The sequence below is a fragment of the Ornithodoros turicata genome, chromosome 2 (genome assembly GCF_037126465.1).
Source record: "Ornithodoros turicata isolate Travis chromosome 2, ASM3712646v1, whole genome shotgun sequence".
NCBI classification, from domain to species: Eukaryota; Metazoa; Arthropoda; class Arachnida; order Ixodida; family Argasidae; genus Ornithodoros; species Ornithodoros turicata.
In genome coordinates, this window is record NC_088202.1 from 80,188,348 (window position 1) to 80,419,417 (window position 231,070).

Sequence of the window (231,070 nt, forward strand, 5' to 3'; positions counted from 1 at the left end):
TGTCGTGAATCATATGTCGCAGCAACGGCTGGCAAAAATGACGCGGTATGAGGATCTGAGAGCCATAGCTTGAAATCACGGAATGGCCAAACGGCAGGCCAAGAAAAAGACGGTCCCTACGATCCTACAGAGACAGCCACAGAAGAGGCACAGAAACTGTAGTAGTGGTACCGGTAGTACCAAAACGGTAGTGTGAAACCGGCCTTATTCTGAGATGATACGGCTCTTATGCTTTTGTTGTGTCTGGTTTGAAAGCGATAAGGCGGATAATCCAGCCAAGGAGATTGTCTTGTGCTGATAACGCCACAGCCCAAGCAGCACAATGTACTGAAAGTCGAGTGCAATAGGGGTGGGCGGTATGTGTCTTATCAATGTTCTTTAGTTTCAGGAGCTTGTTCAAGGCCTTCCACCAACCCGTCCACCCCTATTGCACTCGACTTTCAGTACATTTTGCTGCTTGGGAGCATGCGCCGGAGGGACATCATTTTTTTCTTGCTTCCTGGTGAACTGAGCACTCGATACCGGAATGGGCCACTGAGCAATGGGCCTGTGCCTTGTTTGCCAAGTCGGTATTCGGAACAGTTCGCCGAGTTGTATTCCTGCTGGAACCGCGACAACGTAAGTAATACAAATAACGACTAGGAACGCTTTCAAATGTGATCGTCATGGCGTCACAAAATGGAGAGGGTTCAGCACATGGCACTTTCTGCAATTACCTCAGGTCACATCCAGTGCCGATGTCATCAGGTGCATCTCTGTAGCAGCGTGAGGAACACGGTGATGCATGACGTATCGCCATGTTCCCTGTAGACCACTACACGATTCCGTGTGCTTCGTCATGTGTCTGTTGCACCGCTTGCACGTTTAGAAATTCGTCACTTGGCGTTGTAGAAAATACATCTCTGGATTATCTTCGTAAATATTACTGGGACACCCAGTCGTGGTCCTGTTGCAGATGACTACACTAATGGCCCTTTTTCGCTCAACAAAGTTCTGGACTTTGTTTAAACATTGTGCTTTCCAACTTCCTCAAAAATAGGCCGCAGGACCCGCAACCTTTTTAGTGCAATATCTATGGATCCCTCTAAACCGACAAAAATACGTTTACGTTCGTGCATACATTTACATTACAAAATGCATTTGCACATACGGTTATTTGATGTCCTGTATTCAAGTCACCAGCTCGCTTGCTATTGAGCAATTCATTCATCTTTACCGGGTTTTTGTGTGTGGTGGTCTTGAAACAAAAAAAGTCAGATACGGCACATTTCGCGCATATTTTATACAAGGTGAGAAATAGTGTTGGCCTTTCTAAGTACAGTTCCGTCTGGGAATCCCGGGAACCGGAAAAAATGTTCCCGAAAGAAATGTTCCCTGGAAAAAATGTCCCGTGGAAAAAATGTCCCCGAAAAAAATGTCCCCTGAGAAACATCCACTTCTGGAACGCGTGGAATTGTTGCGAAATGCCCGGTTGCGATATTGCCGGTCTCGAAGTCCTCAGACTCAAAATAAATACTAAAATACCTAACCACTTATTAAGTGTTTTTACTTGTAAAGCTTGGGCCACTTTCACTTATGATTTCGCGTAGAGAATACACTGCAATCAGTTGTCACGTTTGTTGATACAACGTGCACACTTTGCTGGGATATTCTTATTTTGTTTCTTTCTTCTTATACTAAGAAGTATATCCTGCGTGACGTCACACTGACCGGTGTGCAATCAGAACGCCGGTAGTTTGCGACTGTAGATTTTAGGCCTGATGATTAAGAGCGGGATGGTAACATTTTTCTGTGCCTACTCGCGTGAAGTAGCGGTCAGGATGATAGCCTTTCACGCAGAGGCTGGGAGGTGGCGCGGGTTCGAATCCCCGTACCTGCTGTGCTGTCTGACGTTTTCACTGGGTTTTCCCGCAGCCTTTCCTGACGAATGGCGGCACACTTCGCCCTGAAATCGGCCCTGGACGCATAGTAACCCCCTGTCACCCTCCTTCCCGCTGTCCTCTGTCCACGCCTGTACACCACGTACAGCAACAGTTGCTTCGTGGCGCTAACACGAAAAACATTTTCTCTGCTAATGAACACAAATGTACAGTGTCACAGAAAGGCGAACGCCGCCCAGTTTCAACAAATCAGGACAGATGTCATTCGGAATGACTAGAAGCATGTCAAGTTCTTTTTTAAAAGTGTGCGGATCGACGTGCAGGGTGATGAGTAAAATGGAAAATAAAATGCCGGGGGAAAAGCAACAAAATTGACAGGCAAAAATGTATTTCAATTAGGGGTGTGCGAATATTCGAGTTCTCGAATTCGGATCGAATATCAAACGCTCGAACTATTCGATTCGCGAATCGAATATCCAATATTCGATTTTTCGAATATTCGACTATTCCACAAATATGAACGACACAACCCGAAAGTGGGCTTCACCTGATGCTTCCGTGCATGAGGTGAAGCCTCCTTTATGAAATTGCCCTTGCTGCAGGACTAACACAGGCGGGACAGTGTTTAGTTTAAGATAAAGTTATCCAGAGTTAGTTTTGTAGACATCGTCTGTGGAAGGGGTGGCGCCCCTCACATATGCAGTTTAGCGGTACCGACGGGGGTTTTGATTTGATGTCTGTGAGGTCGCCTTTAAAAAGTTAGGACTCTCGAATAATGACTACAGCCCACGACCAAGAAGGGTGTCTTAAAGATGTCCTTTACGTCTAAAATTTCAGTAGTGCAACTTTAGGGCAAGTGCAAAGAAACTGTGTTCGTGGCAAAGCTGAGGCAGGATGCCAATTTGTTTGTTTCACAAATCGACTGTGCTTGTCTGAAACAATTACAGCGTCATCTGTATAACATGCTACTGCGTGACATTAAATTTTGAAATGAAGGTAACCACTCCAGTACTCCAGTAAGTGTAGGCTCACCTGAAAAGCAGGAAGCACTCTCATGTAAAATTAAAGAGTAGGGGCTTTAAACAGAAGAATTGTATGTCTATCTTGTGACAGTTAATGCCAGAAAAATTACACTAAAGCCATGGGCTACAAAATGGAAACTTTTAGTGCGAAAGTCACATATTGTAAACTTTGCACGAATATTCGATATTCGATTCGGTATTCGGAATTTTTTCCTCCATTCGATTCGATATTCGATTCGACTTGAAATATACGGATTCGCACACCCCTAATTTCAATATGTCTAGCGGTGTCACGCGTTGCCTCTCGGGAGCCCCGTGACTGTACAGGCCGCTTTAGTGCAAGAAACAACGAAATAAATGCACCAAAACTGACCCTGGTCACCCACAGCGACCCCCTATAGGCAAAGAAATGCTATGCGCGAATAGTCATTTTAAAACGGAATTGAATACGAATAAATTCAGCGACTCGATGAATAACCGTATCGGATACATATACAGCATATGTTGGAATATAAACAGGTACGGTATGTATGTAAATATAGCGCTCATTCTGTTTTATGCCCTCCATGTGCCGGCCTTACATGTGCAGCTTCAGGACTATTCAAATAGATTCGGTTTAGAAGAATCATCAATTCTATTCAGAATTCGAACATTGAATTCCATATTTGATTCGGAAATGGAATAGGATATACGATTACTCGCTTCGGTGTTCCAAAAATTCAAATATTCACACCGTCCTAGTAAAAAGTCAACGTCCGAGGTCAGCCAGTCCACGCGTACCAAAAGTGAATGTTCCCCAGGGGACATTTTTTCCAGGGGACATTTTTGCCGGGAACATTTGTTCCGGGGACATTTCTTCCTGGACCTAGGAATCCCGCGTCATTTTTTCGGTTCTGGGATTTCGGGATTGTGATAAAACTGAAGCAGCGCGATTACACAGCCTTTAGCGTAGGAACTCTGACGTTTCCTGTGTGCATTCCCTGCATGCGACGCTTTCTTTTTTGATGCTCTCACCAAAAAAGAGGTTTACCTTTATTCGGAGTCGTCACGTGGCGCCCATCGATTCTTTCAACTGGCACCGGTAACGAAGCGAAGCTTCGACTCACAAAACACTGAAGTATCGCAACCTGACGAACAACAGGAAGTGAATGTCTCCAGCTGCTGAAAATAAGGCTGGCTCTCGTAACTCCAAAAATTGTAGATAATTCAAACCAGGGCTTGAAATTAACCAACCCGTAATTATTTCGCAGTGTAAATCCCCCCCGGGGGGAGGGGGGGAGGGGATTTACACAGAGTGCATGTTCGCAACAATGAGGAAATTATAATTTTCTCTTTTTCCTTTCTGAATTTTCCTCCTGACATTTTCTTTTTTCCTTCACCTCGTTTCCAGGTGGAACGCGGGGAATACCGCCCTGCGGAGCTGCTTGCCTCTAGTTCGGGGGAAAACCTTCCTCTGCAACACTTTGATCAGTGATTTTAGGTCTAGGTTTCTAGATCTAGGTCTAGATCTAGGTCTAGATCTAGGTCTAGGTCTAGGATTCTAGATGACTAGGTCACTAGATCTAGTGAGTCAAGAGGGCTCAAGTACAGGTGGAGCCCTCCAACAAAAGCTGAAATTCTTTGCATTCTCAATGTCCTCCTACCAAGCTGCTCTCCCTCCATGGCTCTCCTCCCAAGTGATTATAGCTGCCGATTTTTCGGCATTTATTTTTGGCGCAGACATTTTAAAATGTCGAAAAGATTCGATTTTGACAAAACATATAAATGCTGAAAAACACCCGCCGAATCTCCCCATGAATAAATGTCGAAAACGCGGAGTTGAGGCATCGGTAATTTCGTGGCAGGGTTGATCAAAGAGAGGAGAGACTGGGGGGATTTGGTATTTAGCTGTGTCCTAACGGTGGTTATGATGCTATTTTATCTGTTATTAAATTATTAAACCCAGTTTTGTGCTTGGCAGGCATTACATTGGATGGCATGTGTAATGTGGACAGATTGCGATCAAGTGGACGCGTCGATTTTGACAGCGACGTTCGCGCTTTTGAGTGTCTGGACGTAATGTAATGGCTTGCACATCTGACCCTACGACCCGATGTGCGAACCGAACGGATGAACACGTAATCTACTGTCGGATAGTTGTGCGGAAGAGCGCATTATTATGCTACTCCGCGTAAGAAATATGTAAACCGAAACTAATTAATTACTCGAAAAAATCAACGAGTGTCAAAGCGGGTCTTTTTTTCTGGAATATCTTTCGCTGAAGGTCCCGAAACGTAAAATAGAGGTTAGGATTTTTATATACTTAATGAGCGTATGCTACTCAGCCACTCTCTGCTCAGATCATGGACGATGTCTCAAGGATCTTTAGTTCTTTACCAAAAGTGAAGTTCTTCCATAGCGCCACCTGTTTACGAAATATTCAACCGAGGGATTTATGTGGAACAGCCGGTATAGTAAACAGTCCTGTACATTAGGCACTCTTCTGAAGATTCCATGTGAATGCTCGGGAAAGACATGCTAGGGTCATGCTGTAGTGACCGTTGAGTACATCATTAATTTTTGGAATGCTTCCACTAGTTGCCAGAAACACGTTTACGGGGACACTTCTTTGTAGTTCCGTTTTTTTGGGTGGAGTTTTTTTTTTTTTTTTTGCTGTGTTTGAATCTGCTATCTTCGTTTAAGTGTGATAGCAAGCGACGGTTGGGGACTGTTTGTTTCAATTCCTTCCTAGATCTAGATGCTCCATGTTGTTCTTATTCATAGCGCTGACTGAAACTTGAGGGCATCGAACCTTTCGTTTTGCCTTCAATTATTTTTGGATGTGTGTGCTTTTACAAAAAAAAAAAAGAAAAGAAAAATCATTGATTACAGGATAAGGTGTCTGCGCATGCAAGAGGCTTTGATTTGGAAGTACCATAGGCACTAATTGAAAAGCAAAACGAAGCAAGCAAGCAAGAGTACTGGTATGCGGTACAGTTTACACGTACGGAGCAGAAACACCCATACAAAAGCACACATGCGAGAAAAACGAAAAAGAAAAGCAGTAAAGTCTAGATCATATACATTATCAGTCAATCATCCAAGCACGGGCTGCTATAGAGGCAGCAGATGAAGTGGGCTTATTATGAAAACCATCCATATCAGTCGAAACTTTTGTCGAGGGAGAAAAACACATTTTGCCAATATCGTTCCATCGAGGGAGGGGGAAGGTGAGCCAATTTGGCGACGGCCGATCCCCAGAGTTCCGCTGTCATTCTCTTCGTGGCCCGGACCTCCGCTGAAAGAAACTCTTTATGACGATTCGTGAAAAGAATAAACCCTCGCGGAGGAAAAATGTTGAACTTCTGCGCTAACAACTCGCATCTATCACCCTAGCCGGTGATTGATTTCATCCCGAAACTCATTTTTATTCCGACGCAAAGTAAAAAGACAAACAACGGACAGACAAAGTAAAATGGTGAGCTCAAGGAGAGGCCGTCACGAAGGTGAAGAAAGCCTGGTATATTCTCATCCCACGAGAAACGACTTCACGTATCGTAAACCGCGCCGAAAAAGTTTCATTCACGCTTTTTGTACTGTGCGTCCGGGCGAATTAATACTGAGAGTAGAATTTATATAAGCTGTCTGAATATTTTTGCTTTGCTGTCTGATGCATTCTTTCCCCCCCTCTCTCTCACTCTGCGCGCTGATCTATACCCTGGTCGGATATCGCTCCGGATGCTGCTGAATATACTGTTCGTGCATACATAATGCCTTTCGAAGGCATAGGAGGTCTATGTTGCCATATATCATATTTGTGAAGACAGCGCTAAAATTGACTTCTCAGTTTCTGGCGTCCAGCATCGGGGGCTCCTTCCTCTAAGGAATGCAAATCTAAATAGGTTACGCCCAAAGAAGGGAGAGTCGCGTGGAATCGAATTCCCCGTGAAGGAAACCTAATTATTCTACACAAGCGACTTTTTTTTTTCTCTCTCTCTTTCTCTCTTTCTTCTGCAATTTCTCCCAAGTGCGAGTCAAAAATGATATATTGCGTGTGTCTTGGCCTCACATGGTCGTTATCGGGTAGGAGGCAACGCACAAACTTGAAGAGCATAGTATGCGACAAATGAGAACGGGTGGAAGGGAGTGCTCGTAGTGGCGAGTGGCAACGTATAGGGCTAAAGTAGAACAAGCCGCAAAAGGAACTGTTGTCACCAGCGGCATGACTGCGTACATATAGTAAACTTGTGATTATTGGCAAAATAAAATAAAACAAAACAACAGCATGGCGGAGTGGCTAAAAGCACCTCCTCTCTGGTGGTGCCTCTGAGGACGTGCTGTAGACTGGGAGGTTGTGGGGTCGAATCCTAGCACCAGCGGATGTTTTCCCTGGGTTTTTCCGGCAGTCTTTCGGCAAACGGACGTCGGCACAGTGTCCCCTGAAGTCGGCCCCGGACACGTGCTAAGCCCCCTGTGTCCGCTTCTTAGTACTGTCCAGTCATAACCACAATTGCTTCGTGGCGGTAATACGGAATAAAAAAAGCGCTATCGCGTTTGTCTCAAATCACCCCGAAGCCGAACTGCCAGAAGTTTTTTTTTTTTAATTTCGTGTTAGCGCCGCGAAGCAACTGTGGCTATGAGCGGCGTACAGACGTGGACAGATGGGGAGAGGACAGCAGGAAGGAGTGGGGGACAGGGGGGACCGCCAGAAGTAGAATCACGAAGAAACAGAATATTATCCGTGGCACCTCCGCTGTCATACTCCGGTCTGGAGCTGGGATTTACGCAGGATCTTCATTCAATAGGGGTGGGTATTGGAATTCCGTGGGAGTGTAGGGTTCACAAGCGCATCTGCTGACTTTGGGAGCTTTTTTTCTTTTTTCCCTTTCGGAATGTGTTTTGCGTGAGTGTTAGAGATGTGTAGAGGAGCGACGGGAAAATCCCTGCTGGATAAGGTATATGTTGAAGTGCTTGCCTTGCGGTGCGTTCATAAAGACGCCGGTATCTGTCGAACGTTTTGAAGCTCCCTACGTCTTTTCTATCACGAAATTTTCTAACGATAGCGTCTGAGTGGCCCAACATGCTCTCCACGGAATCTTATCGTAACGCATCATCCTCATCTTATCGCCTAGCTATAGTCGTGACGTTGCCTACAATTGTGAGGCCAACAACCTGTTCACGCCACAACTACCACAACACAGCACGCATAAAATAATTCACTGGCGATTTAGCGGTAAATGCGAGAGAAATGCGTTAGCATAAGCCGCCTTTTCCGGTCCATACTTGACTTCCGGGTATCCATTTCCGGTCCAACTCGACTTCCGGTTCTCCACTTCCGGTTTAACATGACTTCCGGTTGTCCACCTCGACTTCCGGTTCTCCACTTCCGGTTTAACTGACCTCCGGTTGTCCACCTCCAGTCAATGTTTGATTCCCAGTTTGACACTTTCCATTACTATATGAAAGTCCATCTAATTAACCTTTAGCCTCAATTACTTTTAATTACGCTTTAATTACCATAGGTAACCGCAGGTTGCATGAGGTAGTCTTGAAGTTCCTTAATTACCTTTAATTACGTTTACTTTCCTTAATTACTCTCAATTCCATTTAATTGACGTTAATTAGCTTTAATTACACATAATTACCTCCAGCATAACCTGCGGTTACCTTCGGTATTCTTTAATTTCATTTAATCATTCTCTTAATTACATATACCTTACATTCATTACCTTTAAACTCAACCTCTAATTACCTTCAATAACTCTTACCTCTTGCTCTTAATTACCTTCAACTACTTCAGTTTCAAATCAGTTACTTCCGCTAACATTTTCCCTCTTATATCCCCTTTGAATGTCCACTTATACCGCTGTCTCGGTGAGGCTTCTCCATCACACACGCACGCACACACGCACGCACGCGCGCGCTCTCTCACACATACATACATTCATACATACATACATACAGCTTTCTCTCAGTGTTAATCGGACAGTTTCCACAAAACAAGGTGCTTGGAAGGGGATGTAATTGTTGCTTCCTGATCATCACCAGAAAGGTCATACGTAACGCGAAGCGCTTTTGCATCATTCTTTGTCAGGTGAACTATTTTAACGCAAATTGTTTTTGTTTTTTTTTATGTTAGCGGCTGCTTTGGCCCCAAAATACGTTTTGTATTGCCAACTGTAGGATGGGACAAGCGTAAGCTTGACCACATCACGGTTCAAAAATAGTACTGCCCTCGCCCTAAAAACGAAGAGCAGGCATGCACTACATTGTCTCCCTCCACGGCGATCATTAGTTAATACGTTACTTGATATTTCAAATAACTGATCATACGTACAAACTCTGTTCTGTACAAACTCGCTATGACAACAGATATTGGCATACAAGCTTGAAGCGCATTGCGGAAGTGTCATAGTGTCTGAGTTCTGGCGCTCCGGTTTTTTTAAATCTAGCTATACGTTGTACAACCTTCTCGGTGTACTTCAGTGTCAAACTGAACTTGATTACACGTGTTCCGGAAATGAATTATGCTCATAGATGGCAGTTATTTTCAAGTACACATGTGCGTAGTCCGTGCATTACACCTGGCTTTCAACACCGTCTCGGCTCCACCTCCTCTTCTTTCTGCCCCACTTGTGGAGTGCACGGCGACCTCTGCCACGTCATCCTGGCTTGTGGGTAATATCACCACGAGCGTGCACTCATGGAAGTTTCCATGCAACGTATTGACAAGCGGCCGTTCAACGTCGCGAAGATCCTTGGACCGTGGTCGAACGCTGCCCACCAGATGCAGGGCCTTCGTCTTCTTGCCGAGTACTTGCCGAGTACTGCTCTCTGAAAGTGCTCCCCCCATCATCCGTTCCCAATGCACAATAGGGCAGTGTACCGCCTCAGCGGCGGTGAATCGCGCACCTCATCAGCATCCAATGTGTGTGTATGTGTGCGTGCTAATCATTTTTTCGCCAGCCACATCAAAGAACGTTTCAAGTAGAACCTTTACACTTCCCATTACAAGCATCTCCTGTCGTCAGTCCTCAGCACCGGTTCTTTTTCACTGGAAGACTGAGTGCAGAGTTTTACAGTTTGAGTGATGTGCACAGTTTCGTCTTTTAAATAACTCCTCAGCGAATCTCGAAAAAGTCTTGCACAACGGCCGAAGCACAGGGCCATGTAAGCATAGCTACCTCTCCGTAGTGGCTGGAGTGAGCCTGTTTATTTATTTTTTGGAGCATAGTTTCTCGAAACGAGGACTGTGTTTCATCACAGCAACCCTCAGTGCAGGCTCGATCTTGAGCTGTGACCTGCTGTACTTTGTTTTGAGTGTCGCCACAGCGGAGAAGCCGAGCTCGCATAAGTAGGTTGTCGCCAACGGAAGCAATATTATCGTGGCTTTTCTCGTCAGTAGCGGGTATTCCGTCGCCAAACCTGACCAAGATTCCGGAAATGGTTGTCGCGGAAACTGCAACCTCAAACTTGAATCTGAACTGAGGTCCATAAACTCCTCTTCGTCTGCTGTATTAAAGCCCTCGGGAGGAGAAATCTTACCAAATGTATCCCTGATCCAGTCATGCTTCTTGTCCTGGCTCTGCGGAATGTACAGGGTGTATGCTATAAAAGGTCAGTGACATTTTCGCGCGTGACACTATATCTATTTGAGAGACGAACATGTGCTGCCATACAGTGAATCACTTATGCCAGAGAAACCTACGAAAAAATTGTGGTTACCATTCACTGCGTAATAAAATAAACACGGCCACGGAAACTTTCGTCTTCATGTGTTTCCTATGTGCAATACCGATTGATGGAGGTGAAAGTTTGCATGGTCATATTTATTTTGTTACACAGTGCTAGGTAACCACAATCGTTTCGTAGGTTCCTCTAGCATAAATTATTCACTTTGAGGCAGAGGAAGTCTTTTCGTGATAGAGGTATAGCATCAAGGAGGTATCACTTCTTGCACGAAAATGTGACTGACCTTTTATAGCATACACCCTGTACTTCTCAAACTGAAGCTTGAGAGCCGAGATATGTCATTTAATATAACAGGGGACACTGCGCCATGCGCGACGACTGTGCAGTGCACCGTGAAGGCGGGGCATCCGTGAGTGCCGCGATAGACGCAGCCGCTGTGGCCTTTAGTGAGAGTGAGTGGACCTCACGACATATATTTTGGCCCTCGTGCACAAGTGAACGCAGGCGTGAAAGCGAGGCTGTGCGATGCATCGAAAGCATCGCGTACGTTGCATGCACGCGCATTTATGAGAAACCAAGTTTGCTGCCACGCGCATCCTGCTAACGCAGAATAGCGGGCACGGGGTGGCATTTTTTTTTTGTAATTTGTGGGCCGCTTCGCGACCCCCCTCGGAACGTGTCGCAGCCCCCCAATTGGGGTCGGAACCACTGCCGTACACAACGTGGTCTTATTCCGAAGCACATGTCACATGCATTCCCAGATATTCCAGCATGGGCTCTGCAGCCTCCTGACGTAAGAATTGATGTGCCTGGACCACCGGGAAAGAAAGATGCAAACGCATGCCCTCCGCCAGTTCAGTCTTCAGTTACTAAACAGTACCGGAGGCAGAATAGAGATTTTCACAGACGCATCTACGACATCATCCGGCTCCTCGTTTGCGTTTGTTTTCCCTGGGGCGAATATCGAAAGTGCGTTACAGCTGTCTCATATCACCTCTGCTTCGGCCGCTGAACCTCATGGGGTCCCCACCACCACCCGGGAAGTCGCACGTCAAGATGCGCGATTTCCATATATGCAATGCATACCTACTAACATGAATAATTAAACCTGTCCACATGGTCTTGCACGGTAGAAGGTCTCGGTAAAGCCTAATCTAATATAGGTTAACAAAAATGGTCTTTTGGGTGCTCTTTACAAGGTCCCCCAAAAGAACACAGTACCTGACATGGGACTACGCGTTTACATCGAGTGTTGCGGTATGCAAACGGAAGAAGAAAGGTTCATCCGCCGGACTAATACTCTACATACTGCACTAATACTATTCTTGCTCTACAAAGAATATGTTGTCCTGGGCAGCCGTAAGGCCTGTACGGTATATTGGCAAAGGAAGAAGAGCGTACGTTACCTTACATAATGTTCGCTCGGAAACTGGACACGTAGAAAGTTGCAATCACCGCCTTAATCAAAGCACTAATGCGGAGTGTGATATAACTTGAAGGAACAAGCAACTGGCATCTGATTCTATAACAGACATTGGTGGTAAGTACGTAAGAACAGGATGACTCTGAACCCGTGACTCTGAGGTAGAATAGTCAGGAAATTAGCTTTCTGAGCAAGCCCGAGTCCCTCAGGTGACGAGAGCCAAAACACGATGTCCCATCCCGTCCCGGGGCTCCTACGATGACCTCATGCGAACGTGCCAAGGACTCGATGTATAGTCTGTGAATTTGCGTCCGGGGACAACACATGAACAACGTACGACACAAGCTTTGCCATTAAAATACATTATTCATACATCTCTCCATAGTTTTTAATTTTCGACTTATCAACGTTCCTCGTCAATTTCTTCATTCGTCATCGTTAATTTATCTGTTGTTGTTGTATCAATATTATACAGTGTACACGCGAGAATACATACATACGCCAATCTGCACGCTACTGCCAATACTACGAATCCGCGATGTCCATTAAGGAGACATACAGTGGATGTGCCAGGAACGTAATACCAAATACACACTCTGCTGCGAAGACCACGAAAACCCACAAAACGACTATATACAGCTTCTATGCTTCAGAAGTCTCCTCCTCCGTCGTCATACTTGTACGATGCATGTAGGCGAACTCCGCACACTGTGCTAGAAATAGCGTCGCAGTAAACGCCCTGAAAAAAAAGAAAAAAAGAAACTCGAAATCTCCGCTCTCTATTTATTTTCGCGTCTAAACGTGTACTGCGTCGGCAAAGCCTCGTTTCTCGACACTGCTACTAATGTTGTGGAAACACGCTGCAGAATCCACAACGCAGTAACCTATGTACACGACACTTTGCTACACTCGGATCCTAACGCCGCTGTCGGTTGAACCGTCAGCCTGACCTTTCCCTCAACATCTGTCCAAGCGTCACAACAAAACCCTCTCAACACCGAAGACCACCACAACTGAGCGGCTGGACGTACATTCTCCGTGTTGCCGTTCTTCAATTAACAACAATTACGGGAGACAGCGGGACGACATCCCAGTGGCTTTGCAGCGTCCGGATTTTCCTCTCTTCCCCGCTTTCAAAACCAGCACAGTCTCCGAACTTTTTCCCCATCGGAGAGTGCTGTGCGCGAAGGGCGAGTTTGTGTGCACAAGGCAGGAGTGGGAATCCACCGAGGAATCTGGGATCTTCTTACCGCGGGGCTCCCCGAATACATAATTGGCCCGAAACGCTAATGAATCCCTGGGACGATCGGCAAAGTGGGACGAGTGGGGAAGAACGCAAACCGCCATGGTCCGTCTTAATTCGCATGCAAATGCGTTCCCTCTCCATCGGCCCTCCTCCTTCGATTATGCGGTGTAAGCTCTTGGCAGAGTTCCCTCGAGAAGAGCGGTTGACGTTTCTCAACTTGCCACGTTGTATTTTCAAGAATAGCTCCCGGCACTGATGGCATGTCGGATGAAACTTAGGAGCGCTTCATCGTGGATTAGAAGCACTTATTTGGTTCGTTTTACTATGTGATGGGGAAGTACAGTTCTGTCATGGTCTGTAAAATAGCGAAAATTGCGGGTTCCGTTCAGGCTTCATTAGAGACCGCGAATTACGTGATGTGTTGCATTTTTCGTGCTTTTGTGGCTTTGCCAAGTGATTTGCGCGACCAGAGTCTCAACAACAACAACAACAAGAGTCTTTTGCCATAGTCTTTTGTTCGTAGGCTGACGTGTTCACCGAAAAGAATGTGAGAGCGATAGTTTACGCTGGAATAGGAAGTCTAGCGGACAGACGGTGAAGCTTATAAGATATGTTCTGCCACCACTCACATGTTTGGATGTAGCTCTTTCAGAACGAAAACCGTGTTTGTTCTTGATTGCGATTGTAGGGTTGTCTGCTTGAGAGCATGTTGGATTTAGTTCCTAGTATCGTTCGTTGGCAAGGAGTGAAGAGGAGTGAAACATGATTTCAAAGGAACCAGGAGTGTTTTTTTTTAATATAGCCTTTTCTCTACCAATTCTGCCAGTTCTCAGTGGACCGTGATCGATTTTCGGGTGCTCTTGAGACATTACAATCTTCAGCCACAATGCGCTGCTTGATGTTGCATCACCATGGGTCCAAGCATCCTGCAATGGCCGGCCCAATGTAGGGTTGCGCGGTTCCCTCTATATTGATTGATTGATTGCAAAAAGAGAAAAAGTAGAGAAAAAGAAAACGAATAAAAATATGGAGATGTGATCCTATACTTCCCATATTTTTATTCTCTCTGAAGCCAAACCTCCATGAGTCCGATAATGTTTCACCATGCCTCTCTATCGTTCGGTGATCTCACATAATCTCAAAGCTCGGCAAAAAATAATAATAATTAGGAGTATATTTATACGTAAAGTGAGTCAGCCTACTTGTGTGGCGACATGCGGCACGTGCCGCAGGGTAGGACTGGGGATAATTTCGACCACCTGGGGTTCTTTTGTCGTGCGCCGGATATCTCCCATTCACGGTGCTGGAAGCAATCTTTACCTCCCCCACATTGCTACCGTCCTCGGCCGCTTGACAAAAAACTCCGACGCTGCTGTGTCGTATTGTATGTATACGCAACTACAGGGTATCATGACCAATGACAAAGTGACTTTTTTTTTCTTCTCTCTAAAAAATAGCGCTGGTATACGACAAACGTTCGTCAATGATGTGTGGGGTGCTCAGACTTAGTGTCAGAACTTTCACCTTCCAGATTTGTTTTGGTAAATTATGGCGAAAAAAAAAAAAAAAAACGCTCCTCTCTAATACATTGTTAGTGCCCTACTTCCGCCATTTTCCTCGGAGCTGTTTTTCCTCAGTCGTTGGGGCTTTACAATGATTTCTATAAAAGTGGTGCAACAAAAGCGCATATTCTGCTTCGAAATTGTAAAAAAAGAGAAAAAGAAAAAGAAACAGCCAAGTAATTATCGTAACTAAGTTTTTGCTGCTACGATATTACCCCCCCCCCCCCCCCATACACACAAGGCGAAGCTGGTGGTGTGAGAAAATGTGAAGGGGGAGTGAAATCCCCGTTGCAAAATAAACTACTGTAAATAAATCTTATCTGACTATACAATGCACAGTCGCGCGCGGGAACCTGTCAACAGCGAACTAAGACTAACCTGGACATAAAAATGGAAACACCGAACTTGGACTAACCAATATGCTGTTCCGTCGGTGTCCGCCCATTTGTTCGACCGCCGTTTGGTCGAACGTCGTTTCATCGAAGCCGTTTGATCGAACGCCGCTTTGTCGAAAGCCGTGTGATCGAAAGCCGGTTGGTCGACGCCGTTTGTTCGAAAGACATTTGTTCGAAGGGGGTTCAAAGCTCGCAGCGTGTCCTTAGCACCTCTTTCCTGTAACATTTGACTCGAGCATTCGGAAGCAGGCAATTAGTGTCCTCTGCTTCTTCTTTTTTTTCTTTTTTTTTAACTAATCAGGGGAGATCTCTGGTTATTTGCAGACCTTTGTCATTCACGAACAGCACAGCTGAATAGAACAATGCGGAAGAATCCCGCGAACCGTAGGACACATATTGAAGCAAATGGCCTCAGGTTGCGAGCAGCCGATAGTCTGTGCCTCTTCTGGGCACCCTTTTCATTGCTGGCGACAAATTTAAAGGAAACTATCTGAAATGGGATAGCCATATGTGCGCGAAGGGGCGCGGACAATTGCTCACTGGACAATTGCTCACCGGACAGTCGCTCACCGGACAATTGCTCACCAGACAATTGTTCACCAAAAAACTGCTGAGGCCGGACAATTACTCACCGCCTCTTTCACAACACTTATATTGTGATTTTATTTCGCGTTTATGGCGCTTGACTTTTTTTATGTTAGCTGAACTTCTTTTTTAGCTGTCTAAGTTGCTTCAAATAGATCTAGGAAATCCACCAGTGAAGAGGCTGAGGCGAGAGGTCGTCCACTTGCAGGCACGCCTGAAGCGTCTTTGTCAGGACCTGCGTCCATGGGGCGTTCCTATAGGATTTTTTTCCAAGGGGTGGACAGCAAAGTGCTTACAGGGGGCAAAGCGTGCATCTGTAGCGGCCCGTGTGTGATGACGAAGACGTGTCTCTGCTGCCACGTGCTACGGCGCTGGCACGGCAGTTCTACCGGCACCGTCCTAGCGTGAGGCCACGACCATCTGCCCGCTGGGACATTCCATCATCGCCGGTCAGGACTCATGTAGAGGGACACCACCTCCTCTACATTTGGTGACCCGAACAACGAACACCATGTTCGGCATAATTCGGCCTAGCACCATCCCAAATTTCTGCAAGCCCACCTCCGAAGCCATCTCCGAGGGTACGGTGCATCGTTCTACCGAGGAACCGCTAGGCGACGACGTCAATTCACCGCGGCTCCACTCATCCCAACGCACTGCCGCGCAACACCATGGTTCTACCCAGCTCGCTCATCTACTCAGCTCGCATCGCCATGGTCTCTCACTATGCGTCACGTCGCCACATGCTTCGCGATGGCACTCCTCGGGCTTTCACCAGCGGCACCTTCACGAGCATCACGCTCCCATACCGGTCGCGGTACGCCGCTGCGGCTGCATGGCCCCATCCTCATCGTCATGCCAGTCCCAAGAACCCTGCCCGCCTTGCCTTCCCACCAGGTTTCGATACAGGGTGCTGGCAGCCCATCCAGTGGCGCTCAAGAGGCACCGGGACCAACGTTCCACCGGGGACCCGCACGGAGGCCACCGAGTGCTACTCCCGGTCTCCCCGTGCTTCGCGATGGTCCTCCCCGGCACTCTCCTTGGCGACAGTACGAGCTCACCGCTCACGAACCGGTCGCGGTTCTGTCGCTCCATCCTGCATCACGTTCTGCCTACCTGCCTACTCTGCTCTCCGCTTCAGCCCGCCCCTGGAACCCTCCCGGCCAGCTCTTCTGCCCACTCAACACATGACGCAAGACCAGCAGTCCCTGTACTACGTGTCGCCCGTCTTCCTCCTCTTCATGTATCGACGCGGCCCTCAACCGCCAGCTCTACACCGCTCCGCGTCTGAGGGGGGGAGTGATGTAGCGGCCCGTGTGTGATGACGAAGACGTGTCTCTGCTGCCACGTGCTACGGCGCTGGCACGGCAGTTCTACCGGCACCGTCCTAGCGTGAGGCCACGACCATCTGCCCGCTGGGACATTCCATCATCGCCGGTCAGGACTCATGTAGAGGGACACCACCTCCTCTACACATCCACCTCACCTCCTTCCCTGGGGCGGACGCTGCGGACTGTGCGGGTGTTCACAGGTTCATATTATTAGAAAAAAATCATGACCTATGCAAAGAGGTTGCAAAATTTTCACAAGTGACCTTGCTGCCCTCTCGGTCCGCCCATGCCACCGTCACCAGGATCTTCCAAGACACAAGCCGGGGGAGATTTAAGTACACATCTCTATTTAACCACTCAAATTTACGAATTTTCTATGTCTGTCCAAGTCGGTTTAGCGAACGCAAGCCACATTTTAGCGTCCGATTGGCTTAGCAGAGCGGACACGACTGAACAGCACGTATTAGGTTAGTCCAAGTTCAGTGTTTGCATTGCTATGTCCAGGTTAGTCTAAGTTCGCTGTTGACAGTTTCCCGCGCGCGACTGTGCATTTTATAGTCAAATAACATTTATTTACAGTAGTTTATTTTGCAATGGGGATTTCGATCACTTTATTTCGAGGTAACCCAAGTTCAGCTAACATAAAAAGTGAAGTATATGAGCGCCATAAACAAGAAATAAAATCACATCACATAAAAACGCGAAATAAAATTGCATATAAGTTCGGTGAATGAGGCCGTGAGCAGTTATCCGGCTTCAGTGGTTCTGTGGTGAGCAATTGTCTGGCCTCAGCAGTTTTTTGGTGAGCAATTGTCCGGTGAGCAATTGTCCTGGATCCGTGCGCAAAAGCCACTCGAAGTCTATGGATGCTAAGAAGGAAATTTCGTCATGGTACAAAATAATGATATTAAATTAACAGCCATATAAAACCTTAGTTCAACCTTGGTTAGATTATGTATCTGCAGTCTGGGATCCCTACACATGCATGCAATAAAAATAAAAAATAAAAAAAAGAAAAAGAGGAAGAAGGAAAAAGTAGAGAAAGTACAAAGATCAGCTCCCCGGCTTATATTGTCTGGGTTTCGAGGGACTTCTTCGGTTCCATGTATATTGCAAGAACCAAATTTAGATTCACTTGCACATAGGCGCAAAGTAAATAAACTAAAACTGTTCTTTCTCCTGTACAATGTCAGTTATTGACTACAAACATTAATAATACATTGTTAAAATTTGTCCACGTTCGACGTGAATAAACCATTCAAGAATGTAATTTATTTATTTGTCAAAATTGTTTATTATTTGACAGTTGACGTCAATTATTATTTGACAAAGTGTTGGGGGACTAGGGGTGAAAGGCATGTATGGCCATGTTTAGTCACTACCTGTCAGAGAGGAAAAACCTATCAAGTTGTCGAACGGGAGACGGTGAACAACCCAGACCCATGGACCGCTTTCTGGATGCGAAGAAGTGGGTTAGGATTAGGAATGTGTTTATGGGCAAGCGTATTACACAGAGTTAAATATTCCTTAGGATACCAGCATCTAGGACTGACGCTTTCTTTTGTTTTTTTCGTGTTTTTTGTTACATAAACGCTACAAGCGAACCAATAAAAAAAATCGATCAAACGACCGCTGCCGTTACGATCAAACGGCGTTCGATCAAATGGCTTTCGACCAAATGTCCCGCGTTCGATCAAACGGTTTTCGACCAAACGACGTTCGGTGAAATGTCCCGGAACCTGTTCCGTCGTGTCCGTCCTGCTATAGGCCTAACGGCCGCTAAAATGTGGCTTTCGTTCGCTAAAAGGACATGAACAGACACGGAAAAACCGTGTATTTGAGTGGTTAAATAGCTGTGTCGTGTTTTTAAGCATGGCATATCATCTTACGAAGCAATTGAGCATTCTGATTTTCCTTGTTTCGAGAACGTGAATTTTGAGATCAGGGATTTCGCAACCGGGAATATCGAGGTCGTCCCCATTCTAAGAGCACAACTTCACTGCATGGACACGCTCAATGTCAAGCAAGCATTTAAAATGACGTCGCTCCTTCTCCTACTTCGCTGAGGACGGAGGCGTACGCCCATTTTGTAACACTTCGTCCGTGTAAAGTGTTCCAGAAAGGTGTTACACGCCCAGGATAAACCGTAATGCCGAATGACGGGCTGGGGTATGTGTGTTTGTTCGCAGAACGAGAGGAAACGTCTGTGAAAAGCAAGGTCAACCTTAGTGCGTATTCCGTTTAATGATCTTATTGCCAGCCCTGACCCTATACACATGACCATTTATCTTTCCTGCTGTTATGTATTTAATTTTGCGCTACGGTAAGGCATGAGCTTGTTGGCTCACATCCTCGGTTTTTTTTTTCGCTATTTTTTTTGTGTGTGTGGTCCCCGGGAAGCATTTTACATGTGACTTTCTCTCATCGATTTAATTGGTCATGGCTGTGTAACACCGTTCTGTTTTCACGTCGCTGCAAAAACGGATAGGATAGCATGATGCTGCACTCTTAAAAATGATGGTGGTGGTGGTGGTGATAGGGCTTGCCGTTGTCGGCCTCACGTATGTGGGCAACGTCACGACTCACGCCCTGGGGGAATGTGCGTCCTGGGCCGACTTCTAAGGGAACTGTGCCGACATATGTCTGAAAGCATCTGAGGAAAACCCAAGAAAAACCCCAGACAGCACAGCCGGCACCGGGATTCGAACTTCACCGCATAGCACGTTCCTAGCCAACCACCGTCTCGAATGATATCGTTATCTGCCCTGATTTGTTGAAAACTGGAGGCGTACGCCTTTTCTGTGACAATTATGAACAGCATAAGTGTCACAAAAAAAGGCGTGCGCCTCTCGTTTTCAACAAATCAGGGCAGATAACGATATCATTCGAGATAATGGTTGGCTAGGAGCGTGCTATGCGGTGAAGTTCATTTTTAAGGGTGTGTAATGCGCTGTGCTCTCGTTGCTGTGACAAAAACAAGCATTTGTTTAGTGGACTTTTGCGGCATATTAGACGACTGATGCCATATTTGTGAATATTGTAAACCCTGCATATATAGCAGATTTTATAAGTGACCATAGAGTATATAACCTATGTGGTCTCCTTACCCAGAGCTCAAACGTAAACCCATTTAATTCAAATTAAAACCAGGTATGCAAAAAAGTCTCAAAGCAATTTCTTTTGTGAGCGTTGCCTTCTTTATGGAGCAAAACAGACTCGCGTTTTAGGTTAGCAACGAAAATGAAGCGAACATCGTTTCCAAGCCAGAACATTGCAACTGACCTCTGCCATTGAGACACCGATTATCCTGTGAAACAGCAGAAATTGACGCTCTGCTGCGAAATTCGCTGCGGCTGCATATGTCTGCATGGGTATTGGTGCGTACCCTAAACGAAGACACACACACAAAAAAACTTCACCTGACAATGCCGCCAGCGGCAGAACGTATTAAACCAACACGGCCGTCTCACCCCCTGCTGTTCAAGATAGCCACGCCAACGCCATGCAGCGGCACCGCTTATACCTTGGCAAAACTCACTCATGAACATGCTTACTCATGCCCAATGTGGCGAATGAGCTTAGCATGAGTGAGCAAACGTAGTAGAGCTGAGCGCGAGGTGAGTGAGCATGAGTGAGAAAAAAGAGAGCTGAGCAAAGGGTGAGTGAGCACACGAAGAGCTGAGCGGAAGATGAGTGAGCATGAGTGATCAAACGAGAATATGAGCTCATTCAGTGAGCAAACTGAGAGCTGAGCAGGAAGTGGGTGAGCAACGAAGAGCTGAACACGGAGTGAGTGAGCGGCAATAACGAGTTCCGACCTCTGACGTCGCTTTTAGAGTCTCAAAACAGGAGCGCCGCATTTGCTCGCTACCCTTTCTAGAACACTGCACTCAAGCGTATGTCCCTCTTCGTTATCCCTTCTGATTTGTTGAACATGGAGGCGTACGCCTGTTTATAGAAATTTGGATATGTGTTAATTACCGCTCTCTCCTTAAATCAGAAGGGATAACTGTGTCACTTCGCCAGTGCTTTGTGCGGATCGTGTTATGCGGTGAAGCTCCGTGTAAAGGGTATAACACATACACCTCTCTTCGAGTCAGTACAGATGAAGCACCCTACATCCTCTTTTCCCTTGGTCATGACAAATCAATCGACTTAACCGAACGCATAGAAGGCTTCACCCGTCACAGCATAGAGTATTTTCATATTGTTCCATATGCCATCCTTCACCGAGGAAGAGCGCACGACAGATATATTGCGGGTCGAAGCGTGACGAAGAACTGTAGACATGTACCTCCTATGCCTTCGCAGCAACGAAGCAAAGACATCTTTTCATCGATATTGGTCCAACGCATCGTGGACCCCTTGCAAATGTATGGGTCAGTGGAGACAGCCTCATGCTGGAGTCAGCGAATCGAATCGCGCTGTCCTTTTCCCTTTCGATACATTTCGAAGACGCGGCGTGCTTGGATAAAGAAAAAGCGCGCCACGACGCGAACAGCAGCCCAGGCATTTGAGACGAGTGTTATTATCTACGTGCAGGAGGTTTTCATTATACGCGACTTTCGTTTCCTTTGTGTGCGTGAAAAGCCACGCGGAAGTATATCGGCTATGCAAGGAGGCATGCTTTCTTTTCTTTCTGTCTTCTTGGGTGCAGAACGGAAGGGGGGAAGAATCCTTATATGGTTGGCCGGTACGACGAAGGCTTTTGGGAAGGAATATTTTAGGCCTTTATGGAGCAACGAGATGGGCCAAGAGCTCACATTGTTACGACTAAGGCAAGGCTGGTCACTGTTCTGGTGTGCTTCGGGAAAGCAGTGCAAAGAAAGCTAGTTCCGTTGAAAAGGGGCCTATTCACGTAGATTTTGCAGCATAGTACTATAGGCGCGATGCCCTAACGCTGTGGTATGGTGCACGTAAGGAACGTTGAAAGAAGGAAACGACGTATCTTTGCAACATTATAACACGCACAGAATGCATTTTCGGCGTTGAAACTGCGTATAGTGTTCCGAAGCGGAATGCGAACGTCATGTCCTCTGGACGGTTTGCAGAAATGAACAATGAGACAGGTAAAGGCGTAGAAAAGAGCTTCTGGCTCGATTTCACACTGGCCTTAAGTTTACGCCGCCGTGGTCAGTTCAAGGGATAATTTTATTCACCTATTCACCTCAGGAGTGCTGCATTTGGCTGAGGAATAATGTACAACACAGAAAATTGAAACATCGAACGGATCGATGCTCTGGAGACGAAAACGGAGCCTGTACGAAGGTAATGATTGGAAACTGAAACTGTCTAGATTAATATGAGCGTAAAGCGAAAATAATTTGTTCCCTGGCGGATTTCCCAAATGATCGTAGAACATAATCACATGCAAGCCTTCACAAGATCGTCGACGCAACCACACGAAGACGAAGCAACTGCGAATGTGCTCTCCGACGGGGTGTTATATCGATTCTCTCGCGACAGCGATAGGTGCCAGTCTGGTCCCTGTCATAAGAATAAAAAATAGGGGAGGCGAGTGAAGGATTGTGGTCCACGCGAGCCCAGCACCTGAACGAAACGCCACGCCCGTTACTAGTACGTGATCACGATAATCGCCAGAAGAAAGCCGCGCCCGAAACCGAATGAATTCGCGGTCGGAATTAAGTCACATTCTGACAGATACCTGCAGTACACGCGCACATGGCCGGACTGCGACTGACCGTGCTCTGCGAGAGTCCGCGCGACATTTCATTATCTTCTCTATGGAGGAGGAATATATCGGGACCGATGTATGTAATTAACTTTCTAAATGTGGCAGGGTAAAACATTCACACTCAAGTAACAGAACAACAACAGAACAACATTTGGTCAACAAATGAAATGAATATTCCGTTTAGTAACAGAACTTTACCGCGGAAGACGCTCGGAACCAACTGTCATTCAGAATGGTATCGCTCTCTTTAATGATTTTCGAAAACAGGAAACGTACGCCTTTTTGTGCCAATTTGGATATGCGCCAACTACGACAAGAACGATTACGCTCCGCTCTCACCTGAAACCAGAAGCAGTAAAGTTGTGACGATACAGTTCTGCGTCGTTGGCGCACTAGATGGCGTAGAGCGTGTCTTGCGGTGAAGCTATACAGCGTAGCAGTACGCCACGACGCTATCACTGTTAGTTGCAATGAGAAACCATGGACTGATAAATTAGGAGTGTGCTGCGATTTCTTATTGTTTTGGTGCTTCCCGCTCCTTCTTGCGATCGTGAGCTATATACAGCCCCACATCTTCATCGCCTCTCCAACCCTCTCTTCATCATTGAGGTTACGGGAGGTTAATGCATTTAGCTAACCAAAGTCGACAGGCTGGTTACAGTGTCACGGACTCAACTGACACGGACTATACGGACTCAACGTGATGTCCTCAGAATCTGATCTTATCTTTGTATTTTTCTCTTTCCTTTTTTTGAGTTGCAGAATTGGTCGGGTGCCGAATTCAATTTCTTCATATATTTTAAAATTTACTTATCAACTTATCTTCAGAATCGCACCCAGTTTATGCCACTGCCATGCACGGCGCACACATTTGTAATTTTCCAAAATATTATCTCCCCCTTGACGTGGAGTCTCCTATCATAAGATTTGCTTCTAGTTTCTTGAAGTTATTACGCCATAGTGTGCACAATCTGTCATCTGTGTGGCAACGTAGCACCTCCAAGGTCGATTTTCGTGCTCGCATCACAGCTGATGGCGCAGTTCCAACGTGGGGCGGGCAGCGGAGACCGGGGAGGTGCACGCACTGGTGCTAGAAGACATAGGTCAGCGCTCCCAATGACGTCACTTTCTTTGGGCGAATCCGATGCTGTGACGTTTTTAGGCTATCTTCGAAAAATCATGGTAGCACGGAATATTCACTGACTGGAGCGGCGTTGATTTATAATACAAATAAAATAAATATCATTTTTTAGTTCGATGTGGCACTTTAGACAAGTTATACATTCGTCAGTTGGGCGCCTGCCTTTGGATTTTGCGAAGCTGTCGTCAGCTATGAATCACGCGTGGGTGCTACTCTTCATTCCAAATCAACATGACCACAGGAAATGTCTCTAGCTTTTTCAGTGCCCTATAAATATGTCATCCTAGGCGAAAAGGGTTCTGGACATATCACATCCATCTTCGAACCTTACTTCTTGGTCCCAACTTCAATATTTGAATTGAGAACTTTTTAAACAACTTTTTCTGACCCTTTCATTTAGCTCGGCAGCTAAGTGACTTATTTCAAAGCTGCACGAGGTTAGATCCAGTTGGCCGGGTATTAATTTACTTGTTCCCATTTTAGGAACTAATTGTGTACCATCACAGCCACCACGCTTCTACATTTCTGAAATGAAAAACATTCCGACTAATTATGTTATTTCGTCACAGTAATACTGTTTACGCCACTAGTGCGCCATTTCTTCAGCTCGTCGACCTTAAGGGCGTGCCAGTTAGGAGAGGACATGTTTCACATAGAGAGCCACTCATAAAGTGTCCGTCTACACAAACCCGAAGAGCCCTTCATAGGAGAAGCAGCATCGTAATGCGCGCGAATCAGAACAAACGACCGGTGCGCTGTTTTCGACAATTTCAAATCCTATCTAGCACCCTGCGTCGACCCGTAAAAGAAATCTGTTGAAATATAGAGAGAAGCACTGGAGATCACGCTCGTAGCAGTGTTTTTTTCTTCTTTTTTCGGCTGAGCGAAAAAAGAAAGCAATCCTCAGGCTAAAGGAAGCGGAAATATACTGTTCTCTGTTGCAACAGAAAAAGGAAAAATAAATACGGGAAGGTAGAAAAGAGGGAGTAAAGATATGTGAGGGCAAGAGAAACAAAGACTGGTCGACCCGGGGCTCCGGCAATTTGACACGCTTTACTGTCGATACCCTGCAAACTACCCCAGCATTGCAGCCGGAATGACTCTAGAGTATGGGCAATTCGTGTTATGGGCTCGGACACGTAAGTGGTATATACCGTACGCTTCAGTGTAGGGCGGACACGTTGTATTAATGCGTCGAGGAGAACAGAGTTCAGAAAGATGCCATTTCACGACCCGAAAAATAAATTTTCTATCAACCGGTGTAAGTTTGGGATGGTATGGTTAGAGGCAACACGTTACCATGGCACTTTGTGGAATAATGCCAACTTACGCCGAATGAAGGACACGTCAAGGTCAAACGTAGAGTGACATGGGGCTTCTTACCGTGTCCCGCAGAAATAACGAAAAACGCTGCTGATACTGGCGTCAAGTCGATCTTTTATGTTCCGGGCTTTGGCGCTCCGCAGGACAACGTCCTATAATCCCGAGGAACAGATGGTGAGATACACCGTGCTAAGTCGGCAACATTCATGTGTATACAGTGAACATAGTCAGGTGTCCTCTGGTAAATGGGAGATATCGCGTTTTCCTTGGAGTCGTGCATCCCTCGTTCTGCGGTAAAACCGTCAAGAAAAGTTCAATGACACAAGGAGTGAGAGTATGGCTACGAAAGTGTGCGGGAAATTCCGCGGGAGCCTTAAATCAATATAGTCTGGTACGCTAAGCAAATAAACCTTACGTGAGCACCTTGGCAATTATTTGTTATATTGGTGTGAAAAGAGACGTAAGCTGAGTTTCCCGAGGGATTTTGTCGGCCATACGCCTTGGATGACACACCATGACGCTTTCTAAATTGTTCAAGCCACCCATTGATGCACCTGAATTCTTGCTTGTCAATTTGCAGAACCAATGCCTCAACTTCTGCAGTCAATGAAGGCAGCATAGAATATTGGCTCAATATTTGCTAGACGTCTGTAAAACTGGTCAAATATTGGTCCTGTATTCCCAACATTTACCCAGTTTGCCTATTTATTGGGTATAATTGCCCATTATGCCCAACATTCTGCCAATATTGACTAGATACTGATCATATTAGCCCCATATTCCCAAGACTATTCCGTAATTGGCTATGTATTTGGAATAATTGCCATTGCTGAATAGCTTGAAGAGGGAGAAATTAAAGCCTTTGGCCAAACTGGCTGGCCAATATCGTTTCCAATATCGGTCGAATATGGGGCCAGGTTGCAGTTGCCATATTGGCCCAATATTGGTTCAGTACAGGTGTGCTGCTTGGGTGGGTCTATAGATGGCAGGCTGCTGCATTTTTCAACCACTCAAGAAACATGGCATCGATTTCACGGTGACTTCCTTTGCACGATGCGGCTGACAGTGCACGTCGAATTTGCGGTCACTTAGTGCAGTCACACGCCTACCTATCTATCACCTATCATCCTATCAACCTACCTATACCTATTGACCTACCTATCAACCTATCCACATATATTTATTATAGCATGATGAGGTACATGTCATATCCATATGCGTAAGAACTACCGAAATGTATCGAAGACCCAAGTGAAACTCCACTTTTCGCGCCATTGCTTTCAAGACGTGCTGTAAGCCCTATTAGCGAAACTTTCGATGTGTAAAATTTAGGGAGTACTTCTCTTCGCCTTCACGCCTTTAGCACCCGAGAGTCACGATACTATAGACGACAGTGCAGAAGTCGGAATTTCATCGCAAATGAGCCACCGCGCAGAAGGGGTCCCTTTTCCCGACCTAACGTATTGCCGCCATCTCGCGGAGTAATGGGCAGTTTCTTTTCCGCTAGGACCGGTGCACCACATTGGTATCAACTCCGAATACTCTGCAATTGAAATTCCTCCTCCCGCTACGAGGACAAATGGTCGTGCCCTCGACATTCTCCGGATAATTCCATTATTCTACTTCGTTAACTCACATTTTTAAGCTCCGCTGAACTCTCCGTCGCTCCCCTTAAATAATCCTATAAAGTGGGCGTGGCGGTGAGCTTTAGTGCGTTTCCCAGTTGCAAGTCGTTGCGCTTGATTTCTCCCATCGAGCCTTCAGACTGAGTTTTGGACCAAGCAAATGAAGCCTCGCGTAAGAGGTGTTGACCTTCGTTCCGACGAGGGCAAACGCACGCTCGTCTCACTTTGGCGTACTTGTCACCGCCGTTCTGCTGTGTCGAATGTTTGCGTTCAGAGGGGTGGGGGGACATAGGTACTTCCCACAAATAACAAAGCGAGGATTAGCCGTCGATTGGACAACGTACTGATTTGAAAGGGTTGTTACGGCAATCGGTACCAGAGGAGAACGAGTGAAGTAGTCAGGGGAGGTCTTACGGCCAACTTGTCGTTGTTTGCCTCACAGCTGTGGGCATCGCCACGGCTATAGCTGAAGATAATGAAGCAGAGACCTGCGGCGCAGTGATTCTCGAAGGCCGCCGCTGATCACCATAAACCCAGATTTTTCATTCGTGGTCCCAGCCTCGCTTCCTCGGTCCACGGAGACCCTATTCCACCGGTTTCATCTGAAGGTCCCATACAGCCGTAGTTTTCTACACAAGATCGGAAAAGTGGCCTCCCCAAACTGCTCCATGTGTGGTGTTGTGGAAGATGTCGAGCACATTTTGATGTCCTGCGTACGATACACTGAAACTCGTCACCTTCTACTGTCGGAGCTGGCAGCAGTGGACGGCCGTCCACTCAACGTTTCAAAAGTACTTGGGCCCTGGAATCACAGCGTCAGACACCGGGAGTTCTCCGCCGCAGTTAAATTTTTCCGGGACATTGATGCAGACAACAATATTTGAGCCTATGTGTGTTTTGTGGGATTTGCTGTTCGATTGTTTGCACGTTCTGAGACATCTCAGTGTGTGTGCAATTGTTTTCTGTCGGAGTTACCACCACCACTAATCATCATCATCACCATCTTCCTCCTCATCATCGGGATCATCATTACAGGAGTTTTCCGCCAAAGTAACTGTTGCAAGTGATGTGGAATTGGGGGCCTCACACTAGTGAAGCCAAAATCTCCATTTTATTTTTTCTTAAAACCAAACCAATCATGATGAGGTGACGCTGAAAAGAAGATGAGGGTGTGAAGTGAGCAGGATCGGTGGTTGCCCCGCATTCCAAGTAGAAAACCGAGTTGGACCTGAGACATTATATGAGTCAGATTCGCATGAGACGTGCGAGAAGGCGAATCAATCTGTCCTAACTGTCGGTTTCTAATCTGGTTTTATAAATGTCGTTTAAAAACGTGAGGAGGCCATATATAACGGCACGACCGCCGGATATGTCCAGAGGACGAAATGGCTCCATGTCCAGTGCAGAGAGTGTTTCGTGGACAGTCTACTTTGTTCGTCCGTTTCTTTAAAGGGACGGTCTCGTACACCCTGGCCAATCCACAAAGCGTACCATTCGATTCCTCATTGCTGAAAACGTAATACTGTGAATTCGGTCGTCCAGAAGCGTCACGGTTATTAAATAAACGAATTAAGTTGATAAGAACAGCACCAGCACATTGCGATTTCTGTTGGCAACAGCGATATCCGCTACGATGGCAGACCGCTTACTGGATGAAAAAATCGTCTGCTCTCGCGCCTTTTTGCAGCGGTGAGAGCAGACGACTTCCAAAAGGTGCTCGAGGATCACGGCGACGGCAATAAATTTGCTGCATGTGGTCTGGTCAAACGAAAGACGCGTATTGTAAAATGTGGCCGAACAACAATGTCAATACGTCTCGCATCTTCATTTCGAGCGGGAGTTTACGTGGATGACTCCACCTAATAAAGGCAGTTGACGCTTATTTACTAACTTGTCTCGTATCGTTCGGTATTTTGAGCACTTCTAGTTCGTCTTACCTGCGAAAAGAATATTCCGTATGGAAGTGGTGGAAACGTAACCCGGGTGTATAACAACTCTTTTGTAAACGACAATGTGATGAAAGTGGATATAGAAAAGCACCTGTTGGGAGTCACATACTCGAAGCATCTTCAACAAAATGTCTGATTGTCACACGCGTGCGTGTACTCCGCACGTTTCGTTCACGATGCATATGAGGTAAGAGACGTTCTGCGAGCACGATATGTATGGGACGGCGCCGGACGCAGCTCAAACTAACTGAGCCAGTATGGGCTCATGAACACACCGGTGCAGCATGAGCAAAAATAAGACTGACGACATGTAAACATGTTGCAAACCGCTGTTCCATCGTACAAATTTGTCATGGACATCTAGGTATTTTTGATATTTTTGAAAGTTTTAAACATTTCCACATCTTTTGTATTCAACGTGCTGGACATCTTAGTGTGCAACCCCTGACACAATCAAAATCTGAGCCAGTATGGGCTCATGAACACACCGCCATAACGTTAGCAAAAATATGGCTGTTCCATCTTGCACATTCGTAATGCACGTCTAGGTATTTTTGATATGAAATATTATAATCATCAATGATGATAAGGGCTTATTCGATGCAAAAGCATGGTCTTTGATGCAGATATGTTGGATGGTCCTGAAAAGGGCTTTTTTTTTCATAGGCCAGGGGTAATTGAAGACGTTGACGTAGATCAGCTTATCCTTGATTTTGTCATTTGCTCCAGGTGTAATGACATGAATGGAAAGCCTTCACTTATCATGTTGATAACCTCCTGCCGCTTGCGGGAATGGATAGAGAGAGCAGCTTTCTTCAGCAGTCTATCCAAGTTCTGATACATGACGAAATGCCCAAATCTGAAATTTTGCATAACGTACCATGAAACACACATTTTTATATGCAAATAAAAAGCTGCGCAACAAAAACAAACCTTACAACACCTTTCAGGAGAATACAACACCATGTGTACGTGACGGATCGAAACAGGTTCCGGATTGTGCGCATAACACATGCTGGTATTGGCGAGCAGTGGCTACACACACACCTGCAATGTTTGTACAATTTAGAATGGTGTCACGATCAGGCGGAACATATATACGCAAAAAAGTGCGCTTTTATGGATGAGTCTTACCCGTCAATCGATTCCGGATTATCCACTACTTTCACTGGCTAACCACGTTGTTGTGGCAAAGGGTCAGTAGCTAAAGGTTCATCGACGTCCCCGGTTCTTCAATCGATCGGCGCCGATGAACTCATCTTCACCGCTTAGTGACAGGGACCCGTCACTATCGCTAAATTTGCTATCAGGCATTACGACGTCGCGCGTGACAACTTCCAAGCGCAAAGCGCATACACCCCCGACTGTATTGTGCATTGCGCTTCGGTCGCCCAATAGGCGACCTGCCACCATAAATACCATAACCACGTCACATGTGACGTTGCATGAGAGGGAGTTGAATCCAGCTGCGACTTCCGTCGTCTGCTGTCACGGCATATTCCTTCAAATTTCTCGAAAACCACTTCGTTGTTCTGGTTGAAACTTCGCGACTGTGTTTCTGAAGCACTCTTGAATATAATTTCAGCTAAGTTTCGGAATCGCTCGATCTGTACGAGACCGTCCCTTTAACTTATTCATCCACTATTCAAGCCACTTCATGTGTGTAATATGACAAGCAGCGCAGGTACACGACTCAGCAGGGGTAACTTACTTTTAAAAAATATCCAAGTTACTGTTACACTAGTAGCCGAGTAACCAGCTAGTAGAGACGGGACGAATCCAGAATTTCTCGAATCCGAATTCGAATCCAAGGAAGGTTCGGCGAATCCACGAATCTTACGAATCTTGAATCTTTCGAATCCTTTCTTCAAGAAGTTTAAAAAGCCAGGGGAAAAAAAACCCTACTATTGGAAAGTGTTTTGAAGCAGAATTTGATATATTTGTTTAAGAAAAAACAAATTTCAGGAGAAGACAATACATACTTTTTCCTAAATGTAACTTATTTAATACGTTGTTCATCGACTACAGGAATTACATAAACTCAGGAGTTTGAACTCCCTCCATAAAACTAAGAAACAATCAAAGCAAAACCGTGTTACATTTGAACTTCTAATATCGGGGCTTTATGCTGTGGTTTTTGGCGTGCCTCGGGGCCCGCCGGCCAAGCAGGCTTGGAGGTACCAATTTTAAACAGAAACAAAGCAACGTGGTTGGTGGATTCGAAAGATTCGATTCGCTGTTTTGGGGAATGGGATTCCCCAAAACAGCGAATTGGAATTCAGCGAATCAGGAGAACCAAACACGGAATTTGTCCCAGTTTACAGTTAACTCAGAAGGCCATAGACCCGCAGGAACTGAAGAAGTGCCTTGGTCACCTCACTGTGCTGTGTGAGGCCTAGCAGCCTAACTATGGAAAAGTCCGAGACTCTGAGGCGAGCGATGCGCAACCACAGGAGAAGACGATGTTGGCGGTAACCGGTGCAGTGGAGCAGCACGTGCGGAATGTCTCATTCAACATGACAGGTGGGGCAGATAGGTGATGAAAGGTAGCCCATTTTAAAGAGGAGCAGTGGAGTCCGCGCCACGTTCAGTCGAAGCCTGTGGAGCAAGGAGTCTTTCTCCCTGGGGTAGCGGCCTACCAGAGTGTGGGCCACTGTCGGCTCAATCGAGCACAGAAAAGAGTTCGTTCTGACGGCGTCTTAGAAAAAGGCCCGAAAGCTATTCGTGCAGTAGCGGCGAATGGCTATAACCGGCAGACAGACTGGGAAAGCGGAACGGAAGTGACAGACCCAGTTGCACGAGCACACCCGGCCGTAGAATTGGCGAACGTATTCCCCGAGGTACCAACGTGGCCCGAAATCCGCCTGGAACCACACACTGTGGCCTATAGACGGCAGCATGGCGTGCAGGCAAAGGATCTCCGTGCAGGTGTCGTTGATCACTTTTGGGCGAATACGATGCTAGGGCCTCCAAGCCTGACTTACTGTCCGAAAGAATACGCTCCAATACGCTCGAAATCCACGCTCTTGGTCGACGAAGATATGTACCGCATAGCAGATAATATAGCAAAGGCTCCTGTATCGGTTGATGACGGCGCGGGCAGGAGCTTGAAACCGCGCTCGTATGCCTCCTCAGGAACATAAAAAGCAGATGATGATCCACAGGAGGATATCCAACCGTCAGTGTAAACCTCCGTTCGATTCGAGTGCAGGGAGGAGATGCTGCAGCGTATAATGGCATGCCACAACAGCTGGGGGGGGGGGGGGGGGTAACGTTGGGTAGACGAGCGGTCTTCCTGTGTATGCTGGCGGGATGTTGCTCGGGGAAGAGGGAAAAGTGAGGGAGGGAGGGGAAGAGGGTTAGAACAGCTACTGGTATGCATCATGTGATCCTATAGGCGCCCTTGTGAGTCGACGACCTTGAAAAAGTTTAGAAAAGCTCTTTGCATGAGCTTCCGACGATGGAGGTTGCCACGGCCCTGGAGAGGCCACCAGTAGCACAGAGTGGTGGTGCAGATCCGGCTCTCGTGCGCTTGTCAGGGTGCAGCATCCACACATAATTGATTTCGAGGCAACAGAAAGAGGAGCTTCGACTTTCGGCCTAGTTCTCGCAGCTGCTTTTGCTAGAGAGTCAGCGTGGTTATTGCCCGGTATGCCCTCGTGGGAAGGCATCCACAGCTGGGACGTGGCTCTTTTTCACAAGATCAGAAACAGTTGCACGGTGTGCACGTGTGACAAACATAAGATCCACATCGGCTCCGTAGTGGAGACCAACGTATGTGATGGCGGGATGTGGCTTTGTAGGCGTAGAACAGCTTGGCATTATGCAGAAGCAGGGTAATGCAGCGTAGCATCACGAAGGTGGTGACATGGATGCCGTACAAGACAACCTGTGTAAGTTTTGAGGGTTTCCGTGTCCCGGAGGATAAGTACGTAAGGAACCCGCGCTTCGGCGATAGGAGAGAAGGTTTTCGTGATCTTCGGGACTGCCAAGCAAGTACGCAGTCTGAAGATTAAGCAGTTGTTGTTCCTTGAAGGGGGAATACCGAGCAACCTAGGCAAGTAGTAGCGTAAAGTACCCATAATAAGAGAGCTGTGTACTTGTGGGAGGTCGGTGCAAGAAGGACCCCAAAAGGACCCACAGAGGCGGCGAAGCACGCTGATGTAAGAACCTGTGGTGGCACAGAGGGCAGGAATCTGTCGAGACCATGTTAATCCCCGATCAATGACGACGCCAAATACTTGCACCAGTCCTGATCCTGTCAAGAACAGGGGGTAGCTGTAGAATAACTGCCGCGTGAATGCTGTAGCCATGGTTTTGGTTGGCGAGACCAATAGCCCTCGATCAGCGAGATATGGCACAGTAGGGTCCAGAGCAGATTGCAGGCGGCGTTGTATGGTATCACGCCACATCACCATCCGCGTATATGGTGATGTGGGAACGATTAGGCAGTTGAACGGGCAGGTGCGCCATGATGACATTGAACAAGAGTGAGCTTAGAACACTGCCCTGTGGTACGCCGCGGCGCATAGGGTACGTGGCACTATCGCCCTCTCGCGTATGGACAAAGAAGGATCTGTCCAAACGAAAATGGCGTAGCCATGAGAGTGTGCAGCCACCCAGCCCTGGTTCCTGAAGCGATGAAACTACAACGCTGTAGGGAACACCGTCGTAGCCTTTTGCGTCGTCAAGAAAAAGGGCAGCACTGACGAGCCGTTCCGACTTCGTTTGTTGCACAGAGGAAACGAGGGCTATCACATTATCGATATCTGATCTTCCTTTGCGGAATCCGGCCATGACATCAGGGTATAATTGTGTAGTTTCGAAGTACCAGTTCAGCCGGGAGTACACCATACGTCCCATAGCCTTCTCGACACAACTTCTGAGAGCGACTGGACGAAAGGCGTCCAGATCGTGCGGGGATTTGCAGTTCAAGAGAGGCACCACCATCGCAAGCTTCCAATCACTTGAGACTACTCCATCTCGCCAGCAACGGTTGTAGATCATCATCAGTGTACTACGGGCACACTGGGGTGATTCTATAGTGCTTTGTAGGTAATGCTATCAGGCCCAGGAGAAGTATGAGAGGGGGGTATTCGAAGCGCAGTGTCTGACTCGTGGACAGAGAAGGGAGCTTCCAGAGGGCTCCTGCGGAATGCCCAGGACAGCGGCGATAGCAAGAGCCGACGAATCCGCTGACATTGGTATGACAGCCCCGGTACCTGTGGTGAGGAGGGCACAATAGCCGTTCGCAACCCTGCGTTCCGAACGGGCAGTGGCGATCGAAGAGCTTTTGAAATGGGTGCCGCAGGGCCACTGGTGTGGAAAGCCCTTGAATCACGTTCCATATTTTTGATAGCGGTGTATGCGGAGACAGAGAGGTTGCGAAACGGCGCCAGCAAGCAGCAGCAAGTTTAACCAAGTGACGGTGTGTGAGTTTCGGTATTCGTAGAGCTTCAACCAGGTGGCAGCGAAGACCGGTGCAGCTAGCCTTCCGTTCAGCACGGCAACGGACAGCACGCGATCTGTCGTTTTCGGCATCTACAGCCGCAAAAAAAAAAAAATAAATAAAAATAAAAAAAAAAACGGGGAGGCGTCGATCAGTAGAAACACAATGCACGGCATCTGGTACGGTTCGACAGAAAACAGAGATTGGCGCAGTCGCGATTGGCTGGTTCGCAAGGGCCGAGTCAACGGTGCAGTGAAACGCGGTCCAGTGGCCGGGCTTTCGACATGAACTCTACAGCACTAGCTATGTTTTCGGATTTCACGTGCCGATTTGTTATTCCTTAACATTGTCAAATTACTCACACTACAAAAAGAAAGAGAAAGTGAGAGAGAGAGAGAGAGAGAAAAAAGGAAGAAAAACACTGTGTACTGAACGCGAGGAAAATCACACTTTTGCTCTGAGCCGATGTCCATCGACTCCAAATTTAGCTTGAATGTACCGGTTCGGATTGCTATTTTTCCCGTTCAGGAATTGACCCTGAACCTGACCGATATGGCTGAACCCGATCCGAACCCAGAAAAATGGTTCCAATGGGTGCTTCAGTGCAGTCTTTTTCGCTATATAGTGTTTTCAAAAGAACTGAGAAAATGAAAGATTCGTGAAGAAATAATGATGCTATGCCAGTGACCTAATTGTTGTTACGTTTCACAGTTAAGGTAAACTTGCTTTTAATTGGAATACGCTTTGTATGTGAGTTTCTGCGCACAAAAGGAGGGGGAGAGAGTGGAGTGACGCGCGCGGTGATGTGGCGTGCTCCTATTCGTGGAGAAGCCCATTGCACCACGTGCAAGCAGCGAAAAAGGTAAACAAGCTGGATCGGTCGCTTTCACGGTGTGAGTTTCCCATGTTTTACGTCGTTTTTAAGCGACGAAATCGTAAATACGTGTTGTGGAGTACGTGTTGTGATAAATACGTGTTATGGACACTTGGATGGAGTACCTGTCTTCCGTGTTCCAAAAGACAAACGGGAACGTCGGCGGTGGGAGAAGGCAATCAACCGTCGCTACTGGCAAGCTACATATACCAGAGTTGTTTGTAGTCGTTACTTTGACGCCGCAGTACCAGGGCACCCTCTTCAGGACCTTTAAAAGTAACTCATTACTTTCTATATACTTTGAAGTCACATTTCGGCGCCGGACTTCTGTCCTGTGATAGGGTCTGGATAGTTTACACGCATACCATTCAGGACCTCGCATCGCCTCCAGCGTGCCCCCAAACCATCCACGGCACTGTACGCTACCCCTTCCCAAGAGGGACGTGGATGTTCCGAATATCTCAGTCGCTGAAGCATTGTGTACATGACGCATTGCGGCTACAAAAGGGAATCTTTCGCTTGACTTCCGGGTGACGCATAGAGTAGTATCTTCAAAGTAACTTGGAAAATGCGTAGAAGTACAGAAACAGTTTTTTTTTCGTGTTAGCGCCGCGAAGCAATTGTGGCTATGAGCGGCGTATAGACGTGGACAGATGAAGAGAGGACAGCAGGAAGGAGTGGGGGCGGGTTAGTATGCGTCCTGGGCCGACTTCAAGGGGAACTGTGCCGACACTCGTCTGGAAAGTCTTCGGAAAACCCAGGGAAAACCTCAGACAGCACAGCCGGTGACAGGATTCGAACCCGTGACACCTCCCAGTCTCGGCGTGGAAAGCGATCACTATAACCACTATGCCACGGGAGGTGGTCAGAAAAAGCATTCAAGTTCGATTACTAAATTCGGCTTTTTTTAAAGAATATACTTAAATACACTACTCAGGTTACTGTAAAAGTCTAGCGGTATGCTACTTTTGGGGCGGCGTATCTACTGTTGCAGTACGTCAGTCTTTGACACGCCCTTGATGGCAGCATACAGCAATGTAGCGTGCTATATGACTACATTCACGTTGGGCCATTCACACAAAAATCACACTGGATCCGTCCATAGGTTGACAGCGTAACCCTCACGCTGTATGAACGATCTCTGAATGAAGCACGCGCATTAACTAATACAGACGTCAAGGAATTCAAACTTAAGCGCGTTTCCTACGTTCAACTTTTTTTTACGTTTGTTCAAACAGCCAAGATCATCACGAAAGAAAAACGACACTTCTGATGTCGATATTAGAGCCGTATTCGCTGTTCTACCGCTCCGCTTCGGCTGCAAACTGCTTTGTTTACCTTTTTGGAGCGAGCACATGTCTCCTCCAGCCAATCAAAGGCGTCCTTAAAACGTCACTCTTGCGTCATGCGCGGTGACCCCGCGCGCTTACAGAGCGTATCCCTAAGGGAAGCCGCGGTTTAAGTCAACAAGATTAAGCACTATAGACCGGAATAAAATCGTTCACTGATACCTCGGCACATGTACTACAAGTAAGTGCATTCAGAAACAGTGCCGGCATTGCACTCTTGTTATGCTATAGGGTGTTTCTTTTTAGCTGCAACAAACTTTCGGAGTTGCCTTAGGACGCCTTTACTGTTGTTATTGGGTTACTTGACGGGGCTGCTACTAGGAAGCCGTGTCTTTTTCTCAATTTGGGGAATAATTAGCAGATATATTTTAGTCGACTCTTTAATTATTGACTTGAGGTAGCACATTGCAATCGCGATATTAAAGCCTGAACTCCACATGATCCACTCGAACTACCGATGAAGCACTAAAGTATTCGAAGCGCGCGCTACAGACTTATTTCACCTCCGCCGTCTGCTGCAAACCGCAAGTGATCGGCAAAAGAGCGACCGTGATGTAGATACCTCCGCCCTCACTTAATGTCACAGAAAGACGTCATACGCGATTCAGGCAAACCCTTATCGCGGTATGTTTCACAATCTTTGTTTTGTTTTTCTTTTTCTGTGTTTTTTTTATTCGAAGTGGTCTTAGTGATGCCGCTTCCTCAGTTGAACCTTGACTTTCCAAAGTTTAACATTCTACAGGGAAGCACCTTATTGGTTCACATTACAACTCAAAGGCTCGCCGACAATCACGAAAAGTGGCCTATATTTGAAACCATTTATTGATCTCCCGCGGTGCGTGCCATGCTTTTATGCACAGATAAAGGCATATGAGACAACGTCCGCGGAGCTGTGCGCAACGCTTGTCGTCATGGCTCGATTACAGTCACTACAGATGTGGCGGTCCAAATTAGGCTGCCTTCTCCAGGCTTACTACCTTTCGCGCAGCTGACGGGCACCCATAACAGCCAATGATAGGCTAGTGCTTCTCTGTAGCAAAAGTAACGTGGCCCAATATAAGACACGCGTATAGTGGACCAATGTAGCCAAAAGCGATGGATTTGATAAGTTTTATCACCAACGGAACACGAACGTGAGTACACCCTGCATCACACTGCTGCTCGGTTAACTCAGTGTATGGGCTTACCAGCAGCACACATATGAGTGTAAACAGCAGCATAACAGAACGCAGAGTACATTACGGAGCGATGCAGGAAACTACACGCACATCCCACGGAAGCAAAATTCCATCACGTGTTCTCCGCAATTGGATTGATTGATCGGCAAAAAAAAAAGATGTTAGTCCCAAGCCACTCGGGTGCAAGGGCCCCACGGGGTGTTATCAACGGACAGGCGGCCAATGCAAAAATACTTACTGCTACTGGACTTCATCAACATGGGGGCAGTTGGGTCGCATACAGTTAGGCGAAAATAGCATCGATCCATTTTACGCGATGGTCAAATTTGCCCAAGTTTCCCCTACTTACGTTTTTTTTAATTCCGCGGTTACCGTCGCGAAACATCTGTCGCTATGAGCGGCGTACAGACGTGCACAGACGGAGAGAGGACAGCAGGAAGTAGAGGGGAGACAGGGGGATTAGTATATGTTTCGTGGCTTCAAGGGGAACTGTGCTGACATTCGTCTGGAAAGTCTGCGGGAAAACCCAGGGGAAACGTCAGACAGCACATCCGATGTTAGGATTTAAAACCACCACCTCCCTGTCTTCAGCAGGACATTGGCTACCACCAACGAGCGAACACTTTAACCCGCTCGGCCATGCCGCCTGGTAGTTACTATAAATTAACGAGCCATAAATAACGAGGTATAGATACTCGAGATAGATACTATTATATACTATAGATACTAGTATAGATACTACTGTATCCATACTTTTCTTGACATAACCATGCACCCCACCCCTTGTAAGTTGTAACTTAGTTAGTGCCCAATACTGCAATTAGGTATCCATATTGACACACCGCTTTTAAGCGGACGGGCGCGTATATAGTGAAGCCCAGCGAGCACCAGATGTCGCGTAATGACGGTATTGATCACGATGGGGCCCTGGGGAGCGCTCGGCCGGAAAATAAAGCTGATTTAAATTCGACCCGCGCCAGAGCCCTTACAGAGTCTTCCACCCCTTCCCGCAAAGGAACTGCCAGCTTCTGATGCAATTAAAGCAGCCGAGGTAGTATACCTTCTAACGGCGGAAGCCTGCACTAGTTGGCGTACCCGAAGGGAAATGAATTGCGTCCATCCGTGAGCGCGAGGAATTTGGAAAGTGGTGTTCATTTTTTTCTTGTGCAGTTGTTCAAATTTCGGGGACACGTGGGAGATTCTCAGGGAGAACGAACCCCTGCGCTTACAGGCACTTACACATATGTTTTACAATCTTACACGCATGGCTGTGCCATGCGGAAAAAAAGGTTTGGAATGCTAGTTGCGCAACACGTACTGAAGGGCGCACTGACTGAAGGCATTGGAGTCAAGAAAGTGAGAATTAAGAATAAACAAAGTTTAAAGTCAACATTTTGCGATCGATCGATTGTATTAAGGTTTTATGCTCAGCTACTGAAGAACGTCGCTTGAGAGGAAGTTGTCCGAGTTAAAATAACCTTTTCTGACAAACTGACCTTTAGCTGCTGAACTGGAGCAGCTGTGCAAATGCTTGGGGACATTATGCCTTCGCTTTCCGCTACGACTATAGAAAGGAGCGAGTCGACATATAATTTTGTGACCCCGACCGATCGGCACCCTGTCTGCTGAAATACAGAGTACGGAACCAGGCTAAACGGAATATAATAAAAAGAGGAGAAGCAGGTTCTCCAGCATGACTAGTACAATATTCGGGAACCAATCTTGGTTAATAACAGATAATACAGTATAAACGCAGGCCAGCTGGTGGAAGAGGTCAATGAAGAAATATAATTCTGAGCTTGGGCAACACTCTCAAGAAGGACGACACATACGACAGCTCAAGGAAAATAAGCTTGGTTAATGAGCGCGCTGCGCGTTTGCGTGTGAAGCGTGGTGGGTGGTGGTGGTGGTGACGAACCGGCTTGCCGTTGTTGGCCTCACGTATGTGGGCTGCGTCACGACTGTAGCGAGGATGAGATGATATGGTGTTATAACAGATGAAGGAATGATGACGCCCGAAATTTAAGATTTAGGGCTGTCACTGCAGAGTTGCCGAGAAGTCCGAGCTGTACTTATAGCGTTTGGGCGAGGCAGGATTCCTGGAGAAAGTATAGACTAGGCTGCGAATTTTGGAATGTCTTTCCGCGAAAGAGCCTTTGGGATGTAGGACATCGTCCACCGTGTGAAGCGTTTGATGGTATAATAAGTATCTTTGCCCAATCAGTCACTGGTGCGTGAGACAAAGAGAGAGGGCAAATTATACACCGATTCTTGATTCGCAGAAATGTGTTTTGTCCATTTCTTTCTACTGACTTTTTCTCTCTACATCGTTCTCGCGGTAAGCAGGGACAATAAACTTTATTTCGGAGCATTGCAATTGAAGTAGAAGCGAAAGGACATATTCCGCTCCTCCATATGGGGTGGGGGGATATATTATTAGAAGACAAACAAAAAGACTAAGGTTACACAACGCGCGCGCGCACGTACACGCACGCACGCGGGGCCTGGGGATGAGCAAGGGGCATGAGGGTGAGATGTGAGGGCGGCACTGAGGGATGTGATGACAAAGACTTCAGGTTACAGACCTGTAACCTGAAGTCTTTGTATATGCATGAGTCCTGTATATGCATGAGACCTGCGTCGCTTAAAAATTTTCAAAATTGCTTTGGTCACGGACCACAGTGCATTAAGGTGCCGTACTGGGACGAGGTTGCCAGAGAAAAGCCTGTGCATGCAGCTCGACAAGGCGCCATCTGAGGGACGCTCGAGGGCTGTCGATTCTGCAACAGTCGAGGAGATGGTGTGGAATATCAGCTTCAACCGCGCCAGTAGGACATACCGGCGAGTGGAGAGAGAAGCAGAGTAGTTCTGATAGCGTTAAGTCGTAGCCGGTGTAAAATCGGCTCTTCTCTACGCGAGCAGTGTCATGTGGCAATATAGTCCATCGTGGGGGCGATGGACCGGAGGCCGTTGAATCGGACGGCGCCCTCTTGAAACTGCCTAGTGCCTCTGTGGCGGATTGGGTCTATCTACAATCGATATGCTGAGGCTGAAAGTGGTAATGGGTTGTCAAGGTGACATCCCCATGGTCACGACGTGAAAAGGCCTCTGCGCGGGCGCTTCAGCGCAGGCCGGTGTGATGGGTTCCAATTGAAAGATAGGCTATGACCCGGGGACAAAAGCTTGTTGTATGTTGCGATTATCATGGTATCCATGCCGCCGATGGTTCATCTTACATAGTAAGATGTCAAAATCTCCAACACTGCCTTGCTGACCGTGAACACAGCCGACGCTGCAGGCCCTGACCCCGCGATGTGGTTCAATGGGGTCAGTATGGCGAAGAGCACCGATGCTGTAGGTGACGTTTCATAGGGAAGCTTCTGCGCCGCTTTGAGGTTTTCATGTGGGTTGTAGAAGGCTGCCGTTGATCCGCCTCGAGGCACTGATCCATTGCTGTACACTGGGAGACGATGATGGTATGCTGAGCAGAGACGCTGCAGCGTAATGATGAATAACAGTTGCAGGTACACAGCTCTTTGGAAGACCAGGAATGTGGTTACATACAGGGCACCTGCAAAGAGTCCACATTTGCGGGGCATGGGAGTGCACTGACGCCGGAGTGCTGGGGAGGCACAGTTGCAGGCGGCCAACAGCGCTGCCAAAACTAGAGTATGGGCAGTCGAGGTCGATGAGCAGAAAGCATTGGTAGGTGTGCCGCGTGAGATACCGCGTATAGACCTGTTTTTCTGGACCAGGTGACACGAGTGAGCAGCAACGTCAGCACCCAAAATATGCAACGCGCGGTAGTTTAGCAGACGTCGGCGGCATTTCAAATACACGGTCTCGTGTTTTCGTATTTGGCAAGATACGCCGTTTTTGTTTTCTGTGGATTTCTGACTGGTTTTGTAGCTTTCCTTGGGGCAATGCCGCTTGAAACACAATGCAGAACCCGCAGATGAAACTACCTACTGTTGTATCCGTGGCCGCTTTGGCCCGAAATGGCGCTGTGCAAACTTCGCTGCAATGTTTCCATGTCCCGTAGAACGCCTGCAGGCGTGTCGCCTGCATCTGCCAGTTGAAGTGGAACATCAAGGTATGCAGGGCGACGAGTGCCACAAATATTCAGTCGAAAATTCCATTCGCTATTGCTCTTTTATACAGGTTGCTTTTTTTTCGATACAGATTTCTCATAAAAAAAACTATAAGGGCTATAGAGATCCTGTTTTCACTTCTATCACCTCTGGGCCGGCGGACATTCTTGGCCATCTGTTGCTCAACCGTCGAATGACTAATTACCTAAACATCGTTAATTAACTTTTTAATTATAAAAGCTACAAGGTCGTCCCAATGAGAACATCTGGTCCCTTCGGTCACCTGATATCGTTACCGTTTTCAGAACAAAAATCTGTTCGATAGGTCGCCCGAAAAAAATCGTGTAAGAACACCATTTTTTTTTCTTTGTTTTGTTCATTGCGCATCGTCGGAGACGCGTCTTTCCTTCAACCCCAATGTGAGAGGGTGAAGGAGCACAGTGCCGCCTTATGCGTCGAAGATGAGCTCGAACTTGCGGAAACAAAACAAAAAGAAATGTATCAGTTGACGCTATCCGAACTAGAGCCCTGCACGGGCCGACTTTTCCGGGCCCGACCCGGCCAGGGCGCATCGAAAAATGGCCGAGCCCGGCCCGGGCCCGGACCTCCATGTTTTTATGCGGTCCGGCCCGGCCCGGTGACTCAGCGCGTAGATCCCGGCCTAGTACGGTATTTGCAGACATGACGTACGCGTTTCTAGCGCTTATCACACAAATTTATATGTTAATTTATAAGAACAGAACTGTCGGTTTGACACCACAACAGCCCGAGACCAAATTAAATCCAGGACGCACGTGGGCAAGCGTGTTACCGTTACACTACCAAGTTTTTGTGGATAGAGGATGCCTTCGACAAACTCCTCCCAATCCTTACCCCTCTCATGAGGCTTTGCGAACGTGTTTGTGAAATACGTGAGGAGTCATGAGCAATGCAATTTGGCTTTGAGAATGTTATAGATGGTCGAATCATACGCATAATGCAGTGTCCGTTGCTTGTTTTTGCAAATACTATGCATAGGAATGACGCAAGCACGTGATGATATGAACTAATAGACCTCCATTGGGTGGAATTAGCTGCGTGACCCGGTCGAGCCTGACTCTCGGAAACATGTTAGTCGGCCCGGGCCCGGCCCGCGGGACGGGTCGAGCCCGGGCCCGTGCAGAGCTCTAATCCAAACTGCCCTTCTCTTGGGTTACATTTTCTGTTTTTTTTTTTAAATCTTTTTCGAGGACGCAAGGGGCGATGGTGTGCTCCTTCACCCTCTCACATTGGGGGTGAAGGAAAGACGCGTCTCCGAAGATGCGCAATGAACAATATAAATAAAAAAATGGTGTTCCAGAAATTTTTCGCGGGCGATCTATCGGACGGATTTTTGTTCTGAAAACGGTGACGGCATCAGGTGACGGAAGGAACCTCCGTCTGGCTGACCTTTCCTTTCTTTTTTCTTAAGAAACATATCCCCCCCCCTCCGAAGGAACCAGATGTTCTCATTGGGACGACCTTGTTGCTTTTATAATTAAAAAGTTAATTAACGACTTTTAGGTAGTCGTTCGACGGTTTAAGCAACAGATGGCCAAGAACGTCCGCCGGACCAGAGATGATAGAAGTGAAAACAGGACGTCTAGAGCCCTTATAGTTTTTTTAATGAAATATCTGTATATAAAAAGAGACACCCTGTATACCTTATGTTACTAAAATATGTATTTCTCGTGTGCGGCACATCACGCATTACTACGGCAAGCCGGTCTCAACACCACCACCACCACTATACACGGTACAGCACGAAATATCCGTACAAATAAGGAAACAAGTTTTATAAATATTACGTTGCTTACAAAGTAGTATTGTATCTAATGCTTATGTAATGTTGTGCTACGTAACAACTGCAATCGTGCAGCTGATACAGCTGGACTGAGATGCAAGTTTACGAGCGCTGAGTAGTCGGCGCATAACACTTCAAAACACTAATCTGGCGGTGATCGAGCAATGGGAGAAGCGAGATAGGTAGCACCTGCCATCCCCGGCACTGCTGGGATTCCAGTTATGTAAGCATGTGTCCAGACTCATTTAAACCTTATGGACCACTTGTTCAGCAAATTCTGTACCGCAGAGCACATGCAGTCCTGTTTGGATGCATTAACTACGTGCCAGAGTTTACATATATAAAGCAAGCTGCATCATTAGTCAAAGAACAAAGCAAGGTGCTAAAATATGGACATGACACACTTCGCGATGCAAGTGGAAAGGAAAAATTGCCCTTGTTATGTAACGTGCTTTTCGGGAAATGACGGCACATCGCAATGCGTCACGTTATACGACACCCAGGAACATTACGCTTGTGCAAGACACAATTTATGATATTGCTCCGGTGACCACGGCGGACAACTCCACTCTATCGTCAACGTCCAGAATCACAGAGAGCCGTGGTTTCGTGTTGCGAAGCAATAACCGATGTATTGGACTTATTGTACGGGCTGCAGTATGTCTCGGATAATTTATCCCTACGGGTGGTGTGGTCTCACCGTCGCAGTGCTGTCGCCATACATGCCTCAAAGACATTGGTTCATAATTTTTACTGACCAAATTGTACGAAGCGACGGATATGTCGGCATGTACATGTTGGTAATCCTGAAAGTTGCATGCGGACTACTTCTTTCGAGCAAAAAAAGAGTTTGCGTCGAAACTATTCATCTGTCTTGCACCGTAGTTTCTAAGTGGACACCGCAGGTAGAACTATAACGGACTAGTTCGTGCGTAAAGGTAAAGGAAACCACAATTCGTAGTCGAACACCCTGTACGTTACACTCTGTCTGTGTTTTCGTCACCTCCGAATTCGATTTCTGACTTCAGTACATGGGCAAGTGGGCGGTTCACCTCCAGAATCTTGTGCCAGACTACTCGAACTAATGCGAATCTGGTGGCACCCTCCCTGTTTAGGTGGATGGGCGTATCATTATCAATCTGACCTACGTCAGCTAAGATCTGCCTAGCCGAGTGCATATTTTGCGAATCACCTGCTGTTTTACCGAGGGCCTATACCACGCTTGCTCTTCTGTGGTGCTGGAACTGTGTTGCTCATCATTCACGAATTTGTATTAGATTCTGCTTTGCATGTATAGAGGTCGTTGATCTGCAGGCTGGCGTTTTACTAAAATATCAACTAATATCTCACTGCTACAGACGTTATTGCTTACACGACACTTGCACCGTTTTCGTACATTTCGACATTCTGACAACAACGCCTGACACAAACACAACTGACACAAAGAAACAACTGAACGCAGTTCACTTCCGATACTTGCGACAGTCCCATTGACAGTGGAGACCTTATTAGTATTAGGAAAGCAGTCGTAATTCTTTTCCACTGTTTCTCAATTTTATAGAGACCTTGATACCTTGCAGCTGAAACCATTTTCGCGAAAGAGAACCAAATACTGTAGTGTAAACTGCCATATCTTTTATACGTACTTGTAGAGCCCTGCAGGGCTCTCTTGCAGTATGCAGTTAAACTACGATGAAAATACTCGCGTTATACAGCGCTGCTTTGTCTAGGACCACATTGAAGAAATACCTATATATGACAAGCGTTGCATGGTGGCACTTACAAGTACTTCAACTGCGTATATGCCGAAATTTGTCTTAGGCATGGATTTCCTCCCACAATTATGTTGTCTTCCATGCAGCACGAAACATCGTGGACATGCCCACTCTTGTAAAATTTTTCCCCCTTTCGAAGAATTCCTGATCGGAAATTTGCGACGACGTCGTATCTAGTATAAAGAAACACTACGGAAAGGTTTATACACTGTAAAAAAACTCCGTAGTTTTTGTCACAAGTGACTGCTAACCTTCCGCGCCATATGTGCCGTAACCTAGTTATTGCAAAAAATTCGTTTTGGAGTGCACACTGCACGGCTCCCATACGCGAAAAAGAATGACACTTATATTAAAGAAATATTAAACTGCGAAAGCCCAATCCGGAACTGTGCAGTGCGCACTCCACATGGATTCTGTGCAGTATACATGGCGTCCCAGTTAATTCCCCGGGCTAAATAATTCGCAAACGGGTGCACCAATCGAAGGACTTTCTTTTGTACAAGTGTCTGTCCGATACCACCTACAAGCTGCATACCGTGTGAATCAGTGGGAGGCGCTCATTATTTATATAAAGATTCGAATGAGTTTCTCGAAAAAACAGAACTTCGAAAGCAGGGCCCTGTCGGCACTAAAAGGGGTGCTACCCGTTAGGGACCTTCAGTGGACAACTTTAAGTGAAAAATCTGCCATCGAAGCGGGTCATTTGTTGCAGTAATTAATTGGTTTCTGTTTACATATTTTTGTCGCGGCTAAGCTCGAGAGGACGCAATTAAATGGTGTAAAAACGTAACTCATTGGTGGACAGGACAGTGGAAGAAGGAGTGGAAGAACGTCCTTTTGGCGCTTCACCACGACCAGCCGCGACAAAAATATATAAACGAAAGCCAGTTAATTACTGCAACAAATGACCAGCTTCGGTGGCAGATTTTTCTCGAAAAGGTGTCCACTGAAGCCCCAAAAGGGGTAGTACGTATTTTAATTCCAACGGGGCTCTGCTATAGAAATCATGTTTCCTCACGAAACTCATTGGAATTTTTATTTAAATAATGAGCGCACACGGTACGGAGCTTGTAGATATCGGACAGATACCTGTAAAAAGGTAAGTTCTTGGATAGGTGTACCCGTTCGCGAAATAATTAGCAGAGGGATTCAACTGAAACACCCTGCATAAGTTTGGCACATATGCCGGCAATAGAGTTAGCATCACTTTTGAACAAAAAAGATATCGTGCCCGATCAAATATCGCAGCGTAGATGCCGAGTTCGAAAGGTTGCGGACAATACGTCGTCGGGCGGAAAGAACACTGCGAAGATCGGGTTGCATTGAGGATTATCACGAGCTTTGCAGGCTACGATCACTAATTCGCACTCATCTTCAACGTCTAGCCAAGCAGAGATGGAGAGCACTCTGTTCTACATTATCTCCATACACACCTACGGGACATGTCTGGCGGATCATCAAGGGCCTAAGTTCCCCGGTTGAACAAGTTAAGCCGCTTGGAGCACTAGCCGTTCATCAGGGCACGACCGAAAAATCTGTTGGGGAAGACTTTTGTAGGCTTTTTATTAGGCCCTCAGATGCGTCATGCACAACATCCCACAGGGACTCGGCACAAGCCGCGTATAGGGCGGTTGATTTTACACAGCCAGCTGAAGACCCGTATATGGACAGTGACATCACTGTACAGGAATTGGAGGCTGCCATCCACCTGTCCACGAAGCGGTCAGCTCCAGGGCCCGATGGGGTCTCATACAAAGCTATAGCCTCCTTGGAACCGACGTCGTGCACTTTACTTTTGAATTTGATCAACGACTCTTGGAGACGCGGCTTTGTCCCTCCGTCATGGAAGGCGTCGCAAGTTGTGCCAGTCCTGAAGCCTGGAAAATCACCTAGAGAGTTGACGTAATTTCGGCCCATCAGTCTTACAAGCTGCTTGTGTAAGATCATGCAAAGGATTATCCTACGCCGAATAGAGTGGTTGTTAGAGTTCCGGCGTCTGCTACGTCCCGAAATGGCAGGTTTCAGAAAGGCTCGGGCCTCGATAGACTGCATGACAAACTTGGTCACTCACATTGAAGAAGCTAGATTTCGGGGTGAGCTTACAGCAGCTGTTTTCTTGGACATAAAGAGAGCATATGATACGACGAGCTACAACCATGTCCTTTACGACCTATACAATTTCAACGTCACTGGCCGGGCTCTTCGCTGGATTGCTGCTTTTCTTAATGGTTGGTCTGTTTTCGTGAGAACAGCAAAAGGCGACACGAGTTTACATACATTGTCCACAGAGGTACCACAGGGGAGCGTATTCAGTCCTTTACTTTTCAGCGCTGTCGTGGCTGCCCTGCCTCGTCTCTTGCCCAAAGGGGTATTTGTTAGTCTCTACGCAGATGACATCTGCGTATGGTCATCGGGAAAGCAGTGGCCTGCTTTACAGCGTCGCCTTCAGACTTCACTTGATCGTGTAGTGCACTTCCTCCTGGAGAGAGGCATGGATCTGTCTTCAGAAAAGACTGTAATGCTGCCTTTTACGCGTCGCCATCTTAAAAGATTTCAGCCACGAATTGATCATCATCAGGTACGTCGTGTACCACATCACCGCTTTCTCGGCGTTGCTCTCGACCGGAGTTTGTCATGGGTAGCGGAGGTGCGCTGTCTAAAAGCAAGAGCTGAGAGTCGTCTTAATGTTCTTCGTTACTTATGCGGTTCCTGGTGGGGCACATCTCCTCGGGCAATGCTCAGCGTTCACCGATCTCTTATAAGTCAGATGGTTGCGCGTCACATTCCCTTGCTACACAACCTCCCTGTTACCACAGAGAACGTGTTGGAGTTTATCCTATCAAAGGGCGTCAAACTCTGTCTTGGCCTTCCTCGGGCAACGTCAAACGCTTTAGCCATGGCAGAAGCACGGGAACCACATGTATCAGCTCTCAGGATGCAAGAAACGTTCCGCCACTACGTGCGGTTGGCAACGCGTCACCATCGCCATCCTCAGCTTCGAGCCATTATGAGTCGTCACCACTCTTCTTTTACTCTTCTTTTACCCAAGCTATCCAGACACAACGTGGTCTTATTCCGAAACACAAGCCACGTGCATTACCAGATATCCCAACATGAGTCCTGCAGCCTCCTGACGTAAGAATTAGTGTGCCTGGACTCCCGGGAAAGAAGGATATACCAACGCATGTTCTTCGTCAGTTCAGTCTTGAGCTACTAAACAGCTCCGCAGGCAGGATGCAGATTTTCACGGATGCCTCTACGACATCATCCGGCTCCTCGTGTGCATTTGTTATCCCGGAGGAGAATATCGAGAGAGCGGTGCGGCTGTCTCACGTCACCTCTGCAACGGCCGCTGAACTTTATGGAGTCCTCTTGGCAATAAGTTTCATCAACTTACAATCTTCAGTTGCTCGCTGGACCATCTATAGCGACTCAAAATGTGCGTTACAGACCCTAGCTACCATGTTTACTACGGGATCTCTGGCGACAGCAGCACAAGATGTCTTACACGCACACCATGCAGCAGTTCATCAGCAGTCATGACATCCAAATGCAGTGGATCCCTAGCCACTGTGCCATTGCCGGTAACGAGGCTGTGGACGCTGCTGCACGCCGGGCTCTTCAACTAAGGCGCGCCCAGGTGATGCCCATTTATTTCACCAAGGGTGACGCGGGGCGAATGCTGAACGAGTTCAAACAACGAATGTGCAACACCTCCTGGTTAACAGGATCGGCTCGGGATTCGCTTCTGTACAAGGTCGACCCAGGGTTACGCTTTCGAGTACCACCTTCCTTTACGCGACAAACGACAACTGTCCTACATAGGCTACGGCTCAATGTACCGTACAGCGCACGTCTCCTCTTCCAAATCGGAAAGCGAGACTCTCCGAACTGTAGTGAGTGTGGCGTTGCAGAGGATGTAGAACACATCCTTCTCAGGTGTCAGAAATACGTCGATGCTCGAAGGGCATTAGAGACAAGCCTCCCTCGTGTGGACTCCCGAGCCTTCGACATCACGAAACTGTTAGGTCCTCCTTCGTCCGACAAGGCGCTAAGGGCACTTGAAGACTTTTTGCATGCAACCGGGCTTATGGACATCCTATGACACGGTGAATGTGTGATGTGTCCTGTGTGTGGCCCCGGCGATTCCGCCACTTTACTCTCACTTGGGCGCAGCTCTTGAACTTTTGACCTACATGTTCAACTCCATTATCATCTCTGTTCGTCTCTGGACATCATCCCTTTGTGTTTTCATCATCTCATCATCGGTTTGAACTTTCTGTATTAAGTGTACTGGGGTAGCCAGTTTGACTTCGTCGAAACTCACATCCCCCTTTTTTTTCTTTATTCACATCACATCACATCACTTTTGAAGTAAAATTACGTAGTTTTTTCTTACCGTGTACTACACGTGCACGCTAATGACGCCTTGGGACGTCTCATCGTGACTAGATAATTTCGGCGCCTAGACAACACATTCCACAAACAGAAGAGCAGAGAGACCACACCACACGCACGAACGCAGCGAGGACGGGGGAGGAGGAGGAGGAGGAGGAGGAGGAGGAGGAGGGTTTTGTGTCAACGTCGACGCGGACGCGTAAAGGCGAAGTTAGCATTAACAGCTGCCGCTGTAAAACGTGAAGACTGTTGCTGAATCGGGATCACGACCTTCAGCAGGCGAAGAAATCGAGCCTGGCATCTTCGAACAGGAGATATGTGTTCGTTGGGCTACATTCGAGATGAGTACCGTGCAGCAAAACCACATACCCTTTTAAGGTTGTAGTAGATGAGGCAGTTAATGGTAGCATCTCTGACTGGCAATCAGAGGGAGCGGGTTCGAATCCCAGTGCTGGTTCCTTTTCTTCAACTGCATCATTCAACGACCCTTGACCCAAGGTAGAGAGAGAAAGAGAGAGAGAGATTATGGGTTTAGTGGCACAAAGGCGGCAAAGGCCAAAGAGCGCCAGAACTATGGTGAGTGTGTGGGAGATGAGGATGAGAGAGAGAGGAGGAGGACTATAACAAGTGAGTGTGGCAGTTAAAAGCTATCTACAAGCATGAGCGATGAGATGATCCAGGATGAGAGATTTACAGGATGAGTTAGGTGACAAAGGTTAAAAGCGGAGCAATGCTGAACATCTACATCGGACTAAGTAACCGACACATGGTCAAAAACTGGATAACATTATCAAACGGCACAAGAGGAGTGTCACGCAGTAGAAGGGCTGGGTGGAGTGGGACATGGTATCTGTAGATGGCGGTGAAATACTGTTGGGGTTGGTGTTCGAAGTGAGGGCAGGAGTACGTGCAAGACAGTCAAGCTGTCACCGCAGTGCACTCAAACTGGTAGAGGTGAGGGCTGTTCCATATCAGTGCCTTCGTTGGAATTCCGTAAGCCAAGTGTGAAACCAGTATCTGTGGGCTTTCCGAGCTGTTTTTTTCTTCTTCTTTGCATTCCTCTGCCACTGTTAAAAAAAAAAAAAAGGTATAAATAAGATATAATAATGTGCTCTTATACCTCTTTTATGCCTTCTGCTTCATATATATACCTTTGGAGGGTATAGAAGAGGTACAAATTTCCTATTTATACCTCCAACCCGTCTCAAGGGTATGAAAGAGGTATAAAGGAGGGCTAACGTACCATATTTATACCTTATCACCACGCGTTTATATCCGGTACCAGGCTGCTTATACCTTCTGTTTCTTTATACCTTTATGGTTTTTCATACCTTTACTTCCGCAACGTGCTGTATCTAATCATTATTATTTTTTCTTGAGACGGTATCAGCTAAGTTAAACGGATATTTAATTAAGCACGGACATCAGGGGGGGTGCAGTACTATCTGCATCCACATATTTAGTTTATGGCTGCATAATATCTGTATTGCTGGAATGTTGAATCTAGATGTCCTCACCTTTACGGTTGCGTACCAGACGAAAGCTGCTCCACAGTTTGTCAAGTCGCCACTGGTATATTAGTATTTGTTGCTCTGTGAATGTCTATCTCACGATACATCGTGATACACACTTGACTGCGCAGAGCGATCTTGCTCCTTGAAAATATTCTTTAGTTTTTAGCTTCATATTTTGTTTCTTTTTACATGGGGAGTTATGTGCACGAGCTTTGCCTTCTACTTCACAACCATATGCGTTTGCGTGTGTTTGTAGTCGTGAGTGTGTATGTCAAAAACTTTTCTTCCCTCCAAAGGTGATTTTTCTAGCTTCCTCCTCTAAAAATGCCCATGCCTATAGGTGTGATTTAATACCATGATGGTACTCGTGCAGGCTCTCACATGGGTATAGAAACTGTACTCCTAAAGGTATGGCATATAGCCCTTTGTTGAGGACTATTTTTTTATACCTGTAAGCGGGGTATAAAATAATATCTAAGAAGGGCTAAGTTATTGAGCAGGCCATCTATACCTCTAAAGGTATAGATTTTTCTATGAGTGTGCAGTGCCGATTTGGGCCTTTTCTGCGTGTCTACACGACACAATCTCGCCCTCTTTTCTCGAGCGTATTGAAATTGGACACGTCGAAGGGCAGCAGAACGTATTTGGTCCGAGGTGCAAGATGGTTTGCGGGATTTAGTGTGGCAGATAATATCTCATAGTTCACAGCATTTTGCCTGCCTTTACATTACCGTTCTTGCCGGAAGCCATTGTTTTCGTAACGGCAGTGTTCGTGAGCGGAAGCGAGCCGGCAGAAGATTGAGCACGAGTCCTTTTGAAACGAAAGATCGTTTTAAAAGGAACCGTTGATGCTTAGCAGTAATATGCATAAATTTTATAGCCGAAAGTGCTAATTTTGTTGCGGTGAACGTCTAATCAATAAAGTTTGAAAAGTTTTCAGACCAACAGAGAAGCGCTACTACACTGAATGATACGTCTGCTCATTTGTGTTCACGTTGGCAACCAGAAAATATTTAATACGTCTACCACGCGTCACCAACCACAAAACAGCTACATGCATGACGATGGGATAAGGTATTTCACCGCAGGAATTACGATACCCTACCTCACTGCACGTAGGTTACTATATGAGTGGGACGGCAATGTAGGAGATGGGAAATACGCACGCACAGACGACAGAACGCAAAGCGCGTGAGATACTGCGCGTGCGGGGCGCCGTAACTGTCTGGTTAGCAGTCCATCCAGTCAATAATATGCTTCGAATGGGATTAAAATCGAATAAAAATTGGGATACATGATTCAGGAAGCACAGCGAACCAAGGTAAGGAAAATCGAAAATGGCAATAAAACAATTGCATTAGTTCCCCTCGCTCTAGGAATCCCCACCGGGAATGCTGTATAGCATGCTACGAGCACACCACACACAGAAATTCCGATTTACAGGCGCTGGAGGGTGATATGATTAGCTCCACGGGTTGGTGCTCGCCCTACTTGACCCATGAATGGAGGCATTCAGATTATATGACATGGTTGAGATCTTTTTTGACATCTCCTTTCGAGAGAGATTGAGAAAGTGCGATGTTTGACGATTTAGGAATCGTGCATTTCTTGGTGGGCCCAACAAACGTAAAATCGAGTGAATATTTTAATCGCTATCTATACTGGTGTTGTTCTGAATGCTTTATTTTCCCTTTTTTCCCCGATGTGCTCGCTTTCGTACTCGCCCTCAGGAATGGCTTTCAGAAGCGAATATCCGCGCATATAGGGTGTGTGCAGAAAAACATGACCCGCATTTTTTCATGTAACTCGTTGTCTACTTATCCGAGGAACTTCGGGCGGCGTAGGATGGCGTATTTATGCGTGCGAAAGCTACAAAAAGATCCTCGAAGCCATACTCAGCGTAAAAAATAAACAAATAAAAAATCGGCTTCCATGCATTAGAATAGGGCGGTCATGAGAGTGCATGGTAGTGTATGGCGGTCTCAGGAGAGTTATGTGCAGGCACCGCTAGGGGTACTACCGATGAGCATCCATGTGGGACATCGTTTCGATTTCTGCACCGATAGCTCCTCTAGCGGTACTTGAACACAACTCTCCTGCGTCCGCCATGTTGCCTTATTCTGATGCACGGAGGTCGAAGTTTTCGTTGCTCTGTCTATTTTTTAAGCTGAGTATGGCTTCCACGATTTTTCTGCAGATTTCGCACGCATAGATGCGCCATCGTGCGCCACCGGAAGTTCGTTACGTAGGTAGGCAACAAGCTATGTGCCTAAATGCGGGTCACGTTTTTCTACACGCACCCTGTATATGCGCATATCTTCTCAATACTCTGTACGACAAGGACTTGCGTTGTTACTGGGCCTAGAATAGTGATTTTAAAAGCGAAGCGAATAGTTGTATATAACCCGCTGGATATACCTATATGCAGTTTACATACATATGTGCAAATAAACCTATACGGGGTGTTTTTCTAGCTGTACGAAATAAAAAAAAACTTTGCATTAGGATATTTTCAATTAGTTTACCCGACTTGGCAGTTATTAGGAATGAGGTTGCTTGTGCAGTGAGGTGGCTGATTAATTAACTTTTTAATTATATGCTTAGAAGGATGTGAGATAGCAGTGTTGGAGGCAGTCATCATTTAAAGCGGCTCTGTTTCCTTAAAATCCCAAAACGCGCTCGAAGATTGAGATATCCATTGCCAAGTTTTGCTATGCAAATGAGCCGAAACCGAAACAAAGCGCATACCAGCCGCGAGGAGAGCAGTGTTCGTTCCTCGTCAGGCGGCCAGGTGCTTTAGAGCGATGAAACTGATTGGATTAGGAGCTGATCTGCCGACCAGATAACCCGCTTTGTGGATCAGACAAGCTCCCGGAGGCCAAGGTCGAGTCTTTCCCTGCGTTTCTTATGCGCGTGATTTAGGTTTCGGCTCATTTGCGTGGCAAACTTTGGCAATTGATAACTCAATATCAGTGCGCATTTCAGTATTTAGAAGAAACGGAGTCGCTTTAAATAGTGACTGTCTCCAATTCTGCTACCTCACATTTCCCTGAAAGCATCTAATTAAAAAAAACTGAATTAAAATATCTCTGTTAATTAGCCACCTCACTGCACAAGCATCCTTATATAGGGAGTTTTCACCTATGCCACATTGTGACGTGGCAGTGTCGTGGCATGTTCGTAAAATCCTTCCACTGGTGGTCACTTTTCGTGCTAGCGGCATTGAAAGATGACAAACTGGGGCTATTTTTCAATGCAACAACCATAGTTGTCATAAAAGAAAATGTGAGAACGACAATGACGAAGTGACTTCGGGGTAAAAGAAGGGTACGGACGCGCCCTGATTTCAAAACACCATTCAAGGCTTCGTTTTCGAGCAAATCAGAGAGTCGAACCGAAACGTTTAACGGTCCGGTTCGGGTTCAGGTTCGGCGAAAAGGGTTCGGATCCGGTTCAGGTCCAGAAGGCAATTATAATGGTTCAAACCGGTTCTTTCCAAACGGTTCGGTTCCCGAACCGGTTCAGGAACGACGGGTGCGAATGGAGCACAACAGGCAGGTCAAAAGAAGCTTCCGTGTGTGTGTTAGTGTTTGAAGTGGGCAGGAAGGCGTCAGTGGTGGTTCAGGATTTTGAAAGAGTTTGTGCGACATGAAAGACAAGATTAGTAGCGGGTACAAGAAGAGCATACCCATGAATTACTGGTTTGGGTTGACTTTCCCCGCACGTATAGCTCAGGGCGTGGGGTTGTTAGCGGAATCTCACCAGGATTATCTGCCATGTCAACCAAGCCTGCTACCTTGGCCTAAGCCATTTAACTAATTGAAATTATTCGTTATCAGTCAGTATCGCGAATACACGTTAATCAAATAACAACGCTTCATGGTATGTAGTTGAATTGGAATGGTGCGATCGTGAGCTCGGGGACGTTATTCTGTCAGCACTGACCGCCGCCGTGCTCGGCGTGAGCGTGAAGTGTCTGTGGAACAAAGACTAAGCAAGTACAAACAGAGAGTTCGACTCATTTTCTCTTGTTCTCATGTTCTCAACTCATGTTCTCTTCATTTGACCAGCATGGTGTGGCCGGTGCTTTACTTACTATAGTACTCTAGGCACGCGGCAAACTTAATGCTTTAAACGGAATGACAGTAACTTCACCTCCTGAGCAACCATCGTCCCGAATGACTGCGTTTTTGCAACACGCCCCTGCTTCCAGCAAGCCACACAAGATTATAGTTGGTGAGGAGGTGAACTTACCGCCATTCCGTTTCATTAAGTGTGGCTAGCGTATAAGGGGCTTATGTAAGTTCACACGCACACACGTTGAGAATTATGGTGCAGCGTTGTATACACGAATATGTGCTAGAGCTGAGCTTAGGTAGTTTGCTTTCGCAATGCATTACGTGCAAGAGAACAGAAGAAGAAAAAGAAAAAAAAAACGAAGGGGAGAATATTTGAAGACCGAAGGTCGCACAGCCGACGACATATACGTCGGTTGGTCCGCGTATTGGTATTTATATACAGGATGTTTGCGATAACGGTAGAGATGATCTCGAAGACATAGCGCTGTCAAAGAAAAACTGACACGTTTTTGTTGCAACGGACTGATCTTGAAATGCAGCGCCAGGACACCCTGTGTATAGCTGACTCTGACCAGTATATTATTATAATATGTCACTTAATGACTACTACCCAAAACTGTCCCTAATGTCCTGTTGACCTTTAATTCTTATATATTTATGTGTATGCCTTAGACGTTAGTAGTCCTGGCAGTTTTCAGTTACTATCTGCTGCTATTTCGTGACTCGAGAAGATCCAAATCATTGTTGCAGGGCACGACTTTTCCGGAAAGAAAGACGATGTCTACGAAGCTAATACATGGAGAAAAAATACGAAAAATAGTTTGAGTGTTCATGCACAACATCGAAACTTTCGCACTTAATTCCGTGTGAACCGTTATTTGAACCGGAAACCGGTATTATTTTACCGGTTTAGTTCCGGTTCAGCTCCAAGATGGCGTTGACTCTTTCGGTTCGGTTCAGTTCCGGTTCGGCCAAAAATAACGGTTAATAACGGTTTTCGGTTCAGGTTCGGGTTCGGTTCGACTCTCTGGAGCAAATGCTAGATAATCTTGGCAGCTGCGTCGTGCGTGTCCAAAACCATGGCAGCCAAACGCGTTCGTTTGACGTCATGTGAAAATACCCTATAAGATGTCGGGACCACGGCGTACCGCGACCGGTACGGGGCGTTGAAGACGAAGGGTGTCGAGTCAGAAATATCGAGCGTAGAATCCTATTACGAGCCCCGGTCGAAGGACGTGCTCGGTAGGTTCACGAGACGGCCCTAGCGCCATCATGTGCTTCCTGGGCAGGTGTGCGGAAGCTGATGCACGATGAGGTCGTTGTGAAATTCGGGAGGATAGAAGACCGAATATCGGCGGACATGGTGTACGTAGTCACCATACGGGTCACCATATGTAGAGGAGATGGTATTCCCATACACGAGTCCCGACCGGCGGTGATGGAATGTTCCAGCGGGCAGATGATCATGGCCTCACGCTAGGACGGTGTCGGTAGAAGTGGCGAGGTAGCGCGTGGCAGCAGGTTCACACCGTCATCGTCGTCGTCCACGTGCCGCCGAACGTCTTTGAACACTACCAGTATAGGCAGACAACGCTAACCATTCGCTCCTCTAAAGCAACAGTTCCCGCACAGCCACGTCCAGAGAGATCCGTGACACCATTTACTTAATGACATTTTGGAATCGATTCAGTTTGGCATTGGTAGAATCCCGTCTGCTATGGGAAGTCTGAGTCCTTCGACCGTCACTTGAGCTTCGTTTCAAATTGATATGGTGCACAAACCAATTCCTAGTTATCTTTCCTCGGCAAATCAGAATACAGGAAAACTGGGCGAGTTTACTACACCGTAAACGTAAGTCTAAGGAGTCGTAAACTTCGCCGTGTGTTCCGTTACCCTGATTTGTCCAGCCTTTCTTCACGCTACCCAACGTGGACGCCTTTCTGTGAGGAGTGTTGGGCACCCATCGAGATAAAGTCGACACGTAAAACGCAGAGAGCGCAGGCAACTAATGTAGATGGCTGACCAAATGACCTGAAATGTTCATGACGTACTTTTGCGGGTCATTTTCCTCCCCTTTGTTTTCGTCTGCAGTGCTCCTTATGTGACCGTAGTTGAAAATGTTGACTTCTCGTCTCTCGACGAAGTTCAGCTGCGTCTGCACGTCTGCAAAAAAAAAAAGAAAAATCACTTAACCAGCTTCGTGGGTCGTGGAGCATCGCTTGAAAGAGCTCTTTCCATTCAGTAGCATTGCTATACGACTAGAATTGACGTGCGGATATATGCTTGGACACGTGACGCCAACGTCAAATACAGGTGGCGCTGACAACGCCTTGCAGATACCTGGTATGTTAGAGGGGACTACCAAGGGGCATGTTTTAGTAAGGCCTGTAAGTTTATACTTTATTGTATTCCAATATCTTTTTGTCCTGCCTAGCACGGCTACCCGAGGATAACTCAATTGTTCCGTGAACGTTTTGTACTGAGCACGTTTCACATCGTCCTGTTATCACTCGTCGAATGTCCCCCGTGTAATGGGGTAGGGTGGAACACCTCATGTCATCGTCATCATCGATTTGTTGTTGTTACTGTATTATGTCTTTCCGATTAACCCGAGTATTGCACGCTCTAGATTTTGTTAAAAAAAGAAAGATTAAAGAGCTCTTTTTCAAGGTGACGTTTCTGGGCTTTATATGGGCTTCGTACTATACTCCTATATTGCCCAGTGCTGATCAGTCAGTGCAAGTACGCAGCGTTTCCCGTTGCGCGCCAAGCTCCAGCCAAGTCAAAATGACAAAAAGAGACCTCAAAGTGACAACTTGTCGCAAAGACCAATGCAATTGGCTCCAGTACCTGTATAGCAAGGAATCTACGAATGGGAACCCTTGCTTTGGTCGAGAACGAACGCTATGAGCTGTACAAGTGGTCCACTTCATGATCACATAACGGTGGTATTACACTTGTCCTCACGCCGGCTTACAGGGGATGGGACACTTTCATCGATGTGGTTCATTACATCATGGACGCGTTGTACTGCACGCCAGAATACAGAAGCAAAAATAATTATTCTTCTACGTATCTTACTGAGCGAGATTCAAACTCTCGAACACACTTCCGAGCAAAGCGCCGACGTCAGAGAGCCCAGAGTTGCGTCCATTCCTATTGGCAGCCGTAAGCACGTGACTTCCCGTGCGCTGCCTCACTGGCAGCGGCGTGCGCTGTGATGTCAGAGCCGCATGAGTTTCGGTATTCATGGTGCCCATTTTTTCCGCTTCTATTACTCTTTTCCCTGTGAAACTTTCAATGTAGGTTTAATTGTAGGTTCAATGTTCAATGTAGGTTCAATTGGTGCAAAGAACCGTCTTTTACGTTTATCTGGGGTAACGTGGGGTGACATGTCTCAACCCCTTCAAGCTTCTTCGGCGCACGCATCTCTTGTCACCTGACTCATACCGCCTCACGCAGTTGACTGCCCCGCATGCCATCCAATTTGATAAGCCTGTTGGCCTGTTCTTCACACTTCACTTTTAGTGCCCTTACCACCAGACCGTTTCTCTTTAAAATTCCACCAAGCGTGCTTCACTTCAAAGTTCGCACAATGCCAGTTCCCGTACGTGACTCCCATAAATATGAGCCTTAACAGGGCTCGCCCGCGCAGTCACCCCAGCACATGCCTTTTCCCGCTAGCACAGATCGATTCCCACATCCTTTCAAACTGTGTTAGAAGAACGTCGCCTTCTAAAACAAAATTTGTCCCCTCTACACTAAAGCCCCGAGGGGTCAACAAATTTTCGCACCGTTTAGGCCCAACCGCCGACGTCGACAGGGAGATTTTTACTGGTTTCCTATACGGAGAAAAGAAGGTGGAGCCCTTTTGTCGCAAGAAATGATGTCGGTCGCCGATTAAATAAAGCCTAACTAATGGACACGATTGGAAGTGTCTTCCAAATGGGTAACTGGAGCGACGGTACTGTTGGAGCAGTGCCGAAGACACAAAAATCCGGGGATTTTGTACCTGTTACGGCAACAATGAGAATGTATGGTTCGCCCTACCATGATAGGCGACCCTGAGCGATGGGCGAGAAGACACACGAACACGACGGCTTGACCTAACAAGATGCTGAAGCGGAGTAGTTGGTATATCATGATACCCAGCCAAAGCGACGACCAAGACTTGAGAATAGACACGGATGACACTACTGCGAACACTACTCGCAGTAGTGATGACCGTGTCGATTCTCTCGTCTCCGTCGTCGTCTTGTATATGTATGTTACGTCTTGGTTTGACATCGACTGATCGGTATAGGGCAAATGCTTCATGGAAAATGCTTCATTGCACTTTGCACTGTCCTTGCCATGCTGTGAACCTCCAACCGCACCTTTCACAGTGTCCGCGTCTGAGTCACATGTCATAGAGTGTCACCTGCTCTTCACCAAATTTGTTTTCATTTTTAACAGTGAGTATACGGACACCTATGAACGCCATCGCTGATACCTTTCGCAATGCTGGACAAGTCGTCGTTTCTGTCCCATTTGGATTGCCTCGCATATGAAAGCGTAGGTTCGGTACGTTTTCTGTCTCTAATTATGTTACTTACTAATGTTTACTATTCGATTTTGCACGGAAAAAAAGTAAAGAAGGCACGCTGAAACAACATGGAGGGAAATCCTGAGACACGGAGAAAGACGACACACACACACGTACTCAGACGCAGCAATGGTTTATTCACGTACCGTGCATATACCACGCAAATAAACCATTTACGTGAATAAGCTATTGCCGCGTCTGAGAACTTGTGTGTACGTGTCGTCTTTTAGGGTTTCCCTCCATGGTGATATTCCACCAGCCAGCCTGCTCCTTGTCCCTTCTCCACGTTGGAACAATTTCAATCTGTCACGTACCCCGTACTAGTAAGAGATTTCCTGACCTTTGTTTCGCTCTAGATACTACATTGTCTATATAGACACCTCCACTGGGGCTGTGATCTCATTTGAATGACACAAAAGCATCTACCAACTCTGAGATCTTATTTGGATACCGAGAAAAGGAAACGATGGGCTAATTTCTTTGCACATCTAATCTAATCTGCTTTCCATATAAATTACACTCTTAGTAGACTTCCCGCCATGGTGAAAGAGGGCGAAGACGGACATTGGTATTTACGCATATGTGGGGCTCATATATATCTTTAAGAATATTTTCGCATTCTATTTTGTTTCGCGTTAGCACAATTGATCCGGCTCTGCCTTATCGGGTCTCTCTCTCGTCTCTCTCCCACGAGATGCAGATGAGGCCGAAGGACGATGGCCGCTCTCTTTCGAGGGATGAACAATCTGCATACAAAACACCTGCAGGATCCACCGAGAGTATTTGCCTCGAAGACTTAAAATGCCCTACGAAGGGGTTCTTTTCTTTCGCTTTACGTTTTTAGACGTAGCTGCGCCGGAATTTCCGCGGTTAAGGTGTGCGTGTGGGGACAGGTGATATTTGCAAAGAGGATTGTGTCTTAAGCGAATCGTATTTCGGAACTGTCTCCCAGAAAGCCACAGACTTTCAAGGTACAATCCCGTCGCTACACTAAAACCCGCAAGAGCGTTTTCAGCTTGCGGTGTAGCGCTAAGACGTGCGTGTATCCCCCCATCCCATCCCCCGACGTACGCACACGCAAGAAAAGCGTAGAAGCTCGCGATAAGTACGCAACAATGTCATTCGATTTCTGTGTACGTGGCATCTCATCCTAGCGCCTTGTGCGTTGGTGTCGGCGTGTAGGTTTGGGGGAGGGGGCGACTTCATAGAGAGCTGTGTCGATATTTGCTTTAGAATGTTACTCTGAGTACTAGGCGGTACAGCTGGTGCCGGGGCTCGAACCGGTGTCACCTCTCACCCGTCGTGTTTTTTTTTAATGATCCTTTTTGTGCCTCAATGTTACGATGTACGTGGCAGTCTTATAGTGGGCTCCGTGGCAGAAAGAGAGCAATTGATGAAGGTTGTAGAGACACCTTACGTCATCAATGTTAAGCAATTTAATGTTAAGCATTGGTTTACAGGAGGGTGGAAGATTGGGCTAGTTGGTGCGGCATGAAGTAACACAGTAGCGCAGAAGAATATACAAGCTCACAAGGTCCCAATCGCGTCAGCACCCCATCGATCATGCTCTCTGACAAGGAACGGGTATTCGTTAGGTCGCGCCGCGCGCATGCCTGAAAATGTTATCCCACACTTCGTCGTCCTTGTATATTCTTCTGCGCTACTGCGTTTCACATCGGATTGCAGTCAATAAACTTTTTTTTTAAATGTCCGTGGTATTGCTTCGTTGGACAGTCCTTCATCTCGACAAGAGGGAGGCGAATGATACGGTAGCAAGTCTTCATATCAGCTCCGTATCGCCTTCAAGCTTCCAGGCAGTCACCTCTTCATTCTCTTTGAGTTAACTTCACTTCTGTGACAACATTTTCATGCGTGAGCTAAAACTAGACCAACGTTATCCCCCTGCATATTAATGAAGCAATAGCAGCTTGAAAGCTAACCGGTGTTGTCTTGTATGTCTCGAGCTTCCTGCTATTGATCACGCAGTGGGAGTGTGTCTCGCTATACACGGCAGACGTTCAAAGATGCTCGTCAAATATGCACTCTTACCTGATGCTCCAACTAAAAACAACACTGGCAGACGAGGCCCTATTTTTGTCCTCGACAGTCAAAGCATATGCAAGCTACACGTTCCTAATGTTGAATCTGTTCGCAGGATTGAATAGTGTTGCATTGTTTAAGGGCGGCTAATGCATTGTCTGTGCACTTCCTTCCGTGATCTGCGCCAGAACTTTGTCTGTGTAAGAACAGGACAGTGCAAACAGGACGTTGGCAGATATTACAAGTAGAGAGGCGTCACTTATTGTACCATGTGTAATGCTTAGGAATTCTAAGTTCACGTCAGTTTGGGATTTCATAACCACATATGTTGGTCCTGTACCCTTAAAACGGAACTTCACCGCATAGCACACGGAAGGCACATTGTACAGAACACACATTGTACAGAATGATGCCTGTTGATTTGCGAAAAGCGCGGGGCGTACGCCTTTTCAAGACAATTAACATTACTGCGTAAGAGTCACAAAAAGGCGTACGCCTCCCGTTTTCAACAAATCAACAGTGACGAAGGTATCATTCTGTACAATGGTCGGCCTTCCGTGTGCTATGCGGTGAAGTTTCGTATAGGACAAACATAGGTGGTTATGAAATCCCACAACGCAACGAAGTTGGGCCCATGCATTGCGAAATTACCGAAAAAAAAAGCACTATATTCTCTAGCGATGTCCAGGTCAAAGTACCAGTGCCAATACTCGCCAAAACTTTGACTTCAGAATAGAATGGCGTAGATGCAGGCTAGCTGGTGGATGAACTCCATGATAGGCAAGCCTGAGCGAGGGGCGAGTCTTCGTGTTGTGTTTCTTTACGTGTCTTGCCTATCGCTCAGGCTTGCCTATCATGGGGTCTCCAGAATCTTACCTTTATTTATTTATTTTGTATTGTAATTGCACTATTTGTATGTCACACTATATTCCCCCAAAATATTGTTACTCTCGCGGAAGTATCATAAAATCAATTTCTATGTTTGAGAAGTACTACGCCATAGCGTGCGCTATGTGCCATCTGCCTGGCGGCATTGCTTAACCGAGGTTGATCTCCGTCTTCTAATGTCAGCTGCTGGCATTCTTCCAAAGTGGAGCGGAGTCGCGCCCTGTTGCTAAGAGACAGACACCAGAGCACACGGTGACGTAGCTTGCTCTTGGAGAATCCGAAACTATCAAGTTTTTGCGGGATCTTTAAAAAAATTATGGGAACGCCGAATGTTCTCTGACAGCATGTATTCATATTTTGCGCATTGAGTCTTCCAGCGAGGTTGATTTATGATGTGCAATAAAGTAGCTTTTCTTTTTTTTTTCTAACGTTCGTAGTGGGTTTCCCGGAAGTCTGTCTTGCGACGTTGGAGTGGATGAGGCAATTAAACATTGAAGGACAAACACGGCACACGCCTCGCAACGCCAAGTTGCATGCTTCAATTCACTGATGGCCGTTGAAGAAAAGGCACCAGCACTGGGATTCGACCCTACACCCTCTGATTGCCGGTCACAGGTTCTGGCTACCCTCTTTTCAACGTATACCAAGCCACGCTTAGGAAACACGGGGACACGCACTCACCCTCAACACATTCTCTCTTACATTGTTGCCAGTCACCTCCCACATTCACATAGACGAACACATTCGTGGTGGGCGGCATATTTCTCGTGTAATGTTGCAGTAGATGAGGCAATTAAACATAGAAGGGCAAACGCAAGCATCCGTCTTGTGGTCGGAACACAAGCAAACTTGACGGACGGAATTGACAAGTGAATCTTTCGTGCTGGACGGTAGTGCCAAAAAGGATTTTTTTTCCATCTCCATTCTCCATAAATCGAGTACTGATGAATTCATCAACTGTAAAAGGGCATTGGCAGCTAGTGCTCACTGCAATTTGACACGATACTGGAGTTTGCACACACACATACACACACGCACACACATACATACATACATACACACAAATACACACACACACACACACATACACATATACATATGTTCGGGCATATGAAGCTATCTTTCGTACCTTGAGAGAGCCCATGATCAGACGGTCCCACGCTCCCAGGTCCGACGCTCGCTTTCCGCATGCCACGTAACACCTCTCGTCAAGATGCTGCATTAATCCACCGAATGCGCCTCGATGTGGCCTTTACAGCTCAGTGGCGTTACCGCCTGAGACAACTTGACTCTCCCACCTGCTGCCACTGTGGTGCCCTTGAGGATCTGGAGCACATTCTTCTTCATTGCCCTCACTACGAACCTTCCCGAACCACACTCTCCGAGTCTCTTCGTCAGCTGGACTCTCGCCCTTTCTCCCTATCGAAATTGCTTGGTCCCTGGCCCAATCCAGCCCAGCAACGCTCTGCGCTCAAAGCTCTTCTGAAATTTCTGGACACCATCGGACAACGATCGTTATTGTGAAGGGGCTCGTTATTTTATTCCCCCCATTCCATCCAGCAATGGGGTAGAGTATCACCTGTGGCGATGAAACTCCCCACTCTCCATGGTCGAAAATAAAGTTGTTGTTTTTGATCAGACGGTTTTGCCATGTAGCACGTCTGTTCACAACAGCGACTTTGCTCTACGACTTCGAGCCTGCTGTGATACGAGAAGTGCTTGAAACAGCGGTCGGCCCACCCAACGTGAGTGTACGTAGCCCACGCTAACTGTAGAAATAACCTCTAACACAAAGCGCTGTAGAAAAAAAAAAAAAAAACGAGAGAAAACGAAAAAAAAAAGAAAAAAAAGAAAACGACAACACTGTTATAAATCCCGTTACAAACAGGTTGATCTTACAATGCAACCACCTGTTTTTAACAGAAATGACATAAGAGAACTATCGGCTTTCCTTGGACTGCGCTATGTGTTACAAAGTAAGTAACTAAGTCAATAAAAATGAGATGTTGATTCGCCACCTGCATTTGTATTCTATTTATACCGCACGTAAAACTAGTCCCTCGTATTTCGACACGAGTAATTTCTGTTTAGCGATGTTAGGGTTAATGACGTAACACAAAGGGGTCAAAAGATCCAAGCCTGGCGAACCCTCCGACGAGTCAAGAGATCCAACCGCGTCAAGGGATCCAACGGGTCAAGATATCCATAGGTGGATCTCTTGACTCGATGGATCTCTTGTCCCATTGGATATCTTGACGTGGAATCAAAGCAGATTCAGATCGGGTGTCGAAGTAGCTTGCCGTTGTTGGCCGCACTCATGTGGGCATCGTCACGACTATAGCAAAAAAGAAAAAAAAAAGAAAGAAAAGAAAGAAGGGGGTAGAAGAGAGTTGATGATTTCAAAGTGAGGCATAGGCAAGATGAACGATACTGATGGGACGGACGTCCACTGTAGATGAGAGCTGCACTATAGAGTGGTCTTTCCGCGAGGCCCGTTTCTTGAAGAAAACTCATGAGGCTGCGAATTTTTGTAAGTCGTTCTGCATTAGAACGTTCTGGGAAGAGGACGTTCGTCAGTATGCCAGGCCTGGAGTGGGGAAGGTGAGTTTCCCGCATAGTATGCTATGCGCGGCATTCTGTCAGGACATGTTCGATAGTCTCCGGATGATGACAGTGACCGCAACTGGAATCCTCCCGGGAGCCGATCTTGAACAGTTGCGAGTTCGTGAACGCAGATCAGGTGCGTAGCCGACGGAGCATTGTCTGCATTATTCGGGGAAGATCTTTCGTGGGAAGGCCGGGTGCGATGACTCTGCAGAACTTCACCGCATAACATGCTCAGAACCAACCACATTTCGCAGTGATGTTCTCTCTCCTTATGTGTTGAAAATGGGAGGCATGTAGCTTGTTGGAACAATTTAGGTGTATGTGAATTGCCACAAAAGGATTATATTGAAACTGTATTGAATTGTATCGAACTTGTACCACACAAGTTTACTTGGTCATATTAAATATCCTGATCACAAAAGGGCGTACACAACGCTATCCCCTCAAGTCAAAAGCGATAATTGTATAGTTCGACGTAATGTTTTGCGTATAGAGCGGCAAATACTGCGAATTCAATTTTTTAGAGTGTAGGAAGACCTGGAAGTTTTGCTGCAACAGATATCCAAATACTTTTTGGCAAGTTAGAAAACCGTTTCTGGTATATGTGGGGAGTTTCTGAAGCCGTAAAATATCATCTGTTGACCGAGGGCCAAATATTTTCGTAAAAGAAGGCAGTACCATGCAAAAATGAACACCGCAGTGCTGCAAGGCGTACCCTTATCACGATGCCCTTAACACTTCTTTGTTCTGAACAGAAGCAAGGTAGAAAGAGAGGCGAAAAAAAAAATATGTTCAACTTTCACTACTGATGAGATTCTTCCTGGAGGAGCCATGTCTCGAGGACAAGAAATGATTACTACATCATCATCCGAACGCGAATTTGCTCAGTGCGAAGGGCGCTACTATAGCTGAAATACGTTTTGTAAGAGCAACATTACACCGTGTCATTCAAACCTACATGGAAAGTACGCTTGCTAGGCCTAATGCGATGATGCGGTTCCATGCGATCTTGGGAGTTATACATTGAACTTTCGTCATTACTTCTTTTATCCGCTTGAAGTTGGACCGAGTTCTCCGGATTTAAACGACATTCGGGTCACATGTTGCCCATCTTCTATTCCTTCTTCCTCTAACTTGCGCCAGACCGCCGTGAGGCACTCTCGAGAGCGACCAATATCCCAATTCGGGTATGTTCACCTCGCAATAAGGGGATGTAATTGCTAAAGGATTACCCACCGATCCTGTGACAGTGGGTTATTCTGCTTACTTTCTCTATTCGTTTCTCTAGTGCTAATGAATTGGATGGCGCGGATTTGTTCGCAAAGGCTCGGAACCCAATAGAAAAGAGGCTGCCTCTATTACACTGAGGTCCCGTTGTAATTGGATGGATTCCTTGAGAGCCAACTTTCATGTCCCAGAGTGCAGGCCTTCTGTGGTGACGGGTCTCAGGAGAAATTAGCTGCAGTCTGAACAAGCGGTCTGAACAGGCAGGCCCCATACAGTACCGGCGAATAATTTCGGTCGCCCGTTTGCCCCGATCACCAGGCACGGTTCGCAGGCAGGACATCCGTGGAAGTGGGATGACGGCCACGTAAGAAGAGCAAAACACGTTGCTGCGTCCCTCGTGAAGGCTTTTCGTCGGCTGCATTTGGGACAGTTTGGTTAGGTCGTCTCACTGACGTACGGCTGTTGTACACGGTATGCACACAACACAGTACGCATACGACGTAATAATAACTTTTGGGTCTCGTCAGCGGATTCATTGCTTTGAGAAAGGAAAAAAAAGTGAAGAGAAACGAAACAAAAGTAGCTGCTCTTTCGGGGGGAAGGTGTGTGATATAAAATATCCCTTTGAAGGGAAATATCCCTATGGAGCAACCTTGTACGATTACCACGTATTCCTTTCGCTACGCGACTGAGTTGATCCTGCGTTTAATATCCTGGTTTAGACCCAGGTTCCATAGGTGGTCTTTCAAGGACCCCGGATCGTATGTGTGCTGCGTTGCTGTTATAACGGCGATCTGTACCTTATTTGTGTGGGGACACGTTTGAGTTTAGTTTGAGTTCGAATGTAAAGAAAGGGAGAAATTGAATTCGTCATTCGATGAATTTTGGTATCCCCACAATGAACTCCTAAATGAATGAACTCCACAGAAAAGAAAATGGAAAATGAAAAGGTAAAAAAGGAAAACATCGCCCATCCCTCTTCCCAATAACTGCACATGCACAGGGATATTTACATCACCTAGAAGTGAAAGGAGTCGCGACAAACTAAGATTGGAACACGGAACTCGACGACATATGCCTAGCACGAGATCCTCAAATACAGTTACGATATCACAACTCACTATAAAGTTTACAAGTGCTGACAACGCTGCATCGCTCTTGGGTTTCCTCACACCCAGCACCGTCACACTATCGAATGTTCTATTGTCTAAGCGGTCTAGAGCAGACTTCAATGTAGCTCCAAGGTATACCTTGGAGCTACATTGTCTCTCTGTCTATATATAGGCGGGTAACGAAACTCCCATAGGCCCGTGCGTCTTTAGAATGACGCCATGATAGAGACCCTTCAGCGCCATCCATCCGTTGCGCGCCCTGAGGGTAATTAATATAAATAAATAAATTATTCCTTGCACCGCCACCTACCTTCAAGACAGACTTACTTGTGTCGGCGTCCTCGATGCACATCACATGCACGATGGATGTCGTCCTCCCCGAAGGGATGACATGGGCTGACGCAATGCCAAGCTACAGCTTTGCACTGGCCTCGTTAACGAGCAGCACACACGATGACGCCATAAACATTTCCGATAATGTTTCCCTCCTTGGTAATACAATAAACGCCACACTCCTTGAATATGAGAGGACGCAACTGCTCCAACTTTTGCGTAAGTTCAGCGTTTCCTTGGACTTTTCCAATCGCCCTTTAGGCAAGGCTCACTTTGTTGAACGCCACATCATCACAGAAAATACGAAGAGAATTCGACACTGGCCTCACCGTGCTGCTCCCTGTGACCGTCAAGCAGACATGTGCAAGATACTCAAAAATGTATTTAAGATAAGATAATAAATACTAACGTTAGAATGTAATTAAGATAGAGTATAAATACATGAAAATTAAAGTAATTAAGATAGAGCACAAAATACTTCAGAAAGTATTTGAAATGCAATTAAGATACTCGAGTACCCCTCGCAAATAAGGCAGTCTCGTGTTTTAAGCGTACACATTCTTTGCCCGCAGTAGCAATTGCATTTCAAAATGGTCGTCTGACATCTTTCCCCTCTTCCTCTGCAAAGCATTACCCGCAATATGGAACAGACGTTCCACAGGTGCGCTGGAAGGCACAGCGGCGTTTTAAGAAAAGTTCACGTAGTCGAGGATATGCTTCATCAATGCCGTGATTTCGGCGTCCCCGCCGTCCATGAACCTGTGCACGGGAACCGGTCCACTCGTCACCGGAAGACTCGTCACAGGATAATTGGTCACACCGGCCTTCTGGTACGAGGCCTTTTGTCACCGGAACACTTGTCAAGGGGGGCGATTCGTCACCGGAACACTGGTTGCAAGGTTGACCCCGTTCCAAAGGGATGCGTTTCACCGTGTTTTATCAAAGTCCAGTGCCCGACCCGCACTTCCGCGAACCCGGATTCCGAAGACCGCTGACCGTATAAATTTCACGTCTTTGCTAAGGGCACGGAGAGCATGGAAGTGACGAAAACTCAGCGTGGGGCTCGTTTGCTGGGGCGCGGACGAAAGTTGAGAGACTGACCAAGGTTAGGTCAGGAGAGCCTTTTACGTATTTCACACGTTGCTCCTATATGACTGACAGCAGTGAAACACATATTATAATGAATCTTTACTTTTCTTATGTGTGGGGGGCGGACAGGGAGTACGGTGCGGTGAGCAGGTGGCAGGTTCACTGTGACGATTATTCCGGCGTGACGGCAGTTCCTCGTACGAGATGCCCTGTGACGAGTTGGCCTCCTTGACGAGTTCACCTATGACCAGTTGGCCTGTGACGACCAGGCTTGTGACGAGTTCTCCTAAACCCACCTGTGCACTTCTTGTACGGCGCTGTTGTCCCTTTCCGAGCCTCCGAAGACAGTGTTGCACTTCAAAGGAATAGAGTACACGACGTTATCCTTACAGCACACAAAAGGGTTCTTATGGGCGACCAGACAGCCCGTCGCCACAGAACTAAGGGCGACAACCTGAACGGAATGGACGCGGAATGATTTTCTACTAATCCTTGAACGCAAAAAGTCACTGGTCAATGTGGCACGTCGCCGCTATGTGACATGAGTCACCTAAACCCCGCGAACTACGCAAGCCGCCGCTGTGTGATAGGAGTCATCTAAACACAAGTCCCAAAAAGATGACAAAGAGATACCACATAACTTGACTAAGTATATTTGACCCAGAACAAAGCAAGCTTCAAGCAGGTCCCTGCTCGGCGAGGTCAGAATTCGGCGTCACCGCGTCAGGGCACACATAATAGAACCCTCTCTCGCCAAGGATTAGTACACACGGGGCAAGATCTCTAAATGGAGACTTGCAAGAAGGGCCAATGTCCGGGTTAAGTCCGAGGGACTCAGGAAATTTCCGCTGAACAAGCAAGATAATGGAAAGACGAGACACAGAAAGTGTGAGAGGGAGATCCAAAATATGTAATTAGAGTATTGAGTAGAAAATACCATAAAATGTATGTTAAATAGAGTACAAATACATAAAACAAAAAGTATCGAGTAGAGTACCAAAATACCGCAAATTGCATTTAAAATACAGTATTTTAAATACAATACTGCAAATACGTACAAGTCTGCCGTCAAGTCATCGAGAAGAATGTTACCGACATCCAGTCCAGCAGTCCATAGTCGTTTTCCGTAATGCTTGTTAAAAAGAAAGACCCTACGGTTCTGTATGGATTACAGGCGGCTCGACGCTATTACACAGAAAGACCCCGTGACCTTTCCTTTTTTCTCTTAATAAACATATACCCCCCCCCCCCCCCCCCGTTTCCCATGCCACACATTGTCGATGCGGTGGATACTTTACAGGGCGCCGAGTTCTTTTCGTCCATTGTTCTAAAGTCTGCTTACAGTACTTGGCAGGGGCGTCTGATGAATACTATATTGCGCGGACAACAGTTTACAGTGTGCTGCATAGCTGTTATAACGGTTCTGGTATGTGACTATATTTGGATGTTAAATTGTTTCGCACCTAGTTCTTATGTACGAGTAAACCTATTCCAAATTATTATTATTAGGGAGGTCAACTCCAGTAGTTATATCATAATTACGTCACGACTTATTACTCGTTCCCATGTGCGTCAATGTGTCATGTGCGTCTCGGAAGCGGCTGGTACTCCAGCATGGATGAACCACGGTGCGTGTATAATTCTCTCAACGGTTTTAGCGTCGGACAGCATTGAGCTGCATTGAGTTTTCTTCTGTATGATTTTCATCATTCTGGAATGCTTGTTCTTGGTGCTCTTGACAGATGTATGTTTCCTCCTCTCTGGGATGGCGCTACTTAAACAAGGACTGTTTCCGCCTTCGCGTGCATCTACATGCATGTGACACAAGCCCAAGAGGGCGTGCTCTCATTGTCATCATCTGTTTCAGCCATTGAAGCATTATCATGTAATCTGCTCCTTCGTAGACGCTTCCTCTACTTTATTACACACCGATTGCAGTAATGGGGATTTTTCACCTGCAGAATAGACGACCTGCGCCCCGACGTCATCGATCACCGCCGCGCACGGCATGCTGGTGGGCACCTATCTACCTTATCAGCCTTTTCGGCCTATCAGCCGACGCATTTTTCCCGCTTCTTGCCCACCACAGCAAAATATAACCTCGAACCGGTCTTCTCGTTACGTCACATGTTTGTAAACGGAGGGCCGTTGCAGCCTCATGGACGAAACCTTTGCATTTAATGCCATCAGTGCTTCGTCTTTCGTCATCCCCCCCCCCCCCCGTGTTTTATTACACGCAACCTCGAAAATTAAACGTGCCGTTGAACAAATCTCACGTGAGGAAACGCTATTTATTGCGGTTTTCGCAATATGTTCCCACTCATTGGTAAAATTTTACTCAGAAAGTACGTCGCTATTATCGTCAGTTTAGCGGTGGGAAACATTACATCTTCCCAAGAACGGATGTTCCTTCTGAGTTCAGGTGAAACTGTAGGGAACTCGGAGGACCATGATGGACACCCAACGTGAGCCACAGAGTGACTGACAGTGTGTGTGAACAGTGTGTGTGAGTGACTGACTGTCTTTGTCACTCATTGTTCTTATTGTAGTTAGCCATTTTTGTCTTTCTAATCTGGAGTAGCCGGCTCTCGTAATGTGTGCCTATCATTTGTTTCTTCTCAACTCAACTCGACTATCCTGTCGATTAACTATTTGTTAACGGAGTCCAGCTCCTTTTTTTTTTTCACTATCCCGGTTTCTTTTTTTTTTTTCACTTCTGAACGTTGTTCCTCTGCCTGTTATTCCAAGCTGTGAGCGTCCTGACGGTCATTACGGCTTTCCCATGCAGGAGAAAAAACTACTCCTAACGAGAGTTGTACTTAGCCGTGCAACTTACCGTATACCTTTTATACCGCTCACGCAAATATACAGCCTTTAATTCGCAATTGAACGCGATTTAATTCGCGAGAAATTGAATTTTCCCAATTGAACTTCGAAATTTGCCAAGTCAACCTAATTTTTTTTTCACAAACTGAAAGCGCATGACAGATTTTCCTCATTCTAGAATAGAAATATAAACAAAAAATGGAAACGTAGGTCACACTGGTGCGACCAGTTATTCCACAGGACCCTTGACATGTGAAAACACTGAATTATTTATAAGATTATTTCAGCACGTATGTCCTTGAGGTAGTTCGTCAGTGCACACCATAGGTGGGCATTTTGGTGAAACATCACTCGCCCTCACGCTCGGTCTCCTGTGAGTGCACTCATGAGGTCTGAGGGGCACCAGGTCTGCCTAAGTGAAGTCACTGGTGAGGCGTGAGGGGTTTGAGGTCAGTATGAGTGCATTCAGAAATGAGGTCAAATGACGCATGCGAGACGTGCGCAAATTATGAAGGCAGTCACACGTGAGGACTTCAGGAACGCGAAGCCTGTTGATGGCGCTTAAGCCATGAGGCCTATGGTGAGTGCACTCACCGATACGGTTTAACATTCAAGCAGTTGCAAAACCGTACGAAGGCTCCTATATGACTAACAGCAGTGAAACACATTTTATAATGAATTTTTACTTTTCTTATGTGTGTGGGGCGGACAGGGTATCTATTTATTGGTAACGAAAAAACTACAAGGAAAGGTCGGCAGGGACCACTTCGTTGTGTTTTCGGCGCAGCCATCTGAAAAGTGTACATATAGCCATGCTGCAGTTTAAAGGGGCGGTGTGCACGTTTTTAGCAATTTCGTCCATGTCGCGCTGGAAACACAGCGAAGCGCCCTAAGCTGACTGATTAGTTGGTGATATGGTTCCAGCGACACAACTACAGGCATGGTGCACTTTAAAGGGCTGGTGTGTACGTTTTTAGCAATTTCCTCTATGTCGCGATGGGAACACAGCGAAGCGTCCTGAGCTGACTGATTACTTGGTGATATAGTTTCAGCGACACACCTACCGGCAGGGTGCACTTTAAAGTTTGGCGTGTACATTTTTAGCAATTTCCTCTATGTTGCGATGGGAACACAGCGAAGCGTCCTGAGCTGACTGATTACTTGGTGATATGGTTCCAGCGACACAACTAACGGCGGGGTGCACTTTAAAGGGCTGGTGTGCAGGTTTTTGGCAATTTCGTCTGTGTCGCGCTGGGAACACAGGGAAGCGTCCTGAGCTGACTGATTAGTTGGTGATATGGTTCCAGCGACACAACTACAGGCATGGTGCGAAATTGCCAAAAACCTGCACACCAGCCCTTTAAAGTGCACCCTGCCGGTAGTTGTGTCGCTGGAACCATATCACCAGGTAATCAGTCAGCTCAGGACGCTTCGCTGTGTTCCCATCGCGACATAGAGGAAATTGCTAAAAACGTGCACACCAGCCCTTTAAAGTGCACCCTGCCGGTAGTTGTGTTGCTGGAACCATACCACCAAGTAATCAGTCAGCTTAGGACGCTTCGCTGTGTTCCCAGAGCGACATAGACGAAATTGCTAAACGTGTGCACACCAGCGCTTTAAAGTGCACCATGCTTATATGTGCACTTTTCAGATGGCTGCGCCGGAAACACAACAAAGCGGTCCCAGCCGCGCTCTAGTTTTTTCGTTATCAATAAATAGATACCCTGTCGACCCCACATGTGAGGGTGAGGGCGTCGTCAATAGGCTTCGCGTTACTGAAGGCCTCACGTGTGAGTGCCTTCATAATTTCCGCAAGCCTCGCATGCGTCATTTGACCTCATTTCTGAGTGCACTGATAGTGACCTCACACCCCTCAGGCCTCACCAGTGACTTCACTCACACAGACCTGGCGCCCCTCAGACCTCATGAGTGCACTCACAGGAGGTCTCATGAGGGGCAAAACCTCATGAGTGCACTCACAGGAGACCTCATGAGGGTAAGAACCTCATGAGTGCACTCACAGGAGACCTCGTGAGGGTAAGACCTCATGAGTGCACTCACGGATGACCTCATCGCGGGCTTGCCCTCACTCACCCTCACCTCACGCCTTTGAGGGGCACTTATGAGGGCCTTCATGAGAGAGTTCGCCCAGCTCTGGTGCACACAGCGCGCCCCGGTACCTTCTCAACACTAAAAGGTCGGTTGTCAAGTTTCGCGAGGGCGTTCTTCAGTGTTCGCCGACTAGAGTCGAAGCGTCGGCAGGTGACCAGCACGTGCCCAGTGTTCTCCACAGTTGCGCAAGTTGAACAGTTCGGCGATCCAACGCCACCTATCTTATGAAGGAATGCTGCTGAGAACGGGACGTTGAGTTGCAGGCGATGGATGACGGACTCTAACGGCCTTGGCATCTTCGATGGGAGGCAGGAGGTGCAGTTGGGGCCGATTCGCGCGAGGAACAAGTGATTCATGACGTCGCCTATCCACATGGTTCTAGAGAGGCGATTACGTAAGGAGGCGAGCAAGTACTTTGCATCGGATTGCGTGAAGTAGATTTTATGGTGAGCAATTCGAGCAGCCTGGCCCGCCTTCTCATTTCCACTGATACCGCAGTGCCCTGTGATCCACTGGATGATGATGTTGTGGCCCTTTGTTTCGGCAGAGTCGTATGCTGCAATAACGCTGTAGACGACCGGCGCAAGTGAGGATGTCGTCGAACCTTGCATTGCTCTGAGGCCAGATTTTGAATGCAACCTCATTCTATTGCAAAGTACATTCACTACTACAATGGTAATGGCCAGAAAAAGAAATTGCGAAAACCGTCGTCTCGAGGCGCGAAAATTGCTGACCGGGATCAGATCTTCGAAAGTAGCGAGGCGAGGAGGCCTTTCACTTCTCCTTTTCCAAGCTTCTGCTGATAACGGCAGCGTGGTTGCAACGTAAAGTTATCTCCAATAAGAGCGAGAAGGAAACAGGGAGGGGTGGGTGACCATTTTTCTTCTGACGCATCTTGGATTAACTCAGACATGTACACGATACGGTACAAAAGTATCTAAAATAAGATACTAAATACTCCACGTAAAAAGTATTTAAAATCAGGGTGTCGAACCGCAAAAAATACGGGTTCGATTCAGGTTCGGGTACGCGTTGCTTGGATTTCGTTCCGGTTCAGCCGCGCCAAAATTGGAACCGGTTCGCATCCCCGAACCGGTTCGCGAACCGGTTCAACGCTTCCGTTTTATACCTCCCATAAAACTGCTTTTATCAGGAAATGCGTGGCAAATAGCTTACTGCTGTTCCCTGCATTGACGTTTTCAGTGACCGGGTATACTTCCTTTAGCGAGAGAAAGGAGAAATGGAAGAACGCTTGCAAATAGCGTCCATGCTGATGAAGTGGGGTGGTCCTGCAACTGTCTTCCCAAATTCTCGTTTTTTCACACGCACAGTGCCAGCAAGATACACTTAGAAGAAGCGAAATAAGATAGCCAGAATTTTACATAGACGACGGCATCGAGCCGGCACACTGCGTTCGCAGTGTAAATGGATCTGAAACCGTACTGGAGCATATCGAAAATATGTCTGCCAGCCTTGTTCTGTCCGAGCTCACAGCAGTCAGGCAGCTCACAGCAGTATACCAGTCACTCCACAACACAAAGGCAATGTGTCACAACACTACCGCACACACACAAACACATAAATGGGATGATGATGTGGTGGGTCATTCACTGCCGTTATGGCAGTACACTGCCCCATTGCTCTTGTGGAAGGGATGAGAAAGGGACGATGATGGAGAGGTGTCCTATTAGAGTTCATCCATTACCAGTAAGCAAGACTACATGTATTTTTAAAACCACCACCAATCATACAGGCACCGCTCTGCGTATACTCCTTCTCCACGTGTAAAGGGAAATGTTGGGCGCTTGCTTAATCACATATTCGCCTTATAGACCTACAGAGCTGGCCTACTTCATTCCTGCTTCATTCGGTGGACAATGGCAGGCCACTCACCTTTCCGAAAGTACAGCAGTTGCTAGTAGAGGACGGCGGCGCGTTTTGCTTGGAAACCCAGTGTTTGACAAACGTCCGCGTGGCGCCTCCTCTCCGAAGAGCAGACACCGCAGCACGTGCGTGGGGCGCTAGCCGCGGCGCTCACAAGGACAACTACGCTTCAACGTGTAAAAAAAGATGTTCAAAGCATACTTACTATACGTCTTCGTTTTTACTGCTAGGTCCATCCATGTCCATGATATGGAGACCAGTGTTTCCTCGTTCGGGAATTGAGAGGGCACTTGAAATCTTATGCTGACTTCTTTTATGCCCGAACCGTTTCGTTGCGAACCGGTTACCGCTATCGTTTTTTCCGGTCCTGCTCCGCTTCGGGTTCAACAGTGTCATGAAAATTTCGGTTCCGGTTCAGGTTCGGTTCCTGCAAATATAACGGTTCGGGTACGGTTTTTTGTTCAGGTTCGGTTCGACACCCTGTTTAAAATAGAGTACAAAATACTCAAACCTGAAAGTAATTTGAGTAAGGTACTAAATACTCCCAGAAGTATTTAAGATACTCTTTACGCGCATTCTGAACGTGGCCATACAGATGAAAGGGATAAGCTTCATCCGCCATACTTAAATGTATCTTTTATTTTCAAGGTCTTGATGTCAAGTGATGTTTAATGGACTCTGGTGAACTCAACTAAACTCTGGTGATACGTTCTGACCCAAAACTTCGTAATCCCACCTGTATATGAGCTCGGGTCTTTCAACTCCTGGCGCGTGTTTATTGCTTTGGCGATCGAGCAAATAAATGCCGGTATTCTCTTGTACCCAATTCCCATGGGGATTCACCTGGCAATATGAATAGGAACAGTTTTCTGACGAAGGGGTCGGCCTATTCACAAGCAAGGCCAAGCGTGGGACCAGCCTATTGTACAGGAGGATAAATGCGTGAATCCCCCTCCCCCTCCCCCCCCCCAAAAAAAGAGAAAAGCGGGTTAATTCCGAGTGAGCTAAAAATCTGGACACGGCGGCGAAGTGTGCTGGATTGGGCTTGACGAGGGAGGAAAGTATTTTGAGTACTGAATAACAACTACAGAAAAAAAAAAGTATTTTTAATATACATGAAAAATACTTCACGCAAAAAAGTATTCAGTAGAATACAAAAATGCCGGAAAACGCATTTAAAATACTGTATTTGGAGTACGTACTCAAGTTACGTACAGATCTGGGTTCCAGGTCACTGCGGTCTAAGAGGCAATGAGGAGGCTGGCAGAGTAGCAGCGGCTGCACACGAGTCCCCGACAGCCGTGCCCATTGTGCTGTCGAGAGGTGACAGAAGGGCCCTACTAACTGCATGGTTTCAACCCTTGGCTCTGCAGCAATGGCGCCGGGACATCACGGCTCAATCTAGCCCGCCATACTCAATCTCTCATGCATTCGGTAGACCCAAATTCGTCGTTTTCTTTCCCTGTCCGTCTATTACACCATTTTACCTCCCTCCTGCGTAGGCTTCGGCTCATTGTGGCTTTCACCCCGCAATTCAAGTGCATGATCAGATGCTGTGACACGGGCCTCTGTTCCACCTGCGGTGTCGTGGCGACCGCCCAGCACATTCTTATGAAATGTTCACTCTACTGTCCGCAAAGACGGATATTGTGTGATGAGCTTGCCTGTATCAGCAAGAGGCCGCTCACATTAGCTGCACTCATTGGCCTCTATGAAGATCCTGTGCTACATCGTCGGGTTCTTCACCTGTTCATGAACTTCCTGTCGTCCACTGGATTGCTCCAAAGGCCTTTAGTTCTTTCCTGTATTTTCATCCTTCATCATCTTCACATAATGTTTCCACGTGCAATGGGGTAGGGTACCGCACCACCGCGGTGAAACACCCCATCTCATCGTCATCATTTATTGTTGTTGTTGTTGTACAGATCTGGATTAACTTGACGGAGAACTGAGCTCGACCTACAATTTGATAAAAGTGTTAGAAATGAAAGTAATTACAAAATATCCCCCGAGATAAATAATATTGACCCCATAATGTTCAGAACAGTAAATTTATTGATTTGACTGTTTATCACGTTATAGGTGAAATATCCCGTATAGGGTCGTAAGACATAAGCCCGAATCCCATAACAAGCGACACGCAGCAGATCACAGGGGTGATACAAACCCGTCATTGTTGTAACTACCCTCAAGCGGGTGCTTTTGGCAAAACTGCCATCTTGTCCTGGTCGCACTTCATACAAAACGTCATTTTGAGGTCATGTGACTTTGTTTACATGTTGTTTTGCCGCCTACCGACATATTTCCGTCGTCATAAAGCCAAGAGATGAACGTAATTTGCCAGCGTAAACTATGCGGTGCTTCTTCCGCAATTCCGCAACATGGTAGCCCATTTCTCCTTAGTTTAAGTACATCGCATCGGCTCAGTGGGTCTTGACGCTCGGTCGTCAACAGTATGAGGCCTTACGTGCAAAACTGCGCGTTTTACAGATTATTTTACAGATTATCGGATAAAAATAATTACCGTGATCGAAAGGCGTCCAAAACGCTGCCCATAAACTATAACCGCATTGTTTACAAACGGTTCGGCCGCCGATCACGGGCGCCGCAATCTTTAAGGTCACGTGCGCCTTGACGTTTGCTGTGACGTGCGACCAGGACCTGTCCAGGATACATTGCGTTCGCCCAGCACGCTTTCGTCTACGGAGCAATACATTGTATGCCACCCCTGTGCAGCAGATACACGCGAGAAGCGACAAAATCGACGTCACTGCCGCCACACGAGCGTCAAAAAAGCTTTGTCGCCGCTGAATATTTCTGCATCTACTCCCAGTAGATATTTGTAGCATGTCGCTGAGTTCGTTGCCTGCTGTTTGACAAAACCAGCTAGATTTGGCGGCGTGAAACAAGAACTGAACGCGTGGGCAAGGGAAAGGGTGGTGAGGGCAACCAACCAAAGTAGCAGACTAAGAAGTGGGCGGGGCGTTGGGAACTTCAACCGCAGCGCCACTGCGTTACGGCGACTATTACATAGCACCTTCATTACAAGTTCTCCTCGTTTTGACGAATGAAATACTATTTTTGGTATATTTATGGCAATTTACAACTTAGCTCGAATAGAATAGGCATTGCTTCTCCAAAAACATCATTCCTCGGCGACGAAATGTCGCTGCTCAAATAGACCAGGAAGTCGCGCCATGACCAGACGCGACAGCGACAAATTCAGCAGCGCGTCGCGTGTCGCTTGTTATGGGGTCCGCGCTATATGCTAACGACGAAACAGGAAAAGCGACGCGTGTGGCGCTAAAAGTCTGATCAAGCGATGGGCCACGAAAACTAAGCAACACGTCAGGAAAACTTTTTTTTTTCATAATAATTTCTGTTTTGCCTTAACATGGAGATTGCTTATCACATCTCTGGTTACACGTGAAGTAGAGTTTTCCACTTGACTGTGCGTCGCGTTTGCACTCTCTGTGCTAGCTCAGTTTTGAGCCACCTATTTCACGGTTTCATCATTTTAACTTTTACCGCAGTCGCTTCACACGTCATAGCTGGAGCACCGGTCAAAATTGATTGATTGATAGGAAAAAGAAAGAAAGAAAAGATATTTGTCCTAAGGCACTCGGGACTGGCTACTCCAGGACAAAGCTTGAGCGAACCGATTCCTTTCCTCGGAAGCTGTGCGACATGCCTCCACGATTCCGCAGTCCATGCTCCTTTCGAATGCCCCCGTTCGGACGCTGAGATAGTGGACACTGGGGAAAACGAGCGTAACGCCGTGGTATACGAGAATATCAATCGCGGCTGCATACGTCATGAAGAAAGCAGGGTATGCAGGCGGGAACAATGCACTGACGCACTGGCGGTTGGGAGAATGTAGACTCTTATCGCAGGAACGAAAGTCATCAATTCCGATCGACCCAAAAGGCCACAAAATGAATGCGCGACATTTGTCACCGACGCGACAGCCGAGTAAAGCGAATTCGTTTGCAATGATTTTTTTTTTTTCTGCACAGATCCATCGCAGCATTTGTCGTTCCACTGAACTTCAGGAAGGGGAACTGAAGCGGATTTCAAGCGAAACGGAAGATGCGCTTTTTTCTATTGCCGGTTGAGAGTTGAAATCAATGCTTGGAAGCCCCGAAAAAGCGAATTATGTTTTCAGTTATGAACGCCGCGCCGTCGGCTTCTGATCACGTCGTCGGGAGCGCAGTCTCAATTCCCGGAGGGGGGAAGGGGCATGCTTCATTTGAGATTAGACCTTCAAAGAAACGCCCCACTTCTTATTTTCTTTGGCGTGTTTATTTTTGTTTCTATCGCTTTTCAAAACGGTTCTGCTTATTCCTCTTTCATTTCTGAGTGGATATGGCACTATGTCTGGCTGTGTAAGGAAGGTGGAAAGAGTATTGAAAGGAGCGTGAAGGGAGCTTTGAAGAGTCTGGTTTCAATTGCTAAGGCAACACAACGAGGAAACCTTGCTGAAAAGTTTTTCTTGTTTTCTATAAGCCGATCCCTGTTTATAATTCAAACGTATGGGGAGGTGAAATAACGTGAGAAAAAGGGAAGAAATGACTAAGAGAGAGAGAGAGAGAGAAAGAGAGAGAGAGAGAGAGAGAAAGAAAAGGTTTCTCTGTTCGAAATATCGGCAGCTCTCGCCCTGAGGCTCTCCCCTTACAGTATCCACACAGGATCGCAATATTTTCTACCTTTGTAAGAGAATAAAATGGAGATACCGTTGTGCCTCGTTTATATGGACACTTTCGTCCCCGAACAAAATTCATAAAGCGATCGTCCATATTATCGAATACCAAGGAAACAACTAAAACAATGCTGAAGGTTTATTGAAGAGATACCCGAATTAGTGCCTCCCCTCGAAGGTATATACTTCGTTCCAAGTTAGCAAAACGTCGGCAACACTTAGAGCCTGCTGCTCATTGTCCTCAAAGAATTGAAGAGCCGTCTGTAGCACCGCTTGGCCCATAGCAGACGTGACCGTTGGCTCAGCGTTGCTGAAGTCGTCGACACCAAAGCCTGACAGCATGCCTTGACAACAGTACGGCCTCTCTTCTGGTCAGCTGCTGAGCGGCTGCACAATGTTTAACACAACTTCTTGCACGAGGGCCAATCGCCCGTGGACGTGTTCGGAACAGTCATAACGCCATACAGAATTTTCCAGGCTCTTCATGTCCACAAACAACCCCTTTCCTCTTATAGTATTTGTGGAAGTGACGTGTGTTTTGTGTGGACGTGTATACGTTTTCGAAGGAGAGGGCATAGCTCCATATGCAACGGAACGTCCTAGTTTCAAAAGTTCTTTTAGATTGTGGAGAGAGGGGGATATGTTTATTAAAACAAAAGGGAGGAAAGGTTAGCCAGGCGTAGGCCGACCTGCTATTCCTTCAATAAAGAGAATGGAATGGAAAAGAATGGAAAGAATGAAATGTATGGAATGGAAAAGAACAAGGGAATGGAGAGAGGCTTGTCCTCCATACTGATACCGTACATAATAACGAGACAAAAATATATAAACTACATATTGTTTGTACCTTGCTGGACCGTTCATTGTCCGAAAATGATAGATTTTCGGAATGAATGACAATGACGGGAATCGATGACAACATCAGTTCCCATCATTGTCCGAAAAGCGAGTTTCGATATTAAGGAGACCAAAATGCGTTGAAAAAGTTTGGTTCTCACAAAAATCGTCCATAATTCGAGTTGTCCATAATAACGGGGCCCATATTAACCAGGCACGACTGTATACGGATTATCGCACCGGCGAGTCAGTCTGGTACAGCTTGGGACAAAAGTTTACGGAACACCGGTGTGTCGCATTTCTCCACTGGAACGTCATCCTAGGAGGAAACAGGAGCGGACACACGTGCTGCGAGATGGTTAGGATAGCCGGTTACCCGTTTCTTATTCAATCTCTTCCTGATGTCTAGCAGGGGACTGCTTCGATGAAGAAATAGGCCATTGCCGTGTTGCGTAAACTTTTGTTCTAAGCTGTACAGGTTGCTCTCAGTGTTGAAACGAGGCAACTTTCTGGAAACTGTGTCATCCTTGGAGGTCCAAGAAGCTGATCACCCCACTTCCGACTTCCACGGAGCGCTCCGGTGTACAAATCACGCTTTGCAAGCTTCGTTGTCCCTTCAGCGGCCAAGTATTAAGTGCTTAATACGTTTGTCCTGACGAAGGCGGAGTCTGCGCCGCGACGTAGACTGAATGTAATTTCCCTTAGCGCTTTCTAATTAACTAGTTTAATTCATAATAAATCCTTTTATTTACTTAATACTCCTACTTCTGTTGTCCACGTCTCGTTAATTTTGTATATATATATATATATATAAACATCGGTATTTTAATCAATTTTATCGATTATTTTTTACGATATATATATATTTGTCGATATGAAAAACTTCGATATTTTTGCATCACTAGGTCGCGCTCACATGGGTCTGTGTATTCCATGCGAGCGCCCTTGTGGGTGCCATTGTAATGGAGGCCAAAAATGGTGTGCTGCGAATAGTCTTTCACGTGCGTCCATATTTGTCCTTTGTGTGCCTCACATTTTCTTTCCCACTTCACAATAGACCTGTCTCTGTTTACAAACAAATGACATCAGCTGGTACAACAGCGCCGCCAACTTGGAAGACTGGAACTACTATAGCAAAAAATCAATAGGTCACAAGAAAGCCACGTTTAAAGGAGTACAGAGGGCCGTCCAAAAAATTGTCACCCCGAACAGCCGAGTAGCAGACGACAGAGGAGTAGCAGACAACATTTCTCTAGACCAATCAGCGAGCGTTCTCCTTATAGCGTCAGCGCGAGGCTCCAGGGAGATCACAGGCTGGTACTGCTCTTCACCGCCGTTTCGCACGGTCGCTTTTTGCGGCGTACTTTAAATTCAATTTCTGCGATAATTATGACTCTGTGGTGTGAATTACTTCGCGTGGTGCATCTTACTGGCCGACTTAACCATTTTATAGGAAGAAAACTGGGTGTTAAAAATGACTTCCGCGCTACTTTAAAGGTGGCTTCTCATATTGTAATATTTTTTGTAATTCTTTACATATTATTACTTGTATGGCCTTGTTCTGCTCCATCTTTCTTTCCCTTTCTAAAGATGGCTACCGGACTCTTCCATCCTCAGGAGCTTGGAAGGCTCAAGGTTCTCTCGGAGCGCATGTGGTGTCTCTATACAAATCAAGCGTGAACTAAGTCGTAATAACAAACCGCATTCCGCACAGGGTTACGACGTTGACTTTCAGACGATGCAACTCTTGGGATAAAGCGTTTTTTTCTTTCCGTGGTGGATAGGGTTGCCACCTTTCGTAGTGAAAGATACCGGCTGAGGGAGAGGAGGAAAGGCTCGCGGGAAAGGGAAGTGGGTGAGGGTTGGAAGAAAACACACAGAACACGAGAGAGAGAGCTCAAGATAATACGAGGAAACATATGTTCCTGTGTGTAATAATACTAATAATGAATAATTAAGGAAAGAACTGGCGACTGCGGAGTTGGATCTATGCTCCAGATTTATTCAAGCTGAAGTGGAAATTTGAAGAGAAAACCCCGCAAAAGCCCATATGAAAGGTCTTGAGCGACAAATACCGGCAAAAGGCTGCCGGTATCACCTTCCTACAGGCAGAGCGAGCAAATAACCGTCCGTGCCGGTATAATACCGGCCTGGTGGCAACCCTAGTGGTGGACTGGGAACGCGCAATGAGACACGGAAGCAACGAAAAACGTGACCTCATGTGTGTGCCGCTAATATAAAGAAGCCACCCGTGACCTTCGTGAAGGAATATGGCTTTGTGAAACTGCGGCGTTCTCCGCCCGCACTGTTTCGGTTGCACTATGTATACGAATGTCATGATTACGTCACGGTGACGTTTCTTCGGTAGAGGTCTATTCTCGGTGTGACAACTGAGGTTGGCCTCTTGCAGTTCTCGCATCGCAGACGTCAATCTTGGCGGAGTGCTGTCAACGTTTTTCAAAACTTCCTTAAGAATAGTGCACGGATTCCCGATAAGGCCACCCTACCTTGAGCCGCAAGAAAAGTGCTAGAGCTTCTGCACGCAGAGCTTGAAACTTCTCTCAGTCCACTAACAGTGTAAAACCCCACGGTAACCACCAAAGAAATCCCCGCATTAGGTGTTATTTCTTCTTTTCTTCGCTTACACACCCACCGCAGAGAACCTCACGGAACCCACCGAGCATATCCCCGGAGAAAAGTTACGTAGCCGCACATAGAAGAGCGGAACGACTTTAGCGCGACGTTTTAACCGAATTTTTCGAAGCTAGCCGCTATTATTTATGCCGCTATACAGGAGACTATAGCCGTGGGTGTTGGTACGTGTTCTGTTGCACGAAAGGGCTGAAACGACCAACGTCGCGATGTGGCTCCCCTGCGCGGACGTTTATCTTGTGGAGCGCCTCCACGGCCATTACGGGGCCTGTATTGCACTATCTCCTCCAGAAATTTAATCATCGCGATGGCCCCTTCGTCACCGCCCATCCTTCTTCGTCTCGCCGTTATTGTTTCCGTTGCGGGACCTTGACCGAGTGAATGAACAGCACCCTTCTTTGTCGTTAGGGGACCGAGCCTGAATCTAACATAGGTGTACGTGCCTTAAATGCGTTCTAACAAAGTATCTGAATAGCACGCTCCAGAAATGCGAGGATAACTCACGTGTGGAGGCAAAACTACGCATGCATAAGGTGCACGATATTGGTGCGTCGTTCGTCGACGGAAGGAATGTGTGTTTGTTTTCTGAGCTCGGTTTAATGCCGAAAACACACACGAAGAACACGAGACGGTGGTTTGTGGTGACGATACTGGCTCGCCGTTGTTGGCCTCGCTCATTGGGGAGAACACGAGACGTAGGAGAGAATTTTGTCATAAACGACACTTGTGGAAGCTATTGCAGCAGCAGCAGCAAAAAACGAAAAAAAAAAAATCCTAGCATCACGCATTATGGACGCAGCGAAGGTATGGTTGGATAGTGGTTTCAAATTCCTCTCTTCGACTTTTATTAGCGACAGGCTCACCAAAAACAGATATTGACATATGAATGAAGCGCAACGTCGAGATCCCGAGACACCAACGAGTTCGTGAATGAATAGGATTCCGTTATGAACGCTGCGGCTCATCAGCGCCGGCCAGTGCGCATCCTGAAAGTTATCACTGAAATCAATTCCGACTTCATCCAGCAGCAACACGCTCGTAATTCTACGTAACGCGAAGTTGGCGTGGATCACTCACATCACGGGGAAACGAAACTTCGCCAACGAATGAAAATGGTCCGATTTTGCTCACGTTCGTTGTGCTGCTAAGAGTTTCCCCTCACGATGGCTACTTCCGTCGAAGTGCCTGCAAGAGGAGGCATCAGCGATGAAGCGATTATGAGGCGCCTTCAATTGACGACGCCTGCGGTAACACACAGCCGCACTCCTCCAAATGGACAGACGACTGCGACTCTATTTGGCCGCCGTCATCAGACGCTGTCTTGATTGGCTCTTGCCATACTGGTTCCCTTATGCGAAGATTTCCCCTCATAACACTTTGGGTAACGATTTCCTTGGTTGCCTTCGAGTGACGGTAATGAGACCACAGTGGGATGTGCCGCTTGTTTCTTGGGTAAAAGAGAAACAGGATGTTTCGCTCATTATGTGCTCTCTTCCCCCTGTGACCGCATAAAGAGCATGTGATCCCATTATTTTCATTTCGTGATTCATAGAATTCGAGTCTCTGGATTTGAGCGGGAAGATTGCTTGGATGCGGGGAAGAGTTTCTGGATGTTTTTGTGTACTGAGAAAATGGTCGTCAGCAAAGTGAAAGTGCCTATGTGGATGTTTTGGCAGGGCGGGTTAGTTCAAGCGGTAAACGCTAGGGCTAGGTCAGCTCGTTGAGAGCACCTCTGCGTTGAGACGGAAGTTCCAGAGCTATATAGTGGCGTGTCCATGTAATGCGCGTGTCTCGTCATACAACAACAACAAATAAATTAATGATAATGAATGGGGAAATTCGCCACGTAAGGTGCGGCCTACTACCCCAAGGCACAATGGGGCAGGATGAGATGTGTCCTGATGATGAGGTGATACATTACGAGAGCAGCTGCACTATAGGCAAGCGAGTTGGTGCAGATTCGATGGGGATTTCCTTGCGCTTTGGGATTTAATGCGTGCGGTACAAGAGGGAGAATCACTATAGGGAAAATGAGGGAAGACTAGGCAATACAAGGGTTACATTTCACGCTCGAGGCTGCAACATCTGCAAAGTTCTCGGCCCATGGAGCAACCCTGGACATCAGTGCCGTGCACTTGGCGCTTTTCTTTCCTTTCTGAGGGCCACCGGTCTCCTTCACGAACTGTAGGGATTTCCTTCCCTCGTCATCCTCTCATATGAACCTCTTTGGAATGGGGTAGGGTCCTGCACTCAACGCAGGGAAACATCCAACATCATCATCATCCATTCATCTATGTTGTTGATGTTGTTGTCGGGGCTGTTCAGGGTTTCATGTACGGTTTCAGGTGGCTAGGAGCTCTGCGAGTGTCACGTTACCTGACACGACTAACCAGAGAGCTTTGTACACGCCACTTTAAGCGCCGTTTCGACAGGCCAAATCTTGCTACACGGACAAGTTAACTTCGACACCCACACGCACAGATAAAGAAATGACGATGAAGTGAGAAACAAACTCTGAGACATTTTTGAAGACGACCATAAAACCGAAGCTCGACAGTTTTCGATAATGCCACGTTGCTGGTCCCCAATGCGCTTCCCGTTGTGCATGGGATAGGTCGCACCATTTCTTTTCGTCTTTCATGACTTTCATTTTCATTTCATTTATTTGTCTCTTAAAAGTCAGGAGTCAACCATGATAGCGCTGTGAAATGGTGCCACTGACCCTTCAAGCTTTTTCTGAGCGCTCGAACGGGGCTTGACGGCCAGCGCAACCGTGCGGGCGCTAACCGCATGGAGCGTATTTTACAACCGAAATGGGCCAGCGTTGTCTCTGCCGAACCGCGCGGAACGTGAGCAGACCTCTTCCAAGCGCATGCGACGGATTCTCGGCGGGCGGGTTGTCATGGTGACGCGTCGGGTTCCTGCTTGTGAACGCGGTAGCGACATATGTACGTACATACTAGTTGCATTGTAGCTATGCTGATGAAAACACGCAATGTCATCTGTTTCTACTTTCGTAAAACTTCGAGCTGTCAAGATGTGCGTCCTCTTTTGTGCACCCGCGCGTCCCCGAGGCGCCTCTGGCTTCGCCTGGTTCCAGCTGGTCATGCTGCTAGTCGCTTGCTTTGCTTCGCGATATTAAGTAATCACGGTAACATAATCAGACTGAGTAAACATGACAGTGGCGATCGTGTACTGGAAGCAGCAGCGATAAAATATGACAGCCAGCTTCAGTCACATTCCAATATCAGTCACATACAAATAATCGAGACGTCAAACCGGGTCTCAAGTAATCAATCATCGTAAGCGCATGACACCATGAAGAAAGGCGACAAACACACGAAGCGTACTGTCAAAATAGTTTATTGACTCACATATATATTGTTTAAAAACTCCCTAAAAATTACGCCATCGACGGAAACGGCGCCAATCCTCACCGCTCTTTAAGTATAAATACATTTTCTTAAACACGTAAATACACTTACGAGTTCGTCCGCGAGTTTTGGCCAGGAATAAATGATTCGTCACGTCATTGTACTCGTCCGTCTTCACGTTCCATGCGTTCAACATCGTACACCACGAATCGGGCAGCCATGTTTTCTGTTTATGTGCCGTGCTGTAGGGAGGGCGGTCACGTGCACTTTCCTCTCGCTGCTGACTGGCTGGCCCGATTCCGCTCCGCTCGTCACTGCCGAAATTTCTATCCCGCCAGATATGAGCGTTTCGGCTGTGTGCCTATTGTTCTGCCGTTCGGTTGCACGCTCCGCTTGAATTCGGTTGGCAAATACGCTCCATGCGGTTGGCGCCAACTGTGTGCGGCCGAAAACAGGTCTGCAGCTGGATGGCTGCGAGACGGAGTGACAAGTGGCTGTCATGACCCACTTAGGAGAAGGGGGGCATGGAACTCCAGTTTCCCTGGAAGTAGAGGGGAAACTGTCTCCCTTTTTCCTGTGTCTCAACTGCTTTTCTTGTTTTTTATTTGTTGAAACTTGGAGGTCGCTTGGAGGTGGACCCCACGAAAAGCCATTAGTTTTTTTAGTCGCAAAATAAACCTCGCTGAGCAAAGACGTCTTTGTGCTACGTGTCTTCTTATCGGTCCCCTTTTTACCGGGCCAACGACAACTTCACGGTGTCATCTATATATTGTGTAACGAGTGGGATATCGCAAGATATTATTCCACTACATCTTCTGGTGCCGAAACCCGGGATTACACTCGTGAAGTTTCAACGCCATGGATCGACTGAAGACTAAATGATCGGTTCGACGGACAAAGAACACCAAACTTATCAACCAGGTGCGTTCCTTGCTTCAAGACCCTGACGTCACCGTGACTGCTCGAAATAGCCTTCGTGATCGTCTCACCGCAAGCAACGATGAACTCAAGCAACTCAACGCCCAAATCGAATCCCTCATACCGGACAATGAGTTGGAAGCCGAGTATTCTACAGTGGGAGACTACGAGGACCAATTTGTGAAGACACTCAGTGTCATCCGGAGCAAGCTAACTGCTTTACAAAAGTGCTCTAACGATCCTCCTACCGCTGACAAGTCAGTGGCCTGCAGTCGCTTGGTGTCTCGAGTGCAACGTATTCCTCCATGATGGTGGACATTGTTCTGTCCGTGCTTCCTTCAGACATTGTGGTGGAGTATCATCGCAGATTGAACGGCAGCACTGAAACTTCGGAATTTTCCTATCTGCTGGAGGATGATGCTGCCCCCGTCGCGCCGCAGGCATCATCAGGATCAGCATCGGAGGCATCGCAGTCCTCCAGGGAACTGGTGAAGTTACTCAATTTCTTGCGCGTGGAAATCGAGAGCAGAGAACGTTCGGGTGTACTGGTCAGGAGGCAGAACAGCCTCTCCAGGTCCAAAGCGCAAGCAAGGAGGAGTAAGCCTCCATCTGCACTCGTGCTTCACAGCGCCGGCAGGGTGAGCGCTGCCTGTTTCTTCTGTGCCTCTGAGAGTCATGCTGCCGACACCTGTCCTTGTGACCTTACTCTGCGGAAAACAAGAGAAGGCTTACATCCGCGAGGAGATGTTTTCGATGCACGAAGCAAGGGCATCTCTCTAAAAACTGCCGCTACAGAACTAAGTGCAAAAAGTGCGACTGGAGACACTGTGCCTCGATGTGTGATCCATCCTGGAAGCCCAAAGTATCGCAAGATGATGTCCAGCAGATGGTGACAACTAACTTGTTTTCCGCAAGCACTTCTCCCGCACAACAAGATACGGAAGTCTTACTACAAACTTTCCGTGCTTGGGCTACCACCGATCTTAGGTGCGCGTACCTGCGTGGTATATTCGATGGCGGAACTCAACGAACGTTCATCCGCGAAGATCTCGTGGGCAAGTTAGGACTCGTGGTGACCGCCACAACCAACATACGCCTCAGTACATTCGCAACTTCGTGTAGCGACCAACAAAGCCAGAACTTGAAGGTTGTCCAATTACGTCTGCGGAGTCAGTACAAGTCCACGGAATATACCATCGAGGCAATCATCATACCATTTATTTGTCAAGACGTAGTCCAGACTCCTATCAACCACTCGTACGTTGAAAGCTTGAGCACGGAGGGCATGGAAATTGCTGATCGCCTTCTCTTTTCTTCTATTCCCGCAATAGAGGGCATCAGCATGCTCGTTGGGGCAGATCAAATGTGGAAGCTCCTATGCGGGACCATTCGACGATGCGAGGACCATTCAAGCCTGGTAGCAATCTCCACGGTATTGGGATGGACATTTCAGGGTCAGTCGTGCACCGCGAGCGCCATTTCTAACGCTACAAACGTAATGGTCTGTGTACTGCAGGCAGGGGTGTCGAATGACGAGAACGATGTCTCGCTGCCAGCTGTGGACGAGTGGGGGATGACAGGAGTTCCCTTTGGAACAACAGCGAGCCCATTACTTCGGGGGGCAACAATTCAACACCACCGCACGAGCATCAAGTGTGTACAGGGATCATCTTCTGTGGAGGACACCATGCGAATAAAGGACATTGCACAAGCCGTGATGCAGGAAGCAGGAATACGACTAAAAAATGAGTTCGAATTCGGTGGAGCTACAACAAAACGATGACTGTCCCAGCTCAGAAGCAGACCAACTAGCAGCAGAGTCCGAAAGGCGAATAAGGAGAAGTGAAATTTCGAAGGTACTGGGAATCGTCTGGAGCAGAGACACCGACTGCTTTCGTTTCTCTAGTGACCACCTGCTGGGCGTCCTCACCAACATAAAAAACACGAAGCGCTCGGTGCTTCGGCTGTCAGCGCAGATGTCCGATCCACTGGGATTTCTCGCATCGTACTTCATCCGCGTGAAGCTTTTATTTCAATGTATAGGGGAACTGGGACTAAGTTCGGACGACCCTCTACCAGAAGATGAGCAGCGTGACTGGACGTCGTGGACTGCGGAGCTGAAGAATCTGCCAATAATAGCCGTCCTGCGGTACTTCCTAACGGGAACGAATGGCTCAGCGGGACTGCAGCTTCATGTGTTCACGGATGCCAGCCCCCTTGCATGTGGCGCATGGGCATACCTACGAGCAGCCGACAGCGACGGGCAGGTCAGTGCGCACTTGGTATTTGCAGCATCACGTGTCGCACCCATGAAGAAGCTAACATTGCCGCGACTGGAACCGACGGGAGCTGTCATTGGGGCTCGTACAGCGACCCTTTTGCAAACCTCACTTCTTGAGGAAAGAATACCCACGTTCTTCTGGACTGACTCAACAATCACGTTCTCCTGGATTCGAGGTTCTGACAATGTATGGAAGCCATTCGTTTCGAACAGGGTGTCCGAGATACAATCGCTCACTGATCCATCTGCATGGAATCATTGCCCTGGACATCAGAACTCGGCCGACGCGCTGACATGTGGACAAACAATCGAGAAACTGAGTGCACGTGAACAGTGGTGGCACGGGCCTGCCTGGCTTTTACTAGCGGAAGAACATTGGCCACGCACTGGACTTCAAAACAGTGACCGTCTACAGCATGTCGAAGAGGAAAAACGACGGCAAGAGGGTGTTGTCATGACTGCTGTGGTTACATCACCACCGTTAATGGCAGTGTCGAGCTTCAGCAGCTACACAAAACTGCTACGCGTCGCGGCGTGGATCATCAACAATTGCCGCCAACTAGTCAAAACTATCGAAACCTTCTTGACGACTGCAGAAATTAACAGGGAGGAATTACTGTGGATCAAGCAGGCTCAACTCAGCTGCTACGCGAACGAAATTCGCCACATTGAACTGGAGGGTCGAGAACCACGAGACTCTCTGATCGTCGACCTTCAACCTTATGTGGACGATGACGGATGTCTGAGAGTAAAGGGACGTCTGCACTACGCCAGTATTCTGGAGGAAACAAAACACCCAATTCTTCTTCCAGGGAACAGTGAGTTCACCACGCAAACAGTTTCCACTCACCACAGTATCACACGGCGGTGGAAATAATGACAACGTTTAATGGACAACTTCTGGCAGCACTGGCAACAGGAATACCTTCCGGAGCTGCGGTCAGCCCATTTAACGCCGAACTGGAAGTTAAAATCACTGAAAGAAGGAGACCTCGCTATCCTTCGAGACGATAGTGTGCTACGAGACATGTGGAGAACGGTGCGCTTTGTTGCCAGCCACCCTGGAAGGGACGGGCACGTACGGGCCTGTGAAGATGCCAACAGGGACCATCACCAGGCGGCCCGCGCAGCTACTGTATCTCCCGGAGGCCTCAGAGTGGCCCACGTCCTCTTAAATGAGCAATCTTTGCATGCTCATTTCGGGGGGGGGGGGGGGGGGGGGAGATCTTGTAAAACTGTGTGCGGCCGAAAACGGGTCTGCAGCTGGACGGCTGCGAGATGGAGTGACAAGTGGCTGTCTTGACAGACCCAGGAGAAGGGGGCACGGAACTCCAGTTTCCCTGGAAGTAGAGGGAAAACTGTCTCCCGTTTTCCTGTGTCTCAACTGCTTTTCTTGTTTTTTACTTGTTCAAACTTGGAGGTCTCTGGAGCCCACGAAAAGCCATTAGTTTTTTAGTCGCAAAATAAACCTCGCTGAGCAAAGACGTCTTTGGGCTACGTGTCTTCTTATCGGTCCCTTATTGTGTAACGAGTGGTATATCGCAAGATATTATTCCACTACAGTGCGACGAAGATGGCACTATAATCCGAGACAACTGCAATCACAGAGGTGCAATCACAGCTGCAATCACAGCTGCAATCACAGAGGTGTACCTCTGCCAGCGGATAACGTAGTCCGCACTTTGAGATTGGGGATTATGTGTTTGTGTACTGTTTCACTAGTCTCACCCTAGTTTCACCCTTTCACTAGTTGTAAACAGTGAAAGGGTTTAACTGCAATGAATGACACGGCGTGGCGCCACATGTAGCCGCTGACGCCGGTAACCCTAGACAACTTCCGGTGGTGCCTTCTGTTTGTAAACAGTACGTATCTTCGATTTGGCTGCACTCGCTGAACTAGTTCAGGCGGTGCAGCACTTCTGTATTCGTTTTGTCAGTGCCAATCGTGCCTTCTGTACTCTCGTATTCGTTTTGTAACGGTGCAGCCCTAGTTCTGCATGAGTTCGCGGCCGGGCTTCACTTGCTGGATAGGAAGCGCAGTACGAGTGCACGCGGAGCAGACGACACGTCTGTAAGGCTGACGGTTCCTTGATATGCATGCGATGCAATACCAGTTGCATTGTTGCGATAAACACGTGGGCAGCGATAATGCGGTCATATCTGAGACCTACGGAACCGATGATTCGAATTTTTGCCTGCACGGGTAGCGTATTACACTTGTCTTTACTCTGTTGGAAAAAGGTTCTTTCCAAAATATCTTTTCTTCTTTTTTTTTTCATAAAAATATACAGAGATGAAGGACCGAGTAGGAACAACAAGACTCCTATTCGTAGTATATTCCCAAAATCTTCCCGTGATAGCCAGGAACACGATTACGATCTTCCTTCTCTTCCGCGCAAGCAAATAGAACGGATACGTCGCGAACTTGTTGTTACTTTCGGAGCACCGGACCATAACGCGCGATGACTTTTTGAGCGCAATCGCTCTCGATCCGACGAAAGGAGGTTCCAAAGCCAGCCCACAGAGTGATAGTAGAAAAAGTAAGAGTCCTAAAATTGGGGAAGGGAAAGCATTATCCCAGCGAAAGTCGGACGCGATAAGTCATGCCTGCGTTATCTCTTTCTGCGATGCCGGGGTGGGCTGGGTTTCCATCCTCCTTTCGTCGGCCTGACATTGACTGCGCTGAAAAATTCATGGCGCGCTACCCCGTGGGAGCTTCGTAGAGCATGACGTTCGGCTGTTTTATCCTATGGGATAGCTCTTGAATATCCCTGTCAATTATCACTAATTTGAGTAAATTAGACACGCTCTTCACATTGGTGGGGTAAAAAAGTGACCTTTACTTGGCAAATTTCTGACTTATGCTGGCAAAAAGTTACATAATTACGTTAACTTACGTTACACGACATTCACATCAGGAGGTGGCAAAATCCCAGTAAGAACAAATGTCGTTGACCGCCTGACTCTAGGTGGTGTAGTTTTTTAATTATAATTCAGTGACACGTTTTCTGGGACACCCTGTATATGAAAGGAAAGAACACGACAGTGGCCGCGGTGCTGGCATCAGACCACTAGCATTCACCTGAACTCGCTTGTTCGTTTTGGAAGCGCTGGTGTTGAACCTACACATGCACTGTCTCAGTTGGCGGCGCACTCTCTTGGCACCACATCGGCACATCGGCACTCCCCTGAACTAGTGCCGGTGGTGCACACCAAATCGAAGAGACCTAGTGAAAGAGCGAACAGTGCAGACTCTCCCGAGATCGCGTCGTAGTCGGCGGCGACGTGTGGGGAGTAAGGAGGAAGACCGCACCGGTTTACAACCGCTATCGGTGGTATGACCCGATTTTTAGTATATAGCCGAAACGTACACGATAAGAGCCCCACTCACCTCGTCACCACTCACCTCGCCAACCATTTCAGCGACAAATCAATACTCAGCACACTTAAATAAATATGTCTACATGCTTACATCCGGCCTCATTTCACCACACGCACAGCTGACGCTGAATTTCGCGTTACACGAGTCATAACCGTCCTATATTTTTTTATTTGCCAATCGTTTTAATTGCCTAGAATACTTTTGTTTTAAATTGGCCCGCAGGGCCGTACGCCAAACCAGATATGCAAGACATATTGTGGTCTCTTATACAGACTGTGACTAGACAGCAATGGCTACAACGCGGCTACAAGGCGACGGGAACTCCTCGTTGCTCCATCCAGTAGACCCGGAACCGAAATTTAGAGATCCGTCCACGTTACCTCGATCTATCCAGACGCTCTTGCACAGGTCCCTTCTGAAGGTCCCGTACGGGCGTCAATTCCTTCATGAAATTCGGAAGGTTGATTCAGCGAACTGTGAACTTTGTGCAACCGTGGAGGACACCGAGCACATTCTCGTGCACTGTTCTAGATACACATCTCAAAGGGCTACCATGAAATCTGCTCTCGACCGACTGGACAACCGCATCTATGACCTCGTAAAAGGGCTGGGTCCTTGGCCACCTGACATGAAGGATGTTGCTTTGTCAGCGCTTCTGATATTTATTCAGAGCACTAGTCTATTAGGACCGTATGATTCATTAGTGAGTTTTAGTCAGGGTGTCGAACCGAACCCGTACCTGAACCGAAATTTGCATGACACTATTGAACCCGAACCGGAGCGGAACCGTAAAAAATAATAGCGGTAACCGGTTCGCAACAAAACGGTTCAGACATAAAAGTCAGCGTAAGAGTTCCTCTCAATTCCCGAACGAAGACAGATTGGTACCATCATCACGCGTCCACTTCGGAAATTTTCACCTAGCAGTAAAAAAAAAGAAAGCATAGTAAGTATACTTTCAGCGCCTTTTTAACGCGTTGAAGCGCAGTTGTCCTTGTGAGCGCGGCGGCTAGTGCCCCACGCACGCGCTGCGGCGCCTACTCTTCACAGACGAGGCGCCACGCGGACGAATGAAACAGGAATGGAATAGGCCAGTTATGTAGCTCTATAAGACGAATATGCGATTAAGTAATAGCCCAACATTTCCCTTTACACGTGAGCAGTAAAAATTAAACAAGTCGGAAACATGAGAAGTGGAGGAGGAGCGTACGCAGAACGGTGCCTGTTTGATTGATCGTGGTTTGAAAAGTTAATGCAGTTCAGCTTATTGGTAGTGCAATTGTGTCGTGACACATTGCCTTTGTGTTGTGGATTAACTAATACACTGCTGTGAGCTCGGACAGAGTAAGGCTGGTAGGCTTATTTTCGACATGCTTCAGTACGGTTTCAGATCGATTCACGCTGCGAATGCAGTGTTCCGCAAGTACTGTCGTCTTTTTTGTAACGCTGTCCTTCTTATTAGGTTTCCTTTAAGTGTATCTTACATCGCACTTTAGCGTACGATGCCATCTATCGTGCGCGGATGAAATGTTCCTTTCGTTTACAAGCAGAAGTTGACGGCCTTGAGCTCACCTTGACATCTTCTCGACGCTCGTCCTGGTGGACAATACAGGGATTATTGCACAACAAAAGTCTCATTACGGCCGATGTCTCAATACGGCCGAAAGTCTCAACACGGCCGATAATCCTTTAATCCCCAAGTGTCTCATTACGGCCAAAGTCTCAATACGGCCGAAGATGTCTCATAACGGCCAAATGTCAAAATGTGTGTTGTAACCTGCATTGATATGCAATGTCGAAGCCAGGTATGGATATATATTCAGCAGGGTATAAGCCATGCACTGTGCCCTTAGGGCCCTTATCATATTTATATACACATATTGCGAGACAAACGGTATGTTATCATACCACAGCACAATGCAACATATTGTGTAATGTGTACTCCCACAAGGTAGTGTAGGCTGTGAAGCAGGCTACTATGTGGAGTTAGCTACTTGTAGAGAGCTAGATGAATATTGGCTTTGTTGTGACGCTTCTGGAGACATCCTACAGTCATTGGCCATGACAGACTGAGAGCACCTATCTCAGTCGATGTCAGTTTATTTCCATTCGCCTTACAATGATACAATTCTTGCTTCTGGAATGAGTAAACCTGCAAGAAGCGATGAGCAACCATGAATAGGCTAGAATATTAAAAAAAACAACAACAAGCATTTGTCTCTACATGGCTCGTTTTAATGTGCACAAGCTGCACACGTGTTGATACGTGTCTGCTATTTCATACAAGGTTAACATAAATATTCATTTAGACAAAAGAATGACAAGCCTTAAAAATGTGACTTCCAGGTAAACACAGAGCATGACCATGATATGAATATAGGTTCAGTAGTTCATTCCCTTAATGGAAACATGTTAATATCAAATAGTAATACATTACAATTCAGGAAATGATGCATGCATAACTTTCCATTTCTGGTTTCTTTTTTATAAAAGTAGTGCACGAATTAACATTCGTGCACTACTACAAAATTTCTCACTTCACAACAGAACCTTATGATGATCTTAACAGCTCACCTCTTCGCCAGGACTCCCTGGGCAGCAACATCCTATTAGCCATGTTGTTGTTTTTCTTTTTCGGAATCCTTCGTGCAGCCACATACCATGCCTGGAATGGAAAACCAGCTATAAATAACGTGTATTTGAATGACTTCCTCTATTTATTCTAATCAGATATGCTTTGTGCCTACTATGGTGCGCGAAGGCACATAAGTACAACATTTGCAGAAGTTCGACGTAAGCAGTTCTTGGAGATCAATTCAAGTACGCCGACTTGCGCTTTTATTTTTGAAGAAATACGACGACAAATTTTAACAAATGAAATATGGCTCACAATGATACGAGTAAATGCTGCTGTACGGTGATGCATTATCGGTATCTTATCGTCTTCGAATAAATTTGTTGTTCCTAAACGCGCAACCAACTAGAAACAACGCAAACCTACGAACAGATACCGAGTTACATCTATTACAGGCACTTCGGCTGTTTTGATTCATTTAAATTACTCGTATGAGAATCCAACTATGTGTGGACAGCACACTACTAATCCAGACAATCTACGAAAGCATTACTCACCAGAATTCCTGCTTGACTTGGTCTTGGTCAACACTGCGCGATATACGTTGGGGCTGTGGCGATTCATTCAACTCGATTTTTACCGGAACAACAGGCGCTGCTCGCAAAACAACGACGGAAAATAGAGAGCCGCTATAAAGTCCGCTAATTTGCACATTACAGCACTACAAAGCGATATATGAAAACATCGTAAACAGCAACCACTCGCTCACACCAACGCGTTGCTCACACACACAAGAAACGAGGTACAAAACGTTGCTAGACACCATCCGAACTCCGAAGTGAGAGTAGCAAAACAACAAGATATCAAAACACGAAAGGAAGAGTATTGATCCCCCCTCCTTCTATAGCATGCAAAACGTGATTTGCGCTGAGATGGACATATATGTTCATGACGCGAGTAATTTTCACTTTTCACTGATCCAAAGGAGGTCACGTGGGATTGCTCGACGCTTGCGAAATCAACAATGAAAATGGCGAAACGAAACATGTGAATCGTGCATTTGCTCTTCATGGTAGCTGCCAAAAAATCGAATCAAACTTATGGGACACTGGATTACAGGTATGTTGGCATCTTTTTCATTCCTGCATATCATTACACTATACGTGAATACATGGTGTCATGTCATGGGTGTCATGTCTCACGATGCTGGGGAAGTAGTTGCAAGGGGAAGTGTGCATGGTTCTAGACTTTTAATTTTTGATCGCGTAATCGAAATATCGGCACCTCTCGCATTGTGGCTTGCATGTGACCAACCAAGTGCTGTTCCCTTACTAGCGCTTCCTACAAACGACAAAACGAAACATGTGGGAATGTATATTTTTGATTACTCATATGTAACAAGAAAATGTATCGTTTTCAGGTTGCTGCCACTACTCCATGTGCCCGCAATTGTCTTGCGTGTATGATTACACTAACGGCGTCGCCCACCACGGCGGAAGTGTTTTGCGTAAACGCGTTTCAGCATGAAGCCTGCAGGTAACATCTGATGTTTACCCTTCGGATATTCTGAATTTACATATTGTAGCTTAGAGGAATTCCGAATGCCCAGAGTGACACACACTTTTAACATTGTGACATCAGTGCAGTGGCATAAGCTCTAATGTAGTGCCCCACGAAAATGAACAAGGGGTAGTGGTTTATCCAGAATCCCAAGCACGAGAAGGGTGTTGGAAAAAATTGTTGGAATAGTTACGTCATTACAGCTTAACATATCATTACAGACGTATCTGAAGCTGAAATCGCAAGGGCACCCCCTGTAGGGGGTGCACAGGCAAAAAAGTTAGGGGGGGTCTGGATAAAGCACTGACGAGGGGGACTCCTCCACCCCATGTCAAGCCTCATAAAACACCTCCTGAAATAGTTTCCTGGCTATGCAGCTGCATTATTATGACATAATTGTCATTGTTGTCCATAATTCTTGAATATGTTTCGAATATATGAAAAAAAAAAGTCTGCTTGACAGGATATGTCTTATAGTCATCATCAAACAAGAGCATATGTCATTTTGTTCAGTGGCTTATGTACTATTTTGTAAATTTCAGGTGGACGTAAATTGTAGAAGGCAGCTAGTGGGGGAGAAGATCATGGTCATAGGTCATGTGACTCCTGGAGCTCCCAGTGGGCTCCCTTGTGGAGTACTTTTCAGAACACACACACACACACAGTTTGCTCACAGAACCAACGAGTAGGATGTTGCTTGAATACTGGAGAAAATGGCGTAACACATACAAATATCGTATGACACATATGACAATAAAAACATTTTTCACGAGGGATGCATGAAACACTGTCGCAATATTGTGTGCATGAACCATTGTGTGTGACACAAGCCGTGGGGGCACACCGCCTCGGACACATTTTGGGAAGCATAAAACACAGTATATACAGAGCTACTATGGTGGATGCTTCTTTTTTCTTTTTGGCCGTTATGAGACATCTTCGGCCGTATTGAGACTTTGGCCGTAACGAGACACTTGGGGATTAAAGGATTTTTCGGCCGTAATGAGACTTTCGGCCGTAATGAGACTTCGGCCGTAATGAGACTCGGGCCGTAATGAGATGTTACCGCGACCACTACGTTTCTTTGACCCTCAACTGGTGATGGTACCTCTAGTACCGGTGTGGTGCGGAAACAAGATGGCGCTCCTGCTCTCCCTTGGACCTCAGTGTCGATACTCTGCAGCGCAGCTTATTTAGTGCCTCTAGTACGCTGCTCCGCGCAACAAATGCTTATGTAAACTCAAGACGGTTAATTACTCGAAAAAATCAGCAATTGTCGATGCGGCTGTTTTCCTTTTTTGTTTTTGGATGACGATGATGATGGATAGAAGAAAAAAAGTGGGGATGACGTGTTTTTTCCTGGAATTCGCGTTTTCTGCCAAACCGACGCCCCACATCGGTGAAACACAGAACTAGGAGATCCTGGTTCACACGGCCGATCCCGCGTTCACTCGCGGAGTAGTTGCTGCTTTTCGCATAGGTCCCTGAGTTGCACCTGTGTTTTGCTGTTGAAATCATGGATGAAGGAAACAGTGCAGATAACGACCAGCAGACCAAACCGAATTACTTTTGTTCTGTGCCACAATGCGACCCCGCGCGCCGAAGGGACAGCAGTTTTATCTTTCCGCGTTTTCTTCTTTCTATACATGGGATGCCGCCTAGGGATCGACGCATCGTCGGAACAGATGCATTGAGCGACACAAAATCGGCAAACCTGTTACATCAGCAATGCTTGTGTTGCAATGCGCGGTTGATGAAACACTCCGAAACTTATAACGCAAATAATACGCGACAAATATAGCCTTCTCTTTGGACAACTGCGTTACGCCTGCCAGAAGTATATGAGCAGCGTTTAATACTCGTCCGCCTTCAACGCATCGAGGATCAACATTACAGTTCAGAATTTTCGAAATCGAAACTAAGCGGCGCCCTGGATACGTACGCCATGTTGGAGTTTAGATGCGCCACCTACAGGTCATGCAAGACGCGAATAGTTTTCGCTGAATGTCCTTATCGATGAAACCAAGGTTTCGAAAGCGTCCGAAGCAAAATTTAAAAGTCAGGAGTTTTATTTAATGAGCGTATGCAAATGAGCCGCTTACTGCTCAGTTTTTGGCCGATGTTTCAGGGACGGTGACTGAAAAGAAAGCTTTTCGATAGCACCACCTGTTTACAAATTATTCGTACGACTTGGTAGTGTCACCAATGTGCGCTTCGCTCACGCAGTTACATCTCCACAGGTCCTTTTGCTGTGGCCATCAACGTGTTCTTGCAATTCTTCGTCAACGTTCGCTGCAGCAGCCATCGGCGCCCGTCGTGTGAGGTTGTTTTGCCCTGCACGTGTCAACGCATCTTGGGACTCTGGACCGATTCACAATCGGCATCACTCGACGGGAACATCAGCTCAGCCATCTCCTCATGAAGTCATACATACGGCCTGGTAGTGTCACCATATGGTGCACTTCGCACATGCAGCTATTTCGCTACAGGTGAGAGGAAATGTGTACTTATTCGCATTGGAATCGGACAACATTTTCCTTTGTGATACTGCCAGGCCACAGTGATCGCATGTCAGTGTTGCGTGAATGTTGTAGTGTTATCGATTCATTGTTGCTATTTTCGGGGGATGTTAAGCTAAATACCGATCCTCCTAAGAAGGTCAGTGATGGCTCTAGAACTCCGATGATGCCTATGTTAGAAAGTTTGCAGAAAACTTACAATTGCAATTACATCTGTCCAGGGAAATAGAAAATCTACCGATGAATCGATAAACTGTCTGTTCGCTAGATTCGAGGAGATGAAAAAAAAAGATGTCGTCTGTTGGTAATGTGCCAGCGATATTGAACAACTTAAATCTGCCTCATCAACGACAGCATCTCAATTAGATTAGTTGAACTCTCATATTGATGACCTCGAAAAACGGTGACGACGATTGAATCTAATTTTTCACGGCCTTGAAGATTCCGAATCTGGAACATGGTTCCAACCAGAGACCAATGTCTTAGACATATGTGCTACAACTCTGGGGGTTCCTGTGGTAGCTAACGATAGCGAGCGCGCTCACCCATGGTCTCTATACACATGGGAAGAAGCGCCGATTATAGTGAAATTCCTTGCGTACAAGGTCAAGGAGAACGTTCTATCGCAACACTACAAATTCAAATATACCCAGTTCTCCGTTAGTGGGGACTATTCGGCTACAGTTCGCACTGCTATAAGCCACTTATTCACCTTTGCCAAATCACTAAACACGTCTTTCAAAATAAACTATGATAACCTAAAAACTGGTGACAAAACTTGTGTTTTTGACCATGTCTCCGGTGCCGTCAAGGAAGTATCACGCTAGCAACCAACGAAGCACAGGTATGCTTCCCCTTCTGATAGTATATTATTTGTAACAAACAGAAGTATTCTTCCTAAGCATACAGAGCTCGAAAGCGTTATAGATTCAACCGATTGTGATGTGCTAGCTATAACTGAAACATGGCTTACTCTCCATGTTTGCGACGGTGAAATCTTGCCCTTCCATCCCAACTTCACAATTTTTCGTTGTGACCGCCTTGACCGTAATGTGGTGGCGCACTATTGGGTATAAAGAACTGTTTTAAATCTATTCAGATCCCCGTTCCTGGGAACCTTGAAACTGTTTAGGCATGCCTTGATTGTGTTAAATTTAAAATACTAGTAGGTGTGTGCTATAGGCGGCCGTCGTCGGTTAATTTTATTGAGTCTCTGTATGATGCATTGAACCATATCAGTAATAGCTTTCCTAGTCCTAAATTTATTCTCCTTGGTGTTTTCAGTTACCCGAACATCAACTGATGGTCGCCCACCAAAGTTTATCATCAGAAGAAGATGCTTTTGTGAACTTTGCCATTCAACCTCACTCAACTGGTCACATTTCCGACAAAGGTTGGATTGGATTAGATTGGAAAAATACAGAAAAATATGGAGAGATTAGTCCCGACCCAGTCAGAACTGGCTACTGCAAAGCGCGTTTGTGGGTGAAAAAAAAAATGAGCTAGAAAAAAAGAGAACAAACAAACAACCAAAGACAGGAGACAGGAGAGGGGTAGAATGGGTGTAGCAGGATAAAGCATAAAGGAAAACGGGCGAAAGGAAAGGGGGAGACGTTCGACGCCGAGAAACACTCACTGCACAATGTCAGATACGGTGCGAACACAGTGTCACCGAAGATGTCAAAGAGTGTCAAGCAAGTTCGAAGCGGTAAGGAAGTCCACAAGAGCGCGCAATGCCGTGACCTGGTGATGGGCAGGCAAGCTGCCTAGAACCTTCCCAACGGAGAAAGGGCGATTGTCGAGGCGGGCTAAAGCCGCCTCAAGGGAAAGACGAGGCGCTCTGTACCGAGTGCAGGCCTCGATAACATGCTCTGTGTCCACCAATACCTCGCAATCACAACAATTCGGTGTGGAAACCTTCCCAAGTTTAAACAGGAGGCGGCCGGTATATGGCACATTGAGACGGAGCCGGTGAATGATGGCGGTAATGGCCCGGGGGAGCGGTGGGGGTATTAAAATCTGCAGGTTCGGATCCACTTTGTGCAGTAGTGAGGAAACTGGGACGCATCGACGCCAGTGTTCAACGCTCAGACGTTTCACTAATGCGTTTATCGTGCTCTTTGCAACCCCTCTTGTGAAGTAGACGGGGTGCGTGCGAACGCCACGCGTTAGATGGGCACGCCTGGCAGCTGTATCCGCAGCCTCATTTCAGGGGACACCGCAATGGCCAGGGACCCACCGCAACTGGATGTCATGTCCCCGTGATAGGGCAGAGGTGTACACTTTAAGGGCGTCACGCACCATTGGAGACAGACATCCCGATCCTGTAGAGCAGAGAGTGGCTTGCAGTGCGGCTTTGGAGTCGGTGTAGATGGACCAGTCAGCTGGAGATGGAGAGGACGCAATGAAGAAAAGTGCCATACAAATCGCGCGCAGTTCCGCCGCTGCCGCCGACGTGCGGTGTGAGAGTCTCGCACATCCTTCAGCTGACAACTGCGGGATCACATAGGCGCAAGCAGAGGCGGAACGCGTCGGTGATGCGTCGGTGAAAACCTTAATCTTCCCTCTATCGCTGTGAAGTACGGTCAAGGTGAGCTGCCGTAGAACAACCGTCGGCGCAGATTTCTTAGAGGACACTCCAGGTACGTCGACACGGGCAGGGGGTGTGGGCAGGGCCCAGAGTGGGACAGGGTGCCTCGGCAGAGGTTTGTGCTTGGGGATGATGCTTCGGTGGGCAAGAATGGCTTGGCTGTACCCAGACGCTGGACGACGAATCAAAGCGCGAACTAAGGGGTGTCGATGGTGGCGAGTTGCCAGCCTCATATAGTGACTAAGAGACTGATCGAGTCTCATGATGGGTACAGGTGGCTCCTTGGCTTCCGCGAAGACAAGAGCAGTCGATGTGGACTTGTGGACGCCGAGGCACGGCTTGATACTTTTCGCAAAAATGGTCTCCAGCAGTTGCTCAGATGTGGGACAGAGATGATGCAGTACTGGAAGGTGGCAAGCCAACACCTGCCGTACAAGGGACCGGTGAAGACCGAAAAGAGCCCTAGAAGTGAGCCCCTACCGGGTGCCACAGAGGTGGCGCAAAACATTCAGTCAAGACTCTGCTCTGTCTTTCAGGCAGCGAACTTCCGCTCTCCACGATAAGCTGCGGGCAAAGATGAGACCAATGAACCGGTGGTGCGTAACTGACAAAGGTTACTGACACCTCTGCTAATACATTAGACTTAGGAATACTTAGACTTAGACGAAATGCTAAGGAACACTTCTGTCGTGATGAACTTCTTTCTCTGCTTCCTTCCAACCCAAGAAAGTTCGTCGATGTAATCAACCCTAAACATGATTCCTCCATTACTTTGGTCCATAATGGTCAGGATGTTCTAAGTACAGAGTGTTCTGATATATTCAACAGGGTTTTCTCTGATGTATTTGTGCGAGAGGATGCATCCACCTTACTCCTATATACCTCTACATGTACAACTACCATGGAACCAATTTCCATATCACCTGATGGAATTGCCAACGTCATTAATACTTGAAACTTTCATCATCGGGTGGATTTGATTCAATTTGTTTCAAACTATTCAAAAATACAAAGAGAGCTTCGAGCAAGATCTTGTCATACATCTTCAGTCAGTCGTTATCCGCCGCCTCTGTTCCTTCAGGTAGGAAGCTTGGAAATATTGTTCCGATTTTTAAGAAAGGCGATAGGTACTGCACCCACTACATCGTCATCACTTATTTGTTGTTGTTGTTGTTTGTGTTGTCTCCAGTGTATAACATTGTATCATGCTGTAATACGCCGTATCATTGTAAAGCTCATAGCATATGTGTTTAATATCTCTGCGTTTGTGTGTTTCCTAACCTGAAGTTGAAGGATTGTACTCCCCATGTAATGCATCCCGGCCCTTGAGGTATTTCAATAAATAAATAAATATTCAGCCGTGGAACCTTCGTGAAACACCCGGTATATCAAGAACGAGAGTGGTACTAAGACCGACCGTAGGGGAACTCCGGGGGTGACTCTATAGATGTCCCGAACTTTAAACCGTTAATAACGACACACTGTTCCCGATTAGAAAAATAAGCCGCGAGCCAGCGCAAAACCTGGGCCGTCATATTCAACGCAGGGGGTTTACGTAAGAGAAATACATGGGGGGCAGCATCGAAAGCCTCTGAAGTAAAAAAAAAAATCACATCACTGTGCACCGAGTTATCGAAGGAAGATATGTCAAAGTAGAAATCATTCAGTTGCGTAACAGTGGACATTCCTGAACGGAAGCCATGCTGGAATGGTGAGAGAAAGAAAATTGCGTGAACCGTTAAGTTAGTACAATGCGGTGCGTAAATATAAGGGCACCCCCTGGAAATCGCAGTATAGCGTCCCAGTCCCCCTTCCACAATGTCAAAAGTGTTTTATTGGATTCAGAATTGTTGAACACCACAGAAAACATACTTTTCTTTTTACAAGCTTGTGTCCATAGGTGGGGAGTAACGCGTTACAAAGTAGTGCGTTACCGGTAACGCGTTACATTCGAGTAGTGAAATATGGTAACGCATTACATTTGGGAGAAAAGTAATGAGTAACGTAACGTCATTACATTTTTAACAACTAACGCGTAACGGCGTTATGCGTTACTGCGTGTTCGGGAACTTGAAAGCTTGAGCAAGGACCGTGCCTGCAGAATCCGGGAAAATCCTCGATTTTTTCTATTCATCTTCAACAATGACAAGAAGGTCACATCGACACCCACGAAGAACGCAAAAGAAGGGTTGTTGACCTACCCTGGTTGAGGTGCCACCTTTGTTTACCCCCTCTGTTTTTCACTCCGGCCCTCTGGTATTTTTCGGACGAATGGGGCAAAAGCGGCAGAAAAATAGCCTCTACCCTCTGAACAAGTAACAAAGTACCAAGGAATTGGCTGTTTGGATTTGTACTGTATGAGATAAAAGGTCACCGTCTCTATCAACCTTGACAAGGAGCACTCACTGGTCATTAGGCGTCTTCTCAGCCCAACGGGCGAAGCTCACCGATGAAAATTTTGAACATCAACTACTTCTGCGTTGCAATAAATCGTACATGTAAGTTGTGTTCATGCGTGACCCTTGTTTGTGCCCAACATTGCTTGTATTGATTTGCGGAATGCACTTATGTGACTCAACCAAAAATGGTACATATTATAAGGACAACTGGTGAAGTAATGCAAAAGTAACGGCATTACTTATCAGAAGTAACGGCGTTAGTAACGCGTTACCTACTACCGCATCAGTAACGAATAACGTAACGCGTTACTTTTCGAAAAAGTAGTGAGTAACGGTAGTGCACTACAAAATCAAAGTAACTTCCCCACCTATGCTTGTGTCATATAATTCTTTAGCGCATTTTTGTATTTTGAGTTTATTTTGTATTCGAGTTTTATATAAATGTATTTTGTAACATATAAGCGAGCAGAATATAATATCACACAATACTTCGTAGGGCCCCATTGGCAGCAATAACCTCCAAGAGACGCCATTGAACACTCTCAATTAGGTCACGTGTGGTGTCGGTGTCCATGGATTTCCACGCATCCCTTATTGCTTCTTTAAGCTTGTAGTGGAGATGGTGTTCCTCTGAGGCTTGTACAAGATACCCACAAAAGTATTTAAGTTAAGTTACTGAGTACAGGGCAAAAAAGTAACTAACTAGAGTACTAAATACATGATATTGAAAAGTATTTGAGATACAGCATTATATACTCTTAAAAGTAACTCGTTACTTTCAAGATGCTTTGACGTCACAGTTTGAATTCATTATCAAAGAAATGCGAAGAGCGTGAAGCTGAAAATGGCATTACAAAAGGCCTTACTAGCTTGCAGGAACAACAGCTTTTCAAAATTACTGTCCGATAACCTGCCTCGTTATTTTTAAGCACATTACCACAATTCGCGTTTTCTGCCAAATCGACGCCGCATGAATGAGATGTTGACGGCCATGAACGAGACACGGATGAATGAGAAGTTGTCTACGTCTACAGCAGCATATACAGATGGCGCATCCAGAAACGGCAAGTCCGCCTCGGCATTCGTCATACCATCCGCAGGCGTTGTGCAAGGACGACGCCTTTCGCATCCAACCTCATCAACACCTGCGGAACTCTATGCCATCCTTTTCTTTCTGCAGCACATCGTTCATTTTACTACGCGAGAATGGGCAGTGTTCACTGACTCGAAATCTGCACTGCAAGCTATTGAAAATGCTGGCATACGAGGCTCACCGCACCCCTAGTCAAGAATGTGTTAATGACTTATCACCATGTGCACGAAGCATGTCACAGGTTGGTTCTCCAGTGCTTTCCAGCCCATTGTGGTGTGGTGGGGAATGAGCAGGCCGACAGCGCCGCAGAAGCAGGTCTCTCGTATCGGAAGCGAAGCACACTCTCGGAAAAGCAACTCTTAAAATAACTCTTACTCCGTGTTTTACTCTTAGTAACCGTAATATGCGACGACGACGCCAACTGCCCTACCCGTTATCATGTATCTTACTTGTAGTATCCGTTAAACCCGCACTGTATCCGTTAAGGCACTTGTTTTCACCGTCATTTCTGCATTTACCCTTAGAAATTGACGCATAGAATTTCCCCTTGACGGATAAACCAACCTCGGACTCATGACTCACTGCTTTTACGCTTATTATTGGTTAACATTGCAAAAAAAAAAAAAAAGACAAGAAAGTCTGCGTGTGCGTGCACAGTTTGGACGCAGGCTTTCTCGATTGGATTTTCCGCGTTTCGAGCAACCCAAAGTTTTCGGCTGCGGTCCCTCAGGTGCAGGAGCGGATTTAAGGGTCTGTCATAGGGGGGGGGGGGGGGGGGGGTGTTAAGGAAATTTCGTGCTTTGCCGCGCAGCATCGTCCAGGAGATAGGGTTTTTACATAGGGAACACGACCGTATGGGGGGGGGGGGCGGTCGCCCCTCCGCCCCTTAAATCCGCCACTGCTCAGGTGTGTACTCTGCTCGCGCTCGTACTACTACGCTGCCACTCGACGATGTTTATCAAATGGACACTAGGGCCACTCCGTCGTGTCGTGCCGTTTTACGTTTAGACTGCCGAACCTGGACTTCAAGAGCGGCGGGAAGCACGTGCGTCTGTCGTGAAGAAGAGCGTGTTCAGGAGGTGAGTGTTGCAGACTTTTCGCAGGACCACGTGGGTGAGCCCTACCGATTTCTTGTTTTATTCGGTGTGAATGCCCCTCGTTGTTATACAGAGCACAGGTGATGGTTGTACAAGCGCCAGTGGAGAGATAGCACAAACAACATGAACGTATTTAGTCGTTAGCTGCGTCAGGTCAGTCAGGTCAGCTGCGAGGACGCTGTCAAAACTGCGACTGTTCGGGATACCTGCGGGCTGCTGTAGACGCGTTTGCCTATGCTAAATGCCCCCCCCCCCCCCCCCTGGCTGGAGCTTCATGTGTGGCCACCTACCAGCAGACCACGGTCTTGTAGGTGAGTTACCCTTCAATTCACTGAGTCTTGAATGACTCTTCAATTTCACTAATGATGCTTTTCATTATCAAAGATATAGGTGCAGCTGTTGCATCGGTTCGTCTAATTGCCCTGATGCAATTGCCGATTTCGGAACCAAGATGGAACGCATGAGGTGGCAACAAAGGTTCCTCTTTGTTGGCGCTGCAGCCGATGCGAGCGCAAGAGGAGCACGATGACGATGTTGCTTTTGGGGGACGAAGGGAGGGCACCTTGAACCGTTGACGGCTACAGAGCTTTTTCGTTTACTCATGCAATGCGGTACACGTGCTGCAATAGGCGATCATATAAGAGTAAACATTTGACGGCTGGCGTAACCGTCAGCCGTTGGCGCATAAAATAGGAGTATGAAAACGAATGATTCTTGACCCTTACTATCCGTCATCCCCCCTTAGCGTAATGTCATGACACGTAAAATAGCGGTCAAGAATTGAACGTTTTCTTACTTTTACTATCCGTTGATTTTCGGAGAGTGCAGTATTGCTCTGCTCCGAAGGAGACCGTCGCACCATTCTGCGACTCCTCATGACACCCCTGGCTTCCCGCCAATGGACAAATGACGTTCTCCCTCCATGTACGCTGAGAAGAGTTGATCAAACGCTCGCTTTCCGCTTGCCACGAAACACCTCTGCTCCATTAATCCATCGAATGCTACTCGATGTGGCTTTTACAGCTAAGTCGCGTTACCGCTTGAGACAAGTTGACTCTCCCAGATACTGTCAATGCGGAGCTCTAGAGGATCTGGAGCACATATTTCTTCATTGCCCACACTACCAACCTTCCCGAACCGCACTCTCCGGGTCTCTTAGTCAGTTGGACTCTCACCCCCTTCTCTCTATCAAAATTGCTTGGCCCCTGGGCTAATCCAACCCACCAACGCTCCGCGCTCAAAGCCCTTTTTACCGTTCTGGACAAGTTAGGACTTCGATTGTTATTGTGAAGGGGCTCATTATTTCATTCCCCACATCACCAAAAGCAATGGGGCAGAGCATCGCCCCTGGCGATGAAACTCCCATTCATCATCTTAAAATAAAGTTGTTAGTCTTGTTGATGCCTGAACGATGCAGTTGTACAGCAATGCGTCGTAGACACAGACAGGCTGCATGAGGGGCGGCACGGGCATGGCCTTCCTCGTTTTGGGTTAGACGGTGTCCACAGGGCATTTGTGTGTTCGAACACCGACGTGTAAGACCACGACCTAAGTTCAGCAGGCGCGTGCGGAAGACTTGCTCGTGAGACTCACGCGGGAGTCTTGTACGCACGTGCCTGCTGTCATACATCCCCATATTAATTGTTAGGTTTGTGTTAGCGGCGCAATCCACACAGGATTCCCTATAATTTTGCACCGGTTCATATTTTGAAAGCTTTTCTTTTACGAAAAAAAAAAATGTACTGCCATTTCCTGCGGTTTTCCACCATACCGAATCCGGTAACAGAACTCTGGAAATGTGGAACCGCGAGCTGGACGCGATACCGTCACTTCGAGAGCTGTCCGTATATAAATGGTGTGTTCCAAGATCTTCAGAGGTTCACATGAAATAGGTCCGTAGCTCCCTACCTTGGATCTATTTCCATTTCTGAAAATTGGAACAGAGTTTGCTTTCAACAAATCATGAGGTAGTTTATGTGCTGTAAGAGAAGGTTCGTAAAGAAGGAATGGACACAATGGGACAAGACTTCAGGACAGCTATACGCATATACCGTCAGAATCTTGAGCTTTGCGTTCCTTTAATGAATCGATGGGTTTAACAATCCTGTCATATTCCAGGCAGATGGGTTCTATTCGCCGCGATATCAGTGGATGATACACTGGAAAATCCCCACCAGATGGGACGTAAGAACACAAAGAACAAAATACTTATTAAACTATTCAGCATCTGTACTGCCCTAGTAGCTTTTGCGCAAAAAAACAAACAAACAAAACAAACAAACAAATCATCAGCATCAGCATCCGTATACTCATGAAATACCGCATGCTAACATCATCCCTGCTATTGCAACGAATGAACTTCCAAAATTCGTTCGGGCTACCCTCAACCTTCGTGTCTAATGGACTGAGGTATCTTTGGAGTGCTTTAGTTTGTGTTTAACTTCGCTCGTAATTTTTTTAGGCCTCGCTTGCAAATCTTCTGACCGGTTTTTCTTGTATTTATAACTAACTCTTTTATTTCTCTAATTTATTGAAGAAGCAACCGAAAACCGTTGTTTTTGAATTAGAACGCCCTCGTGAAACTTGACAACCGGCCATTTAGTGTTGAGAAGGTACTGCGTCTTGGAACAGTTGGTCGCACCAGTGCGACCTACGTTTCCATTTTTTTTTCTTTCTATTTCTATTCTATTCTATTGGATTAGGGCCGAGGGACGCCTCAGTTTGACGTTGCGCAAAGATAATTATGGAGGAACAGTATCAAGAGCACCAGACGTCCAACAGTAAAAAAACAGTGTTTATTGCCGAATTTCTTTGTGTGTTCTAATGAGATGCGTCGTGAGATGGGACAGCGCACTGAAAAACGCGCGCGCGCCTATCTTCAAATAGTCTGGCAGTAGTGTAGAAGTAACAGTGACTTGTGAAGTCGACCGAAGACGCACGACTTCCCCCCCCCCCCCCCCCACTCCCCGCTAGCAACATGCCGCCAGACAGGCTGCAGAGCGCTCGGACATACCACGCCACCACCAACACAGTGGCACTTTGCACGATGACACTTCTCTGTGGCTCAAGCCACGTGTGGTGTACCCTTATAGTACAGAATTGCAGGTACGCTGACACATTGGGTGCGTAGCTTACCATGCGCTTGTTCGTTATATCTGTTTAACGGAAAAAGGAAACAGGAAAAGAAATAACGTTTCAAACGAATACAGCTGTATTACAGCTGTACGACGTCGAACAAATCATGTTGTCTTTTGCGGAAGCCCTCAATTTTCACGCGATATATCGTCCACGACGCACATCTTTCTCCCGGCTAGTCGGTTATCGTTTTCGAACTAACGTTTTAATTACGGGTAGAAAATTTTCCGGATCGATCAAATGGAGCTCCCCACCTCTTCTTCGACACTCCCGTTCTTTCGCGTCCCACAGGGCATAAATTAATCGCTTTACAGCTACTATACCCCCTTCGGAGCTAAACTCATTTACGACAGGATTACGTTATAACGCGAGCTGGGGTTTACCGGTCGAAACTTTCTTTAGCCTAATCATCTTCCAGCAGCTGTAAATCTTGCTCGCCACTTAATACACCAGCCATACACGTGAGGTGGTTGCCAGACCGCGCGCGTCCACAGTCCCGTCAGACGACCTCGTGTTTTGCGGTTGGACGCAGGCGTGCCGTCCCTTCCCCTCTGTTGCGTGATCTGTCGCGCATGCTGAAGCTTATGCGAGTAGAAGGCCATGCGCATTAATAACGCGAGGGTACCCGGTGGTTTGTTAGCTGTGCGGCGGGGGACGAGACGCGATGTAACAGTGTCCACGCCATAAATTAGGCATAAGAGGTTGTGTCTGAGTTCAGCGCGTGTGCTGGAGAATTATGTGATGGATTAAGTCCCGGTTTCGCGTGCTCTGTTGGAACTGCAGTTTTTGCGGACATGTTTAGAATTTAGGTGAGCCGTGAACAGCTCTGTCGCGAGGCACGATTGAGGACAGTAGCCTTTTAATAGAGCTCGTTGACTCAAAATCAGTAGTTGTGGTTGCGTGCTAAAGAAAATTGGGGTGGGCTGTGTCGCCAACACGGCCCCAACTTTTGACGTGAATACGTCTTTTGTCCTCGTGTTGCGTGGTAGGTGTTGAATGAATAAGAGTCTGTGTTTTATTGAAGACAGCATTTACTATAGAATCTGTTTAACCCTTGTCGGTGGTAAGAGAAGTAAGAAATGAATGCATAGATATAACTATTAGAACAGCATAAATTTTGTTTTCGCAGGTGGGTTATACGGGTAGGCGAACATCCTGCATTCTCGAATTTTGCTATGCAAGTGTGGCGAATATCACAACGTGTCACAACGTAATGGAAAATGTTGTTGACGATGCCTGTCGATCTGTGTTTTTTGGACTGTTCTTGTGAGCCAAGGGGGTTTGTCAACCAGTTCATGTTATTTATGGGGCGCTGCACCTGCACCCCTCGTTGGAACGTCCCCGAATGGGTCAGTGTAACCCAATACCCAAAGCAACGTCTTCCGTGAGGCGCATCTGGTCACTGTTCCTTGTGCCTCTGTCTCTCCCTTCTTTTTGTAAATAAAATAGTCGTCTCTTTTCAAAGCTATGAAGTGGTCGTGTGTTTTCTGGTCTCTGCGAAGTTCGGGCGCCTCCCCGACGTTTGAGTTCGACGGACTTACATTTTTATCAGAAGTGGGATAAGGACTGATTGGACTGATGAGCAGGTGAACATTTTCATCAATTTTGACTCATCTGGACTTTTGCCCGTAAGCACCGAAGGTAGACAATGCCGAGATCGCAACGAAGACGCCCTCAGGGATCGAAAACTAACGGCACCGAAGATAACGTTACGACCAGCGACGAACACCAGCAGCAATCTGGTTTAAGCGACGAAGACGGCTCGTCAACGATTATCGAAGCTCACGCCGGCAACGACGTTCCAGCAAAAACGATGACTGAGCTGGAAAAACTTATCACTTATATGCAAGAACGTGACGAAGTTCGTGACAAGATGTTCTACGACTTAATTTCATCGAAGAGGACCGATGGTCAAGCCCCTTCTGCACGCATCATGCCGGATATCTCCAAGGAGGTCCATGTGTTCGACGGCGCCGGTGACGAGAAGCAAGCAGAAGAGTGGCTAGAGACATTTAAGCAGCTGTCCATCCAGTGCCAATGGACTGAGCCTATGAGGCTAACCGTGGTACAGACGAAGTTAAAGGGACCTGCAGCAACGTGGTATCGCAGTAAGTCAAAGGAATGTGATACGTGGGAACATTTTGAGTACCATTTTAGGAATATGTTTGTGCCTGTTACTAATCCTGTAACTAAGTACGAAGAAATGCGCAACAGAGTTCAAGTTAAGGGCGAATCAGTGCTTGATTATTTTATGGATAAGATGCATCTCTGTAAACGCTGTGAGCTAAAGGACGACGAAACGAAGGAAATGATCCTTCTAGGTATTGCCGACAGGTCAGCGTACCAAATGCTTATGCCTAAACATCACAACTCATTAGAACAGCTACTGCATGATCTAAAGCGTCACGTCCGATTGGAGAAAGAAAGAAATGACATGTTTGGCAGAGGAACTGAAAAATCAACGCCCGAAAACAAGAAAAAAGTCGGTATCAGTGCAACTGAAAATTCAATCCAGACTCGTAAAGGAGGAATGTGGGCCCCTGCAAAGGACTCGCAGGGCAACCAAAAATGTTTCAATTGCAACGAATACGCCAATCACATCGCTAAAGATTGCCCCAAGGAGAAGAGAGTAAAGTTTTGCACGTCACGTAACAAGTATGGTCACGGAAAGCGAGAGTGCAAGTCGGGAAGTGACAAAGCGACGAAAGAATCCCTCTGCGTCGGCGACAATGGCCCCAGCAAATACGTAAAACAAGCCGTCATCAACGACGAAATATTGGTGACTTCATTTATTGATCAAGGTAGTGCCGTAAGCATGATTACAGTTTCGGCAGCAGCCAAATGTGGACTGAAAATTTTCGATGTCTCTGAGAAGGATGCGCTATATGGACTCGCGCAAAAGAAAACCATGCCAATTGGCAGGACCGCCATTAAGATATGCATCGACGACGTCACAGCTGAAGTCCCAGCCTATGTTGTGAACGATAATGTCATTCATTACGATGTACTCGTGGGACGAACGCTGATCGATCTTGACAACGTTGTCATGATTAAAGCGAAGAATTCCATGAAACTAATCGACAGTCGTAAGGACGGCCCCTTTAAGGATTTCACACTGGATGATAGTGAAATTAAATATTCTCTGGTGAACGAAGGCTCTATTACATCATCGCTAAACTCCGTGCAGTTGATCAACGTAAAGGCCGAAGGCAGCCATAATTCAGGGACTGTTAAGCTTAACCTCCACGAGCATGATATCGGATGTCTGCTTGAGCTACGAGATGGAAGGAGGCAAATACCGATCATACACAGAAGCCCTGGTGAAATAACAACAAAGAAGAACTTTTCATTCGGTAAAGCGGTGAAAGTGGATCAAGTTTCCACGCACGCTTGCGTATTCAACGACGTTGACGAAAGCACGACACAGGAGCAGGGCGTAGAACAAGTTCACGATGTTTCTCCAGTCCTCATAGTCGAGGATACCGTAAGTGAGCGACGTACCACGGAACTCGAAGTACAATGCGGGCCGACGGTAACACAAGAACAGAACAGACATCTGATCACATCGCTGACCTCCTCCCCAGATGGTTTTATATTTGACATCCACGAACTCGGAAAAACAAAGATGGCTGGAATGAAAATCGAAGAAATTGGTGGTTCTAAGCCAGTCTACAGCAAACCATACAGAGCAACGCACGACGAAAGAGAGCACATGCGTGCCATATTCTACATGAATGCCGCAAAGGCTAATATACCTAGATTCGGACGAAGGTTTCAACAAAAACACACAAACGATCCGCCAAGAAGCAACAAGAACGACAAAGTAACAACTAGAAAAGCAATCTCGACAGCACTTGCAAAGATCAAAAGATTCAAGATACGAAATTGGCGATATCGTCGCATTGCGAAGAGTACCAGTAAGCGGCGGAAGGCCAACCAAGGTCCAACCACAGTATCGTGGTCTGTTGGTCATCGAAGCAATGTTACCTAACGACACGTGCCGCATCACTCGTATATGAGCGGACAAAAAGGGAGCCGTTATATAGCTCTACGGTGCATGCCGAGTCAAGCTATGGAGTTCGCGCTCAAGAAATGACGATGGTGATGACGACATAGATTCCATGTAAACGAAAACGTGTAACATATTGCATTTTACCACGTATGTTCAATTGATATTGAAGTGTTTTATTTTTGACGTTATGTTTTCAATGCTGTTCAATGTTTCAATGCCCTTCAATGATTGATGTACCCATACCTACCATGTATTTAAGAGTATAACTGTTACGTGTTTTAAGTGTTCTTCATTTAGCAATGTATAACTCTACGTTTTTACTATGATGGAAATCTCGAGGACGAAATTTTATAAGGATGGCCGAATGTGGCGAATATCACAACGTGTAACAACGTAATGGAAAATGTTGTTGACGATGCCGGTCGAACTGTGTTTTTTGGACTGTTCATGTGAGCCAAGGGGGTTTGTCAACCAGTTCATGTTATTTATGGGGCGCTGCACCTGCACCCCTCGTTGGCACGTCCCCGAATGGGTCAGTGTAACCCGATACCCAAAGCAACGTCTTCCGAGAGGCGCATCTGGTCACTGTTTCTTGTGCCTCTGTCTCTCCCTTCTTTTTGTAAATAAAATAGTCGTCTCTTTTCAAAGCTACGAAGTGGTCGTGTGTTTTCTGGTCTCTGCGAAGTTCGGGCGCCTCCCCGACGTTTGAGTTCGACGGACTTACACAAGTTATCCGAAACAAGAACGACGCACTACTTGGGCGCAGAAAGAGCAACAGGCATTCAATGTGAGAGGGCCAGGTGCTTTGGAGCGATTGAGCTGATTGGAGTAGGCGGTAATCTGTTGACCAGATAGACCGTCACGATAGATAGACCATGTCACGTCAACACTGTGAGGTACCCGGGTTCGAATCCCGGTGCCGGCTGTGCTGTCTGGGGGTTTTCCTTGGTTTTCCTAGGACGCTTTCAGACATATGTCGACACAGTTCCCTTAGAAGTCGGCCCAGGACGCACATTCCCCAGGGCGTCAGTCGTGACGTTGCTCACATATATTCACCATACTTTCACCATCACCACCTCCACCACCACCACCGCTTGTGGAAGAAAGATCCAACGGGAAAAAAAGATCCATCGGGAAAGAACATCCAACGGGGTCACGTGACGGATGGAAACAAGATCCAAAGGGAAAAAAGATTCAAACGAGAAAGAAGATCCACGCGGCAAAAAGGTCAATAGCGAAAGGGAATCCAAGCGAGGAAGCGCGTGAATGTGTGCATCGGATCGAAAAGAATGCTTAATAAGCGGGCCGTCGTATCATACTGCCAGTTTGTATTAAGTTTAACTCGATATTTCCACGAAGACCGCAGGACCAGGGAACCAGGGACCACAGAACTTGTGGGAATCCGCCCCTCGAATCCCACTCGGTTGAAGGGACACAACCCACCAACACACCAAACCGCTACGCGAAACTAAGACACTGCGGAATGTTCTGTGTCTACTGGTGTGTAACGTGTATTATGCAGAGGAATCCGAGGAATTGCACCTGATTCAATTAGATTCCACCAGAACTGGGTCGAATCAGGTTCAGGTGAACCTCATTACACCCGAGTTATTGAGGAAATATATAACCCCATTTCAGTAAAAACGCGAACTCGAAGTTGTTGTTGCCCGTTCTTCTCGTCTCGAGTGGCAGGGGACGGATGGGCGATGACGATGCGCACGAAGTGTCCAAATCCTTCTCCGCCGCTCCGAGTTCGATGAAGGGATGGTTCGGAATCTGCTCGGTAGGCACTGATTAAAGCCCGACTCAGATGACGGTGATACGGGCTTTATTCACTGGAGACTATGGTACATAGGGATATTTACAAGATTTACACACTGGACTGGATGTTACATGTTCCGAAGTCCGGCTCCCAGTCCTCTCTTCGTCGCTGCGGCAGCTTAAAAGGGTGACAGATAGGGCCACAACCCCCGCTGAAGGCTTCCAAACAGGCGGCCTGGGTTCAAAGGGTTACAACTCGTGGTTGGCCCAGTTTAAATACTTGTCCAGACCAGAACCGCCCGATTACACACTCTCTCCACGCGATTTACGACCAACGTTTCGAGGTGTCAACCCGTGCACGACCTAACTTCGGTCAGTGCATGCCTCCGGCGCCAGAACCCAGATTTATGGCCGTCGCGACGGATCGAGTTGCCTGGAGGACCCCAGCTCCCCTGCACCTGCAGCGATGCCATTCCCTTTCCCCACTGACATTACCAGTCGGGTCAACCCTCGTCGCAGGCTCGTTAAGAAAATGAGCAAGCATCCCCCAACAACACCAGACGTGGGCGGATGATGCCAGATGTTACAATTTGGACAAATATAACATACTTCTCTCATACAAATTCTCATAATGGTCATGCAAACATCAACTCAATCCTTTACAATTTCCTACCCCCCCCCCCCCCCCCCCCCCCCCCCACGAAGCTGCTGAAAACTATACTAAAAATTGTCAGGCCGTACGGCATATACGCCTTCTGGTAGATTCGCAAAAATTTGGAGCCACGCACATTAGAGTTTTGCAATAGTCCCCAGCTTACTCATCCTCAGATGAGAAAATCCTCCATTGTGAGTCACCACTGTTCGGACACGAATTGAGCAGTCTCTCGTTTTGCAGCAAGGTGTCATTGCGTTCCGTCAGCCACAAAGTCATTTCAAAATATCCCTAACGTGCACGCCGATATCAATAATTGAGTCCAAGTAGTTCACAACATCAGGAAACGTGGGGACGTGCTCTGCTACATATGTTGCTAATCTGTCCATCTCGGAAAGCAAGTCTGTTCCTCCGTGGCACGCTTGGGCACTGTGGTGGCACTTCTATGGCGAGGGGATCAAGCCTCAGAGCATGCATCCGACTCTGAGTGGCATGCTGCGAGGTTCGAAGCCACTGTAACAGCTCTGCCAAACTGGGGTGCTGCCTGTCGATTCGACTCAGTAGGCTGTTGTGTCAGTCTTCTACCATGTTCGTGGTTCCATGCTCGGTATTCTTGAATTGACCCCATTTGTCTTTGATGATAGCATTTTCGATCCAGAAGCTCTCGAAGTACCAGAAGAAGTACCGGGTGATCGGAATCGCTTCGACTGAACTGGCGAATTGTCATTCGGACAGGGAACCAGCAGACGGCTTGTTGGCGGTATTAGCGACAGATTTTTTTTATAACACCTTCCTTGCAGTTTACATATTAAGGATATTATTACTTATTATTATTTGCTTATTCTAAAAACATTGATTATGAATGATTCATGAAATACAGTAAGCAACAACAATAACAACGAGTGCTTAGGGTACATCGTTTTTGGGGTAAGCCCGATTTTTCACGATAGTTCCGTCCCGAACAAGTTTTCAAGAATTCGGATAAAACCTGACATCTATCCAGAATTCTTGTTGTCCTTCAATTTGTCGTTCTCTGTAAACTGTCGGAAAAGTAAATCATAATATCAGCAACGACAGCAATTTGTGACAACCTATTTGTCCTCTATTTATGATCACCTCCTGCATGAGTCAAAGACGATCGAGCTTCTGTGGAGCTCGGGCAAGTGTTTGAATACCGCGGTTGTTCACTGCCCCAGTTCCGGGCGGAAATATAAATGTTCTTGTTTCACGTCCCCGTGTCACAGCAACGGCTTGTTTCTTATGCCTTTCGTTTCACCCGAAACTTCCCTGGTGACATAGCAAAAAGAGATCATGGCGCCCGATTTCTCCCCGAATTCTCGGTTGTAAATAGCACCCGATTTTTCCCTCCCGAATTTGAAAAAACCATAAAACCCGAAAACGAAGAACCCTACTCTGAATGCTTAAGTCACGACGATGTAGTGGGATGTTTCGTGCTGAGAGGCGGCAACCTATCCCATTGCTTGAGGGGGGATGGTGAATGATAATGAATGTTCAGAGCTCACGCAGAAGCCCTGTTGATGTTAAAAGGTAATGAGAGCTTGAAGAGGTCGTAGCTGATTCGCTGGGTTGGCTGGAAGCAGGGGCGAACGTAAACCATGCCGTGGATAGGTACTACATTACTTCTTAGGAGGAAAACATGTACGCAAGGAGCCATGTCGCAATGCGAACTGCAACTGTACAACACAAAGAAGTTCCAACGTTGTCACGTGACAGAGGGAATAAAGATCCATACGGAAGAAACATCCATAAGGAAAGAAGATCCATGCGGCAAAAAGATCCATAGGGAAAGAGAGAGAGAGAGATACATGATGACGATGATATGGGGATGACTTCCGCTCATTGAGCAGAATAGGGAAAGGAGATCTACTGGTGGATCTTCTTTCCCTATGGATCTTTTTCCCTTTGGATCTTTTTTCCTGAAATCTCTCCGGCGCTGCGTAAACAACGAGAAATTAGTCGAGGCGGGGTACAAACATGGATACACCAACACGTAAGCCTCGAATGCCCACAATCACCCTTTTTCCTGAGTTGTTTACTTTAAGCGTAGTTCTAGCTTCGGCTCATTTGCATAGCAAAATTCGGGAATTTATATCTCAAGGTACGTTACCCTCTCAGGCTGTTTGATACGGACGATGTATTTGAATAATGACTGGCCCCAACTCTGCTATCTGACAGTTCTCAGAAAACATCTAATTAATAATTTAACCAACAAGGTTATCTAATTAGTCGTCCAGCGATTTCTTATGCCATCCTGCAAGATGTCCGCCTGGCCGTGTAACCCTCATTCGAATATGAAACTTATACAGCCATAATAGTTTCTAATAGTTTTTTGTCTAAAAATCTGTGTAGAAAAATATACACCCTGTATATTACCGAGCGTGATAGATGATTGTGTGACACAGTACGATTGAAATTTCCTTTCATAAACTTGAAAAGGGTCTTGTTTTTGGGTAATGTATACGTGTAAGATTTGGTGCAGTGGCTGCGTATGATACCAGTCACTGAAAGAGGAAAAAGTGAGTATCTCACTGTGATGTGTGTATATATGCCTGGAACATACAATAACATGCACGGTGTACTTCAGCAAACAGTTCCATTGCCACCATCACCACCACCATTACCACCTGTATCACATACACGGTGCGAAGAACTAACTTAATAGAAAGTTCATGGTAACTTAGATGAGGCAAACATCAACTACATCGTCGTTACGTCGGATACGATTGTTGACGGCGACGGACGATTATAGGACGACAAGTGGTAGCAATCTTTAGGTTTCGGTAGAATTGCTGCTCCACCGGCAGATTCTCTGTGTTTAGTCGATTCGTTTCGTCGGGAAATGCACTCGTAGCCGTTAATAGGCACAGTTCGTTCTTTGTCTCGCATGCAAGTCTCAGTTAGGGCTATAGGTGATGACGACGCTGGAGAACTGTGGCGGTCTCGATGTTTGGCGCGTGTGCATTTAAGCCCTGTACGTTAGAGTTGACGATGTGCAAATGATCGACGGGTGCGCAGAATGGTCGTGGTCGTGCAGTGGTGGTAGATAGTTTATGTTGTTGAACGTGCTGATACTCCGTTTCTCTGTGGTTCAGTTGCGGGCATCACAGTCACGTGCATGGTGGAATTTGAATAATCATTTCCTTCGTTGACCATGTATACAATCCATCTATTGTTGTAACTCCACTCAACGCCACGTGCACTGGCTGATATTGCTGACCACGATCATACATGAGGACAATCTGGTCGAGTTCACGACCCTGAGACTTCCCAAGCAGCACGCCAATATTGGTCGAATGTGGAGCCAACATGGCGAGTGCAACCAGGCTCCATATTGGACCAATTTGGGCTGCCCATATTGGCAAGCCCATTTTGCCCATATCGCGCCAATATTTCCGTGACACGCTAAAGGGAGTTGGTGTAATAATAAAGCATTAATCGGTATAATATCGACCACGGTTATTACTTTTCTCTTCTTTTTGCTTTTTCATATCTGCAGGTCTTATTGATTCACGTTCCATAGCGTAACAAACACAACACTGCATCTCCTAAAAACGAAGAACAGGTGCTACGCTCGTCTTGTTGAAGGTCCCAGGCAGTCGTATTGCCAACTGTAGGATGAGACAAGCGAAAGCCTGCCCACATCACATTTCAAAAATAGGACTGCCCTCGCCCTAAAAACGAAAAGCAGGATCAACTAGTGGAAGGCAGGCAGACCCACGGAACTGCCAATGCCAAACATCCCTCAGAAGTTTTTATTGGGATCGCAATAATGTATCAACCAAAAATTTTCAACCCCTTCGCAGAGTACAAAGGAGCGAAACGCTTTCGTGACGGTGACGGACATACGCCTGGGCAACGCACACTGCCTGCAGTAACCTGGTAGCACCTAGTGTTATAGAATAGACATCCCTTCCTATCAAACATTGTGTTTTTTACTTAACCTGTCGCAATTGTGTTGTCATTAGAGGAATCAGCGACATTTTAACCCGTATGAAACGTCTGATCCGGGTGTCGCGCATGCGTATTAGTTATTGGACGCGTGATTTCGCTCAAACGACCACGCTCTCAGTCGGTTCGACCGATTGACATTGGCAATGGCATCGCGAAGCAAGATGACGGCTGTTTGCAGCAAGTGGAAAGTTGAGTTGTCGAGTTGCAGTGCATGTTACAGTGGGATTGCCACGTATGTTGACTGTTTCGAACAATGTGCATCATCTGCGGGAAGTCGTTGGATGTAACGACGTATTGAATTGGGTATTTCACACGCTTCAACGTTCAATCTTGCCCTGCTGCTTGGGCATTTGGTACAACGCGGGTACGTACCATTTTCTGCATTTTCAGTCAATATGGGGTGTACACGGGCAATTGTCACGGGTTCGGGTCGGAATTAGTGGAAGAAACCTACACCCGTGATCAATGTATAGATTCGGACCCGGCTAGTGGAGGGACTGTGGCCAGTGCGGTAATGAATGAGCACAGACTCATTTTCAACAAACAATGAAACTTGCACTTTTACTGAGTGCTTCACGACAAACAGAGAAATGAAGGTACATCACACGCTAAAACGTTCCACCTCTGCGATCCTATAAACTTTTCCAACGATGCTCTCGCCGCAGGGGGTCGAGAACAACCCGGAGTACACACACATAGTTGCGTCGAAGTGTCCGGTTTCTTTACTCGGACTGTCCCTCCAACGCGTCTTACAAAACATCTGGAGGCAGTAAATTCTAGAATCCCCGAGCTGTCATGGCCAGCCGAACAAGTGCCCGTTCTAACTCTTGTCTAAATTAACTCGCAAAAAAGGAGAACCGAAATATGTTTAAACACAAACTCGCACAAGAACAGGTTGCCCTGTGACAGCAATATGGTGCCCATATTGCAAGGATTTTCCCCCCACTGGCTCAGACATGGCAATATGGGGCTCATATTGCCAAGTTTGAGCCAATACGGGGGAAATCCTGGCAAAACGGTTCCCATTTTGGACCCGTATCGCCAGTGACCAGCCAATATGGATCCAATATTGTGTGCTGCTTGGGTTTTGTGAACTTCTTATACATTTGACAGTCTTAGTTAGTGTGATGCTGACTGTACGCCTAGTAATCGGTGTCCCGTAGCGATGCAATAGGTACACGAGCTCTACTTCACTCGGCACTAAGTGTCCAGCTTGCATACTGTTGAAATCGAACCACAGGAAAATATTAGTTACTGTGTTGGTCTGGTAGTATAGACGTCCGATCGTCCACCGGCTTCTGATCGACCAAACTCATCAACAGTCTCTAGGTTCTTTAGAATGCCAATGGTACCGATGACGAAATCATCTTTAATGTCGTCGTTAGTAGTGATCATATACGGATTTATGTAGCCATATTGTAGCCCGTAGCCCATATTGCAGACCACAGCCCGTAGCAGGTGCCACTATACGGCAACGCAGCAGATTCGGCTTTTAGGTAATTTACGGCGACAGTCGTTCACTTCTGCGACGGATTCGTAAACGATGATTTAGCGCAGTGCATCGAATTGGCGATCACTCTTTTATTGCACTCGTCGACATCGTTATTACAAGGATACAAACGTATGGCTGACGGCACATTTTCATTACACCACTCCACAGTGCGAAATCTACTCTCTATTAAGCGAGTCTCATTATCGGTGAGCGCATCGCCATTGCCGATTGGAGAACACTGTGTTGGCTTGTCTAACCACCTGAACAAACGGGAAGTAGTTTAATTTTATCCCAATGTAAGGCCCAGCGATCACAGTGCGTGGCGATATGTAATTCGGTGTGGCGCTAACGGGCGGTAATTGTCGGAGATCATCACAGAGGATTATGTGGAAGCCATCAAATGAACGATCGTATACTTCGAAGATATGTTGCAAGCGATGATTCACTTTAGCAACATATGTGAGACAATAATCATGCTGGCTTCGTCGATCAAGATAGGTTTTACATCCGTAAAGATGTTTCGGTAACTGTGTAACAGCTCGGCCGGCAGTACGCCGGTCTTCCTGTTGATCCGACAGCGGCGGAGCATGTATTCTACGTTGGCAAGTACACCACACTCGCTAAAAATTGGGCTAGCCTCACAGCCTAGCTGGTAGCGATAGAAGAGTGAAGGTCACGTTCAGACGTAGCCTGTGGATGAGCTACTTAAGGGACGAGGAAGATTTGCAGGCAGCCGGTATAACAGCGTTGGGTACATTTCGCAAAGGGGACCCCTTTGGAATGTCGCATTGCCACTGTAGGGTAGACCAGGAATCAGACAAATGCCTGTGGGGGGATCTTCTGTCTCCTCCCGAAAGTATAGTGGGCGTAGAAGACCGTTGTTGATGTGCAGCGGCAGTGGCAGCGTCGGCCTCGTGGTTCCCAGTTATTGGGCAATGCCGTGGAACCCACTGGAAGGCAACGGAGTTGGAGCGTTCTTGTAGAGACTTCAGGCCACACAGGATATCTGTCACAACTGGGGGTAGGGAACCACGGATGCCCATGTTTTTTATGCACAGAAGAGCGGCTTTGGAGTCGGAATAAATTACCCATTTTTCACAGCCTGCCGCATATGTAAAGAACAACAGGATACCATAAAGCTCAGGGGATGTCGATGAGGTGCAGTGAGACAGACGACACCTACGTGAAACGGACTCTGAGGGAATGGCAAAGGTTGAAGATGAAGTGTCCCTGGTCGACGAGCCATTTATGTATACAGCGATACTGTTGTAATATTGAGCCTCAATGAAGTCAAGGGTTAGTTTCCTAAAGATAACATCAGGATAGCTCTTTTTGTTGTTCTTGAAGCCGGGCACGGAGACAGTGACAAGCGGCGATGGCAACGTCCATGGAGGCACGTTTGGTGCTGTCGGGTCTACTATGACTTTTAGGATTTTTCCTCTCAAGCAGTGCATGTTGTAAGCACTCATTGCATCAATTCACAGTTTCACCCATCATCACTTTGTTCTCTTTTGCTTTGCTGTTGTGATGAAAATAAAGGACTCGTGAAGTAACGTTCACGAGGCACTTCGTGCTAATCGTTCAACACGGGCAGTCGTTCCTCGTTTCCGTCTTGGCTCCGGAGGCTCTGCTATCAATGGTTATGGGCCCAGGAACCCTGTAACGGGACTTATCTACCAGTTAGCGACCCCGGTACCCGACGCATCAGAAAGGATGACGCAGGCAGTGAGTCAACTGGAGGAATTAGATAAAGACAATTATCCGACTTGGAGCTACAAGGTTACGGTCTACTTGAAGACCAAAGGGCTATGGCATGTGATCATGGATGATCCTCCTCAACAGCCCACAACCTCCTCGAGGTCACCTCAAGAAACCTCTACGTCTGATGTCATTCGAGAATGGAACAAAAGCGACGCAGAAGCCATGAATGTCATCGTCCAGTCACTCGGAATGAACCAGACCAGCTACGTGATAAACCAGACGACAGCAAAAGGAGTCTGGCAAAAGCTCGAGGAAGTGAACAGAGGTCGAGTCCTTGAACGGGTGTTGACGTTGAAGAGGGAACTTAACAACGCCAAGTGGAAAAATCAGGAAACTGCTACTGAGTATATGCAGCGCGTCGAATATTTGGCAGAGCAACTCCGTGTACTAGGTGAGAAGATTGACAACGCTGAAGTGGCCTCACTAGCGATCCAGGGGCTCCCGAAGGCTTACTATAACGTGGCCAGGAGTTTTGATGCTTGTAACGCATCCGATTTGACGCCCGAGAGAGTGAAGTACGCCATAGTACAGGAAGAGCTACGACAGCGGAGGGATACCACTGAAGAAGCTGCGCACAAGGCGCGAGTTATGAACAGAGGACCACGAGTGATCGACAAACGCACTCTAAACGCAGAAATTTACCGCATAACATGGTCTGCGCAAGCCATCGCGCCGAATGTTCGTTTCTGATGATGAGTGGGTGGGGTGCACATTTTCTTGTCGCAATGATCCTGCATCCGAATTGTCACAGAAAAGGTACCTCTCCCACTTTCAAGAAATCAGGGAGGAGGACGATACCATCCTAAATGCAGGTTGGTTGTGAGTGTGTTATGTGGTGTAGAGTGTAAAGCCCGACCCCCTGTGAGCGAGTAAATTGTACAGTCGACCCCCGTTTATCCGGACGGTGCCGTTCCCGGCGAAATCGTCCGGATACCGGGGCATCCGGATAAATGAAACGGCCGAATAGAAACGTCCTACACAGCAAGGTTTAATTACAACACAGAAATCTCGTCAATGACAGCTGTTGCATAGTAGTGTAGGCACCCGATTCCTGCAAACTTTTGCTAATTGCATAGAGTTGAGCCACGCTGTTGCGCTGCCCGAAGAATGTCAGTGCGGACGCAAAGTGTCAATGTCGGAGCCTTGTTTCTCACTGGCGTCATCGGCACCGTCATGCTGCATATCATCGGAGGCAACAGCAGCAATCACACCGTCATCAGTCATAGCTGCACACGCGTTATCATCCTTATCAACGTCAAAGTAGTCACAAACCGCCGCATCATCTACGGCAGTCGCAGTGAGCCTCTGCATCAGGGATCGCAGCTGAGCTAGGGGAATGTCTTCATCGGCCAACGGGCCGTAAGCAGCAGGCCCTCGGGTTGGAGTTTTCCCTTCCAGAACCGGACAGTTGCTCGAGATATTTCCAAATGACTCGACTGATCAACGTGACCCAACGCACACAAATAGAAAAGCGGCTCATCGTGCAAGGTTGCCTCCCCTACGGAGGAATGTGGGTCCCTGACGCGTGACGGGAATAACCCCAACACAGCAAAAAGGGTGACGAAGCGGGGTCAGCGTCTCATCTTACACACGGTAGTCCGGATAACTGAAGCTAGATTACAAGAGTTTTCGACTTTCGTTCCCTAGAATTCTTGTCCGAGTCCGGAAGCTGAAGTCCGGATAAACGAGAACAAAATACATGGAGGAAAATCCGTTCCCGTGCCTTTTGTCCGGATACCGCGGGATCCGGATAAATGAAGTCCGGATAAACGGGGGTCGACTGTACTTGAATTGTGCATGCAGGAGAAGCAATACAGCTGCCTTTGTTGAATGTTATGTCAACATTCTATGTCAACAAAGAAGATGAACTCAAGGTCGCTTGCCACGCGACGCAATCACGTTCATTCTTAGGTCAACCTTCATCGAATTAGCAGCCCATCTTCATCCTTCCTCTCTGTCCTGTCGTATCTTCTAACATGGTGCCGTGACAAGGATAGTGGAAGTGATCGGATTGGAACGGAAGATTACAGTACAGAGAACGACGGACGACGGTAACTATACATCGAGATGGAGAAGCCACAACTTCTGAGGAAACGTAAAGTCCTGCGTGCACAGGTAACTGCCTTACTGAACGATATCGAGCGGCGCATGACAAGCGAGGAATGCGATGCGACTGATTTCGAGGAACGGATGAACGTCTGAACAGCCTCAGTGCGATACTTACGGATGTTGACAGTCAAATCGAACCTCTTCTTACTGAAGACGAATTTGAAGATGAATATACGAGGCAAATCGAATATCAAAATCGCATTGGTACTACCACATTCAAGGCAAAGAAGTTCCTGTTGGCAAAGGGAATTGTTTCGTCGGCATTCGTAAAAACGAATAACGACAGTAGTGAGTTTTAGTATACCGTTGATAAAGTTATCGTCTCTATCGGAACCAATCGCACTCGTGCGTGACTCAGAATCTTATCCACTGACTGGTTCCGGTTGATACGGTCGACGCAAGCCACGTTATCAACGGTGTGCTAAAACTCCCTAATGTACCTGTCACGAATACCGGTAACGACGATGTCACGCTTCCGCCACAGGCTCCAGCGAGAGCGTGGCACAATGCAGTTCGGCTTCCTAAATTAGACTTGATGAAATTTGACGGAAGAAGGCAGCAATGGCAATTGTTTTGGAGTCAGTTCGAGTCTGCCATACACGACAACGCAAATTTGTCGTCTAGCGATAAGATGAGCTACCTTATGGCAGCCCTGCAAGGGGAGGCAGCGAGTGCCGAAAAGGTCTTTAGTTGACTTCTGGCACATACGACAATGCAATTGGTATTTTGCGTGATCGTTCTGGAAACGAAAATCTTCTCATTCAAGAACATCTGAAAAGTCTCGCCGACATACAACCTGTACGATCAAGCCGACATGTATATCTGCTACGAAAATTATACGACTCTGTACAAGCCCACATCAGAGGAGTGCTTTCATGTCAGTATGGAATCGTATTGTTCCATGTTGTATCCTATTTTACTGAGAGCCCTTCCTCCGGACATGGCATTGCAGTTTAATCGCGCGATTGGAGACAGGTCACAACTCGCCACTCCGGAGTCAAGGACGCCAACTGGCACGTCTTTCCATCGAGACGCTTTACAGCTACTGTTAAAGTTCAATTGGCAACGAAGTAAAATATAGGGAGGAAATGGATGTACGTTTCCCTGAGACTGGTTCAAAGAAAGAAGAGGTAAAAACGACGTGTCATCCGTTCACAAGACAACCTAATGGTCCACCAGTCGCAACGCTACAAAGTACAACCCAATCGGGGAAACCAATTATACTGCATATTTTGCGGTGATACTAGACATGCCACTTCAGAGTGTAAAAGTTCGAAGTCTCTCGAGGAAAAGAAGCTACTCGCAGTTCAGCGCCGGTGATTCCGATGCACAAAACAAAATCACTCGGCAAAACAATGTAGGGGCCATCCAAGGTGCAGCACGTGTTCCGGCCGACACGCATCGAGTATGTGTGATCCCACATACAAACCGAAAATCAAAGACAAAGTCTCCGAAACGTCAAGTCCAGTTACTCTCAAAGCAACAGTAGCCAACACAGATCATCCGAGCACCATATTACTTCAGACTGCTTGGTCTGGGAGCGACAGGACTGAGCGCTACACTCGCATCGTTTTCGACGGTGGCAATCAGCGTACCTTTATTACAAAAGCTCTGTCTGACGCAGTTGGCTGCAAACGCATTCGCACGGAGGACGTCTCTATCGGAGCTTTCGGACATGATCCAGGACGACCGCAGGTTCTTGATCTTGTTGAACTACATAGCAGACCATAACCTACCTGCGGCTGCCAAACCGTTCGGGCTCTAGTGGTGGAGAAAATATGCACCCAAATTCTGGAAATTCCCACACAGGGCATAAAGGATCACATGCGTGAGTGCGGTCTATTTCTCGCTGACTCATCCGACTCTGCTGGCAGTCCACCAATAGAAATTCTGATTGGAGCAGATTATTATTGGGATTTCGTGACTGGAAGATCCCAAAAATTACGCCAAGGAGTACAGGCCATTGAAACCACACTCGGATGGACGTTGCAAGGATCTTGTTACGCCATGAATACAGCGAGAACGGCTAACTGCAACAGCGTTACGGTGTAACAAGTGAGCCAACTTCCGAAGAGGGATTTAAATGTACGACTGGTACACCCAGCTCACCCTCCTTACAGATGTACAAATTCCACGGTATTGTGGCACGACAGTCTCGGAGCAGTCCGCGGCAGAGTTGCATTTCTTCTCGGATGCAAGTCCTGCTGGCTACGGGACCGTGGTCTATTTACGCCTCAAGGATGGCTCGACAGGGTACCGCACAGAGCTACTAATGGCAAGATCTAGGATTGCTCCCATCAAAGAGATGACGGTCGCTCGACTATAGAGCTGCTAGGAGCGCTGATGGCGTCACGCCTTTCGACGTACTTGAGGGACAACTTTAAACTGAAGACTCTGATTTACTTCTGGACTGATTCGATGATCACGCTACACTGGATAAAGGGCGATCCAGTACGTTGGACGAAATTTGTCTGTAATAGGGTGACTGAAATTCAGCAAAACGTTGGGAAGGAACATTGGCAATATGTGGCGAGCAATACGAACCCAGCCGACCTCTGAACCAGAGGTATAGCGTCGAGGCAATTACTGATATCTCACCTGTGGTGGAAAAGACCGTCATGGTTACAAGCTTCACGTCATACTTGGCCCTCACCGAGAGCTTAGTACACCATGTAGTGTTGCAATCGAATCAAACAACAGCAAATCCCATAGTGGATGTGGGAAGATTCAGCAACGTAAATTTCCTTCACCGATAACAGCGTGGGTGCTGCGCTTTATAGCTAACGCAAGGAGAACGAATGTGCATGTAGGGCCGCTGTCGGCGGAGGAAGTCGAAAAAGCACAAAATTATTGGATTAGGATAGTGCAGAGTTCGACATTCACAGACGAGATCAGCTGTTTAAAAAGGGGGAAGCCCATTCCTGAGTCATCCAAGCAGCGGGATCTCAGGCCATTCCTGGACGACAGCGGCATTTTGAGAGTCGGCGGACGTCTGCGCTCATGCCAGCAGTCATTTGCAAGGCGTCACCCCATTCTCATCCCAGCACACTCCTACTACGGTGACCTCTTGATCTTGGCCTCGCACCGCCAGGTAGTGCATTCTGGGGTACGAGATATACTCGTCCAGGTCAGGGAAAGATTTTGGATAATCAAAGCACGGCAACAAATCAAACGAGTCATAAGGAATTGTACAACATGTAAGAAGAACGATTCTAGGCACTTGACACAGTGGATGCTCAATTACCGGCTGAACGCATAACAATGTGTCACCCTTTTGAAGTCATCGACCGAAAGGTATACATTGTCCTGTTTACGTGTGCCGTCATCAGAGCCGTACATATCGAACTTTGTGAGGACATGTCAGCGAACAAGTTTCTACAGGCGTTTCGCAGATTCACAGCTCGTAGAGGAAATTGCCATACAGTTTATAGCGATGACGCAAAGGCTTTAAAGAGAGGAGCTAAAGAACTTTGCGCGCTATGGAGTGTAATGAGAGCTCCTATCATTCAAGACTATACAGCCCTCACAGCAATCAAGTGGCGTTTCATAGCAGAGCGGGCTCCATGGCGGGTGGTTTCTATGAGCGGTTAATACGCTCGGTAAAATCCGCCATTCGGAAGACCACATCAAGGACCATTGTAGACTTCGCCGAGATGGAAACACTCCTCACTGAAGTGAAGGCCATGATTAACTCTTGGCCGATCACGTACGTCTATAACGAACGCACAGAGCCCACGCCATTGACACCGGCAGACATGATTACTGGGAAACGACTACTAGCGCAGGCTGCAACGACACCGACCCCTTCCGAAGATGCACTGCAGGATGCTCTCCAGTCAACGGAGTTAATGAGGAGGACATGGAGGATGCGCCAATAACGCCTTGCATTGGTACGCGAAAGGTGTCAGAAAGAATCTCAGCGAGGTTCGTTCTGTACATCACTCAAAGGGCTTAAAAGGGACTGATGTGAGTGTCGGTGCCGTTGTTCTTGTAGCGGCCGCAGGTCGGCGCCACCGGAAGATACGCGCCAAAAATAAACGTTGACGCGCGCTTACGGGCTCCAGTTCTTAGCGAGAAGAGTGCAGCCACATCCTGTTGCCTCCTTGCTGTCTGCCTGTCTACTTTATTTTGTGACACGCCACATTCTCATTGAAGAACCGAGTCGAACCAGTCTACAATGGAGAATGGGGGTCGTGGAAAATATTTCCCGAGCTCTGATGGAAGGATCAGGGTATGTCTGTTGTGGACATCATCTCGGACCATAGATTGAGTCTTCACAGCTACAACGGCCAACCGATTCTGCTTCTTCGCAGGTGGTAAGCTGTTGAATGTTATGTCAACATTCTATGTCAACAAAGAAGATGAAGTCAAGGTCGCTTACCACGCGACGGAATCACGTTCATTCTTAGGTCAACTTTCATAGAATAAATAGCCCATCTTCATCCTTCCTCTCTGTCCTGACGTTTCTTCTAATAGCCCTCAGATCTCTGGAATAAATGCAACTCTCCCGGGAAGTCGGTAAGCGTGTCGCTTGAGGGTATCACAGATATATGTGGTCTGCTTGATTCAGAAGTAAAGCTCACCAAGCTTGAACACCATAAGCTGTCTTTGTTTCTGACATGAGGGCTCCCATATAGTTATGCGAGAAACATCATTGCAGTAGATGTTACGACACCCTCTGAAAAACTGATGCACATACACCTCGAGAACGTGTGTGCAATCCGTTACGGACCACGCTTATTGAATTCGTGCTTAGTTTGTCACTTATCCATATGAAGGATGTCATCAAATCAGATCGTCCACGTTTTCCTTCGCGGCGAATAGACGACCTGCACCCCTACGTCATCGACTACGTTTCGCCGCCGCGCAAAGCCTGGTGGTGGGCATTATCAGCTTTATCGAACTATCATCCGACGCGTTTTTTCCGCTTCTTGCCCACCACAGCAAAATATAGGCGGTTAGTCGACTGCCTAGCGGCCTAACCGGAAGTGCCGCCATGTTAAGTCTTGTTCCAAATCTCGCTAAGTCCGCTATTCAGTCGGCTACCGCCTAGTGCGCATCGATGCAGTCTAGTTATACGCCTGACCATCTGACAGCCGGGGTGGACACGCGCGTTGACGGTACCAGCGTGCCCGCTGTTTCTGCTGGCTTTAAATGTAAAGTTGCACATAGTGGTATGTTTTTTTTAAAACTGCGTAGAGAGTTGCAATAGATGTTTAGTTGTGAAGGTGACAGTTTATGCGCAATGTCCTACAAACTTAGCGCATTACAGTCCTGCTGCGCTTGCGCCGTACGCATTTCTTGCGTGAGCAACGAGATGGCGCCACAGGCGCCTCGGCTAGGCAAGCATGTTCCAATAGTGACAAGCAAAGGGGTCTACTCAGCTGCCTAGTCAGGCGGCTTCGCGGGCGCGAGGTATTGGAACGCAGCCATAATCTCGAACCGGTCTTCTCGTGACGTCACATGTTTGTAAACAGAGGGGCGTCTATAAGACTGGATGCCTGCGCGGTAAGACTGACGTTCCCTGGACCACAGCTTCATAATGGACGGTTAGCACGTACGGTTGGTTATATAGCACCGACATTACAGGGAATATCATTGCGGTCAGTACATCAATGCGCGTTAAAACCCTTCCAGAGCTGAATGCTTTTCAGTCCTCATTTTTGGTGAGAACACTAGAGGAATGGAACGGAATTTTTTTTATGAACGTGGCGTGAACTTGTGTGAGATGAGATATTTGAGTGTTGTGTATGTACTTGTAGCGTATAGGTATGTATTTTATCGTCCCTTGTTTCTGCCCGACAGGGCTTACAGTATTAATAAATAAAGCAAGTAAAATTATACCTCCTGACGATGCTAGCCAAAAGGTCCATAATGTAAAAGCCTGAGTCTGGGTACACAGGGGGACGACACACAGCACACCAAAGGTATCCACTTCGTACAAAATTACTCACTGCTTAAGATACGTCTACGTGCAATGCATCTAGTCGCAGTCAGCGAAGTGTGTGTTGGAACTATATGACTCATCTCAACAAACATCGGACTGCCCTAATTCTGAGCTTTTATGTGTTAACTAGATGTAAAAGCGTACTAATACCTCTAGGGATTGCGCCAACCTGAGACAGCAATGGCCATGGTCAGAAAAGCGGGGCGCTTCAAGCAGCAGAAGACCAAGGGACGTCAGAAACCGTAGATGCCGTCCGAAATATGGGTAATGAAGTCCCCTACCAAGCCCAAAAGCACGGCTCAGCCACAAGATTGGACAGAGGAATCTACGGATTCCGCCTCACGGAAAGACAGAGGCAGAGCGACACAATAGTGCAAGTCACGACAGGACTCCTACGCGGTTGCTCTCCTCCTGGACATAGTAAAGGCACTCTGCGTACAACACTCAGCATATCTACAAGCCATAATACAAACCAGGATCAGCGGGTGTCTCTTGTGGTATCATCAGTGTGGGACGCACCGTTTGATGTCTCTGTTAGTGGGCACGTGAATTCCCGGCTACCTTTAGAAAAGACAGAACCCGAGAAAGGGACTGAGGAGGGACGACACGACATGTTCTCCGAGAACGTGTCGTGTCGTCCCTCCTCTGTCCCTTTCCGTTTCCGGTTCCGTCCGGTTCTGTCCGGTTCCGTTTTTTCACTATGTACCAGCTGGCCTACACCCTTGCCCTTTTGCCATTACCTTTAGAAAAGTGAGTACTTCCTGGTAGCGTTCTCTTCCTTACACTGTTCAATTTAGTTAGGTCGGAATCCACAGGAGAATGTGAACTACTTCACTTTCACCACAACTGACCATCTACGCTGATGACATTCGTTTCTGCACAGTAGGGTGGAACAAGGAAGAGCGCTGTGACTCGGCGGGACTTGCTCTTCGTACGGTTGGTGCTGCCTTGCATGCAAGAGGACTGGAGCTCACGCCTGAAAAGTCAGTCGCTTGTCTGTACTCCACGAGGGACCAGCTCCCGTAGCATAGTGGTTAAGATGATCGCATTCCACGCCAAGACTAGGAGGTAACGTGAGTTCGAATCCCGCACCGGGTGTGCTGTCTGAGGTTTCCCTGGGTTTTCCCGACAGGCATTCCAGAGACATGTCGGTACAGCTCGCCCTGAAGTTGGCCCAGGACGCGTACTAACCTCCCTGCCCCCCATTCCTTCCTGCTGTCCTCTCTCCGTCTGTCCACGTCTGTACGCTGCTCATAGCCACAGTTGCTTCGCGGCGCTAATACGGAATAACAAAGTTCCACGAGGAAAATATGTTGGAAAGAACTTCCCAAGGGCTCCGCGTCGATGTCGTCCCATCCCGAGGTTACGAATTGTAATGGACAGTGAACTGCACTGGTGGATGTCAATAAACGACATCGTGTAGATTTAGTGGGGATTGCAACTTGCGCTCCATGCTAACCCTTCGCCCTGACCTGATCTTGGGCCCTTTATATGACGCAGTATGTCGATCTATCACTTGCGCAATGACAGAACTTGGAGTGACTCCATCGAGGTTGTATAAGGACAACTCTCGCCAGTGTTACCCGAATATACATAGTCAAAGGAGCAGCCCGTCATCATACATCCCGAAAGCATAAGGACTCGGGTCATAGACACAATGGTACTATCGGGAAACCGAGACCTAATAGGCCTACAGGACATCGCCAACATGGCTCTTGCTCGCCTTGTTGGATAGCACCGCGACGTCACTCTCCTGTCCCACTTTGCCCGGGCATTCAGTAGAGATGCCCTGTGACGTCGCAAAACAGCACCTATAAGCATCAGTTTACGTCCCCGGCCACAAGAACATGGACGTATCTAGTCCACACTGGAAGCCAAAGCCCCTGCTGAGGACGACCTCTCTTCCAGAACTGCAACCTGCATCGGGTGACCTTAGCCGTGTCGGGGTGAAAAGTGTAGATGACATGCAAGGTCAACTCATAATTTGTTCATGAGGTCTGTCCTCTGGAGGAAGTCGAACAAAGCTCGAGTGACGCACCACTGACGGGAGTGTCGCACAGGGCCAAGTAGTACAGAAAGGTCTATATGTGTGTGTTCCAGAGCAGTAAGGCGTCCGTTGAGGGTGTCGCGGGCAGTGTCGTAACGTCTTAAGTGCAGTAGTAGATGCGCTGGGTGTCCGCTTCCACCCTGCAGGGTGCGCATGCTGAGGAGTTCAGGAGTGGCAATAATATGCACCGACTGTCTAGCGATTGCAGCTAGTGAACGCAGTGACCGACTTACAATGATTGGAGAACTACTTCAAACAGAACACTGCGGAATCAGTAGCGTAATGTTAAAACCTGGGATGGATCTCCCTATGGCTCACCTCCCAAGAAATTTCAAACTTGCATTCCACAGGCTGCGAACCGGGTCAGCGCTAACAAACTGCCTACTACGTTAAGTTGGCTACATAGATGACGCGAACGGCTAGCACTGCGCCAGCCTGCCAGTGTGTTCGTCAGTACGCTAGGCCAAGTTTTATGGTCCTCTCATATAGCTTGGACTATGCCCGTATTGAGTGGTGGTCGACGATTGATCTGGTCATCCAGTCATTCAACAAGATTTTCGGAGAAATTCCCAGACGATGAAAGATGAAAGTCACTGAAAAGGTTGGCCAGCTGTAGGGCTCGAACCCACATCTTCTGGATTACCGGTCCATGTCCCTTCTATGTTGTTCTAGCCTCAGAACATCAGTTCTCTCATGTGCCCAGACGAAGTTTTGCAGATGCTCAGACAGAATTTTTTCAGAAGTAAAGATTTTCGGAGAAATGCGTCAGCTAGTACAGATCAAACTCACTTTCCGGATTACTTTCCGGATTTCGAGCGTTACCTGATTTTTAGCCTACCCTGTTTCGTATACGCCGTTGCTGTATGTGTGTGTATGCGTATTTGGTACAATGACGGCGAATATTTTTCTCGTGAATTATAGAAAAAGAGTACCTAGACGGTGTCATCTTGCACTAAGAGGAAACAGTTCGCTAACCCTGTAGGTCCTTGTATTATGTTCTTCGACGTTCTTGCTACAGGCGTCTTGAAATCAGATACTGACGTTGAGCGTGACTTTTTTTGGTGCGAGGCACCAATTTGTAACCCAGCAGTTTCTGTTTACTTTTTCCTCTCTGCACTTTCCATTACTAGTGCTTCTCAAGGAGATACTATATGAATGTGTATGATGGAGTAGAAGTTACCCTCCGGGCTCTCGTATTCAGCTGGGGCTATCGGATTTTACGGTGCATCTTTCACGCTGACATCTCCTTCAGATAAGCGGCGCGAAATCCTAGCAAGAAGGATAACGTCTCTCGATGCCATTTTCAGCGGTTCTCGACTATGCGAAGCCCTCGGGTTGCTCGTCGGAGATGAGACCTCGGGGAACAGAGAAGGGCTGCGCTGCAACGGCACGAAAAGTAAGTTGTGTGGGCGGGAGGCGCTCATTATCTTTTCAAACAACTTCCTGAAGTTTATCTGTGCTATCACGGTCGGGGTTCCTGTGCAGGGCGTTTGGGAACTGGTCGTCATTAATTAGCCAGTCCGCCATGCAACCAGAGGTGGCTTGTATGGTATTGTTTGCGCCCTTGAGATGAGTAAGACGAGGAATATTGAGTTACGCTATGCGAAAGGAGAAAGGCTTCGCTGTTTCCCCAGCTAGGTTGCGTCGGGTTGCGTGAAAGAATGTGCTCCTGCGGAATTATAAAGATGAATGGTTGGTTTGTCGCAAAGCGTCCCAGAATTGTCTGTCTCTCTCGAAGGAAGGCACGTGCTATTAATTTTCTGCGGGATTCGTGCTGGTGCGATGGGGACCATTTAACGTAGACATAGAAGGTGGTAGGGGTGTGTTTTTGGTGGTATACTGCTCCGCGTGATTGCGCGTCACTGGCCGACTTCATAGGGTTCTGGTAAGATTTGGTAACATTTACCTTGAGGAATTCGCAGAAAAAACACCAAGTCAGCACAGCCGGTGCCTTGATTCGACCCGGTGTCGCACGCCAGTCCCGCATGCAAAGTGCCGAGAGAGAGATTTTACAGTTGTTTGCTTGCCTCCTGCGGTTTCCACCTACCTTTCGGCTGTCTCGCTTTACTTTGAGTGGTAAAAACGCCCTCCTTCCCTTATAAAGCAGAGAGACAAGTGTTATTTAAATTTCTAAGCTACATGTATGAGAAGTACAGCTTATTTGGCGTGGTTACTGTAACTATCATACAGGATGATACGACGATTAGTGACCGATTATTTTATGCGATAAAGGTCCAATGCGAGCATGGTGAAGTTCTCACGAGGCGTGTTCCTCTGTGCAAAACGTAAGCTTCACCGAACGCACCAAAGTGCAGAATGCTGGCGTGGAGTACGTTTTTCTTCTCTGGGGGTGTTTGCAATATGTTCGTCCGTAACTACTGTACCTCCTCACCTCAGTGGACTTTCCTGGGCAAGCGTGCACGAACATTGAGGCTATTCCTCAGTACTGTACTCCGTAGCTTTGCCAGTGCTATAAAGTCAGTGGAGCGTCGATGGTAGCACCGTGTGCAAAAAGCATTTCCGAAGCTACGGAGTACAGCACTGAGGAATAGCCTAAACGTTCGTGCAAGCGGGCCCCGACCCGGACGACGTGACAGCACACTCCTCTTCCCGCTACCGTTGCCTTTCTACTCGGCATGTTTCTCTTCTTTCGTTTTCCATCGCCAATGGCGGATCCGCGAAGTGGTGTAGTACTTACGATGGAGGTGATGGTCTCGTGCAAGGGAGGCCGAGTCCGACTTTCGGGTGGGTGTATCGTGCCGGGCGACCAACCGGGAGCTTCCTCGGTGAGGTTTATGGCCAGCCCGGCCCTACCCTCGCACAGTGTGTCTTGCACTTGCAAGTCATTACCTCATTGTATGACGGCGGTGTAGTGCTCCAGTTAATGTTGTTGTTGCCAAAATACGAGGGCGTAGCGTGTGTGTACCACTGGAATTAGGCCACTACAATAGCCGACAAAATGGTATTTGATAACGGCAAATGGCAATGAAAGTGAAGATTGCACGGAGTACTTTCTTTCAGTCTTAAGAAAGTACTCATATTGATCAAAGCTGTTTTTTTTTTCTCGTTGTATCTATCAGTGTGTCTTGCACTTGGCAAGTCATTACCTCATTGTATGACGGCGGTGTAGTGCTCCAGTTAATGTTGTTGTTGCCAAAATACGAGGGCGTAGCGTGTGTGTACCACTGGAATTAGGCCACTACAATAGCCGACAAAATGGTACTCGATAACGGCAAATGGCAATGAAAGTGAAGATTGCACGGAGTACTTTCTTTCAGTCTTAAGAAAGTACTCATATTGATCAAAGCTGTTTTTTTTTTTCGTTGTATCTAGCTGTGGGTCGTGACTGGCGGGGGATCAACATTCGAACAATACTACTATAATCAGAAATATTCCTTTCAAAAGTGGAATGGGCCACATAATAGTAATAGCTAACTGCTAGCTAACCTCAACCAATAAGCCTTTAATTTTTCTTGGTTGTTGGTTCACGCTGAATTCTAAACGTTGTTCAAGTATATAACTCTATAAGACATAATCTAATACAGATCTTTCAAATCGCATATCTCCGTGTGTCCTGCTGTGTTGTCTGAGCAGTCTTACGTTCATTGAACCTTGAATGCTGGTAGAACGATTAACAATAGTAGTTCATTGCGTGTCACTATGAAAGTATAGCACTTGACTAGCGCATAGAAACAAACGTTCCTTGCCTTTCTCTGTTTTCCAGAGGCTTATTATTCGCTGTTCGCGTTTATTTTTGCCCGCACGGCAATCACTGGTGCAGCAGGACGTTTTTCTTCTTTTCGTGGCGCAGTTGCGAAATCTATTCGGGAGGGCCTCAATGTAACCTAGTTGCAAAATTCCCTACTTCCCGATTTCACAGTCTCGAAAGAAAGAAAATGCTTGATTACTTCGTAAGATGACATGTCCTTTTTTATAAAATCTGTTATCACTAATTGACCTCTCAGCTTTGTTTTCGATGCCTGTCGAAGCCACTTTAGCGAATGGAACCACATTTTTGCGCCCGTTAGCCTTAGCAGGGCGGATATGTTGGTTAGTTATACCAGGTCATTTCAAGTTCGCTATTGGTATTTTCCCGCAGGCGACTGTGCATTCTAGGCAGCTTATTTCAAATCGGGGCATCCTCGACACATTTCTTTCCGGCAGTTTATTTTGCAACGGTGGTTTCGATCAGTTTATTTCGAAGTACGTCAGTCCATTCTTCTTCTGGTTCATTGAGTGACACAGCTAGAAGCTTCTCACGTGGTCAAACAACAACCTATATTACTTTGAATAATAATGACCTTGGAAACACATGGCAGAATTGACGCAGTCTACTTCACACACAGTAGATCATCCGACCTTGGCAGGTCACCTGAATGTACGCAGTAGTGCCATAAATAAAGGTTGCTTCGCGGCATTCTGCAATTGTCTAGCTTTGCAAGACAAGACCGAAAGGAATTTTCTCTGGCATTTTTTCACTCAGTGGCACAATGGCTTTCAAAAGGGAAGCTGGCCGAGAGGCAGCTTATTTATTTACAAATTCCTTTCTGAACCAAGTGCAATTTTGTCGGGGGCATCGGCAGCTTTCTCTCCAGTTTCTGCGACAAGCCAAACGGCTACTGTATTCTGGTCTGAGGCGATGTTTTCGCTGTTCCATTACCACTGTTTTGTTGAAGTCCGTGCTGCGCTTTTATTCGTAATCCTATTACTTTGCTACGGGTAGAGCACTCTAGACTTGAGAAGTTTCGAGGGCGTACAGTTGCTCCATGTCAAATGCGCCATTTTCCGCCAAACGAGATTTCCTGCGCAATCCTCATAAAATCCGTAACGTTGCGCCAAACTGCCCTAAAATGAGCGGCTAGGAGTTGGAGAGATTGCAGGCAGCTATTGTAGAGCACTAGAAAAACATGTTGCAAGCATGCCTTTCGCAAGGGCGCTGCACATCACTTTCTGGCAACCACGAGGACACATACATTGTCCGCGTGTGACTTGGTCGCGTCAGAAATAGGCGAATTTATGTGATGCCTTTCTAGCTCGCTGTCTGTTTTTGTGTGAGCATATATTTTTTTTCTGCGCTGGCAAGGTTGGCGCTGTCACCAAGAGCGAGGACACGCTGGTACGAAACTTTCTCGCGTGCAACGCCGTCCCACGAAGTCCTAATTAGAGAGCTACATGTGCGTTTCTCTGCTGCCGAGCATTGTCTCCGCGCGTAATCCCTCGTGATTTTATAATTGCCGCACAACGATTATCAAGCCGACCGGATTAATGCAAGTGGCCGTGTGCTGGAAGGGGAATGGCGACGTTTAAGGTTACGCGAAGCCAAGCCAAGGCTTGGTAGAACACCAAAGTACTCCGAAAATTGATATTTGGGTGCTACAAAGTGCTTCAATACGCATATATCTGTGTTCTAGAATCCATATTTTGTTGATCCAATGTATATATTGGGAGTAGCAACACTGGTGATATACTCTTAAATTGAGAGAGGTTGTGCTCACGCAAGACGAACGGAACGATATGGAGAAGTTCTGATGTGTATTCGCATTTTCTAGTCTGAAAATGAAACAAGTGCGTCTGACCTATAGCGCAATATTAAACATCAAATAAACAAGCAAAATACGTTGAGTTTGACGATAGTTCGGACCAGACACAATAAAAGTAACACTTAGCATCCGCGTGTGGTGACGGTAAGCATTGTGATATTTTTTAGATTCCACAACACGGATTTTGTTTTGTTTTTTCACCTAAACTTCTGCATTTTCTCACTAAAGCTCAACAACAATAAATAAATCGTGACTATGACATGGGGTGATTCACCGCTGGAGAGCAGCACACTACCCCATTACACTTGAAACATTAGATGTGAGATATGAGAATGAAGTTCAAGTCATGTACAAGCGCAACAATTCAGCTCAAGAACAATCATTAGGAATAAATATGGAAAATGTGGATGCTTACGCCGAGGACCGGACTGTGAAGAAAAAACAAAACCGGGAAAACTGTGAGGCCAACCCGCAGAGGGTCGACTCAGGCGATTTCCTTCCGGAGATTAGTACCGTGCCACGAAGGCCCCCGCGCGTCAAATTGCGGAGGCCGACCGAAAACTTCCTCGGCAAGTTCTATGGCCAGTCTCTTGCCTGCCGTCGCCTTCCCATTGTGCGATTTCAGGGACAGAACGATAGAAAATTTAGCTCCTATTGGGAGGCCATATCAGGCCCTTTAACAAATGCAGTTGTGGATCAAGGTAATGCACCACAGAGGGTAATAAAATACTTTAGCAATGGGATAAACTTCACAACTCAGGTGGAAACAATGCAGGAACAATAACAACGGATACCTGACCACGATGACAGGGGCAGGAAAAGGTATCGGTAATGGTAACAGAAACAGAAACGGTATATTACTGAAATTGGAGATGGTAACGATAACGGGAACGGAAAGGCATACCGCTGTCCTCCATTACCGGAAACAGAAACGGAAACGAAAATTATCGTCCGGTATTGAATTCCGGTAATGGCTATTACTGTTGTGCGATGACATTTCAGTGACTTTTCATTTTGTTTTTGTATTTTGATGACTCCATTTCCTGTAATGCTCTAAATACTACACGACAGCATGGAAACAAAGCGCAATATTGGATACCGAGTGTGCACCACCCGCTTGCCTACTGGTGACATTACCTACTTACATGACATCAAGACATGAGACTTACACAACATAGACTCCACGCACTCTACTCCACCATAGCACAGGGATGACAGCTTATGATTTTTTATTTTTATTTTTTTACTTTCTTCATTTCACCGTGGCTATGGCAGTATTGTTTACTACTGAGAGCGTCCGCCTATGAATGTGACATTGGATGAAAGTTACGCCCAACTTGGGTTGTTGAACTCAGAGTGACTGAAGACAGAAGACTGATTGAAGACATGTTCCTACACTTATTTAAAAATCTAGCAAGATGTGCGCATCCCAATGACATCAACTTACTTGTGTAGTGTGTACGTGTGACACCGAAGCAGCACTTGGGCAAAACAGGGTGCTGACAGAGCCGGACTTGCTGTCCTCCCGCAGCTCTGTAACAGCCGTTCCATTACCGGAAACAGTAACGGAAACGTAACCGAAACGAAATTAAGAGCTGTTATCAGCAACGGATAACGGAAACGAAAATATAGCAGTAACGGAAATGGAAACGGTAACGAAAATACGTCCGTTATTCTTCCATGGACAGAGGGTGTTTCACCGCAGGAATTGCGGTTAAATTAACAATAATCACTTTAATAATCTCAGGGGTCTCATCGCGTGGTTAATATAGAACGGCAGGAATGGTGCACACACGAACGCACGCACTCATGACAACTGAGGCACTGCATGGCGTAAGCACAAGCTGCAGAACGAAACTGGCAACATATCCTGTATTTCCGCCTCCACGGGTGTTTCTCCCATCTGCTGCTAAAATAGTTAAAGTTTTACGCATAGTAACGTAACCAGTTTATGCATTAGGTATTTGCGACTATACAACTATATTGTTGATAGTTTACAAGACATACCTTACGTTGAAACTTTCCTCGAAAGATCCCCTTGGCAACCTAGAAAGTCTTGTTTGCATTCACCGTAGTATGCGATATCTGTTTTGTATTCGTTCACATTATTTGATCTAAAAAGCGGGCAATGTCCAGAATAAACAGCGCCTTAATTCCGGATAGGCGTCCTCTATTAGCATTTTGCCCGGGAGACTGCTCCGCGTTTCCCGTCGTACACACATCATATACTTTTTGTTCCACTTAGGGCAACATTGTCCCTCCATGTTAGCTGCAGGGACATGGCACCAAAGTGCCTCATATTTTAAACTGGCGGACGTAGATGTCTCGGGATATGGAGCGTGACCGCTGAACATTCCCAGTCACCATTCATTAGTGGAAGCGTAGCGGGAGCGCAGGGCCCACTTAGCTGGAGTTCGCTAGGTGTACCACGTTGCTCTTTGTGCGCGGGGGTATTAAGACGACAATCAGTTCTTAGTCAGGCTGTAATGGTGCTTCTAGGGAACAAAAATAATTATATATTTTATTATGCTGTAACGGTGCTGTGCGGTTATGCTGTTACGGTGTTTAGAATTTGTGCGCGTGCCCTTTGAATTTTCAACTTTAAAGTTACCTAACTGAATTTTTAAGATGTATCTTTGACAATTACAAAATGATAAAATGATAATCGTTCCGTTAATTGGTGTCGTCTTAAGCATGGGTGGTAGCCATGTTCTCCTGTGCATTTGAATAATCAGAATAAGAAAATATCTAGCTTTGTAGATTGACAGAAAAAAGAAAAATGGAAAGAAGAAAAGAAAGTAAAGAGGAGAGGATGGGGTGATAATTTATGCGGCTGGTACATCACTGGCCATTTTTGCGAATCCCTCGTGGAACGCATCGTCTAAACGGGTATTAGCAGCTCACATCAAAAACATTTATGAGAACGATACAGAAACAGGTTGAGCAATCGGCGTACCCAGCTTCCCAGCTTCCTTTCTTTTCTGGGAATAGCAAGCCGCCGTAGCGGTGGCTAACTTTGCCCTGCTTTTTTTAAATATAATAAACATCCCCCCCCCCCCGCTTCGGTTCTGCTCAGTATAGCTAAGACAATAATAGCTTCTTTCCCTATGGCGCAAAGGGACCATATCGCCACAACCACTTGAAACTCCGAGCGCGCTGATGCTTTCTCATTGCACGCAGCGGTTCTGGGGCGCCCACTAATCCGATTGCAGCTAAGAACGCGGGCGAGTTGGCAGCACGCGTTGCACTAATGTGGCACGTCTGTCGGGTAACTTCCGTTAATGGACACTGCCCTGGCCATCTCGACCGATCAGTCGGCCGTGCGTGGGGCCGTTTGCGGCTTCATGCACCGCTGCCATCTCTGCTGGGATCCGGACACGACCAAGCACGAATTGTGCGTCCATTAGGAGTTTCCACGAAGACAACACTCCTTTTTACCGTCTTAAGCACCCGGTCGGTGAAATTGGCGCTCATTACGGCTATTTCTATATTGTTGCTTTTGCGTGGTGTGCTCTCGAATTTCATGTCGCTTGTTTTCGGACGATGGCTATGTGAGCTAGTTGGGACATGTTATACAAGCGAGGGAGCGTGGGACACGGACAACAGAGAAACGAAGACGTCTGAGGACTAAGGAGTACTATGTTAATGGGTTTCCGTTTGTTGGCTGTTGATGTCCCACGCTCCTTCGCTTGTATACCTTGTATTCGGGAAGTGATGATCCGAGCGAATATGTATGTATGCGTCTGGATGCGGTTGAGCTTGAACGCTCGTCGCTTCACACGTAAATAATTGAGTGATAGAAACAACTCATCTGAATAGCTCTAAAGGAGAGCCCTGTCACAGAACATTCTTTTAGAAATCTAGCAGTGTCTCCCTGCTACCTTGAGCGTGCTGAAAAAGCAGACCCAACTTTAGTTGAGCTAACACCGACATATGGTCCTTCCTTTAGGGAAATTAAGAAGAAACGAATGGCGCGGTGTCTAGGGGCATTAAAACACTAGGGGAACCGCACGTGGGTAAATCACCACAACACCCGTTGGGTCAGTGGCGTATCCAGGTTTGGGGTACACGCCCCCCCCCCCCCCCCCCCCGACACACACACACGATCTCGTACCTTCGGTAACGCATCTGGGGAAATGGAAGACAGGTATAGCTCTCCTCCCCATGAAGAGTTCCCATGGAACATATTAGGTAAGAACACATAGAAATATTTTTCTGGCTACGCTGAACACACACCACATTATCATCCCATTTATGTCTGTGTGTGTGTGTGTGTCTACGCTGCTGCGCTTGTGGTCAATATTAGCGTACTGAAATGACTAACAATTAGTTATGATGTATTTTTCGCGCTTCTCCTGACTCAGTGTAGTGATATCGATTCGCTGTCCTTCTGGAGAAAGGAAAAAAAGGTCAGCTAAGAAACATCAGTATGGAGCGTAACGATTGAGTCTCTCGCTTGCATTTAGAAAACGCGAAAAGAGCTATGCTATAAAAAATGACACCAGTAAGCTCGAGTATGAGATCCACAATACCCGTTACAGCCATGATTCTGGGCGATATTCACGCCACAAGCACAATCTCAGTTGGAGTCGAAGTTGGCGTATAGAATGAAGGAAAGCGTCGAAGACGAGTTTTTGCTCCTTTGTTGTCTACCAGAGGTATCCGAAATCAATAGGCACAGGAAAGACGGGAGGCACCCTGAATGGTTTTTTCGTCCAAAGTAAAAAGAAAAAAAAAAACAACCGCTGTAAAGAACGAAAAGACTTATCTCTAGTTCTGCAGGGAAAATATCATCCCGGGTTCCCGTATAGGCTATCAGTTGAAAGAAGGTGTCATAGTTTGTATGCACAACACATCGATCCGAGGAATCTTCTGCGTCGATTTTATAATCGACAAAGAGGAAACGTCTGTAAGGGCATAAGCAGTCTTTCTTACGTTTCCGCCTGTTTTCTCTGGAACCCAGGCTTCCGTTCTTTCGCAAATGGCGTCGTCGTCACTCTTCCACGACAGGCGCTTATTTTTAGTGACTGCCAGGGTGTCGAACGCAAACATTTATGGGTCCGGTTCAGTTTCAGTGATTTTGATTCGGTTCCGATTCAGTTCCGGTGCGCAGAAAGAACGATTTCGTAACGCTTCGTTCATAAAATGTTTGACCGGATTGCAGCGGATTCCCTGGTAATACGCTGGATCGTAGGATGGAACAGGATGCAAGCTTTCTCACGAACACATTAAGTCGACAGCGTTTTAACATGAAGCATTCATTTATTTAAGATATGCATGATGAGTTGATGACAAAAACATGCGCGTTGTTCAACGCAAGTAGAAGGAGTAAGAAAACGTTAGTAAAATCACGAGTACATCTGTTATCTGTCACAGTACCTACGTTTTGTGGTGCAGGCATACAGTAGGCGAATCAAGGACACAAAGAAACGAAAAGTTTTGTGCTACAAAATTAGAAACATGAAATTGTCGCGAGGGGGAATGGCGACAATAGCTCGGCACAGAGCGTCGAACCGAAACGTTTTTCGATTTGGTTCGGGTTCGGCCCCATAAAGGTTCGGTTCCGGTTCATCTCCGGAGTTCACATATCGGTTCGCTTAACCGGTTCAGATGCTGTAAACCGGTTCGGAACCGGCTCGAGCTTCTAACATGCTACAAAATTATAAGTGTGTTGGAGGAAAATTTAATATAACGTGGTAATGCATACAAGTGTGAATAGGACAATTAGTACAGCAAACAAACAGCAATACATACATACAGCAATACATACAGAAACTCCACAACTACAAAGAACACAAGTCAGTAAAATCAGACTATATACAGTTCATTACACGCAACATCTCCGCAAGCGACAGCACGCAGCGACACGCAACAACAAGACAGCAGAATATTTACAACAAAACCTCTCACACAAAAGGAATAGAGAATGTACAGCACCAAGGCATTGACCCAACAATGTGTAATAAAAGTAGCCATAAAATTATAAGTAGCCACAAAAAATGATACAAGATCTCTTAGTTGCGTTTTTATGCATTTATTTCTGTTTGCCGACCAACAGGACCCCATTTCATCCCTTCCCCCGAGCAACGTGCCGCCAATCGAGGCAGGCAGAGTTCCCTGGACCCACACACTCCCCCTGGATATGATCTAAATTGCGTAAAAAAAACGATATGCCTAGACTATAGCGGAACACTTCATCTAGAAGTGGACTGTGTTTTTTATGTAGCTTCTTCATATGGTAAATCAACTAGTCACTATTGCTCAAATGAACTTCCAACGCCCCATCGAAGTCTCAAGACTTCCCTTCTTCGGCGTGACTAGGTTGATGCACTAACATATATACAGATGCGTATACGAAGAGGGGAGTCAAGTCCTGTAGATCACATAAACAAAATACAGAAGCCGACACTGAAGATTTTTGTTTAAGTTTAATTTGTACAAGCTTTCGCGTGGAGGTCCACGCCCTCCACGCGAAAGCTTGTACAAATTAAACTTAAACAAAAATCTTCAGTGTCGGCTTCTGTATTTTGTTTATGTAACATATATATAGTTTGAGGGACTCTACTCACCGAAACTTGCATTCGCCTTCGTGTGCTTCCTTTCGCCTTCTTCGGGTCTGCGTTCAGACAGACTGGAACAACTTCGGCCATCGTCTACACCTCAAAATCGAAACTACGCCACGCCGCAGCCGCCGCTGTCGGCGCCGGGGCACTTCCAAGTTGCAAATGGAAGGACTGAACTGCTGTGACAGGCGAGTCGCGGCACGCTTGCAGCAGCAGTGCAGTGCATCCTTATTGAACATAGTGGTTCTTTGTCTACGTTTTTAATGTTCCACGTGATGTTGTTACAATGCACTGCCGCTGAAATTTTCAATTTCATTTTCAAAACTGCAAAGGTAGGGAATAAAACATGTTTCTTCTATAAGCAGCTGCGAGAGGACAACCTGCTTCACCCTTTTGGCCTTGTATGTCCCGCGCTACCGAATGGACCGCCAGATCTCGAGTATTTTGTGACATAAAACGGATGTCGCCACCAGACGATGGGATAGATAACAGGCGACACACACCAACCCGAACCGAACCGGTAACCGAAGTTTTTAGATCGGTTCGGTTCCGGTTCAGCTCCAAGATGGCGCTAGTAATTACGGTTCAGTTCCGGTTCAGTTCCAGCTAAAAAATAACGGTTAATTCCAGTTTTCGGTTTCGGTTCCGGTTCGGTTCGACGCTCTGGCTCGGCAGCAGGAGCAACGAACGTCTTTACTGCGTGGGAGTGAGACGAAAACTGAATGTTGAACTATAGTTGAACGGTCAGCACGAGCAGAACGGCGACAGGGTTCATCTTCGTCGACAGGCAGATCGCTCGGAAATAGCACACTACCACTACCACTGACAAGATGGCGTATATGCCTGCAAGCTGGTGGAAGAACTCCATTATGTTGTAGCAGCCGCCTATCAGCATCGCCCATCGCCCATCGACAACGAGCGCAATAAATGGGACGCGAGCTCACGGGGCCGCTTCTGCGTGCCAGTGCGTTTTCGCATTCTTTCTGGCAACGACAGTCAGTCTAGTTGTCCTTGCTTGTCTCCCGAGGTACACGCCACAATGTAAAGGCCTGAAGTCGAAGAAGAAGAACTCCATTATGAAAAGCCTGAGTCGTGTGTTCGTGTCGTCCGTCTGTGTGCCCAGACTCAGGCTTTTACATAATGGAGCACCACTACCACGACTCGCAGCTGGGGCCTGACCCAGACACAAAGCGCATGACCGAAAGGATTACGAGCATCTTTTACCACATTCGCATGTAGATGACATTTTGAATAACATTTGCAGCATATGAGGCAGTTTTTGGCCCTCGACTAGGGTCTCCTTCACACCTTGCATATCATCCTTGTTCAACCGCCTCACACACACACACACAAGAAGAGAAGAAGAAGAAAAAATCACTCTCAATCCGTGTGCCGAACAGTACGATTCATTAGTTCCGGTTCCGGTTCAGTTCGAAGGTGGTAAAAAATAGTGGTTCGGTTCGGTTCGGTTCCGGTTCGACACCCTGCTGACTGCGCGCAGTTGGGACATACCGTCGGAAGTTAATACTCTTCAGTTTCCACCAAATTCAAGAATAGATTCTAAACATGGTTTAATATAGTTTATCACTTACCTCGATCATTTCTTTTCATTTTACTCTTTCTTTCTGCGGCACATCGTTGATTTTACCGCGCAGGAATGGGCAGTTTTATCCGAGTCAATATCTGCACTGCAAGCTATTGAAAATTCTGGCATACGAGGCTCATCCGCACCCCTAGTGATGAATGTGTTAATGGCTTTCCACATTGTGTACGAAGGAGGACACAGGCTGGTTCACCAGTGGGCTCCAGTCCATCGTGGTGTCGTGGGGAATGAACAGGTCGACAGCGCCTCAGAAGCAGCTGTCTCGTCTCGGGGACGGACGAGTATTGAACTGCTGAGAGGAGAGACCGTCGTTACATTCTTCGACGTCTAGTGAGTAGTGACACCCCTGCCTTCCCGCCAATGGACAACTGGCCTTCTCCCTCCATCTATGCTGAGAAGGGTTGATCCAACGCTCGCCTTCCGCATGCCATGAAACACTTGTCGTCAAGATGGTGCATTAATTCATTGAATGTGGCTCGACGTGGCTTTTACAGCTGAGTGGCGTTACCCTCCGAGACAAGTTGACTCTCCCAGATGCTGTCACTGCGCTGCTCTAGAAGGTCTAGAGCATATTCTTCTTCACTAAAACCTCCGTTTGGGCTTGTTGGTGACATAACTGCGTGACTTAAAAGCGCTTGAACACGCGCTTAAAAGCGTGATGTGTGTGTTTGTGTTTTCATCCTTTTTAGCGCTTTTAAGTCATGCAGATATTCTTCATTGCGCATACTACCAACCTTCCCGAACCGCACTCTCCGGATCTTATAATTAGCTGGACTCTCACCCCTCTCTCTATCAAAATTGCTTGGTCCATGGCCAAATCCAGCCCACCAACGCTGGCCCTCAAATCTCTTTTGACCTTTTTGGACACCATAGGACTTCGATCCTCATTGTGAAGGGACTCATTATTTCATTCCCCACATCAGCACCAGCAATAGGGTAGAGTATATCGCCTATGAAACTCCCCATTCATCATCTCGAAATAAATTTCTTGTTGTTGTCGATGATTATCGCAATGCAACGCTCCTCGCTGTGGAATATATAGTGCAGACACGCTCACAGACGAAGTGGGTAGTATAGGATAGCGTCTCCCAAACTGCTCTTATGTCTCTTACATCTGCCGGAACTTCTAGCTGTATTGCCCCTGTCGTAAGTGACATCCCAAAATTATATCAAAATACGGTGAACGATAGGCATGACATCATATACCAGGGGATACCGGGCCATTGAGGCATACTTGGACACGACGGAGCTGAATGTGTATATAGCGAGCACAGCACATCAGAAGCGCTGTGCCCGTCAGATATACGACAGCAAGTCTGACGCAAGGTGCCTGCTGACTCTTGTAGTCAACTCGCTAAGCAACAATGGCTCCTCGGTGAGGTTCGGTCCTCCCTTCTCACACCAGGTTACCCAGATCTCACAGTTACACTCCCGCCATCGTTTCTGAGGAAGCTTGTCACGGTGTTTCACCGGTTTCGCCTAAATGTGCCCTACGGTGGACGATTGCCACAGAGACTTAAGAAGGTATATTCCCTAACTGCCGCTTGTGTGCGTCTGCATGTGCAGAGGACACTGCACATGTCGAAGGCGGCAACCGCATGGAGCAACTTTTGCCAACTGAATCGGGCAAACGGAGCGCCAACTCAGCGTGAACGGAACGGTATCGAAGCTTGCAACCGCATGGAGCAGAATGTCCACGTTGAGGTTGTCATGGTGAAGCGTCCGCCTAGCGTTTACCACCGCTTGTTGCACGCGATGTAGCAATGCTTATTGTAGTAAACTGCTGTACGCATTGTTTGGTAACATAAATGATATTTTAGCGGTTCTTGAAAAAGTACGGTGCCAATAACATCTAGAAATCAGTGTTTACAAGAAATTTTGAGATACGAAGAGAATGTTGGCTTATGAGTGCTTCTAGCAATGCTCACTAAAGAAATATCAGACTGCATTTTTATTACCGTTATCTCCTCACACATTTCCGATTTGGCATGTGCCACAAATAACATTTTGATGTTTCATTTAGTCACCTTCGCTTTGCACACAACGTGCCACCTCCTGGCAAATGATATATTTTAAGTTGATGTCCTTATACTGAACACGTTTAACGTTCCAAAGGGGTGGCCTCTTTGAAACCTGCGATATCCACGTCGAAGTCCGCGCGTGTCCTTCTAGGAGGCAGGGCGAAGAGGGCAAAGCCCCCCCCCCCCCAAAAAAAAAAAAAGCGGTCACAGGCATGATTACAGGTGACTTTTTCACGTGCTTGTGGCATTTCCTGTGAAGCGTGTTTTCATTGGCACACACGGTTCCGTCGGGTGGTGTCACTTCCTCTCCTCAGACTAAATATCTACCCTTGGCAGAAACCGGCTCATCGGTCTGTCGACAATAGCGGCAGCAGAATCTCCAGGTCACCTTGGCCCAACTGGACAGCCGACCTTTTGATGCAGCGAAGGTCCTGGGTCCTTGGCCCCTGACCAAACAATTCCAAGCCCTGTAGGCGTTCATGCAGCTTCTTAGAGACACTAGCCTGGTGGATGTATTGTGACTGTGACTTAACTGTGACAATCATGTGACATATGTACACGCGACTGCTATTTTCTTTTCATTTTTATTCCTTAACTATCATTTTATTTACTTTCTTGGATATTTAATTGAGCTGGAGTAGCCGGCTCTCTTAATGAGTGTGACATGCTGTGCTCTCCGTCAGCCAAGAAATCTACTGTTCGTTGAACAATAATCACGTCTCCGGGACTCTTTGTTGATCTGAGAAAAGGCTTTGATACAGTTAATCATCAAACCCTGTTGCAGAAACTGTACCACTACGGCTTTCATGATAGCATGTGAAATTTCTTGCAGAGTTTTTGTCTTCACGATGCCAATTCACGTCAACCAACGAAGTGTCCTCACATATCTTGCCAGTGGTTATGGGTGAGCTACAAGGCTCTGTCCTGGGGCCTTGCTCCTCTCACTGTAAACGAATGATCTACCCACTACTGTGCCAGCAATGTCTACAACAATGTATGCAAACGACACTTGCTTCATTTCCTCTGGCGTAACAGCTGAAATCACTATTGCTACTGTATCGAACGAAAGCCGCAGTATAACGGAATGGTTCAAGTCCAACCAGCTGTCTTTAAATACAGGCAAAACATCTGCAACAGGTGGAAACCTCGAGTTGAATCTTGAGAACCGATTAATCAAACAAGCAGAGGTGGTGAAGTGTCTTGGTGTCCTACTGGACTCGTCCTTGACATGGAAGCCACACATTGAGTTTCCTTTTCCAATAAGGATACCGAATCCCTGGAATGGGTTCACCCCGATATAGGGATGGTGGTTCCCGAGAGCAGTGCGTCTCTTGCCGGTGCTGTCCGGTGCTCTTATATCGGTCCTTGAAACGCCGAGTGAGGGAGTGTAATTTTCGTGCCGGTCTCGTACCCCCCTGCCACTCTCATAAAGTGTACCATTCGATTGCCCTCTGTTGAAAACGGAATATTGCGAATTTACTCGACAAAGCACGTCACGGTTATTAAATAACCGAACTAAATTGATAAAGGTTGCAGAGCATGCCGCGATCTGTGTTTCAGTGAATAAACCCTATTTCTTCGCAAGCACGCACACGAAGCATTAGCGTATATTTTGTTAAAGGTACAGTCTTAGAAATGAACTTCACCGCATGGCACGCTCCTAGCCAACCATAATTTCAAATGATATCGTTATCTGCCCTGATCTGTTGAAAACGGGAGGCGTACGCCTTTTTTGTGACAATTATGAACAGCATAAGTGTCACAAAAAAAGGCGTAGGCCTCCCGTTTTCAACGAATCATTGCAGATAACGATATCATTCGTGATGATGGTTGGATAAGACCGTGCTATGCGGTGAAGTTCATTTTTAAGAGTGTACCGCAAAGCAGAGAGAGGCAGCGTAGTTTAACAGCTTGTCACTTGTAAACCCAGCACAGCAAGTTATACACGCGACAAGGAACGTGTTGAACATGTCGAGAAAAAGATAATTAGTTCTTGTTATGCCTTGTTCTTGGCCCGCCAATGTTTCCCGGTGCACGTCACTAAGCAACTGTATACTTCAGCCTAGTCTAATCGCATCTCACCTACACTCTTAAAAATGAACTTCACCGCATAGCACGGTCTTAGCCAACCATCATCTCGAATGATACCGTTATCTGCCCTGATTGAAAACGGGAGGCGTACGCCTTTTTGTGACACTTATGCTGTTCATAATTGTCACAAAAAAGGCGTACGCCTCCCGTTTTTAACAAATCAGGGCAGATAACGATATCATTTGAGATGATGGTTGGCTAAGACCGTGCTATGCGGTGAAGTTCATTTTTAAGAGTGTACTGTGTAATGTCCTGAGGAATAACATTTCCCACTTACTTTGTCGGTCCGTTCAAGTTACAGAAAAGAATACTAAAATTGATAACTTTTTCACGGACTCTGCATCCTTCATCCGATTTATTTATCAAGCTTAGCATATTACCCTTTCCTGATTTGGATCGCCTGTGGTATCTTAGTCTAATGCATAGTGTAGTCAATAATAACGCTCGCATTCATACCTTAGATTGGAGATTGTGCCGCAGGCACAGAAGTGCTGATAATCTTGTATTTTTGAGCTGTCGGCCAAATAACGTCTATGAGGGTCGTCTACTGCAATACGATGGCGTCAAGCTCTGGAATATGCTTCCTGTATCTCTGAAAGCTGATAGGCATTTTCGTACCAGTATACGCAGATACGTTACTAGCACATAAAGTTTCATGTCCCTCGGTCCTTCAGTAGAATAACAGTGATTGAGGTTTTACTTTTTATTGTTTGGTTATTAATGCCTTGTTGGCACATTGCTTGGAATAGCATGTGTATTTAAGTATACTCTTGTTGAATTTTTTTATTTACAGTGCAGCTTGGGAGTTTCTACTAGCACCATGCTACTGACGACTACCCCACACGTTATAGTAGTTGTCGGTTTTGAAATAAATCAAAATTGGAAATGAAATTGAAGTTCTCCATTTTATTTTTCCTCGCACCAAACCAAACGAAACCAAACCATCAACCATCATCACCGAAATAAAGTTGTTGTTATCGCTATAGGTCGACAATGTTCCTTTTAAATTCTTCTTATTTTCGCTTATTTTCTTAGCTAATGTGGGGTACTGCGATCATCGTCATCATCATTACCGTTTGCGTGCTCACATTCCCCGCCACCCGCTCCTCAGGAAAATTCGATACCGCCCTGAAAGCGACTTCTATCTAGTAGCGCAGAGGACACGCCAGACTCTCACTGGCTTCATAACTAAGGACACTATACCACCGGAAGCCCCCTGGTCTCTACCGGTACCGCCCACTTTTGTACGCCTTCCTAACCTTCTGGAAAGAAGAGACCAGGTCCCCCCTCAAGTCCTCCGAGCCCATTTTCATGCTCTGGTAGGCTAGAAGTTTTCTATGTTTACAGCAGCATACACCGATGGCGCATCCCGGAACAGCAAGTCCGCCTCAGCATTCGTCATACTATCCGAAGGCGTAGTGCACGGAAGACGCATTTCACATCCAACCTCCTCCACAGCTGCGGAACGCTATGCCATACTTTTCTTTCTACAACACATCGCTGATTTTACACCGCGGGAATGGGCAGTCTTCACAGACTTCAAATCTGCGCTTCAAGCAATTGAAAATTCCGGCATACGAGGCCCATCCGCACCCCTAGTCACAGATGTGTTAATCGCTTACCACACTATCTACGCAGCAAGCCACAGGCTAGTTCTCTAGTGGATTTCACCCCATTGTGGTGTCGTGGGGAACGAGCAGGCCGACAGCGCCGCAGAAGCAGCACTCTCGTATCGGAAACGGACCAGTATTGTTCTGCTGAGAGGAGACCGCCGTTCAATTCTCCGACGCCTAGTGACACCCCTGGCTTCCCACCAATGGACAACCGACATTCTCCCCCCCTCTATGTTGAGCAGAGTTGATCCAACGCTCGCTTTCCGCATGCCACGAACCACCTCTCATCAAGATGCTGCATTAATCCACCGAATGTGTTTCGATGTGGCCTTTACAGCTCAGTGGCGTTACCGCTTCAGACATTGATTTCTCCGATTACCGTTTCTCTGCGTGCAGCCATAGAAGCTATCTTCATCTGTAATTTTGAATTTCAAACACGTCTAGTGTCATTTACTTGCTTCTTTGATGGCCTTTTCCCCTCATTATAATTCACTGGCTTGCACTGTGGCATTGAGGAGTGCTCAGTCACCCTCCCAGGTGTATATCGCTCGCTGAGCGACCCCTGGTTTGCCAATTCCGAACGATGCGCAGCTACCCAGAGCTCACGAGCCGCAAACACGGCGAAACACGTGTCCTCTGGTGCTGTCGCATCGTTCCATGAGTATCTGTTTCTCTGCGTGCAGCCATAGAAGCCATCTTAATCTGTAATTTTGAATTCCAAACACGTCTAGTGTCATTTACTTGTTTCATTAATGGCTTTCTTCCCACATTATAATTCACTGGCTTGCACTGTGGCATTGAGGAGTGCTCAGTCACCCTCCCAGGTGCATATCGCTCGCTGAGCGACCCCTGGTTTGCCAATTCCGAACGATGCGCAGCTACCCAGAGCTCACGAGCCGCAAACACGGCGAAACACGTGTCCTCTGGTGCTGTCGCATCGTCCCATGAGTATATATATATATATATATATATACGTCACCCGATACATTTGTTTTTGTTTTGTTTGCGCAAGTCAAAGCTGAGTGCATGAGTCCGCACTGTGCTCCTTCAGCCTCTCACATTGGGAGTGAAGGGAAGACGCGTCTCTGGAGATGCGCCATGAACAAAATAAAGAAAAAATGCTGTTCTTCGACGAATTTTTTGTGGACGATCTATGGAACGGATTTTTGTTCTGAAAGCGGCTACGGTATCAGGTGACTGAAGGGACGAGATGTTTTCATTGGGACAACTTCGTAGCTTTTATAATTAAAAAGTTAATTAACTATTTTTTGGTAATTATTTATTCGACGGTTCAGCAACAGATGGCCAAAAACGTCCGCCGGCCAGCCTCTCACATTGGGAGTGAAGGGAAGACGCGTCTCTGGAGATGCGCCATGAACAAAATAAAGAAAAAATGCTGTTCCTCGACGAATTTTTTTGTGGACGATCTATGGAACGGATTTTTGTTCTGAAAACGGCTACGGTATCAGGTGACTGAAGGGACGAGATGTTTTCATTAGGACAACTTTGTAGCTTTTATAATTAATTAATTAAGTTAATTAACGATTTTTTGGTAATTATTCATTCGACGGTTGAGCAACAGATGGCAAAGAACGTCCGCCGGCCCAGAGATGATAGAAGTGTAAACAGGATGCCTATAGCCCTTATAGCTTTTTTATGAAAAATCTGTAGAAAAATAAAATAAAAATAAAGACACCCTGTATACAGGGTGTTCAAAATTAAGCTTTCACTAGCACTTGATAAATAGGCGAACAAAAGAAAACTGGTGCTAGTTTTTCTGTTCCTTGAGTAAGAAACAGGTGCTACATAATTAGCAGCACCTGTTTCTTACACAAGTAGCGCAAAGTTATCATCCGGTTTCCTCTCATCGCTGTGTTTGCGTAGTGCTCGTGAAAGCTTAATTTTGAACATCCTGTATATATACCTGGCTGGGAGATGTAGGACTGTCTCCGGACCCACACTTGCGAGATATTGGTCACACACTGCCTATAGGCCGCACACCGGATAAGTGAAGGAGGTTGTCGAGTATTTTTCGCGGCAGTTCCATTGAACTTTCGTTTGTGTCCGTAGCCTGAAGCCCCCGATAAACGAAGACAAACTACATGGACTGAACTTCGGTCTAGTGTTGACTCTCCAGATGGCATGGGATCGGGATAAATGATGTACGGATAAATTGGGATCAGCTGTATTGACGTACGTAAAAATACGATCAGCTTTCGTGAGTGGGACAGAGGTTCCAGATACCCATGGATCTGACACGGCGACAAAATAGTCGACGATATTATATACATTAGACTCAGACGACGCAGAGTAGGTTATAATTTTCCTTTGGAAGTTCGAGCCTGCTTTAGAAGATAGGGAGTGAGCCTCGAATTCGTGGGGAGAAGTGTGCCCTCGGACCTTTAAGGGTTAAATAAATAAATGAAATGAAATGAAAGGGTTCATAAAGATAAATATGGAGGTGGGAATTCCACAAAATGTGGATCTACCTATACTTCACAACATTTCACGCTGAGTGCTCAGCGACCGCTTGTGGTTTAATTTGGGTTATGTCCCTTCCTAGCAACGGGCAGTGTTGTACTCGTAACCAAAATATGGTATCGCGATACCGATACTCGTTACTTGAGTAAAAAATATCGAAATACCGATATCGATAGTTCTTTTTTAAAGTAATGAAGTACCTCTACCGTTACTGAAAAAAATAACGCGATACTTTGCACTATACTTCGTTTGGAAATACGAAATTGATGCAATATAGAAATCTCGCCTACGTGAACACCCCATTTTATACGTAATGGCAAATTAGGAGAAGACCGTTTTGCAGCAAAAAGACAGCATACCTACTATGCAGCTCGGACACTTTGCTCGACTTTTATTAATGGCTGGTTCTCAAAGCTTTGTTCTGTCAACCTAGGTGGCCGTGGTCTCTCGGGCAGCTGAAAGAGGCCAATATGACAATTACGTTAGTATCAGGCCCACACATACCGTGGAGTCCAATGACCAAGGAAACTTTAGTTACAATGCCACAGTATATGTCAGCGTGACTTAGTGCGACACGACAGCTTAGCAGTGGAATCAAGAGCGCACTGTCAAGGGCTCGCCTCTGTTCAGTGACCTCAACTCTGGTTATTTCCTCCAGGCTAGAAGAAAAAAGTGAACATGTGTTTGGTACAATTCCCGTTATGGAGCACGTAGGCGTGTCTACAGGCTTCTCGTCGAACGCTATAGGCGGACCAGTGACAATGAATAAGAGTAAGAAATACGGTCGTTCAAGAAAAGGTGGCGCATTAAAAAAACATCGGTATCGGTAACGATGCGGAGATTGCGTTACCGTAAATTTGTAACGGAAATACTTTACCGATACCGATTTCCAAAAGCATCGTGATTCGCACTCCGATACCGAAAAAAGTATCGATTACTGTAACGGCGTTACGTACAACGCAGCAACTACATCCTTAATGAACAATTTGCTTACTAGGCAAGTTCTTACCTCCACGCTTTGACCAATCATAATTTACTATTCAACGACGCTCACTCCTTTGAAACCCAACGCTGCAGAAACGAAACGTCTTATTTTACAATGACCCTTCAACGAGCCGATCACGGTCCTCTGACGTGCCAGCTATATGGTCTAGCGCCAGTTGACGGGAGAAATATGCTGATATTACATTAGAGCAATCGAAACACTTCACAGATTGCGTCACTTTCAAATGTGAGCAATAATTTCCCGTGTTGTTTCACTCTGGTACTTTGGGGAGGGGGGATCTAGTTATCTTGGCAGGAAAAGTCAGCCAGAAAGGACGGCTTGCTATTCCTTGGTAAATAATTCCTTAGTGGGTAGTCAAGTTCCTTGGGAAGTTATAGAGACAGGCGATATGGGGTCAGAGGTCTTCCGCCGCCCAACCCAGGATGTCACAGGCTGCTGAGGAGACCGGTATCCCGCAGGTAGTTGAGAAGCGCTGCCGTTATACGACCGCTGCGTGTGCCAAGTAATGTTGCTAGAAAGATGTTGGAGTATCCGAGGCTGGTCAGGCGAGACTTGAGCATGTCGCAGAAGGTCTTGAAACGGCGGCAGTCGAGAAGATGGTGTCGAATGTCTGCCTCAACGTTGCAGGTAGAACATAGGGGGTTGCTTGCTGGCCCATTCTGAACAGCAGCCACGGAGTACGGGCGACGTTGAGACGGAGCCGATGGATGACAGATTCTTCCCTCCTTGAGACACGACTGCAGATAGTATACTCCATCGTTGGGTCAGTGAGTTGGGTCTGGTCATTACCAGCAACTTCCCACCTGCCATCACTACTATAGACAGTAGCGGAAATCATCAGTTATGATTTCGAAGCATGGCCAGTTGCATACTAAGCGCTGTGACACGTATACACGTAATGCACGCTACCTCAGGGTACCGCACCACCACGGTGAAACACCCCAGCTCATCGTCATCATTTGTTGTTGTATTGCGAGCTTGATAACCTATACTGCGTTCAGAGTTATCGCTTTTCGTTATCATCTGACAGCTATATGAGTTGAGACTCTTGAGAGACACCCAGAAGGAAGGAAAATTAACGCATTGACAAGGAACATGGGCTCAACCATGGCTCATGGACTCATGAACTTCGGAGAAGAATACGTCACTTGATATTTTCGCACACTCGTGTTACATTAATTTCACTCTTTCGTTACTTTTCTTTTATCTTATTTGTGCACGTTTAAATTTTTCTTAATTTCTCCTGCAACCCGGTCGCTGAGTATTCAGCGTTAGATTACGGGGAGTGGAGTGGGCGGATCCACTTTTGTTGAACTACCGCCTCCATATTTTTCTTTTGGTGGTAGCTAAGGCCGTGCTGAAGACTGGGAGGTGGTGGATTCGAATAATACCACCGGCTGTGCTGGCGGCTGGCTGAGGCTTCCCCTGGAATTTTCCGAAGACATTCCAGACGAAGACTTTCCAGTCGGCCCAGGACGAATACTAATCCCCCCCCCCCTGTCCCTCACTCCTTACTACTGTCCTCTCTCCATCTGCACACATTTGTACACCGGTCGTAGCCACAGTTGCTTCGCGGCGCTAACACGAAAAAAAAAATTGCGCACGCTCACGGAAGGTGTCGCGATTTAGAGCGGCAGCTGTTAGCGACTTTCGATGACGCTGACGAAACGTCTGGCGTTGCCGCTTAATGTCGCAACACTTTCCGTGAAGGGTCTGCAACTTTGTTCGTAAAATGCTTGTGATCTGTTGGCAGAAAGGTTTTCAAAGCACTGGACACAGTTTCGACACGTTTCAAGCTGGTTCCTTTTAGTTCTTGCACAGCAGTGCGTACGACCCTCATTGTAAGGTGGCAGGACAAAGCGCCTCAAATGCCTACGAGACGTATCCGATATACCGGCGCCACTCTATTTGCACAGTAGCTCTGATCGCTTTATGGTCTGAGGAATGATTGCTGATGATATTATATGGCGAGCCGAGACAACGTTCGGTCGGGTCATCAGAAGCCTATGCCGCGTCGTCGAATGGGTGGCATCGTTTTGGAGCACGAATCCATCTGCTCCTAGAATTGTTGTTGAAAGAGAGAAGAAAAACATGGAGAGAGAGGCACTCATTACGAGAGCCGGCTAGTCCAGATCACTTAGAGAAACTAAAATTGGCTAACTACAACAAGAGCAATGAACCATAGAAATTGGCAAGCGAGCTCAAAAGCTACGTTGAAAGGTCACCTTCGACGGAGAAGATGCACAAGGAAAAACTTGACATGTGTCGTCAGGAATCCCCTTAGGGCAGGCAGAAAGGGAAATGTGTTGAAAGCAATGCTTTATGTTCACTCTCAGTCTTTTTTTCTCTCTCTCTTTCTGAGGCATATATTATGCATACATAAGAAAAGTCGTATAAATAAACGGAGATAGGGCCGCAGACAGTCCAACACGACGACTAAAAATACAACGCAAATGCGAGAATGGCGAAAAAAGAAGCAGACAGAAAATAAACACGGAAAAAGTGAAACAAAGAGGTACGAATCCGATTAGGAACGGAAAGCGGTTCCGAAATAGCCGATAGTGATTTTCGCTTTGTTCTCAAAGGGACCTTGTAAAACACAATCGGATCCGAGACTGCACTTTGTCGGAGTGTGTTTCAGAATTTTGTGGCTCATTTCTATATGTTCGCTTTTGCGTTACAGCCCGCCCCCTTGTGATGGCGCAAACGGCGCGATGCCAACATTGGACTTGTTTTTGGAGGAAATTCCTGGCCGAGAAAATGTCCACATTGACCGTCAAAATAAAGTGCGCCACAACTGCAGCTGAAATGCGAAGCGTACATAGCTGTTATCAAAAGTAGATTTTGGACATTGTAGGGCTGAGTGAGGGCACGAAAGTTTTGTCAGAAAATGATTATCCCGCACAACTTTCTCGCAATATGTGTGGGACAGAGATCGCTCACGTAGGCAATGCATCACTAAAGTTGTAAATACATTCTAACATCCGCCAGAGGAATGCCGGCACAGTTCCCTCTGAAGTCGGCCCAGGACGCATACTAACCTCCCTGTCCCTTAATCCTTCCTGCTGTCCTCTCTCCATCTGTCCACGTCCGTACGCCGCTTATAGCCACAGTTGCTTCGCTGCGGAACAGGAAATTAAGAAAAAAAGTTCCAAAATGCCATGACCATGAAAATTTTCTTGGATTGCATTTTATGAATTTAATAGGAAAAGAAGGCGTTCAAGTGACTCAAGTGAATCCCGCGTAAAATGCCGCGTGAAGGCGCGTTCCCAAGCACTCGATGCGTGAGACTGAGCTGCGATAGTTTGCCCCCCCCCCCCCCCCCCCGATTCGCATGGACGAAAATATTTCTCTCGCTCCTGCATATCGCGTGCAGGTTCGCGCTTAGAACGCATCCTAGAAGTGACATATGGTATCATGGGTGGGATTCAGTACCATTACAGATACTAGAATGACACGCGTTTGAGGCATAACGGACGTTTACCAGTTCTGGTTATACGCTAGCTATATTATCCGCATATCGCCTCTGTTGCCTATACGACAGGCGACTGGCAGACTGCTGCATCCTACGAGTGTCATGTGAGCGTGGACTCTACGGGCCCTAAAGGTCTTCATGGACAGACCTTCGTTATGCGATATTCAAGAAACTCCTCTTTGCTGTAAATGACGATCGAGTTCAGAATGGCACTGCAGTCGCCGATGGTTTCAGGGAACACGCATGGGCGGGTGTGAATTGACTCAGTTGATTGTATTTTTGTTGTATTAAGCGAAACGAAGAAAGGTGTAAACTACACCACTTATCATGCAGGAAAGCAGCATTGCTTGGAGTCTCAGGGTACACATGCAAACTTCAAACGCACAAACAAATCAGAAAACATAAAACATAACGAGAGAGAGGAAATCCAAACACACACGCTACAAAAATGGTTGTCCAAGCAAAAAGCTACTTTTCAAAAGAACCGGAGGTGCTCGAAATTATCCGTAGTCCCACCCTGCGGCATATGTGCAGCATGTCGCCACTAGAGGCCGGCACTCGGGACTGCCGCGCACTCATACTCACTCACTTCATGCTCAGCTCTCCGTTTGCTCACTCATTCCCTGCTCAGCTCTCAGCTTGCCCAGTCATACTCACTCCTTCGCTGCTCAGCTCTCCGCTTGCTCAGTCATACTCACTCAATTCCCACTCAGCTCTTCGTTTGCTCACTCATGCTCTCTAACTCATGTGGGTGAAATCAGCTTAGGAGAGAGGAGTAAGGCAAAGTGAAGTGAAAGTGTAACCATATGGTTTGTTATGGTTTATCTCGAACCACGGTGGTTCACTTCTAGGGGATATAGCTACGCATGTGCACGTACAGTTCAGTGACTGGGAGGGGTGATGTCTTTCTATTTTTACCATTTCATCTTCTTTTCAGTTTTCTTCTCCTTTCATTCGTTTCATTTCCTTTGTGGGAGTAGCAGAATTCGTCAGGTGATGAATTCAATATCTTCCGTTTTTTTTTTTTCTATAATCAAACTCGAACCGCAAGGGGGGGGGGGGCATTAAGGGTGGCGTCATGCTCCTCAGTTCACGGTGCGTGAGCGGTACACAAGTGCGCTCATGTTCAGTTCACCCAATCCGAGCATGATTTCAGCTCGCTCATGCTCAGCCCACACGCCACACTGCGCAGGAATGAGCATCCTCATGATTGAGTTCTGCTCAGGCTCATCTCCTCGTTCTGCTACTTTACTCGCAAGTGAGTTTTTCTCGTGCTCATATTCTCATTTGTTTGCTCATGCTGACTCATATCCTGCTCAGCTCCCCGTTTGCTCACTCATAATTACTCATCTCGCTCTCAGCTCCATTTGCTCTCTCATGCTCAGGTAATTCGCCACATTGAGCATGAGTGAGCGTGAATGACTATGACCATGAGTGAGTTTTGCTGAGGTATGGTCGCCACACAGGCTGACACACCTTTCGTGTAAATCTACTCTCATTTAGTTTTTGTGCACCAGGCAACGTCAATGGTGTTAGGAAGCATTAGCGAGGTCGTAATTGCGCTCGAAGTGTATATGTGAGGCCACACCTATAACTGAGCGTCATAATGCTATTGTCTTGAATGCAATTTAAGCATTGCAATGGTTGCAGTTATCACTGCAATACACTCCTAAGTATTTCGAGAAGCACTTTTTACGACTAGAACCCCTCCCGACGGACGGCTGTGCATCAGGTCACAGGGTCCCTGCGTTGCTGTTGTGCTGCGAACCGGTTATTATGTGGCTGGATTCACTCCACATGACTGTCCCCACATGCCCCCAGCAACATAATTCTTGCCACGGTTTCGTCATGCAATTATATGCCACGTTTCAGAGCGTCCGGTTGAGCTTGGTGGACTATCGAGACGCTCTCATCAGTATTTATTTTTCACAACGTCAAGATGTTCGCGCCTTTTGTATTCAATTCCAGGCGCGAAGAATGTCATAAGAATATTTGCGGCCCCTACGAGACGCAAGGGAAATGAAATCAGTTGTCGTACCTACTACACCGCGAGTTCTGGTTCCAGCAGACTCCCAACTCAAACAGCCCTCTACTTCTGAGGTAAGAGCCATCACTCAACCACCTGTACGAACCTTATTGCACTGAAAGCGCGTCTCTTTAGAATCCTTTCAAAGGACTTCTCGTCGAGCCTACTATTCTTTCGCTCCCCTTTTCGATGTGAGCGAGCCCTATTATTATAGCGACTGCGGCGCTAGCTACTCGGAAACTTCGCTCCAGTAATTATTTCCCTCTTAAACGATAGCGGCGACACTGGGGAGTCAGATTACCTGAGACGCGCCCTTCATGAGGAAGCAATGACGCCTTTTGACGTGTGCACAATAGGGTACCGTTCCAACGCATCTGTTGCGCGGACTTCCTATGAAGTGGTTTCATTCGACGTCGCTACACGTTGAGACTCACCGTCTAATTAGGTTCCGATACCCTGGACAATGTGTCGCTTTCGAGCGGTGGATACGCCGCCAATCCAGGAACACAGGCTACAGAGGTCGACATGGTCGACATGATGGCAATTGATGTTCTGGGGCTGGAACACATAGAAGGGAGAAATACATGGCCGACACATACATCATGGTCGACATGCTTGTCGCTCGAAGCATAAATGCGGCTGCAGCATGCCGCGATATGTAGTAGGTGCCAATTGATGGATAATGAACTACAAAAACAAACAAGTCCGCCGGCTTTAGGAAATAATGAAACAGGGAGTAATGCTCTAACACCGACAATCTATGTCACTCGACTTTAATGCACATCTGCAACTGCAAGTACAGGCAGTCCTTTACAGGGTGGGCTAGCGAAGTGCAAGGCTTATTGTTGTGGTTAACGGGATTGAAGTGACTCATCCTCGAATACTGGTCTAATTGAATGTATTTTCTCGTGGCACCACAACACTCAGAACCGGTGAATGAACTGAGAAAGGAAGCAGATGTGTGCACCCGTGGTGCAAACGCAACGCTTAATTTAACGCCTAACAGTAACGGCAAAAGAGAGGAAAGTGACAATAATAGGGGTTCATCAATTGGAAATCTCTTTGCGCCACACTACCGCATTATCGGATAACCGCTACGTATGGCGAAGCGCATAAGACTGCGTGTCACTTCGGATAAACAAGAAGAAAGTATTTGTAAGAAATCGAGGAAGACAAGAGGAGCTCGGGCTGGCTCTTGGATTCGCGGCGCCTGCGCGCGTGTTTCGGTTTTACATTTTACGGCCGACGGATCCGGTCCTAGCTGTTCTTCTGGCTCATTCCCGGTCACATCGGACGATTAAAGAGCGCGTTGTCCAGTTGTCCATTAATTTCGTATTACATATCAACGCAACTGAAAGCTCTAAATGCCATCGCAAACATTGGGTACTTCCGCGAAATTTCGAAAAACGGCTCGGCTACAGTGACCTCTGTAGTGCGTCCTTGGAGGAGCATCATTGCAGACGGATGAATGACTGCGCACATTTCGACGTCATACTTCTCTTACAACTTGATTTTTTGATACCCAGTACTTTTTGACTTACTAGAAGCGTTATGAAATCCGTCAGCCGTTTTTACAGTCTCTCTTGCGTGTTTGCAGCTCGCCCACATATGAGCAGTCGCATAGCATACCACCGTATTGGGTACAGGCGTGTGAACACAAAGCATTTTGCAATGAAGTCACTTACTGAAAAGTCCGGATACGGGGAGAAGTTTGTCCGGAAAAGGTCCAGAATCATCGCGGATAACACAACTGGAGCAGTTTGAATTTTTAAAGTGAAAGTATCACACGACCAATATTCGTATCTCTGTCTTTGCACATGCGTTCGTTGTGCAGCAGTCGTCTGCTATTTTATTCAGCGTGTAAGTATTCGTTTCTGCCCTTCAAGTGCTGGGTGAAGGATAAAATACATTGGAGGTTGTGACGTGTCTCGTTTGGTTACGGATGACGTAGATATATGGCGGCAACTGTTCGAGGGTTTATTGTCTCTTACATGGAAGATAATTACGGTTGAGTAAGGACGAAAGAAACAGTGTGAAGTACGCTAGTATGCTTGATTTCTCTAAAATATAGTTAATGCGTTCGGTACATTGAGCGAAGCTTTTGCGCTCACGGATTTACATGTCTTGGGCGTTATAAGCAACCATACCGTAGCCTATTGGAAGAGTCGTCTTGAAAAAGTACATTTGGTGTCTGACAGGGGATTTTTGTATCACTTCACGGCACAGACTACCCGGCCGGCCACGTCTAGTAAAGCCCCCTCGCAACGAAGGTATCAAGCACGAACATCACTTATAACGCTTTTCTCCTTTTTCCCCATCTAGTGCAGGGGCCCATCCCCACGGGAGTAGGAAGGGGATTACTTAACGTCCAGATGAAGACGAAATGAACCTTTCATGTACGGCTCACCTCTTCTCCGCTCGTCCGGGAAGGACTCTGTAAAGCGCGCTAAATTCAAATAGAAAAAAAAAAAAAAAAAAGAAACGAAAAACGCGGTTGGAAATCCGAGACGATTTAGCCGAATGTCGATCGATACTATGGTTTGTCTGTTCGTTTTCCTGCGCCGCGAGATCCGGCCCATTCATTGTGAACACAGGTGCACAACAGCAAGATGGTCTCGTTGTGAACTTTCAGCTGTCCCTTCGGTTTAGTTCTGATTGATGCGCCTCATTTATCGCGCGATCATCTTGACTTTGGAGCAGAGCTTCCAGTTAAATCAGCTCTCTAATTCCATCGGGCAGTTTAATTTGGACGGGCTACGAACAGGATTTCGTGAACGACGGATGAGATGATTTGCTTCTGCGAGCCAGGCATGTAGCGGTCCCGATTTCTCTCATGGCTAACGTCTGCTATATATGTGAGGCACACGGGAAGATACCATGCGTGTCATTTGTCTCGCTATGACAGGAACCTTGGATAAGTGAGGAGAGTAGTGCCTCGAGCGTTGGCCGAGGGCGGTAGCAATGTGCGGGTGGTAAACTTTGCTTCCAGCACCGTGTGTCGGAGATTTCCGGTGCACGTCAAAAGAACCCCAGGAGGTCCACATTAGCCGCAGTCCTACCCTGCGACACGTGCAACATGTCTCCACACTGCGCAGACTAATCTTACGTGTAACATCACGGTACCATTATCATTCGAGCGTTGGCGACAAATGCTTCTTTTTGTGGGAAGGTGTCTGGAGATTCATTTATTTATTATTGCCACTACAGTGTGAGCTCGCGTCTGCACAATCCTACCGAATTTATGCCACTGCAGTGCACGTGTCTCACACTATATTGTCCCAAATCATTGCAACATTGTACACTATATTGTCCCAATAATGCAAACATACGCGTTTCTAGGCTTGGGAAATATGACTATATATATGACGTCACAGGATACGCAATCTACCAAGCGACTGACAACGTTGCGCCTGGAAGAACGTCTTAGACGTCAGAGTTCCCTTTGACGCAGCTTACTCTTTGTGGTAGCGCTTGAAGTAAACAGGATACACGTGTAAAGCTGAATATATGCCGTCTCACTGCGTGGTACGGTGTCAGTACAGTGTCAATATAGGAAATTAATGATGAGCTTCATGTTTCTATTTCGGTGATGTTGATACAACACCTGCATGTGCGCCGCGTATAAGAAGAGCACACCCGCACTCTTTGAGGGTACTACTTTGCGTTTGTTCGGCTCACAAAAAAAAAAAAAAAAGACAGTACTGCTTAAAGGTACTGTAAAGCAGCACCGATCAAGTGTCATTTAGTGCGGCTATTCGATAGTCCAAGCCACCAGGAAAAAATGCTCAAGTTCCATTCCAATCGACGCTGCAATTAATTAGAAAATTACAATTAAATATTACGGGCAACACTGTACTAGCTATTCGAAATGACTCCGTACTCCTGCCACATTGCATGCGTATAACACTGGGCCCGACATAACAATCCACCACAATCCACCATAAAATCCGTTCCTGCAATTCACACAACGATCCACATCTGAGGATAAACGGATAAGCGAACTGAAATGAAATGCTGAGCTGTTGAAAAAAGTGTGTCAGACGTTCAAGGAGCCGCACAGCGTCGGGACTTGTTTGTTCACAGAGGTTCACAGAGAGAGTTTGTTCGTTCGAATGAGGTCGCGAACAGAAGGAGCGCGGAGGCGCAGTAGAGAAGTAGGGAGCGCCTCCATCGAACAGCGGCCAGCGCTGGGTTACTTCGCAAAAAACACTGTTAACAGGGGTTTCAGAATGCATAGGTAAACAGGGAAACTAATAATATGGTTACTAAAATAACGAAGTTCTGATGTAATAGTGTGTAATACCAATTTTCAGTCTTGCCCGCTGTACAGGGTGTTGTTTGGCAGCAGGCGTCGCACCGCTCCACTACGCCGCATTTTTCATGGCAAATTAAAAATATTTATAGCGCGTTGTCGGTCGTGTGGTTCCGCATATGGTATTGAGAAGCAACAAAGTCTCTAGTCATACCAGTCATATCACCGGCATATCTTCTTGTCTACTGCTTTACAGTACCTTTAATTTTATTCTACTCTTTGTCACAACTTTTCTGCTACAAGAGTAGCTGTGAAATACCGTCTGCAAGACGTCTAGCTTACCAAAGTTATGGTGAGACTTCCGATCACGGCACGGCTTAAGGTTGACTATCCTAATTCCCGCATGTGTGGGCCTCTAGAGGACACTGTGCACTTTATAGAGTATATCGAAAAAGCCAGACATCGACGGGGCTTGAATTACGGATCTCTCGATTACCACTCGAGCGCCATGACCAATTCGACCACGAAAACAACGACAAACTAGTAGAGGGTATTGGTTGTGAAACATACTCTGGTGTCTGCCCCAGCGCAAGGTGAGACAGCCAACCAATGCGAGCAGAAAGTCTCTCACCCCTGAATGAGGTACCTTCAAGGATTTGGAGGCCAGCCTCGGGAGGGTTGTCTCTCTAATAAACGTCAGTTGATGTTTTACGCTGTGTCTGTGCTGTCCGTCCATCTGTCGTTCGTCCAAGAAATACTCTGTCCTCGGGTTGCTGAAAGGAAGTCGACAACACGCTGTAGCACAGTCAATAAACCACTTCACTAGCATGTATTAGTTCTTTTTTTTTTTTTTTTGTCGCGAAAATCAACCTCCGATCGTGAAGTGAACGTCAGGGACTCCAACAGGACGAACAATATGCGTCACTTCCGTGGTCTGCTACGGCGGAGCGGTGATGCTCACCAAGGGCTCAGAGTACTCCGGGACCGAATTTTATATCGCGATGGGTGCATATCAACGAATATACGTAAATCTCAGTCGACTTCCTCATTTTGTTGGTACACCACAGTATGATGTAAACAGCTTTGCAAGCTTATTTTCGCTTCCGTCGTTCTTTAAGCGCCTTTTCCGGTCCAAACTTAACTTCCGGGTATTCAGTTCCGGTCTAAACCCAGCTTCCGGTATTCCACCTTCCGGTTCGACACTTTCAATTACTCTTTTTAAGTCCATTTAATTAACCTTTAACTCAATTACTTTCAATTACCCTGTAATTACCCTTTAATTACCGAAGGTAACTAAAGGGTACGCGAAGTAATCTTAATTTTCTTTAATTACGTTTATTTGCTTTAATTACTCTCAACTCCCATTTAATCGACGTTAATTACCTTTAATTATTCCTGGTAACCTTCGGTAATCTTTAATTTAATTTTATCTTTCTCTTTATTACATATATATCTTACATTCGTTACCTTTAAGCTCAACTTTCTTGCTTTAATTGCCTTTAATTACCTCTAATTAGGTTCAATTACTCTTACCTCTTAGTCTTAAGTACCTTCGACTACTTTAATTTCAAATAATTTGCCTCCATTTACATTAATCTTCTTGTATCCCCTTTACATGTCCACTTATACCGCTGTCTCGGTGAGGCTCACCATCTCACACAGTGACACACACATACACGCACACAGCTTTTTCCATTTCGACACGCATTAATAAGTGAAACTGAACAAGGAATATGATACGGGTCACCATTTTTTCGAGTGTTTTAGGACAAACATCTCCAGTTTTTACAGCGACAACTGTATACGCGGTGTTCAGAATCTGATAGCGTGCGTGCGCTGTCCGTCGCAGATATCGCGGCGCAGTGAGTCACGCAAGCAACGCGCTGCGAAGGTGGCGTGATGTCACCTTGGGTATCACGCGAAGTGTGGCGATGGAGGTGGAAAGCACAAGACGCCAGGCCTTTAGCCAGCGGCACAGGGTGGATAGTGTGGACGCAGTGAGTTGCGAAAAAATGGACTTTAGCGTTGTCCCTTCACAGCCGACACGCAGGCGACATGCAGGACGGGTTCTTGTATCGATTACGTTCTGGCCCGAAACGTGGACACCACTCTGACCATTATACCCGTGGCTACATACTACAGTGATCGCAAAGGGCGTTTGATTTTCATGTGATCAACGATTGTATTCCTCCTCCCTTATCTTGCGTACTTACAATACGAAATCGTTGAGAAAAGATTGTAAAGGTTCCTAAACATCTGAACAGGGTTCGAGTTGCAATGCATTTATAAGAGATGCTATCGAAATATTAACGTATTATATTTTAAGAATCGTCGCTGTATTTCAGCTGCGAGTAACAAAGGTCGCACAGCTACTAGCAATTTTTTTCTTTTTCGGATCAATCAATCAATGTGGCATGCCACAAATTTCTTCGCCATATTAGACAAAAACGTACGGAAGACAGTAAAATAAGCAATCATGACAAAAAAAAAGCTCTATAAACACATGAACACACATTATAATGCATTCATTAGGAGCACACATTACACACAACCAGCTCTGTATAAACTTCTACCGCCCTCCATCCCACACACGTACTTCTGAAGACTCTTGTGGAAAAAAGAAAAAAAAAAAGAAAAATACTATCTGAACATTCCATCCTATTAGAACCAAATATTTAATAACACATTCTTTCAAGCGTTTGCGAGTGTTCACATAAGGGAGGAATCTCTCCCTCTTCGTTTTCTCATTGCTTCCCGCCTCTTTCATTATTTTCCATTTCAGTTTACGCGGTTCCTTTATGCGCACCCCGGGCAATAGCGGAATGTCTTTCTTCTTCCTCGTGATCCACAGAAGGATACCGGCAAAAGAGAAGAAAAAAAAATCACGTGACAGAAGACTCGGCGTGCTCGACACGCGATCTGCATAGAATTCTTGGGCAGGGAACAGCTGCGCGCATTTGGGATTCTTGTGCCCGAGCTTCTCCGTTGCGAACTGTAGCATTTCTCCGTCTTTGCTCTCCGTCCTTTACGTTTGAATTTTTTCGATCCCGTGCTCCTAATAAATGATCCGGCAGAGAAGCTCTTTTATTGTGGCTCACTGTTTGAACCCCGGCGCCGATTTCTTGCACGAAGCTGTTCTTGCTCAGTTCGTTCTCCGTCTTTGTCGGAGATGGGTCTGCTTTGTGACGGAAGAACAAAACTATCCAGGTTTGTTTGCGATGCCTTCATTGTTCATTCACGGTGACTGCATTGTGTCGCCTCTAGATGTGCTCGCAGTAAAGCTTCAATGTGGAGATACAGATTTTCGACGGCAACAATAAGTTATATGAAGTTGACAGAAATGTAATGCAAACTGACCTGGGCTCCGCCTAGCTGTGCAAAGTGTGAGCAACTGGCGAGGTATGTATCACGAACGGTATCTTGCCACGTATAACAATTTCAAAACCACACCACTGACAATTAATTTCCACTATATTTATAGCTCTAGGGACAGTGTCTGTGTTATTTTGCAGAGAAATAGTCTGCGTTCTCGAACTAAAATGCGTCCACACTTCACTAGTTGAACAATACCCGTACTGTCGTACGGACTCAATTATCAAACAAAGCGGATACGATAAGTAAGCTTTTAAGTATGGGACATCATATTTTAACAGTAGACGTCCACCTACCTTCGTTGCGCGTGTTAGCTTTCTAAATTCATTTTACATCGTCAAAATGCCATGGCTATTTTACCTACGTGATTTCTTAGTAGACAAAACCGGGTTGTTAAAGTTACTTTAAAAAGTATCTCAGTCACAGCTACAGATACACCTTTCCAAAAGTACACTGATACAGTTACAGATACCTAAAAAATATACTGAGTACTTTCACAGTCGCAGCTGTCTCCTGACGTAAAGCCTCGAATTATTATTATTATTATTAACTTTTACAGTTACTTCCTACATTTTACCAATTGAATTAATTTTCCCAGCTGCTATCAGTTTTCGTTCATGACTAGATAGTACATGTAGTGGACTGGCAAGCAATGCCGCATTGGAAAGCTATGATAAGTCGACAGGTCATTGTGAAATTATCAACTTATCATAGATCTTCATCTGTGTTTACTCGCATTTTTTGTATATTTTGTTTGCTTGAAGGAGCACATGCAGCCATTTCAAAATTTTTATCATGGTCGGAGATTCGTAGTCACAAGACTCCAACTAAACAGCCTCTCAACTGCGGCACTGTTTGGCAGTCCAGCGTTGTACTTCAAAAATACAGACTTGAGTACTGGGAATGGCTGCAAGGCAGCAACGTCTTTCAATGTCGTTAAGGCTGTGTACTTTACAAACTCCTGTTCCCACTCGATAACCTATGTTCTTGTCGGACTGAATGAAAAAGTGCAGATTTTCTCCGTTTCTCGCTTCAACAGCTCCCATGCAAGACACTGATTACTCTCTCCTAATCAACGCGTTTTGAATCGTGGATGTGACATGGCAGCCACAATTAATGTTTCATCTGACATCATTGAGTGGAAACGCTCCCTCACACCTGCATTAAAAGTTCTCTACCAGAGATGTACAATATTTCATGCATTCACGTGACAACCCTGTGAGGTTCGTTTGAGGCACGGTTGTGGTCGGAAGAACAAACACAACAACAATAGATTCTGACTATGAGATGGGGTGTTTCACCGCGGCTACCCTATTGCACGCGAAACATTATGTGAAGATGATGAGGGAAGCCTGAAAACACGAGAACAAACTAAAGCGTCTGGAGCAACCTAGTGGACGACAGGAAGTCCATGAACACGTGAAGGACGGGACGATGTAGCACAGCATCTTCATAGGGGCCAATGAGTGCAATTGAGTGGTCTCTTGCTTATACGAGCAAGCTCATCACACAGTATCCGCCTTTGCGGACCATAGAGTGCACATTCCATAAGAATGTGCTGGGCGTTTGCCACGAAACCGCAGGTGTAGCAGAGGCTTGTGTCACTGCATCTGATCATACATTTGAATTGTGGGGTGAAAGCCACATTGAGGCGGAATCTACGCAGGAAGGAGGTAAAATGGCGTAATAAACGGACAGGGAAAGAAAACGACGAATTTGGGTCTATACCGAATCATGGAGGAAGCAAAGAGAGGAGGAGCCCTGTTGCTCTGAGAAGTGAAGCCGAGATTGGGGGGCCACTCCAGTGACATCATCGCTCGCCTTCCCCCCTCCGGTTTCGTTTACATACATCTCTATGGGAGCCCCCAACGCATAGTTTCGGAATACTTGGAGAGGTGTGGTGGTAGCGCGCCGAAGTGGCCCCCAAAGTGCCGTGTGCAAATCGACCTCATTGAGCTGCTCAGGTAACGTGACCCTCTCGTAGCTCCAAAGAAGCTACAGCTCGTCTCCTATCCTCACGTCGCTTGCCCCACGCTACTCTCTTCTGTCGAAGAGCCGTTGGGGCGCCTCCTTTTCTTCTTTCCTCCATGATACCGAATACAGGAGAGATTGATCCGTGATGTCCCGGCGCCATTGCTGCAGAGACAGGGGCTAAAACCACGCAGTTAGTAGGGTCTTCCTGGCACCCCTCGACAGCACAATGGACACGCCTGTCGGGGCTCATGGTCAGCTGTTGCTACTTTGTCAGCCTCCTCATTGCCTGTTAAACCGCAGTGACTAGGATCCACTGCAGGGATATACAGTGTGTTTCAAAAAACGTGTCATTCGGACTTTATAAAAAGACGGGGCGACGGAAAAATACCGGGTAAACGGCACTTGTGTGGCAGCTGAATTTGCCATCTTGCAAAAATATTTTCATTTGATTTTAATTAAAATAAATTGAATTTCTTTAATTGAACTCCAAAATTTCCCAAGTCAACCTAACGTTTTTTTTACAGAATTAGAGAGCCCGTAGCGACCTTAGTCAGATCCACCAAGAAATCATCTCGATATTGCGAAAGGAACTGCCCCAAAAAAGTTCCAAACTTGAGGCTTCAGAGTTTCGGGTATTCAACAGCGCACCAAATCAGTCGCAAAGATGCGCGGAGGGCAGGACGTGCTCCTGCCCCCATGAAGCTAGAACAGTTTACCGCCGGACCGGCGTGCAGCACAAGACGCGCCGATAACAAGGCGGGTGACATTCCACCATACGTTGATAAGCGGCAAACAAAAATGATTCCGCCTCTTTTTTCCCGCCCTGTTTTTTTTCGGTCTTCTATCTTTCATGGGGCAGGAGCATGTCCCCCTCTCCACGAATCTTTGCGTCTGATTTGGTGCGCAGTTGAATACCCGAAACTTTGAAGCCTCAATTTCGGGACTTTTTTTTGGGCTGTTCCATTTGCAATATCGAGCGGATTTCTTGGTGGACCTGACTAAGTTCGCTATGGGCTCTCTAATTCTGTAAAAAAAAAAACGTTAGGTTGACTCGGGAAATTTTGGAGTTCAGTTAAAGAAATTCAATTTATTTTAATTAAAATCAAATGAAAATATTTTTGCAAGATGGCAAATTCAGTTGCCACACAAATGCCGTTTACCCAGTATTTTTCCGTCGCCCCGTTTTTTTATAAAGTCCAAATGACACGTTTTTTGAAACACCCTGTATGATGACCTACACAATGTAGACGCTGAACTTGGTGGTGATCGGAAGGAGGTATTCCTTGTACATATGGGACTGCCTTTGCAACAAATTAAGAGCTTGCGCTAGTGGTGTCATGACATGTACGTACTCCCCTCTAAAGCCATAGCCTGCCTTTGTAAAATGAGGAATGTTAAAATTATCACAAGTCTGTTTCATTTTTGCATCCTTCTGTGTGAGTACTGCATGAAGAGTCCTCAAGGCATCGAATTCGAAGTGCTTCGGGAGCAAGTGAAAAAGCAGTGGCCGCGCTGATTGGGTGGGTGCCCCCCTTTACTAGCGCTGTTGATGCCTACTGCCGGTCATTTCCTGATTCAAAAGTACTAAAAAATTTAACAAAAAACAGTAAAAGTTACCTGTAGAAAGTAACTCAGTTACAGTTACAAGTACTTTCATAAAAATGTATCCGATATTTCACTCCAGTTACACAAGAAGTATCCAAACACAAGTCAGTTACTTAGCAACACTGATAGACAATGATCATAATCATATTCTTCATTTATATCTCACTTTTCTATTGTGTGTTGATTATTCCTAACTTACAGGAAAAACTAGTTCTATTGACTTAATGATGAATTACAATTTCGTGCAACAGTCACTCACTCGTAGACGGCGGGCTTAAGACTTTGTGAGGTTTGACTTTCCTATCTGTGATCTTTTCTGACAAGCGAGGGAAAACTTAGATCGGCGATGCCACCACCAAATAAAGTGCCTTGGGCGGCCACCAGTAATATCGTCCGGAAGAATGAATTTTCATGGTAAAAAATATCCTACAGGACAGCAGCAGATGAAGTTTTCTCATGGAAGTTTGAAAGACGATTGTTCCAGGAAATCGTGACAGCGAATTTCAATCTGAGGAACATTACACACGCGCCACTTGAAGGTTCATGAGGAAACAAGAACGGAGCAATGTGAGCATACGCGTTAGCGTGATGTTAACAGACAGGCTTATGATGGCGTGTTGGTGGAATTTTCCGGATCGCTAAGGCGATGAACATTGAACGAGAAAGGACGATCATCGTGATGGATGGATAAATGTTTAAAGAGGAGAGGGAGAGCTTAGTCGCTTCAGACTGAGCGCATACTGTACGATTTACAAAATGTATCCATGATGATAATGGCACGGAATGTTTATGCCATGGAGTGTCCTGCATTACCCCATACATGTGGATGATGTGGGGTGTCAAATGGAATAGAGCGATGACATAAAGTGCGATAGAACGATTCAAGTGCCTCCTGGTGTCTAGCAGACCACTTCTGCGCTATCCCAACCCCTCCGGTTTTCCCCAACCCAACTCCTGTGCATTGCCGCAAGTGTGCTAACCATTAACACGAGCGTAGTGGTTCGTGCACGTGACTGGCACTCAAGAGGTGCATGGTCCGATTCGTGCCGCTGATGGGATTTTACGATGACTGTCATAATATTTCAACCTTAAAGGAACGGTGACATCCAGAAACCCATCCATTTAAGAGATACCACTATGTTCGGCGTCGGGCGACAATCTACTTCGCTAATGTTTTCGGCTGAAATGTGCTTTGATATTACATAAACGAAATTTAAAGATGAATGCTGCTTCCGCAGCTGCAGACGGTAACAACAACATCAGCGTGACGTCACTACCTAGCAGGGGGAGTGAGACAAAGGCGCTCAGAGGAAAAAGGCGCCGTCCAGACGGCCGCGGCATCCCTTTTCTCAAGGCCATGCCCTGGCGGTGCAGGGAATGACGTTTTCGCCTTTTTCCAAAGAGCGAATTCCGGCATATTCTCAACATCCGGCGTCTGCTCTTGTCATGTATTCTACCGAATAACAGTCAAGTGCGCTTCTATATCGCGTGAGATTTTCGATACAATGGTCAGTGGTCAACAAGGAAGAAAATGACACCATAGTTTCGAAATCGACTGGAACGAATGCGATCGTCCCTTGAAGCTGGACCCGCATGGCACGTTTTTGTTCCCGATTCGCTCGCGTCTGCGTCGGCGCGGCGAAGTTTTGACGCGCGCGCGCGCAGGTTTTCGCCGAAGGCCTGGTATCCAAAACTGGCTGCAAAAAAAAAAAAAAAAAAAAAATAAGAAAAATAAATAAATAAAAAACAACCACAACGACAACAAAAAGAGAAAGAAAACGCGCGGAAGCGGATTTCACCAATGAGAGCTGGCAAAGCAATCGGGTGATTGCTGGAGATGCCGTCAAGTCGAATGTCCTACGAGCGCACCGAGCGCACAAAGGATTATTCTGTGTGTTCATGCTTTACACTTTTTTGTAACCTAAAAAGAATAAATTTCAAAAACCTAGAAATAATAAATGCCGTTGACCGCATGATTCTAGATGGCGTAGTTTTTTTTAAGTTGTAATTCAATGACACATTTTCTGGGACACCCTGTATAAGCGCAATAAGACACGCTCATAACCATCATGACTATCCAGAAGAGTGCTACCTGAAGAAAGAACTATGTGTGGAAAATAAAAACTGGTGTATAACTGAGCCTCAACAGCTGCGCTCAAATTTCGCATTACCGACTATTGTAATCGGGGGATGAATTTTTATTAATTTAACTATCGTCGTTTTATGCCGACACGATATCATGCATGGGCGGTCGTACGCTGACGTTCCCGTGTTGCGGTAACACTGTTAACGCGCCTAACGGCGTTTTACTCTCGCTGCATGCTCGAGCATCTTCGTAGGCATCGGCGGCCGGAGGTCGTCGCGTTTTCACGTGCGAAAATCGCTCCATGCTGGTCAGGCTTTACTCATGCACGTTCTTAGGCACCTTGAGTCTGGTGTTGTGTTGGTGTGTTCGTGTGTACCAGCCTCAGAACAGCTACTTGAGGGAGATAGAGGCTTCAGAATTGTAAAACTAGATTATTTATCACGAGACCTCTATTACGAGGCCACATGACAGGTTATTAAGGAAGAAGCGACGGGGACACTACTCCCAAATATACATTTGCCGAAAGGTCATAAATAAATATGGTGAGTCCTGTATTGTCGGCCATAAGCAGCATGACGTGACAACGCAAACGTGTCGTCTACTTGGGGACTTGAACACAGCAGGCACATGTGAACGGAGGCCATACGAGCAGTTGACAGTTCAGACGTGACCGTACACTCGAGACAAATGTAATATTTCTTCTCTGCACATCGTTATGTATTTATATAAGATTTCTTCCACCACATTTTTTTGCAGAACCTCATCTTTTCGTAACGCTGTTTATACTGCTTGTCGTACCGCGTATAGGTAGAACGAGGTGATTAATGAGCTTGCGTTGTCACGCTAGTGTTCTACCTATAGGGGTTTCCGCATTTGATTCCCCTATACTTAACACTGTGCACATTCGTCGTACAACAAGGGTTGCTGATTTATGATTCTGTTGGTGTTAGACCATGTGGAAACTAATAGTAATTAGAGCTAGCGATGCTGAGTCCCAGCCTTCCCTCTTCTGTCCGCTTCGCAATGACATATATTGGAGGTCCTTGTTGTGGGCTATTCTCACTACCTGGATGCTGCCGTAGAGGAACACTGAAAGCCCCTCCCCCATAAGTTTCTCGTTTTCGACTGTGGCGGGCGCAACAAATCAGATGCGTTCTTGAGCAAGAAGAATGAACGTATCTGAGCTCTTGCGCGGAAGAGAGGTTTTTGATCTGCATAGCATCTAGAAACCCCTCAACTCTTTCAGAGAGTCCGCACGCAAATGAGCGATGTTGAGGCCGCTGCATGACGTAGTAAGCACGCCGCAAACAACGTCGCGCCGTGTCCGTAGCGGACGAATTTGGGTGGGGAATACAATACGAAGTGGGGAATACAACCTTGCAGTTGCTCGCTGCGCTGGTGTCGCCGTGCCTCAGAACCCTGGCTGCATCGGTCATGCAACAGCTCAGTTCAACAGTGCAACAGTTCTGCGTTCCGAAAAAAAAGAAAAGAAGAGAAGAGAGGCCAGCCAAGAATAGCAAACTCGTAACAAGGGTTTATTACCTTTTCCAGACAAGCCCACACAAAAAGCAAACCATACAAAGAGTCCAGAATCTCCTTGCAAACCATACCGTCCTGCCAGATGACGATGAACATGTGGTGGCCCGTGGACGACGATGAAGACGTGCCTGTGCTGGCGCGCGCCACTGCGCCTGCCAGTTGTACCGGCACAGGCGTGAGGCCACGACCATCTGCCCGCTGGGACATTCCATCATCACCGGTCAGGACTCATGTAGAGGAACACCACCTCCTCTACATTTGGCGACCCGAACAACGAACACCATATTCGGCGTAATTCGGCCATTCAGCATCCTAAATTTTTCGGCAAACCAGCAGCGAACCACACTCTAGCAGGCAAGTCGCACCGGGACCACTGTTCCACCGGGGACCCGCAGGGAGACCACAGTAAGCTGAGTTTCCACCTCCTTCAGCCTCCTGCTTCACGATGGTCCACCCCGGCACTTCTCTGGCGGCAAACAACATCCACGCGGCAAACAGCATCCAGCGTGGTGGGGCGGCTGGTGGGAGAGGCTAGTGCGTACGAGGAAGCAGTGTCTCCGAAAGATACTTGGACGACAGTCCTTAACGTTCGAAGAGATGCCTGTTCTGCAGGACGCCGAAGCGTCGATAAATTCTCGCCCGCTTACGTACTTACACGCATCACCTGACGAGCCTGCTGCGTTGACGCCCGCTCACCTGCTGATTGGTCGACGACTCATCGCACTTCCGAGTGGTGAACATCAACAGCCGTCCTCATCTGCGACCGACCTTTCCCGTCGATGGTGTCACCGCTAGGAAATAGCTGATCATTTCTGGAGAAGGTGGCACAGAGAATATCTGCTACATCTGAGGTCTGCCCACGTCTCTAAACCTGTGGGGTACCATTCGCTGAAGACGGGAGATCTTGCCTTACTGCATGAAGACAAGGTTCCACGCAATCTTTGGAAAACCGTGCGGATTGTGACACTACACAAGGGAAGGGATGACAAAGTCCGACCATGTACCATGAAACTGCCAACGGGCAACGAGACAAGAAGACCGGTACAGCTACTATACCCCCTTGAAGCATTGCTGGAATGAGAGGACTCATTCAGCGGGGGAGGATGTGTAAATATGTTTGAAAAGGACTATCATTGGACGACGACGTTGAAGCGATGTCATAAACTGCGTGACGTCGAATGCAATTGACTTCTTCTCTTTCTTTTTCTCTTGTTGGCTTGTGTGACCCATAGGAGTAAAGCTCCAAGTAGATTGGGACTGAGTCTCCCTGGCCTATTTTTTCGGGGCTAACTTGGGGCATTCTTGTGGATGCAACGCCGTTCCCGCTCAACGTAAGGAACATAGTGGCAGAACCGAGACGACTGGGAACCGACTTCCGCTCGCAGGATGGCGAGCCCTTGTCCACCTTTGGCACGAGCTCTTGCTTCTTCATCATCTTCACGTCTTCAACACAACTGCCACCTTGGTGGCCACATCGTTTACAAAAGCGGCCGACCGTGCGGCTCATGGCGGCTTGTCTCCATAACTGAAATGTGAACTCACGGCTGCTCGCTACGTCACGACTGGGCCTTTGGAGGCTTCATCTCCAAAGTCATGCTGCTCCGCACGTGGGTAATCTTAGAGGGCTTTTTTAAAATTATTTCAGTTGAAAGGAATTGATAAGACGTTATTCAGTCAAACTATTTGTATGCTCGCTTCTGATAGTCTATTTCACTGCTCCTTTAAAACGAATTTAACTTTTCCTATTGGATTCAAAGTCCTACGGAGAAATATGTACTACGCACAGTGGCACCTCAGACAGGTCTCCACATTGCTGGATATTGAGTAAGAGACCGCCTTCTTGCATGTCTGCACGCCTTCTCCATCATGGCATGCACGTTCGCTAGCCCGCTATCTTCAGCGGCTGGCTTGCTGTACAGCGAACAGGTTCTGCGTAAGCGTTGTGCTCGTCATTAGTATAGCCAAGAATGACGGATCGTTCCTCGCGTCTGCTGCACGCAATGCATAGAGGGATGCTTGGTAGGTTTATTGTGAGGCTGGCTGCAGAAGCCATCTGTCACCGTTAAGGCCCCGCATTTACCGCGCGCATAGAACGGATATCGCCTCGTGTTGCCGACTTTTCATCATCCTTCAAACTCTTTGACAACGTTCTGAACACGCTTATCCAAAATGCTGCTACCAGGAGATGGCTTCGTAGGCAGATCGCTCGGCAATAACGCGTCATCGAGGAACCAAAGAGGCCAGCCTCTCCCATGGAATGAAGATATTTATTCTACATGCAGAAGATTCTCTCTTTGATTCATTTTTTGTCGATGTTTTAGGGTTGCATTGTTGGCGTGCACCGATATGAACATCAATTTATCATGATACGAATAGCGGTTTGCGTTTTTTCGTAACCGAATGTCAGCAGCTGTTAGCGTCTGCTCGTTTTCTTTGAGTCACGCATGCTCAGATGCCGGCGAAGTGTGCACGCGTATGGCACGGGAAACGTACGAATGTGAAATATACAGCTCGTTTCTCCTAACGTGTTAAAAATACTTCGTATCTGCAACGAACTCTTGCCACAACTTTCGACCACTTCGACCAATCTTTTATTGCAACAAATTCTAATTTTCTGAATTGAACACCGAAATTCGCCAAGTGAATGTAACGATCTTTCCCCAGAATAGAGAGTGCATGTCGGACCTGCGCCCATTCTATTACAGAATACATTCCCTATACTACAACTGCAATAACTATAAAAGGCAAAAACCGTTGCTTCGAGACGCGCCCATTCCTGCCAGTTCTCCGTCAAGGTAATGCAAGGAAGGTCGAACAAAGTGGAAACGCTGACCCGCCTATTCCTGTCTCCTTCTCTGTTTCTGATGACTGGCGTGGACCCTTGCTGCCGTCATCAGCCCGTAGCACAGAGGCGGGTCGTGGCATCGGAGGTGGGGTGGGGGGCAGTTGCAAGGAAAACAGGCGTTGTATGAGACATGTGTACGACCTACAGGGTGTACAGCCATTTGCAACTCATTGTCTACTTAACTTACGACCTTCTGGTGGCGCACGACGGCGCATTTATGCGTGCGAAAGCTACAGAAAAATCGTGGAAGCCTTACCTAGCGTAAAACAATAAACAGAGCGACGAAAACATCGGCTTCCGTGCATTGGAATAAGGCAATATGGCGGTCTTAGTGGTGGTGTGCTCAGGTACAGCTAAGGGAACTAGAGTTCCAGAAGCCGAAACTGTGTTCCACAAGGATGCTCGTTTCTGCATCCTTGTGCAACTCCGTTTCGGTTTCTGAACCGGTAGCACTCATAGCGGTACCTGCACACTACTCTCCTTATCCTAAAGTAATACTGCATATAACGGAGCAGATCAAAGTAGCAATATTTCCAACAAGCTAACGCACATCATATCGTAGAATCTTGTGCCAAAACCTGTCGTGCATTCACGCAATTTTGTCATTGGCTCACATTGTTGCAGAGTGTAAAACAAATTCCATGAGATGATGACCTGGGTTCGAATCCGTGCGCAAGCTGTGCTGTCTGGGTGTTTTCCTTGAGTTTTCATCAGACGACTTTAAGACAAATGTCCGCACAGTTTCGTGTGAAGTCAGCCCAGGACGTACGATTTCCCCTTCCGACAGTCGTGACGTTACCCGCGGCTGTTTGCGCAATTTCTTCCCGGCTATTGGCACTGAGAACGGAATGGGGAAAATCAGACATGCGCTTTCTGTTTCTGGCAAGAAGAAGAAGAAGAAAAAAAAGAACATGTTTTCTTTACTTGGCGAATTTCTGAGTTCAATTCAGAAAATTCAATTTCTTGTGACAAAAAAATTGATCAAAGTTGCTGTAATTCGTGACAAAAGTTCAGCGAAGATATAGATACCGCTGGCCCATTAATTTTGGGACAGGTAGATTTTTTTTCTTTTTTGCATGTCGCGTTGAGAGACAAGTGTGAGAAGATACCCGCCTTCCTGGTGTTTTGGGATTCATCCCTGAAAAGCTTGATACCGGCAACAGAAACTGTATCTAGGAAGGACCCATTACCAACAGAAACGCAGCGTGTCATACAGCATTACACAGGTTCAACAGATGCCCTTGAACTGTCGCCAGCCATCCGGTACCGGAACTTATTCTTTTTTCCGTCCCACTCTCGGACGAACACAACGAAACAAGTTGACAAATCACCCTATACCCGACAGCTGGAGCTCCAATGAAAAGCGTGCACCCTTGTTTTCCACTCTGTTTGCAGCGCTTCAACGAACAAGATGCACCGTGCGACGACGACAGCTTGCGCCTGAATGCAGCCGCCAGGCTTTCAGGGGACAGCGATAGAATTTAGTCGTCGCCGTTGTGTAGCTTTGAATGCTTCGGAGGATAACTGAGTGCCTGTCATTAATACTGAAGCTGTGCCACAGGTATTAATTAACGTCGGACGCTGAATCCGGGCCAAGATATGATCGTAATGCAGACCCCGGTTATTAGCATTAATGCGATTATAACGGCGCCTGTATTGTGTGCCCTGCCGATCGTTGAAGCGCTTGGTTAGTGAGCGTTTGCATGCACGAATATCCCGTTCGATTGGAGAGGTGTCTGTGCATGCTTATAGCTGTTACGTTTGCTAGGTGCGTAACAGCATTTTTGCGCGTTGTGCGGACAAGGAGAGGAACAAATTTAGTTAGCGCGTATCTACAGCAGGGGAGTGCCTGTTGTTCCTTTCAGCAATGCTCCTTTTTAGTTAATGTAAGGAACAGGACGGTTGTTACATGTTGAAATGGTGGTTTTATCGTTCATACGCCTCGACAGAGCAAACGCGTAACCAAGTTATTTGCGAAACATTGCAGACACACTTGACTTTTTGCAGTGAATCCGTATGTGGTTATTTGCAAAGCGACCAAAGAACATACAAAACACTAGAGGGAGGCTTAAAAATGGTCCAAAGGCCGGGAACAGTCATGTTTACTTGTAAAAAGTACGCACCGACGCTGCAACATAAAAACAATTAAAAATCATGACGTTTCAGAACCAGTTCTGGCACCATCATCAGAATGAACGCACCTGGCTACTACTAACCCTTTCGATCCTGGAATTATTTATTTTGAGCCAGATTTTTAAAAATTTATTTTTTGTTACAACTGTGCACACATATAGTATGCTTACATCAAAAAATATTCAGTTCATAGTTATTTCGTAAAATGGCTACGTGTCGTCAAAACAGGACACCAGGGCTCAATGGTTGTTGACTGCGGGGGCATATGGGAGACGAAGGCTGCGAGTCTAGTGAATGGTAGGACTGACTGAACGCGCGTTTAATGACGATAGCATTCGAATACAAGCAGCACGTACATATGAAGTCTAAACAGTCTTCACGTGATACATATTTGAGGACATTGGTACGAAATCAAAAGTTTTCGTAGGATGTACTTGATTGCGTCGTTTTCGTAGGGTTTACCTACAACGATTAGGATTTTTATCGACGCTTTCTATGCTGCACTTATATACTCACGACAACTCGACAATAGGGGTCTTGCATAGCATTTGTCAGGCTTGCTTCACGGACATTGTGTAACGTATTCTTCTCAGAACAGACAGCAGGGTGATGTGGTTTATCCAGGACCCCAAGCATGGGGGTCTTGCAAAATACTTGGACCGAACATTGGATAATTTATTCCATGAGCAACACGCTTTTTGGTATGCACTCCGAAAAGAAAGGCATCGATATGGTGCGTCACTCTTGTAGATTGTTGCAAGCTGTCAGCTGAGAAGAGGTGTGACACTGGCGCACATTTCCTCTCATTCCCAAGCAGCACAATGTACCGAAAGTCAAGTGCAATAGGGGTGGACGGTATGTGCCTTATCAATGTTCTTTAGTTTCACCAGTTCGTTCAAGGTCTTCCACCTACCCGTCCACCCCTATCGCACTCGACTTTCAGTACATTGTGCTGCTTGGGTTATCACGATGGTTCACTACGCGTGCACTCGTACACTTCTGTGCTCCTTTCGGTGCCTTCGCTGCTTTATCTTTGCTCGATCGTCCCCTCGCCTCGCCCCCACCTAATCCAGCAATAAGGCATGTCCATACCCCTCCACCTCATGTACGTACTTCGAGAAAGAGCCACCCCCCCCCCCACCTCCCCTCCCCGAGAGTGATGGTCTGGAAGGCAACTATTTGAAAATCGTGAGAAAGTACGGTCCCTGGTTTCCCTATCCCTACACATACCATCCACACATTAAGCAAGAACACAAGAGCTGAAGAATGCAAAGGACGATTTGCGGCAAAGGGGATACCCCGAGAAATTTATCAACGAAACATGTCAAAGAATAATACAGGGAAGACAACAGCTGCGAAGTGAAGCACAGCAATCATCAATAAGTTCTTACATTTCGATACCTTATATAAAGGTGGTCTCAGAACCGATACGACGAACTCTTGCGCAGCTGAACATACAAACCTCTTCCAAGCCCCAAACGACATTAAGGAACCTACTAAGCCATCCAAAAGATAAAAATGCTCCCGATGTACGAAATATCTTGCGAAGAATGCCCAGCGGTCTACGTTGGTGAAAATGGAAGAAAGACAAAAACAAGGATGAAAGGATACAAGAGAGACATCTCAAAATCGACAGACAAACTGACAAAACTTTGCGATCATGTGCTTACAACAGGACACAGTCTTAACATTGATAACCCGGATATCTTAGCACGTGAGGAACGCCGGGGTGTGCGAAAACAACTTGAATCATGGTTCAGAAAAAAGATAAGCAGTTCGGACAACAAACATCCAGGCCCCCTACCGGTTGGTTAATTACCTTTCATAGGTAGGTAGCCAGTCAAGTGCGTCCATTCTGATGATGGAGCCAGAAATGGTTCCGAAACGTCAAGATTTTTAATTGTTTTTGTGTTGTAGTGTCGGTGCGCCCTTCCTACAAGCAGACTTGTACACGTTACTAAAAAAAAGTAATTGATTACCGTTACCTTGTACGAAAAAGTAATTTTTTACCGTTACAAATTACTTGCCGGAAAAAGTAATGAAGTAACGCCTTGAAAAGTAACGCGTTACTTTGCCAATTACTTTCGATATCTGAGAAAACGATTTGAACAAGATGTTGTTTCTGTCCTTTCGCTCCAGCGCTCTGAACATGCCGGATAGCTGGGGCCACGGCGACAAGTCATTGCAGATCGTCGACATCGTTGTGATATCGACAGTATTCCGCACAAGACTGACAGGGGCTCATGGTCACAAGAGTGGCATTAGGTTATCGGCGTCGAGAGTTCTGTGAAAGATGTGTCGAGAGGTTGAGAGTTTTGTGAAAAGAGTCCCAACTGGAACTCCCACAAATGACTCATCAGGTTCACGGTACAACCTAAAGTCCAACTTACTGCATACAGGGGTGCTAGACTCGTCGTTTCGTGAAACACGAAGAAAGTTCAAGAAATGGGAGGGAGCGCAACCATTGGATGCTTTCCGTGGCCCACGTGAGCGCTCCTGACTGTCAATCAAACCTCAGGTCAAGGCTACCGAGACGCGCGCAGTTTGAAATATTTTCATGACGTCAAAATGACGTTTTGGCTTCCCGGGAGGATGGTGTCTTTGCAGATTTCACCAATGTAAACAATTCGGGAGATATGAGGAAAGACAGCCGTTGGACAGTTTCTCGGGCCCACGTGACGTCCCGTGTTGTCAATCAAACCAAAGTACAAGGAAAGGGAAATGCCGCTTTTGGCCGAAGTTCCGTGACGTCAAAATGACGTTGCGCAACATTTTTTTCTACCGAGAAAAGTTCAAGGAAAGATAGTGGCGAACTTCGAAGTTTGTTAGAAAGAGTTGCGGCCGCTTTTATTGCCGCGCCTTTACTACTGCGCCTCTGAGTCCACACTTATCATGAGTATCGTTTGAAATGCCAAACAATGATTTTTGCCAGTGTTACCGACTGTCGAAGAACGCTGTTCGTTCGCTGTGTGACCATCTGCGCAGAGCCTACACTCTCAGAACAGAATTCGCTGCATAGCATGTTGTGCGCCAACTACAGACACGAATGATATGCTTATCGCTTCCGATTTGAAGAGAGAGGGGGACATAGGCATTTTTATAGCAATTATCACATATCCAAATTGCTATACGCCCCCTCGCTCTTCGAATCAGAAGGGGTACGTAATCCTATCATTCGTGTCAATAGTTTGCGGATAACATGCTATGCGGTGAAGTTCTGTTCTGAGATTGTAGGATTCACGCAAGATGCGCTTCTCGTCACGGATAATGATATCATTGCGCACAAGATTGTTGTGTTCTCCACGTATGACACTGTACTTCCCATGGCCGCAGGTTCCATGATGCCCTCTTGTTTTCACGTAGTTTCCTTGCTGTACAAAAACGAGATATTCAATAGAGACGCGGAGGAGGACAACAGTGTTCCTTCTGATTTAGAGATGCACCCTAAATATCAGATGCACACAACAGAGACATGAACACTGCATGTGCAGGACGTTGGAAAGCGTCGGTGCTCTTCTATGCAGCGGAGCAGCACCTCGAAATGAGCGCTTGCAAGTGCACGGACCCAGGGTTTTTCGGACATGTGACTTTTCCGTCCCTTTTACCATGAAGTGGTTGTGTCGTCGCAGTGCGGGCACTAGTCTGTTTACATGTGCTCAAGTGTACACAGGGTCTTTTTGAAAAAGAAGCCAGCAGATACATAGAAAAAAGAAATAGGAAACAAATATAGTTTTCAACCGAATACACGTAGCGCACATGCCGATACAGCGGGTGTGTCATGTAATGGGGCACAAAACAGAGGATTAAAATTCTACTTCGGGGTGTCACTGACACTTGTCATCGACAAACTTTTGGTGTGACATGCGCGCACTTGTTCGATTTTCAGTCGTGACAAATATTCTGAATAGATCCCTGAAATGTGCCAATTCAGCGCAACTTTTTTTATTTCGTTTGTTTGTTGTCTTTCTTTGTATTTTTCCTTGTCCGAAACAGAAAGGGCATTTCGTTTTCTTAACCAATTTCAACACAAAACACATTACATTACTACAACAAAAATAGCTGGGGAAATTGTTCTTTCAGCGAAATCTCAACCGTGTTAATTACTCCGTCACGTAATGTAGAATACTGCGGAAAGAAACGATGAGTCTCCCCTTCAGTTCCCTTGCTTCTGCTGATAACGGCAGCAAGGTTGAAATGACGCAGCTATCTGAAGCAGCAGTGAGGAGGTTACAAGAAAAGCCGTGCCACCGGGTGCTTCGTCTTTTCGACTTTTTTTTCTTTTTTCGTACAACACATTTCCGTTTCCTTATTACCATTTCCTAGTAGCGCGGGTGTTTTGTGATGCCATGGGATCAGGCCTCGAGTCATGCTGTTCCTGTATGTATTCAGTTTGGAAGAAATATTGATTCGATTCAAAATTGAACATATAATTCCGTATTCGATTCGGAACACAGTCATGCGCCTCGAGATCCGAAATATTCTAATGGTCGCACAGCCCAAACATATTTGACAATGCATGATTTGACCTTAAGTCCTTCAAAGGTGTATTTTGTTCTCCATTTCACTCTTCACCGGAGCGGACAGAAGTGGTGCGCTTTCTCGTTCTTCATTCTATCACGCTCGTGCCAGTGGGCGGGTCGCGCACACACTGATATGGATCATGCACTGACGTAGACCCAACTTCCGATGCCGGGAAAGGGAAACATTTTACTTTAACTTCGGAAGTTCAAAACTCCTCCCCGCGCGACGTCATCTTCTGAACTTAGTTCTGCTTTGACGAGTCTAGCACCCCAGGCCGGATTACGGATAGATAGTACACATGATTGGGGAGAGGACTGTGGACTCAAAAATACACTACACGTGCGGAACACTGTGGCAATTGACCTCGGGGTCCTCGGGTAAGTAATTGTTGCGGGAAAAGTCCTAGAGATAAGACAGCTGCCTTGCACCGAACTTGCAGAGGGCAGTTGGTTTTGTCTTCTCGCGGCGGTGAATCATCCCAAATATGTGTGTGTGCGTCGTCCCGAACAATGTGGATTCTTTAGTTTCCAAGTAATCGATTACTTGGTAATGATTACTGAAAATTGTAATTGAATTACTCAAAAATTACTGGGCCCCAAAAGTAATCGACTACGTTACAAATTACTCAAAAAAGTAATTGATTACTAGTAACGCAATTACCCGTTGCCCGTTACGTACAAGTCTGCCTACAAGTAAACACCAGAGGGCTGCTCCAGAGGGAGTGGTAGCTTCGAGGTCGTCCTGTAGACTGGGAGGTGGTGGGTTCGAATCCCACCACCAGCTATGCTGTCTGAGGTTTTTCCTGGGTTTCGCAGCAGACTTTCCAGACGGAACAGTTCCACATGAAGTCGGCCCAGGACCCATACTATTTACCCTGTCTCCCACTGCTTCCTGCTGTCCTCTCCTCATCTGTCTTCGTCTGTATGCCGTTCATAGCCACAGTTACTTCGCGGCGCTGCCATGGTATAAAAAACTAAATAATTGTGATCCAGGAAAACCTGGTGACTGAAACGCAGTGAGACGGCATATACAAAGTGCTCACCTGCATCGTTCGGCAACATTGTCGTGGTCATCTGGTGCCATCAGTATGCCATTCTCATTAACTTGCTCTGACATTCCCCTATTTGCTTTGTGTCACATGGTAGGGAATGATGTCCAACAGGAGGCACTGTCACACACACACACACACACAAAAAAAGAACTTTGCAAACGTGTCACACATGACAGCGCTTCAAGAAAGCAGTTGGCGGCATTTTCCCGATTACTCGAGACGTTTCCCTAGAATATACACACATCTTGTTGCACCTTAAAAGGGCACTAAAATGCAAAAACAACTTGTTCTCAAATGAAAGATCGTGTTTGAATTAGTATAGTGCAAGCAAAATTAGTTACACAGCCCTACCGTTTAGAAGAAAAACGCAATGGAATCAGAGCCGTCTTTGGTGTCAACCAAAGGGATCCTCAGGAAGCAAAGATTGGCGGCATCCAATGAGACAGCTGAAGAAGCGCGCGCATGCCTATCGTGTGCGCGTGGATTTGGAACGGGGCCGGTTGTAGTGTCCCGTACATGCGCGGCATGATGCGCATTGCTCCATTTTTTAATACCGATTTACTGAATTATAGCCTACAACGGTTATCACAGATGTTCCACTGACAACAATTATCTTCACGTCCTTCGGACAGCGACATCAATCCGCTTCGTAACTCGCACTATGTTTCTCGCCGGAGCTGATCCATGGCGTGCCACGCGCGTACACGTGCATCATGAACAAAAAACACCTGATGCACGAGCTAAGGTGACGTTCACTGCTTAGTGCCGAAGCAAGAAAGAGTTCGGTATAATTCTTATTGTAGCTTCGTAACGGAATCAAAGTTTCGAATTATGACAACAAGTGTTAAATTAACATGTAGCGTGTAACGTAATTTGAAGTGAACTTGTTTTTGCATTTTAGTGCCCCTTTAATGGTTATTGTGGCGTTGTCTCAGAAAAGCTCCATACTCACAAACTGCGCAAAACCGTTTTACCAGGAGTCTCTTTTGGAAAGTTCCACCAAGCCTGTTCTAGTTTACTGTATGCTTTCTAACTGCAACGTTCCTCGTAGCGATGACACTTTCAAGAGAAGATCGGGAAGGTTAGCGTGTCACGTAGTCATCACTCGTGGGGAGACTCTAGTTCTTTAACTTGGGGTTTGGTAGCTTCGCGTTAAGTTGCTATAAACGCGCAAGAAAATACGCAGAAGACCTTCCACAAACTTATAATACTGCATACAATGCACGAGTACTGGTTGAGTGCTGTAGCGAGATCGAGCAACATCCCATTACTAGTTCTTTCTTGTCTCTTTCAACTCAACTCTGGGCAAATGAGCGGGTAGATGGAAAAATGCGACGGGTATTGTGCAGTATGAACTCTGGGTAGGTCAGTGTCAACAAAGCGATGCCGTCAAGTGCACAACGTAGCTTTGGGCAACTAGAGCGTACCGTGCTTCCGCGTTATGATTTTACGTTGACATTGCCGCACAAAATTACGCTTCGAAATAGCATGACAGCTTTGTCTGATGATATAATCGTGAATAATTATGTACTAAACCCCCAGAAATATGCATGCGACTATGCACCAAAAATATGCGCTGAAGATGCACCTCGAAATATTCATTAAAAAGTGTTAACGTAAGTACTGTTTTTCATCGTTGTAGGTGAGAACTCCGAAGTCAACGAATTGTTGACAAAAGTTGAGTACTATATTAGGGACCACGCGGTAAAATAATAAAGTCGTCATTCAGGAGCATGCAACCAAGAAAGGCATACACCACAAACATAAATTTTGGGACGTTTGGCGCTGCACCACAGCGCGGATTGAATAATAATATAGTTGGGAGAATATATACACGTACTGTGTATCAGCCTATTTTTGTGGTAAAATGCTGCACGTGCCGCAGCGTAGGACTGCGGACAATTTGGACCACCTGGGGTTCTTTTGATGTACCCCAAAGATCTTTGACACATGATGCTGGAAGCAATGTTTGCCGCCCCCACGTTGCTATCGTTCTAGGCCGGGGTTGAGCCCGCGACCTTGTGCTCAGCACGCCAACACGTTAAAGGCTGAGCTACCGAGGCCGGCAGTAAATGAAATGCGAACGCCGCGCTCATCTTCCTAACGGAGGGAGGGGAGGAATGTTTATCTAAATGAATAAAAAAATAAGAAAGAGAGGGCGGTCTGCCTGCCGAGACGGGCGGCAAGTTGCCACACACAGAGAGAAAAAAAAAGGCAAGAAAAAAGAAAAAAAAACGCTTCTCACACACACAAAATTACGCAGCACAAATTTACGCTTCGAAATAGCGTGACAGCTTTGTCTGATGATATAATCGTGAATAAATATGTACTAAACCCCCAGAAATATGCATGCGACTATGCACCAAAAATATGCGCTGAAGATGCACCTCGAAATATTCATTAAAAAGTGTTAACGTAAGTACTGTTTTTCATCGTTGTAGGTGAGAACTCCGAAGTCAACGAATTGTTGACAAAAGTTGAGTACTATATTAGGGACCACGCGGTAAAATAATAAAGTCGTCATTCAGGAGCATGCAACCAAGAAAGGCATACACCACAAACATAAATTTTGGGACGTTTGGCGCTGCACCACAGCGCGGATTGAATAATAATATAGTTGGGAGAATATATACACGTACTGTGTATCAGCCTATTTTTGTGGTAAAATGCTGCACGTGCCGCAGCGTAGGACTGCGGACAATTTGGACCACCTGGGGTTCTTTTGATGTACCCCAAAGATCTTTGACACATGATGCTGGAAGCAATGTTTGCCGCCCCCACGTTGCTATCGTTCTAGGCCGGGGTTGAGCCCGCGACCTTGTGCTCAGCACGCCAACACGTTAAAGGCTGAGCTACCGAGGCCGGCAGTAAATGAAATGCGAACGCCGTGCTCATCTTCCTAACGGAGGGAGGGGAGGAATGTTTATCTAAATGAATAAAAAAATAAGAAAGAGAGGGCGGTCTGCCTGCCGAGACGGGCGGCAAGTTGCCACACACAGAGAGAAAAAAAAAGGCAAGAAAAAAGAAAAAAAAACGCTTCTCACACACACAAAATTACGCAGCACAAATTTACGCTTCGAAATAGCGTGACAGCTTTGTCTGATGATATAATCGTGAATAAATATGTACTAAACCCCCAGAAATATGCATGCGACTATGCACCAAAAATATGCGCTGAAGATGCACCTCGAAATATTCATTAAAAAGTGTTAACGTAAGTACTGTTTTTCATCGTTGTAGGTGAGAACTCCGAAGTCAACGAATTGTTGACAAAAGTTGAGTACTATATTAGGGACCACGCGGTAAAATAATAAAGTCGTCATTCAGGAGCATGCAACCAAGAAAGGCATACACCACAAACATAAATTTTGGGACGTTTGGCGCTGCACCACAGCGCGGATTGAATAATAATATAGTTGGGAGAATATATACACGTACTGTGTATCAGCCTATTTTTGTGGTAAAATGCTGCACGTGCCGCAGCGTAGGACTGCGGACAATTTGGACCACCTGGGGTTCTTTTGATGTACCCCAAAGATCTTTGACACATGATGCTGGAAGCAATGTTTGCCGCCCCCACGTTGCTATCGTTCTAGGCCGGGGTTGAGCCCGCGACCTTGTGCTCAGCACGCCAACACGTTAAAGGCTGAGCTACCGAGGCCGGCAGTAAATGAAATGCGAACGCCGTGCTCATCTTCCTAACGGAGGGAGGGGAGGAATGTTTATCTAAATGAATAAAAAAATAAGAAAGAGAGGGCGGTCTGCCTGCCGAGACGGGCGGCAAGTTGCCACACACAGAGAGAAAAAAAAAAGGCAAGAAAAAAGAAAAAAAAACGCTTCTCACACACACAAAATTACGCAGCACAAATTTACGCTTCGAAATAGCGTGACAGCTTTGTCTGATGATATAATCGTGAATAAATATGTACTAAACCCCCAGAAATATGCATGCGACTATGCACCAAAAATATGCGCTGAAGATGCACCTCGAAATATTCATTAAAAAGTGTTAACGTAAGTACTGTTTTTCATCGTTGTAGGTGAGAACTCCGAAGTCAACGAATTGTTGACAAAAGTTGAGTACTATATTAGGGACCACGCGGTAAAATAATAAAGTCGTCATTCAGGAGCATGCAACCAAGAAAGGCATACACCACAAACATAAATTTTGGGACGTTTGGCGCTGCACCACAGCGCGGATTGAATAATAATATAGTTGGGAGAATATATACACGTACTGTGTATCAGCCTATTTTTGTGGTAAAATGCTGCACGTGCCGCAGCGTAGGACTGCGGACAATTTGGACCACCTGGGGTTCTTTTGATGTACCCCAAAGATCTTTGACACATGATGCTGGAAGCAATGTTTGCCGCCCCCACGTTGCTATCGTTCTAGGCCGGGGTTGAGCCCGCGACCTTGTGCTCAGCACGCCAACACGTTAAAGGCTGAGCTACCGAGGCCGGCAGTAAATGAAATGCGAACGCCGTGCTCATCTTCCTAACGGAGGGAGGGGAGGAATGTTTATCTAAATGAATAAAAAAATAAGAAAGAGAGGGCGGTCTGCCTGCCGAGACGGGCGGCAAGTTGCCACACACAGAGAGAAAAAAAAAGGCAAGAAAAAAGAAAAAAAAACGCTTCTCACACACACAAAATTACGCAGCACAAATTTACGCTTCGAAATAGCGTGACAGCTTTGTCTGATGATATAATCGTGAATAAATATGTACTAAACCCCCAGAAATATGCATGCGACTATGCACCAAAAATATGCGCTGAAGATGCACCTCGAAATATTCATTAAAAAGTGTTAACGTAAGTACTGTTTTTCATCGTTGTAGGTGAGAACTCCGAAGTCAACGAATTGTTGACAAAAGTTGAGTACTATATTAGGGACCACGCGGTAAAATAATAAAGTCGTCATTCAGGAGCATGCAACCAAGAAAGGCATACACCACAAACATAAATTTTGGGACGTTTGGCGCTGCACCACAGCGCGGATTGAATAATAATATAGTTGGGAGAATATATACACGTACTGTGTATCAGCCTATTTTTGTGGTAAAATGCTGCACGTGCCGCAGCGTAGGACTGCGGACAATTTGGACCACCTGGGGTTCTTTTGATGTACCCCAAAGATCTTTGACACATGATGCTGGAAGCAATGTTTGCCGCCCCCACGTTGCTATCGTTCTAGGCCGGGGTTGAGCCCGCGACCTTGTGCTCAGCACGCCAACACGTTAAAGGCTGAGCTACCGAGGCCGGCAGTAAATGAAATGCGAACGCCGCGCTCATCTTCCTAACGGAGGGAGGGGAGGAATGTTTATCTAAATGAATAAAAAAATAAGAAAGAGAGGGCGGTCTGCCTGCCGAGACGGGCGGCAAGTTGCCACACACAGAGAGAAAAAAAAAAGGCAAGAAAAAAGAAAAAAAAACGCTTCTCACACACACAAAATTACGCAGCACAAATTTACGCTTCGAAATAGCGTGACAGCTTTGTCTGATGATATAATCGTGAATAAATATGTACTAAACCCCCGAGAAATGTGCGTGCGACTATGCACCAAAAATATGCGCTGAAGGTGCACCTCGAAATATTCATTAAAAAGTGTACTGTACTGCGTAAGTACTGTTTTTCATCGTTGTAGGTGAGAACTCCGAAGTCAACGAATTGTTGACAAAAGTTGAGTACTATATTAGGGATCACGCGGTAAAATAATAAAGTCGTCATTCAGGAGCACGTCGTCATACAGCCTACGTATGCACTATCCATACGTAACCACTATCCATGTATACGTATTACGTATACATGCTATCCACACATACGTATCCATGCACTATCCATGTGCAGATCCATACAGGATCTGCACATCGCCTGCTCTCTGGCAAACGTGCGTGCTGTTTGTAGACGACGCTTAAATGCTTAGGCACTCCAGGCTGGAGCCTCACCCTCACCATCTACAGATCATGTGTCTTGGCACTATTTGGCCTCAGTTGCTCGTGTGCCATGAAGCACCAAAACACGAACACCTCTTCCTCTACTGGCACATGCCGACGTGCATCCGCTTACCTAGGGGTCCCGGTCATTGCCTCAACCCAGTGCAAATGCAAGCAGAGCTCGCTATGAGCGTGCCGACTACCGGCGAGCAGTTTCATCACCACCACAACCACCATGCTTCCACATGCGTAGCAGAAGACGAAAACGTGCTAGCTGAAAAAGTAGTAGTGCAGCGTCAAGAAAGTTGATATCATAAAGCCACCAGAGGCCGAGATCTGTTACGCCCTTTTCGGGTGCAACGCACTCGATCGAGTCGTCGCGCAACAATCCGAAATCTTTACGGCGGGATACCAGTCGCCAGTCCTCCTCCACTGCTCGCACCCCGCGTTTACATAAACGCGTTCAGTACAGCACTATCGCCACCCCCCTCCATTACCCCCGCCCCCGCCAAGGTTCGCTCCGAGCAGTGCGAGTAGCCCCGCCCAACATGGCGACAACACCATAACACAACACAACACACGTTCAATTTACGAACGTCACCGTAAACAGCTGCCACCCAAAGTTTCAAAGTTGAAATCTGCTCAGGTGCCAGCACACGGTCGCCGAAGAGAAGTCCGGCTGCTCAGTATCCAACGTCTTCAGTCTCATAATCGGTCCCTGGTGTTTAGTTTCAAAGTGCATCTTCAACATGAAGTTGGATCCAGAACGAGTTCTGAAGTTGAATTCTGACCTATGATATGATGTGGGGTGATGTCAAATGATGAGTAATGATGTTATGGGCTGCGATATCAAATAATGGGTAATGATGTGATGGGCTGTGATGTCGAGTGACGGGTAATGATGTGATGGGCTGTGATGTCGAATGATGGGTTATGGTGACGTGATGTTATGGGCTGTGATGGTGATGTGATGTTATGGGCTGCGGGTGAGGCCGGACATGATGTGATGTTGTACGAATTTTTCGGGAAATGCCGACCTATGGTCCCTGGGCAAATCCACCTCACAAACGCTCTGCCCTCAAAGCTCTTTTGACCTTCTTGCACACCGTAGGACTTCGATCCTTATTATGAAGGGGCTCATTATTTAACTCCCTACATCACCACCTGCAATGGGGTAGAGTATCTACTCTGGCGATGAAACTCCCCATTCATCATCTGGCAATAAAAAATCTCCTATTTACACACTGTATTGTTGCCTTTGCTCAGAGTTTCAACCTGAAAAAAGAATGAGAAAAGTCAGAAAGAAACAGCTATTTCACATTATTGACAACGGATAGCCTCAGGATTGCTACTTTAAGATGACTTCTAAAAAAATTAAAATAAAATGACCATTTTACAGAACTGTTCTGTCTATATTTTTTAGTGTGTTACAATTTAACATAGTGCACCAGAATTAAGATAAGCCCACCTTAATCCTCACAGTAGTTACAGTGGTAGTTTACCAAAGTCAACGAGAAGACCAGTTGCCGTGTCCGTAGCTTGTTGAGGTTCATGACCCAAGTTCTGACATGCATATGTTATGCCTAGCATGGACAAAGGCTGCACTACGCCAGGCAACGGTAACAACCATACCTGAGAATTTTGTGTAATTCCAAATTCGTCATCTTTGTTTGAAAGAGTAGCTTACTTCTGTTTGTGGTCAAGGGCTATCGTGCCAGATAATAGATCATCGCGGGCCACATGCAGCCCGCGGGCCGCGCGTTTGAGACCCCTGCTATATGCAGACAAAGCTTACGTGTAACATCACGACACCAATATTATTATTATTTTATGCATGTCTCTCGATCTATGTATCAAGCGTGTGGCGTTAGACAAGGGTTGACATCCACAACATGCCACATGGCTGTCGAGCTGAGACCCTGCCGTATCACTCCTGGTAACTTTTGCTCTATTCTCTAAGCGTTTCGTTAGGGCGTGTACCCGTTTCACTTATATATTCCTTTTCGCAGGAGAGCGGCATAGAGCACACCATCCCCGAAGCGCATTCCACGAATGCGCTTCCTTATGACGGAACCTCCACATAAGGTGCTGTTGGGGCACGGTGACAACCTGCCCGGAAGGGCACTCAGCTGCATTCTTGCACTTCGTGTATTTTCCCCAATTTTCTTTCTTCTGTGCGTTACTGCATGAAGGTACGGAATGGTGACGGTCCTCCGAAATTCGTTGGGCGTTGCTTTTCATGGACTGGACGCTTGTTCAGCAGCCTTCGTAGCACAGTTCGTACACAGTTGTCCGGGTACACTGCCTTAGACAACCTACTAATTTGGTTGACAATGCTAGCTCCCAACTTGTGGGAACAAATTTTCAGGGTCCTGCTCAACTTTGACGTCCAATAATTGAAGGCAACTCCTGGAAGGAATTTCGCTCCGGAACGATAGATTGCAGAGGTTCGTTTTAAGGACCTGACTGACGGCTTCCAAGCATGTTTTTAGGAAGGCTAAGAAGTCTCCTGGATTCGAGGTGGTCGTCGATAAGAAAACTACCGGATCTATGTTCGACAAGCCGTCCTCAACTAAGTCAGGAAGGCTTACGTGTTTTGTGTTGTCCATGTTTTAGCCCGCCTGGGTCAATTTCTAGTCGTTTACGTAGAAAGTCAAGAAGCATGGGTAAGTCCAGGATGAAGTACGAGTACATGTCTTGAAGTACATGTTCTGTACAACATCCAGCGAAATTGTTTCGTAATCTGGGTGTTGCAGTTCCTCGAGACAAGAGGTCACTTCTTCGGTCTTAGCGACATAAAACGGATCGTCATTGGTGGTGAAGTACATGTCTTTTCGTAAGATCCCGCAGATGATGTACTGCCAGGATGTTTTTTCTGACACCATCGCTCTAGAAGGCAGTTTTCATTGTGCGTTTTAGCTGAGAAAAAAAGGTATTTTTAATGCGATATCATTATTGGGCTACCTCCGCGGCAATTCCTTTGGTCTGCGCCGGAAAATCATCTCGGACGATAGATGGCGCCACGGGAACCGTGGGGAGAGAATAGTTTATGGTAGACTGCCAGTGCAGGAGAGCGACGTGTGACGTCTTTTTTTCGTTTGGTTTGAGTCAGGGCGTCACAACACGGAATCCCCTGCACCCTGCCCGACCTCTATAAGGTATATATAACCTATAAAAGGTATGTAGAGGAGGTGGTGTTCCTCTGCATGAGTCCTGACCGGCGATGATGGAATGTCCCAGCGGGAAGATGTGCATGTCCTCACGCTAGGACGGTGCCGGTAGAACTGGCTGCCAGCCGCAGTAGCGCGCGGCAGCAAAGGCACGTCGTCGTCCACGGGCCGCCACATCACTCCCCCCCCCCCCAGACGCGGAGCGGTGCATGCGGTTGAGGTCCACGTCGATACCATAAAAAGGAGAATGAGGACAACTCGTGGATGGTGGACGACTGGATACACGGGTTGTGATTGTGGCTGTTGATGCAGCAGAAGCGGGATGGCGGGAACAAGAGCGCTGCGATCCTTGCGGGTTCCAGATGTGAATGCTGAGTGCTTGACTGCTTGGATGCTTGAGTGGTTGCTGATTGTCTTGAGCGGCGCTGAGTGCGTTGTGTGGCGTTGAGTGATCGTTGCTACGTTGCTTGTTGCTGAGCGTTGCTGGGTGAGTGCGTTGCTGAGTGGGCGACAGTACCGCGACCGGTACGTAAGCGTGGATGCCGTTTGTCGTCAGAGAAGTGCCGGGGAAGACCATCGTGAAGCAGGTGGAGGCCGGAAACTGAACTTCCTGTGTTCTCCCTGCGTGTCCCAGATGGAACAGTGGTCCCGGTGCGACTTGCCTGCTAGAGGGTGGTTCGCTGCTGGTTTGCCGAAAAATTTAGGGTGATGAATGGCCGAATCACACCGAACATGGTGTTCGTTATTCGGGTCACAAAATGTAGAGGAGGTGGTGTTACCCTGCATGAGTCCTGACCGGCGATGATGGAATGTCCCAGCGGAAGATGTGCGTGGTCTCACGCCAGGACGGCGCCGGTAGAACTGGCTGCCAGGCGCTGTAGCGTGCGGCAGCAGAGGCACGTCGTCGTCCTCGTCCACGGGCCGCCGCGGGTGTGTGTGTGGAGGGGGGGGGGGCGTTGTGCCTCGGCCCCCTCCGGCAGATTGAAAACTCTGCCTTGTGTTGGTGACCGTTGTCCACGCGTTGCAAATCCAGTTAGGCCTGTCGTCATCCCCACAGGTTTAATGCGAATGTTTCAGGTCGTTGAAATCGATTGCTCTCAAAATACATGGCGAAAAGATTAGTATGATTTATACATCATTCACTCGCAACGGAACGACAGTCGACTTTTAGTTTGATTGTGAACATGACACGCTGTGCTCGTGCCAGAGTAATACTATTGCATAAAAATAAGTGCTGACACGCTGAAACGTACCGATTCTCTAAAGCATATAAGCACTTATTTTGATGCAATAGTATTACTCTGGTAGGAGCACAGGGCCTCCTGGCCGCAGAAACACACACACACACACACGCACGCACGCGCACGAAGAACGACTTCAAGAGTGCCATCGGGTGTATGCTGAAAGAAACACTTAAAAATAAAACATTAAAAAACTCACGTTTAAAATTCCACCCATCCACATCCATCTGCTCAAATAAACAATTTAAGAATCCATGATCCTAAAATCCACACTGTCAAAATAAATCATAGTTAGGGGAAGCGGGGAAGTCTGCCGTACGTTTGTCTGTGGGCAACAGGATGTTCTATTCAACGCATTCCACAATATTGACGTTCTCTATTCACATCTGTTCCCTAATAAAGTATGTTTCTTCCAATAATAGTTGAGGAAATCGAAATATCCAGCTTGAGAGTGAGACGCCGCCGCCTATGAATACAGGAATAACACACACATTACTGAGTTGAGCTAGTGGAACAATGCCATTCCCATATACGCTGGAAGGCCTCATGGCATAAAGGGATTAGTGTTGTATAGGTTCCCTTGTTCGTTCCCTTGTTTTCTCCACGCACTCAGGGATATGATGCCTACGTAGTCATGGCACCTGGAAGTGGTGAATGCATGGACGACTACACGTGGGTTCAAGCTGGCTGAGACTTCGAATCCGTCCCCTTCTTTACTGTTCTCCCTTAGAGTAAAAATACAAACATACGAAGTACGTAGTCACGGAGAACGTGCACACATCCCACTGCCAGTAGAGCGAAATTATCGTTCTGAGATGAATGCTCATTCCAAGAGCTAAGAGCGTGCTATTTTCCGACGTGGACGTAGAAAACCTCGGCTGTCCACCAATTAGAGAGGATGGATTCATTTTGCGAAGTTTATTTTTCAGAGTCATTTTGACCACCTTGGTATTTACACGATTTATTTTCAAATGTTTATTTTAGAATTTGGATTTTTAAGACATTTATTTTTCAACGTTTTATTTTTAAATGGGTTTACTTAATGCTTTAAATGACTATTGCACCCACCGAATACGCGAGAGACTACTCTGTGATGCTCCCCAGTGGAAGGTTCGTCGCGTGCAAATTGTACACCTAGAAACGACTGTGAAAAACATGTACGCGTAGACATAGTCGTTATATTTTCTGCTAGAGTCACGAAAAGCGCCGCTGAACTTGAACACGTCAAGTTCATGTAGCAATTACTTTGACAACAGTCTTACTTAACATCGGCGATTTGGAGGTATATGGATATCGTTTCAGTTGGGGGGGGGGGGGTATTCCGTGTTGGTGCACGAAGCACAACCGCTTTCAGTTGTAGCGTATGCGCTTTGGAAACAACATGTGCGTTGTTTTCATTAGCCTATAGTAAACACGCAGCCATAAATGGAAAATGCACCCCGGTTGTCGGAACCGACGAACATGGTTCTTCCCAGGCTTTTGGCTTCGATGCAGCGTCCTTACACAGCGAACGACGAAAACCTTCGAGTATAAGCGACCTCGGAGTACACAAGGGCATGTCGCTCGTTTGTTTATTACCTTATAGTAGACCTTTCAGAGTTACCTACAGGCTAAATGTGAATATGAGAGTTGAGAAATGGATTTGTTGTGTCGCGTTGCAGAACTTAGATTCGCTTCCCGCTAGAGACCTCTGCTCTTGCAAGTCATCGGGCTTGACGTATAACTTTTGCCTTGGGCGGTGACTGGTTTATAGAAATAAAGCGCAAGCGCCAATTCTATAAAACAACGTTCGTGTGAAGTCTCAGACATCTAGAACATACGTGATAAAGTGTCACTGCTGACCAGATCTCGTGTCTTCACAATCCTATCGAATTTATGCCATCACAACCTACATGTATCACCTGCTTCCCAATGTGTTCTCCCAAAATAAATTGCTCCTCAATGGGACGCGGGAGTATCATAAAATTAATTTCTGATTTTGAGAAGTGTGACATCATGGGGTGCATAGGCGTCTGACAGCGTTGCTTCTTGAAGGTCAATTTGCGCACAAGGGTGACACAAACCCGCCATTGTTGTAACTACCCTCAAGCGGGTGCTTTTGGCAAAGCTGCCATCTTGTCCTGGTCGCACGTCATAGAAAACGTCATTGTTTTGCCAGCGTAAACTATGCGGTACTTCTTCCGCAACATATGGAACCTCATTTCTCCTTAGTTTAAGTACATCGCATCGGTTGAGTCTTAACGCGCGGTCGTCGTCACATCTTTGGAAGTCGTCAACAGTACGAGGCCTTATGTGCAAAACTGCGAGATTATCGGATAAAAATAATTATCGTGATCGAAAGACATCCAAAACGTTGCGCAGAAACAACAACCTCATTGTTTACAAACGGTTTGGCCGCCGATCATGGGCGCCGCCAGCTTTAAGGTCACGCGTGCTTCGACGTTTGCTTTGACGTGCAACCAGGACCTGTCCAGGATGCATTGCGTTCGCCCAGCACGCTTTCGTCTACGGAGCTATACATTGGATGCCACACCTGTGGATTTGCGTCTCGTCAATACAGCTGCTAGCTCTCTTCCAAAGTAGGAGGAGACGCGCTCTGTTGCTGGGAGACAGACGACAGTGACGACTGACGACAGTGACGTAGACGTAGACAATTACGAGTGACGACAGTGACGTAGACGTAGACAGTTACGAGTGACGACAGTGACGTAGCATACTCTTGGACAGTCCGAGGCTATAATGGTCTCGCGGGTTCTTTCGAAAATTCGCGGACGTGCGCAATTTTCACTGACGGCATTCACATTTTGCGTACTGAGTCATTGAGTGAGCTTGATTTGATACGAGTACTGGCACTTTAAAACGTTTATTTATATTTACAATTCTTATGTCATTTAATATACAGGGTGTTTCACCTAACGTGATAAAAAATCGTATTAGAAAGTCTACTTGTGCCGGAACATTATGGGGTCAACGCTATTTATCTCGGGGAAGATTTTACGATGACTTCTGAGCACATTTATCGAATTTAATTCGCGAGAAATTGAATTTTCCCAATTGAACTTCGAGTACGTACCTCACGTTTTCTTTTTCTTTTTTTACAGATACAGAAAGCACATGCCGGATTTACCCCACTTTATTACGACATACATTCACTACAGTAAATTGTAAAAAAAACAGTAAAAAAACACTAAATTGTATCATTTTTCAGTTAATTCTTGAACTGTGCTGGGACTGTACCACAGGGCTTGCCCTCACAGTCCCGCTTTGTGTACATTTTTGCAAAATTGACTAAATAAAGATTACGATTACTGCTACAATGGCAATAGACAGAAAAAAATTGCGAAAACCGTTGTTTCGAGGCGCGCAAATTGCCGGCTGCGCTCAGATCTCAGATAGAGGCCAGGAGGCCATGTACTTTCCCTTTCACTTTTCCAAGCTTCTGCTGATAACGGGTGCGTTTTCTTATTCAACGCTGGCGACTCGGAGTTACTGTAAACGTATTTTTATTCGCGATGTATTAATTTTCGCGAATCTTGAGACCGCTAAAAATCGCGAGAAATTGTACTCGCGAACACAGCTTGACGTTTATTCCGCGAAAGGAAACAGCCCTGCAATCGCGAAATTAACTACTCGCGAACAACTTCGCAAATGACTGAATGCGCGATTCACGAAAATTAAATTAATACATCACACTAAGCAGGCGCAAAATGACCAGAGTAGCGGAAAAGAGGTCATAACTCTGCGGCGACAAGGGACACGGGGTAAGCTGGAGTTATGACGTCACACACACGGGCGTGCGACTTTGTCGTCTGCTATACACGACAGTTGGCCCACTTCTGCTTTGTCTTGACCGAGTTTTGAAGAGTGTATCTCATTACTGCCGAAAGTGTCATTACGGCCGATAATACTTTAAATTCCCAAGTGTCTCATTATGGCCAAAGTCTCAATACGACCGAAGGTAGCCTCATTACGGCGGAAGATGTCTCATCACGACCAAAAATCAAAATGTGTATTGTAACCTGCATTAATATGCAATGTTGCAGCCAGGTATGGATATACATTTAGCAGGGTATAAGCCATGGAGTGTGTCCTGGTTAGGATATTAAATAAAACCAAGTAAACTTGTGTAGTACGAGTTCAATACAATTCCAATATAATGTAGCACAAACTAAATACACAAAATGCTTACACAATAGAAGTCACGCTCTAAGACAAGCTAAAACAAGAGTAATGTGCTTACACAACAGAAGTCACACTCTAAGACAGGCTAAAACAAGTGTAATATTCCCAAAGAATCCCACAAAAGAACGCCACTAAGGGAGCCAGTGGCAATTCAAGGAGACACGGCCGCGGCGGACACTAATGTGCCGTGTCGACCATCTTCGGAGGAACTCTGTCTCTCCAAGTGTAACAAACTGGGTCTCGAAGAAAATGACCACCTGCTTGTGGAGCGACATGAGGAGAGGGTACTGAACGCGAAGCCGCCTGCTTTGAGCTACCGCTCTGCATCTGTTCTTCCACAAGACGTACCTTGCCACTGCAACGAGCAGAAGAACAAACCTGTCCCTGATCCGGTGCCCTAAACGGTAGCGGAACGGGAAAACCCGGCAAACGAGAGTCCAAGACATCGTTGCTACAACGTTGTCGTCTAACACGTGAGACACTGATTCAATGTTGGGACAATTCGGACAAAGGGAGGTATTGGTAACACCCCACCGATTTAAGCGATCACGCGTAGGTAGAACTCCCCAGGCCGCCTTCCAGAAAAAGTCACAGACTTCGCGCGGGAAATTGTCGGGCCGGATATCACCGCACGATAGACCCAGGTTTCCAAAGTTATCCGGTCGGAGTTCATCCAAGAGACATAGCACTTCGGAGATACGTGATGCAGGGACTGATCGAGGATCGACCTGAGGGTCCTGAGCATGTATGTCGCAAAATCGCTCTTCGATACGTCGATAAAACAGGGACGGGGAAGTGGCTTCAGGGTACCTATTCCCTAGTCCGCGAGGAACTAATGCTCTGCGAAAGTGTCCCATCCAGTACAATGCAAGCGCACGCGCTGAATGCTCAGTATCGTCAAGAACACGAAGGACCGCCCAGTGCAAGGACAAGCAGCCCAGTGCAAGGGCAAGCAGTGTACAAAAAGTAGAAATGCACGGGAGGCTCCAGCCTCCCTGAGATGCGGCTGTTGTAGGACCGCGCGTCTAACAAGAGCTGTTCTTTTTCCCCAAAAGAAGGAAAAAATCACCGAAGAAACCCTAGTGCATACAGCACGGGGCGGTATAGCAACCCGGGAAACGAACCACAGCTCAATACATAGCACATTCTTGATTAGATATGCACGCTCCTGAAAAGGTAGGTCAGACCTACTGATTATCGAAACCTTGCGTTCAACGTCCTGAAGCAGGGAATCCCAGTTTTCTCGTGCCACGCCCCGTTGGTCAAACACTTACCCAGGATTCGAAGGGATAAGCACTGCTCTATACTGCCCAAGAAGTTGCCACTAAAACCAGCAACTGGCAATGCCTTACTTTTTGTATTGTTAAGCCGGACACCAGAAAGACGTGAATACTCGCGAAAAATCTGAAGCGCTTCGCACAGGCTATCACTGTCCCTGAGAAAGAGTGTAATGTCATCTGCCCATACGCAGATACCACCACCGAACCGCCGCAGGGGAGCGGAAACCCACGAATACGAGGGCAAGCAGCAAGCCTACGTAACAGCGGGTCTATGCACAACACGAACAGCATTGGGGATAACGGGCACCACTGACGAACCATACGTGTTATTGAAAACGGCTGCGCGATGTTGCTGTTAACGACGAGGTCACTTGTCAAGTCTGAGTACAACGACCGAAGCAGAGAGATGAAGGCTACAGGAAAGCCAAACATACGCAGAACACCAAAAAGATAATAATGCTCCACGCGATCAAAGTCCTTCGCGTGATCAAACGAGACGACTGAACGAGGCTGGTGAAAGCTGTTGGCATATTCAATGGCATCTCGTGTCAATAGCAAGGACGAGAAGATAGTTCTGCCCAAAACTGAGCAGGTTTGGAATGGAGAGACGAGGTAGGGAAGCGCATTCCTCAAACGTGTTACGATAAGTGAAGCAAGGATCTTGTAATCATTATTCAGCAACGTAGGACGCCAGGATTGTGGCGAGTTGCTATCGCCACCCTTCGGAATAAGGTCAATGCGACCATGCTTGAAAGAAGGCGGAAGACGGTGCTCTTGTAGAAATCTAGTGAACAACGCAACCATAGACAGACCCAGGGCTGTCCAAAAGTATTTGTAGAACGGCACAGGCAGCCCGTCTGTGCCCGGAGCAGAAGAGACTTTTTGTTCAGCAAGGACGGCTTTAACTTCTGATAAGGTCACAGAACAACACAATGCCGATCCCAAATCATCTGGCAGTTCGGGCAACGAAGCCAGGAAACGTAACATATCTTCGCCAACCTCGCTTTCCTGGCTCTCAGAAGAGAACAATTGTGCAAAGAAAGTGCGAAATACTTGAACGATGTCTGATGGGGCAGAGGAGACAGACCCATCCGCCATGCGTACTTGTTCGACATGGCTCTGTCGAGGTTGGCTAAGTTATGCATGTAGCGCAACACGTCGGGGTCCAAGATAGGACGGTTGCGGTTGAACATAACTGCCGCAGTCCGGGACGAGAAGCGCAAAGCTCGCGGTAATAGCGCTCTTTCAGGATGTCCAGATACTCTTGCGTGAACAACGTAAGGGGCCCTCCATGTTTCACTGTGAGCATTCGACGACGAAGTTCATTTAAATGATCAGTGAGAGCAACCTTCCTGCGTCTACCAGCTGCGATCAAAAGCTCTGACCAGTGCCGCTTAAGGGTGTCCCAGACGACCGGGTCGAAGTCTATCTCACGCAAAGAGTCACGGATTGCCACCTCTACTTCTGAAGTAACTTCAGGATCGTGTAATATTGCACTATCTAGCCTCCACCAGCCGGGCCCTCGAATTTCAAAAGTCGAGAGATCCAGCGCGACGAAAAAAGGTACATAATCTGAAATATATCCCACCGAGACAGGGAACGGTGACGTTCGGCATTGAACGATGCAGTCAGCGTATTCACTAGGCACATATGCTCTGTCCAGGAGACTAAACGAGTTCCCACGGGACCAAGTGTAGTTGAACTGGTTGCCATACAAATGGACCCAGGCATCAGTTAAGGAATACTGCTGCACTATTCGCCTCAGTTCACGCGCGTTCCACGTAGGCCGGCCGTAACCTGAACCAGATACATCCCTGCGAGAGTCTAAAACACAGTTAAAATCTCCTATTAATATAAGTGGATGCGGTTGAAGCATGAACGAGTGCAACTTTTGAAAAAAAGCGTTAGATAACCCAGGACGAGCGGGCCCGTACACGTTAAGAACACGAACTTTACAGTTTGCGATGTAAATATCAAGACACACTACGCGGCCCGCAGCGTATACACATATTGTGAGACAAACAGTATGTTATCATACCGCAGCGTAAACACATATTGTGAGACAAACAGTATGTTATCATACCACAGAATAATGACAGCATATTGTAGTGTTGTGATGTTGCTGTGAAGCAGGCTACTATGTGGAGTTAGCTACTTGTGGAGAGCTAGATGAATATTTGCTTTGTTGTGACGTTTTTGTAGTCATCCTACAGTCACTGGCCGAGAAGGAACACCTATCTCAGTCAACATCAGCTTCGCCTTACAATGGTACAATTCTTGCTTCTGGAAAACCTCCCCACTTCATCATCACAATATATATGTTGTGGTTGTTGCTTCTGGAATGAGTAAACCTGCATGAAGGAAACGGCAACCGTGAACAGGCTAGAGTATTAAAACAAAACAGGCACTGACTCTACATGGCTGGTTTAATGTGCACAAGCTGCATACGTGTTGATATGTGCCCGTTATTTCATACAAGGCTAACATAAATCTTCATCTAGACAAAAAAATGACAAGCCTTAAAAATGTGACTTCCAGGTAAACACAGAGCATGACCATAAGATGAATTTAGTTTCATTAGTTCATGCACTTAATAGAAACATGTGAATACCAAATAATGATACATTACTGCTTCATGCAGTGCATTTTAGGCGGCTTATTTTCAATCGAAGAACCACGAAATGTTCCAGCGGTTTATTTTGCAACGGGGATTTCGATCACTGATTTTTTCTAACGAAAGGAAATGGCCATGTAAACGGTTCGTTTTTACCTGAAAGAGGCAAATAACGTTGGAAATGAAACAAGAATGAGCGTCGTATGTTATGTGAAAGACATAAAAATTAACTTTTATCGACGATTTATTCAAGATGATCCGTCATGTTTACTGAGGTGGCAGTTACAATTCGGCGGCACAGTATGATGCCGGGACCGCCTCGAGACCACACCCGCATCCCCCTTCCCTTCCCAAATCTACCGTGACCTAACCTGTACGAACCTAACCTAACGTTTCCTACATTTCACAAGGTGGCAGTCTTCAAATCCGTTATGCTCAGCTAGACCATGTTTCTCTTGTTGTATAAGTGCTTCAGATGGTGTTACTCAAATGCAAATAAAAAGGTTCCAGACCACACGATTTTATAATTCTTAAATTTTTACTTTCCTTGTATGACCCTATTTCACTCCTTAAAGTTAGTTGGTCAGTTAAGTTAGTTATTTACCTTTCAAACGATTTCACTAATTTTTAAAACCGCGTGGCCCCAACGAACTACAATCCCTCTGACTATAATTCTCGAGGAATGCAGGCTTGACCACCAGGCATACGCAACTTTTACTGAGGACTGCTTGTTACTAATGTGGCGACCCGTGGAGGACGATGAAGATGTTGATGTTGACGAAAAAATAATAGGGAGAGATGGAAGAGATAGGGTGAGATAGGGACGATGAAGACATACCTCTGCCACTGAGCCTGCCAGCCAGTTCTACCAGCACCGTCCTAGCGTGAGGCCACGAACATATGCCCGCTTGGACATTGCATCAGCGCCGCTCAGGACTCATGTAGAGGAACACCACATCCTCTACAAATTCAATTTCTCGCAAATTAAATTTGGTAAAAGCGGTCAGAAGTAATGGCAAAATGTCCCCCGAGATAATTAGCGTTAACCCATAATGTTCAGACAAGCAGATTTTTAATACGATTTTTTGTCACGTTAGGTGAAACAAGCCGTATAATTTTTGTTTAGAAAATAAACTAATGCAACAATGTAAAAACGAAGTTATTTTACAGCATGTTAGTGTCTCGCACTTTGGCAACCGCGCAAAATCTTACCCCATTCCTCTCCAACCTCTGCTTGGTTCCAAACTTCCAGCCTTGTACCTGCACGTCGAAATAATATCCCTCCGACACCTTCCATTGGGGAACACGGACAATAACCCCTTATGCCTCTCTGAAGAGATAAATCCTTGCCCAAACGGAAGAATCCTTAAGCACACCTTTCCTTCCGCAAGAGGCTGGAGCTCTTCATCTTCCTCGGCTACTTATCAGTGCAGACAACAGACGTAAATCGTGGCGCTCCATCCTCCCAGCGGAAGATAAGTGACATGCAAAAGGCCGAACGCATCAGGATATTGCGATAACACTATTCCGGAACGGGAAACGTCATCACCAAAAATGCTCGCAAACCGGATGAAAAAAGTAGGAGGTGGATAAATGGTAGCCGCCCCAGTAAAACAAGGTGGGAAGTCTTGTGTATGGATACTGAAGAGAAGATAAGGTGTTACGGGGTAATGAGTCGGAAAGGGGAAAGGATTTGTTAAATATAATAGAGCTTTCTGTCCCAGTTGTCGACGTGCGCTATGAGATATGAGGCTAATCGGCGAGCGGCTCTTAGGGTGTCATTAGCTCCCACAACTTATTGATTGGGGCCTGTCTCCAGGCGAATTCCATTTTCATTCCGCCTCTGTGGTGGCGTCAGCCTGCTGCCGAGTGAATGTCTGCGGTAATCATATCGGTTTCATCATCCCACCCTCTTACTTGTGCTTGGTATGCGTTAGCAGTAACGAGGAGGGTTTCGCATGGCCACGTGTATGCTGTATACACTTAGTACACCTTCGGGGTGTCTGTTGGTAATGCGTGTGCGTATTAGAAACAGAAAGAAAAAGTATGAGTTAACTGTTGGGTTTAATGGTGCGGAAAAGATAGTGGATGATGAATGACGACTTTCAAAGGTTAGTATAATAAACGAGACGGAATGGGAAAATTTCATGAGCCTGCCCCCACATGTATCTATAGGTATGAATGTTTTACGACATAGGTCAACACATAAACACACAAAGTAGCATTTAAATATCATCGTGCAGAACGAACGTAGCGTGCATCAGTCGAATGTGTACTTTCGTATCGACAGAGTTGTCTTGTTTACTCCATTGTGTTACCAAGGAACTTCTTTTCATGTTAAGACAAGTTGCTTTCTAAATTACACATCTCCATCGACAATGAAATTCAATAGTAAGTGTTAGTGCTCGAAGAGAGGGAGCTGCAGTGGAGCGGCCGTAAGTGCCTAACAGTTCAAGCATGCTAGCGCCAACTGAAGTACAGTGTGATTGAATGGTTCTTATCGCACTAAGAAAGTAAGGCACAAAAACTATAGAAAAACTGGAAAAGGAAGGCGTAAAAGAAATGTAAGGCACAACCATATAATACAAGGTAAAATTTGGAAGGGGAAACTTCGAAGAGGTCAGAGTCACAGTGTTAAAGCACGCGCAGTGTTGAATCAAGGAGATTGGACTAGATAAGCGAAACAAACAAACAAAAAAAAACAACCAGAGTTACCCCCTTCGCCCGTACGTGGCTGTGAAGTGGATTATTGCGATTGTGCAGGTTCTTCTATGTAACATCCCCTAGGTGACGTTCCTGAATCGTACCGCTGCTCAGCGGTGGGGTAGCCGGCGGTGGTTGATTTCTGGTCGGAACCAGGTGATGGATCCCTGAACGCAGAATTCAGAATGACTGCAACTGGAGACAACCATTTGCTGTTACGCGTGTCATTCCGTGCCAGGTGCAGATGGCATAGCTTATCCAGCCACCAAGAATGTTGGCCCGAAAGCCAGGACTATCCTCTTGGAGTTAGTCGAGAGATCACGTGTCAGTGGGGTAGTCCCCACGGCATGGAAGACATTTGCTGTTGTCCCTGTCCTCAAACCTGGGATATCTACAAGGGCCTTAACATCCTTCCGCTGACTTATGTCCAATGAGCTGGATAAGCAAAGTCGCGGAACGGCTGGTTGCTAAACCGGTTGCAGCGCCTCCTAGAAACCAGGCTACTCCTTCCTCATGCGATGGCAGGCTTCAGACGCGCAACACCGTGGACTGTATCATCGACCTGGAGTCCTATATTGAGGAGGAATGACTGTGGGAACATCACTCCCGCACAAGATTGCATCCAATGTAGAGTGCGGGTGTAAAGTGGGATGTATGGAGAGTATAACCTCATATCATCCTAACACTCCCCAAAATTTATTATTTAGAAGTCGTGAACCCATTCAGATATGCGTCGCTATTCCGGATTCTGACTACGTCTCCCACCTGTGAAGATGGGAGACGTAGATAGGCAGTTGACGTTTCTCAAGGCAAGAAACAGAAATAGCTGCTGTGTCATTGTTGCTCCGCTGAACCACAACAACAACAACAACTTTATTTTGAGATGCTGAATGGGGAGTTTCATCGCCAGGGGCGATACTCTACCCCATTGCTGGTGGTGATGTGCGGAATGTAATAATGAGCCCCTTCACAATAAGGACCGAAGTCCTATGGTGTCCAAGAAGGACAAAAAGAGCTTTGAGGGCGGAGCGTTGGTGGGCTGGATTTGGCCGTAGACCAAGCAACTTTGAGAGAGAGGGGACGGCGAGAGTCCAGCTGTTTAAGAGACCCGGAGAGTGCGGTTTGGGAAGGTTGGTAGTGTTGGAATGGTGCTCCATATATCTTATAGAGCACCGCAGTGACCGCATCTGGGAGAGTCAACTTGTCTCAAGCGCTAACGCCACTGAGCTGTAAAAGCCACATCGAGTCGCATTCGATGAGGTCCACAGTCGCCGTCGTTTTTCTGGACAGTAGTACATATATGCGATGATGATTTCTGCCAATAATTGGTGACACCTTAGGCTGAGTCAGAGCAAAGAATGACCTGGAAGAGTTGGTCACGCTCGACGCCATGATGCTTTCTAAACGCCGTATGGTGTGAGGTGTTCACTGAGTAAAAAGCGGCTCACTATCTACTTGTATATTTGATGGATTTTAGGAGTGTCAGCACGAACAAATTTTGTTACATTCAGGAAGAAACCTCAGATCACGAGTCAATGGTAACTGGAACATAGACCGTTCTTCTGTCTCATTAAGTACTTCATTATTCTACCGTTCCTTTATTTCACTATGATAATTTATATTTACACCTCTAGAACAAACAGCAATTATATCACTCAAAATATCATGATTCGACATCATCATCGACTTGTGTCCTCATTAAAGAATGACAGCCGTTGCAACTACGTTATCTCCTCATGTTGCTTAATGTGAACGGGCCGGACGCGGCTCTGTTCCCGTGCGCTTTCGAAGCTAGCAGAGGGCAACCACGGATAAAAAGCTAATTGTCCGAAAGTCCGGGGGAATTCGCGTTTCAGCGTTCGTGGCTTGGTCGCTGAGAAAAGAGTCGAAGAAAGGTGAGGCTGCCAGTCATTAACGATTGTGTGAGAAAAAAAAAAAAAACTGCGGTACAAAAAGAACACTCATCGTTTCTGTAAGCTCAGCGTTCGATTCTTCTGCTCTGGAAAGCTAATTAGGGGGACCAATACATACGGATGTCTAGATCTCTCTACATATCGAAATAAGGGAGAATTGTCCTTTCCAGAAACTGATGGCTAAGTCGAACAGTACGGCGGTATAGGGAGTCGTTACTGGAAGGCTACGAAACGTGCTTTTCGATTTCGATCGTTGTTTGTGAGCGGCTACAAAAATGCCGGAACGGTTTTTACCTATGATGCGAGACTCTCACGTAGCAGCAGAGTAGCAGAACTTGTCAGGTGACAAGTTCAACCTCTCCGTATTATTGTTAGTCCGTCCAACTCCAACACTCACGTGTACCTCTTCAATGGGTATTATCACTGCATGCGAGTGAACATATTTGACGTAGCAACGAAAGAGAGAGCCGGTAATAATCAGTGTTGTACTCGCTACCAAAAGTAAGTAACGAAATACCGCTACAAGCTATTCCACAGGAAAGTTGCGCAATTCTAGCGTCGCCACAAATTTGAAAAAGCAACACGATACCGCTACCGCTACCAAATAAAAGTAACGTAAATACCATGCCGCTACGTATATCCACTACCGTACCTTTCTCTATGCTACAACTTACCGTACAGACATCTCGTTGTCAAAACTGCCTAAAGGCGTTGCATTATTTAAGTTCCATCACATGCAGTATAAAGTATGCCACTACTTACAGCCAATATGTATTATTTCACATTGAGATTATGCGCATTTAAGAGATAATTTAGCCCATAGCGCATGTGTGCATTTAATAACTTTTGCCATCCGAATGTTTGAAACACAAGACGTTTTTTGTGCAGTGACAGTATTTTGTCCGAGATACCCCGGATCCCAGCCTCAAACTTTTCCGTCTGCTTCCTGTCGAGGGATTGATCAGTTTTCGCTGTGATCAAGTGGCGCAACTGCCATCATAAGCGACCACTAGTCGAGCTATCAATAAGTGGCTACCATGAGGAGAAAAGATCAAACCAATGGCATAACGGTTTCTCCCGCCAGGGCCAACGTAGTGCTGTTGGCATACTGCACCAAAACTTAGATCACACAGGAATTACGACTTAATGTTGTTGCCTACCCCGAGTTTTCCTTCCGCACGACGGTCCTCTTACAAAACGTTGACTATACGAAAATATACGTTTAATACGCTTTTTCCGGGAGTATGAGTTCCCCAGGAAAAGTCTACCCGGGTGAATTTACCTCCGTCATGAAACATTTGAACAACAACAACAACAATAACAAAAAAAAAAGATCATGAACATGTCAAACGCCGTCAATCCCCCCCCCCCCCAATCAATTGCTCTAAGGTTAGTCGCCTCTTTAGCATCACCAAACAAGTGTGCAAAGATCATTAATAACCATGTTGGCATACACAGACTCCCGAATAATATTATTTATTCATTTTGCGTGGTTCATATATCCACAGTGTAACGTATGTAATGTGAGAAAATAACTAGACTGCGTTCGGCAGTCTGTGTAAGCTTAAGTAATTCTATATCGCCAGAAATGCTTCACCTGGGGCACCTTAAACCACAGTTGGCGGTACGTTTGGAGTGCAATGAATGACTATAGCAATATCTCATTGTGTTTCGAGTATATTTTCGTATTCCTGTTCCAAAAGAAACGACGCTTTTCTTTTTCATCTGCTCCGAACAGCAAAGCTGCAAAACGCAGTTTTAAATGCGCTATCAACACGGTCACACTAGTTTTGCAATGGGTTGTATGAAGGAAAATAGCTTCGTAGCAATTATTATGCAGCATGTTATACATACTTGTTTGTGTTTCGCAAGTGTGAGCTAAAAGGTAGAAAACGCACACAATAACCCAAATAATATTCCTAACTATTCAATTGCGCTTAGCTTATGAAAGTTAGTGAAATTGAGGAAGATCGTCACATCAATCTGCCTGATTAAGAAGTAACTAAAAGGAATAACAAGAAGAAATCGTCGTCGAAGAAGAGTGTCGTGACAGACTTGTAGCCGCGTTTGGCCGAGTTGACAATCGACCCTTCGGAGTGCAGAAGGTGCTGGGCCCATGGCCAGCGAGCACTCAACTGCTAGCTTTGCGAGCCGTTACACAGTTTTTAAGGGACACCAAGCTGTTAGACGGGCTATGACCCTGTCTGCGGCGTTCGTCGCCGCTTCGCGACATCTCCAGTGGGTGTGGGTGGATGTGTCTGGCATTCCTTTCTTTAGGTGATCTGGGGTAGCCGGCCCTCGTGATGAGGGCTACAATCCCCATTTTGTCTTTCAATCATCATCATCATCATCATTATCAAGAAATTCTGCTTCATCGTTATCTCACTCCTTCTTTCTGTGTTCCACGTCTTCCATATTATGAAAAGTAGCGGTAGCGAAGAAAGAGTCCGCCGCTACCCGTATTTATTTTTCCGTTACGAATTTAAAGTGTAGCGCGGTCACCACTCCGCTACTGAAAAAAGTTGCGAATACGAATACACTGTGTACAACACTGTCCAACTACTGTACTGTGTGGACTGTCTGTGGTCTGTGCGTGTGTGGTGTGTGTGGCTTGGCAGTCTGTCCTTTCTTCATGGTGATGTCGGAAGTCGTAGCATTCAGGATAGGAATGCTTGTATTCCCATCCTTTAACTCACCCAGGTAATCCACATCATCTTCTCCGGGTGAAAGAAACAAGAACAACAACAACAACAAATAGATCATGACTACGGCCTTGGGTGATTCACCGTTGGAGAGCAGTACATTACCCCATTACACGCGAAACATGAGATGTGAGATATGAAAATGAAGCTATGTGCAAGTACAACACTTGAGCTCTCCTCCACTGGCTGTGCAGCGCTACGTCGCACAAAAGGAAGGTCAAGAAAGAAACATATGAAAGAAGCGCCAGTGGTCCTTGAGATGCAGGAGAGGACTCTGCAGCGTCCGGAGCTAACCGGTAGACAAGAGGAACTCCAAGAACATCAGAAGACCTCGACGGTGTTGCACATGGCTCTCACATGGGCCAAGAATTGCAGCCAGGTTGAACGTCTGTTGGCTAGCACTACTCAGCTGAGCACGGAGTTGCCGCCTCTCTGTTTCGTAGAGCTTACATTCTATTAGGACGTGCTCAATGTTCGCTACGACGCCACATTTGGAGCATAGGCTGCTGTCACAGTATCCGATCCGGTACTTGAATTGGGGAGTGAAGGCTACATTGAGACGATGCCTGTGCAGGAGGGACGTAAAATAGCGTGGTAAACGGTCTGGAACTGAGAAGGACAAAGATGGATCCACCGAATACATCAGAGACCAGTCAGTGATGCCCTAATTCCACTGCTGGCGAGCTAGTGGCTGAATGAGCTCATTCAGAAGTGATCTCCGGTCTCCTCTTGATAACACTATTGATACAACCGTCCGAGACTGTTGGGCAGCCGTTGCCGCTCTGTCGGCCTCTTCGTTTCCGCTCAAGACACAGTGACCCGGGTGAAAGGAGAAGGCTATTCTTTTGCGCAGAATCTGAAACAAGTGTGACCCACTGGACAGTATTGACCTCCAGCTTCACTGTCTCGTTGACGATCAGAGTAACCCGTTTACAGTATATTGTCCACAGTGATTTGGCTGGGGAATGGAAAGTCTCGCTCATCCAGCAACACGGTTGTGCCTCCCTTCCGCAGTCAATGATGTTCGTTCCCACGATTACCTCAGCGCCCGAGAAAGCGTCGTCTGGAACCACCTGCATGCGCACCCCTTGGAAAACGCTGCTGTCAACTTCCAAATCAGCCCCAATCTCTCCGAGCGTTTCGCAAGTTCCTCCCACGTCGCGTATCTGTATGTGTATCAACAGGAAACATGAAATGAAGGAGGCAATTGAAAAAAGATGAACAATGCCAACACGGTGTCGTTGACATTTGCTTCTACCTGCTGCGTCTGTCTGGGTGTTTACGCCAAGTTTTTCTGAGGTGGTCTAAGGCGGATGTCGACACAGTTTCCCACGAAGTCGATGCAGGATACACGATTGGTCCGTGCCGTGATGTCGCCATACACGGGCTTGCAAAATAGATCGGTAACAACAGCACCGCCACCACCTCCTTTTCCTTGTTGTTGAATACTCTCTCAGTCAGAATTATTACTAATTACTACTAATAATTGTTATTATTACTGTTACTAATAAGAATTACTAATTGTGTATAGTGTACGCTTAATTAAACTTCACGTAGCGCAGTCAGTGGTACGAATAAGCACCACGCTGTGCCACCACACAATAGTAGATGACGCGGATTGTTTGCGTATCGATAGACTCCATATTTCCTTTGTAAGATTGCAATACGCGTACAGCGGCATACAGTAGATCGAGAGTGTCTACCGACAGAGTTCTTTTTCACTGAATGACTGTACTAACACAACATGGCTGTTTCAATACTATTCATCCACACTTCTGGCGGGTACAGAACTCTGTAAGCCCTATACGCAAAAATCTAATTCATACTCGTATAAGCCTGAACCCCCCCCCCCCTCCCCAAGATTTTATATCTCCCCAAGTAATTTATTTGTGTTCCATCGCCCGTTCAATGCCCTTTTTTGTCTCCCGAAACATAAAAATTAGATATGCCTTATCCGCACCGCACTGGATATCGCCGCTGCAATAGCATTAACCCGGCTTATTTTGTTGCTCTATTCCTATTTCCCAACTTCCCAGTGAAGCACGGCCAGCAGCGGGGCTAAGAGGCAAGTTTGACAATCCGATTTGGGAGGAGCAGACGGATCCCTCTTCGGCATATTACACCGCCTCCCCAGCCACGAAATATTGTGCCCCAGTATATTCTCTTCGCAGACTTTGCATCTTTGGTCTGGCAAAAGCCTATCCTATTAAAAGCAATCCGTGGGGACGTCAGCTGATCTGCTTCCTGGAGTGGTCTTTGTCGTGCCTTTTCGCACAAGAGAGTAGCTTAATGGATGGTGCTTCATGCCCTCGGCGCCCACACATTCCATGATCTGCTTTCCCAAACACAAAGCAGACTTTGCTGCTACGGCGCTATAGTGAAAGCAGCTCGCATCCGCCAAAACGAGGGAGGCAAAGAGGAAAGTTTTTGCGAAGTGTGCGCTCACAACGAGGGAGTGAGACGTAATCATGCATTTCGTTTCTGCTTTCAAGGACCATGATGTCCGCTTGATGTATGGGGCAAGCTACATGACAGTTTCAGTTTGCGCAGGGGTTATTGCAGTGTCTGTTGCTTAGAGATACCTAGTATTACAAAGGGGGACCTATAACAGAATGGGTTGGTTGCGAGAGCAAGGAAATGCTCGTAATACGGTAAATAAAAAATAAGGTGTAGCACGAAAATACCTTTGGAAATAATTCCCAGTGGCGAGAGCCATTCTAAGGAATCGTTGCTGCTTCTGCGGGTAATCACTCGTTTGAAGCGTTTCAGGAAGCCTAATGATTATATTTTAACCAACTGGTACGGACAAATATGTCTCATTACAATTCTTGTGAATGAAGGCCGTAGGATGACCCACTGCCACTGTCTGTCTGACCTTTCCTCCTTTCCTTTTTTCTTCTTCTTCAATAAACATATCCCCCCACTGCCACGTGTTTCGTTGCCGCTTGCCTTTATTTTATTTATATACGAGAACATCAAGGCCCGTAGGCATTACATGAGGGGTGGGCAAGTAAGCAAGCAGACTGGGTAGCAACTGAAAAAAAAAAAAAAAAAAAAACTGTTAGGCTAACTACAGGACACACTAAACTTAAGATACAGACATTCAGAAAAAGGTATTGCACAGGAATCATATGAAAAACTTGCAGGATTCCGCAACATCTGAAAAGTACAGGCACAATTGCTTACGAAATGATTCAGGATTAATGTTGTTTACGATATGCTCCGGCAATCCGTTCCACTCTAGGATCGCTGATGGAATGCATGAATGTTGATGATGATTGGTGCGGCATGTAACCTGTCTAATCATTCTGTGATGGTTGATCCTATCAGAGATGTACTAGTCGGTATGAGGAAGCATATTATCACGAAGGGTGGGATGATAGTATCTATATGCAGTAGGCACAGCTTGGAGATCCGTCTTCTATTGCACATGAGGGGGATGTTGAGGCTACTTTTCTAGCAACTTACGCTAACGTTTCGAGAGTACGATGAAAAGATGAGTCGTGCTGCTCTGTTCTGAATGGCCTCGTGAGAAGCGACTAAGTACTGATGCTGCGGGTTCCAAATGGCAGATGCATCTCCCAAGTGTATCTCCAAGTGTATCTCCAAGGTATTTGTACGTTTCACTGCAAGTAACTGTTGCATGATCAATCGTGTACTTGTTGTGTAGAACCTTATGCACCCTTGCGTGAAAAGTTGGCTACTTTACACTTCGAGCTATTGTTACAAATATCCTGCTGCAGTGCTGCTTGTTCCTGTACGCCGGAGATTGGTCGATACAGAACACAATCATCGGCGAAAAGTCGAACGGTTGAACGAGATGACAATGCAAGGTCGTTAATATAGAGTAGGAAAAAGAGGGGACCAAGTACGGTTCCTCGTGGTGCCTTATTATAAGTTATAGGAGTGTGGATTTACTTGTAATGAGAACGATCCAGACTACTTATGAGTGAAATCTTGTAATGGATGACGTATCAATTGTCCAAAAATTGCAAATTTGTTCCATTCTCTTTCTAGAAATCGTGAAAATTGGGGCATGGTGAACCTCCTAACATTTCCAATGGCATATACAACTATGCCTCGCGCGTGGTCCTGGTGTGGTCCTGGCTTTCTCTCGTAGCAGCTTAAACAAGGTAAGTCCTGTGAATTGTACTAGACATGCGGCTTACAAACGTCCTGTTACAAGCGTCCTGCAACGGTGGCAGTCTAATCGCCATCGAACCGGCTGGTCACGTGCACGGAACTTGACGTGGATTCGAGGACAGGAAGAACAGACGAGATGCGATTTGGACCTGGAAGCAGGAGGACCTAGGCTGGAATTAGACGTCGTCGTTCTATTGACCTCATTATTTGTCTACTCATCCTGATATGAGCATCTTTTTACTCCTTCAATTTATACGTGCGCTTTCGACGATTATCTCTCATCCCCCTTGCGTCACTTTTGTCTAAGCGTCTGAGGTACTAGATGCGCCTCTGAGGCATAGTTGTGCATGTTACTCCATAAAGGTAATTGATTAACGTTACTGTCGTGACAAAAGTAATTTTTACCATTACAGATTGCTTGACTAAAATGAATCAAGTGACGGCTAAGAAAGTAACGCGTTACTTTGGCCGTTACTTTCCATAATGATAAGTCACAGGGCTAGAAAAAAATCTAATTATATCTACCTTGACGCGCTTTCTGAGATTGGAGTTCGTCGCCTTTGAACGGGACAGGAACTTCTCTTTAGGTAAACACAACAACCAATTATTTATCACCTTTTCCCTCCATCACCGCGAACATCTCCGAAAGCTGAGGCTATGGCGATAATTCAGGAGAACGCGTCAACATCGCAGTGTCGAAGAAGAAAGACGATCGCAAGTACAAACTCCATTGACGGAGAGTTTTCAACACTTCGAAGGGGGCGGAGCCCTTCTTCTCGGCGGAAACGCTTGAGGTTACCGGGTACTTTGCCCCCGCTCCATGCACAGAGGTCGAGTGGGGTGTCTGGTATTCCGTGTCACGAGGGAAATTTTTACAAGGTTGTCTTGTTCATCCGCATGAAACGTGCGATTTTTCGGATATCCCTCGTAACGTTTACTTTGCGTGTCCGCAGGGTAGACTTCTCGGGGCACATGGGGTGTTTCACCTCTGGGGTGCAGTGCCCTACCTCACTACAAAGCATAAAAGAACAGCAACAAGACAAGCGAGTAAATGACGTAGATGACGTAGACGAAATGACTTAGATGCGTACGTTTCGGTGCAAAGTGATCACCAAACAACACCAGCATACCCATTTATGAAATAGCGACATGGCGAGCCACTGAAGCAATGTGCGAGTTCTGCAAAGCAGCGCTTTTCCTCGTGGCGTGCTCGACAAAGCGCCCGCATACCGCTTGATCGGTTATGTGAAGCGTGGAATGGCTAGTGTGGAAACCGCGCTCGAGGGCATGACGCAACACGTGAGCAACTTTGGTTTGCGGTGCGAATGGCCAACGAATATGACGCCTGAACGACTTGTGTGGGAGCTCATAATCCCAGTTGACCTACTCCAGTTTCTCCACCTACCCAATTGAGATGTCGTCGGAGATCGCCAGTGCGCCTAGGGGCAGTGGAAGCTAAGACTAAACAGAAAAGAAGAACTAAAACTGAACGCCCTCGTTCAAGTTCTAATCTGGTGCCCGACTCAGCAATAGCTTCACCAGGGCCACGTGTGCACAGCGTGTCCCAAGACATTATAAACATACATTCTCGGGAAGCCATTGTAACGGGTACTTGGAAGACCACCAAAGAGGTGCCAGTGTTAAAACCTACGAAATCACAATGGGAGCTCCACTTCTTCATCAACAAAGTTTGAAAAACACTGCAAGAGACGTAAGAACTTGACACGTTCATCCCATCTTTTTCAAGTGTGAGCGGTCCGGGGTGGAGTAGTACATGTTCATAACAACTTAAAAATGCTACAATTCAGTCGCATGTTTAAAATGTCTCTCTCTCTGCCAATGTCCAAGCGTTATCGAATGGCCCTCTTCCGTACATGGAAAAGCACCACTACATACGTCAACATTCCTTATAAAAATTACGTAGCGCCAGTCTAAAGTAGTTTTATTTTCTCTACCACCAAATGGTTGCCATACATGAGGAAAGTTCGAGATTTGTTTCCATAAGCAACGGACCTGGAGCGGCATCCCAGGTCTTTGCACTTCCCGTATCCCATAAAGCCAGTCCCTATTTATCCACATTCCATGGCGTCACTTCGATTTTGCTCGCCCACAAAACAACCCCTCAGAAAAAGAAACGAAATCCGATGTTCAGTTCCACTATCCTCCACGAAGACACTTGGAAACACTATATACGGATCGATGGAAGGACACGATTGCAACTACTCTATCCCATCGATAAGCATTTCCCTCACCCTTCTTCTAGCAGGAAAAGAACGACCGCATCGCGCAGCCCATAACCGAGGTTTCGAATTGTCATTTGCGGAAGGGGCCACCCTACTTTTTTGCCGTTCAGCGCAGATAAGGCCTTCCACTCGGAGATACGACTCTCCAACGGGGCTCTCCGTCGGACCTTATCCTTTATCATATGCAACATTCCAAGTGATGCAACGAAGGAAATGGCGTATTATTCGGCTCATCTTTGTCTCCACGTTTTTGCTGCCAGGGCTCCTTCTTCTCGAGGTCCTTGTGACCTTATTCCCACTCTGAAATCTCTCATACGCCATAAAGAAATTGCTTTTTTCTTTGTCTTCCTTCCGAAGCGAAGACGGAGCTTTGTCTCGACTAGCAATCTTGGATCAAACCGACCCTCCTAGGCAGATGTGAAAGACAGCAGCGGCTGCGGAAAGTAAACGTAGAACGGTGAGGTAAAGGTATATTTGAGGCTCTCCTCACTTCGAGCTCCAATAAGCTGCACCCTCTTGATCCCAGTTTACTTTGCTTTTCAGGCAGGATAAAGAACGAGTCTCTTCTTCTTCTTTTTGTCCCCAAGTAAGGTTGGTTGGTAGTAACAGCGTGTTTGTGGCGGCCAGGATCTTCTCAAGCTTGGAATAGAGCTTTCGAGTGCAAAAGGGGACATGTAATTTTAAATTAGAGGATTTTTAAAGAAAACGAAACTCAATGATTTTTCTTGTACAAATGACGGTTTAAAGCAGACTTTGTGTTTAAACATGAAAATGCAGGATATAGCAGCCTTGTGTGCCAGACTTCATCAGTGAAAGTGTAAACCCATTTCGAACTCAAAATCTCACTATCTCTTTCTGTAACTCTCAACTCTCTCTCGCACTCTCAAGATCGTTGCGTTACACGGAGAAAACGTTTTTAAAGGGACGGTCGCATTCGTCCCAGTCGATTTCGAAACCATGGTGTCATTTTATTCTTCATGGACTACTGACCACAGTGTCGAAAATCCCATGCGAAGGAGTGACGTAGTTTGACTGTTTCTCGATGGAATACACGCCGACGCCGGATGTTGAGAGTATGCCGCAATTCCCTGTCTGGAAAAAAAAAGAAAAAACCATAATTCCCAAAGAACCAATGAGGGCGCGACCTTGAGAAAAGGAATGCCGCGGCCGTGCGGGCGTCACACAGAGTTACGGAGCGTCTGGACGGCGCCTTTCTCCTCTGAGAACAGCCCTCTCACTCGTCCGCTTAAGGAGTGACGTCACACCGACAGAGCCTCTGCGGAAGGAGCGCGGATCTTTAAAATTCGTTTATTTAATATCTAACAACTTTTCGGACGAAAAAAAATAGCCAAGTCGATTGTGGGCCGATGCCGAACACAGTGGTACCGGCTTCATAGATGGGTATCCGGATGCGACCTTCCCTTTAGAGTGCCACTTTACTGCCACTGCCACTTTGACTGCCACTGCTGACTTTAATGTCACGTTCTCCCTAAATATTGTTTCTTTCTGTGACACCGAAGTGTCATAAAGATATTATTTGTAGTTTCGAGAAGTATGGCGTCATGGAGTGGCCCAAGCTACCCACATGTCCGGCAACGTCGCTCCTCCCAATTAGGTTGACTGCCGTCTCCTCACCACAGCTGCATGGCAGTCTTCTAACGTAGAGCGGAGAGCGGAGACGCGCTCTGTTGGTAGGAGACAGACGTCAGAACTCCCGGTGATGTCACCTTCTCTTGGAGAATCCGAAGCTATGAAGTCCTGCGGTTTCTTCCGAAAATTCGTGGAAGCGCGTAATAGGGGGGGGGGGGGGGTACTTTTATTAGAGGGAAAGGTCTGCCAGACAAAGGTCGACAAGTTATTCAAAAAAAAAAAAAAAAGAATGGGGTGGGACTGCTGGAGCGCGCATCTCAGAACTTGGTGGCCAGGCCAAGCACGTAATGTTCGCTGACACCATTTCATTTATACGTATTTATACGCCGAGTGTTTGAGCGATGTTTGTTTATAATACTAAATGAACTGTTTTTTTTTTTTTTTTTACGCAGTGGCACTTTAAGTTGATTTGGAAATTAAATTTCGCAATGCGTGTTCGGAGCAGCATGCGAAGCATATGCGTGCTGGATAGAGGACGATAGATGTACAGTTGAAACCCAGATTACTGCTTCCGCTGTCTTCCGCTGCATGCACTCCACGATTATCTGGATATGATGTTTCTAGACGCGAGTGGTCGCAGTGTTGGTTGCAAAGTGGATGCAAGAATACGCATTAGAGCAGAGCAAGTTTTTCGACTTGAGACACGTTTAGGAGACCCAATTCTGATGCGACCAAGGAATACTATTGGTACACTGGCAGATTATTTTTCAGTGTAAGGTTCAAGTAGCATATTAATGGAAAGACAGGCGCCATTGACGCGAATTGAGTGGACACTGCTGCGGAATTTAGATTATTTGAGGATGAGGGAAAAAGGAAAAAAGAAGAGAAATGATGATGCCAGAAAAAATCAGCAGCTCCGTAGCATTTCACACGCAAAGGTGACTAAAATTGTCTCGATTGTTTTTCGTTTGAGGAGGAACCAGATCGGTTCTTCTGACAGAAGAAGTCGCACTTATACGTCCTAATGCCGGGCTATCTAACTTTCAAGTTGTGTCGTAAAACTTAGTCAGAACTGTGTCTTTGCTCGGTTACAACACACAGCGTGAATGGACAAACATTAGGAGAAAAATTTGCGCGACTATCTCTCTTCGGATTGGAAACCCGTTAATTACACACATCCTCCTCGCGCGTTTCTCCCATTCTTCAATGGGCAGGTTCTCTTCATAGCACCTTAACCTCCAGGAAAATGTTTCTGTAATCTTCTGTGCGGTCGCGCTACAATGACTCACAGCGAGAAACTTGATTTATCATCCCCCAGCTGGCTTTTAAGGGTACACCTCCCATTTATTAGCTGCGCTTTTTTCGCGTCATGACCATTAATTTTCATAGGCTTGTTAAGCGAGAGAAATGAGCATATTACACTACGAACACCGGGCCGACCAAATAGGATTTGTGGCACGTATACGTCTACCGTGTTTACTTTCTCGCAGGTATCAGAGTCGAAATTAAACGCGCTCATGTTTATCCCGTCACTCGTCTACTGCCCCCTTCTTTATTCTTTGCGGTCGCATAAACCCCTTTTTTATGTAGAAACGTCAGTTGTCTCCCCATGGTTTCCAACTCGTTAGGTATTCAAGAAAGCGTACCGACTTCAGCATGGAAAGGCCGCGTAGATAAAGCAATTTATCTTCGGATTTGAACGTAGCGCCTCCCCGTATTTTAACGGCGTAATGCATTTTCAGCGTAGTTTTGGCTTCGTGGTTTTTCTGCAACGTCGCTTTTTTTTTTCTCATCCATATCGCTTTTGTTTGTTCGTTCATTTATTTTTTAGAGTCCGCGTCTCACGCTTGGGTGGTTGTGGACGTGCGTTTCCAACCCTTACGCTACTCTCGATGGTGTAACTCATCTGTTCGCCGGGTCACGTGAGAGTCATGAAAGGGCGCAGCATTACCTAGGAGGTGGAGGTCGTGCGTTTGGTGGGGAGGTAGTCGAGCATTTTGTAATTGGCGTTGCGCTCTGCTTTGTGAATGAGTTTATTTTTAGTGCTATGTCATTCTTTGCTGTATGTTTGCCGGTTGGCTGGAGACCAGGCTCAAGGTTTATGGATAGAGAAGGGAAATTGAGCGGAACGAACAACAAGATACAAAAACCTAGAAGGTGGCATCAGGGAACGTAAGCTAAAATCTCATACAACAGGGCTTATGGACATTCTATGACTCGCTGAATGTGTGCTGTGTGTACCACAGCGATTCGGACGTTTTACACTCACTTGGTCGAAACTTTTGAACTACATGTTGAACGACATCATCTTAATTCTCTCATCTGCTTGTACTTTCTGTACGTAAGCGTACTGGGATAGCCAGTTCGACTTCGTCGTAACTCATATCACTTCCCCTCTTTTTTTTCTCTATCACATCCCCATCACCACTAAAATCTCTAAAATAACGACAACTCCTTCGTTGTTTCAAATAGCAACGTATGGGTTGGTATTTGGAGCAACCTATACGTTGGTATCCCCAAAGCTACAGGGTGGGTCGTAACCCGTCGCACATCCCAACCATTGCGCAACCGAACGCCTTATGCCGTTGAGCTCAAAACACAACTTGGTACATGTTGATGCAAGTCGTATAGATTGTAGATTGGCTTACCAATCATTGCCTCCTATTGATGCGCAGTTTCGAGGCTATTTGAAGTCCACGGTGTTCACCAAACATTGCAAGGAAACGCATTTTAATGCAAATAAGCCTTTAAATGAAAGTATCTTAGACTTCAGATTATTTACTTTTTCTCTTATATGGATGGTATCAATAAGACATCCTATAGTAGTGTACAATATAATGGATGCTGTCTCATTAATAGTCGTACAATCCGATTTCAATTATGTTAAAATATAATTGCAGAAATGATTCATTCCATGTTTTGCGATTCAAGGGCACTTGAAATGTCCAATTGTAAGAGGACCATGTGGAATATCGGTGGTACACTTGTAAACTAGTACGGCAGCATGATCAGCATCATACAGCATGCACCGTGCTTGTTTCTTTTGACGTTCACAGAGTTTGTTACTATCAACTTCATACGGAACATCTGCCGTAGCACACTTATCGAGTTTTTCGCCTGCCTCGTGGAAACTTCTTATCGGAGTAGATAAGCGACCTTTAGTTATCGGCAGTCTGGCATTTCAACCAAGTTACGCCACCAGCGGCTTCTACGTTTACCGAATACCTACCCATTGTCAAGGTGTCATCGACTCCTTGGTGGGCCTGACGTGCCAAGCTTCTTTGTCGTCCAGGTTAGTAAGTGGCAAACCAATCTTCTACACCATATTCTTATGACTCAGTCAATCAATCACTCTACGAACCGATAACGCGTTTGGGTTGTGCTGCAAAGCCCACGTCCCATTGTGGGCTTAATTTCGGAGTGATATGATGATGTGTCCATTGCGTTCTCTGTGGCGACGCCGACCTTATGCATGGGTCAAGTGATTTTTTAGACTTTGTCAATAGACATCTTGTCACGAACTGTTGGGGGTATATCAGAGTTATCCCCAGAAACATCCTTAGATAAATTGGCATCTCTGTTAAGAGCAAGTGACAGAAAAAAAGAAAAACAACAACAACAGAACGCTAGACAGTTTGGATGCTTCTTTGCAGGAGTTGAGTGAGTGTGAAACTAAAATTAATTGTATACTCCCCATACACAAAGCTTCGAACTTCAGGAAGACAAGAGTGCTCATGCCACACGAAGGCTCGTACCTTCGTATGAGCCTTCGTGTCGTGTTCTCCTGCTTGACTTCCTCAAGCTCAATGTTTTTTTTTGTTTTTTTTATGATGATCCTTCACCAGCTAGGCGCCATCCTATTCGGTTCTTTCAGCTGACTGAGTACTATCTTGCTCGAGATAAGAATTGACGATTTGGACAATCGAAGCCACCAAAATATATTTAGTTATTCGTGACTTCAAGGAGGACGACAACGAGGATCCTCTCACATTTAAAAGAGAGAGAGAGAGAGAAGTATTTGTAAAATTTCTGTTCACGGAAATGTTAGGGATTTACGTCTGTGGAGCGTATTGACAGACTGCTAGAAATTCCAAAGACAAGCAACGTCCCTTTACAGTAAGGCTCTCTAAATTAAACCGGCAAAGTAAATATTCTTTCATGTGCAAGGAGGTTGAAAGCTTCTGGTATGTGTACGAGTATAGCTAGGGAGTTTATCTTATTCCTTATATTTGGGGACCTTTCTCTGGGAACTTATTCCCACTGGCTCCTTCACCTGTTACAGGGCGTTTTCTTTTTTAACCCTTATAGAGGTTTTAGAATAAAAGTATAAGACATATCGGGATGTGGTTTGGCAGGTTGGTTATGCGCCCAGGCGCGGACATCCTGTCGGAGAGCTTATGTAACTACTGGACGACTAATTACCTCAAATTCATTAATTATCTTATTAGTTAGATGTTCTCCGGGAAATGCGAGATAGCAGATTTGGAGCCAGTCATTATTTAAATCCACTCTCTTTTTAAATACCCTGAAACGAGTACGTACCTTGAGATATAATGTAACACTGGTAAGAGCCCTGGACCGGTAATCCAGAAGATGTGGGTTCGAGTGCTTCAGCTGGCTAACCTTTTCAGTGACTTCCTTCCTTCATCATTAATTTCTTAGGTGCTTGAGGCTTTTGTATGTATTTGTCCTTTCCATGTGTTCGAGCCTCAGGACATCAATTGCCATCTTGAGATATAAATCGCTAACTTTTGCTCTGGAAATGAGCCGGAACTGAAACCACGTACTTCTCGCGCGCGAAATGAGAGAAAGGCCGTTCTCGTCGGAGGGCCACGTCTTTTGCAGCGGTCGAGCTGGTTGGAATGAACGTTGATCCGTTGGCCAAATAGACCGCTTTCCGGTCGAAGTAAGCCAGAACTTATGTCATTTCTGCGCGGAGAGGTGCGTAGTTCTGGTTTTGATTCATTCGCATATAAATATTTGACGACTTATATTTCAAAGCACGTGCTCAGTTCAGGTCATTTAGAAACGTCGGTGGATTTAATGGCAGGCCCCAATTCTGTCCCACCAACACTCTGCCCTAAAACCACTTTTATGATTTTTTGTAAGGATTGTGCTAAACCGTAGGACTTCAGTCCTCACTGTGAGGCGACGCATTATTCAGTTTCATCGCATTACCGCCAGCAATGGGCCAGAATACCGCCCCTGGCGATGCAACTCCCCAATCATCATCATTAAAATAAAGCTGTTGTTGTTTCCCTACTGACCACGCACCTGCTCTCATTGCTATGCCTCGTGTGTCTTCTTGGTGTGTCCCGTTTTTCGTTTTCTTTTTTTTTTCTCTCTCTCTGTGGCAACTTGCCGCCCGTGTCGGCAGGCAGACCGCCCTCTCTTTATTTTCTCTCTCTTTCGGTAAACGATACCCCGCTCGCCCCAAGCACCTGATGTGCTTCCGAGAACTGAAACACAAGGGTCTTTTCCCGTGGATGTCCCGTGCTAAACAACCGGAACGAAACGAAAATTTCCCGGCTAGCTCTGTGGTCAGTCAGGCCTGGCCTTTAAACAACGTTGTCGTTTGTGCTGAAACTGCATTGAGTATATCATTTCCTCAGTTGTTTCGCCTACAAACAACAACAACAATAGATGATGATAATATGGGGTGTTTCACCACGGTGGTGCGGTACCCTACGACATTGCACGTTGACTATACAACCCTCCTCATAAAGAACAGAACAGAACGTTGCTACGGTGTAACGCGTTCTACGACTGCACGTCTTACCAATGCCGGCAATCCTAGAAAATGTTTCATTATTCCTTCGCGTATGGGTAGCCGTCTAAAACTTTGACGATTATCAATAAACATCTACCAGACAAATGTCATCATGACGTTGGTAGACAGAGTGAAACCGAAACAGATCGGAAGGGGAGAGCTGGGTTCCACGAATGGGCAGTTGTTCGCTGAAAGAAATGTAGGAGCGAAGGTCGCGTCCCTTTCAGAGACCATCGTAATCCCCTCAAGACCGCGGCTTTCGGGCGCGACCTTGTCCGCCACTAGCTTTGAACGTAGTTCGACTCTACCAAACTCGTGGCGCTGTCGAAGACTATAACGTCATTTGTTTACAAACAGGTAGAGGTCTATCCGTCATTTGAGATAAGACTGGCGCCGCCGTGCGGCCAACCCGCGAAATAAAGTGATAGGCACGAACATGTTCTCTTCGTGTCCACGATAGACATGGAACCATGGAGGAAGGAAACACAGGAGCGGCCGTTTCGAACAGATTTCCGTGGGACCCCTCTGGCGGTCGCTCCTGTCAAAACCGCCATTGCTTCCTGTCCACCACGTGATCCTCTCTAAAGTTTCGAATTAGCAACGCTTTGTTGCTCGCGCTCCTTTCTCTGCTTTTATGCTTTTCCAAAGTCATTTACTCTTAAAATGTGAGCACCAGTGCGGGAACAACGTTTTGTTAACATGTTCTTACCGCGGTTGCGGCTGCCGTTCAACAGAAATCAGCTCTGTCACGGGAAGAACACTTCATTCGTAATAAGTACGTACTGGATCGGTTGTTCCGTACTGCTGTCTGTGTGAGTCATCTTGAATCGTTCCTTTACAAACGGGCGCTGTGCTACAGTCGCAGATTCATTTGATTTCCTCCATTGTTGTACAAGTTTGATTACTGGCATGCTTTGCCAGTTCAGCAACAAACACACAAAACGTGGCCACATCGACACACAAAACATGGCCATATCGTCACACAAAGGTCGCTGCCACGAATGATGTTTCTGGTCCTACGTGCTTGTCCTGCTGACCGTGACCGGTCTTTTAGTAGAAGGGTAAACCGAGAGTAATCTTCCGAACGCACACAAATAAAACTGGACGGGTTGCGTTTATCACAATGCAGATATCTGAACTGCAAGGCAAATCACGACTCCCGTCGTCTGCTTTAGGAGCTGGCCTGAGCATGCTCTTGGGGGTCACGTGAGCGGTCACATGGTAGACAGGAGCATCCCAGAATGCAGTGTGAGAAGCTGGCACGCCCGTCCCAATGACAAAAAGTTTGAAGGGCCGCTCCTGTGTTTCCTTCATCCATGCATAGAACTCTATATTGGTTCTAATATCAAGGCTCACTATAGGGGGTGCCGTTGATCCCATATTGTCGCTGCTTTCGGTAATGCATAATAATAATACATGCTCATGACAGATCTAAAGAAAGACGCGACACCAAAAGTAGCATGAAGCACGTGAGGACCGGGCGTCGTGAACAATCCGCCTTTTCAGAAAGAGATGGCGCCACCGCTCGGGGCTAACTGGCGAAATAGAACGGTTGTCAATCATGGCGTCAACTAAAACCATATGCGTGCTGTCTCCGTTTTTCATAAAGGGTTAATTTGATATAACCAGAAGTTCATGGAGCGACCGGGATGCAACACTGTACCTGGGGGGGGGGGAGGGGGGGGACTCATCTGTCATCACGGACTGGAGCAAGGTTATTACCGATGTTCTGTGCCCGAGCAGCGGTAGAACGGAAATTGAAAAAGCCAAACTTCACCCATATGCTGCACTTTCCTTTGCAACTGCTGAACGAACATGCTGCCGCCATCTTTGTCAAGAAGACTTCCGTTCCATAAGTTAACGAAATGTTGCCTCTCACCGCAAAAATGTGCAACTCGATAACATGTGGATAAGAGTGGCAGACGACGAACGACAACCACATTGTTTCGCCAAAGTCCCGACAGAATGCGCCACTGTCTTGTCCTGCTCCGTTAACATATTATGAAATGGCCCATTGTCCCCCTGAAAGAGAAAGAAGGAAAGAAAGCAAAGGAAGATTCCCTTCCATCAACCCCAAACAGTACCCCTTTATTCGCGATCATATAATCTCATGCTTAGCTATCATCTCGTTCCTCCTTCAGCGTGATTTCGGCACATATTTTCTTTTATTCCTACCTACCGAAAAAAAGAACGAAAGAGAAACAGCAGCAGGCCAGGGTTCTTGATACGCCTTCCAGCAATGCTATTTTCGCGCTTTCAACCATTCCTCTTGGCGCGTTGTACGGCGCTCTAAGACAGCAGTCAAAAAAAAAAAAAAGAAAAGGAGAGCGAAAGAAATCTCAATTGCCAGTCTCCGTTAGAAAATTGATCTCTCCGAAAAGTGAGATAAAAAGAGAGGAACCGATATCGCAGCAGATAAACGTGGTTCAACAAACGGGCCCGAAGCAGAGGGGGGGGGGGGGGACAATAACCTCGTCGCTCGCGGTAATACGGGGGTGCGAAATGGTACGTACCTTTCAGTCTAGAATTCCTCGGCAAACTCGAATAATAGATGCACAATTCAGAGGCACGGAACATTCAGCGCAAGTGCGCAGGAAGCAGTGATACACCCTCACTCACGACAGCAAGGAGTCGTCTCGATGTTCCACTCGTGTATACTTCACATTTATTCATCGACTTGATTCGAACATAAAACGTGGTGTATGGCGGCATCCGAACGGTATACATACAGGCTTGTCTTCGGGACAGACGAAGATCACACATATGTACAATTAAAACACCAAGCGGAAATTGTTTGTTTTGATTGCTGTACACAACACTGACTGTCCGGCAGACCATAATCA

General features: G+C 46.6%; 1 long non-coding RNA gene across 1 annotated transcript; it reads left to right on the forward strand.

The window, feature by feature from the left end:
* The first annotated feature begins 433 nt into the window (after window positions 1-433).
* LOC135383756 (uncharacterized) lies at window positions 434-218,964 on the forward strand. Its single transcript, XR_010420047.1, has 5 exons — window positions 434-618; window positions 100,599-100,847; window positions 136,252-136,340; window positions 218,499-218,614; window positions 218,668-218,964. It is a non-coding gene; the product is annotated as an uncharacterized LOC135383756 (long non-coding RNA).
* Window positions 218,965-231,070: the final 12,106 nt, after the last annotated feature.